The sequence below is a fragment of the Grampus griseus genome (genome assembly GCF_964374135.1).
Source record: "Grampus griseus genome assembly, chromosome: 9".
NCBI lineage: Eukaryota > Metazoa > Chordata > Mammalia > Artiodactyla > Delphinidae > Grampus > Grampus griseus.
Window position 1 is genome coordinate 42,262,959 of NC_139003.1, and position 288,358 is coordinate 42,551,316.

At 40.5% G+C, this 288,358-nt stretch overlaps 1 protein-coding gene and 1 pseudogene across 2 annotated transcripts; one reads left to right on the forward strand and one right to left on the reverse strand.

Annotated features, from left to right (window-relative positions):
- Positions 1-52,836: 52,836 nt before the first annotated feature.
- Positions 52,837-214,525, reverse strand: NPSR1 (neuropeptide S receptor 1; the record flags this gene model as incomplete). The annotated part of the gene is given in 14 exon segments (XM_082661700.1): positions 52,837-52,884; positions 53,024-53,114; positions 53,972-54,152; positions 59,443-59,500; positions 59,504-59,529; positions 72,862-72,938; positions 83,226-83,302; positions 83,306-83,427; positions 89,488-89,581; positions 94,919-94,936; positions 94,940-95,022; positions 167,252-167,381; positions 191,105-191,289; positions 214,393-214,525. Coding segments are annotated over 14 exon segments (1,323 nt in total).
- Positions 214,526-243,690: 29,165 nt separating this feature from the next.
- Positions 243,691-244,700, forward strand: LOC309827150 (purine nucleoside phosphorylase-like; annotated as a pseudogene). Its single transcript has one exon. The product of its transcript is annotated as a purine nucleoside phosphorylase-like (transcript).
- The last annotated feature ends 43,658 nt before the right edge of the window (positions 244,701-288,358 follow it).

A 288,358-nucleotide genomic window follows, 5' to 3' on the forward strand; every position in this document is an offset into this window, starting at 1 on the left:
GATATTAAGGAGAAAATGAAAGGATGTATCAGAAATAAAGTGATAATGCATAGGGGAATTGTATTTTTATGAATTTTATGCCAGTTTACATGTACTATATATGTTAAATAAAAAAGATCATGAAAAATATAGAAAGTGTTTTTTTGATTGTTATTTTCATTTCCTCCTTGGCTGTGGACATGTTCAGCCTCATTCTGTAGTCAGATAACCATGAACTGGTTTGTGACAGATTGCAGTCCTGAATAAATGGGAAGGGTTAAAGGTCCATGACACCACTTAGTTCTCTCCATCAGTGGTGGTATAGGTGTTGAGGTTCCCCATACTCTTCTTATGTTTATGGCATTATACACTAACATTTCCTTTATCATTTCCATGAAGGGACACAATCATTCTTTAAAGCCATATTTTGAGGATAATTCCAGAATTGCTGAAACCTTTTTTTCATACATTAGTTCTAAACCACAGTTTGGTCTCATGACATTTCCTAAATTATAGCTCCTTGTATTTGCTTGATATAAGCATCAACTTAGTTTTTGTTTGTTTTGTTTTTAATCTGCTTGGAGGACAGTTTAGCTTAATTCATGCCTGTATAATATTTTTACACAGTAACACCTTCATTCTCTGACATGTTTGAGGTCAGTTATTCTCAAATATAGTGTGCATCAGAATCACCTGGAGGGCTTGTTAAAACACAGATTGCTGCATCCCACCACAGAGGTTTCTGATTCAGTTGGCCTAAGGTGGTGCTATATGATCTGAATGATTGTGTCCCCAAAATTCATATGTTGAAATCCTAATCCCCAAGGAGATGATATTAGGAGATGGGACACTTGGGGGTGATCAGGTCATGAGGATGGAGCTCTGATGAATAAGATTAGTGCCCTTATAAAAGAGGCCCAAGAAAACTCCCTTTCCTCCTCCACCATGTGAGATCACAGCTACAAGGTGTAATCTATAAGCTAGGAAGTGGGCTCCCACCAGATGCTGAATCAGCTGGCACCTTGATCTTAGACTTCCACCCTCCAGAACTGTAAGAAATAAATTTCTGTTCTTAATAAGGTACCCAGTTTGTGGTATTTTGTTATAGTAGCCCCAAAGTAGTAAGTCAGGTAAGGCCCCCGAATTTGCATTCTAACCAGTTCTCAGATAATGCTGATGATGTTCCTGCAGGGATGGTACTTGAGAAAAGTGGCTCTAATGGATGGGAAGAGACTATCTGGAATCCTGGCCTCTAGAGGCTCCATTCCTGAGAGCACTTATCCCAACAGGACAGGCTAGAGGGTCCCTATGTTGGGAACTGAATTTTACGGAGTCCTTTCTTTGTCTCTTAGGGAGCGTGCTTCAACGGAACTTGCAAGGAACATAGATAAGGTGATTTTTAACCAAGAACAGATAAGGTAATTTTTAACCAGACACTAATACAGCTCACTTGCATTGTGTTTTCTCAATAGGTGGTATGGGTCATTTAATTATTTTGAACTTGTACACTAGACTGGGCTTAGACCTGTTTCTTTTCAGTTCAGAGATGGAAAAAGAGTGAAATCATTTGAGATCAAATTTACTTTTGTAAAATTACTTTGCCTAAAAGAAAATAGATATATTCAGTGATGTGTGTGGATTTTAAAACTTCATTTTCCACTTTATTACTTTTGTTTGGCTCCAAAAATCCTTAGTCTTCTCCCTCAATTAGGGAGCAGTTAAGGATCAGCTCTGGTTCACAGATCACCTGTTTCTCTCTTCTGCCTTCCCTTTCTCCTTCCCCCAACTAGACCTTTCTAATTTAAATCAGTAAAATTGTTCCCTGTGCAGAAAAAGAGGAGGTGCTTTTGAACTTCATCACATTCTTTTTTTTTTTTTTTTTTTTTTTTTCCCGGTACGCGGGCCTCTCACTGTTGTGGCCTCTCCCGTTGCGGAGCACAGGCTCCGGACGCACAGGCTCAGCGGCCATGGCTCACGGGCCCAGCCGCTCTGTGGCATGTGGGATCTTCCCGGACTGGGGCACGAACCCGTGTCCCCTGCATCGGCAGGCGGACTCTCAATCACTGCGTCACCAGGGAAGCCCTCATTACATTCTTGATTTTTATTTCACAGTACTGTATCAGTACAAATACGTTTTTACATTCGAAGTTAAAAAGGACATTAAGATATAGAAAAGTCTTGAAAACTCTTTCCTCTTACCTTTCCTCCCATGAGAGAGATTTTAAAATTCTGAATGAATGTGAGAGTTGGAGACTTTTTCTCAAGATTTTGAGTCATTGTAGTGTAATTAAAAGGTAGATTTTTTTTTTTTTTGCAAAGAGATTAAGATATTATTGATATTGGCTCTGCTTTCAGAGCAATGCTTTCTACTTTTAAATCTAACCCAAAATTCTAATTAAGTAATGAGTTGTCAAAATGACTTTCAGATAAACGGTAGCACTATCAAGTATTCTGTTTATGCAGCATGTGCATTTAAATTCAGCATAATATAATTTCATTGATTTTTTAAAAGTAGCTGGACTTTTTTTCCCCTGTATGCAGATTTAATACCTTGAAAGAAAGTTGAATGTAACAGAATTATGCTCATTCAGTTGTTATGCTGATTGCTTTTAAAGCTTTAGTACTTACCCATTTCTAAAAAAATAGAACTGAAAATAAAAAATGACCATTTCTAAGAAGATTTGGCATCAGGCCATGAAAACTGATTTTTTTTAAATGGTGCCTGAAGGCCAGCTCTTCAGCTCAGCTTTAAGGACACAGCTAACATCCCTGGTTCTGCCCCCCTTGGTGATGATGCCCCCTCTGGTCTTCACTCTTGGTATCTGCTTATTAACCAGAGTCCAGATTCAGAGGCCTCCCTCTTGCCCTAGAACATCCTCTTCCTAGGAGCTGCAATTCGGTTATTCACTCCAAACTATGATGAATTTGGCTTTTTCTAACAAAGACTCTTTATGGCAGTCGTCCTCATACTTGTCTGTACATTGTAAATAATTTGCGAAGCTTTGAAAATACTGAAGCCTTTTCCTCACCTCCACAGATTGAGATTTAATCAGTCTGGGGTGTGTCCTAAGATTTGGAACTTCAAAAAAATGCCCAAGTGACGTTTTAGAACCAGGCCTCTCTGCCTTACATCTGTATGTCCACCCTTTGCATGTCTCTGCCCAATCGAATTAGAAACGGTAAGCAAGTTTCTCACACACAGTCTCCTTTATTAATAATGATTGACTCTTCCTACTTTATGAATAATGGAATGTAATGTTGAGTAGAGTCTCTAAGGAAAGAATTCTGTGTTTGATTAGAGATGAGTGCCATGGTGGCTGTGGGCAGCGGGAGAGTGGCAGCATAAGTATGTATATGTGTGAACCCTGATTTGAGTGACAGTGAGAAATGGGGATATAGCAGCCAACAAACAAAAACCAAAAAGGAAGAAAAAGAGACTAATTTAAAAATCACTTTGACAATTTAATATTAGTTGTGGAGAATCAGGTTTCTGTTCTTTGCTGATTTTTTTTTCGTGGAATATGCTTTCTTGATCAGTTTTAATTTCAAGATACAACTCAACTCAAATGTCACCTCCTCTGTGAAGCCTTCCCTGACTGCCTATCCTTTGGCTGAGTGAACTGCCTCTACTGTCCACACTCCTATAACCCCTAAATTCTGCACATTTAACATGACTTTTTCTACTGCATTGTGTCCTGTCAGATGGGACCTGTGTCTTATTCCATTCCGAATCCACAGTGCCTCCTAGCACCATGCCTAGCAAGTGGTAACACTTAATGATTTTTTAAATAAACCATACTTTATTCAACAATGCAGTCAATTCCATTGTAGATGGCACTAAAATTTATTTTTTTAAACTAAAAGAAATGGAAGATTATGTATTCCAACTGTGGAGATGAAATAATAAGGAAACGCAGTATCTCCAGATTAGATTAATATCATATATAGGAAAAAAATGTCCTTGATAAGCAGCTAAACAAAAATGAACCTCACAACATATCCTAGCTAGCTACCTTGATACATTCAGAAATGGCTGGTAACCAAATAACTGCTGGGAAGCAATATGGCAAAGATGGATATGTCTGTCTCCAAAGGAAGGATTCTCTTTGGCCTAGTTTGGGTTGTGTGGCCCAGGATACTATGATGGCTGGTCCTAGGATACTATGATGGCCGGTCCTGGGCACATTCACTGCTGGTCAGGAAGCAGGGAACTCTGATTAGGAATTTAGTTCAAGTCTGGGAGGAGGGGATTCCCAAAGGATGGGGAGAGACTCACGTTATCACTAGATGAGGATGTTAAGACAAAACAGATGACAGCAGTCATACAATTAATATTACCATAATTGAGACAACTAAATTAGAATCCTGGATCCATTCTTTACAAACTTTTTAAGGTAAGACATGTTTATTTGAGAATCAGTCTTCTTTTAAAAAGGATATGCCTCCAAGGGTGGTTAAAAACGAGAAGTAGACAAATTCACAAACACAGCAGGAAATTTTAACATACCTGTCTTAGAAATTGATGTAATAAGCAGGCAAAAAGGTCAGTAAGGATATACATGATTTGAGTAATAAAATAATGTTGATGTAATGGTCATATATAGAACAACTACACTGAACAAATGAAAAATACACGTTCTATTCTAACATGTGGGACGTTTTCAAGAACTGACAAAGCATGAACTCCAGGGAGGCATAAATTTTTTGTCTATTTTTTTCACTGATGTAACCTAGAATAGTACCTGGCATATATGTGTGCTCAATATTTGTTGAATGAAAAAAATTGATCCTACGGGGGGCCAAATAGTGATTCTTGAAAAAAAATTAATGATTAAAACCCCTTAATGTGAAAAATCAATACAAAATTTAAAAAACAGTTTTAAATACTCCATGAATCAAAGAAGAATCTTATGATGAAAATTTGAGGAAAAAAATAGAACAATGGTATACTACAAACTACTTGAGGGATATAATTAAAGCAAATCTAGAAATTTGCTTTTTTCCTATTTAGTGTAAAATGCACATATTAAACTAAAAATGAATTCAAATGTCAATGTCAGGAATATAGACAAAGAACAGCGGAATACTCCCTCCCCAAACTGAAGGAAATAACGAGCAGAACTTGATGAAATAGAAAACAACGATATCAAAGCCAGAGTTGGTTATTTGAAATAATTCATAATTGAGAGAAAATAAGAAGGCATAAAAATTAGGAATGGCAAATTACAGAAGCTGCAGAGAGTAGGTGGAGGAGATGTTATGAAAAACCTTGTCAATAAGTTTGAACACTTAGATAAATGGTTAAATTCCTAGAAAAATACAACTAGTCCAAAAAGAAATAGAAATTAGGAATAATCTTATCCCTAGCAAAGAAATTGAATTAATAATATTTTAAGATCTTCCCTCAAAGAAAACAACAAATCCAGAGAGTTTTGCAGACCTCTTCTACTAAACATTCAAGATACCGACTATATCAATTTTGTACAAACACCCAGAGAATAGGAGATAAGAGAACTCCAGTTTTTTGGCAACTGTAACATTAAGCAACAAGAGCAGAGTAGGATTAATGCAGTATAGGAAAATTACAGGTCTATTACATTCATGAACAAAGATGTAAACAAGAACCAAGAATGAATTGAACATAAGTTGTAAAAATACTAGTTTACCTCAAATTGACCTATATTTTAATCAACATACCAATAGGCTTTTTATAGAGCTTGACAAGCTGAATGTAAAAATTTTATGGATGAATAATCAAGACAAATCTGAAGAAGGACACGAAAGGACATTTTTGCCTATCATCTAGAAAGGTTTATCACAACAGCAGTAAAAGTATCGGCACAGGGATATGGAAATTGACTAATAGAATAATCGATAGCTCAAAATAAACGTGCATATATTTAATAACTGAAGCTGACAATTGGTTATCTATATGGAAAACAATAAATTGTTTCCCTACCTCACATCATACATAAAAATAAAATTCCAGATAGATGAAGACCTAAGTATGAGAGATAATACTATAAAATCTAGAATACAATGTAGGATAATATCTTTATGTCCTCAAGGAGAATTTCCTCAAAGAAGGACTTCCTAAAATCCCAAAACAATAACTTCTTGTTTTTAATTTTATTTATTTTTGGTTGCATTGGGTCTTCATTGCCGTGTGCAGGCTTTCTCTAGTTGCGGCAAGCGGGGACTACTCTTGGTTGCGGTGCATAGTCTTCTCATTGCGGTGGCTTCTCTTGCTGCAGAGCATGGGCTCTAGGCGTGTGGGCTTCAGTAGTTGCAACGTGCGGGCTCTAGGGTGCGTGGGCTTCAGTAGTTGTGGCACACGAGCTTAGTTGCTCCATGGCATGTGGGATCTTCCCGGACCAGGTCTTGAACCCATGTCCCCTGCATTGGCAGGCGGATTCTTAACCACTGCGCTAACAGGGAAGTCCAAAACACTGACTTTAAAGGAAAGGAGCGATCAATTCACTATGTTATGGTTAATAACTTCTATTCACTAAAAGACATGAAGAGAGTGAAGCAAGCCATGATGTGTAGAAGATATATGCAACTTGTCTACCTGACAAAAGATTAGTATACAGAATAAAGAACTCCTACAAAGAGTAAAAATAATGAAAAGAAAAATTGGCCAAAAACATGGCATTTCCTGAAAAAGAAGTGCAAATGGCTCATAATCTTTAAAAAAATCCAACCTATTCATAATCACCTATTAAAAAAATCCAACCTATTCATAATCAGGGAAATTCAAAATGCAACCACAATGACAACATTTATAACTTGCAACATTGGTTAAAATTTTAATGTACTAGGAAAAGGGTGGGACAACACGAAGTCTTTTTCCTTCCCAGTAGAGGGTAATTATTTTGGAAATAAATGGCATTTCCTGATAAATCTGAGATTATACATACTAAGACCCAACTTCTCCATGCCTTAGATTTATACCCCAGAAAAATTCCTACATGTGCATCAGGATACATGCCTAAGATATTTACTGCCAAGTGTTCATAACAGCAGAAAATCAGGAAATCACTTGCACATGTGTCTGGAGTAAATAGAATGGATAAAGACATTGAAGTATAGTCATCCAGCAGTGTCCTATTGAATATGTAAAACTAAAACAGCTGTAGGCAACAACATGGATGACTCCTGGGGAAATATTAAGCCAAAAAACCCCCACTAATTTGCAGAAGAATGCATGTGATGTGAGTTCAGTTAGAGAAAGTTCAATAACATGTAAAGTTAAACAACACATTTTTAAGGGATTAAAACATGGTAAAATATGAAGAAAAACAAGTAAATTATAAGTAAAATTATATTAGTGACTGTCTCTCAGAGAATGGAAGGCACAAAGGGGTCTTCAAAGTTGAAGTGTATGTGTTCTTCTTTGAAATGCAATAGTGGGTACATGGATGTGATTTTACTATAATTATTTATACTTTATGCATATTTTATAATTATTCTTCAAAAAATATTCAATATTGAAAAAACAAATAGACACTCTCAGATACTAATACACATGAAAAGAAGAGCCCATCATAGGTGTGGCAGGTTGTTGAGAGAAAATCCTCAATTTCTCTGGCAATCACAATTTGTAAATAATATTTCCCTTGGTGCCTGGCATACCATTGGCCTTCAGTTCAATATGAAGGGAACAGAGAGAGAAGGGAAACAGGTGTCTCATTTAAAAGGCCAGCAGCAACCATTTAGGATGATAAAATCTGTTACTGAACTCAGGTCCAGCTGCTCACTGCTCAAAAATCAATACCCCAGATGCAGTTGGTGGTGGAAAGGAAAGTTGCTTTTAATCAGAAAGCCAGCAATCTGGGAAGAAGGCAGACCTGTGTCCCCCAAAACCAACTATGAAGATTCTGCTCGGCCATGAAAGTTTTAAAGGGAAAAGGGGAAGGAATCTTAGTTAATCATTGAGATACGGGGTCAGTGGAGTCGCCACCCCACCCCCCACCCATTGTGTGCAGGCTCGTCCTCTTGTGATCTTCCTCTAGACGTTACCTTGTTCAAACAGTTTGTTCACACACTTTGTTCTCAAGATTACTGAAGGTGAAGCTAGGGAAGAGATCTGGTCATCTGTTAATTACTTATTCTTCATTTCTACTTCTTTGATCTACAGAAAGAACCAACAGGCTAGGCAACATATCGTGTGATCAGAAGATTTGAAAAGTGTGCTAGGGCTGGAGATGAGCAGAGCACGGGAGTGCCTGAAACGAAGTTTAGTTACAATATAGCTTTGCTAAAGTGACAAGGCAGACAGTAACACAATCATAGTAGGGGACTTTAACACCCCACATTCACCAATAGACAGATCATCCAAAATGAAGATACATAAGGAAACACTAGCTTTAAATGACACATTAAACAAGGTGGACGTAATTGATATTTATAGGACATTCCATCCAAAAACAACAGAATACACTTTCTTCTCAAGTGTTTATGGAACACTCTCCAGGATAGATCATATCTTTGGTCACAAATCAAGCCTTGGTAAATTTAAGAAAATTGAAATTGTTTCAAGTATCTTTTCCGACCACAATGCTATGAGATTAGATATCAATTACAGGAAGAAACTGTAAAAAATACAAACACATGGAGGCTAAACAATACGCTACTAAATAACCAAGAGATCACTGAAGAAATCAGAGGAAATCAAAAAATTCCTATAAACAAATAACAATGAAAACACAATGACCCAAAACCTATGGGATGCAGCAAAAGCAGTTCGAAGAGGGAAGTTTATAGCAATACAATCCTACCTCAAGAAACAAGAAACATCTCAGATAAACAACCTAACCTTACACCTAAAGCAATTAGAGAAAAAAGAACCAAAAAAAACCCAAAGTTAGCAGAAGGAAAGAAATAATAAAGATCAGATCAGAAATAAATGAAAAAAGAAATGAAACAATAGCAAAGATCAATAAAACTAAAAGCTGGTTCATTGAGAAGATAAACAAAATTGATAAACCACTAGCCAGACTCATCAAGGAAAAAAGGGAGAAGACTCAAATCAACAAGATTAGAAATGGAAAAGGAGAAGTAACAACTGACCCTGCAGAAATACAAAGAATCGTGAGCGTTTACTACAAGCAACTATATGCCAAATGGACAAATTCTTAGAAAAGCACAACCTTCTGAGACTGAACCAGGAAGAAATAGAACATATAAACAGACCAATCACAAGCATTGAAATTGAAACTGTGATTAGAAATCTTCCAACAAACAAAAGCGCAGGACAGATGAATTCTATCAAACATTTAGAGGAGAGCTAATGCCAGTACTGCTCAAACTCTTCCAAAATATAGCAGAGGGAGAACACTCCCAAACTCATTCTACGAGGCCACCATCACCCTGATACCAAAACCAGAAAAAGATGTCACCAATAAAGAAAACTATAGACCAATATCACTGATGAACATAGATGCAAAAATTCTCAACAAAATACTAGCAAACAGAATACAACAGCACATTAAAAGGATCATACACCATGATCAAGTGGGGTTTATCCCAGGAATGCAAGGATTCTTCAATATACACAAATCAAACAATGTGATACACCACAGTAACAAATTGAAGGATAAAAACCATATGATAATCTTAATAGATGCAGAAAAAGCTTTTGACAGAATTCAACACCAATATATGATAAAAACTCTCCAGGAAGTAGGCATAGAGGGAACTTACCTCAACATTATAAAGGCCATATATGACAAACCCACAGCCAACATCATTCTCAATGTTGAAAAACTGAAACCATTTCCTCTAAAATCAGGAACAAGACAAGAATGCCCACTTTCACCACTGTTATTCAACATAGTTTTGGAAGTTTTAGCCACAGCAATCAGAGAAGCAAAAGAAATAAAGGGAATCCAAATCGGAAAAGAAGAAGTAAAGCTGTCACTGTTTGCAGATGACATGATACTATACACAGAGAATCCTAAAGATGCCGTCAGAAAACTACTAGAGCTAATCAATGAACTTGGTAAAGTAGCAGGATACAAAATTAATGCACAGAAATCTCCTGCATTCCTATACACTAATGATGAAAAATCTGAAAGAGAAATGAAGGAAACACCTCCATTTACCATTGCAACAAAAAAAATAAAATACCTAGGAATAAACCTACCTAAGGAGACAAAAGACCTGTATGCAGAAAATTATAAGACACTGATGAAAGAAATTAAAGATGATACAGACAGATGGAGAGATATACCATGTTCTTGGATTGGAAGAATCAATATTGTGAAAATGACTATACAACCCAAAGCTATCTACAGATTCATTGCAATCCCTATCAAACTACGAATGGCATTTTTCACAGAACTAGAACAAAAAATTTTACAATTTGTATGGAAACACAAAAGACCCTGAATAGCCAAAGCAGTTTTGAGAAAGAAAAACGGAGCTGGAGGAATCAGGCTCCCTGACTTCAGACTATACTACAAAGCTACAGTAATCAAGACAGTATGGTACTGGCACAAAAACAGAAATATAGATCAATGGAACAGGATAGAAAGCCCAGAGATAAACCCACACACCTATGGTCACCTTATCTTTGATAAAGGAGGCAAGAATATACAATGGAGCAAAGACAGCCTCTTCAATAAGTGGTGCTGGGAAAATTGGACAGCTACATGTAAAAGAATGAAATTAGAACACAATACACAAAAATAAACACCATACACAAAAATAAACTCAAAATGGATTAAAGACTTAAATGTAAGGCCAGATACTATAAAACTCTTAGAGGTAAACATAGGAAGAACACTCTTTGACATAAATTACAGCGAGATCCTTTCTGACCCACCTCCTAGAGAAATGGAAATAAAAATAAATAAATGGAACCTAATGAAACTTAAAAGCTTTTGCACAGCAAAGGAAACAAGACAAAACAGACAACCCTCAGAATGGGAGAAAATATTTGCAAACGAAGCTAATGGCAAAGGATTAATCTCCAAAATATACAAGCAGCTTATTCAGCTCAATATCAAAAATACAAACACCCCGATCCAAAAATGGGCAGAAGATCTAAGTAGACATTTCTCCAAAGAAGATATACAGATTGCCAACAAACACATGAAAGGATGCTCAACATCACTAATCATTAGAGAAATGCCAATCAAAATTACAATGTATCACCTCACACCGGTCAGAATGACCATTAATGGCCAAAAATCTACAAACAGTAAGTGCTGGAGAGGGTGTGGAGAAAAGGGAACCCTCTTGCACTGTTGGTGGGAATGTAAATTGATACAGCCACTATGGAGAACAGCATGGAGGTTCCTTAAAAAACTAAAAGCAGAACTACCATATGACCCAGCAATCCCACTACTGGGCATATACCCTGAGAAAACCATAATTCAAGAAGAGTCATGTACCACAATATTCATTGCAGCACTATTTACACTAGCCAGGACATGGAAGCAACCTAAGTGTCCATTGACAAATGAATGGATAAAGAAGATGTGGCACATATATACAATGGAATATTGCTCAGCCATATAAAGAAACCAAATTGAGTTATTTGTAGTGAGGTGGATGGACCTAGAGTCTGTCATACAGAGTGAAGTAAGTCAGATAGAGAAAAATACCGTATGCTAACACATATATATGGAATCTAAAAAAAAAAAAAAAAGACATAGAGAATGGATTTGAGGACATGGGGAGGGGGAGGGGGAAGCTGGGATGAAGTGAGCGAGCGGCATTGACATATATACACTACCAAATGTAAAATAGATAGCCAGTGGGAAGCAGCCACCATAGCACAGGGAGATCAGCTTGGTGCTTTGTGACCACCTAGTGCAGTGGGATAAGGAGGGCGGTAGGGAGACGCAAGAGGGAGGGGATGCGAGGATATGTGTATACATATAGCTGATTCACTTTGTTATAAAGCAGAAACTAACACAACATTGTAAAGCAGTTATACTCCCATAAGGATGTTTAAAAAAATCATATAAAAAAAAATGACAAAGCAAAGGGGGTTTCCTGCTGAGGGTGGTTACAGTACCTGTAAAACAACTGAATCAGACAGTGGGTCTGTGACTCTACTGTCCTAATCCTTAACTGCTTAAGCCTGCTTTTTTTTTGACTCGGAGGCGTGGGAGATTTCAGCTTATCTACAAACAAGAGACAGGAGACATGGAGCGGTCTTTGTATTGTACTTGAGGGGGGCTGGGGGCACAAGGTTCTGCTGGGTTCCAAAACCACAGGCTGTTAGAAGAAAGTGTTTGCTGGCAAGGTTGAAGTCAACATCTTTTTATAAATGGAGATGCTGAGGCTGTGAGAGGGGAAGTGACTTGCCCCAGTTGGGGCTAGTACTCAGTAGTAAAGCTGAAATTAGAAAGTTGCTCCCCAGGGCCTAGCCCGAGGCACCCCATTCACCTTGGTGTGGTAGGAAGAACACGGCCTTGGCCTTGGGAACACAGTTAATGAGGTTGGAATCCAGACTCTGACACTCAGCTCTACAAGCACCGAGTCAGTTACCTCTGGAAAGCCCAATTTCCCCCTGGGTAAAGTGGGGATAAGAAATAATGCCAGTCTCACATGGCTGTTATGTAGATTACATGAGGTATTGTATGTAAAAGTTTTGTAGTCAAAGTGTAATAAATGCCCGTTCCCTCCTTTGCCTCCTACCTATGATGGCAGTGGATAAGGAGGCTGAAATGATGTGGCCTCATCAGCCTCCCCACACCCAGGCAGGAAGGCACCACACTGGAGAGTGAAAGAGACTCCTGTGTGCACTGGCACACACAAGGGCACATTGGGGTTTCTAGTTAAGTGTGTCTTCGTGCCCCTTGCTTCGTGTTTTTGATACTTATACAGAATTTATTTCTGGTTCCAGGTGACTAAACATTCACTTTGCATTTGTGCAAATGATTATTGTGGTTCCCTGTTTACTCCAAAGACCTTTTTTTAGCACCAAAAGATCCCTATGGTAACAGAAGAATCATGCTGAGAAAAGATTTCTGCCAAGAATCAATTTCCTGAAGTCAGGAGGCCTTATCATTCATAGTCTGTGTGCAAAGCTTTTTTTTTTTTTAATGCACGATAGCCTCCTTTATTGATTTCTCCGTTCACCCAGCCTCCCATTGCTTGCTGTTTCCCCCTGACTTTTGGAATCTTACCCTGGGTGGTAAAGAATTGGCGAGACACTCCCTACCCAAGGAGGTGCTGTGCAAAAGCCAACTCACCCCAGCGCTGGGACCTTTTAGCTTGGCCGGGAGCACAGGTGTGGCAGGCTGGGGGGCTTTGTGGTGCCCCCAAAGGGCCACTGGGAGGTTGGCTGAAGGTCCTCAGGAAATGTTTACTTGAGGCAGATCTGGGTCACGTTTTAGCTGTGTGATCTCAGGCAAACTAATTAACTTCTGAGTATCTGGAGAATATTCTCCATGACAGAAATTGTAGGATTTAGTTTCATTTTTTTTTTCCGTTTAACGTGCATATATTGAGTACCTGCTGTATGCCAGGCACTGGGAAATCATCATAGAATAAATAAGTCACACTCCCTGCTGTCAAGGAGAGCCAGAATTAAGTTCAGGGACGTGCAAGTTTTATCCCAAGCACACTGGTTAGGAGCACATGTGCTGCTGAGGGTCAGATCAGGGCATGCAGCCTGGCTTTGCCATTCTCTGGAAAAGGCTAAGGGATCTTAGGCAACACATTAACCTTTGTAAATTTCTGTTTTCAAGTCCGTAAAGTAGGAATAATGATTCTTCGTAGCCTGGTTGTGAGGTTTAAATGAGATCTAATTTTTGTGACCAAGTTACTGCCAGCTCTCTGTGCTCAGTCTTCCATTTAACATAAGAATAAAAATGATCTAGGGATCTCTTCCCACCTGCTGTTGTTTCACCTCGCTGGCCTGTCAATCACACCAACACCTTCTTTCATCTTCTTTCCTATCGCTGTTCTTTCCGCCTCACCCTGAACTCAGCAGGCAGCTCTTTTCCTTTAAGCCCCTGAACACGGCTGGCCAGACACCAGAGCCACCACATCACACACTTCCCCTGAGGTCTGGGGTGAAAGGAGGGCCTGGGTGGTGGTGCTGCCATTGTGCTCCCATTAAGACCTCAGGAAATGTTTCACTGGCTAGGCTTCCTCCCTTGGCCCTGCCCTCTGCCGGGCTGCTGGATGCTGTCCTTGCTCTGTTTCACTCTCCTTCCTCCTCTGGTCAACAGCCCCCCACTTCCAGCCACTAGTGAGCCCCCTCTGGTCAAATCCTAAGTTCCCCTTCATTGCGCAGAGCAATTTATCTCCTCATTGCCTAACCCTTTTTTTAAAAAATTGCGGTAAGAACACTTAACATGAGATCTGCCTTCCTAACAAATTTTAAGAGTACAATAGAGTATTGTTAACAGTAGGCACAATGTTGTACAGCAGTTCTCTAGAACTTTTTCATCTTGGTTAAGTGAAACTTATACGTGTTGGTTAGTAATTCCCCATCTCCCCCTCCCACAAGCCCATGGCAACCACCATTCTATTCTTTGCTTCCATGAGTTTGACTATTTTAGATACGTGATATAAGTAGAATCATGCAGTATTGGGCCTGTGACTGGTTTATTTCACTTAGCATAATGTCTTCAAGGTCCATCCATGTTGTCACATATAGCAGGATTTCCTCCTTTTTAAAAAGGCCGAATAATATTCCATGGTATGTATATACCACATTTTCTAAATCCGTTCATTTGTTGATAGACATTTAGGTTGTTTCCACAAGTTGGTTATTATGAACGCAGTGAACATGGCAGTGCTAATATCTCTGTGAGATCCTGATTTCAATTCTTTTCTCTCTAACCTTCTTATCTAGGTTATCTATTCCCTGGGGGCTTCTCATTCATAACCAAACATTTCTGTTAGGTTATTTTTCCCAACCAGAGGATCAGGAATCTCTTTGAAAAGAATTCCCTGTCAAGCTTAAATAGCAGACACCTTAAAAACTTTCTCCCTCTGGGACTTCCTTGGTGGCACAGTAGTTAAGAATCCGCCTGCCAGTGCAGGGCACATAGGTTCGATCCCTGGTCCGGGAAGATCCCACATGCTGCAGAGCAAGTAAGCCTGTGCGCCACAACTACTGAGCCCACGTGCCACAACTACTGAAGCCTACATGCCCTTGAGCCCATGCTCTGAAATAAGAGAAGCCACCACAATGAGAAGCCTGCACAGTGCAACGAATAGTAGCCCCTGCTCGCCGCAATTAGAGAAAGCCCATGAGCAACAACGAAGACCTAATGCAGCCAAAAATAAATAAATAAAATAAAATAAATCATAAACAAAAAAATTCTCCCTCCATTTCCCTTCCCTTAATCATAGTGCTGAGCACAGATCAGCAAATCAGGGTGGAACTAATCACTAACCATTCTTTTTTTTTTTTTTTTGCGGTACGTGGGCCTCTCACTGTTGTGGCCTCTCCCTTTGTGGAGCACAGGCTGTGGACGTGCAGGCTCAGCGGCCATGGCTCACGGGCCTAGCCGCTCTACGGCATGTGGGATCTTCCCAGACCGGGGCACGAACCTGTGTCCCCTGCATCGGCAGGCGGACTCTCAACCACTGCGCCACCAGGGAAGCCCTAACCATTCTTAATACTGAAAACCTCTGAGGTTTTATTTTTGTGCTTTTCCTCCCAGATGTCTCCCCAACCCCCCCAGAATAATTTTTTGCTGTTCCTCTTTGCTGTTCATTGAGAGTAGGAATAATTCATCCAAACATAAGGAGAGGAAAAAAAGCTTTGTGGGGGAAGGGAGGAGAAAATCAATCTCCTGTCAAAATAGTCTGGCTCCCACATCTGCCCCTTTCACTCAGCCTTTGCTTAAAGTGGGCCTGGCTGGTTGAGATGGATGGGCCGGGAGCTCTGCTCAGCACAGCATCTGTCACTCCCTGCAGAGCTAGGGATGCCTTCTGAGATGAACAGGAAAATGACTAAGTGATGACAGAGAAGTGGCTGCTAATTCCAAGTAGAATTGCCACCTTGGAGAACGCACAGCATTGCCTTTTCACATGGTATTTTCACAACGACCTTGCACTCCCTGCAGAGGCTTATGATCTGAAAATTTGATTCCTAACCAAATGCCCAGGCATCCACTGACTCCTAGAGCTGTAGAGTTTTATGCTGGGAAAAATCCTTTGGAGTGAAAGGCAAAGTTATAAGCTGTGAAATTGGTTTTGGAGGTGTTACCGAACCAAACCTGGGTCCACTTGCTGGCATAATACAGCCAACCTACTGACACTGGGTTGTGGTGAAAGAAAGTGCAGCATTTATCCTAAGGTGCCAGATGTGAAGTCCAGGACAACTCATGCTCAAAAGACCCGGGCTCCTCGAGGGGTTTCAGGGAGGTATTTTTAAAGGCAAAGTGAGGGAGGCGAGTTGCAGGGTATGTGATTAGCTTGCGCACAGTTGTCTAATTGGTTGGTGGTGAGGTAACGGTGGTGTCACAGGGGTTAGGTTCTCAGTCCTCAGGTACCAGTAGGCCTGGGGGCTATGTGCTCCCTGATTTTCAAGTGGTTTACTTCTTCCACGTGGCAGAGGTTTTAGCATCTGTAAAACAACTCAGGAAATGTGCATCAGATACTGTTATCTAGGTACTTCAGAGAGGAACTAAAGCAGAGGATATGGGGGAGGGGTCTGTCCCAGGCCCCATAGGATCCTGCTTGGTTATAGAAGGATAGGAAATTCCTAAGGAAAGTTTCAAGAATTCCAAGATTTCTGAGTGAATGCTGAGGAAAGAACACTGGACTTATTCTGGAAGACTTAAGTGTTAGTTTCCACTTTGACACTAACATTATGTGTGTTATTGGGCAAATTACTTCTCTGAACTTTTTCTCACCTATAAAATGAGGATGTTGAATGGGAACAATAATTTTCAAATGGTGTTCCTAGGGTCCTATGTGTCCATAAGTTGGGGAAATGCTGGAATAAATGACTTAGAACACTTCAGTAATAACCTTCTCAGAACCTTTAATATGCCAATATGCACAATGACTTTCCAGGACAAGGATAACGCAAGTTCTCATAAGCAATTTAAAGCCCTTTAGTGGAGGAGGTGGCAGTCAAGCCACTTATGACTTTATTGGTACTAAATGAAACTTGTTCTGGACATTTAGTTACACAGTTCAGGAAGGTGGAGAGACGCTAGAGGAGTGTAAAGAAGAGCAGCACCAGTCCTGAAGGTAAAGAAAGTGAGTCCCATGAGAATAAAAATCAATAGAAATGAGGATGTGAAGTTAGGAGAGCTGGATAAAAGGCAAGTTGACTGATACTCACTTATATGAAGGGCTTTAATGAAGAGTTGGAGGTCATGGAGGACCAATTAAAGGTAGAATGACTTGAAATTTAAATAATAAGAAAAAAAATCTTACATGTTTGCTCAGTTCCATGTTTGCTCTTCATGCCTTTGTGTAGCTCAGGATTTCCACCTGGTATCATTTTCCTTCTACAGGAAGGACTTCCTTCACACTTCCTGTGGTGCAGGTCTGCTGGTGAGGTATTCTTTCAGCTTCTGTATGACCGAAATGGTCTTATTTTTCCTTTGTTTTGAAATATAGTTTTACAGAGTGAAGAATTCTAGGTAGACAGTTTTTTCTTTCAGTACTTTAAAGATGTTGCTGCACCGTCTTCCTGCTTTCACCATCTCCAAGAAGAAATCTGCTGTAATTCTTATTTTTATTCCTCCATATGTAATATGTCAGAATTCTCTGGTTGCTTTTAAAATTTACCCTTTCTCACTTGCTTCTTAGCAATTTGATTGGGATGGGTCTTGGTATAGTTTTCTTCATGTTTCTTGACCTTGGGCTTCATTGAGCTTTCTTTGATCCATGGGTTTATAGTAGTCATCAAATTTGGAAAATTTTAAGCCATTAGTTCTTCAAATAAATTTTCTGTCCATACCCCTTTCTCTGTTGTCTCTTTTGGAGACTCCAGCTACTTACATTTTAGGCTGCCTGTAATTGTCCTGCAGCTTACCGATTTTTTTGGGGGGGTGGGGGGCAGGAGGGAGGGATTCTTTTTACTCTCTGTTTCATTTCAGATGGTTTCTATTGCTGTGCCTTTAAGTTCACTAATCTTCCTCCCTGAAATGTCTAATCTGCTGTGAATACCATTCAGTGTACTTTACATCTTAGACATTATAGTTTTCATGCCCTGAATTTCTATGTGGGTCTTTAAAAAATATTTCCATGTCTCTCCAGAACTTTTGAGCATATTGGGTAAAATACATTTTAATAAATGATTTAATGTCCTTCTCTGCTTGTTCTACTATCTGTGTTAGTTTGGGGTCAGTTTCTATTGATAGATTAATCTTCTCATCATGGGTCATGATTTCTTGCTTCTTTGCATATCTGAAGATCTTTGATTATGCCAAACATTGTGAATTTCATCCTGGTTGGTGCTGATTATTTTTATATTCCTATAAATATCCTTGAACTTTGTTCTGTGATGCAATTAAGTTACTTTGAAACAGATCTTATATGTCTTGCTTTTATGATTTTTTTAGGTGGGTTCAGAGCTGTGCTCAGTCTAGGACCATTTATTCTCTACTACACGATTTTCCTGGGTACTCTACCCAATGTGTATGAATTATGTGTTTTTCTCTCTGGCTGGTAGAAACAGTCACTATTCACAGACCCGTGTGAGCACTGGGCACTGTTCTCTAATCCTTCAAGATGGTTTGCCCCCAGCATTGGGTAGTTTCCTTAAGTGTCTATGCTTATCAGTACTGTGCTGAATACCCAGGGAACCTCTACAGATCACCATCTGAGCAATTCTCTCCCTTTTGGTACTCTGTCTTGCAAGCTCAAGCTCCCTTCACCTCCCCAGACTCTCCGTTCAGGGAGTCCATGATCCTCTTTCTGGCTTCCCCCTTCACAGGCTGCAGACTGTAAACTCTCTCAAGGCTGTGATCTGAGGCAATTCTAGGGCTCACCTCATTAGTTAGCTATCTCTGGGATCACTGTCCGTCATTGCCTAATATCCAGTGACTTAAAAATCATTTTTTCATATATTATGTCCTTGTTGCTATTTCAGTAGGAGAGTAAATCCAGTTCCTTTCACTCTATCTCAGGTAGAAGCAAAAGTCTTTAACTTAAAATTGTAGCAGAAAGTTTAAGTTCAACATAAGCAAATGTTTTTTTCTCTGACTATTAGGAAAAAAATCATAGAGATAGGAGACTCAGGGATATTTTGGAGTCCTCGTCTTGGAGGCCTTAATTAAGGGGACAGAATGTGAAGGCAATCTGACTGTGACATCTGTCACCCCACTGATCACGAGGGTTGATTTGGCTGATCTGGCTGGCTAGGCAGGTGTCCCCTTCCTCCCTCACTGCTCCACAAGCATCCCTCCCAAAGCTGCACACTTAGTTGAAGAGGACAACCTTCACTTATAGAGGAGAACCAGCCTTTAGTCAAGGCTACATGAGTAGCTGCACTCCCCTGCTAGAACTTCCAATCAAGCTCTCCAGGTCCATCTGCAGGAAAACGTAGGGTAGCCAAGCTTCCAAGATTGCAGACACATCCAAATGTGGTGCTGCATGTGGCAGTCTGCCTTTCTTTAAAAAATAAAATAAATGCAATAAAGTGGACAGATGGCATTAGTAATTAAGATTTCTGTCTGATGTATGTGACAGAAAATAAATTCCAACCTTCAGCAAAAAAAGTCATTTATTGGCTTACTACTTTTCTGGGAAGTCCGAGGAGTTGGACCAAGCACATCTGTCATTCAAGATATGAATGGCCATTCTAGATCCACACCTTTCCTTAACTCGAGGGCCAACACAGAGAGAATAATCCTCTACCCAGCAGAAGTAATCTGAATGGCCATTTAAGTCATGTGAACACTGCCAGATTAATTATTGTTTCTAGAGAAATGATTTAAATTACTCTCTGGTTGTTTAGTTTGGATCTTGTTTCTCAGCATCTCCACACTCCCCTCCAACCCTACCCATCCCCATGATTGACAGTTTTATTAGAATTACATGCAGTGGGGGAGGGAGGGAGTGGGTAGTCAAAATTTTACCCATGAAACATGGGAGAGCTATATGAGATGATCTTACAAGATTTCCACCTACTCTAAAAAGTCATGATTGTAAGGATCAAAATGAATATAGAAAGGTTTTGAAAAATATCAATTATAGGGCTTAAGACAACACACAGTAAATTGATTCCCTTCTTAGGAAGCATTTCTTAAGGTTTTATTTTTCTGAATTTTTTTAATTGACATATAGTTGATTTACAATGTTGTGTTGATTTCTGCTGTACAGCAAAGTCACTCAGTTATACACATATATACATTCTTTTTTATATTCTTTTCCATTGTGGTTTATCACAGGATATTGAATATAGTTCCCTGTGCCATACAGTAGGACCTTGTTGTTTATCCTGTTTTTCTGATTTTTTAAAGTAATGCGTGCTTATAACTGAAAATTTGCAAAATTGAGAAAATCTCACTGCTCAAAGAAGACCCCTGATAGCATTTCAGCATATATCCAAATTGTTAAAGAACTTGATCGATTTGAATTAAAAGAAGGCATACCTGAATAAAGTCTGTTGCTACGTCTCTTGATATTTCATGCTTACAGAACAAGTTGAATACCAAATCTTGGCATTTATGCTCCTAGTAACAGTGAGCAGATTTTTCAATTAATTATGGCATGTATGCACTTTTGAAAGTCTTACTCCTTTAATCACTTACTACTTGCTGCTCTACATTGTGCGGATATTCAATAAAAATGCACATTATTAATGTCCAGTCACTGCTGCTCTATCCTGCATTACAAAACTTCACTGTGATACACAGCTTATCTTGACATATTTCTGAAAGGTCTTTATATAAATAGCAATGGTGAGGTATGGGTTGGATGGAAGCCATGGTTACTTTTGTGCTCTTTCTACTCATTCATTCCTCATTCATTTACTCATTCATTCCTCATTCATTTACTCATTTATTCAACAACTTTTTATTGAATTCCTACTATATTCCAGGCACTTACAGGGTAGAAGAGAAATAAATGTGAACAAAACACACATGGTTCCTTTCCTCTCGTAGTTGGAAGTTTAATGGGAGATATGGAAAAAAATAAACAAGTCAATGAAATAATTACAAACTGTGATAAGCGCTATAAAGGAAGCAAACAGTGTTGAGATTTATAAAATTTAGACCAGACAAGGTTCTTTTCTCTTCAAACCATCCATAGCTCTGCATTGCTTATACAATGCAGCCCAGCTCCTCAGCATGACATTCCAGGTTCTTTATAATATGGCCCCTACCTGATATTCCCAGCTTCCTTTGCCCCCAACACTCAGACACATGTATATATTCAGCACTCCCTGGACATGTATGTAATGCCAAGGAGCTCAGATTTTGACTTGCTGATGCTGGTACCTTGGAGTAGTTCCAAGTGAGGCAGTGACACAAGCTCAGACAATGTATACTTTGGATGGTAACCGCAGAGTGGAGTGTGCAGGAGGACCTGGTCAGGTGGATGCATGAGGATCTTTTAGGAACCATCAGCAGGGCTTCAGCAACAGGATGGCATAACCTGAAGTGTCAGTGGGAGTGATGGATCTGCAAGACACTGAAGTGATCCATTCTCTAGGACCTGGCTGTGAGGGCCAGGAGAAGGAGATAGCAAATGACTCCCAGCCTCCTGGCCTTGAAGGGTTTGGCGAGCTGCCAGCTGAGGCACTAAAAGTAGCAGTAAAATGGTGTTAAGGTAGTAATACTACTTTAATCAATATATAGATTCTTCCAGAGAAACTCAGAAATAATTTCTTCCTCTGGGGCTCATCAGAGTCTTACAAAAAAAGTACCCAGACTTCTTGCCGGTGGTATTCTGACATCAGAAGACATGGCAAGAAACGTAATTTCATAAGCCTCTAACCTGGGGTCTCACAGGGGTGGTCTATAGTCTGAATCTGTCTTACAGACCAATGAGCTGTCTTTTTAAAACATAGGAAGTTCCCCCCTGAAATTTCTGATTTCCAGCTTCTCTTAATTAAAAATGAGATCTGCTAAAATGTTCATAACACCGATTGGCTGGAACTGAGGGGTGACTCTCTCTTTCCAAAGACGTCTGCCCCTCAAGTTCACCAGGGGCCCCACCGCTCCCTAATGTCCATCTGGACAGCAGATTGAGAAGTCCTCCGTGACTGTTCTGTATAAGGGCTCTTGTGCAGTGCTTGCAGGGACACGTGTGAGACCATGCGGCACACAGGTGAGGTCATAAACACAGTCATCCTTCTCTGGTTCAGAAGGCTTGGATCTTCCCCCACACCTCCCCTGCAGGTGCCTGGTCCTGGAGTGCCCCGCGCCGTGGCTGCTCTCCCCACTCCTGAGTCTCTCCCCCAGCAGCATGTGCCCTGATGGGGTCAAACCCAACACTCTGCCCTGTAGCAAGGAGTCCTGCAGGTGAACTGCAGCCTATCTATTATTTAAGCGCTGTTGGCAATAACACTTTCCGTGATATTAATAGGAACAATTATAAAGCACTTAGTCTAGATATATGACTCCTTCAGTGCACCTCAGGGTAGACATTATTATTCCCAGGCTACAGAGGTGGAAACAGAGGTACAGAGAAGTACCTCGCATAGGGTTACACCATGGGTGATTAGGGAGAGAGGAGAATCTAGGTTAAATCCTTAGCACCTACCCTTGAAAAATTTCTTGACAGATTATGTATTTTTAAATAAAAATTATTCTTCTTACATCTGTTTTTTTTAAACCTTAGTATTATGCATGTTTGGAATTATCTTTAAACAGCCCCATCTATCTGGAATTGCTGATTAACTCTACATAGTGGGCCATATGCTTTCCTGTCCTGCCTCTTTGTGCACGTGTTTCTCCTGCTTGGGTTGTGGTCCCCTCCTCCTCCTCCTCTTCGCCCATGTGAATCTCTGCTCTGGAAGCTTCCAGTAGCAATTTGCATATGCCTCTTTAAAAATTTTTTTTAATTAATTTTTTTTTTTACTGAAGTATAGTTGATTCACAATGTTGTGTTCTTTCAGGTGTACAGCAAAGTGATTCAGATATATATATACATATATGATCTCTCTCTCTCTCTCTCTCTCTCTCTCTCTCTCTATATATATATATATATATATGTATATGTTCTTTTTCAGATTCTTTTCCCTTGTAGGTTATTACAAAATATTGGGTATAGTTCCCTGTGCTGTATAGTAGGTCCTTATTGGTTATCTATTTTATGTACAGTAGTGTGTATATGTTAATCCCAACCTCATAATTTATCCCTCCCTCCCCCCACCACCTTTCCCCTTTGGTAAACATGAGTTTGTTTTCTATGTCTGTGGGTCTATTTCTGTTTTGCATATCAGTTAATTTGTATCATTTGTTTTAGATTCCACATATAAGCAGTATCATATATTTGTCTCTCTCTGTCTGACTTACTTCACTTTGTATGCTAATCTCCAGGTCCATCCATGTTGCTGCATATGCTTCTTATAGGTGGCATGGACACATTTTCTGAGGCAGTCTTGATTTCAAATATTTGGTCCTATTGTTATACTTTCTCACAGCTTGTGTCCAGACCATGGATTCTTGATTCAAAATATATGACCATGGTGTGTGTACAGTCCTTTTAATCTCTGCTGAGAGTTTGGGTTTTTTTGATTGCACATGAGTCTCCCTTATGAGACAATGAGGTCCTAAGAGCAGAAATCACATCTTACTCATGTTCATGCTGCAGCCCAGCTTAAATGATAAAGACCATTGCATGGAGTGGGCAGAGTTTGTCTTGCATCCATTTAGATATCAGTTCTCTTTACTTAATAGCATGTTCAGATTCCTTTTTCTCTGTCACCATGAAACCAGCTTGGTTGAAATGATAGAAACTTACTCTGAGGCATCAGAGACTAATGCCGATTTTGTGTGGTACTTAATTTTCAATTGGCATCAAAGACCTCATCCAGAAGCATCCACATAGGAAAGGTCAGTGACTAGAATCCCATGTGTGTGAGGGCAAGTGCATATTAAAATGGACAACCATGGTGAGTTCAGAGCAGAGGTACTGAACCAGGGGTGATTTTCCCCCTTTCTTTCCCCCTCAAAGCAATGTCTGAAGACATTCTTGGTTGTTGTAACTTGGGGAGGGACTTTCTACTGACATCTAGTGGGTAGAGGTGAGGGATGCTACAAAATATCCCACAGTTCACAAGACAGCCCCACAACACAGAATTTTCCAGCCCAAAATGTCAGTAGCTCTGAAGTTGAGAAACTCAGGTTGAGAGGGTTTCCTATTGCTACTGTAACAAATTTCCACAAACACTGTGGCTTAAAACAACACACATTTATTATATTATAGTTCTGGAGGTCAGAAATCTGAATGGGTCTCCCTGGGCTAAAATCAAGGTGTCAGCAGGGCTACATTCCTTCTGGAGATTCTAAGGGAGAAAACATGTCCTTGCCTTTTCCAGCTTCTAGAGGCCACTCACATTTCGTAACTTGTTCCTCCTGCCCTCTTTCTTCAGCAGTGTCAGGCCAAGTTCTCAGGTGCCATGCCTCGGGTTCTCCCTCTGCTGCCTCCCTCTTTCACTTAAGGACCCCTGTGATTATGATGGGTCTATCCAGATAAGCTGCAATAATCTCCCTCTTTTCAGGTCATCTGATTAGCAACCTTAATTCCACCTGTAACCTTAATTCCTCTTGGCCCTGGAACCTTACATACTCATAGGTTTGGAAATTAGGATGTGCATATCTTTGGGGGCCATTATTCTGCCTACCACAGAGGTCTGTCCATGTCCTACAAGTATTGGCCACAACACAATCCTAAATCAAATGCATTTACTGGCTTTATCAAGACCAATTTTCAAGTCATTCAAGTAATGCCCAAATACCATGATATGATTTTAAAATAATTATGTGTGGACGGCTCAAGATATATAATTGATTTCATTCCCCTTCAATTATAGTTACTTACTGATCAAGGCCTACCATATGACCTCCTATGGCATTATTTCCTGAGCTGTAGGACTTGTTAAGGGCTCTGGGCTCAACTACACTGGCCTCCCAGTGTCAATACCTGGTAAGAGGTTTACACACAAGCATCAATAGCCAAACGGAACTCAAGGTGCCTTTTCGTTAAGTGGCAGATGCCACAACTCTCAGTGTAAAGATAGGAATCCAAGAGAGGCTTCACTGCCCTTCCCTGAAGATGTAAGACCTCAGCCTAAATTTCCCACCCAGTTACAGGCAGAGTGGAGGTGGAAGAGAAGGAACTCTGGCTGGGCCTGCCGAGAGACTGAGGCCCCGCCCAGGTCTGCCTGCCAAAGGACCCATCACTGTCTGCTCCCTTAGATCAACTTAGAAAATTAGGTTAAAAAAAAAGCTAACATGAGCTTAGGTAGATATTGGAGAGTTAGATTACCCTTAGGAGGCGTGTTGGAATTTGGGGGCCTTCAGCAAAAGGATTGAGGTTACCAGTGGCGGTACAGAATGGGCGGTGGAGAGAGTACTGGTATTGGAATCAGAAGGTTCTGTGCTCTGGTGCTGGCTCACCTCCGCCTGGGAAGGCTGCCTTAGATAGTTTTCCAGGATCTAAGCCACTGTCCTGCCCCCTGCTGTCCTACAGTGTGGTGTTCCAGCCCCCTTCAAGCAGGGCAGGTGCATGCAAATTACTATTCCCTGCAGAAAATGCACCTGCAGATCGGTGGTCATTATTTTAGGATCGCAGTAGGAACATTGCTCTGATTCCAGGCACTCTCCAGCTTTTGATAGTAAGGCCTGAGTACCTGGCATGTCACAGAGGCTGTGGTGCTATTGTTTCCTGGGTTGCCATGTGAGCCCAGAGGAATATTCTCTTGGGAGCCAGTAATATGATTTATTGGAAAGAAAGTCTATAATGAACATGTGCTTCAAATGAAAGAATCAGGATGGTACTGCCAGGGTTCGGCCGGTTACGCTCATGCTCTGCAGGGTGGTAGCTTGAAATTGCTTTTATTAAGGGAATGGAACACAGAGTGGAGAAATGGAGCCTGCTGGCAGCCAGAGGTCTCCTAGCTCTTCACTTTCGATTTGCAAGCATCTGGGATGCCAGCTACGATTGGCAGGGTGCTGGTGCTGGCCTGGCAGGCTGACTGGGCCTGGAGAAGTGCCTTCCCTGCATCCCACAGTCTGCCTGAACTTGCTTTCCCTGGCTCTCTTTCCTCTCTCTGGGTGAGAGTCAGGAAAGAAGAACAGACCCCATTGTCCCCACAGTGCCAGGGTGAGGCAGGTCACGCTTTAGTAAAGAGACCTGGTGACAGGTGGAATGGCTGTGTCCCACTGGCGCTAACATACACAATGCTGTCAACCTGGAGGGTTCCAACAGGCTCTGGGTGGACACTGGCCTCACCATCTAGGTGGATGACCTTGTTGGCAACATAAAAAGCATTTTACCAAGTGAGTGAGCGACCCAGAGATGGCCTGGGGACCGCAGAAGGTACGGATGTTGCCATTTGCAGCATATCTTGGCCCATGAAGTTTTGGAAAATGTCCAAAGCCCCCATGTGCTCCCATCAACCCTCCCTGCACTGTATGGAGGTGTATTCATCCCCTACAGCCACTGCAACAAATTAAATCAGATTTAGTGGCTTAAAACAACACACATCTATTCTTTTACAGTTCTGAAAGTCATAAAGCGAAAACCAAGATCTTAGCAGGGCTGTGTTCTTTCTGGAGGCTTCAGAGGAGAATCTATTACCTTCTCTTTTTCAAAATCTAGAAGCCATCTGTATTCCACTCCACTCCTGCTTCTTGCTTCTGTCATCGCATCTCCTGCTACAGACTCTGAGCCTCCTGTGTCTCTCTTGTCAGGACCCTTGTGATTACATTGGGCATAATCTCCCCATCCAGAGCTCCTTAACTTACTCATATCTGCAAAGTTCCCTATACTGTAAGGTAAAAGGTTCCAGGACTGAGAGCTGAACATCTTTGGAGGGTTATTTCTCAACCTACTGCAGGGGGACCACAGCTGGTGGTGGTGTGGGACGGGGAGACCTCATCAAACCTTGCCTCATCCAGCCCAGCAATGCCTCCTTCAGTGTGGCGGCACCGGACACCATGTCAAAGGGCAGCTCTGGACCCCACTTGCTAGGACAGGCCTACCCTAGCCACTTTCCATGACCTCTCTACTGAACCTGAGGCTGCTCATCTTTACTCTGCTGGCAAGTGGCCTTGCAGCTCCTTCTCTCCTTTCGGACTTTTTCTTCATCACTAGAGTGATCAGGTTGTGCCATTTCCTTTGTCCTATCCTTGGATTCTCTTATCCATGTCCCACTTATCCTCCTTGTGGCCCTACTCAATTGAACATTTTCTCCAGAAAGCTTACCATGGCCCAAGAAGTTCTGTGAAGTTTGAAAACATTAATGTTACAACAGAAATGCAGAAATATACCATCTCTCGAAGCCAAAGATAAAATCTGAGGGTAGCATGTGGGAAGAGGGATGAGGTCTCAGTGCTTCGGGCATGATGACTAAGGGCAGAGCAGAAGTAGAACCAGTGGGACAACTTGGGGGCAGGAAGCAGAGATTTGTCATAGGTGAGGGTGCCTCAAGGTGAGACCTGCTTAAGAAAGATCTGAAAATGAATGAGAAACCCCCAGGGGATGCCGATGAGACCTCTGCTCAGGAAGTGTTGTCTCTGGGACAGAGGAGACAGTCACTGCTTAGGTCAGCTGGCGGGGGTGGGGGTGGGGTCCCAGGAGGACAGACTATGAACCCAAGACAAGACCTGGACCAACCAGAGAAGATCAGGAACATGGGAGGGTGAGTTTTCTCACTTATTAGTGGAATCCATCTTTTACCACGTGTATTAGTTTCCTGAGGCTGCTGTAACAAATTCCCCAAAACTCAGTGGCTTAAAAGAACAGAAATTTATTCTCTCACAGTTCTGGAGATGAGAAATCTGAAATCAGTATCAGTGAGCTGGTATCAAGGCATAGGACTGTGCTCTCTCTCGGCGCTTTGGGGAGAATCTGTTCCTTGACTCTTCCAGCTTCTGGTGGCAGCCGGCTTTCCTTGACTTGCGGCTACTTCAATCTCTGCCTCTGACTTGTAGCTACGTCAGTCTCTGCCTCTGTGGTCACATTTCCTCTCCTCTGCGTGTGATCTCTCACTGTGCTCTTTTATAAGGGTACTTGTAATCACATTTAGAGCCCATCCTGATAATCTAGGATAATCTTCCTATGTCAAAATCCTTTCTTTAGTCATACCTACAATGATTCTTTTTCCTTATAACATTTACAGGTCTCAGTAGTTAGAACCTGATATATTTGTGTGACCAGTTTTCAACACATGACACCATCTTTACACCAGCCTTGTCAATGGCCATCAGCAAGGAAGGGGGATAAGTGACTGCATTTCCAGCCTCTCATCATAGCTGTGACCTTTGTAAAATCAATCACGAGGTGAGTGCCAATGATGATGACCCTGACATTCTTAGAGAAAAATGAACAGAACTTTCCCAGGCTAAGAAGACAGAAGATGTGTCTATGGACCTATGGCATGGGTTCCTTGTTAAGTACACCATGAAACCCTCAATGTACCAACTTTTTGACAGATGATGGAAGACAGATGACCTGTTCTAAGAATTCCTTTTCTTTGGTTCTTTTCTCTTCTGGTCACTGTTTTCAGAGATAGTATCATGGGAGGAAAAACTGTGGAAGCAATTGAAGACCTAATGCCATAGGCAACTCTTCTGTTGTAAACACAGGGCCCTCAGATCCAGATCCTACCAATTCCCAAGGCTTTTTTCCTCTCTCTCTCTCTCTCTTACTCTTTCTCCCTCTCCCTGTACATGACTGAGTGGTAAGATTTTTAATAAGAATTTGTAATTGAAATACATCAATTCAAAGTCTCAGTATCAAAATTTGTTGCCCTTTTCCCCTCTATTTGACATTGGGAAAATCACTACCCCTTTCTAGACCTCAATTTGCTCCCTTGTAATTTGAAGGGAATGAACAGAGAGGGCAGAGGCAGGAAGGGATGTCTAATGTGAAAAAGACTGTATAAGGTAGTGGAGAAGCTCAAGCCTGAGAACCAGGCAGCCCTGAGTTAGAAACCCGCCTCTGACACTCTGCTACTCAGGTGCTCTTGAGCAAGTTGCTTTCCCTTTCTGAGTCCCTGGCTCCTCATCTGTAAAGTGGGAACGACAGTTGGTGTGAGGATTGTTTCTGGGTTGCTGTGAAGGTGACCTTATTTGGGAATGGGGTTGGTGCTGCTATAAGGTGTTAAGATGAAGTTATACTGGAGTAGGGGGGCCCCTAATCCAACATGACTGGTGTCCTTATAAGAAGAGGAGAAGACACACAGGGAGAAGATAGTCGTGTGACGATGGGGGCAGAGATTGGGGTGGAGCATCTACAACCCAAGGAATGCCTGGGACTACCAGAAGCTGGAAGAGGTAAGGGAGGATCCTCCCCTAGAGGCTTCAGAGGGAACATGGCCCTGACAACACCTTGATTTCAGACCTCTTGACTCCAAAACTGTGAGAGAAGAAACCTCTGCTCTGTTAAGCCACTCATTTTGTGGTTGTTAGTTATAGCAGGCCTAGGAAACTAATACAGTCGTCATGTCTACTCAGGCTCCTCTTGTCTGTGACAGTTTCTCAGACGTTCCTTGTTTTTGATAAACTTGGATTTTGTAGTGTCCTTCTAGTGGAATTCGTCTGATGATTTTCTCATGATTGCACTGGGGTTATGTATTTTGGGGGTTCTAATCACATCATATCAAGGGTGCATACTATCAATATGATTTATGACTACTGGTGCCGACCTTCACCACCTGGCTGAGGTAGTGTTTGTCAGTTTTCTCTACCACAGAGAAAAATGCTTATTCTCCCTTTTCCTACTGTGCTCTTTGGAAGGAAGTCAGTATCTGCAGCCCACACTTAAGAGATGGGAAGTTATAATTCACATCCTTGAGGGTGAAATACCTACCAACCTTATTTAGAATTCTTCTGTATGGAAGATTTGTCTCTTCTTCTCTACTTATTAATTTATTTAATTATTTTAATATGAATATGGACTCATGGATATTTATTCTACACTGTGGATTATGATCCAACATTACTTCATGTTGTTGTTCAAGTTGTTCCAGCTTGGCCATGGGGGCTCTTTCAGTTGGCTCCTCAGTCCTTTTGAGATACCCCCATCACTGTGGGGTATTTTCCTTCCCAAGAACTCCCTTATTTCTGGCACTACAAGATGCTCCAGGCTCATCTTGTATATTTCCTGCCCCAGCCATAGAATCAGCTCTGCATAAACCCTGGCTTTTTGAATTAGAGAATGGTATTAGAAATCACTGTGTGCTCATCACTACTGGAGTGTCACAGCTTTTAGTCCCTCTTAGCTGGCAGAGCAAGAAAATATATGTGTGCTTACTAACCAGCGTTTTTCTAAGTTGCTGTTGACCTTAGATTTGGTACTTCTTGGATTCCTCCTCTTTATATTCCTAATAGGAATAGATATTGTTGGGTCCAGACAAAAGGGTGCATCAGCAGGACAAGTCTATTAAAATGCACATAATGAATGAGTCTGGATGCGCTTTCTTTCTTTATCCTAATTATCCATGTTTGTCAAGTCTGCACTCTTATAGCCTCCCTAGTGTACCTCATAAGGTCCTACCTTGGGACTTAGACTTAACGTTGTTCATTTTACCTACCATGCCTGGCTGGCCCTTTACCTTCTACTTATCCAAATTTTCCCCATTTTTCTAGGTCCAACCTGGGTGGTTGCATGGGTGTGTTCCCATTATCATGATTCATCAAATTGTACATCTAGAATTTGCACAAATTTTTAAATGTTGTCTATACTTCAATAAAACGTTTACTTAAAAAGATACCTTTGATCTAGGTAGAAGGCGTCAATTACTTTGCTCCCATGAGGTTGTAAGTAAACTTCATGATACTAAAAATAAAACTTATTCTTAGGCATCAGTTAAAATATATTTGTTTGGGGGCTTCCCTGGTGACGCAGTGGTTGAGAGTCCGCCTGCCGATGCAGGGGACACGGGTTCATGCCCCGGTCCGGGAAGATCCCACATGCCGTGGAGCCGCTGGGTCCATGAGCCATGGCCACTGAGCCTGCTCATCCGGAGCCTGTGCTCCGCAACGGGAGAGGCCACAACAGTGAGAGGCCCGCGTACAGCAAAAAAAAAAAAAAAAAAATATATATATATATATATATATATATTTGTCTTTAAGAAACCCCATCTCAAGCTGGTTTAAACAAGGACTTTATTATCTCAGGTTACAGGAAGTTCTGAGGTAGGTGGACTTCAGGCACAGCTAATTTGGTGGCCCAGTGATGGCATTGAGGACCTAGGTCTGACTGTCTGCTCAGGCCCCCTGGGCGCTGACTGTGTCCTCAGTGCGAGCAGCCACGTTGAAGCATCACTCCCCGACCTTTCAATACTCAGAGTGTCTCTTCCTGTGGCTCCTCCTAAAGAGCAAGGGAACCTTCTCAGCAGCTTCCCCCTCTCAAAAAAGTCTTCCCTTCACATCCCCTGAGTCAGAATTGAAAAAGGGAAGGGAAGAGTCTTGGTATCTTTGTGTCATTGACAAATGCTGTCACTCCTCCTAAGGAAGGAAAACTCTTTCGGGCAGGTGAACGTATGAGGCTCACATTCCAGGGATTTTCCTCCTAACTGCCCTCAACAATTTATTTGTTGGCTCTTCTCTGCCATGTCTTCTGGTATTGCTGGAATCTGGTTTGAGTGGCCATCACCTTCTGGACCTGCTGGAGGAGGTGGGCATTGAAGGGTCAAGCAGTACCCGTTATGAAGGAGGTTGCGCGCCCCTGGTGCCCTGGTGGTTATTATGGACCAGGAAACAGCTTCAGCGCCCCAACCAGGGCTGCATTGTTGGTAAAATAGACCCTAGACCTGGACTCCTGGCCCAGGATTTTAGAGGTGGGCTCCGGGCCACTGAAGTGTTCCTTCAAAGTATTGAACACAGTTCTAATTTTGTATTTTTTGATGATTAATTGATTAATATCTTTCCTCCTACTATTCTGTAAATTCCCCAAGACTAAGGAACATGCCATCTATTTTGCTTAGCTTTGTACATCCAGCATCCAGAGTAGCATCTGGAACACACGGGGGTTCACCACTATTGCTTGAATCAGTGAATATGGTGGAAAGGGTATAGGTTTTGAGATCAAACCAATATGGGTTCAGTGCCTAACCCAGGAGGACCTTTCAGTTTCCGGCTTTGACCAGGGCCATTGAACCTCTCTGAGCCTCCAAATCTCCATCTGTAAAATGAGGAGAACACTACCTACCCTTTAGGAGGGCTATGTGTTAAGCTCTCACACATGTTAGTGTGTCCCTTATTTTTCACTCCCCTGACCCCAAACACCCCACCAGACTGTTTCTTTATAAATCAGATGGGGACCAAAGGCTTATCTCATAGAATGGTTATGGAAATTAAATAAAGTAAAATTTGTGAAAGAAGGTGCTATGTAAAAGTTGGTGCTAAAATTACGAGGGCTGTCCTTTAAAGAGGCAGGTAGAAGAGTCCTGAAGTCTGTGTCTACCTCACAAGATTTTCCAAAATACACAAACCTTCTTACCCTGCAATTGATTTTGCTCTGTGTCATTTAAAGACCTCAGTGGCATTTTTGAGGGTAGATAATGCAAAGCTGTATTGACTATTTTTTTAAATTTTTTTATTAGTTATCTATTTTATACATATTAGCGTATACATGTCAATCCCAATCTCCCAATTCATCCCACCACCACCACCCCCGCCCCACTGCTTTCCGCCCTTGGTGTCCATATGTTTGTTCTCTACATCTGTGTCTCTATTTCTGCCTTGCAAACTGGTTCATCTGTACCATCTAGATTCCACCTATATGTGTTAACATACAATATTTGTTTTTCTCTTTCTGACTTACTTCACTCTGTATGACAGTCTCTAGATCCATCCACATCTCTACAAGTGACCCAATTTTGTTCCTTTTTTATGGCTGAGTAATATACCATTGCATATATGTACCACATCCTCTTTATCCATTCGTCTGTTGATGGGCATTTAGGTTGCTTCCATGACCTGGCTATTGTAAATAGTGCTGCAATGAACATTGGGATGCATGTGTCTTTTTGAATTATGGTTTTCTCAGGGTGTATGCCCAGTAGTGGGATTGCTGGATCATATGGTAATTCTATTTGTAGTTTTTTAAGGAACCTGCATACTGTTCTCCATAGTGGCTGTATCAATTTACATTCTCACCAACAGTGCAAGAGGGTTCCCTTTTCTCCACACCCTCTCCAGCATTTGTTGTGTGTAGATTTTCTGATAATGCCCATTCTAACTGATGTGAGGTGATACCTCATTGTAGTTTTGATTTGCATTTCTCTAATAATTAGTGACGTTGAGCAGCTTTTCATGTGCCTCTTAGCCATCTGTATGTCTTCTTTAGAGAAATCTCTATTTAGGTAGGTCTTTTGCCCATTTTTTGGTTGGATTGTTTGGTTTTGTATTGACTATATTTTTAAAATTTTTTGTATCCTTAATACTCTGGCATTTGGTGCCTTGATCTTGGAGAGACTGCCCCTCCCAGTGCCAGCTAATTCCTAAAAATAGCAAATGATTTCCCCAAGAGTGCACCTGTCATATACAAACCAACCAACCCAGAGCCCACACATACATCATCTCCTTTACCAAACTTGCACACAACAAGTCAGTATTCCTTCTGCCCTTAATCACCCTAGAGCCAGGTGCCAGACACCTAGAGACCACCCACACAGCCCAGAGACTGCTGAAATTCTTCAAACTTTCCCATCCTAAGTTTACTCATTGTACCTACCCTGCCTGGCCCATCCCCTCTGGGGAAAACCCTAATAAACGCTCTGGGCCATGTTCTCTTCTCTTGCCTCTTCTGCCTCCTAACCTACCGTGGTGCTTCTCACGTGGCCCTTCATGGTATGGCATGGTGTACCTCTTGTTTCTAGGAATTCATGAGTATAAATTTCTTCCTTTGTGATGGTCTGTGTCATACCTGACTGAAGCAAACCTGGGTACATTTTAACACAGAAACAGACCCCAGGACCGAAAGCTCTGGGTGGGGGTGGGTGGAAGGGTGTGCGTATGTTGGAGGGAGGATAACAAAGAACCCCCTTCTCATCTTCTTAGAGGACATTCAGTGGCAGAGGCTACGTGGACAGTGGCCTCAGACCCTGGGAAAGGTTCATGAATTTCATGCTGATGCACAGAAGACCATCTGTACGACTCAGAAATAAGTGGAAAAAATATTATTTAATACCGTCGAGACTTAACTGGGATCAAATTTGCAGGAATTTCCAGTAAAAGGGTCAGAAAAGAAAACATTCTGTTGAGTATCTACATTGTGCTTGTGTCAGGGACACAGAACAGCCTCCTAAAGAAGGTACTATTTAGCCTTTTGTTACAAATGGTGAAACTGGGTCATGGAAGTCCATTGCCCAGCTTGTAAGTGGTGAGGCTGGGACTGGGGCACATGTGTGTTGCTCCAAGGCCTCCCTGACCCCATCCGCCTGTTGTCTCTAGACCAGAGTGACGTCATCAGATGTGCACACAGGGACAAGGGAGTCTGAGGTCACCCCCGTCCTTTGGGCAGTGGGGGTGGAGAACAGAAGTAAAGAAGAGAAAGGAATAAAGAAGAGAAAACCCTATAGTCCTATCATCCTACCACGCAGATATCTATGCATCTATATATCTAATGTGTGTGTGGAAGTATACTGTTTATTATATACTACAAAACATATACATACACACACACACACACAAACACAATTGGAGTTACACTATAACATTGGCATTTAACTCCCTTTTGTTAGCAGCACTTTGCACAGTTGGATGGTAGTATTATTTTGCATAAATCAATACTTTTCAAGTTTGGCTGTGCTTCATAACAGCCTGAGGAGCTTAAACCTTTTTGTAAATTCCTGGGCTCTTTCCCACATGCTGCTATGTCAGAATTTCTAGGTTTGAACGCTGCAATTTCACAAGCCTCCCTGCTGGTTCTGACGTAGCCCAACCTGCTGTGACCCATTTGCAGAACCACTGGTGTCCGTGTGCCGTCGTGAGCAGTAGGAAGTAGCAGAGGGCCCAGGACCACCTGCAGCCTGTGGTTAGAGCAGAGGAGCCAGGAAGGCCCCGCTGGCTGGGCTTCTGGCTTTCTCCTTGAGTGCATCACATAGTCAGCCTCCTGGAGCTGACACGGAAGAGAGGACTCCGGAAAAGAGGAAAGGTTTATCGAAATGAATAAGTGCCGGGGTCTTCCTATGTGTGACCTCATTTTGATAGCTCCTCACAGGACCTATAGCCCACACTCCACCCTATTTCTCACCTTCCAACTAATACCACCACAGATGTCCTTCCCCCTACCCCTTTTTATTCTGTGAGCATCTCTGATCATTTCTTTCATCCTCTTCAACTCTTTCCCAAGGGCTGGACCCTGCTGCTGTGTCTGGGTCTGCTGAGGGGACAATGGCATCATGGCCGACTCCAGCTGAGTGGCTTCCTCACAGCCTCACAGATGCCCCTCATATGTCAGTTCTAATCCTGTCCCTGGGGACTGAGCAAATCTCTACGCCCTTGTGAGTAAACACATAGTCCCGGACCAGCAACAGTAATCTCACCTGGAAGTTTGTTAGAAATGCAGAATCTCGGGCTGAATCCAAACCTGCATTTTCACAAGATGACAAGGGATTCCTATACACACTGAAGCTCTGTTCTAAGGGGTAACATCTTCTAAAGAGCATAGCTGCTTCCGGTGCCCTACACTCAAGGGCCTGATTTGAGGGGTGAGATCAGAGGCTGCAAGTTCAGGTAAGTCACTGAGAGGCCCAGTAAGGGCACCCGGACCTGCAGCTCCATCACTGGATTGGCCTGGAGATCCCCAAGTTTAAGGTGAGGAATGAAGCCATTCTCCAAGAGGGTATCAAGCCCCAGCACTTCCTGGAGGCCTCCAGCTGTGCTGGCTCATGCCCTCGGTGACACCTGGCTGCTATTGTTAGGGGAGAGTAAGGGCCAGCAGGGACAGTGGCACTGCAGATACTGACTAAAAAGGCGAGGCTCCTATCTGTATTTGGAATGACAGGCCAGATTCTGTTTTGGAAAGAAACAATGGCTCTCTTTTCACTGGATGTTACAGGATTTCAATGTCAGGAACCAGCCAGATAGGCGAGGGGATGATTAAGAGACAAAATGCAAGGCATTGTGTGCACACCACACTTAGTCCAACCCTGAAAGCATTATTGTAACAGCCTTTGTTCACATAGCCCCAGCCTGGGCCCTATCACCTTCCTCAGAAATACTGTAGGCCTTGGACATGCTGAGATCTATTCAGCTCTTCTCCAGAAAATGGGGGTGAAGCTACAGCAAACTCTGATGGAGTCTTGGGAGGGGGAGTGGGGAGGGGGAGATGAAGAGGCAAAGGACATGTGGACAGAAGAAGGTGACAGGGTTGGTTAGGTCATAGACCACAGCAGATCAAGGAAGAGATGTTGGGAACCAGATCGATATATGTTGTCCTGGGGCTTTGAGGAGAGAGAAAGAAGAGGGCAGATGAGGGCAGGGAAATGTCACCACTGGTTCACACCATGAGACAGGATATCAGGAAGCCCGAGTTCAAACCCCATACCCCTTAGGACTATGTGGCTTGGACATTTTGCGTGCCCTTTTTGAGTCTCATTTTCCTCATCTCTAAAGTGCAGATACTGACATGTGCCTCTTGAGGGGATGTGACAATGAAATTAAATGAAATAGAGCATGAGAAAGTATCTAGCATACTTGGCACAAAAATCATGAGTTCTAGTTCAGAAAGATGTCGCTGTCTGTTGCCTCTCAACTAATACACACCACCCCCCCAGCCCTGCCGGTTTCACCCTCTAAGAAAGGTTCAAGTTGTGATTCCCAAAAGCAGTCAGTGTGTGGGGAGGGCGCGAGGCAAGTCTGGTGGTAGTTAGAAGACTATGGCAATTATCCTAGTGGTAGTTAATTATGGTCTGAGCTAAGGCGGGGCGTGTGGGAATGGAGAAAAGGCAGCGATTTTAAACAGGATCTGATGTCACCAAATTTGCATTTTAGAATAATCACTTTCAAGCACTCTGAATGACTAGGCCTGTGATTTCTCCCCTTGAATTGTTTTATTGTTTCACTTGAATTGTTTTACTGTCCAATCCCTGTTCCACTGATTCTTGCCCTCACCTGGCAATGAGGACAATTCCTTCCTCGCAGTTTCCAGAGAGTGTTATTCAGAAACAGTTCTGTCTGCTATCATACTGGGTCCTGGGTCAGCCCTGTCTTGGAGGGTGGCAAGGTGGACAGTCTTCTTTCCGTGGTCATTATGGGACTCGCTTCCTCAGAACCCTGGCCCGAAATGCTACGCACAGTGAGCTTTCCTGTGAGGTCTTTCCAATTCCTCATGAGAGGTTCGTCTCAGCTCCACCTGGAGCTGCTACTTCCTTCAAACATGCTTGGTGTTGCAGCCGGGGCCCCTCGTCTTTCTGACCATCCCCACCCAGGCCTTTGGCAATGTGAGGACTGGCAGTGCCTCTCTCCCCATCTGTATTCTATTTTGACAGGGGGGGACAAAGCAGCCCTGATGGGTTTAAACTGGAGTTGCTAAGGTGGCAAACACATTGACAGATACCACAGGACTCCCAAGTTGCTCCCCTCTGAAGAACCAGGCCTGTGTTACTGGGCCATGCTGGGCACCCAGCTCTTCCCTTTAGTGGGAGTTCACTCTCTCTCATGCCAAGAGCAGGCTCACCACCACCCCTCTCCTAGGCAAGCACAGATGCTGCTGTGTCCCAGAGGTGGGCCCTGCTAGGGTGGGCACTGGGTGTCTAGTGCAGCTCTATGTTCAGATCTCATCCCTTCCTTTGACTTGGGGGATTACTCTCTGCTGAGGGACCTTCAACTCTCATTGGTCAGGGATGCTGCAATTCCCAGTCTCAGTTCTCCCCAGCTAGGTCAGAGCTACTCAGAGATGGATGAGCCAGGCAGGCATAAGGGAGTGCTGGGAGGTGCTGGCTGGGGGATGCTGAGGGGAGGTGCCGAGGGGTACTGCCGCCTCATCTCTCCCTAGCTCTCCAGTGGAGGATAATGAGGGGTTCCTGACTCCAGCTCGCTTTTACTTCTGCATACCCCCTGAAAGCTGCCTTTCTCCTGCTGACTTCTTGCTCTTTAATAAAGGAAACTCACCAGAGGTTTATATAATAGTATTCTAATGTACACCAGATTATTTGGCTACTTGGCTAGTTTGAACTCAGTCAAATTCATCTCATTTGATGGCCTCACTAACTTCTTTATTTGGGGGGCAGAAGATTGAGATAATTCAATATATTATAGCTTCCCATGTTATAAATTTTAGAGATTGGGATTTTTTTTTTTTTTTTTTTTTTGGCGGCACCACACGGCATGAGGGATCTGAGTTCCCCGGCCAGGGATCGAATCAGCACCCCCTGCAATGGAAGCGCAGAGTATTAACCATTGGACCACCAGGGAAGTCCCAAGATTGGAAACTTCTAATGAAACTGACGGGCTTTCTCCATCTGGGGTAGACGTGCCTCATTAGTTTATTCATTCCACAGATTTCAAAGTGCCTCCTTTTCATATCTGAACTCCCTTATTGAATGTGAGACTATGCACACGCACAATGTCCAGCACCACGATGTCCTTGAAGAAACCTCCTTTGTTTCCCCATATGGCCTGGAGAATTCTTCTTGCTGTGATGTCTTCTCCTTTACCCTAAACTCTGAGCCTCATAATAACCTAAAGAAGAAAGCAAAGATTCACCTACTTATTCTCCTTTCTTCCCAAAGTGCCGATCTTGCCAAACTCTCTATTATTTATTCACAACTTCTTCCCAAAGCTAGTTGCTCAAGCCACCTGACAGGTAGGTAGGAAGAAGCCCACATGTTCATGGTCTTCTAGGGGATCCCTCATCACAGTCTGGAAACATTTATGGAAATGAATTGTTCTAGTCAGACAAGGCACAGTGATGCACTCAAATTAGTCAAGGAAAAAGAGGGTTATTATAAGGACAGATGTAGAAGGAACTGAACAACTGTCAGGATCGAAGATACCGCCATGGATAGGTTCCTCCAAACTGTGTCCTCTCTCTCTCTTTCTTTCTCTCGGGCCTCTCTCCCCCCGCCTCTCTCCATTTGCATTTCTCTGTACAACTACCCCATTGTCCTTTCTCTATCAGTCAACTTCCTCTGCTTACTCATGGGTCCTGCTGTCTTATGGGCTTGAAAGTGTCCATTGTGACCTCTCCCATTTGAATCATATGAAATTTGGGTTTCAATTCCCACTAAATGACTCAGTCTCTTGTCCATAGTATGCTGACCAGTCTGTGGATGAGCCCCCATGGATTGGGGGTCTACCTTGGTCTAATCCGCTTTGGCCATGAGGTGCTAGGCCACATGGGACCAAACGTTGGCCTGAGTATTAAAGGCTATGCAGGACAGTGTCCTTCAGAAAAGACTGGTAGGCACACTAAAGGGAGCCCAGGCCAGCATTATTCCTGCTATGGTGAGGATCTGAGCTTTTCTCTCTCCATTTCAAGCAAAGGAAAGTGGTCTCCAGGGCAGGTGGACTCTGAGGCAGGGAATTGCTGAGGGCACAAGCTTCCCTCAGAAAAAGCCTGGTGATTTGTAAGAAAATGCCACTATTCTTTAAAAGAAAAACAATAAAAGAATGTGTTAAGGATCTCCTGTTATGTCTACTAAGAATGACCCTTTGTGGACTCTGAAATTGGGAGCAGGTAGAGAGGCAGGTCAAGAAGGGTTGTTTTAACGTTCACCCAACTTTGTCCAACGAGGACTATTTGGCTGGCTTGCCGTGGGCTAGTCACAAGAGAGAAGCAAATGTAGTTCTCCTCTATTTTATACCTAAGGAAGTTAGGAGGGGGTGTGTCTTGAGAAAGAGCTAATTGAATCTGGGTGGGGAGCAAAGGAAAGATTGTTGGAGGTCAAAACAGGGGGTGCACAAAAAGAAAACACTCTTTTGGTGGGGAGATAGATCCTTCCCTGGGAAGGTGTGATCACCTTAGTCTCTGGAAAGAGGATCCCTCAGTCCTCCCCGGTGGAGTTTAATCTGACTGGCTTGAATGTGGGAAGATGTTGCTGAGCATGCTCACCTCAGCTCCACTCTCTCTCTCCTGGGCTTGGGCTGTCCACAGAGTACAGAAGTCTTCTTCTGCTCCTTTAAGTCTCCCCTGCACAGCTAACTCCCTGCTGTAGGAATACCTGTCCTGGGTCAGTACTTCCCGGAACCTGGTGGGTATATCAGGCAGGGTGACCTAAGTGCTGCAAGAAACAACTTCTGGAAATTTCTTAGCTTCACCCTTTTCTAAGTCCTCAGAGTTCTTTCCATTCAGCTTGCAGATGGGGTTGGAGAGAGCATGAGAAATACTCATGGGAAGTTTTTACGGATCGTGCTAAAAGGGAGCACATAAGGGTGTTGTTTTAATTTCCCTTCTGTCATCCTTTGTTTTATTTTATAATCTGTTCAAAGCTCTCATGGGAAGAGAGAGGCTATTTTTGGACCCCTCAACTCCAACATTTGGTGCAGGTCCTTGGAACATTGAGGAATAAAACATAGGAGTTGAATAACAAATTGGGAGGGAATTGGACTCTAATTTTCCTCGAACCTTAAGTCACAAGGGGAAGAGAATATGATTTGAGACCTTAAATCCTTTGGACTTTAATATCTTTGGACTTTAACTTAATCATTGGCTTTAATCATTGAAATTTAATTTCTTCCCAGAAAATTCGTGGTGAAAAGGGGTTGATATTCAAACTTGGAACATCTTGTAATTGGTATTTTATTGCTGGAGTATCTTACCGTCATTTAATTTCTTTGTAGAACATATAATGATCTATATTTAGAGTGACGATATAATTTATCACCCAAACTAGGATAGTTTTGAGAGAGAAAGGAGGCTCTATTAATAATTATGCTGGGACAACAGGCATAAACCTATACTGTTTGGATTGAACTGGGCTGTACAGTCACTCTAGCTATATTGGACAATGTGGAGGGACATCATTAGGAAAGAGAAATGGAATAGGGAATTAATTTCCAGCAATGTAGAGATTTAATTAATGGAGATTTTCTGACTCATGTAGGAAACCTCTGGGGATCAATTCTAACTTGTCCACCAGTGGTCCCAGGAGGATCCACAAAGGAGCTGTACCAGTCAGGGGCCATCCAAGGGTAAGAGGAACCATGGTAGATATTTCAAATAGAAGGGTCTCAGTGCAGGGAATTGGGTACACAGGTGCTGGAGAGCTTAAATAGCAAAGAAGAATGGTAACATAGAGATTAACAACTGCAGAAAGCAGCTACCATCCCTCAGACTGGGGGAACAAAAGGAGAGACGTGGAGTTACCCTACAAGTTCAGAGGAGGTCCCCCAGGGCAGATGCTGGGATTCCTGGGGCAAGCTCTATGCACCCGAGGAGAAGTGTGGTCTGAATCCTGCTAGTAACTCTGAGGAGATGATGAAGCTGATGATTGGAAGACAGGAAATGAGCCCCCCATACTCCCCAAGATGTGTTCTTTTTGTACAATGTCCTGCCCATCTCCCTTTGGCGGACCCTACCTAACAAGAAACAACTGTCAAAGGAATTGGGAAATGTGGTTTGCAGAGTCCCCGCCCCACCTTCAGCATCAAAAGTGGAGTGGAGGGTGGGCTTGGAGCTGAGAAACAGTAGGGACATAAAGGGCCCAGATGCTGTGGATGGCATTGGGGGAGTGTCTGATGAAAGAGGAGTAGAAAGGTCTTGATAGAACTTCTGGTCTCCTCATCTGAGGATCACCACACCCCCGGTTGACCATAGGCTAAATAGTTAAAGCACAAAGGGATTGAGAACAAACAATTGAAAGTCGATGGTGGGTGATGCTTGTCCATTTCTGATGTTTCCTTTTATGTGGAGATGCCACATTTTCAACTTTTATTTGCTCTTCAGTCACCCAAAGGGGAAGGAATGGTCTAATCTGCGTCAGGAATTTGGAGAGAATAAACTGGGCATGCTCGGCTCAGCCCTCCTCCTCTCTTGGGTGCAGGCTGCTTGCAGGCTGGTGATGTTCTTCTCTGCCCCTTCTTCTGTAAATCTTACTAGTTCACTACTATTTATTGACACCTACTCTATCCCAGGCACTGTTCTGGTCCTGAGGATATAGCAGTGAACAAAATAGACAAAGATACTTGTCTCATGGGAGATGCAGGCAATAAGCAATAAACATAATCAATAAGTACATTATATAGTGTATTGGGAGGTGATAAGTGCTGGTGCAAAGAAAAACACAGAACGGCATGAGAGATCAGGATTGCGGGGTTGGCAGCTGCAGTATTAAAGAATGTGGTCTGGGTAGGCTCACCTAGCAAGTGCATTGAGCAAATGAGGAGAGCCATTTGTCTGCCCACACTCAGAACCCTGTAAACACCACAGCTTTTGAGGTGTTTTGAATACTGGCCAGTCTGTTTCTCAGTCCAAGCACCACTTGTCCCCAGGCCTGGACATGCCCTGAGTATCTTGTTTGAGTAGGACTATGGGCTGTGGCTCCCAGCAGAGACAGGTTTAATCACTAGGTTTACCTGTTGAGGTGTCGTCTTGGACCAAAGCCTCAATCATAATTGCCTATAATTAGTGCTTTACCCAGCTTTGCAAACAGAGGCATGTGGTCCATTAGCCTACCCACCTCACCCTGCCTCAGCTGTGCAGCCAAGACAGCAGTATCAAAGCAATAGCTATTGCTATTGGCAAACAAATGTGCCCACTGTTTTTCTTTAAGGCAGCAGTCCTCAAAGTGTGGTCCTGATCCTGGTGGGTGGAGAGAACCTTTCAGGGAGGGTCTGTGAGATTAAAACTATTTTCATAGTAGCACTAGAATGTTTTTGCCTTTTTCATTTTCATTCTCTCATGTGTACAGTGGAATTTTCCAGAGGTTACATGGCATGGACTAGCACAACAGATTGAGTGCAGAAGCAGATTAAAATACTTCTTTTTTCCCTAACTACATATTTGTGTGAAGCCTGATTTTCTTTATATATTTCTATCAAAACAACATATTGCCACAGATTGAATGCAGAAGATCTGAAAATCCAGCTGTCTTCTATCAAGCCAAACTTAAAGAGATTTGCAAAAAGTTAAAACAAGTCACTCTTCTCGCTAAATTTTTTTTTTGAAGGGGGAAATACAGTTACTTTCCATATAGGAGATATTTATGTTAATATGTAATGAGTTTATTATTGTTATTTATAAATTAATTCATAAGTAAATATTAAACATTTTCTCACTTTTAATTTTTTTTTTTTTTTTTTTGCGGTACGTGAGCCTCTCACTGTTGTGGTCTCTTCCATTGTGGAGCACAGGCTCCGGACGCACAGGCTCAGTGGCCATGGCTCACGGGCCCAGCCGCTTCGCAGCATGTGGGATCCTCCCGGACCGGGGCATGAACCCGCGTCCCCTGCATCGGCAGGCGGACTCTCAACCACTTCACCATCAGGGAAGCCCTTTCTCACTTTTAATTTTTAATGCCGTAAATATCTATGGGTATAATCCACATAAACAAGCATAAAGGGGTCCTGAGATCAAAAAGTTAAGAAAGGCTGCTCTCAAGGGCTTCAATGTGATACCCCATTTGCATGTTGTTACGGCCCCCAAAACATCCCTTCAGAGGCATCCTTCTTTGTTCCCAGACATCACATAAACTTGTGGCCATACTTCCCCACTTGACTTTCTTTTGGGTATCTACCTGCATGCAGAACTACTTTATACTAAGGTCTGTCTTCTTGAGTGGGGGCGGAACAGCATTTAGTTCAGAGTGGAGGGAAGAAATTAGAGTTGTCCTGTGTTTACCTAACAGATATCTGGAGAGTTGCAAGGTGATCAAGTTGGACTCTTAGAGGAACATTTGTCCTCAGGTTGGACCCAGGGCAACTGGACGGAGGTAAGCAAAGGTGGCCCACACATTTCCTGGCCATGAGGAACGTGGGCTCTAATGACCCGGCATGCTTTTGAGTGCTGGCTCCTCAGTACTGGCCCATTGAAGAGCTGCACCAGAGCCCCCTGCACCAGAATCATCTGAGTTGCTTGCTGTACATACAGATTTCCAGGCTCTACCCAGAAACCAGTGATTCAGAATGCGGTTGGGGATCTCAAAATCTGTACATTTTTTCTAACCCCTTGGGTGATTCTGTGATGCAGCCAGATTTGGGACCATTTGATCAGCCTTCTTAAACCCTGTCAAATCATTATAGAGATGAACTACATGATTTGGGCCCCAAATATTTCTTCTAGCCCCCTCCTGCAGGCCCAAAGTACCTACTTTTTAGCAGTTAGTTCTTTGGGGATAGGTAACACCACCTCAAATGTTCCCTATTTACATGAAACCCTATCTGGAGGAATGCTGATTCAGCTGTGATCTGGGAGTAACGTAGCACGTGTATTATCTATCTGCTATACATGAGGGAGGAGAAAGGGCAGAATGGATGGAAACAGGAGGAGACTCTGTAAGTACATGGGAGGCTAGGAGTAAAATCTTCAGGACTCAAGGACCCCTGAATAGGCAACAAGAGAACAGAAGCTAGTTATTGATTTCTGCTGAACTGACACCCAAGGCTCTGTGGAGGAGCCAAGATATATTTTCTGCAGATTCTGAAAAATGTTGGCATCAAATATTCCTATTACTGGATGCTAATGATACATGCTGGCTCGGATGCAGAGAAGGAACCCAGAAGGATCTTTCAACCATCTCATCTCTGCTGTTTCTTGTATGTAACTGAGACCCAGTTGATCACCTCTCTGTTTCCAGTCTGGCTCCCTTCTCTGCACAGCTTCCAGAATAATGGTCCTAAAAGGCTTTTAAAAAATACAGTCTTAGAAACTCTTTTTATTGTGCAATCTAACACACACTCATAAAAGTGCACAAAACTTAAACATATCGCTTAATGAGTAATTAGAAAGTGAACACCCAGAGCAAGAAGTAGAACCCTGCCAGCCTCTTTTCTGCAGGCTCCCTCCTAAGCACAGCTCTTCCCTCCCCACAAAGGTGCCCCAATCTTGGCTTTTATAAAAAGTAGTTTCCTTGCTTCGCTTTAGAATTTTAATGTCCGTGGGTGCATCCCCAAATACAATAGTATAATTTGGCTGTTTTTGAATTCTACATAAATGAAATTATATAGTATCTTTTGGTATCTATCTTCTTTACTTTTATATTACGTTTTTAAAGAATTTTTCATGTTGTGGCAGGCAGCTATCGTGGGAGTTTTGGTCATTTCTGCTGCTGCAAAGTAGTCTATTGTATGAAATATACCACAATCTATTTATCTGTTGTACTGGTGGGCATTTGTTTTCCTCCAGTTGGGGTTCTTAAAATCAATGCTATTATGAATATTCTTTCACAGATATCAAGGCACACATAATTATACTCTTCTGTAGTATCTGTACTCAGGAATGGAATTTCAAGGCTACAGGGTACATGCATCCTTAATTTTTATTAGTTAAAGGCTAGAATGGTTGTACTAATTATTTACCCACAAGAACAGAACGAGAATTTCTGATACTTCACATCCTCACCAACACTTAATATTGTCAAAGTTTTTTAATTTTTGTCAATCTGGTGGGTGCATTTAGTATTTCATTGTGGTTTAATTTACTTTTCCCTGACTTTTAATGAGATTTAACATCCATTTTCATGTGTTTATTGGCCATTTCTCTTTTCTGAAGTCAAGCCTTGCCCATTTTTCTATCTGCCTTCTATTGTCTTTTCTTACTGATTTGTATGAGTTTTTATATATTCTAAATACTACATCTTGGTCATTTGCAAATATCATTTCTCATTCTGTAGCTTGCCTTTTCACCCTTTTTATGATGTCTTTTGGTGAACAGAGTTTCTAATTTTAGGTAGTCAAATTTATCAGTCTTTTCCTTTTAGAGCAGCAGTGTTTTTGTTTTGTTTAAAGAGCTCTTTCCCTATTCAGAGATCTTAAAGATATTCTCCTACATTGTTTCTTCAAGGCATTTTGTCTCATGCAGTTAGATCCAGAATCCACCTGGAACCACTTTTGCATATAATCCACCAGGCTTTCATTTTCAATTTTTCCCATGTAAATGCACAATTGTCCTCACATCATGTATTGAAAGGAGCACCCTTTTCCCATTCCTCTGCAATGCTATCTGTGAAATAAGTCAAGTTTTCCTATATGTGGACATCTTTTTCTGGACTCTTTTTTCTGTTGCGTTTGTTAATTTGTCTACTCTGACACAATACCACAACTTTTATTATTATGGCTTTGTGATAAGTTTTGGTATGTGGTCAATCAGACATTCCCATTTTTTTCTTCTTAGTCAAGAGTATCTTGGCTGATTTTGGCCCTCTGCTTTTATATATAAATTTTTAGAGGCACCTTGTAAAGTTCTATAAAATTCCTGCTGGAGCTTTGATTTTCATTGTATTAATTTTATGGATTGATTGGAGAAGAATGGATGATTTTATGATATTCAGTCCTCCAAATAATAATCATGATGTATTTATTTCTACATTTAATTAGTTCTTCTTTAATACCTCTTAATAGTATTATGATTTCTCCATAGAGATTTATATCCATTTATGAACTTCATCTTTTAAGAATTGTAAATAATAATTTAAAAAAATAAATTTTGTTTGTTGCTGTCATGTGGAAATGAGGTTTTTGTATATTGATTTTGTATTCTGCAACCTTACTAAACCTCATGATTACTTCTAATAATTTATCTCATTTAGAATTATAATAGAATTAATAATTCTAATAATTGTATATTATTTTTGATATTCTACTATACATTTATATCAATAATACTGATTTTTATTATTCATTACCAGTTCTTACACCTTTCTTCTTCTTTTTTTTGCTTGCTCCACTGTATTGGCTAGGATCTCAATATGATATTGAATAAAAGTGATGATGCTGGCATTCTTTACTCATCCATTCTTTATTTCAAAGGGACCACCTCAAAGTTTTATCATTAGGTTTTTTGGTAATAGCCTTTAGAGTTAGGAATTTCTTTTTATCTCAAGTTTTTGAAAATCTTTTATCATGCCTAAATGCCCAGTAATTTTATCAAACATTTTCCTGTATCTATTACACTGATTTTTTTTTAATCTTGTAATCTATTAGTGTAATGAGTTATTTAAGTGCTTTTCTAATATTAAGCCAGCTTTGCATTCCTGGAATGAATACAACTTGGCCACACGCTTTAGTCTTTTTATATTTTGCTGGATTTGGTTTGCTAGCATTTTATTTGGAACTTTTAATTTTCATGACAGAAGTTCACTTGTAATTTTCCTTTTGGTAATATCTTTGTAGGGTTTTGGCATTAAGGCTTTTTTAGTCTCATAAATATTTTAAAAGTCACCCTTTTTGTAGCCTCCTGAAGACTGTATAAAATTGGAGTTGCTTTGTACTTCAGTGGTGGTAGAACTCACCAATGAAGCCATATTCTTTCTTTAGTAGTTATGATACTTACTACTCATATTTTCTGTTTCTTCTTCTGTCAGTTATAGCAAGTTGTCCTGTTCATTTATATTTTCAGTTTGTTTTAGTATAAGCTTGATCATAATATCTTTTTATTATCTCTTTATTGACCTTAGGACCTACAGTGATATCCTTAAAATAAATGATACTGCTTATTTGTGCCTTCCCTCTTTTTTTCTCCTTTGCCAGTCTCACAAGAGGTTTATAATTTTATTATTTTTTCAAAAAACAGAACTTTATCTTTTGAGCTTTTAAAATTATATGTTTGTTTTCTTTTTCTTTTTTTGCCATGCTATGCACAGCATGCCGGGTCTTAGTTCCCAGACCAGGGATTGAACCCGCACCCTTGGCAGTGAAAGCTCGGAGTCCTAACCATTGGATCACCAGGGAATTCCCATATGTTTGTTTTCTATTTCATTAATTTTGCTCCTCTTATTATTTTCTTCCTTATATTTCCTCTGGGTCTATTTTGGTGAATTTTCCTACGTTCGTAAGATAGATGATTTATTCATTGACTTAAAGGAAAAGAAGAAAAATTCTTCTTTCTAGTGTTAGTTTGTATCCCGCACATTTGATATAATTTCATTATCATTCAGTACAATTATTTTCTACTTTCATGTATTTTCTTCTTTGACCATAGGTTATTAAGAAACATATTTCCTAATTTCCAAACATTTGGTAATTTTCTAGTTATACTCTTGCTCTTGAGTTCTAGCATAATTGCATTGTGATCAGAGAAACCAGACTATATGAGCTCAATCTTTTGAAAGCTTTTTATTTTTTAATTTTTTTTAATTTTTGGCTGCGTTGGGATTTTGTTGCTTCACGTGGGCTTTCTCTAATTGTGGCGAGCGGGGGCTACTCTTCATCATGATGCATGGGCTTCTCATTGCTGTGGCTTCTCCTGTTGCAGAGCACGGGCTCTTGAGCGCAGGCTAAGTAGTTGTGGCGCACGGGCTTAGTTGCCCCGCGACATGTGGGATCTTCCCAGACCAGGGCTTGAACCTGCGTCCCCTGCATTGGCAGGCGGATTCTTAACCTCTGTGCCACCAGGGAAGCCTCCTCAATCTTTTGAAAGTTTTGAAGCCTGTTTTATGGCCTGGCATATGGTCAACTTTTATAACTGCTTCACATGTGCTTGAAAAGACTGTTTACTCTGGGGTGGTAGGATAAAGTGACCTACCTGTGTTACTCATGTTGTTCTAGTTATGCAGATCATTCCTTATTTTTGCCTGCTTCAATTACTGGAATTAAGAGTGATAAAATTCCCCACTACGGCTGTGGATTTATCTATTTGTTTTGTAGTTCTGACTTTTTGGAATACATACTTTGAGGCCATATTGTAAATGCATAGAAATTCAGAATTATTATATCATCTTATTGAACTAAAACATTTATCACTTGAAATGTCCCTGTTTAACTCTACTAGTGCTTTTTGCCTTAAAGTTTATTTAGGTTTTATTAATATAGTCTCACCAGCTTTCTTTTAGTACTGTTTCCATAGAATGCCTTTGTCCACTCTTTTATTTTCAAATTTTCTGTGTCATTGTGTTTTAGGCATGTCTTTTGCAAACAAAAGTCTAGTCTGACGATCTTTGATTATTAACTGGAGCATTTAATCTGCTTACGTTATTACAATTACTGATATATTTGGACAAAAGAAAATCCACCATTTTCCTATGTGCTTTCTATTTGTCCCAGCTGTTCATGTTCCTATATCTTTTTCCTTGCCTTCTTTTGGACTGGTAGAGTGATTTTATCATTTGTTTTTCTTCTCTTTTAGTTTCGAAGTTATATACTTTATTTCTATTATTTTAGTGATTACAACATGGATTCTTGAAATTAAAACATGCATTCTTGGTGTATCAATGTCTAATGGTAATCTATATTCTACCCTCATTCCAGGTAACTCAAGGATTTTAAGCCATTTAACTATCTTTAGTTTCTTCTAGACTTACACATATACTATTTTTGTGTGTACAAATATGAATACTGAGTCACCTCTCTGGGACTTCCCAGGGGGTCCCTGAGCAGACTGAAAACCATGAGACTACATGACCCAAGCCTCCATCCACCTTAACATTCTATATGCGTGGAATTGCACTTTAAAAATGTTAACCAAACCAGCCCTGTTGAGGATAATGCATTCTTAAAATGCAACTGCAGAGAAATGAAGCATGTGTTTTTCAGGTTTCCAAAAGCGAGGAGGTTGGCCCCTAAACAGGACCATCTCCTTTCAATCAAATACAATCAAAAAGCTGCAGAAAACACTGGTAGATCTGCATATAAAATGAGGTATATTCAGATGATGCTAAAAGAACTGTAGTTGCCAGTAGCCCTGTAGTTCACCCAAGATGATCCTAGAAGAGCAGAACTGCTTTATTTCCTGCCAAAAATATTTTTGTTTTCCTGTTTCCCCAGCAGACCCAGGCTTGTGGTCCCTTTTGACACTGTGGATGCAGAAGGAAGAGACAAAGTCCTTTCTGTATATGGATGTACAGATTTGTCCAAATGAAATGAGGAAGCAAATTTAAGCTGCATGTTTGTTTGGTTGAGAAGGAATACATTTTTTCTCATCATAATCACAAACTAAAGCCATTAAAAAGGTATTACCAGTTTCTGGGGGGAAAAAGTAGGAGATGTTGCTTGGCAAAATTAAACTTCCATTAAATTATGCTCAACACAAGCCCTGAAAGTAGAGAAGTTTTTACCATTTATATTTAATTTAGTTCAGTAAAGCGGAGACACATTTTCTCTAGCATGGCTAAATATATTAAACACACTTATTCTCGTTATCCTAAATTTTCACCTGTGCCTAAAGCTATGAGATAATGTAACCATTTCTTTGGCATCTTGATGTGGGAAGTAAGCACCTTTATTTTATATAGCACCCTGCTGGCTTCTCTGCCCCAACTTGGGCATCCAAGGCTACAAGCGGTGACATCACATCACTAAGCTGCTCACTTTCTCCAAGAGCTCAAACTGTATTTCCCAATTAGGAAATGATGTTTCTCTCACTTCATGGTGATAGAGGGGGAAGTTACAACTTCTAAAGAGCAAATAACTCAGCTTTGAGTCATACAGTCATTGGTCCCCTGGGGAAGAAATTCCAGAAGCTCTGACTCTCTGGATGTAATTTAAGTCTTTACAATCTCAGAACCTGTATCTCTAAAGAACCCACAAGACCCTCTGCTCCAGACTTATTTTGTTCCCATCCTACAGATGAGACAGTTGATGCTCAGAGACATTAAATAATTTGTCCAAGGTCATAAGACTATGGAACAATTACCAGTGTTCCTCAATGTTTAAATCATGTTTCCTCAAGCTCAGAAAATACATGAGAATGAAGATTCTAGAATCCACCCCAATATGAAGCAAGTTTCATTTTAACGGCAGCTTTACCCTGCAGCAGCCTGTACCAGCATCTTACCGATCTCCAGTCTTCACTGGGAATGGGAGACACAGCACCACAACAACTACAAAATCACATTCACAGTTTTTAAGGAGCACAAAGCCCCTCACTCAACTCTCTCCTTAACTTTCAGGGTCTATTGATGGGTGAGGTAGGCTTGTAATGTCTTTTGCAGACCAGAGCTTGACAGAGGTTGAAAGCATCTGTCAAAAGAACCCAGGCCTCCCGTTTTGCCAGTGAGGACAGCCGCCAGATTTTGCTGTTAATAGGCTCCCATGCAGGCAGTTATTTTAGCAATGATTCTGTGGGTCTTCTGTGGCACATCTTGATTTAAAGTGAAATGTCAAAAAGCACTTCTCAACCACTCAAAGCTTCCAGGGTTTCTCACTTTTAACTGATTGGACAGAAAGGAAGGCAGCCTTCAAAACTGTTCTATAGACGTACGACTAGATTATTCAGTCTCTTCAAATTCAGAAAATAATTTGGAGAGATGGTGACTGAAGAATCTGATTTCTGGCTAAGAAATACTTTCCCTAAGGTCAGATGGAATTGGAAAGAGAGAGTTTATGGGAAAAATGCCACTGTGACCTTAAATGTGAAATCTTTGGGTTGACACCATAATGAGGAATAGGGTGCTATTAAAATATATTGCAGATTTTAATAACTCCACTAGCAGTAGACCAAAAAAAAAAAAAAAAAGGCTTAAGCTCAGAATAATTCTGGGAAGAAGGGTTTTGCCAAGGAGATTTTAATGTCAAGAATGTATGTGAGGCTAAAAATAAGGAGCTCACGCGCATCCCAGAGCCGTGGGTGGGGATGTATATATAATCAAATTAAATTATTCCACTTCCACTTATGGAAAAATCTGATGATAAAAGTTGACTAGAAAACATTTAGTCATATTTCACTTGGATTATGCTTATATATACCAAACTCCGGACTTGTCAAAATAAGCCTCACCAGTGCTTCCCAGCCAAGGTGTTAGATAGACAATGGGTGCGACATGCAAAAATGATAAAGATCTTACAGCAACATCATGCCTGGAAAAGCCACAGGAATTCAGCTCCCAGCTAAAGAGAGAGAAGTGTCCCTGAGGTATGAGGAATGGAGCCCAGAGTGGTCTAAATGTAGAATGCAAAGGGAGGAGCCCTCAGAGAGCCGAAAAGCCATGTGTTGAGACCCAGGTCCCAACTCTCAGAGCCTGGAGGTCAGGGACCCATGACTTTTTGTACTATTTCTTTTCCTACCAGAGAAAGTACCCCTCAATTTCAACCTTGCTCTGGAGGGCCAGCATTTGTGTTCTTTCTACAAACCATTTGTTGATACAATGAGACTGTGAGGTTGGCTGCTGCCAACACATCCATCTGTCAACCAAGGCCATCTGCAGAGGAGACGCAAAGCTTCAATGCCTGGAAGTGAATTTGTTGGCATTTCAAGACAAACATCTCTTTGGCTACAACTACTGAAACTTAAATCCAAAAATGGGAGGAAAATCTAGGCCCAGGTAAGACTTTTATTTACTTCTTAAACTGTAATTGTAAGACACATGTACCATGCTTCTTTAGTCCCTTCTGCTTGCCCAAGCCTAGGCCCTGGGCCAGTGAAGTCTCTGTCCATTGATTCTGGTGCTGACCAGTGGGACGGACAGCTGGGAGTGGTGGGGAAAGACGGGGCATCTTTCCTGGCTGGTGTGAATAGTATGTGACTTCATATTGGCTAGAACTTGCCAATGCAGGTGACACACACTCATTAGGGTGTTTTCCTTGTGCATCCCCCAAGTGATGAAAAGTGCAGGGTGGAGAAGTTGGCTCAGGCCTCGTGCACATGCCCAGGGTGCTGATGGGGACCCAGGAGAGCCGATGGGGCTCAGGCTAGCAATACCACTGCCTCAGGGTCTACATGAATTCTGGCTTGGACAGAATCTGCATCTCATGCCTCTCAGTTCTCTCCTGACATGTCATTCTGGAATCCCGTGATCTTTGCTCCCTAGAGAAAGAACAGAGCACAGAGGAAAAATAATTTGACCTGATGAAAAGGGAAGTAGGGATGTTAAGAGCTAACAGTTATGGAGACTGTATTAAGAATCAGACATTATGCTAAGCACTTTATATGTAATACCCCTCACCTTCCTTCCCCACCACTCACAGCCCTCCTTCCTACTGGTCAGGACCAGAGCCCAATGGACAGAGACATCACTGGCTAAGAGGTAGGCACTGCTGTTAGCCCCTTTTTACACGTGAGGAAACAGAGGTTTATGGAAGTTAAATAACTTTCCCTAGGTCACGTGTAGCTGTGAATCAGCAATGGCAGCATCAAACCCAAGCCTGAAACCATTCTACGATTCTATCACGGAGACAAGAGGAAAGGGGAGGGGAGGGGAGTGCGGCAACGAGCGAGAGGCCAGAGGCAAGGGGGGGCAGGGGATGGTAGCCATTCTAGTACTTATCAAAGATTTTTAGGATCATTGAGAAATGCTACCAGCCATAATTCTAGGAGGACTTGAAAGATCTTGTCAATTGATGGAGGAGAGATCCAGTGGAGGGCATCAAACCCAAACCTGAAACCATTCTACTGTTCTATATCCTATGGATTTTTCCACCTATTCCCTGTAGCTTGTGCAGTAAAACAGCTGAAAAACAGCTGAAAAACAGCAGACTGAGTAGATGTGGGAGGGATCTAATTTCAGCTCTGCAACTAATTATTCATATAATCTCAATAATGTCATGTAACCTTGTGAGCCTGAATTTATCTGTAAAATGATAATAATGCTTCATGTTCTGCTATCACCAAGGCATTGTATTGCGACAACTCACGTAGAGAAGCTTTGAACTAAAAAAAAAGGTCTTCTGTATGTGACCTGATTAGGATGGTTGCTATAAGAGGTGATGTAATATAGGAGAAAGCATGAGCCATGGATGAGGCTGGATTTGAATTTGTCATACTAGCAGAACATTTTTGACCCTCCAGTGTCTCATCTATAATCTGCCAGGGAGCTCTGGCATGAGGAAGACACAGGTTGGAGGTGACTGCAGTGGGCATCCCCATGTCTGACCCAGGCAGGAATGCCCCTTACCCGCAGGGGAAGCAGATGGAGCTGCTGAAAACACAGTAGATGAGGGGGTTGATGGCGTTATTCAAGGCCAGCAGGTTCTGAATGATCACAGAGGCATAGAAACGCTCCTTAGTGTTTGGAAGGAGGCTGAAATTGTCCAAGATATCGAAGAGGAAGTACGGACTCCAACAGCAGATGAAGGCTGGGGAGAAAAGAGCCGTTAGCACCATAGCAGCCCACAGCCCAGGGGGCCCTCTGTGTTGGCCCTGATTGCAGCTTCAACTAGGAGCTTCCTTAGCACCTGGAATCTCTCAGAAATACTTAGAACAGTTGTGTGTGTGTTAACGTTAATGTCATATTTACTTAAACACACACATCTACACATACATACATTACATCCCACAGATGCATTGCTAAAATTGAGTAAATTTGCTGGAGCTTCTCTATTTGTAAAGGGAGGCTCCAATCTGACCACTGTAGGGATTACTGAAAGGCTGGGAACTGTTCAGCATGGCCTTAGCCTCTCATTCTACACAGTGTGAAAGAAAACCCAGCAAATCCCTTTGGAGACTCTATGGGAAAAGACAGAAAAGGGAGCACTTTGCCCAGATAGTGACTCCTGATTTGCGGTAGATGAGGCGAAGGGTGGTACCTAATGTTTCAAAACACAGCCTGGCTAAGTCACAAGATTCTCAATTTTCTTTTCCATTTCTAAGTCAGCCACTCCAGAAAACACCCACCCTATACCTCTTACAAATCAGTTGGTGTGGGTAAGACTCTGTCTGATTTCTGTTTGGATCCAAATCCTCAGAGGAAAGGGATGAGAAATGGAGATCCAGAATGTGATGGCCAGTTTTATGTGTCACCTTAACTGGGTCATGGGGTGCCCAGATATTTGGTTAAACGCTATTTCTGGTTGTTTCTGTGAGACTGTTTCTGAATGAGATTACCATTTGAATTTGTAAACTAAAAAAAGCAGATTGTCTTCTCCACTATGAGTGGGCATTATTCTATCCACTGAAGTCTTGAATACAATGAAAAGGCTGAGTGGGACTTCCCTGGTGGCTAGTGGTTAAGAATCCACCTGCCAATGCAGGGGACATGAGTTTGATCCCTGGTCCAGGAAGATCCCCCATGCCACGGACAACTAAGCCTGCGTGCCGCAACTACTGAGCCTGTGCTCTAGAGCCCAGGAGACACAACTACTGAACCTGCACTCTAGAGCCCACGAGACACAACTACTGAGCCCACGTGCCACAACTACTGAAGCCTGCACACCTAGAGCCCATGCTCCACAACAAGAGAAGCCACTGCAATGAGAAGCCCGCACACTGCAACTAAGAGTAGCCCCCGCTTGCTGCAACTAGAGAAAGTCCGTGCTCAGCAATGGAGACCCAACGTAGCCAAAAATTAATTAATTAATTAATTAATTTTTTTAAAAAAGAAAATATCTTCCTAACACTGGTTAGGGGAAAAAATTTAAATAAATAAAAAAGGCTGAGTGAGAGGTGAGTCACTCTGTCTGCTTGACTATCTTCTAGCTTCTCACTTTGACTCAGACTGAAACTATACCTTTAGCTCTCCTGGGTCTATAGATCTGGGGACTTCTCAGCTCCACAATCATGTGAGCCAATTGCTTATAATAATCTCTTTACATATATATCTATCTTTTATTTCTCTGGAGAACCCAGATTATTACCACAGAGATAATCCTTATTGGGGTTGACTGGACACACACATGTGCTCCCCTACTTTCTTGCTGCATCCTCTCCACCCTTTTTCTCCCCCTTTCTCACGCATAGATTTTTCCTCAGAGAAGTCAGGCTTCCTTTGCCATCTGGCTGCAGGAACCAACTTTCCTCCATAACGGTTTGACTGACTTTTTTTTTTTTTTTTTGCGGTACACGGGCCTCTCACTGCTATGACCCCTCCCGCCGTGGAGCACAGGCTCTGGACGCGCAGGCCCAGCGGCCATGGCCCACAGGCCCAGCCGCTCCGCAGCACGTGGGATCCTCCCAGACTGGGGCACAAACCTGCGTCCCCTGCATCGGCAGGCAGACTCCCAACCACTGCGCCACCAGGGAAGCCCGGACTGACACATTTTTTACCCCAGACCTTGGCAATCTATTAAAACGGAGCAATTCAAACACAAAGACCACTAAACATTCTGGGCTCAGGTGGTGAAGCCTGGCATTGGCCCAGAATAGTGGTTCTGGGGCATGGAGGGGCAAAGCTTCCATTTGGGGGAATTTTTAAAATGCATGTTTATGTATTTGTGTGTGTTAGGGGAGGATTCTGGTTTTCCTAGGGATACCGGTCCTCCTGCACGATACGGGCAGTCCCACCCATGTCCCATACATCCTTCAAATGTTATGTGGCAGAGAACCCTGTTTATAATGATCCCAATCTAGAAACCTAACTCTGTTTTATATATGAATACAATATTTTAAATAAATACTGAGTCTTCCAGAAGTGTAATTCCCTTGCAAATAGAGGAAAGATTACTTTGTTTAATTTGGAACTTTAGCAGGATTTGCTCACCTGCTGGGAAAATAAAGTCACTGGCAGCAATACTGCTTAGTTTTCATGTCTCCATGAAAACACACGTGCATTGGTTTTCATTTGGAGCTATTACTACTTCATTGGGCTGTGCCCAAGTATTTCTATATTGAAATCTGTGTTATTTTATTATAAATTATTTTCTTTCTATTCCTCCTTTATATTATTGTATATTGATCCTTTAAGAATTATGTTAACTAGATAGTTTTATGTATACATTTCATTTCAGCGTGGTAAAGGGGCATTACAAAATGTTATAGGAAGGAGCGTTTGGGTCTGATTGGGCTGTGGACACTGGCTGACCTCCTTGTGGACAGCACTGCTCTCTGACTAAAGGGAGCCCAGTGCCTGGGAATATAGTGCCTGATTACGAAAGGCTATATTGGCTCTGAAACACATGTATAAGATATGTTTCCTAACTCAACATCCGGGGAATGCGCATCTGTGCTTCTGATTATCTGGGAAGGCAAGATAATCTTTGATCTACTTCAGAAGCTTCTGGGAAAGGATTTTGAGCCCTGGTGGGTGGTATATGCTCTATTCCCAGGTCTGCCTGCAGTGTTGTTTTGTGACTATGTTCTGCTTGCTGAGTCACACTGTTTGTGGTCTGTTTGGCATTTTGCAGCTGCATTTTAGAAAGGTGAGCTGGACGGTTCTGGTGATTTGATATACTAGAAGAGCTAACATGAGAGCTATGCTCCCAGAGCTCCCAAGAGCTGCAAGAAGGGTAGGGAGGGGTAGTATTTGAGCTAAATAAAAAGGAAATGGTACAAATCCCTTTCCTTCTTGCATAACCTCATTCATTCATTCAACTAATATTAATTAAGCACCTAGTGTGCGTGGACCCCCTAAGGCCTTGGATAATAATGTAAGGAAAACAAAAGCAAAAGTCATTGCTCTCATGGATTTCTTATGCCAGCAGGGGAGACAGACAATAAGCAGATCAATATCTATCCTATACTGTCAGGTAGAAGTAAAAATATGAAGAAAAATAAGGTAGGGTAAAGATTACAGGAGAGCTATTTAAGACTTATCAAGGAGGTTTTTCTGAAGAGGTGGTATTGTTGGAAAACAAGATGATGTGAGGGATAAGCCATGCCACCATCTGAAGGCAGAACATTACAGGTGGGGGAAACGGTGCAAGGTATGAACAAGTTGACATTTTGAAGAAATAGCAAGAAAACCGTTGTGACTGTTATAGAATAGGAAAGGGGGAGAGCAGGGGAATGGGGTTGGAGACTTGGCTGGGGGATAGATCACAGAGGCCATCTAAGACATGGGAAAAAGTAGGACTTTATTCCAATGTAATGGGAAGCTATATGTGGGTTTGCAGGGTAGTGATAGTGTCTGATTTACATTTTTAAAAAGATCACATTGGCTGCTTTGCAGAGAAGGAATAAGAGAAGATCAGCTGCAGTGTTCCAGGGAGAAGTTGGTGGGAGCTTAGACCAAAAAAATAATTGCATAGATGCTGAGAAATGGTTGGATTCGAGATCTCTTTTGTAGGTAAAGCCTCTAGGCCTTACTGATGGACTAGGTATGTGAGATGGGAGAGAAATAGAATCATGACAGACAGATGATTCTTAGGTTTTTGGTGTGGACACTGGGTGAAAGATGCTGTCATTTACTGAACTGGGGTCAATAGGAGGAAGAGTTATCTTGCAGGAGGTAGGAGAGCATGAGACTTCTGGGTTTTCATGTCGAGTATGATAAGCTTATTAGAAATTATACACAGAGATTTCAAGTAGAAATCATAGATATAATTTCCAAGCAAAGGAAGTGTTCCAAAGAAGGACGAATCAAATGTTGCTTAGAAGTCAAGTAAGGTAAAGATTGAGAATTGATACTTGGCATTTTGTTGGTTGTGGTGACCTTGATAAGGATGCCTTTACTAGAGTAATAGGAAAGAAAGCTAACAGAAATAGACTCCAGAGAATGAGAGGTGAAAAGTGGAGGAGTTCTGCTAGAAAAGAGAGTGTTAAAGAGGGTCTGTTATGGGAGAGTTTATCGAGGGACCTATTACAGTATGCTTGTGTGCATACGATCCAGGCAAGGGAGACATCTGTGGGGGTGAGGAGATGACTGGAGAAGCAAATCTTGAGTTGGCAGGAAGGAATGGGATACAGGGCTCAAGTGAGCATTTTGGATTTAGAAAGAAGCAGAGACAGTTTATCCATGGTAATAGGAGAACAGACAGATAGAGATGCAGGTAGGTCCATAGATGTGAAGGCAGGAGAATGAGGAAGTTCTATTCTGATAGAGTATTTTCTCAGTGAAATAAGAATCAGGGTCATTAACTGAGAGGGTGGAAGGGAGAGAAAATTTTGAAGGTTTGAGAATAACAAAGAACGTACACCAATCTGACATATATTAGGTACTCTAGAAATACCTTTTTTTTTTTTTTTCCTGAGATGAGGTGACTTTATGGGTGTTAAGAGTAGAGAGAAAGGAAAAGGAAAGGGAAGACAACAGTAGGGTGGAGAGAAGATAAGGCATCCATTAGGGAAGGATTTATAGTGACCTTGACATTAACTATCCAGAAGAAATGGAATGCCACTTTTGTCTTCCTCTGGTTGATGGACTTCAGCCCTGGGGAGAGTGTGCCTTCAGGAAAGCAACTGGGTCAACGGGATGATGGTGAGCATCAGCTTCAGCTAGTTATGTCCTAATTGATTTTCTCCACATTACGCACCCCAGGGCTGTGGTGGACAACAATATTCATAAAGAGAGTGATTAGAAACCAAATGTCCACCCTTGAAGGAGGCATAGATGGACTGATTAGCTTCACATATTCTTATCTAAACAGACAAAGGTAGAAGTGCCCGTAGACAGATTTTTTAATTGTATGGGCTCTCTACCTACCAGGTTCTAGGTACAAATTTGCTTTTGGAACGTCCACACAGTTCTGCAACAAAAGGAGGGACGTTGCTTACCAAGAATGATGACAATGCTATACTTGATGGCATTGATTTTTGCCTTTGAGATGAGCCCTCAGTTGGAAATGGTGCACCGCTTTCCATCTGCAGGCACAAAAGGAGAATGGTAAAATAAATGCTGCTTCTGCCAATAGAAGCATCATAGGTTACACCCACAGTTGTCATGGGACCACTTCCATCTTCCTCACCTATGCCCAGGAAGACCCTCCTTGGACATTTTCCTAAAGATGACTCTGGGCTGGATGCTGGAAACTGCTCAGTTTGCAGCTTAATATAAAATGCAAATGCATTGGGACATCCATACTCTCTCAACAGGCTTGGCTGGATGCCCTGAATCAACTGAAGCTGGAATTAGCCATGTGACCACAGGGGGCGATGCTGAGACACCCGTCTTGTCCCTTCAGCAACCTAGGGCAAAGCCGTTTGCCTAGAATTGTTACCCCAGACTAACGTACTCATTTAACTCAGAAACCTTACTCTCGAGAAAAGCTCAAGCGGGGCTATAATAAAAACCTGTCCCAAGTAGGAGCCTGGTTATAACTTTAAGCCTATGTGGGTTGTTTGATAGTAAAACGTGTGAGGGTTAAATGTAAGGATCCACTAGAATGTAAGCTTAATGGAGACAGAGACTTTGTTGTTTCTGCATCCTCTAAACTTAGTGAATGATGAATAAATATTTGTTGAACGAGTTAATATAAACCTCTCTCTAGTCAAGAAGTAGTGGTGAAACAAATACTGATTAGGATGGGCAGAATTCAGTGCAATAATTCTTAGTAGAAGGAGTAGTTAGATGACAAATTTGGGGATGGAGATGTTGTACATAAGGTGCCTTGATGTTGTGGGAGAGTTTTTACTGTCAGGGCTTCTACCAGACCATATGGTGCCTTTGTGAAAATTGTGAAAAGGTGCCCTCTCTCTGGATATATGCAGACCTGCCCCAGGGCATACCCTCAATGAGGGAGTCATGGATAGAATGCTAGCCCCACACACCCTCAGCTGCGTGCCATTGATTAAGGCTCAAGGGGCACAACTCTAGTGGTGGCCCAGGTCAGAGGCCCACCCAGGGCACCTGAGTCATATGGGGCAGGGCGGTTATACCCTAGAGGCCAACTACTGTGCTCGCTGGTCCTCACTACATCGTTCAGATTTCACGTTTGAAGTGTATTTAAATCCTCATGGAAACTGGTGTGAAATTTACCTTTGCACTATTTATTCTACCCCCTCTCCAATCCAATCCAGTCCAACCCACCAAGCATAGCACATCTGCTAAGAGATAAGGACCGAACAAAATAGGCTAAAATACAGTTCCTCTTCTCTAGGAACTTTCAATCCAGCAGGAAAGATCACACACTCCGCACATGGCTGGGTGAGATGAGAGCGACGAAAACCAAAACCCGACTATGAACGAAGAAGTAAGCCACCCCCTTACCGTTAGGCAGAGGAGGCCGCGTGGCAGAGGCAGAGATTCCCAAGGCAGAGCCGGGGGTAGGGGCGTGGGATTGGGAAAGACGTGTGAAGCAGAGGGAACGTCCTCAGCCAAGACACGGAAACAAGAAAATGTAGGAAGCGTTTGGACCTCGGTGAGTCATCTCGCTTGGCTGGAGCCTGAGAGGACGCTGGATTTGAGAGTGGGGAGAAGAACTGAGGCCAAAGTGGGAAGACCTTGAATGTCTCCCTGAGGAGTTTGGGCTGAATTTCTGAGACAACAACCAGCCATCGAAGCTTCTGAGTGTTTTCACAGCGGGAACACTTACTCACTGGAGAGGACAAACTGTTAGCAGGAATCATAGGAATAAGGGGCTTTTTATGTGCAATGAACTGAAATGCTAATTAGAATTGATTTTTATTTCTTAATGTCTCCCCTGGAAGGCCACTCCTAGGCACTATTAGGGCCTTCAAGTCATTCCGTGCATTTCACAGCACCACAAAACTTCAGCGGTGTAAGGAAGCAAGTGCTTCAGAAGCATTTACAGCCGTGGTTCTCAAGTGAGTGCGATATTGCCCCCTGGGTTATATTTGGAAATGTCTTTTTGCAGTACGCAGGCCTCTCACTGTTGTGGCCTCCCCCCTTGCGGAGCACAGGCTCCGGACGCGCAGGCTCAGCGGCCATGGCTCATGGGCCCAGCCGCTCCGCGGCATGTGGGATCTTCCCAGACCGGGGCACGAACCCGTGTCCCCTGCATCGGCAGGCGGACTCTCAACCACTGCGCCACCAGGGAAGCCCTGGACACATTTTTGATTGTCACAAATGATTGGGGGTGGGTGCTACTGGCATCTAGTGGGCAGAGGCCAGGATGCTGCTAAACATCCTTCAGTACACAGAACAGCCCCTCACAAAAAAGAATTATCTAGTTCAAAACACTGATAGTGTCAAGGCTGAAAAGCCTTGATTTTCAAGGTGATATCTTGGGAAGGATACAGACTTTAGGGTCAAACCTGAATACACCCTCCAGCTCCACAACTTACTAGCGGTGTCACCTTATGCAAATTGCCTACTGTTTCTAGCCTCCGTTTCCCACTTTCAAACATGAAGCATAAAACATCAAACTCACAGAGTTATTTTGATAATTAAAATAAAATAATGTATTCAAGATGCCAAGCCCCACACTGAGAATGTCAATTCCCTTATTAGTTGGGATGAATAGGTTTTAACAATATTTCAGGAGGTATGAGCTGCCTTTATGGAAGTGAACAGAAGATATTACCATATACATTTAGATAGGCTATTATACAATGTTATCTGTATATAGGAATTGTATACATCAAATAATTATCAGGGTGGGATTATAGCCATGGGAGGCAAGTAAAAGACAGCAGATCAGGGCTTCCCTGGTGGCGCAGTGGTTGAGAATCTGCCTGCTAATGCAGGGGACACGGGTTCGAGCCCTGGTCTGGGAGGATCCCACACGCCGCGGAACAACTAGGCCCGTGAGCCACAACTACTGAGCCTGGGCGTCTGGAGCCTGTGCTCCACAACAAGAGAGGCCACGATAGTGAGAGGCACGTGCACCGCGATGAAGAGTGGCCCCTGCTTGCCACAACTAGAGAAAGCCCTCGCACAGAAACGAAGACCCAACACAGCAAAAATAAATAAATGAATTAATAAACTCCTACCCCCAACATCTTCTTTAAAAAAAAAAAAAAAAAAAAAAGACAGCAGATCAAATTGTATCTTTTTGGGTTTCCCTGGTGGCGCATTGGTTAAGAATCCACCTGCCAATGCAGGGGACACAGGTTCGAGCCCTGGTCTGGGAAGATCCCACATGTCGCGGAGCAACTAAGCCCATGCACTACAGCTACTGAGCCTGTGCTCTAGAGCCTGTGAGCCACAACTACTGAGCCCAAGTGCCACAACTACTGAAGCCCACATGCCTAGAGCCTGTGCTTCGCACCAAGAGAACCACCTGATGAGAAGCCCACGCACCCCAACGAAGAGTAGCCCCCACTCGCTGCAACTAGAGAAAGCCCATGTGCAGCAACAAAGACCCAATGCAGCCAAAAATAGAAAAATAAATAAAATTAATAAATTTATTTTTTTTTAAATTGTGTCTTTTCAAAGTATCTCCATTTGCTGGACTAACAGCTGGCTCCTAAACAGTATGGCTCTGAAGACTTAGTTGATTTTTCAGAAAACTTCTCGAGAATGACATTTGTGCTCTGAAATCTGCTTAAAATGGAAACTTGCAGTACTTTCCATAGAGCAAATGGGTGACAATATAATCAACTCCTGCCCTTCGATCTCCCAATGAGATCAGTGAAAAGCATATTTAATCTGACCCCTCTAGGAAATGCAAAGCCTCCAGCTCCTAAAGATGGCTCTTCAAAGTGAGCTGAGCTATAAAATCCCAGTATTCTCCTTTATTGGGAGATGAAAGGATTATTTCTACTCAGGCCATGGGGCTGAGCTGGAGCCAGAAAAGCAGTTAAATTCAGCAGTCACTGTGCATTAATAGGGGGTAGCCGAGAGGCGGTGGGTCGATTAGATTCAGGACTGAAAGCAGCATGCTGCCTTAGGCTGTCTTAGTTCAAGGATGCATCCCTAGTGGGGGCCCACGCTGGAGGGTTAGTGTCCAAGTGGCCAGTTCCTGCTCCTTACCTTCCCATGCTTCATGCCCCTTGCAGAGTCACTGGGAACCTATTTTTCTTGTGCGCTGAGCCCATGAAGGGGAACCAGTGGTATCTAGGGATTTTAAGTGAAGCAGAATTTATTCCTGGTGGGTGGAGGGGACCTACAATGGACCTACAATGAGTCCAGGTGATTTGTTTGTTAACAAGGAAGACTACCTGGTTAATATTTTAAAATAAATATGTTTTCATATGTTGGGAACTTTATGTACTTCAGGTTTATTTTAAAAATTAAACATTTTAGCTGTTATGCCTGATTGCCTGATTTCTAAAATTTTTAAACTTAAAATTCATTTTCAATTTCTGATCATTGATGACCTCTTTATCTACGAATATAACCTGAATGTTAACTATTTTTAGCATGTTATGTCTCATCTGCTTAGCTGCAGGACTTTGGCCACTTCCTTTTGTTTTTTATAGGAGGTCATAGCTAGATAGGAGGAGGTATGACCTAACTTACCTAACTCACAGCCTTTTCTGTTCCTCAGCGCCTCAGCTCAGGCAGAACCAGGAACCCTGACAGACCTAAAATAATTGTGGCAGAGACAGGTTAGCTATACACCAAATCCTTTCTTTGCCCCCGGGACATACAGAGAGACTACATTTCCCAGTCTCCCTTTCAGCAGGGGGTAGTCATGTGACTAAGTTCTGCCTCTAGGAACATTGGAAGAATCCATATGTACCATTCCCAGGCCTGGCTCAGATAAACCCCCTGAGTAATCCTTTACTCTCTCTTCCCCCCTCCCCAGACTGCTGGATGCTGATGCTAAGCAATACCTTAGCAGCCATCTGTTAAGAGTGGCAGAATCTCCATCTGCTTGAGTTTCTGAATGACTGTGTATCCATCCCTTTGACCTTTACTGTTAATTGGACTTTAATTGAACAAGAAACAAACTTCTATTTTAAGGCTACTGTATTTGGGGGTTTCTCTGGTATAGCTGCTAGAGTTTCCTTAACTAAAGCAGAGATTGGTGCTTCATATGCAGTGCTGTCATAACACAAACCTAAAACATGTGGCATTGGCCTAGTGAGCAGGCAGCAGGTAATAAGGAAATTGATAGGGAAAGCTGGGACACTACAGATGCATTGGATAGAACTGTTATATGTGATGCTTTGGAAGGCAGATTGTGTGCCTACTGAGACTGGACCCCCAGGGAGGGTACAAGGGTGGTGTGGAGTTAGGACTCTCCAGAGAAGCAGAACCAATAGGATATATATATATGTGGAAATTTGTAATAGAAATTGACTCATGCAGTTATGGAGGCTGAGAAATCCCATAATCTGCTGTCTGCAAGCTGGAGAACCAGGAAAGCTGGTGGTATAATTCAGCCCAAATCCAAAGGCATTTTCATGGGAGAAATACCAGGGGAGATGATGGTATAAGTCTAAGTCCAAATGCTGGAGAAACAGGCAGCCAATGGTGTAAATCTCTAAATCCTAGTCTGAAGTCCCAAGAACCAGAAATGCTGATGCACGAGAGCAGGACAAGATGGATGTCCCAGCTCGAGCAAATTTACACTTCCTTTGCCTTTTTATCCTCTTCAAGCCTTCAGTGGATTGGATGATTCTCACTGGCATTGGTAAGGACGATCTTCTTTACTTAGTCTACAGATTCAAATGCTTCCAGGAATGCACTCCAGACACACCTAGAAATAATGTTTTGCCAGCTGTCTGTCTAGGGCAATCAAGTTGACACAAAATTAACTACCACAGTTGATAAACAGAATGTTAATAGTGTGTGTTGATTGCCACCAGCTGTGTTTAGCAAAGTATTAGAAAAAAGAGATGAACTCAGACAAGAGTTGGTTGGTTTATGAACAAAAATGAAAGGAAGTTAAAAGTATGTCCTAAAATTTGGGATCTTGTAGAGTTGCAAGGGTCAATTGCTCCTAGCCCCTCGTGGCACCAGCTGTATACTTTGCGTGGCCGGGTACAAAATGCAAATGCAAATGTGTATAGCTTCTGAGTGTGCAGGTCTTGTGCCGATGAAACCTGAAACCAAATTCAGTTATTACAGTGAGGAGTTTAAACCAGCAATGAGGGGAAGACCAGACTAAGGATGTGGCCTCCCACCTATTGTTTCAGATGGCTTCAAGCTAGCTTCTATTCAGTTAGGGGAAAGGGATTGGATGAGGAAGCAAAGAAACAAGTCAGACCTGAGAATTATTTTCAGAAAGACTTTTTGAATATGGTGATTGCTGGCATGTGAAACTGACTGGAAGCAAATAAATCAGAAGTCTACTGAGTTTTTTAGGAGTGATATTGCCAGATGAACCATGAGGTTTATATCTTTGTCAATACTTAGAAATAACAGACTTCAAATTTTTTACCAGTCCTGTGAGTGGAAAATTGTATCTAATTGAAGTTTAAATGCACACTTTCCTGATTTATCAATGAGGTTGAGAATCTTATTTTTGGCTGTTTCTCTTTTCCCTCCTGTGAAATGTCTGTTTGTGCCTTGCTCATTTTTCTTCTATTTATCTTTTTAAAAAATATATTTGATTGATTTTCAGGAGTTCTTCATACATTCTTCATACATTTTCCCGGATTACGTGTTGCAAATAGCTTCTCCCACCTTTTGGCTTGACTTTTAAATATAAATAGAGTCAAATTTATCCATCAATTTTTTGGTTTAATGTACCTTGTATCTTGTATCTCGTTTAAGAATTCCTTTATTCTAGTGTCATAAAAATAACACCCTACATTTTCTTTAAAAATTTTTTAAAGTCTTACATTTCACATTTAAGTCTATAACTTCCTGGAATGTAATTTTGCCTAAGAATTGAGGTGAAGTTCCAATTTCATTTCTTTCCCTATGATCTTCTGACATGTATCAAGTTCTCATATATGTGTAGGTCTATTTGGGGGCTGTTTTATTTTCCATTTTTCTATTGAATTGTGTCAATACCATACTCTATTAATCATTCTAACTTTATGATAAATCAATATTTGGTTCAGTAAACCTCTACTACCTTGTTCTACTTCTCCAGAACTGTCTTCATGGCTTTTTCTTGGTGCTTGAAATTTCCATGTATGTTTTTTTTTTTTTTTTTTTCCCATTTAAAAAAATTTTTATTGTTGAGTTGTAAGTGTTCTTTTTTTTTTTTTTAACATCTTTATTGGAATATAATTGCTTTACAATGGTATGTTAGTTTCAGCTTCACAACAAAATGAATCAGTTATATATATACATATATTCCCATATCTCTTCCCGCTTGCATCTCCCTCCCTCCCATCCTCCCTATCCCACCCCTCCAGGCGGTCACCAAGCACCGAGCTGATCTCCCTGTGCTATGCGGCTGCTTCCCACTAGCTATCTACCTTACGTTTGGTAGTGTATATATGTCCATGCCTCTTTATCGCTTTGTCACCATTTACCCTTCCCCCTCCCCATAGCCTCAAGTCCATTCTCTAGTAAGTCTGTGTCTTTATTCCTGTTTCACCCCTAGGTTTTTCATGACATTTTTTTTTTCTTAAATTCCATATATATGTGTTAGCATACGGTTTGTCTCTCTCTTTCCATGTATGTTTTTAAATTGGCTTGTCAAGCTCAGTAAAATGTCCCATTTCAGCTTTGATTGGAACTGCATTAATCTGTAGATCATTTGAGGAGAATTGACATATTTATGGTACTGAATCTTACTATCCACGAACATGCTATAAGTGTCATTTATTTATATATGTATATATTTTTCATAAAGTTCTTTTATGTCTTTTGCTGATGGTGTTGATTGCAAAGAAGCCATTTTACTCTCATGTACTGATGAAGAAAGGTACTTAATGAGCTTATTTCAAGTTCATTTAGTTAGAGGTGAACAGGACTCTAACCCACTTCCTAATCCAAAAATTTTTCTTCACCTCTTTCTGCCCCATTTAATTGGAAACATGTACTTTGGATATAGCATGGATCACATCACATCTTCCAAGTCATAATGGACAGACTCAGTTATATCAGATATCTTATACTTCATATATTTCATGGGTGCACCTCCCCCATCTCCTGCCTCCATGCGATAAATGTTCTGTTTTATAGGAGTAAACACCCTGGGCATCAAGAGCAAGCTCATTTATGAAAGATAACCTACGGGATTGGAAACCTCATATTCTCTACCTCTCGCCTTCCACGCACTTGTTTTTGGGAAAGTCTGTAGATCATTTATTAAATAGTTCTTTCCTTTCCTTTCTGTCAGCCTTTGAGGGGGAGAAATAGACATACTTGCCAGAAAGAAGAGTGATTCTTAAACTTGAATTTTGCAGCCTGTGTTTACAAAGTGAGCTTCTGTTCACGCTAATCATTGCTTATGTCCCCTCATTGATGAGCAGTAATCCTGGGGTACTAACACCACTGGAGATCCTACTTACCAGCCAACTCCAGAGCTACTTGGCTGTAATGACAGATAGAAAACCAAGTGAGTTCTGCTTATGAATAAGATGTAGAGAGTATACAGGCTTTTGAAACCACCATCTGCCTGCTCCTCATTCCAGAAAGGGGTCAGTGATGCTGATATAAAGATACAGACAACTAAAACATAGGTGTGATGGACATATAAACTTTATTAAAGAATAAAAACTGACTGTAGCCATTTCCACCTCTGGGGAGGAGTAATGGCATACTGTGTATCAGTGGGGAAATGGATCTCTATGTGGCTTTGTAATATCTCAGGGACTAGAGGATGGGGGAAACCCAAGAGTGCAGGGACTGGAAAATCAAGTAGCAGTGAGAAATGAGGCACTCTGGAGAGAGACAGGGGCCCAACCACAATGGTGAAAGTCCTGCTGAGAAAAAAGGGGTGAGAGATACCCCGGGTGGTGGGGTAGCTGACAGAATGTGGAAACTTTTCATCACCTCAAACCTAAGGAAAATAAGGTGAATTCCATGGTTCGTTGGACCAGGATCAGAGGGAACAGAAGAGCTGTTGGAGGTGAGACAGTGGGGTAAGAACTCAGAGGGACAGGGAGAGAGGACACAGCAGTCTCCTGGAACCTGCAGAAATCACAGGACAAGGGTTTAAAGCAATCTGATTTAAATCTGAAAGTACAGGAAGAGCTCAGCCTACTTAAACAAAATTAGGTCACCTTTTAGATTTTTAAATATATCAAAACAAAACACTTTGGGAGGTGACTCTGGAATAGTGCTCTGAAGGCCAAGCACAGCAGGGAGGCTGGTGAAAGACAGCCATGCCAACAATCCTGTTTGGGTTTTTTAATTAAAAAAATGGTTGGTTTGGTTTCTTTTAGTTTGAACTCTTTTTTCAGTCATTCACCACCTTCCTTTCTGTCATGTCCTTCTTCCTGAGAGGGAGCTTGATGTAGAGGAGAAAACATAGGCTTTCTAGCCAATCATATGTGCATTTGAATCCTGCTGTGTCATGCGCTACCTATGAAAACAAGCAAATTGCTTTACCCTCGAGCCTGTCTTCCATGTGCAAAAGATAGATGATAATATCACCTTTCAGGGTTCTGTAAGGATTCAGGGAGGTAAAGTATGGAAAGGACCCAGAAGTGGCTGACAGTAAGTGCTCTGTCTGTCCCTCTGTCTTGTCAGTCTGTGTTGACAGACTGAACAAACAAATGGATGGTGGCCAGATCATATTTAAGATGGAACTCTGACCCACACTCTGCAGCAACCAGCCCAGGAAACCAACCCATTATCTACAGTAACCAGACCAGGAAGCCAATCTGCTATGTGCAACTCAGACTTGGAGGAAGTCAGACCACTGTCTCTATCTCACAGTCCATAAGCCAAATAAGAATACCTGTAACAGTCTACCCCAAATAGCCAAGACTTGATAAATGACTGACAGCTTCTATAATATTTGCCCCTGTTTTTTACTTAAAGCCATCCTGAGAAAGCCAAATACACACCCCTAACACATCACACAGGATGCCATGCTTCTAGTCAGCACACTTACAGCTTCCACATGCCAACAGCTACCAATCAGGACGTCCTGGAGACTTTCTCACTCCACTGCCTGCTTTTGTATTTCTGCCAAGAGACAAGTGATGGTGGCTGACTCCGTTGCTATAGCAAGCTTTGAAAAAATAGCTTTTGTCTATTCTCATTTGGTCAGTCTTTGTTTTTTTCCACCATCTCTTTTTTTTTCCTGACTCTTCCCCTGTTATGGACTGAATTTTTGTGTCCCCACAAAATTCATAGGTTGAAGCCCTAATCCCCAATGTGATGGTATTTGGAGATGGGGCCTTTGGGAAATAGAGTTAGATGAGATCACGAGAGCAGGAACCCTACAATGGGATTAGTGCCCTTATAAGAAGAGACATTAGAAAGATTTCTCTGTCTCTCTCCTCTCTGCCATGTGAGGAGATAGCAAGAAGGCAGCAGCGGACATCTGCAATCCAAGAAGAGAGCTCTTACCAGGAACAGAACTGGCTGGTACCTTGATCTTGGATTTCGAGTCTCTAAAACTGTGATAAAATAATTTGTTCTTTAAGCCACTCACTGTGGTATATTGTTGTGGTGCCTGAGCATACTAAAACATCCTCCTTTTCCCCATGCATCCTTCCAACCCAAAGCTCTGGACCTTCCAAAGCCTTCTGGTCACACTACACTTGATCTGTTCACCATCACGCTAGGGTCATGCACTCTGTTAAGTGACAACTCACTTGAAAAGCTCGCCAGGCAATGATATATCTATACAGATATGTATAATTTAAAAATTAATATGATTTCCATTTGTAAAAGATAGATGATAATTTTTACAAAATGAATATATGTATACAGTCTCAGCGTTAGACCTCTCAGTGTCCAAGCACACACAAAAATAAATAAATAAAAGAAGAAAATAAAAGTCAACTAAGATTCTACCACTCAGAGTTAATCACTATAACATTTTGTACTTGTCCTCCCTGACATTTTCTATCTATCTGTCCATCCAGCTATCATCTATCTGTACATGCACTTATATATTCTATTGTATATTATATATTCACACATTTATAAAGGCAACACCATACAGCTTTCTCCTTCTTAATCTAATACATCGTAAACATCTTTCTGAGGCAATAAGCATACTATACAATAATTTTTAGAGCTGTAGTATTTCATTGTATGGCTGTATAATTAATGTACTTAATCCCTCATTGTAGGATGTTCATACCTTTTTCAATTTTTCCTGATTATAAACAATAATTTGTATATTTTCTTTTCTTTCCCTTAATCAGAACTTTATTTCCTTATAACATATAAGGTAGCAATCATGTGTATTTTTTTTTATTTATTTACCTATCCATCTATTTCAAAATAGTTGGTTAGTTTTCTCAACAACACTAATTTTCAAACAATCTCTATTTTCCTATCAGTCTGAACTACTTCATCATACCCTAAATACCTTAGGTTTCCTTTAGAGTTTCTGTCCTGTTCTAGTCCCCCTTTCATGTAATTCTATGATTGTTCAACAACTATTTGGTGTATTTCTTTGATATCTGATATAGGAAGGATGCCTTCATCCATCTTTTTTTTTCAGACAAATATTCTGATCTTTGACCATCGCCAGCCACCCACAGAGAATAAAATGAATGCATTTGTGTTTATCCCCTCTGATTACTCTTGTTCTTCTAGAAGAACCAGAGTGCAAAGACTAGACCAGCATGAGGGAGGCACAAAGATCTGTGCTGAGCCACAAGCAAATGATAGATTCTTCATGGGTAGAAAATTTCCCAGCAGCCTGTGAACACCTCTGGGTTATACTCGTCACTCAGAGTGGAAGTCAGCTGCCTGTGACAGTGTCTCCTATTAGACCAGAGGCTGTCAACCATGGATCCACATTAAGATCATCCAAAGAGCTTTTCCAAAGTAATGATGCCCAGACCCCACCCCAGATGAAGTAAATCAGAATCTCTCAGGCAGCAGTTTCTGGGTACTGGTGCATTTGAAAAGCTCCCTGGGAAACACTCTTGTGCAGCTAGGGCTGAGACCCAGTGCACAAGACTGTAGGCTTCCTATAGTCAAGATCCATGCTATTTACTCCTTGGCATTCTTGGTCCTTTGGACCACTCCTGACACGTGTTGGAACACAGCAGAATTGAACTGAATTCAGCTGAAGACACCAAGACTTATACATCTCTACTAATTCTCCTAGGGAAAGGGATACAGATTATTAGTGCTCAATAATGAACCTCTTAACTTTCTCTAAGTAACACTAAAAGAAGTAGCTTCGATGTGGAGGAAAACGAGCTCTGTCTTCGTCCAGTAAAGGTAACAGCTGAAAGTCTGAAAAGAGGAAGACTTAGAGAGAATCTAATCTGTCCCCTCATTTTAACCCCTTGGAGTCCAGAGAGGTTAAATGACTTTGCAAGGTGGCACAGCTCTTAGTGGCACATCTGGAACAGAAACGAGCACTTCTTACTCCAGGGATCGGTGTTATACCTTGCTGCCCTTGTGTGAGCTTATGTGGGTGAGTATGTATATGTGTGTGCATATGGGCGTGTAAGTGTGTGTGTGTGTGTATGTGAGACTGGGTGTTTCAGTGTGTGCGTTTGTGTGTGTACATGGAATGGGAGGAGGTGTGGAAGCTCCATGGGAGGAGAGCTGGTCCCCTCCTTCAGAACTAGTCACATTAAAGTAACTAGACACCCAGGAACACTTTCTCTTTTCTTTCGGGCACGTTGGTTTGCTGTGTTCTCTCCAGGTTGTCCTCAGAGGCCCAGCAATGTCTGCCTGGGAAGCAGGGTGGCGTTCCAAGTCTCAGCACCTATTGTGTAGGCGGTGCTCAGCATTAAGGTTTGCTGAAGTGGGATTTGGGGAAGGGTTGTAGCTGGCAGCCTCGGGCTCATTCTGCTGTGCGGTGGTGTGCTGGGACAGTGGGGAAGGCATGAACCATGCCTTGACTGTCCTAGGGTCCAGGACTGTTCTGTGGATAGACGGCAGTTTTCTTGTAGAATGTAAGCCAAGTAGAAATGTTTGTCCTCGTGTTTTGCTGAATGTGCGGCTTCCTCCCTGCACTGTCCTCTCTTTTCATCCCAGAGTCCTCCAGGAGGCCTCTCTGCCAGACCTGCCAGACTAGGGTGACCCTCAGATCCTGGCTCAAAGACTGCTTCGAAGGACTCTGCTGGCACAACTTGGCCAGGCCCAAAGTCCTCCTTCCTCAGTTTTTAGGGAAGCCACATGGAGAAAGCAGAGCCTGCCCGGGACAGCCTTTGGGGGTCTGACCTGCCAGCTGGGCCCTGATATAACAGAGCAGGCTTGTTATAAAACCCAAGCTCACATTTGCTAGAGGAAAACCTGTACAGAAGCAAAATTAGCTAAGAGTTGGGTAATGCAGATGAGAGACTTACCTGAGCAGCTGGAAATCACTGTCTCATGGGCTTTGCTTTTGACCCAAATCGTTCTGATCACAATGGCGTAGATGACACTGCGGAAAGGACCAAAGATACTATAAAATGTCTGGTGGGTCCATACTGTGAAGACCACTCCGAGTTTCCTGAGTGTGAGGTGTGGAGTCAGGGGTCTCTCAACCACGGTCTGCCCACCTCTGTAGAATCACAGTAGATGGCAGCTCCTTCTTTTTTTTAAGCCAGGAGGCTTGGACCTGGTGAAGTTAACTGATCTCTCCAAGATAACTCATGTGGTCAGAGGTATAGCTTAGACTGGAATCAAAACACAGGGTTTGGGGTCAGAAAGATTTAGATTTGTAACCAGCTCTACTACTTGCTGGTTACATGACCTTGATTTTAGACAGGCTTTCATGTGCCTCCATGATTCCCGCCTCTAGTGTTCACATCACTGTGTCATCCTCTCCCCTTGAGTGTTGGCTGGACCTGTGACTTGCTTCTAATCAATGCATTGGGGTGAAAGTGGTGGGATGTCTGTGATTACATAGTTGTGTAGCACCTGTCTTGCTAGTGTCTCTCTGTATTCCTAGCTTTGAAAAAGCAAGTTGCTGTGAGTCCTACAGCCCCAGGAAATCAATTCCGCCAGGAGCCCAGGGGAGCTTGGAGGAAGATCCTTCCTCAATTGAGCCTCTGATGACACCCCAGCCTTGGCAGACACCTTGATGGCTGCCTTGCCTAAGCAGAGGACCCAGTTAACTGTCCAGACTCCTGACCCACAGAAACTGTGAGATAATAAGTATATGTTTTAAGTCACCAGGTTCATGATAATATGTTACCCAACAATACATAGCTAATACACTGAGCGAAATAGGAGGAATGTTTGTGTCCCTCTCCTCTCCCAATTTACATGTTGAAATCCTAATCCCCAATGTGATGGTATAAGGAGGTGAGGCCTTTGGGAGGTGCTTAGATCATAAGGAGGGTGAAGTCCTCATGAATGGGATTAATGCCTTTATAAGAGGAGACCCCACAGAACTTTCTTGACCCTTCTGCCATGTGAGGCTACAAGGAGAAGTCTGCAACCTGGAGGACAGCCCTCACCCAAATGTACTGGCAGATCTGATCTGTACTGATCTCAGATGTACTGTACTGATCTCAGATGTACTGTACTGATCTCAGATGTACTGTACTGATCTCAGACTTCCAGCCTCCAGAACTGTGAGAAATACAGTTGTGCTGTTTAGAAGTCACCTACTCTGTGATATTTTGTTATAGCAGCCCGAACCCACTAAGACACTGGGCCTCAGTTGAGACTGTCAAATCGAGGTAGTAGTACAAACCTCTTAAGAGGTTTATAGGGATCAAATGTGACAGCATTTAAAGTGCTATGCACAGGCTTGAAAAGTAGCAGAGGCTCAATAAATGCCATTTTCTTTCCTCTATTTCTTCCCCAATTTTCACATAATATCACACCTACTTTTACATGATATAATCTGTACCTAAAAGGGAAAAAAGTGTTAATGACTCAAAAGCATTAGCAAATTTTGTATCCTTTGTTCCCTTTGATAAATATAAACATGCATGCCTTTAATTAGCTATTTGACATTTCTAATTTATTAAGAACCTTGACTAAAAACTTTGAGACAAAGCACTTCTTCAGTTTAAAACTGCACCAACTTCCCTCTTGAGAATCACTTGGTTGAAAAAAAATCAGAGTTCTATTTTGCAGTAGCTGACAAAGCACTAATTGCTTTTAATGATCTTTAGAATATACTTCAATTAATGGCTGTGGTGAAACCCTCCTTATTGATTTTGCCCTGCTCAGAGAACCCCTCTGAGTGTTCCAGGAAAGCTCGGGGCCTTTTTGGAGCATCCTCACTCCTTCTCATATACCTGCCCAGGGACTTTCCTGGAAATTGTTTGTCTACATTAAAGAAAAAATGAGAAAGAAAACTGCTAATGAGTCTATTCTTTACCCTAAGTTGAATATTTGTTAGAGCAGGGAAACTTTTTCCCAGGTAAATGAAATACAAGGAAAGGTTACAACCACCATCAAGCATTAATTGTGTACTACAATTGCAACCCCAGGGCTTAACTGATCAATAATTCAAATACTTATTGACCATCAGCCATATGTACAATGGAAAATTAAGAAAGATTTTATGTGTTAGGGGTTTGGGCTTTAGTCACCCCCACCTCGTCTCCTTAGGATCAGTCAGGCAGGTGGAAAGCCAGTACCAGCTTTACTGTTAGCCAGGAAAACTAATAAGTAAGATGCCTCTTTAGCTTATTCCCCAAATCCAGCCACTTCTCAGGGTGTAACAGTCATGCGTCAGAGAGCACTCTGAATACATTCATTTCCTTCTTCTTGCTGATTTCTTTCACCTAATTAATCAACAAGTTCTATGGACTGTCCTTCAAAATGTCTCCATCACCTGTACCCTCCTCTCCGTTCCTGCTCTTCACTATCACTTCGGACCCTTATGATCTCTTTTTGTTTAATATTGATATTTTGATGATATTTTTATTGTGGTAAAATAAACATAACATAAAATTTACCATTTAATCCATTTTTAAGTGTATAGTTCGGTGGCATTAAGTACACTGACATTGCTCTGCAGCTATCACCATCATCCATCCCCAGAACTTTCTCATCTTCCGCAACTGAAACTCTGTACCCATTAAACACAGAAGTGTGCATTACTTCACAAATTAATGTGTCATCCTTATGCAGGGGCCATACCAATCTTCTCTGTATCATTCTAATTTTAGTATACATGCTGACAAAGCAAGCACCCCTTATAATCTCTTGCCTGATTATTTGCCATAGTCTTCTAAACACCTCCACTCTGCTAGCATCTTGAATGCCCACACCTCCCGCCATCAGAACTGGAGCTCTGGGACAGAGCATCATTCCCTGGCTTAAAAACCCTCCAGTGCCTCCACTTTCCTATAAGATGGTATCCAGTCTCTCAAGCAGGGCATCCAAAGTCTCCCACAATCTGTCTCTGCTTTCTTCATCTCTATGATTATCATCCTGCCTCCCTCCCTTCCCACTGTCTCTCAACACATTTTTTCCATGTGGGCAACAGGAGAAACCAACTAAACTAACCCCGATTCCATGCTTAGTATGTGGTTGACTTTGGGTGAATGTGAGATCCAAGGTCTTCCATTTCTCTGTGTTTGCTTTCCTTTCTTCCTGAAAATACATTCATTTTTTTTTTTTTTTAGCCCATTCTCTATATATCACTTTGCTGTGAAACCTTTCTGAGCTGCCTCTGTTCCTCAGTGACAGTTAGCTTCCCCTTCCTTGGGGCTTCCATGCTGGTGTAACACTAGGCACGCTGAATTTTGTCTATGGCAGTTGTATCTTAAAGATCAAGCAGACCTAGAAATAGCCCATTCTCAGAAACAGAGCTGAGGAATAGCACCTCCATTCTTTTGGGTCAACTTCTTCCATGTCTTTTATCTCCACTCCCTCAGCAGTTGTAGCTTTTCTTCAAGTTTCTTAGAAATCTGAAAACCTAAGGGTCACTAAGATTGAGTAAAATACCTCTTCCCTGCAACTGGCTGGTTTATTTCTTGATTTTATGGAAGACAGTCCAGACACAGACCCGTTTTCCTTCATTACCTTCATGAAGGCAGCTCCTGGCGGTGGGAGAGTGCGGGAGTCTAAGCCAGAGGAAGACCTTTCAAGTGGCATTAAGTATTTAAGAGGATGCCTGAGGCCAGTTCCTGAGTCTTGCTTCTGGATTGTGTACGAGGAGCGTCAGGAAACAGAACAAAAATTCTCTCTGTCCTCAAGACACATGGAGAGCATTCCACTCAGACCAAAAGTGCACCTTTCACAAACGCTGCAGGACTCAGCACAGGCCTGGGGACTTGAAGGAGGCCCAGCACAGTCTTGGAGCCACAGGCTCCATCTCTGCCTGCATCTTTGCCTCATTTTGGGGCCTGAGGATGATGTCCAGTTGTGCTCTGAAGTTCTCATTAGAGGCCAAGCATAGGGAGGGGGTGTAGGGGGAGCTGATGCTTCACTTAGCACGGTCCTTTTTACTCTTCTCCTAGCAGGGGCTTAAGGATGCTCCCTGACCAAAAGCGTCTCTCCCCTTTATTAGTTAACTTCACTAATACTAAGGCTATGAAGATAAAATATAGGGAGATACAAGAGTATATAATAGAAGGCTTGTTCTGGGGGTCATGGAAACCTTCCCAGAGGAGGTGAAATTTCAGCTAAGATCTGAAGGATAAAATTGATTTTTTAAATGCAAAAGAGGATGATCACTCAGGCAGAGGGAACAGCATGTGCAAAGTTGCTGAAACAGGAGGGATCATGCGCATTTGAAGAACTTAGGGAAGGCCAGCATGGCTGAAGCATGGTGAGTAAGGCAGCTTGTGTGCCTTAAGATAAGGATGGAGAGTGAGGCAAGAGCCAAGTCACACATGGCCTTTAGTGCAGGGTTAGAGGTCTTGCACTTTATCCTGAAACAATGGAAATCCACTGAATGGCTCTAAACAGGAAAGTAAAATGATTGATTAACATGTTTTTTTAAAGATCAGACATTGTTCAGCGTGTATAATTTGTTTCTATACATGTGTATATGCTGGTATATGAATTGAACAGTCCTGGAAGGGTATATAGCAGGGGTCCCCAACCACCGGGCTGTGGACCGGTAGTGGTGCGTGGCCTGTTACGAGCCAGGCCACACGGTAGGAGGTGAGCGGCAGGTGAGGGAGTGAAGCTTCATCTGCTGCTCCCCATCGCTCGCAATTCCGCCCAAACCAGCCCCTCTCTTCCCATTCCCCCAGCCCCCCCACCCCCGCCCGTGGAAAAATTGCCTTCCACAAAACTGGTGCCTGGTGCCAAAAAGGTTGGGAACTGCTGGTATATAAGAAATTCTTAACAGTGCTACTTCTGAGGAGGGGGACAGGGCAGAAGTGGAAGGAAGATTTTTATTTTTCATTTCATACTCTTTTGTTGCTTCGAATGGGGAAATCTTTCCAAAAGCTCTTCAGAGAGCTCACATTTCATTGGCTAGAATTGGATGACGTGGCCGTTCCTGAACCATTCACATGCCGAGGGGAGGGGTTGCCATGAATGGCTTAGAGTGGAATGGATATGGGAAATTCAAACACAAGCATCTACCATAACCTGGCAGGCTAGTGATATTGGCTTTTTCAAAAGACCTAACTCTTGCCACCCCTCAGGTAAGAATATATAGGATGTCACTTCCTTGACCGATGCGATGGGTCATCCGACCTTGGCCTTGGACTTCATGTCATGGACAGTGCTGGCTAGGATCTTGGGCCCTTTTACCCACCATGGCCTTGTAGTCCATAGAACTGTACTGACCTCAGCTTGGGGCTTTCCCACGGTCTGTTCCCCTTTCCCCAAGCAAAATAAGATGGGTTTTTTTTCGTGTAACATAAATCAGTGCTCCATGACAAGCGTGCTTTCTTCCTCTTATTCCTTTGCAATTGTCGGCTCTGGATCTTTTAAGCCTCTGCCTTTGTCTCACAGAGTAAAAATGATAGGAGAATGAGAAATCAATTAGGTAGCAAGAAAATAACCATAGCTAAAGTAAAGCAATTACACCAGGGCTAAAAACCTTTCCCAGCAACAGTTAGACAGCTGTGTCAAGTAAATTTTGAAACAACAGGAGTTGTGTTGACCCAGAAAAACAGTGTATTGCCTTTATTGTCAGTCACTGTGGTTTCAAGTCCTGGCAGCCTGATTTAATTAATGACAGAACAGCTAAATCTTTATCCATACACAGCTCTCATGACAGTTTGCCACTGACAATACAACTCCTTCCTTCCTCTCTTTCCCTCCCTCTCTGCCTTTCTTCCTTCCTTCTTTCCTTTTACATATATTTATGGAGTATCTACCATATGCCAGAAACTGATCTAGGCACTAAATAACCAGAAATTTATATACTAGGGGGGTGTGTGTCTGTGTGTGTGAGAGAGTGAGAGAGAGATATGGAGTGACATGACACTTCTGTCTGATTGATGAAGTTCATCAGTCAGGTCTGCATTGTTTATTTAATCAAACATTTATGAAGTGTATGTTACGTGCTGGGTTTGGAGTCTAGAGATTAAGAGACAAGAGTCCATGTACTCAAGAAATGTAGCCACACTAGCAGGCAATGACTCTCCCGTGAAGCCTTAATGGCAACATGGACAAACTGAGGCGGGATGCGGCCTAGGATTGGCAGGGGCAGCTCCGTGTGGGGTTTGGTATTTGAAATGAGACAGAAAGAATGTGAATCATTTTGCCAGAAGCAAGGCAGGGTGAGACTGGAGGAGTGCTCAGGCATAAGGAATGATGTGCACAAAAGCCCAGGGGTGAGAGGAGTGTGGGGTGTCCCGGAAACAAGAGATGGCTTGTTCTGGCTGCAGTAGTGGGTGCAAGGAGAGTGTGTGAGCAGCTTCTCCAGGAATAGCCACGGAATCTGAAAAGGACCAGCGATCTGTCTTAGCAGATATTAAATGTATATAAAGCTACAGTAATGAAAACAATGTGGTGTTAGGGGCAGAAAAACCACTAATTTAGTTATTTGTGTGTTTTCTCCTTTTCTTAATTATGTCAATCACTACAAACTGGAAACAAAATGAAACCATATTCAAAGTGAAGAAACAAATGACAAACTAGGGAAATTTTTGCAATATATTAAAAAAGAAAAAGGTTATTGCATAAAGAATTCTCTAAAGATAGAGAATAGAGAAAATAAAAACAGAATAAAGTGAAGGGAATAGAAAACTCAGAAACAATAAGAGCGTTTATAATATAAATATGCATATGATAAAATTACCATTTCATACCGTAGAGAAAAGATAAATCATTCAGTAAGTGATATTGGAACAAATGACCCAGCACTAAAAAAAAAAAAAAAAAAATTTAACTTAGATCTCTAATTCATATTACATAAAAATCAAATTAAACATCAAAATCAAATATTTTAAGGTGATATTTTTAACATGCTCTCAACACTGAAATTATTTTCAAATAATTAAAATTATAAATCATTAAAAAGTTAAAGTATAGATAAGTTTGTGAAAGGGACAATTTCCTAAGAAAGAAAAGAAATGAAAAAAATGTAAAGAAAATTGTGTGTCGATGTGAATATACTAAAATATAAAATGCTTATATATTGCAGAAAAGCCATATACATTTCATTCATATTTTCACATGCATTTATATAAAGTTTTGCAAAGTGCTTTCCTATGATTCTTTTTTTAAATCGAGTCATTTGACTTTCTAATTTAGGTATTCATGATTTCTCTCCTTAATTATGTCACTCTTATTAACTGAAAGCAAAATAAAATCACATTCAAAATAAAAAGGCAAACTAGGGACAAACTAGGGAAATATCCTAATCATATAAAAACAGGAAAAGTTTTTATATAAAAAATATCTCTAAAGACAGAGAATAGAGAAAATAAAATAAAATGGAGAAAAACGGGTAAAAGAATACGAATAGGTAATTTACTTAAAAAACAAAAATAATAACGAACATATAAAATGTGTTCAACCTCATCTGTGATGAACGAAATGCGAATTAAAACAATAGTATATATGTATTTTTGCCTATCAATTTGGAAAGAATATACATATATATGTATATATACATATATGTATATATATGTATGTACATATATGTATATATATATATGTATATATGTATCACGCATGAGGGACAATAAAGCATGAGGCATGGTTAATAAAGAGCATGAACACCTTATCTGTGTTGTTTCTTTTGTCTACTCAGTCTTGGAATTAAGAATTTAACCTTATCTGAAAGAGTCACTAGCAACAGAATCAAGCTCAGGGTAACAAAGTGTGATTAAGAAAAACAACAACAAAAAAAAAGAGTTGAGCTTTAGCTCTGAGAGAGATGAAATTATAGCAACTTATCCCTCAACTAGCTGGCAAACAAATTCTTCACAAAACTCCATCTGGGCCTGGTCTTGGTTCAAGAAGCGGGGAGTTGCTATGCTGCATCCCCCAGAGAGAAGCTTTCTCTCCTGCAGAAGCCTGACCATGGAAGAGGAAGAGGGAAGATGATGACTGAGTAGGTAGGAAATGCTTCAGGGAAGCTCAAGGACAGACAGAGCAAGGTCACTCTGAATTTTCATGGTTCTACCCCAGCTGGAAGCAAGGAGCAAGGAGCAGGGTTTACTGAGGCCTTTGTTTTGTCTGACAAGGGCTGAGTGATTTTGAAATCATCCCCTTTAATCATTAAATTAGACTTTGCATTTTCCAAAGACACTACAAAAATGCACAAGTTGGGCGGTAGGCAAGTTGGAGGAGAAGAAGAGGCAGCTCGAATTAATGGGGGAAATTTCAGACAGTGAAAGCCCCGCATGAGGGATTTGGCCAGACAGCACGTTGGGAGCCTGTGGTTCATGGCTGCATGCGCCCTGCTGAGCAGGGGTTTTGACTGATTTCAGGAGCTGATGGGAAATTAATCAGGAGAGAAGCTGGGACATTTGCTGCCACCGAAATCGATGTGTCAGTTGCCTGTGACGTCATGAGTCACTTCTTTCCAAATACTTTCTTACCGCTGCAACTGGCCTCTTTCCTCTTCCATGGGCTTCTTTTAATGTGGCTGTTACTTACCTTTGATTGATTGTCTAAATAACCTTCATCTTCCCTTCAGGCTTCCCCCCAGATTCAGCTTGGTGGAGAGGAGAGCAGTAAGTTGAAATACAATATAGATGTTAACTTGTAGATTCAGCAGAGATGACTGGACAATATCCAATCTCAGTAAGGCTGAGGGGCTAACAGTGGGAATCACTCTGCTCCTGTCCAGCTCAACCTCTGCTGCTGATGGAGAGCAAGTCATTTTGCTTCTTTTAGCCCTAAGTCTACTCGTGAAAAGTTTAGGGGCTGGACTATGTGGTGGATAACATTTTTCCAGCTTTAGCATCTTAAGAGACTAAAGACGAACAAAGAGCAAGAACAAGAGATTCCTATAATGTCAGAAAACACTTGAAGAATACGCAACCACTTAATCTAAGAAATGCATATTGAAACAATGAGATACTTTTTTAAACCTCTGTGGTCAGCAAAGACTTAATAAAGAAATGACACCACCTTCCTCTGGGTCAGGGGAGGAAAAATGAGAGCTCTTGTTTGCTGTCGGCAGGAATACACATTTTTTAATAGGGCGGTTTATGCAGATGCATCAAAAGTCTCAAAATGAGCATCATCTGTGATCTGGCAATTCTATTAGCATGAGTTCTGAGGAAATAATCAGAGACTCATGAATAATTTTAAGTACAAAGGTTTTTATCACAGCATTATTTATACTATTGAAACCCAAAGGCTGATCTTCCTTTGCCCAGGACGAATTACGTGACACTCGATGGCAGGCTTGGGGACACTCAGAAGGTGCAGGATGAGCAAGACCCATATACATACTCAACATGCCAGGTATCTCCCTGCAATTCCTGATCCCGTCCACCCGTGCAGAGCCACTCTTTCAGAGATGATCCTGCCATGTGACCAAGGGAGACCCTGCCTTGTCCAGGTGGTTGTGGTCTTCTTTGTTGAAAGACCATCTTTGGCCCACCATTGGCTGCAGGACAAAGGGAACATACTATGGCTTGGTTCCTAAGGCCCTTCACAATTGAGTCTCACCCCATCCAGAAAGAGCTTATTGCCAACTTCCTTTCCATCGGCACTGCCTGCCTGTCGTTTCCTGTCACCATACGCACTCTGACCCCCAGTTACCAGGGAAACTGCTTTCTCTCCACCGTCCCCTTCTCCTATCTGAAGCCTTTCTTCCTTCAAAGGATGCTTCCAAGAAGTGTTCCCTGCCATTATTTGACCTCATCGCATACACTGTCTAACATATTTTTGTGTGTATTGCATTTTTTTGCTCAGTTTTGTTTCAAGTTTGTCTGTCTTTTCGATTATAAGATCTCTGAAACTGGTACTATGTCTTATATTTGAAAGGTTGCATGACATAGGAGAAAGAACAGGATATGGAATCAGACAAACCTGGGGTTAAATCTTGCGTAATGTTGGGTAAGTTACTTAATCTCTCTGAGTTTGAGTTTTATCATTTATAAGATGGGGATAATAGTTATTTCACAGAGTTGTAGTGTGGTTGATGAGATCAATGTTAACCACCTGGTAAAATGCCTGCCCCACAGCACATACTCAGAAAATGTTAGTTCCCTCCTCTTTGTCCCACTTTGGAGGAGTTGAGCTTAGCACATAGCATCTTTAGATAAAATCTTGTCACCTAGCCCGTTCCCCAAAGGACACTAGGAGCAATGAGTGACTATAGGGGAGGAGAGCAGCAGTTGGTGAACCGGGAAAGCCCCTGTATGGGTCTGGCCTGCTGGCCTCTTACCTGATGATTGTCAGGGGGATGAAGTACACCAGGAAGGCCACGATGGTCATGTATGGGGTCTGGTAGGAGTCGTCGGGTCACAGGGCCCAGCACTGCACTTCACCATTGGAGAGTTTCCTTTTCCCAAATATGATAAGGGTGGGAATGGAGAATAGGAAAGAGAAGCTCCAGGCAATCACGCTGAGGACCTTGGCCTGCTTTTCTGCTCAGAGAAAAGAGAGGGATGCTTGGGCATCTGGAAACATCCTTTGGGAGCACGCTTGGCATCTAGTGTGAAAAAATATCATGGTGGAAGAGGGATTCTGGAACTCTCAGAGCCTCAGTTTCCTCATGCATAAAAAGGGGATAATAGGACCAGCATCTAAGGCTGATGCAGGGATTAAAAAGAGTATGCTTACACAGAAGCTGGAACACTGCCTGGTATAAGGTCAGTGTTCCCCAGTTTCTCCTCTTTTGCTTCCCCGATTTACCTGCTTGATTGAGATGTTGATGCACCCATTCCTAAAGTACTACGGAGCTCAGTTTGTACCACATACATTTGATAGGTTGCTGTGCGAATGCTTGTCTCTTGTACCTTGCCCATCCTCAAAGGCAGGGATGGGACTTTGGTCTGTCTGTCATCCTTCTCTTGTACCTAGCACTGTGAAGCACTGCGACAGTGTTTGAAAGCTGTTTGCCAAATGTTAAGTAGCCTTCTTTCATTTGAAGGAACAAGGGAGGAATTGTAAGGCAGAGAAAGAACACTGGGCTTGGTTCTGGAGAGCAGGGTTCATTCAAACCAAGCCCCTACACACTAGATTTGGGCTCTTTCAGATGTGATATTTTGACCTTGGGCAAATCACTCAGTCTCAGCCTGAGTTCTTCTCTAAAGTGGGATTTAAAAAAAAATACACACTCTGCTCACCTAATGAAGTCATGATGGGGCTAGAGAGAGACAATTAATATACATGAGAGTGCTTTTTGAAAAGAGTTGTTTTGATGTGATGCTTTCTGTTAAGCTGTTGTTGAAGGTCTTCATCTTCATCCCCATTGTAGCTGTGCTGTCTGTGCTGACTGGTCTTGGCGGCCCTTCTTCATCCAGGGACAGGAGACCTCCCTCTACCTTCCAACTTTCAAATTGGAAAGCAGTTGCATGTTTCTGGGTGGGGAGGGAAATGTAGAGTCTGGTGGTATCGTAGAGAGGTGTGTAGGGTGTGGTCAAGGAGCTATAAGAAGTGAGAACAATTCTAGAAGAAACTAGGGACTCTAGTAGAATCTTCAATCCCAAATACTTGGGAGAATAATATCTGGGGTTCTGTTCTTGCTGAATTGTCACTCTGAAAAGAGTTATTAGAAAGATTTAGAAAACAGATATTACTGGCACACTGAACAAGCAGGAACCTTGGGGTGGAATTATAATACAGTCTTTTTAGGTCTTTCTGTCGTCACCGTACATGGATCAAGTGATCCAGTGGAGTGGGAGCTCTTCTGCTCCTGTTTGAAAACTCAGCCCCTTGATGTCAGTGATAATTAGGTAGTTTAAAAGCCCCTGCAGTCACCTTACGTGGTAAACAGTGCTTCAATGTAGTAATGAACTTAAAAATTAATAAGTAGATGGGTTTCCCTGGTGGCGCGGTGGTTGAGAGTCCACCTGCTGATGCAGGGGACGTGTGTTCGTGCCCCGGTCTGGGAAGATCCCACATGCCGTGGAGTGGCTGGGCCCGTGAGCCATGGCCGCTGAGCCTGCGCGTCCGGAGCCTGTGCTCCGCAACGGGAGAGGCCACAACGGTAAGAGGCCTGCGTACCACAATAAATAAATAAATAAAATAAAAAACACGGACAAAATAAAATTTTTCCATGGTTAGACTAAACTCCAATTTTTCAAAGTATTGAGTATTTAAATTGTTTCCAATTATTTTGTATTATAAATAATTCATATGCATCTCTTTGCACTGCTCTGGTTATTTCCTTAGGATGAACTCTTAGAAACTGAAGATTGGGGCAAATATAGCTAAGTTTCCCCCAAAGTGTCTACAATTTATGGCTCCCACTAGAAGTGTACAGAAGTGTCCTTTTCCTTATAGTTGCCCAGCACTGAGGATTTTTCCTCTTAGTCTAGTTATCTTGTTGGTAAGATTTCCTATCCAAATATTTAATCTTGCAGTTCTTCAATTAGCAGAAACAATAAGGGAAATAAAAATAGTTTTTACTAAATAAAAATTTTAAAATTATTTATAAATTGTAAACATACTTAAAAAGCAAAATGAGGGCTTCCCTGGTGGCGCAGTGATTGAGAGTCCGCCTGCCGATGCAGGGGACACGGGTTTGTGCCCCGGCCCGGGAAGATCCCACATGCCGCGGAGTGGCTGGGCCCGTGAGCCATGGCCGCTGGGCCTGCACGTCCGGAGCCTGTGCTCCGCAACGAGAGAGGCCACAACAGTGAGAGGCCCGCGTACCTTAAAAAAAAAAAAAAAAGCAAAATGACAAATAGGAAATATTTGTATATGACAAGCAAAGGGCTAATATCCTTCTTATAAAGAACTCTGGCAAAGAAATAAGATCACACCAATTGAAAAAGTGGGCAAAGGACATGAAAAAATTTTGAGAAATTTTTAAGAAACAAAGCGACAAGTAAATGAAAGATATATAGAAATGATCTTTTTGACTACTAAAGAACTGCAAGATTTCTTTCCTAGAAAGATATTTTCCTCACCAAAATGATGAACGTTTTACCCATACCCATACCCTCTTATGTTTAAAATTTTTGCTTTTTCAATCTAATTGGAATTTACTTTGTAATTAACTGTGACATGTAGTGATCTATTTTTTTTAAATGGCTAGACAGCTATTCTAACACGATACACTGGCAAATTCATTCTTTTCTAACTGATTTGGTATTCTATATGCTTTAGATAGGTTCCAGTATCATATTGTTATAATTATCAAAGTTGTATATTATATTTTCATACCTGGCACTATATATCTCTCTTCATTATGGGTTGATGGTTTTCTAATTACTCTCACAGTTATTTTTACTAAAGAGCTTTAAAACTGACAACTCCTCTGGAGTTGCTGGCTTAGGAAATAACCACTTTAGTAAAAAGCAATAAAACATCAGTAAAAATGTGCCCCCCCATTTCTGCTCTCCTTCCCTTGGTTTTGTTACCATTGCCACGTGCTTGCTCAGCCACAGGAGAGTTCCTCCTGGCTTCCACTGGCTCCATTTTCTGTGCTGCTCTGTGGGGAATCTCTTTCTCCCGCCTTCTCTCAGCTCCGTCACATAAACCCCCAACCCTGCCCCTCACAGCTGCCCTTACATTCTAACGTGCTGGAGCAGCAAGATGACTCTAGCCCAAGGTTCTCTGGACCTTCTTACACCCTGTTCCACCAACTACCACATCCTATCACCGTGCGGATCTTTTCAGCTTCCTGAAAGGCCATGCAGCTTTCCTAGGGGGCTTGGCATCCTTGTTAATATTTAATCTGCTCCCTGTGTGCTGGGAATTCCTTGAAGTTTCTGGTCTTTGGATGGCGTCTTTCCTTGGCTCCCATCCCAGCTGCAGGTCTCCTCCTATTTGTAGGCTTCTTCTATGACTTCAGTTGGGATTGGGCAGAGGAAGGGAAAACGGCGAATTTCTGTTTCCAAGCTTGCATCTTTCCCTGAAGCTATTAGAGATGATTATTTTCCAAGTGCCCTAAATGAAGCGTCTATTAATTTTATAGTGAGGAAGTAAATTGCTTTACATCTTTTAAAGAACACTATAATATTCATTCCTGCCTTTCCTGTAATTTAGGACATGATTTATAATATTGCGCAGTATCTCCCAGAACCAGTCCTATTTCCCATAAGCTAAACAGTTGATTAATTTTTATCTAATGAATATGGTGGTGAGACATGTAACTGACCATGTTTCCCTCTTGACTGTGGAGCCCAAAGCCTCGACCTCCAGCAAGTGTCCTGGGACACCCCTCACATGTTTTCTTATACTTAAGTTCACTTTACTCCTATTTCTTTCGCCTTGAAATACTCTGGTGTGGGTGTCTTTTTGTACACCAAATGCAATCCTTCCCAGAGCCTGCAGGACGTAAATAAGTGTTTGGCTGAGTAAGAGTATCACACTTTTGCATACATATATCATAAAATATCTCTCCCATTTACCCTCGTGCCCTCCCCTGCATCCTTCTCTGCCGGAGAAGATGCTAGAGCATGACACTGTCTGGAAAGCTTGGTGCGAATTGCACACCTTCCTACACTCACACAACCTAAAAAAGCCTGAGAAACAGGTATAAATTCGATCTTAAAATTACTTTCAATTGCACACAACACACTGATATGTTTCTGGTATAAAACTTCCCTAAAGGCATGTAAGTCCCTGTGTTCTCTATGGAGAGTCCAGCTCCCATCCCCAGACGTGAGGACTAGTTGGTGTACATTTTTGCAGGCAGTTGTTTGTTATTCTGAGACCTCACATTTTCTTGCATTCTCTCACACTCTTCTCTCTCTTTCTGTACACAATATCTAGCATTGTTTTGAGTTTTTCTTTACGATAATGTTATCATACAGTATGATACTGCATGTATGTTGTTTTTATTACTCAATATATGATGTAGATATTTTCATGTCAATGCATATTACTCTCCATGGCTCTGCCACCTCCTCACTGAGAGACAGTAATCAAGGACACCTAAACTGAACCCAGACCATCTGGGTTCAAATCCTGCCTCTGCACCTACTAGCTGTATGACCTTGGGCAAACTACTTTAACTCTTTGAATTGTAATTGCCCAGATTAAGATGCAAATAATAATAGAATTGACATCACAGAGCTGTTGTGAGGATTAAAGTATTTAACATATGTAAAGAACTTAGAATCACGAATAGCACATAGTATGCAATCAATGAACCTAATCTACTGAAACTTCTACATAGGATGCTAGCCTTTCCTCCATTGAGGGACACCAAGGTTAGCATTGAATTCCTGCTATTCTAAGCAATGCTGCAACACACAACACATGCGTGTGCATGCACACATGTGAGTATTTGTCCAGAGAAGATACCAAGAAGTAGAATTTTTATGTCAAAAGGCTGCACATTTTATATTTTATTAGATATTATTAAGTTGCCATTCAAAGTATCTGTGTCAGTACTGCCTGATGTATTGAGTAGTATCTGATGACATTAATTCTACTTATTCTAAAGTTCTGCTTGCTCTATTAATTTTGCTTCCTTAGTTGTAAATTCTGCAGAATGGTATTTTAAACGTACTATCTATTTTCCACAGTTTGGCTTTTGTCACATTTTTTGTGATATTTGATTGCACCTCATTTTTGTAGGCAAGGTTTCCTATTAGGTTCTTCATTTTATTATTTTCACAGCCTGCTTGGGAAAGTGTAGTATGTTGGCTTCTTATTTGCTTTTGGGGGTCAAAGAGGTAAGTGGGCTCTGCCTGTGGGCGGAGGAATGGACAATTAGTCCTGTGACTAGGTACCCACAATCCCTCCAAGCTGTCATTGCTTCCCAGGGCCCCACTCTGTTTCTCCAAATCCAATATCTCCACTACTTGGAAGCAGAGACCTCCATCCCTCCTGCATGCCTGGGAAGGGGAAGAGCAGTGGGAAGGGAGATGTGCTGTGATGAAATGTCCTCATTGTACTCCAGGAATCATCCTGCCAGTTTCCTGGAGTCCTTCTTGCTCTGGACATTTACACGATCTATTTAGGAAGACCTCTGCCATATCGCTGCATCATCATCTGTGTGTATTGTGGGTTGTGTGGTTTCAGCCTTCCCTCTGACCCATCTGCTTCCTTCTTTCAGGGATTCTTTGCTACCTCTGGATCAAAGAGGGTTTTCCTTGTTTCTATTATAATTATAAATTAAAACATCTTTCCAATTATTTCCATGGTTTTAGGGTAAGGAGAGCAAGGTGCTTTTTTCTGCAAAGTAAGCAAGTAGAAGTGGGAGTGTTCTTTAGTTTGGATAGGTATGCGTGTTGACACTGCTCTTAAAAACAAAGAACAAAAACCTGGCAGCGTCAGCGTCAAGGTAAATGGTCACAAAGTAGGCCCAGCAAAGCACCTTTCCTAGTGGCTCTTGGCCATCCATAGAAGCCATCAGCATTTTCCCAGGCACCCAAACTTTCTTTTCTACATCTTTTTGGACAATCAGACTCATGAAGTTGGGGAGGAAGTGGAAGAGAAGAAAGGGGGAGGAAAAGACCATTACTAAAAGGATAATATCAGTGAAAACCCTCACCCAAGGATCATACTTGTTTGAGCCAGCTCACCTCCTTGCAGGAACTTCATGGGGTAGATGATGGCATGGTACCTGTCTATGCGGAGGGACACCAGGACATAGGTAGAGGCATAGAGCAGCACAACCTGAAGACAGAAATGAGAGGTGAGTGGCCTCACAGAGGTGAGGAAATGCACATCATGGAAAGAAGAACATTTTGTGCTATTTAGAAACCTTGGCACTGAACCAAGGGATGGATGACGTTTGGAGTATGGACAGGAATGACTGACTCCCATGTCAGGAAGAAGATTGCTGTTCGTGGTGCTGGGATTTGCACTGCTAGCTGTGACAAGTGAGAGTGCTTCCAGCTCTCACTTGCTCACTCATTCACTTGGCTTTTCGGAGACGCTGCATTTCTCCAAGGATCAGTCCCTCTTGACATTTGCGTGGTACATGTGTTTGTAATTGACTTTTAAAGCTAAACTAATTTTCTCTGCCACAATTGACATTCCAGAATAATTAGAAACAAACATTCATTTGCCTTTAATCAATGTGAGTTGTTGAGAGATGATAGAAGGGATCTGGCTTCAGGGAGCCCATGTGCTGTTTTGAATCATTTATCACCATCTGTGCTGACACTCTCAGAGCTCCCCTTCCTCATCCACTTCTGCAGCAGAGCTGTTCACTAGGGTCAGCCCTTGGGTCCCCTCTTCTTCCTTCCCACCCTCTCTTTTATTAAGCTTACCCATGCCCTTTAGTGATATTTGCATACTTTGCAGAGAAGGAAATTGGGATATAAGAGGTTAATATCTCTTCTGTGAAGAGCATAGTCAAAATACCCCTGAAAAGATGATCAGGGTGGAAATTTTTCAAATAACTTTGAGCCTCATTTCTACCAGGAGTCTAGCCATATCACTGCTTTGTAACCTTTGGGTCAAATTCAGAGTGGTAGAAAAGTAACTCGAAGAGCGAAATCTAAGGGTGAGTGTCTGAATTTCTTATAAGATGAAATAGAAATAACATGACTTTGGTAGTAACCTTTGTCTGAATTTGTATCTTTTTGTTCATTCCCTGGCTCAGACAAACAACGATCAACTACATCGTTGTTCTTTATTATTTTTATCTCTGTAACACTACCACAAATGCATCCCAGCATCAGTGTTGTAGAAGGTGCCATAGGGAGGGCGTTCTGAAGACTGATCAGAGATTGAAGGCTCCCCTGAGGGATATAAGAAGAAATGCTAGTCTTGCTAAAAAGGTGATGAACGGTCAGAGAGAGAAATGATGGCCAAATTTTACAACAACAAAATTAAGATGACTGTCTCCTTAGAGAAAACTGGGATTTTTACGTGGGATCCATGAACTCAGAATTGTTAAGGCTGGCCACACTCAGTTGAAGAGATGGCATCAGAGAAGGATGGGAAGGAGAGCTCCCAAGGGCAGAACCCCATCGGGTAGAATGTTGTGATGAGACGGTCATAAGAATGGCGGCATCCGCGGCTGTGTTGAGTGAGATGGCTCACACAAGTTCAGAATCTGAAGCAGGAGGAAAGGTCACAGTAGAGTGCCCAGAGGAGCAGGCAAAGTCAATAAAAAGAGATCTACTTTGAGACACAGTCAAAAAGAGTATTTAACTTCAGGAGTCTTCAAACATCTAGGCAGGGTGGGAGGGAGATGCAAGAGGGAGGGAATATGGGGATATATGTATATGTATAGCTGATTCACTTTGTTATACAGCAGCAACTAACACAACAATGTAAAGCAATTATACCTCAATAAGGATGTTAAAAAAAAAATAGAGTGATGACCAAACGTATACTGAGCAACTGAAAACTAAAAGAAGGCATTCATTACAGTACTACTGTTAGACAAATTAAATTCAAAGCAAAAAGCACTACATGGAATAAAGGGATTATTTATAGTGATAATAGATACAAGACACAATGGCAATAGAATATTAATAAACCTAAATGTAACAAGTAACATAACACTAAATACATAACTAAGATGTTCAAAGTTCTACAGAGGAAAAAAACACAATAATACATAGCTAGAAATAATTAAACAAACTGTAAGAATAATACACATTATTGTAAAATATCTAGGCAATATTTCAAAAATTAGTCATAAACTAAACTACCAAGAAGAAAACCCCTCAATAGATTCCAAAAAGTGGAATTTATACAATTCACATATCTAAAACAACACGCAGTAAAAGCTGAAATTAGTATCTTCTTTTTTTTAAAATACCACTTGGAAATGTAAACACCCTTATAATTAACTTGAGTCAAGAAGGAAATTAAAGTATAATTATAGTCAATTCATAAATGTCAACAATGAAAATTCTACATGTCAACAACATATGGGATACCATTTGTAGAACAGATGGCAGCTTGAGGACATATGTCTAAATTCTCACTACCCCACCCTCAATTCTGACAAAAATGACCTAGGAAATATGAAACCAAAAAAACAAAAAAATTCTTGCAGAAAAGTGAGACTTAAATGCAGAAAACTTAAAAATTTTTATTTAGAAAAATGCCAGATTGGATTCATTTAAAGTAGAATCTCTGAACCGACTTTTAAAAAAAGTCAATATACTTTATTTTTTAGAACAATTTTACTTTTACAGAAAAAATTGAGCAGATAAGACAGAGAGTTTCCATATTAGCCCCCCTTCCCCACACTTTCTCCTCTTATTAACATCTTACGTTAGTGTGGTCAATTTTTTAAAATTGATGATCCAATATTGATACATTATTATTAACTAAAGTCCAAGGTTTATATTGAGATTCGCTCTTTGTGTTGTACAGTTCCATGGGTTTTGACAAATGCATAATGTCATTTATCCATTATTACAGTATCATGCAGAAGAGTTTCACTGTCCTAAAAATCCCTTGTGCTTTATCTATTCAATCCCTCCAAATCCCTGGCAACCACTGATCTTTTTACTGTCTCCATGGTTTTTCCTTTTCCAATGTCATGTAGTTATAATCATACAAAAGTAGCCTTTTTAGACTCGCTTCTTTCACCTAGCAATGTGCGTTTAAGATTCCGCCATGACTTTTCATGGCTTGATAGCTCATTTTGGCTTATTTATCCATTCAGCTTTTGAGGGGCATCTTACTTTTAGATTCTGGCAATTATGAATAAAACTGCTATAAACATTCTTGTGCAGGCTTTCGTGTGGATATAAGTTTTCAACTCAATTAGGTAAATACCTAGGAGCACAATTGCTAGATCGTATGGTAAGAGTATGTTAAATTTTATAAGAAACTATGAAACTGTCTTCTAAAGTGTACCATTTTGCATTCCCACAAGAAATGAATGAGACCTCCTGTAGCTACACATTCTCAGTACCATTTCATATCTTCAATTAAAAAAATTTTTTTAGCCATTCTAATAGGTGTGTAGTGGTATCTCGTTGTTTTTCTTTGTAATTCCCTAATGCCATGTAATGTTGAACTTCTTTTCATATGCTTGTTTGTTATCTGTGTATCTTCTTTGGTGAAGTGTCTGTTCAGTTCTTTTGCCCATTTTGAAGAGGGTTGTTTGTTTTCTTATTGTTGAGTTTTAGGATTTTGTTGTATATTTTGGATATAAATTCTTTATCAAATGTATGTTTTGCATATTTTTTCTCATCTGTGCCTTGTTTCTCCAGTCTCTTGACAGTGTCTTTTGCAGAGAATAAATTTTAAATTTTCATAAAACGCCAACTTTCAATTTTTTCTTTTATGGATTGTGCTTTTGATGTTGTATCTAAAAAAATCATTGAAAGACCCAAAGTCCCCTAGATTTTCTCCTATGTTATTTTCTAGTAGTTTTATAGTACTGCATATTTCATTCCAGTCTGTGATCCATATTTAGTGAGTTTTTGTGAAATGTGTAAAGTTGGTTGGATTCTTATTTATTTATTTTTGCAAGTGGATGTCCAATGACTCCAGCAGCATTTCTTAAACAGGCTATCCTTTCTCCATTGAATTGTCTTTGCTCCTTTGTCAAAGATCAGTTAGACTTTTTGTGTGTATCTGTTTCTGGGCCGTCTATTCTGTTCTGTTTGTTGATTCTTTTCCAATATCATGCTGTCTTGATTTCTGTAGCTTTATAGTAATTCTTGAAATCAGATAGTGTCAATCTTCCAACCATGTTCTTCTTTTTCAATATTGTATCTGCTATTCTGTGTCTTTTGCCTTAAACTTCAGCATTTGTCCATATCTATAAAATAACTTGGTGGGATTTTGATTGGGATTGCATTGAATTTATAAATCACATTGGGAAGAATTAACATCTTAACAATAGTGAGCCTTCCTATCTATGAACATGGAATATCTATACATTTTAAGATATTGTTTGATTTTTTTTAAACAGAGTTTTCCCAGTTTTCTTCATATTGATCTTGCATATATTTTGTTAGATTTATACCTAAATATTTCATTTATCTGGTGCTAACATAAATGGTACTGTGTTTTTAACTTTAACTTCAAATTGTTTATTGCTGGTATATGAAAAAACAACTGGCTTCTGTATATTAACCTTGTATTCTGCAACCTTGCTATTTTTCACTTAATTGTCTACATAGACAAACTTCTCATCTGTGAACAAAGATGTTTTTATTTCATCTTTCCCAATCTATGTACCTTTTATTTCTTTTTCTAGTTCTTTGGAATTAGTTGGAACTTCCAGTATGATGCTGGATAAGAGTGTTGAGAGGAGACATCCTCGCCTTGTTTCCAATCTTAAGAGGAAAGCTTCTAGTTTCTCACCATTAAGTATGAGGTTAGTTGTAGGTTTTTTGTAAATGTTTATTATCAAGTTGAGGAAGCTTTTCTCTATGCATAGTTTTCTGAGAGTTTTTATCATGAGGGGGTATTGGATTTTGTCAAATGCTTTTTCTGTATCTATTGATATGATCATATAATCTTTTCTTACCTTTTGTTGTTATGAATTACATCAATTGAATTTTGAATGTTGAACTGGCCTTGCATACCTGGAATAAACCCCACTTGGTCATAGTGTATGAGGAAATAATGAGAAGTCTGCTGTCTGGAAGGCGGCCCTCACCTGACCATGCTGGCACACTGATCTTGGATTTCCAGCTGCCAGAACTGTGAGAGATAAATGTTTATTTTTTATAAGCCACCTACTCTGTGGTATTTTTGTTATAGCAGCCTAAATGGACTAAGACAGCCAGAATACGTCAAAAGGAATAGTAACCCAGAAATTTTACCTAATGCTTGAAATATGAATGTTTATGTTCTTATTGTTTCTTATTTGTATTTTCTTTATATAGGTATTATTTTTAACAACCAAAAAAAAAAAAACCATGAAAGAAATCTTAGAAATTTTGCTTCTCCTTTCAACTAGGAAGAAGTGAGCAGTTTGTTGCATCAGAGTGCAGGGTTTTATGTTATCTTCCTTATGAAGAATCCGAGAGCTAATTTTGGTGTCAGTTTGTCTCATCACATTTGGAAGGTGCTACATACCTGCACATAGCGGACTACTCAGCAAACCAGATCAGGTGCCATGAAGTCTCCAGTGAATCTCCCAATGATATCTGTCAAGATGTTAACCAGTCCTGTGAAAGAGTCTAACAAAAACACACAAGTGGTTGATTTCAGCCTCTTTCAAATTTGCAGCTATGCTACAGTAGAAATGAATTCCTGGGGAGATTTTTTTTTTTTTTTTTCTGATTTGTTAGGTGGCCGTTAAGGGAATGTAAGACAAGGCAGGAGTTACTTGACTTACTAGAGCCTTTTTTTTTCTGATTTGTTAGGTGGCCGTTAAGGGAATGTAAGACAAGGCAGGAGTTACTTGACTTACTAGAGCCTCACGCCACTCAGATGTACCTACTTAGGAAGGAGTTTTGAAATGACTAAAGAGGAATTATATTAATCACAGAGTTGACCTTTTAAGTCAGAGGAGAGGAGTTTTAAAGGTGTTTAGACCTGTACTAAAACAAGGACTGTGTGAGGATCAATAAAGTGCAAAACTGAGAAAAGGAAAATATTTATTCTCATGAAGCCCCTCAAAATTTCCCTTTCTGCACCCATCATTTTACAACTTGGACCTCTCGTTACCTCCCTACATCCAGGTACGGTCCCCTTCCCCAGTTTCCTCTGCTTTCTTCTTCTTTCCCCTTTCAAATCCACCTTTGGAAAAAGTCAAGTGCGTGATTTGTCAATTTCATTGACTTAGTTGGTTAAACTACAGAGGAATTGAGGCCAAGATATGAGACCAAGGTTAGAGATTTTGTGCTCATTTCTAAAGTTACAGACTATATAAGTTGTACGGATGTCTCCAGAAGCTATGGTAAAATATGCTGTATGTCTAGAAGTTCCTTCTCCCCCCATCCCCATGACAAATATCTTTAATTGATTATGTGGTCCAGAATCTTTCTCAAAACAGTGCTTCAGGGATTCTCTGCTGATTGATGAATAGGACTGGAATTTAAGACTGATTCACTGACTTAGGGTCACTTTCTTGGGAGATGAGTTATAACACTTTGTCCAGGACCTGAGAGGCAGGAGGGTAAATCTTCTCTTTCTGGATCTTCACCATTAATAGGGTGAAGTCTGAGCCGCTAGTTTAGCATCAAAGCCTTCCATGATCTGGTGTTGCCTGCCTCTTGCCAAGTCCCCAGCTGGCATTTTTATATTGAACACCAGTGTTCTGCCTGTCTCTTCCTTTTTGTTTCTCTATAAGTAACAACAATTAGAAGCATTGGCAAGCACATGGGAACTACCAGAAAATTGTCAGAAATATTGGAGGAGAGAAATCTCACGGCAGTTCTGGATAGTCAGAGAAGTTCTAACTGAGAAGGTCAGATGAGAGCAGGGTCTTCAGAGATGTGGGCTTGTGATTTGATCAAATAGGAATTTTACAGAGCTTTTCATGGCAGATGTGGACTCATTGTATGAGTGGAATGGACATTGGAATTACTTGGATATGCTCTTTTGGTTTACTTATTCCTTAATTTAAAAATAATGAGAAAACCCCCCCCCAAGTTTATGTTTCTCTAGATCTAAGTGTTCTATGAACAGTTATAATGCACTCCAGTAAAAAAACTTTCCCCTTGGAGCTCAAGCTTAAATAAGCCCATCTCTGGGAGGAGACTATCAATAGACTGTGCCACTGCATTTGTTATTTGTTATTAAGCAAATGCTGCTCAATCTGATCAGTAAAAGCTATTTAGTTGCCTAAGTAATTGAGGACAATGCAAATAAGCCTTTCCTAAATGGTAATCAACAGGACCTTAGGAACAAAGTGTACACTTTAAAGGCTTAATTACTTCCATGTATTACTCTTGCTTTTTAAAATTTCTTCTGTGAACGATTCTAGGAAACTGTTACACTCAGAAAAGCCAAAACCAGCTCCCGGCATGCTTTAGTGTTCCTTTGACAGGTTCTTGAGGGTTCCCAGTCCAAGCCTGAATATGGTTGGAGTGGGGAGAAGTCAAAATGAGATGACACCTGAGCTGAACCCTGAAGGGTCAGTAAGGATAGGTCAGGGGAAAGGGAGGGAAGGACATTGATTTGGCACAGATGACAGCATGAACAAATTTATGGAGGTGAGACAAAGTGAGATGAGAAATTAAATGGCTTGTGCATATGAAACAACAACAATTTGTTGAAGCATAAAATAGGTGCTTGAAAGTGGCAAGAAATGGGCATGGAGAGACAAGAATCCAGGGAAGGGTCTTATGTGCCAATTAAAGGAGCTTTTGTTTTTTCATATACTGAGGGAACAATTAAATGTTTATGTACTCAGACATGTTTTAAATAGATTTCTTTAGTTACTGTAGTGGTTGTGGCAGGGAGGGAGGGGGAGATCAGTTTGGTAGTTCCAGTACTGGAATTACCATGTAGATTTGTTAGGGAACTGTGCAGAAGTTCAAGAAAGAGATCATGACAATGAAAACACGATGACCCAAAACCTATAGGATGCAGCAAAAGCAGTTCTAAGAGGGGAGTTTATAGCAATACAATCCTACCTTAAAAAACAAGAAACATCTCAAATAAACAACCTAACCTTACACCTAAAGCAATTAGAGAAAGAAGAACAAAAAAACCCCAAAGTTAGCAGAAGGAAAGAAATCATATGGATCAGATCAGAAATAAATGAAAAAGAAATGAAGGAAGCTATAGCAAAGATCAATAAAACTAAAAGCTGGTTCTTTGAGAAGATAAACAAAATTGATACACCATTAGCCAGACTCATCAAAAAAAAAAGGGAGAAGACGCAGATCAATAGATTTAGAAATGGAAAAGGAGAAGTAACAACTGACACTGCAGAAATACAAAGGATCATGAGAGATTGCTACAAGCAACTATATGCCAATGAAATGGACAACCTGGAAGAAATGGACAAATTCTTAGAAATGCACAGCCTTCTGAGACTGAACCAGGAAGAAATAGAAAATATGAACAGACCAATCACAAGCACTGAAATTGAGACTGTGATTAAAAATCTTCCAACAAACAAAAGCCCAGGACCAGATGGCTTCACAGGCGAATTCTATGAAACGTTTAGAGAAGAGCTAACACCTATCCTTCTCAAACTCTTCCAAAATATAGCAGAGGGAGGACACTCCCAAACTCATTCTACAAGGCCACCATCACCCTGATACCAAAACCAGGTAAAGATGTCACAAAGAAAGAAAACTACAGGCCAATATCACTGATGAACATAGATGCAAAACTCCTCAACAAAATACGGGCAAACAGAATCCAACAGCACATTAAAAGGATCATACACCATGATCAAGTGGGGTTTATCCCAGGAATGCAAGGATTCTTCAATATACGAAAATCAATCAATGTGATGCACCATATTAACAGATTGAAGGAGAAAAACCATATGGTCATCTTAAAAGATGCAGAAAAAGCTTTCAACAAAATTCAACACCCATTTATGATAAAAACCCTCCAGAAAGTAGGCATACAGGGAACTTACCTCAACATGATAAAGGCCACGTATGACAAACCCACAGCCAACATCGTCCTCAATGGTGAAAAACTGAAACCATTTCCACTAAGATCATGAACAAGACAAGGTTGCCCACTCTCACCACTGTTATTCAACATAGTTTTGGAAGTTTTAGCCACAGCAATCAGAGAAGAAAAAGAAATAAAAGGAATCCAAATCGGAAAAGAAGAAGTAAAGCTGTCAGTGTTTGCAGATGACGTGATACTATACATAGAGAATCCTAAAGATGCTACCAGAAAACTAGTGGAGCTAATCAAAGAATTTGGTAAAGTAGCAGGATACAAAATTAATGCACAGAAATCTCTGGCATTCCTATACACTAATGGTGAAAAATCTGAAAGTGGAATTAAGAAAATGCTCCCATTTACCATTGCAACAAAAAGAATAAAATATCTAGGAACAAACCTACCTAAGGAGACAAAAGACCTGTATGCAGAAAATTATAAGACACTGATGAAAGAAATTAAAGATGATACAAATAGATGGAGAGATATACCATGTTCATGGATTGGAAGAGTCAACATTGTGAAAATGACTATACTACCCAAAGCAGTCTACAGATTCAATGCACTCCATATCAAACTACCACTGGCATTTTTCACAGAACTAGAAAATAAATCTCACAATTTGTATGGAAACACAAAAGACCCCGAATAGCCAAAGCAATCTTGAAAAAGAAAAACAGAGCTGGAGGAATCAGGCTTGCTGACTTCAGACTATACTACAAAGCTACAGTAATCAAGACAGTATGGTACTGGCACAAAAACAGAAATAGAGGGCTTCCCTGGTTGCGCAGTGGTTGAGAGTCTGCCTGCCGATGCAGGGGACACGGGTTCATGCCCCGGTTTGGGAAGATCCCACATGCCGCGGAGCAGCTGGGCCATGGCCACTGAGCCTGCATGTCCGGAGCCTGTGCTCCGCAAAGAGAGAGGCCGCGACAGTGAGAGGCCTGTGTACCACCAAAAAAAACCCAAACAGAAATATAGATCAATGGAACAGGATAGAAAGCCCAGAGATAGACCCACGCACATATGGTCACCTTTTCTTGATAAAGGAGGCAAGAATGTACAGTGGAGAAAAGACAGATTCTTCAATAAGTGGTGCTGGGAAAACTGGACAGCTACATGTAAAAGAATGAAATTAGAACACTCCCTAACACCGTACACAAAAATAAACTCAAACTGGATTAAAAACCTAAATGTAAGGCCAGACACTATTAAACTCTTAAAGGAAAACATAGCAGAACACTCCATGACATAAATCACAGCAGGATCCTTTTTGACCCACCTCCTAGAGAAATGGAAATAAAAATAAACAAATGGGACCTAATGAAACTTAAAAGCTTTTGCACAGCAAAGGAAACCATAAACAGGACCAAAAGACAACCCTCAGAATGGGAGAAAATATTTGCAAATGAAGCAACTGACAAAGGATTAATCTCCAAAATTTATAAGCAGCACATGCAGCTCAATATCAAAAAAACAAACAACCCAATCCAAAAATGGGCAGAAGACCTAAATAGACATTTCTCCAAAGAAGATATACAGATTGCCAACAGACACATGAAAGAATGCTCAACATCATTAATCATTAGAGAAATGCAAATCAAAACTATAATGAGGTATCACCTCACACTGGTCAGAATGGCCGTCATCAAGAAATCTACAAACAATAAACGTTGGAGAGGGTGTGGAGAAAAAGGAACCCTCTTGCACTGTTGGTGCGAATGTAAATTGATACAGCCACTTTGGAGAACGGTATGGAGGTTCCTTAAAAAACTAAAAATAGAACTACCATACGACCCAGCAATCCCACTACTGGGCATATACCCTGAGAAAACCATAATTCACAGAGTCATGTACCTCAATGTTCATTGCAGCTCTATTTACAATAGCCAGGGCATGGAAGCAACCTAAGTGTCCATCAACAGATGAATGGATAAAGAAGATGTATACATATGTATATACACATATATACAATGGAATATTACTCAGCCATAAAAAGAATGAAATTGAGTTATTTGTAATGAGGTGGATGGACCTAGAGTCTGTCATACAGAGTGAAGAAAGTCAGAAGGAGAAAAACAAATACCGTATGCTAATATATATATTTGGAATCTAAGAAAAAAAAAAAAAAGGTCATGAAGAACCTAGGGGCAAGATGGAAATAAAGATGCAGACCTACTAGAGAATGGACTTGAGGTAATGGGGAGGGGGAGGGGTAAGCTGGGACAAAGTGAGAGAGTGGCATGGTCATATATACATTACCAAATATAAAATAGATAGCTAGTGGGAAGCAACCGCAGAGCACAGGGAGATCAGCTCTGTGTTTTGTGACCACCTAGAGAGGTGGGATAGAGAGGGTGGGAGTGAGGGTGACCCAAGAGGGAAGAGATATGGGGATATATTTATATGTATAACTGATTCACTTTGTTATAAAGCAGAAACTAACACACCATTGTAAAGCAATTATACTCCAATAAAGATGTTAAAAAAAAAGAAAAAGAAAGAGATCGCTGGTACTTAGTATATATCAAATTGGAGTAAAAATATAAAGAAAGATGCAAAATTGACATGTATTTTATAAGGTAAAATAAGAAGGATTTGGTGACTATTAGATGTTTTAAAGGTGAGGTAGAGGGAGAAGTTGACAACGTATTGAGTTGGCCAAAAATTTCGTTCAGGTTTTTTGTGACATCTTACAGAAGAAGCCAAACGAACTTTCGGGCCAACCCAATGTTAAGGTCCTGGCTTACGCGGCCCTGGTAGATGATGGCGCCTCCTGCAAATACAGGAGGATAAGCTCACTCTGTTTGGGTTGCTTCCAGGCTTCCTAAGATTTTGTGTGAACATAAGTTTTCATGTCCTCAGGGTAAAAGCTCAGGAGTAGACTGTTGGGCCATAGGGTAAGTATGGCTTTTCATGAGAAACTGCTCAACAGTTTTACGGAGTTGCGGCACCACAGTGATGCTCACCGAAAAAGTATGATTCAGTGCTTCTGCATCCTTATCAGCACTTGATATTGTCTGTATGTTTTCTTTCAGTCATTTGACAATGTATGCAGTGGCCTCTCATTATGGCTTCAATGTGCATTTCCCTAATGATTAATGACATTGTTGCTCTGGTCATCCTCACCCTGTACAGGCTTCAAATTCCTCTTTGGATGCTCTGTTATGGTGGGAGCTGGGGTACTGGAGAGTTTTAATGCTGCACTCTCGGCTTTCAGATGCATCTCTATTCCTGTAGCACTGTTACGGTTTACCACGCAATGCTTGCTAAGCTGGTGGTTGTAATGCTCTGTTTTGTCCTGGCTCAGCCTCAGTCTCACATAGACCTGTGCACCTGGGCCTTGGGGCTGGGACATTTTCAGTGTTCCAATTCCTCCCTCCCATGGCAATCAAACTCCTGCCTTGTATCTGTGGTGGGTCGTGTGTGGGAGAGAGTTTCAATCTCTTCCTCTAGTGGTAGGAGACTTCTAATGGCATTGGTATAGTATCCTGGACCAGCTGCTTTATACCTCCATCCCAAAGACTGAGGGTTTTTAATGTTTCTGTGCCCTTCTCTGTGCTTTGGGGGCAATAGAATTTGGTCCCACGGTGGGCTACGGTTTTTATTGAGAGAAGTGACTGGCAGGAGGGCAGCATTTCATGCCTTTCCTGCAGGCATAGCCTAAACCTTCCTGTATACCTGCACACCGTCTCTATAACAATGCCTCAATTCTGCCATTGCGGTGTGGAAGCAGCCATGGGCACTCCTCTAACTGAATGGGCATGGCTGTGTCCCAATAAAACTTTATTTATAAACATGGGCTTTGGGCTGAAATGGCCTGTGGGCTGTAGTTTGCCAACCCCTGGTCTACAGAATAAACTCCAAATGCCTTGTTGTGACTTTGGGATCCTTCCTGCCTTTCTCTTCAGTGTGATCTTTTCTCATCCTATCCTAAATTCATACTTCAAGAGAAACCCTTTCAACCAGCACATTAATAGTGACATCCAGTTAGTTGGTCAAAACATTGGTTAAAGAAAGGAAGCGCACCCACAAACTCGTCTTAAAATATCTTAACATAAAACATTCACGGACATTTATTTGTCTTTTCTTTAACCTAGGGCCAAGACTTTTATTTGATTTTATGCCTCATCTTTTTTTGTGTGCCTAATGCATTTTTTATGATTGCCAGTTCTGGTTTCTTTAGATTAGAATGAGAACTTGAGATATCAGCAAAGCAATTTGAGACAGAATTTCATTGTAGGGATTTTTAATAATCCTCCTTCATTCTTTTATAGTTCCATTCTCTGGGCTTAATTCTATTGCAACTTCTTTCAGTGACTCAGTAAAAATAAAAAAGGCAAGTCTTTTCAAAGTATCCGACTTAATTTTCACAGAAACAACAACTCTTCGATGTTGTTTACGTTCATTATATAATTTCAGTAATGAGTACAACTGGCATAAACTGACTAGAAACAAACATCTGTGACTCAGATAACCCAGGAGGTGGAAGCAGAAATGGACGGGCTCATTAGGGTCCATCCATCTTGTCATGGATGCTAGTTAGTCAGGATGTTTTCTGCTAGTTTGCAGAAAGAGTGGAAGTGTTAGTTAATCCAGTGAGGCACTTAAGTGTAGCTGAGAGAGCTTCTACTGAGAAGCCCTTGCTCCCTTGACTATCCCCAGCTGTTCCCTCTGCCAGCCCCTTTCTTTATGTTGGTCCCTTGACTTAGGAGGTTCTTCGTGCACCTCTACCTGAAGGACATCTCCTAACTTTTTTTAGGTTTAGTTCAATGTTACCTCCTTTATGATGCCTTTTCTTCTCTTCTTCCTGAAGACTACTGAGATTGGCTGATTCCCTCTTCTGGGCTTCTCCCTACCCTACTATCGAAGTACCTGTAACACATTAACATGTTAAAATTTTCTTTCTAATTCCGCTATACCGTGGGAGGATAGAGATTCTTTTATTCACCTTCACGTCTCCGGACCCTAACGTTGTCTTATTTAGTGGTAAGAGCTTGGTAACTTTCCACTCAGTGAATGACTACAGTATTACTGCTGTTGCTTGACTGGCTGGCTGCAGCAGAGGTGGTGCCACAGAGCAGACTGAGCCACATTAACGATCTCCTTCAATGTAAATTAAGATAATGATTACAGAATCCAGATGCTGGAAGGAAGAACATGATTGGAAATTTTGATCCCTCAGCAGATTTCTAAAAGAGCTCTCTCGATTCTAAGATCTCTGCTAGGTTGCAAGAGCACAGTGGCTGTGCCTTACTCATGTTTATAGTCTCATCCCTTTTTATGGTGTCTTGCAAGATACTCAGTGCTTGCTAGGTAAAGAAGGAAACGTTGGCTTATAAAACAGATTTGCAAACGTCTTGAAAATGCAAGGCCACCAGGGTAGGATTCACTCTGCATACAGAGCAAGTTGAGGCTCCACTTCTTAGATTTCTACTTGCTCTGAGTTGATGTTTGAACTTTCCCATGCAGAGCAGAACTATAGGAACAATGAACACCTAGCAAGCTGAGTAACTCTTTTTCTTGGCAAGTGAGTAGTACATGAACATTTGTTGCACTGGATAAGGGGCTACTGAATACAAACACAATATTTATAACATCAACATGTCTGATAATGTAAGATCCTTTTAGCTCCAACTATGGGTTACGGATGAGAGGTGCTCTGGTTTTACTGTAGGGCCACTCTGGGTAACAGTTTCAACTGTGAATCTCCAGGGTTTGATGCTTCTAGCTCAATTCAATGTCTTTAGTGTTGTTTGTTTTGTTTTTAAAGCAGAGGAGGTGATAATAGTTTGCTTGCAGTTGTACAAGAAACTATTTTTGATATTACTAAGGATCCCACTCTCTCCCACTTTTCTTTTTTAACAACCATATGCTTGAGAACACTCTAAATGAAACAAGATTTCAAGACATTATGTGAAAGATTTTTAATGATAGAACTTGCATTGCCCAAACTGATGTCAGGTGCTTAACTGCCAATTAAAATTATTTCTCAAAAAAGTAAATTCTTGTGTCTCTAAGCTTTGGGCTCATTTTACAGTACTAATATGATTCTGGCACTGTGCCCTTCCGCCAAGATTAAGTACTAGCTGAGCTTAATGGCCTAAACTGTCACTCCCCAGCTCTTTATTAATCCCGGGAAAGTGGCCTGTACCTCGGTCATTACTGCTCAGTTAGGTAAATAATCATCACATCCATTCTCATTAGAGCACTCTCTTCACAGAAAGCTTTGTTCCTGAGATTTTTCAATTAGTCTTAACAAGTCATAAAATGCCACTAATGTCTTCCTTTCTCCATTGGTCCACCAAACAAATAAAAATCATGTGTCTAATTAAAGAAACCCAAGTCCTCCTAAAACCTATTCCCTTTGCTTCTGTTGTGTTCAAAAGCCAAGAATCTCATTGAATGAGGCCAACTAGCCAGCCTGGGTCACTGATCATTGCTGAGTGGTGAAGAAGTCTTACCCTGGTACGTGCAAACATCAGATTCAGCAAGAGAAAATGTTTGCTTGAAATGAGGGAAGATAAGGCACTGAGTCACTGCTATTTCTCCTCTTCACTCCATTTTAAGGGGAAATTTCTTGAGGCAGGGTTGTACTCAGTCATCATTGCACAACACGGGACTCAAATTGACTCAGTATAAATATAAGAAATGGACAACTTGTTTCCTCTTTTAATGAGATTGTGTTTTCCTAGTAAGAAGAATTGACATCAATGACCCGGGATGTTTAGAAATCTAAGTGTAGGGGTGGGGAGTTCCATTTGCAGTTATCCAAGAGACAGTTCTTTGAATGTCTTTTTTTTTTCCCTTTGCACTCTTGCCCAAGGACAGCTGAGTTGTAACAGGTTGGAACGGAAGTGGTCAATAGTAACAAGAAATATTTGGTTCTCATCTCATCCTGCTGAAACCAGGTATAAATTTGTACATAGGGACATGAGGCAGACACGGAGATACACTACTCAGATCCCTCTTCAGGAAAGAAATTGCTGTTGAGCTGCAAGGAGTGTGGTTCACTGGCATCCTCCAGCTGTTAGATTCTCAGGGTTTGCCTCAGCTTGAGATCATGTTATTCTTTTTTTTTTTTTTTTTTTTTTAAAGTTGACAGATGCTTTAATGTTTCTTTCTTTTTTTTTCTTTCTTTTTTTTTTTTTTTGAGAACTTTAGCATTTATTATGCAGGTACTATTTCTTGACTTATGTATATTATTTTATTCTTACAACCATATAAAGTAGGTATTTTTTTCCAAGGAAGAATCAGAAAGTTGGAGATTAAGAAATTTAAGCAAGGGCACACAACTAAATAGTGATAGAAGTAGAGCCAAGGGCCTGACTCCCAAAACCATGCCCTTTTCATCTCAACACACTGCATCTCAGTAAATTCAGTAAGCCATCCAGCTTAAAGACGAGAGAAAGAAGGTGGAAAGCTATAGCAACTAACATTGTTGAGGGCCATGGAGGTGCAATCTCTAGCAAATTATAGAAATTAAATAAATGCTGAGTTACTTCTAAACAAGAGAAGACAAAACTCCTAAACCACGTTTGGTAGGGCATCTGCCTTAACTTGCTTTAGCATGAATTGACACTGAGCCATTCTGACTCCCCTACTCTTTCTCCCCCGTGACTAATATTTATGAAATGGTTGACCATGGTTTGAAGGTCAGTCTGTGACTACAGACTTGCAGGAAGATAACTGAATCATTGGGAAATCAGACCAATGTCCTTAACCTCATTAACACTATGGCCTAAGCAATGAGGCACTCACCACAAAGAAAACCATATTAGCATCACTTTATCAAAACCAGTGCACAAAAAGCTAAATTAGAAAAGTAGATCAAAAGATTAACTAATTTAGCAGGAAGAGTTTTTAAGAATATTCCACCTAAACAGTATTTGTCTCCATGTATAACTGTTTGCTCCAACATTTTATTATCCAATGTATGACTCAGGATCCTCTTGCAGTACTTCAAAAATAACAGAAACTTTAAATTATAAGATGGCATGGCTGTGAGGAGCTGTTACAGGTGCACCCAACAAACTATAAAGTGCCAATCTTTAAAAAGCTCCTACATTACTCTAAGTCAATTTATCTTTTAAGTCCTAATCCTGAAAGATAAATAAACCACTCATAGGTGTGAGTATTTAACGTTTAATATCTGGAATGGAGAGGGAGTATTAACTATTTTAATACCTAAAGAAACATTTGGTAATCTAGGGAGAAAGGCATACTGTCATTCTAAAGCTTACTACTGACTCGTGGGAGAAGGGCCAGAGCTAAAACAGGCCCAGAGAGTGGAAAGAAATAAATGGATGAGAAAGAGTCTAAGAACAGATCCATGAAGCTTTGGTAACTGAGTAAATGTGCTTGAGGAAGAAGTTAAAAAGAAGTTTAAACTTGTTAAAACTAGCTTTCAAGTTTCAAGTCTGGGTTTTGTGGGTGGTATTAATAACTGACTGATACTGAAGAAAGAGTGGCAAGTATTAAAATGAATATGCATTTCACTGGCAATTTCCAGTAAGCAAAACAATCCAATTGGTAAGTGAGGGGTATCAATAAGAAGGGTAGATAGTAAAGACCCTGAAAAAAGTCCTTAGGAGCTCCAAGTTTGAGATTGCAGAAGGGGAGGAATGTTCCTCATGATAAGATCCAGGTTTAGCCAGTCTGATGTTTTGCTCAGATAAAATCATTTCTTTCAGGAGTCTGGGGGAGTTTGAAAGGATAGACCAATATATGATTTTGGAGATGAGATAGAAACAAAACATGTAGGTCAATCATTGAAAAAGCTGAAGAAAAATGTTATTTGAAGAAAGTCAAGAAAGTAAGAAATGGGCCTGGAGCATAACTTCTCTATTAGTTGGTACTACCAAGAAATCAATCTCCCTGGCCTGGGAGGCAAGACAGGCTGGGAAGAAACCTTATTCATTTTCCTATTTCCAATTTACCTTCACGTAAAAAGTTAAGAAGAAGTGTGTTAAGAAACCAAAAAGAGATAAATTTGAAAATTGTCAGCTTTCCATATATAACATCTTGCACATTTGTACTAAATGAGTTAAGGAAAATGTGAAGAAAGAAGGTTTAGAATGCACACTGTGAGAGTGCTCACTTAGAAAGATTTTACTTATCAAAGGTATTAGGTCATTTTGGAGAATACACTATGCCTACACCTCTATACAGTGTCCCTTTGTTAAGTCATTTTCAATTAAATACCTTTGAGGGTACCCTCTGTTTCCTCTCAGGATCCTGACTGATAACGTTGCTGGTGATTCTTTTTATCATCACCACCCTGGATAAATCATTAAAATGCTATGCATGCTTACTTACTGAGCATTTACCATGTTCATATAAGTGATTTTAAAAGCAAACTCATTTGGGGGAAAATATTAGATTTTGCTTTTTGGGTTTTTTTAATGGATGACTTTATATTAAGCAGTTTCAGTTTTTTAGAAGTATTCCCATTATTAAAATGTTGTGTGATGACTCACTGTCACTTAAAATCTGGAAATAAATATTTTCTTTCTATATCATTAATTTTCTAACTAAAAGAGCTAGTAAAAATTGCAATTATTTATCACAAATAAAATACTTCTTAAATCAAGATCTTGTCTATGTATATATAATAAAGTATATACAGTGGTCATCTTTGGGAGATGGGATTATGAGGCTGTTACTTTTTTCCTTTATAATTTTCTAAATTTCAGATTTTTATAGAATATTTAATATATCTATAATGAGAATAAAGCAACACGTACTTGTTTTTTTAAAACTACATGAATTGACTAAATTCATCATAATAATATAAACTTATATTAGCCCCCAATTAATTTTAATTTAATTGGTGTTTAAATCTAAATTTCTTTAAGTATGGTTTTTTTTTTTTTTTTTTTTTTGGCGATAGGTATACCTGGATTTAATTCTCACTTCTACCGCTTGGTAGCTGGATAGCCTTAGGCAAGTTTCATACCTCCCTGAAATTCACTTAATTCAGTCTGTAAAATGGCATAATAACTTATTATAGCATCCTTTTAGGAATTTTAAATCAGTTCTTGAAATAAAAGTACACAATATATAGACAAGTATGGATTCCTCAATAGGTGTTCGACCTTTCATTTCTCCAGTATCCCACCCGCATCAAATAAAGAAAAATACTTTTTAAAATTTACGAATATTTCATTGTTGTAAAGTTAAAGCCATAAAAATAATCAAATGGCCTACTATCATACCGTTAGAAGAAAAAAAAAAAGGTGTTCATGAGAGTTCCATATTAGAATACAAGTTTTCCTTAGGCACCTGTTTATGTATGCTATTCTGCTCTTTACAATAAATAATTAAATTTAAAAGACTTAATTCCTCACTTTTAAGACCTTATTAGTTTACAAATTACATATTGACCTATGCTAAATTTTATACCGACCCATGCTAATGAATTCAGTACAGAAAACAAAAAACACTGCACTCAAGCAAACTACATATATATATATATATATATATATATAACTTATATGAGAATTGCTACTCCAGCTTTCTTTTGGTTTCCATTTGCATGAAATACCTTTTTCCATCCCCTTACTTTCAGTCTGTATGTGTCTCTAGGTCTGAAGTGGGTCTCTTGTAGACAGCAAATATATGGGTCTTGTTTTTGTATCCATTCAGCCAATCTGTGTCTTTTGGTGGGAGCATTTAGTCCATTTACATTTAAGGTAATTATCGATATGTGTGTTCCCATTCCCATTTTCTTAATTGTTTTGGGTTTGTTATTGTAGGTCTTTTCCTTCTTTTGTGTTTCTTGCCTAGAGAAGTTCCTTTAGCAGTTGTTGTAGAGCTGGTTTGGTGGTGCTGAACTCTCTCAGCTTTTGCTTGTCTGTAAAGGTTTTAATTTCTCCATCAAATCTGAATGAGATCCTTGCTGGGTAGAGTAATCTTGGTTGCAGGTTTTTCTCCTTCAACACTTTCAATATGTCCTGCCACTCCCTTCTGGCTTGCAGAGTTTCTGCTGAAAGATCAGCTGTTAACCTTATGGGGATTCCCTTGTGTGTTATTTGTTGTTTTTCCCTTGTTGCTTTTAATATGTTTTCTTTGTATTTAATTTTTGACAGTTTGATTAATATGTGTCTTGGCGTATTTCTCCTTGGATTTATCCTGTATGGGACTCTCTGTGCTTCCTGGACTTGATTAACTATTTCCTTTCCCATATTAGGGAAGTTTTCAACTATAATCTCTTCAAAGATTTTCTCAGTCCCTTTCTTTTTCTCTTCTTCTTCTGGAACCCCTATAATTCGAATGTTGGTACGTTTAATGTTGTCCCAGAGGTCTCTGAGACTGTCCTCAGTTCTTTTCATTCTTTTTTCTTTATTCTGCTCTGCAGTAGTTATTTCCACTATTTTATCTTCCAGGTCACTTATCCGTTCTTCTGCCTCAGTTATTCTGCTATTGATCCCATCTAGAGTACTTTTAATTTCATTTATTGTGTTGTTCATCGTTGCTTGTTTCATCTTTAGTTCTTCTAGGTCCTTGTTAACTGATTCTTGCATTTTGTCCATTCTATTGTCCATTCTATCTCCAAGATTTCGGATCAACCTTACTATCATTATTCTGAATTCTTTTTCAGGTAGACTGCCTATTTCCTCTTCATTTGTTAGGTCTGGTGGGTTTTTATCTTGCTCCTTCATCTGCTGTGTGTTTTTCTGTCTTTTCATTTTGCTTATCTTACTGTGTTTGTGGTCTCCTTTTTTGCAGGCTGAAGGTTCGTAGTTCCTGTTGTTTTTTGTGTCTGTCCCCAGTGGCTAAGGTTGGTTCAGTGGGTTGTGTCGGCTTCCTGGTGGAGGGTACTAGTGCCTGTGTTCTGGTGGATGAGGCTGGATCTTGTCTTTCTGGTGGGCAGGTCCACGTCTGGTGGTGTGTTTTGGGGTGTCTGTAGACTTATTATGATTTTGGGCAGCCTCTCTGCTAATGGGTGGGGTTGTGTTCCTGTCTTGCTAGTTGTTTGGCATAGGATGTCCAGCACTGTAGCTTGCTGGTCGTTGAGTGAAGCTGGGTGCTGGTGTTGAGATGGAGATCTCTCGGAGATTTTTGCTGTTTGATATTATGTGCAGCTGGGAGGCCTCTTGTGGACCAGTGTCCTGAAGTTGGCTCTCCCACCTCAGAGGCACAGCACTGACTCCTGGCTGCAGCACCAAGAGCCTTTCATCCACAGGGCTCCTTAATTTGGGATGATTCGGAGGAAGGTGATCTCCGCCGAGATCATGTTATTCTTAATCCAAGCTCTGCCAGTGCCTGAGGTGCAGGTAGAAGGGTCTAGTCATTTCTATGCAACATGGGAATCCTTTAATGAGCTGGCAGAATCTGGTAGGTTGCCATCATGCTTTGATGGGTCCTCCTGACCATTCCTTTTTCTTTCATTTTCTTTTCATAGGTGTTACTTCCCCCAAAACCTTTGCATGCCTAATTCTATTCTAACATCTGTTTCCCAAAGAATCCAACTTGTAACAGGAAGTAAGGCAGGAAGGGACACAAGATCATTCATTGTCTTGGGATGGTCTTTATGGCTGTCCTTTTGCATAATCTAAGATCTTAGCAAATATCCTATTTCACTGACCCTACCCAGGACTGTACTGTGCACTTCTCTGTCATCAAAGGCTTTGTAGTTAATATATATTGTTTAATAATCATAGAGTACCAGGTAGCCTCTATGCTCTGTTAATCCCCAAACAATGAAAACCTTCACTGATATATTCCTGACGCCCATGAGACTAGTTACCCATCCATAAATCTTAAATTAGGAATGCATGTCCTGTTTCCAAGCACCTACCCCCATACGCTAGATTAACTATAAAATTGTCTCAGGGGCCCCTCGTCAGTGTGGACTACAGCTGCGAATGCTTCTGGATCGTTGTCTGCCTGAACCTGATCGCATCCTGTGAGTAAGTTACCCTATAATTAACGGATCCATTGTGTATATGGAGCTTCCTGCCTCGTTTTTTTGGTCTACAAGATGCCTTCTCAGGGGGCTTCCCTGGTGGCACAGTGGTGGAGAGTCCGCCTGCCGATGCAGGGGACACGGGTTCGTGCCCCGGTCCGGGAAGGTCCGATGTGCCGCGGAGCTGCTGGGCCCGTGAGCCATGGCCACTGAGCCTGCGTGTCCAGAGCCTGTGCTCTGCAACGGGAGAGGCCACAACAGTGAGAGGCCCTCGTACCGCAAAAAAAAAAAAAAAAAAAAAAAAAGATGCCTTCTCAGTTCATTGGGCACTTTTCATTCCCTCTGTCCTCCAACAGGCTTCATGCTTTCAGATCCTGTTGAAGGTCTGTGAGAATCACTGATTCACTTACTGTAAAGATGTTGTTGAGAACATTCTACTGAAGTCTTATCCAAGTCCTGTATATAAGCTCCACAGAATCAGTGTTCATGCTCAGGAAACATCTTATGGTGCATTTCCCTCAAGGCTGGAAGGAATCATATCTGAGAAGTTTTTACCCTTAGTTTTGGCTACTAGGAAGCACAGAATGAAATATGCTCAGTCGCAGTAACTTTGTAGTACCTCAAAGCTTAAATTTGTTTTTGATTTTGTTGTCTCTGTAGAGTTTAATATTTTCCATGACTCTCATATTTTATTTTGTATTTCTCATTTTATTGGGCATGTCTTACGTGTTATAGGCAGTGGATGCAGCACGGGTCCTGGAGCCTGACTGTAGGGATTTGAATGCAGGTTCTGCCCCGTAATAGCTGTGCCATCTTAGGCATGTCACTAACCATGCTGAACATCAGGTTCTTTGTAAAAATATGATACTAAGAGTACGTGATTTATAGGGCTATTGTGAAGGTTAAATGAGATAATGCATGTAAACTGCTTGGTAAAACGCTTGGTGTAAACCCTGAGTACCTCTGATTGGGGGTGATGCAATGAATAGGGCTGAATGACTAGACGGAGTGCTGCATGGACTAGAAATGAAAGGGGCTTCATTGTAAGGTAACCAATTTCTGGAAGATAGTTTTCTGAAAATAATTGATAAATAAGTGGTTGAGGCTCTGATTAAACTAGATCAACAGTAAAGACTGGCTGTTTTATCTGCTGTAAGGCACGGTAGTTAATTGAATACATTTGGCATCCACTAAGAAGAGGGTGGAGATTAAGTTAACTGAGTGCCTGACAAGGGGAGTAGAACCAAGCCAATACTTGAGGGAACAGAAGTCAAGATAGACGAGCTGTGAGGAGTGGCTCAGGGATTGGAGAGCTATTTGTTAGCAGGGATGCTGTTTGTGGAGCCATGCTTTGTTAGGCTAGACGGCTCTGTGCATTACAGGAAATTTCGCATCCCTGGACTCTGTGATAACTCGAAATGCCCCACCATTTCTAAATGCCCAAGGACTGCTTCTAGTTGAGAATCACTGAAGTATGAAAGGGTATTTGGGCTTAGATTGAGCATATAAGCTGATGTCCCTAGAACATTCACAGTTCCTGTAGCCCTTTCACTCAAATGTATCCTGGTCTACGTGGCTCCTTGGAGTTGGTTGATTTCAGGCCTGGGGCTGGGAAGAGTACAAGATGAGCCTGGAAGTAAAGAAGTGCCTTGGCCTCAACTTTCCAGGTGATGCCTTTCCCAAGAAATAGCTCTCTGATTCTGATCCTTGTCTTTAAGCAGGATGGGGACAAATATTGGCAGCCTATCCTTGTGCCAGGCATTGTGCTAGGCAACTCACAGACATTCTCTTATTTAATGCAGTGTTTTGTATGAATGTATCTGAGCCAAACTCTACTTTGCACATAAATAGAATTAGTGACCCCTCAGAGTGTGCATTCAACTTTGGTTCAGTGAAATTTGGAGTATAAATTGGACTTTTACCTACTTCTAATTGAATAGAATAATTCTAATCAGATGAAACGATTCACTCTAAAGTGCAGTACAACTACAGATACTCAAAAAAAAAAAAAAATCACAGAATCTTAGAAGAAGCAGGAACACTATCATTGAACCAACATAGAGACTTCTGCATATGATGAGGATGAACCTCAAAAAACAATGAAGGCCAGGGCAGACAAAATTATGTACATAATCTCTTTCTAAGAAACACCGTAACTGTCCAAAGAAAGGCAGTAATATAATTTCTGCTTTTTGTGGTCATTATGAGGATTAAATTAAGTAAAGCACGTCTCAGTGCTAACCACAAAGGAGGACCTGAATGCATAGTTCCTGCTCTTCTCATTTCCCCAGAGAGAAGGAAGCTAGGAGAATTTAAGTAATGTTTTGAAAGCCACAGAAATAATAAATGGTAGAGCCAGGCTTCAAACCCAGATCTCTAGACTCTGCCGCCTGTTTTTGTACAGCTGTCAGACTAAGAATCTTTTTTGTTTTCAAGAATTTTGAAAACATTTTTTTCTGCTCAGTAATTTCATATCAAGGATTCTCTAATAAAAAAAGATAAAATATAAAGACTTATATCTATCTCAGATGAAGAATCTTTAAAAATGTTTTAATTTTTGAAAAAATCAAGAGAAGAAAAAATTTTTGTGGCACATAAAAATTATATGAAATTCAAATTTCAGTATCCACAGCTAAAGTTCTGTTGGAACACAGCCATGCCCATTCAGTCACATGTTGTCCATGACTGCTTTCATGCTACAAAGGCAGAGGTGGTTGGTTGAGACAGAGACCATATGACCCCCCAAAGCCTAAAATGTTTAATATCTGGCCCTTAACAGAAAAAGCTGGCTGACTCCTGCTCTTTTCATTATGCCCAAGTGCTAGTGGATCCAGATTGCTTGTGACTTTACAAATCTTCTGGCATTCTTGGGGAATTATTAAATTGCCATGCAGGTTGCACTGAAGTGCTTCCTGCTGGCTTACATTGGAGAGGTTTGAAGGTATCAGATGGGACAGATTCCCTTCCTTCACCTTAGCCAAAATCCAATCTCACTCTCTTTCATGTTCAAAAGGATCTGATTAACTAGGACGTGAATGGGGAAAAGAACAATCTATGCTGTGGGGCTGGGCTGAGCGGGCGTTTGGAGCTGCTGTATTTCAGCTCCTCCTCGTCACTTCTGACCGGCTCCCTGGACGCCCAGCCCTGTCTAATGGAGACTGCGCACCAGAGGTTAAAGTACAAGAGTCAGGGCCTGTGTTTGAACTCTGCTTGCTAACTACGACTCTGGGCAAGTTATTTAAACTCCCTCAGTCTCAGTTTCCATAGGTCAAAAATGAGAGTGATAAGAGTATCTATAGGGCATCCCTGGTTGTGCAGTGGTGGACAGTCCTCCTGCCAATGCAGGGGACACGGGTTCGTGCCCCGGTCCGGGAAGATCCCACATGCCGCGGAGCGGCTGGGCCCGTGAGCCATGGCCGCTGAGCCTGCGCGTCTGGAGCCTGTGCTCCGCAACGGGAGAGGCCACAACAGTGAGAGGCCCACGTACTGAAAGAAAAAAAAAAAAAAGAGTATCTATAGCTCAGATAATTTGGAGGATTAAATGAGAAGATAAAAAGGGTTTTTGTTGTTTTGCAAAGAGTTGGTTCAGTAAGCATTCAATAAATATTAGCTATTGCTATTAATTTTTCTGCTTACTTGTCAGCAGGGAAGGAGTGAAGTCTGTGATTCAAGTTAAAATGCCCTAGAAGGTGTTTTTTTTGTTTGTTTGGTTGGTTGGTTGGTTTTTTTTTTTTTTGCAGTACGCGGGCCTCTCACTGTTGTGGCCTCTCCCGTTGTGGAGCACAGGCTCTGGACGCACAGGCTCAGCGGCCGTGGCTCACGGGCCCAGCCGCTCCGCAGCATGTGGGATCCTCCCGGACCAGGGCACGAACCCGTATCTCCTGCATCGGCAGGCGGACTCTCAACCACTGCGCCACCAGGGAAGCCCTAGAAGGTGTTTTTAAAACATGTTTTCTGTGTTTTTTTAAAAAAAGTAATGCAAACACACAATACAAAATTCAAATAGTACAAATAATAAAAATAAATATCTCAGCAAAGAATGAGTCTGAGATGTTCAAGGCAGTAATAGTCATAATAGCTCTAAACTGGAAATTACCCAAATGCCCATCACTAGTAGAACAGAGAAATCGACTGTGGTATAATTATACAATGGAATGCCGTTCAGCAGAGTGAATGGTCTATAACTACAGGCAACAATGATGACGAATCTCTTGGACAAATGCTGAGCAAAAGAAGCCAGACAGCAAAGCACACACCTAGATTCCATCTAGATAAGGTACAGAATCAGGAGAAATCTCACCTTTGCCTCAGGGATTACCCTGGGTGCAGGTGAGGGGTGATGATGGGAAGCTGATGGGAGGAGGCTTGGGGGGCAGCTAGTAATGCTCTGTTTCTTGATTTGGGTGCTGGTTACACAGGTGTGTTCAGTTTGTGAAAATTCATCAGCTGATTCTTGTAAATGCTTGCACAGGATGAGACTGCGTATTTTGACAAAATAATAAAACCTAAAAATAAAAAGGCACCCTCCTCCTGCTCTTGACTCCTAGTCACTCAGTCCCCTCTTCAGAAGCAGCCACTGTTACCATCAAACTGAATATCCGGAGACAGTCACTGAGTGTATAAGAACGTGTCCGCCTGTATGTAATATGTGCATTATTATTGTTATTCTTCTTCTTTCTTGAAAACAAGTTTTTGTTTTATTTTATAAGGACTTTATTTTTTTAGAGCGGTTTTAGGGTTACAGCAAAATCGAATGGAAGTACAGAGTGTCCTCATATATGAGGGTTCACTCCTGGTGTTGTACATCCTAGAGGTTTGCGCCAAAGTATAATAACAAGTATCCGTCATTATAGTATCCTTCACTGCCCTGAAAATCCTCTGTCTGAGAGCAAGTTCTGATGTACCTAGTCTTATGTTCAGTCAACCACCTGCTGCAAAGGGGATAGTAGATCTTAGGAGAAGGTCAGGTAGAGCAGAGGAGATGAGAAGGGGTCCTGATGCTGGGTGACCCTCTTGGACCTGGCAAGGTTTCCACAAGTGTTCGTTGAACTGTCAAAGGGAATTTAAATGCTTCAGGATGGCTGGGCCTTCTTCCTAGTGTTGGGCTGGGCCCCAGATAAAGTCATCCTATGCTTTCTTCATGTTTAAAACTCTAGGTATCCCATTGGGCAGTCCTGTTCCCCAGGCCTTCTGTTCATGGTGAACATTCAGCTCAGGTTGTGATTCAGAATAACACCCTCTTCTCTGTGAAACAATGTTCCTTATTCTGAAGCTGGCAATGTCTGACAATAGGGTGAGATATTTGAAACCAGGACCACCATGAAACATCTGGGAAGGTATTCTTGTATTTCTGGTCTTTTATTCTGTCTTACCCTTGTAGCTGGTAACTTTCTCCGATACTTTTGGCAGCATCAACAACCCCAAATGTTATTCATCCTCTAAGACTCAATGCAAGCTCTACCCCCTCCGTGAAGTTTCCATCAGGTTTCCCTGGAGGTCTCTGATTTGCATCACTTTATTTAGCACTTATTTACATAATCATCAGTCTATAATTATTGATTTCTGTCTACTAAGCTTCAAATACCATGCTGGGAATTCAAGAGAGAATACTCTATTTCTGTCCTCAAGTAGCTCACATTCCAGTGTCAAAGGGAGGCGTGTAAAATATCAAAGAGTATTGCATGATATCGGTATAAAAGATGCAGTAATTGATTAAATCTGCTACAGTAGGAACCAAGAGTACAAGGCAAGCTTCACAGAGGTACCCCTTGAGCTCTGCACCTTGAAGAATGAGCCGGGCTTTGTTAGACCAGAGTGAGAGAAGGGCTCACCATTTAATATGTCTATGTCATTAAATTTACTAGTCTTTCCAACCAGATTGTGAGAGACTCATGGATAAGACTCATAACTTAGGCTTCTTTATCCCCCATTTCCCCAAAAACCTAGTAAAATTCTAGTTATTAAATTAGATAGACACAAGAGTAAGGGCAAACACAGGAAGAGTCTTCTTAAAAGATGTAACCAAAGACCTGAATTTTAAATATTCTAACAGATTTGCATTTTTAGAATGTGAACTTCTCATCAGATTTGGAATATAAAGGAAACCTTCTAAAGAGATAAAATTGAACTTTAATTGGAGCAGTCATTATAATCAGGGCCAAACTTTGATGAGCAGCTGGTGTCCTCCTCACTTTCTGCCCTATTCAACGCCCCACCCTTGAGTCCCTGGGACTTGGCTCTCAGGTTCTCAGGAGGACAGGAATTATTTTGATTGTAATTGGGCCTGACCTGTGACAGAGTCACTATCTGAATCCATTGTTGGCCACTGAGTTGCTCTGTGACCTCGGGCAACTTACTTAGACATCTTGGGTCTCAGTGGCTACCTTATAAAACTGAAGTAAGTATACTTACTTCATAAAGATTAAATGGTATAAGTGTTTGAAACATAATAGACTCTCAATAATGTAAGCTTTCCTTCCTTTCTTCTTCTCACTTTCTTTTCTACCCTCTTCCCTTTTTCCTTGGAATGTTCAGGAGGAAATTTGGGGGAAGAGAGAGGCTAGAAGGCGGTGAATGAAGAGATTCTGAGCAGCTTATGGAGACCTTGGGAGAGGTAAATGGATGGACCCAGAGGCAGTTTAAGACATTTTGTCATGTTTCATGCAGTTTACTGCCGCAGGTAAATGCCGTTGCCTCTGAGAGGTTTCCTTGAGACCGAAGTTGGAGGTTTCTTTGGAAGAAACATCAGGCCGGGATCAGCCACAAAGGGGGCTCGGAGTTGTTAGGGCTGCAGGGAAGGGATAGGGCATGATTTATCCAGAAGAAGAGGAGACTCAAGGTCACACTCTTGACTTCAGCCTGTGCCTGTCACGCCTTCCCTTTGAGGCTGTCACCTGGGAGGCGCATTAGACTTCAGGCTAATACAGGGCTGGGCTCAGGGTCTTCTCTCTCTATTATCTTGGAGCTTCCAAGTAGCTTGCCTTAGGAGATGATTAACCGCAGATCCTCAGTTCACTTGTCAAGAATTCAGGCACTGCAGGGAGAGGGATGCATCTGCGTCTATGGTTCTATAATGACTCACTAGGATCCTTCCCTGTGTCATCCATCCCACTCCCAGGCAGGAGATTCCCAACGCTCCACTTAGCCTTCTCCCACCTGCTCCCACCCCCATGTCAGCCCACCAAAGCCAAAGAGCTCTCAGCTGTAAACAAATCAAACTGACAAACTAATTCTCGGGAGCTAATGGCTAAAGGCACTTAATTCTCACAACAGCATTTTCGTTTTAATGGGGCTTCAAACCTTGGCCCAGGAGGGACTCCCTAACGGAGGGATTCCAGGTGGTGTGGAATGCAGAGAGGAACAGAATGTGCTGACAGCTTGCCCAAGGTCACACAGCGAGGTGGTGGGAGAGCTGTGAGTAAAACCCAGCTACCTCGACTTCCAGTCTCACACTGATGGAGGCTCTGCCTCTTGTTTGGTCACACTGGGACTCCCTGCCCCATTCTTGAGCTGCGTCAGTGACTGTGGCCCAGCTTGAGTGTGCAGAGGCTGTGATGGGAGCCTAAACCATCCACCTGCACTGCCAGAACCTCTCAGGAAGAATAGTAGCATTGAGGAGGCTTGATCAATAAATATTATGCAAATGCCTAGAGCAATAACATTCCCTTCCATTACCAAGCTAACAGTCCCCGTCAAGAGCCTGCCTGCATTCTGACGGTTTTATTTTTCCTGGTTTGTCAGCCTGAAATCAGGGTCTGACTGATGCCCGTATGAAGCATAAAAGGTACATGACTGGCAGAGGCCCAGTTCCTTTTTCTCTGAATTAGAGGCCCTTGCTCCATGAGCTGGCAAGAGTCCCGGCTTTGTGCACATCAGTTATGTTCTCTGACTGAGAGCCTTGCTGAGCAGAACCAGACGGTAAACATTCCTGGAGCCACGATGAGCCTCATTGTGATGCGGTCTCCATAGAAAGAAAGCAGCGAGGCAGCGGTACCCAGATCCCTTCCCTGCATCCCCTCTTCATCTCTTCCCACCTGTCACCCAGCTAAGGAATCCTGGAATCCGAGCAGTCGTTACACTTCTGTTTGTAGTTGTACAAGAAAAATAACATTCTTCATCTTCTAAAACTGAAATTAAATGCGACTATGAACTCTTACTCTGCTGGATGTCAAAACTTAATTGCAGTCAATTAAGTGTTTACCCTTCTCTTGTCTCTGTAGTCCTCTTAAAGTTCTGGAAAGCTTACTCAGTGTCAAGTCCTGTGTGTGTATGCGGTGGGGGGCGGGTCTGGTCATTGGCATCATTCCTTTCCCTCATTGACATCTACTGAGATGATGTCCCCAACTCCATCTTACATTTGGTTGTCAGTAGATCGAAGTGGTGCCTCCCTTTTTTCTAACTGCAGGACCCCTTTAAGGCACCAGCTCTCTCTGCTCTTGGTTGCTCAGAATACATTCTCTGTCCCCACAACAGAATGCAGGTGTCCAGAGATCCTATGTGGCTGTTTCAGGCTCTCTGCCTAGATACCCACATACACATTTCTTCTCACTTTCAGCGCTACGTGGAGGGGGAACCCAGTGCCTCACTCATTCCCTGGACTGCCTCTTGAGAAAGTGGGTAGAGTGAGTCCCAGACCTTCTTCCTCTTGAATTTCTCCAGCTTGTATCTCCCCTCCCACATCCTCTGCAGTGTTTGTCCTGTGGTGGCTCAGGGCTCAAAGTCTCCTTCCCAGCAATGCCCTGATGTTCAAGCTCCTGTCTCCTGCACGTGCTCTCTGCATCCCTTCCCATTCTTAGATCCGCATAGCCTGGCTTTTCATTTTTTCTTCCAAATCATTTGAAACTCAAAAGTCAAGAAGTACACTATTTTGCTTTCATGTTCCTTTAATAAACCTTCATTGTAGCAGCAAAAACCTCATGATATAGCTGTCCAAATGGAGGATTGTGTAGTGATAGAAATTCTAAAGAGGAGAAGGGGAAAACACATTGGTTAAGAATCAAAAATATTATATAGCTATATGATGTATTTTTTAATTGCTTGCAGTCTATCTCAACCAGAGTTCCAGAGAAAATGATTGCAGCTTTCATTTTCTCAATGTTCCCAGCGTTGGCATCTTCCTAAAAGTGCCAAGGGCAAGTCCCAAGGGTAATTCTCAATGCATAGGAGAGAAAGCATTCATTTAAATCAATGGATGCTTTAGGGAGGTGATTCTCAGTGTGATCTGAGTATCCCCAAGGGTCCCTGAGACCCTCAATCTATCGGGTCAAAATTATTTTCATAATAATACTAAAACTTTATTTGCCTTTTTTACTTTCATCTGTCATGAGTGTACTCTGACCTTTGAAAAACTCCACTGTGCAAACATGAACATCTGTGTACACACAGAAATTAAGTGTTCAGAGATTTCATGTATTGGAAATATCAGAAAAATGGTATTATATAGCACTTAAAAATACATTAAAAGAAATAAAGCAGGGAATTATAAATTTGATATTAAAAAGTGACTCTCTAATTGACCAGGTATATTAAAACAAGAACAAAGTAAAACTTTTAGAAATTACAAAAAATTACATAATAATTAAAATTAGTATCTCAATAAACATGATAAAGAGAAGACTGGAAACAGATGAAAACAGAATCAGTAAGCTTGAAGAGAGATCTGAAAAAATCAAATTGAAGGCAATAGAGAGAGACAAAGAGGTAGATCAAAGAGAAGTTAAGAGACATAGTGAACAGAATGAGAAACTCTAATAAAAATCTCACTGGAGTTCCAGGAGGAGATGATAAAGAGAATGGAAAAGAGGCATTATGCAAAAAGATAGTGCCTAGGAATTTTATACAATCAATGTAGGATGTCAGTCTCGGGTACAGGAAACCTGAAAAAGTCCCCATTTAAAATATCTCATACCATTTTCAGACAACGTCACAACTTTTGGAAGAGGAAATGGTTTCACAGAGATAATGGATGTTGTTTTGAATCACAAACCAAATGGAGTGTTTATCATGAACAGAACACTTGGGGATCAGGGCTTCTTCATTGGACACCTAGAGTTTCAAACACAAAGAGGTCATGAGGAAACTTTATCTGAGTCCAGGGCCAACACTGGAGAGAAGGCCTGGTCATTTAATTCACTTTGATGCCAGATGAAGGATCAGGGCTTCTTCGCATCTCCTCTGCTCTCCCTGTTCCTCTTATCCTGAGGCCTACCCCCACCCCTTGGGAGCAGGTGGTCAAACCGGACACAGGGCTAGATACATGAGTACTTGTTCTCAGGAAAGCAGAAAAAGGAAGCACCTAAAACATAAAAGCTAAAAATATTAAAATAAAAATGACATATCAGGCAAATATTAAGTAAAAGAAAGACACTATAGCTACACCAATGTAAGATAAAAGCCTTAAGGTTAAAAGCATTACTAGAGACAAAGAGAGTTACTGAATACGCCAGGAAGATGTATCGATTCTAAACCTGTTAGGGTAAATAAAGTAAAAACTTAATAAAACTGTAGGGATGGGCTTCCCTGGGGGCGCAGTGGTTAAGAATCTGCCTGCCAATGCAGGGGACACGGGTTCAAGCCCTGGTCTAGGAAGATCCCACACGCCACGGAGCAACTAAGCCCGTACGCCACAACTACTGTCTGTGCTCTAGAGCCTGCGAACCACAACTACTGAGTCTGTGTGCTGCAACTACTGAGGCCCACGCACCTAGAGCCCGTGCTCTGCAACAAGAGAAGCCACAGCAATGAGAAGCCCACACGCTGCAATGAAGAGTAGCCCCTGCTCACCGCAACTAGAGAAAGCCCATGTGCAGCAACAAAGACCCAATGCAGCCAAAAAAAAAAAAAAAAAACAATAAAATAAATAAATTAAAAAAAAAAAACTGCAGGGAGAAATTGACAAATCCACCACCATAACTGCAGATTTTAGCAACCTCTTTTAGTTATCTATAGATCAAGTAGATAAAAAATCACTAAGGATAGAGGAAATTTGAATCATGCAGAAAACAACCTTGATCTGATGTAAATAATTAATGATACTTCTCAAATCTGGAGCACACATATTTTCAAAGGCACATGGCACATTCTAAAAATGTTATGCATTACACGGTATGTCAAGTTTCCTCCAATTTCATAAAACCTAAAACATAGAAGAAGTTAAGCTAGAGAATAATAACAAAGACAAGACTGGTGCTTTTGAAAATTAAAGTTCTAAAAAAAATTTGTCAAAATTGTCAAGAAAGAAATCATAATAGAAATTTTAGATTAATTAATCATAATGAGATAGAATGAAAATAATATCTATCAGGACTTGTGAGATGAAATTAAAGCATTTTTGACAAATACTTATGGTGCCTAAATGCCTGTAATAGAAAAGAGGAAAGCGTGAAGCCAAATTATCCAAGTATCTAACTTAAGAACATAAAAAAGATGGGGGTGACGTTGCTGAACGTGACAGGGTAGGGAACTCCAGTGCTCCATCATTCCAGCAGCTAACGCGCTGGTGAAAACTGTCAGGATCAACTTCCACAGAACTCTGGAATACGTTGGGTTGGCCAAAAAGTTCGTTCGGCTTTTTCCATAACATCTTACGGAAAAACTCAAACGAACTTTTTGGCCAACCCAATAGTAAATAACTTACAACAAGCAGGAGAAAGCTTAGTGAAGAAAGAAGTTGGTGCACTATAGTAAGAGAGTGCTACAAAATTTTTTTCATTTTTATTGGAGTATAATTGCTTTACAATGGTGTGTTAGTTTCTGCTTTATAACAAAGTGAATCAGTTATACATATACATATGTTCCCATATCTCTTCCCTCTTGCGTCTCCCTCCCTCCCACCCTCTCTATCCCACCCCTCCAGGCGGTCACAAAGCACCGAGCTGATCTCCCTGTGCTATGCGGCTGCTTCCCACTAGCTATCTACCTTACGTTTGGTAGTGTATATATGTCCATGCCTCTCTCTCGCTTTGTCACAGCTTACCCTTCCCCCTCCCCATATCCTCAAGTCTATTCTCTAGTAGGTCTGTGTCTTTATTCCCGTCTTACCCCTAGGCTCTTCGTGACATTTTTCTTTTCTTAAATTCCATATATATGTGATAGCATACGGTATTTGTCTCTCTCTTTCTGACTTACTTCACTCTGTATGACAGACTCTAGGGCTATCCACCTCATTACAAATAACTCAATTTCGTTTCTTTTTATGGCTGAGTAATATTCCATTGTATATATGTGCCACATCTTCTTTATCCATTCATCCGATGATGGACACTTAGGTTGTTTCCATCTCCAGGCTATTGTAAATAGAGCTGCAATGAACATTTTGGTACATGACTCTTTTTGAATTATGGTTTTCTCAGGGTATATGCCCAGTAGTGGGATTGCTGGGTCATATGGTAGTTCTATTTGTAGGTTTTTAAGGAACCTCCATACTGTTCTCCACAGTGGCTGTATCAATTTGCATTCCTACCAACAGTGCAAGAGGGTTCCCTTTTCTCCACACCCTCTCCAGCATTTATTGTTTCTAGATTTTTTGATGATGGCCATTCTGACTGGTGTGAGATGATATCTCATTGTAGTTTTGATTTGCATTTCTCTAATGATTAGTGATGTTGAGCATTCTTTCATGTGTTTGTTGGCAGTCTGTATATCTTCTTTGGAGAAATGTCTGTTTAGGTCTTCTGCCCATTTTTGGATTGGGTGGTTTGTTTTTTTATTATTGAGCTGCATGAGCTGCTTATAAATTTTGGAGATTAATCCTTTGTCAGTTGCTTCATTTGCAAATATTTTCTCCCATTGCTACAAAATTTTAAATTTCCCACTTGCCATCCTCCACTCCCCAGGTCAACAGTGGCCATGAAGACACTGCACACCTAGTGCAGGTTGCTAGTGCCACAGGGAGCAATACAAACCTTACTCTCAGAGAGCTGTGGTTGTTTGTTTTGACCTGTCTGTCTACTTCTAGGGGACTCCTCTGCATGATGGAGAACAATCTAGGAACCATATTTTCTAGATTCTCTTTCCCCATGTGGTTCCAGGTTAGAGTTTTTCAATGAGAAATTTGAAAAGGAAAAGTGAGGAGAGGCCATTATTGTCAGTAGCCATAGAAGGCAGATGTATGAGCAACTGCAAGGTGTATAGCTTCTCAGGCTTCTGGAAGAGCCTGCTTTGCTTCTGCAGTTGAGACAGTTGACGGGAGCTTTGGCATAGACCCTGAGAAATGCTGCAGTTCCCCAAAGAACATTTAAGAACCACAAGCTTTGGAGGTATTTCTTTGATCTTCTGGCTTCAGTCTTCTTGATCTTCACTCTTGTAACTCTGCTCACGCTTAGGAAAGCACCAATTTATCTACTCAATCCCTTGATTCCTGTAATAATTAGAGTAACTGATTTCCAGACCAAATCTTGACTGGTACAGATGAGAAAGAACCCAAATGGAATAGGTTTGGGGAGGGAAGATCAGGAATTAGTTTGGGACATGAATTGTTTGAGATATCTTTTTGCAGCCATGTATAGTAGGGTTGCGTATTCAAGTCTAGAGTTCAGGAGCAAGGACTAGTCTGGAGATATAAGTGGGAGACTTGTTGGCATATAGATGGTACGTAAAGTCATGCTGCTGTGTGAGGCCATTAAGGAAGTGTGGCTAGTTAAGAGTAAAGATCTGTGGACCAAGTTCTGGGACACCCAACGCTAAGAGATAAGGGAGAAGATAAGGGAGAAGAGGAGCAAGGAAAGGAGATGGAAGGAGGGACCAATGGGTGAGTGAAGAACCAACAGGGTAGGGGCTTCCCTGGTGGTGCAGTGGTTGAGAGTCTGCCTGCCGATGCAGGGGACGCGGGTTCGTGCCCCGGTCCGGGAGGATCCCACATGCCACGGAGCCACTAGGCCCGTGAGCCATGGCCGCTGAGCCTGCGCGTCCGGAACCTGTGCTCCGCAACGGGAGAGGCCACAACAGTGAGAGGCCCGCGTACCAAAAGAAAAAAAAACAAAAACAAAAACAGCAGGGTATGGTGTTCTAGAAGGCAAGTTTGGAAAGTTTTTTGGGGAAGAGGGAGTGATCAACTGTGTCAAATTCTGCTGACAGGTCAATCAAGATGATTGAGAACTGAACATCGGTTATGCTTACCAAAAATATGGAAACTAAAGAAAAGTAGAAAGTTGGAAGAGGAGGATCATACGTTGTATCATCACCAAAAACAACAGTTATTTGAGTTCATTTTTCCATGTAAGCCTTTACGTTTTTTTTTTTTGGGGGGTACGTGGGCCTCTCACTGTTGTGGCCTCTCCCGTTGCGGAGCACAGGCTCCGGACGCGCAGGCTCAGCAGCCATGGCTCACGGGCCCAGCCACTCCGCAGCATGTGGAATCTTCCCGGACCGAGGCACGAACCCGTGTCCCCTGCATTGGCAGGACTCTCAACCGCTGCGCCACCAGGGAAGCCTGGTCTTTACTCTTTTATATAGCTGGAGTTCACTGTGCATATATAATTTTCTATCTTGCTTTTCACTTATTTAGGAGATTTTTTTCAAAATTATTATAAATTTATTACTAAAATTATTTTTATGGTAAACTATATTCTTTGAATGGATGTAGCATATGTTATTTAACTGTTCCTTCAAAGTTGGACATTTAATTTGTTTACAGTTTTCTACTTTATAAATAGCTTTGCAAAATTTCTTTGCAAAAAGCTTTATCAGCAGTTTTATATGACCTCCTCAGGGTAGATTATCAAAACCTTAACCACTATTTAAAAGAAATGAACATTTTTAAAGCTCTGTTTTAGGCTTTTGGAAATTAACTCATTAAGCATTACTTTTCACAAGCCCCATTCTTTTTTCTCTGGGTCTGGAGTTGAGAGCTCTCACTTTTCCAGCTCTTTTATTCCAATAATCACTCAGTTCATCTTTTGGAAGAAAGAAGGAAGGCTGGCATGGGGTTTGTAGGGACCATATGTGTGGCACCCAAATATACTTTCATTTATTCACTCATTGAGCTATCAAAGTCAGCAAAAAGGAGGAGAGGAACAGGGCTCCGGGATAAGAAACAAGAGGGATGGCCTGCCATGAATGGCCCAACAAGTTGGCCTTCACTTTAGCTTTAACCTCCAGGGTAGTCTTTTCTCTGAAACTTCCAGGGCCTCCCCATGAAGCATGACCATCTCTGCCTCCACACATTGGTATGCGTGGAGACTGGGGAGGGAACACAGTAAACCATGGATTATTCCTGTGAATCACTCAGTCATGGTGAGGCTCAGGGAAATGGAAAGTCAGAGACTCTCTGAGGTTTTACTGGTCATCTGTTGGTTTTGCTTACCCTACATATATTTCTTCTCCCGATGACAGTATCTCAATTACCTTTCCCAGAGAAGGCCTTAATCCACATGACTTAGGTGGTGTTGACTCCATGCCCCCCACCTATTGTGGACTCATGACCCAATCAGAGTTGTCTACTCCATTGTCATAGTGATTGTTTATTAGCATTAAGGATAATGTAAACCTAATGCTGCTGGGGTTCCTTGTGGAGAGATCCTGCCTGGGAGAAATACCTTCGCAGGGAAAAATACAACCATTAAATGAGGGAACAAGCAAGAGAAAAACAGATAAGACCAGTAGGAATTGACAGAGAACACATTTGCAGGTGGATGTGGGTTTTCAAGAAGACTGAAATCTAAGAATTGCTATGAAACTTCATAGCCATATAGACCAGTTTGCTGAGAAATAGTGTCCTCTGATGAGATACTCCAACTCAGTCTTAAAGAAAAGAAATGATGAATCTAATCTCAGATAGGAGCAAAATCTTCACAATGAGATGTTGCTATTTCAATATCCAGATCTCTGTTGAGAACAGGCATCTATAGTCAAGCCATATTTTTCTTGTAACTTTTGAAAGAATATAATTTTCCCGACATTAGCAAAGAATTATTTTTCAACTTATATAAGCTTTCTTTGCTGATTGCCACTCGAAGTTTGTAGATTTGCAGGGCAGGTTAGGTTTTGAAGAGACTACACATGTATTCAAAGTTTGAAATATATTCAAGAAGTTCTCCATATTTTCCATCTTAATAAGTGCCACCCCATCCTCCAAGCTGTCCAAGACCTACACCATGAAGTTAGACACTTCCTGTTCCTCCATTTCCATCAGTCAGCCATCATGAAGGTTTACCTCCTGAATGTTTTTTGAATATATCCACATCTATTGCGATTGCGTAGTTCAGAGCAGCATTCTCACTTCTCATCTTGCACCAGAATCATATGGGGAACTTAAAAAAAATAGTGATGCCCCAGAGATTCTGATGTGTTTGATCTGGAATGGTATTCAGGAATCCATAGTTTCCAAAGCTCCCCAGCTGACTCTATGATCCAACCAGGGTTGAGGACCATTGGATTTGAGATCCTTATCATCTTTTTAGGACAATGAAAATAGTCTCTTAAGCTGTTACCTTGACTCCTCCAGTCTGGTTTCTTACCAGTCTGTCTTCCACCAATCTGTCTGTCCATTTCCAGGGGAATCTTTCAGTGAAATTGGTTTCCAGGAGAACCAATCTGATTTCATCACTCTTATGGTTGTGAGCCTTCCGACTGAATCCCCATACATGGCTTGAAACTCAACTCATGGTCGGCTTCCCACCTCCCATCTCCTCAGTATCATCTCCCATGACTTCCCCCTCCCAGTTTGTTCTGTAGCGATACCAATGTAGTCTTTGGTATTCTAAGAGAGAAATATCTCAAGACAGTTGTGAAACTCCGTTTTCTTGAATGTCACATAATTTCTTTCTATAACTGAAAAATTTGTGACTTCCATGACTCTATAAATGCAGGACTACGGTAATTTAAATAGCAATCACAGTATATTTGTCATGAAAATAATCTCCACACAATATTGCATTACATCTCTGCAGTAACACTAACCAAGAATGATGAATGACGTTAACTATTCTTATAGAATCCACATTTGTACAGAGGTGTGTGATTAAGGTGACCTCACCTCACAAAGTCCTATTATCCACATTCTGCAAGGAAAAAATATATTTTTAAAATTTCCAACCAACTTTTATTTTTCAACATATACTATTTAAAGCCGTTATGGCACTTTTGCTGGGCAGGGGTTCCTGTACAGTCAAACACCTACTAACACTCTAAGTTAATCACCATTTTCTCATTCATTTATTTTATCTCTAACTGGATGAGCAGTTTTTGAATTAGTGAGGCAATCATTAAAACAGTTTCATGGATCCCCTTTACCTCTTTCTAAATGTTGCCCTTGTTATCACTCAAACTTTAACCGATAACATGGGTTAATATTTCTCTTCTTTGTCATTTATCTAGAACTTCTCTTTTCTGTCCAAGAACTGTTAACCCTTCACTCTCTGTCACCTAGCATTGGCAGTTAGTACAAAAAAGTAGTTTTGTGGCTACTTTTCACAAAAGAACAGCCTTGTATCATAAGCGTGTATGTGTATGTGCTGACAAATACACAGAAAGACGTCTAATAGATACGTGACTGCTGGGCATGTAGTTAACTTCAGGCACTAGTTTTGTGATGTATTCTGCACACTACCCTTAAAGCATGGGTGAGTCAAATCCAGCCTCAGTGAAATTAAAATCAATGAAATGTATGGACACCAGAATAGTCCAAAGGTGACCCTAAGATTCTTTTAGGGATAAATAGAATAGTCCAAAAGCAACTTGGGAATTCTCACCGAGTGGCCTAGGTGATGAGCCAGTGGGGACAGTGGGTTTTCTCCAGGTCAATAGGTGGGACTGCACCTGAACTCAACTCCCATGGGTCTCAAGCTGGCAGCTGGCTTTCCTAAACAACTGCAGTAAACAACTGACCTCTACACCAGACTGCCTAGTGGTCGAGGCCCTTTTTCTGCCACCACCACACCCTTCCCCCCATTGATAAACTTGTTCTATCCCTTGATAAATAACAAAGGTGAGCAACTGGGGAAGCTGGGTCCCTCCCCTGAAAGGTACACTCTGGTCAGTCCCAGCACTCCCCGGGGTAAGACATTAGGGAAATGTGCTCTTTTTACTAACCCTCGCTTTGCAAATTTTATCAAAAAAATCTGTCTTTTACCCATAACCAGTGACGTGAACTCCAACCTGAGCCCTATTACCTGATAGACATTCAGTGTCAAGTGTGAATTCTGGAAACTGAGAGTTCAAGTTGTTACTGCGCCCCATGCCGTCCTGTGCCCATCTCCTTCTTGCACATTCTGTTTTGCCTACAATCCATTCCTCCTTTGGGCACCTGGAAAACCTCTGCTGAGACTTCAAGATCCATCTGTTCAGAATTAACTCTCGTCCCCTGGCCTTCATCTAAAGCAGAGAAAATCATCACCCTCTCCTCTGTGCTACCAAAGTTGCAACAGACCTAGGCCGTTCTCAGTATTGGGACATTGTTTTCCGTGATTGGCCCACCCTAGGAGCCAGGGATTTACCCTAACTATTCATTTTTAACGTACAATTACTTTTTTATTGCATAAGTAATATGTAATGATGAAAAATTTTAAAGTATCGAAAAGCAAAACATGACCCATAGATAAACACTTTCCAACGCTTTGTTGATACCTTTTCAGATTGTATTTAATAGAAATGGCCTGATGCAGTACCAGTTTCCTGAAACCTACTTTCTTTTCTTAGTAGGCAGACATGGCATCTCATTGTTATTGTTTTTTGCATTTATTTAGTTCATGACATTAAACATTTAAAATAGACAATGGGGAATGGCATTTCCTTTTTATGTTTTCCTATTCACATATTTGTGTTTGTTTTTCTATTAGGTATTTTTCTTTTTATTATTGATTTGTAGGAAGTCCTTATTTGGTGAGGATATCAACTCTCTATCAGCTAAGCAAATACTACTTATACTGTAAATATTTAAATTAGTTTATAATTTTATTTTTAAAAATTTGAACCTCATAGTTTAAATTTTATGTTTTATATTTTTGAATTCAAATCTGTTAGTCTTCCTTAATAATTTCTACCTTGATGTCCCACTTAGAAAAATTCTTCCCCACCCTAATTATTGAAATATTTTTCCTAAAAACAATTTCATGTTTATGTTGGAATTTTAACTCTATTTTGATGCTTATCTTAGTATGGCTTCCTCCTTTCTTCCTTTCCTTTCTTCATTCCTCCAGCAAATGTTTTTTAAGTACCCATTCTGTTCAGACACTCAATTTTTTGGCACTGAGGAAACATCGATGTATAAGGATGACACAGTTTTATCTTCATAGAGTTAACATTGTAATGAGAAAAACAGATAAAAACACAAAAACCAAATAATATAGATTATAATGGCGCAGAGGGATAAGTGCTATAACAAAATATCAAGCGGGGTATTGACATTGAATCGGGTGCAAGTGTGTTATATAAATAAGCCAAAGATGGTCTCTGTATATTAGCTCCTAGGTTGCTTGTTTCTTCATTGCAGACTGGGATCCGTTAGCTCAAAGGCGCACTGGCACCAACTCAAGTTTTTACATCTAATTATTTTATATATATAGCCCATATAAGCAGATTTTTAGCCACTGACAGCCTTCCTGTTTTGTATACCCTAAAAAACTGTGCCCAACATCTGTTAGCTTTATAGCCATAGCTATAGCCATAGACTAAAAAGACCTCAAGCAGATGCTGTCAACTTTGGAACTCCCCGACCTAGACTCCCTGCTGTGCTGCTGAACGACATCACCTAGACACATAAACCCCTCTCTGATCTCACTCCCACCTTACCTTCCTTCCCTTCTGAACGGTGACCCCTGCACCATAGCCACTTGACAGTCTGGCTGTGAGGGACTTCCTCACACGCAAACTTGTCAAAGCGGCACCTAAATAAAGCTTGTGTGTGTTACTGGTACCTGTGGTCACATCTTTTTCATTGATCAACCCCCAAATCCCTTAAACACTCTACAGGGTGCTATTTTAGTTAGGAAGACCAAGGAAGACCTCTCTGTGGAGGGAACACTGAGCAGAGACAAGGAATAGCTTTGGGAGAAGACTTCAAGTCAGAGGGCCAAGCCAGCACAGAGGGCTGCAGGCAGCACAGAGTTAAGTATGTGCAGGAAAGCAGGAGGGCTAATCTGCTGGAGCACACATCCTGCTCTGATTATTCAACCACCTTTCTTTCCCCTTGTTCATTTCAAAAGCATTTTTCTTATTTCCTAAATTCCTATGTATATTTGATTTTTTCCAGCTTTTCATTCTGTTCCTTCATTTTTGAATCTTAAGCCAACATAGCCTTGTTTCAAGATGAGCAGTTACATTTTACTTATTGTTTCCCTTGTTATAAATTTCTTGGAAAAATATCAAGAATATGTGTTTCCAGATGTGCTTTAAAATAGTATCTGCTAGTTTTAAAATTAAAAATCCAATTGGAGTTTTCATCTGAATTGCATGGAACCACAATTTTAATTGCAGTCTACAATGTGGACTTTTCTGACCAGAAACATTGAATGAATTTTCAATTATTAAATTTAAAAAATGTCACTAAGTTAACTTCTATTGATATAATTTTCTTCACATAAGTCACTACATTAATTTTAAAGTGGATTCATATGCATTTTGTGTTATTGAAAATGCAATCTTTAGCTTTTTATTATGTTTTCTAATAGGTTATTGCTAGTATATAGAAAAGCTAATTGCTTTTTATATTTGTTGGTTTTATAATCAGCTACTTTAATTAAATCTCTTATTAGGACCAATGGGATTTCCAAACAATCTTGTGTTTCCTTCTAAAATAGTCACATCATTTTCAAACTGATACTTTCACTCATTTTTTTTCACTTACACCATTTATTCTGTTGTCTTCTTATTGGATTGTATTAGCTAAATTCATTAGAGAGTTTCCTTTTGAAGTACAGAAACTTTGTACGTGTTCATTGATTTTTCTATCAGAGGTTGTTCTACTTTTTCAAGATGTTTAAATCCTGTAAGGTTCAGGGATATAGCTCTGCACTGGGATTGAACATACTTTGATTCTTTTATTCACAAGGAGGTGGAAATTTTAGGACACAGAGAGGCAAATAGAGATCAGCCAATGGGCTTTGCTCCTCCTCTATTCCCTTTCAAGTGGAAGTCTCCAGAGATCACCGCACTGCCACAACTCCAGGGCAGGTGGGATGCTTGCATAGACTGGATCCTGGGGCTGACAAGGCTCCTTGGGAGAGGATGACGTGCTCAGGAGTGTTTTACTCAGAACTGAACCTCCGACGGGGGAAATAGGTGATGGTTCTTGCAAAGGGTAGATGGGAGGGGTTAAGACACCCTGATTAATATCCTTAGGTCAGAAACTGTGGGCACCCTCTGAAATCGAATCTAACTTTCAGTTTTCTCTCAGGAGGCAGAGGAGCAAGTTTCTCTACTCTCCTTAAAAAAGCAAGCAAAAATGCGTTCTAAACAGAGAGCTGCAATGAGAAAGTTTACGTTCTCTGTCTGCTCCTGTTTGCAGCTGACCTGAGAAATGACCCACAGAAACCGTGGTTAAGCGCCACAGTCTTCAGGCCGATGGGCTTCCTGTGAGAAGAAAAACAGTGGATATAGTTGTCAGGGATCTCAAGCCCAGCAGAGGGGTTTTTCCTGAGGGTCTTTCATAATGTCAAATTTGGAGCTGAGAGTATTTCTACAGAGATGCTGTTGGTTTTGTTCAGATACTTGGATGGTTTCTGAAAAAACCTTGGATGAGCAGACAAGAGTTGAGGGAGAATTTGGGCCAGTTCAAAGTCCAGTTATTTTTGGAGACTAAGACCAGAGCACTAGCTCCACCTAGAGCTTTTGAACTTTGTCAAGGGCTGAGACACTGCCCCATCTCTTGGTTTTCTGAGTTCTGGGATGCAGAATGGATTCTTGACGGGTATCCCTTCCACTTACTACAAAGGTTTTTGTTTTTCTTCCCACAGGTTGCTCTGAATATGGTAAGAAAGTCTCAATTTTTTCTTTTTTTGCCACATGGATAGCACTCTTTCCTATCATCAAGGATATGTATATATATATGTACACATTTCCCCCTATATTTATGTTATATTATTTCAATAACAATGTTTTTGGGGAGGGCAACTAAACACACGTAGGCTCAATTAGCCAAGTTGAAATGGCTCTTGATAGTGTGGTGGTGTGCTTCCAATCCATGCATTTATAAACAACCCTCAGATCAAGACTTTATAAAAATGATTTGTGAGATTGACTGACCCTATATTCAAATAAGATCTATGTGCCGTTTATTTATCTCATGCATTCAATCAGCCACTTGCTTATTTGTTCATTCAATGAGTCTTTAATAGTATCTTTATTGAGTATCTTAGTCGGCACTTGATCAAGATATTGTGGTGGTGGTTATACGAATTTACATATGTGGCAAAATGGCATAGAGCTATACACACACATTTTACCTATGTCAGTTTCCTGATTTGATATTGTATCAGAGTTATGCAAAATGTCATACAAACATCATTGGGGAAACTAGATAAAAGGTATGAGGACCTCACCCTACTGTTTTTGAACTTCCTTTGAATTTATTATTATTTCAAAATAAATTTTCAAAAAGCTAGCAAGATGAACATGAGTCTTTCCCCACTTGGAGATCATTGTTTATAAATGAATTATAAAAAGCTGCACGTGTTGAAGATTAGCATCCACTTCTCTTTTTTTTTTATGCGGTACGCGGGCCTCTCACTGTTGTGGCCTCTCCCGTTGCGGAGCACAGTCTCCGGTCGCGCAGGCTCAGCGGCCATGGCTCACGGGCCCAGCCGCTCCGCGGCTTGTGGGATCTTCCCGGACCGGGGCACGAAGCCGTGTTCCCTGCATCGGCAGGCGAACTCTCAACCACTGCGCTACCAGGGAAGCCCCACTTCTTTTTTTTAAAAAAAATAGATTTAATTTTTTAGAGCAGTTTTAGGTTCACAACAAAATGGAGAGGAAGGTACAGAGTTCCCATATACCCCCCACCCCCGACATGCACAACCTCTCCCCCTATCAACATCCCCCGCCAGAGTGGTGCATTTGTTACAATCAATGAACCTCCAAAGTCCATGGTTTACATTAGGATTCATGCTTGATGTTGTACATTCTATGGGTTTTGAGAAATGTATATAATGACATGAATCTATCATTGTAGTATCATACAGAATAGTCTCACTGCCCTAAAAATCCTCTGCACTCTGCCTATTCATCCCTCCCTCTCTTCTAACCCCTGGCAACCACTGATCGTTTTATTCTTTCCAGTTTAATTTTAGAATAGAATGGTTTTAGAATAGTTTTACCTTTTCCAAAATGTCATATAGTTGAATTCATACAATATGTAGCCTTTTCAGATTGGCTTCTTTCACTTAGTAATATGCATTTAAGTTTTCTTCCACGTCTTTTTATGGCTTGATAGCTCATTTCTTTTTAGCGCTGAATAATATGCCATTGTATAGATGTTCCACAGTTTATTTATCCATTCATCTACTGAGGGACATCTTGGTTGCTTTCAAGTTTTGGCAATTATGAATAAAGCTGTTATAAAAATCCATGTGCAGGCTTTTGTGGGGATATAAATTTTCAGCTCTTTGGGTAAATACCAAGGAGTGTGATTGCTGGATTGTGTGGTAAGAGTATGTTTAGTTTTGTAAGAAATTACCACACTGTCATCAAAAGTGGCTGTACCATTTTGCATTCCCACCAGCAATGAATGAGAGTTCCTGTTATTCCATATCCTCACTAGCATTTGATATTTTCTGTGTTTTGGATTTTGGCCATCCTAATAGGTATATAGCAGTATCTTGTTGTTTTAATTTGCAATTCCATAATGACATGTGTGGAGTGTTTTTTCATATGCTTATTTGCCATCTGTATATCTTCCTTGGTGGGGTGGCTATTCAGGTCTTTTGCCCAATTTTTAAATTGGGTTGTTTTTTTTTTCTAACTATTGAGTTTTAAGAGTTCTTTGTATATTTTGGTTAACAGTCTTTTATCAGATGTGTCTTTTGCAAATATTTTTTCCCAGTCTGTGGCTTGTCTTCTCATTATCTTGACCCACTTCCTGTTCATTAACAAGCTGGTGACAACAATTAGCTTGCATAGTGCACTAAACAGCCTCTCCACTGGGTTTTGCCCACATTCTGGGGAAACTACTGTTCTCTTGACTACATGAGCAGCTCTGTGTGTGTTTTCTGATTAGGAGCACAGGCTTTGGGATGTGTTATCCTGGGTTTAACCTGGTTCTACTGCCCATGAGGTGTTCATAAATACTTACTTAATCTCTCTGTCCTCAGTACCCTCAGTCGCAAATGGAGATCAAACCAACACTCATCCTAGGGTGGCTGTCAGGATAGAATGAGCTAATTCCAGGAGGGGATTTGGCATGGCACAGTTGATGGGACATAGTCAATTCTCTAAAAGTGTTATTATGGGTGTTATGATATGTATTGTGATGTCTTTTTTTGGCTGAGTGTCTTAATTACTAAGTTTTACTCTTAGAAGTATGTTCTCTTTTTGGAATATGAGTGATTTCAGGAATGGTTATGAAAGCTGTATCTACAGTCACCCTGGTGACAGTCAGCAGTCTACTGTTCTGAGAGCTTGTGCTGAGAAGGGGTTTAGAGGTCCCCTCCCTTTTTTGTTCCTGTTTAAAGTGGAATTTAATTGGATTATTAATTCGGGTAGCTTGTTAACACGTGATGTGTGTTACCATTAGACATTTCTCTCACCTAACTCCACGGGCAACAGACATACGGGGATTTGTGCTTAGTTCTGTCCAAGAAAATGAGGGCTTCACTGCATACTATATTACTATCTAACTTTTCATATAATATAATGATGATAATAATTCCATTTATTGATTACCTGCTGTAATCCTGACGCTGGGCTAACCACTTTGCACATATATATATTAGCTCATTAATTTACATATATTATTATCACACCCACTTGATAAATGGGAAAACTGAGACTTAGTTAATTGGCTTGCCACCTTCACCCAGTTGGTGACACAAAGAGCTGGGATTTGACTCTGGACCCTATGATGCCATGTTCCTAATCACTATGTGCATACCACCACCAAATACCTGACTCGAGATTCTCAAAACATTGTTTCAAAACCACTTGGGTAAGGAAAACTTTGAAGGGGTTGTTTAAAGAAATCCAGCTTCCTGGGATTCCCCCCCGCCAAGACCTATTGAATCAGGCTGTCTGCTTTCTGTCCCTTTCTGAACACATCTTATCCCCACAAATGTTTTACACTTATCAGAAGAAAGAAAACTTCCAGATCATTGGAGGAGAGAACAGATGTCAGGAAGTAAAGTTGTGTGGGCTTATTGGTAGAACTAAATGAGTTTATAGCCAACTATGAACAAAGGCTGCCAAACTCTAAGGGAAAACTTACATAATATGTTTCCTTTCTCTAGCATTCTCAGGTTTGTTTTTCTGAATCTGTTTCTGTGGCAATATGGCTATACTATTTTAGAGGTTTTCCTTTATACTAGTTATGCCGAAGGTGGTGAAAAGAAAAGTCAACAATTACATTTTTCGAGAAACCAGCCGGTAACTCAGGTTTGGATGACTTTGAGGGCAAAGGTCAAAGCAAATGTTTAATAGGTCTTTCTTGATAACAGTATATTCTTTAAAATAAAAGCCTAACTCCTCAGTGTGGGAGGTAGATGGGTTTTGGTTCAATCAAGTGGACACATTTTCTCCCTGACATCTGTAGAAATTGTTACCTTCTTCATGTTGATTGTTATAAAGGTAAAATGAGATAGGTTTGTAATAGGGTCTGGCAAACTAAGAAATATTCATACTATTTCATTATGATTATCATTATCATTGTTAGAAATTATATCTGGTAAGAAATGTTGAATAGGTCAAATGAAAAACAGTCTTTTTCTGATAAAGAACTTCAATGAAGATTTGGAATGGAAATCATATTGACCTGTCCTATTGACTTAAAAATTCTGCTAAAAATAGATAATTACAGGCTACTGTATTGTGTGCCATTTAGAAATTTGTGCCTCCTTCACCCTGCATATAAAAGGATGCTTTGTTCAAATCCTCTGGCACTTGGGGTCTTCAGGGAGAACCTGTCAGTGTGATGGATCTTCATGTTCTGACAGGAGCTCCCATCTGCTGGATGGTATTTTGGATCAGGTCCTTGTGGGAAAGGACCCTTCATTCCCAGTGAAGGTCACAGTGATTATTACTGGGTAATGGGACATTGTTCTGTTATTGTAAGTCATTGGGGTCAAATGAAAATTTTCTGGAAATAGTAACTGTGCTGTGCTTGGCAGGTCCAGGATTCTCAGGAGTTCTCCATTCAGGTGTAAATGAGGTGCTCAGCACAGAATAAGCCTTTTCTGCAAAGCAGCCTTGGGCAGCCTGTCTGGAAACTGCTGTAGCCAGGATGGATGGATTCACTTTGACATAATGTGCTCAGAGATTCCAGAGGGAATTATGCTTTCCTCTCCCTTTGAAAATGTTAATTCAACTTTGGTGGGTGTGTTTGCAGTTTGGCTGGGAAAGGCCACTGTAAGACAGGTCAAATAATGGAACACACACTTCTGGGTGAAATGGCCTTCCCTCCCTCTCCATCTGGCTGACTCATCCTTATTTTAAACTCCAAGGAAGCATGATCTCTTACTGCACTGTAGGTATCTGCAGCCTCACTCCCATAAGTAACCAATCTTCAAGCTCATCAGTTCTTGTCTTTGGAATCATTCAAGTCTGCCCACTTTTGCCCATTCCCACTGCCACTTCCTGGCTTCTGGCTGCCATCATCTCTCATCTGATTTGCTTCAATTACTTTGTCTTTTATATTGGCCCTGCAATCCTGTTTCTACCCTTGAAAATCTAATTATGTCACAGCCTTATTTAAATCGCTTACATGCAACTTGCAGAAAAACTGGAAAATCCAGATGAGCCAAACAAACTAGGATAAAATAGAAAATAACAAGCATGCAAAATCTTGCCATCTAGATATAACAACTATTAACATTCAACTGCAGAAATTTTTAGAATTTATTTTCTATTTACATGCTTTTTTTAAAAAATTTTTTTATTTTTTTTTGCGGTACGCGGGCCTCTCACCGTTGTGGCTTCTCCCGTTGCGGAGCACAGGCTCACGGACGCACAGGCTCAGCGGCCATGGCTCACGGGCCCAGCCGCTCCACGGCATGTGGGATCTTCCCAGACCCAGGCACGAACCTGCGTCCTCTGCATCGGAAGGCGGACTCTCAACCACTGCGCCACCAGGGAAGCCCCATATATTTTTTTCTAAAGTAGAATTATACTGTAAATATTGGGTTTTAAGTTGCTTTTTTCTTTTTAACATGACAACATATTGTAAACAAACAGGACAGGGGATCCCTGGAGAAAGAGAACCAGGCGTGGCTTTTTTGACATAAGAGAAGCCATTTTTGGCCTAAACCATTTTATGATCTAGGCCTGGCCACAATGCTTGCCCTTGAACATGTCTCAGTAATTAATGATCTTAAAGGAACAAAAGAACAAACAACTATTATCAGGCAAAAGAGAAGCAATAGCAAAGATTATTTATCTGTTGTTAAAGACTCCCAGTTTTGTTTCAATGGTAAAGATTATCCTAAAGTGTTCAACCACCAGATCAACCGGAACCCAACGGATGATGATGTTGACGTTTTCTGACCCTCGTGACTGCTATCAACTAAAGCTTGGACTCAGTGGACCACCCAAGTCCCTTCATGAATATGCATGTACCCTTAGCTTAAAACTTCCCCAGTTTTGCTGCTGGGGAGACACTGCTTTGGGAAAGAGTCTCTGTGTTCTCCTTATTTGCTGCAAGTAATAAGAAATCCTTCCCTCTCCCGATCTTTGGCTTGGTTATGTCTTTTGGCTTGACACCTACCAAGAAGTGAACCCATATTTTAGATAACAATATCGCAGCTTATTACCCTATAAATGGACATTATCTACATCATCTACATTGTTGTATTTTATTTCATCGTAGATATAAATTATTGTTTATATAACCAATGCCACCACTGTTTTATTCTTATTTTTTTGTTTTTTTTCATTTTGTAACTAACACTAAATTACATCCTTGTTTAGAAACCATTAAACCATCCTTAAGTAGTGGCTTGGGGGAAATTTTTCTACTCATAGAATTGTTGCGCTAAGGGCATGTACATTTATATACATCCTTCTTCTAGTATAATATTTGGTACATGTTTTCAGTTTACAACCACATGTACCAATTATTTATGATTATCTGTGTTTTAATAATTTTAGGACTTCTGTACATGAATGACTTCTTCAGTTTTAGGCCTTTAACTCTGCTCCAATTCTCCACTAGTTGTGGAAAACATTTACATATATTTTTAAATATTCAATACTGATGCCATGGTTTTTACACCTCTGTGAAACCAAGCAGGAACCTGTGGGGCTGTCCCGGGTACAAAAGCCCCTCATGTCCCCCATTTTTTGTTTGTAGAAAAGAAGCTTTAGTCTCCCAGCCCTTCCCTGAGTTCCAAAGACCAGACTCAACCAGTTACTAATTAGGGAAGTGAGGGAATGCAGAAACAAAGGAAAAGTAGTCAAGATCAACAGTTCAGCAATAGTTCCTCCTCAAGTGATATATATATAACAATCTGACATGTATCTTTAAGTTGTTCTGCAAGATCGAAGACCCCCGCCACTGCCCAGGTGGAGGATGGTGGTATACCCCAGACTGATTGGAAACAGAAAGTTGATGATTAAGATTCCTGAAACACCACCCTGTTACCTCATCATGAACCAGTCAGAAGAAGGTCCATGAGATGGCCATGCTCCTATGATCCCCTCCCCTAACACTGTCTTTAAAAACCCTTGCCTGAAAGCCATGGGGTGTTTGGGTCTTTTAAGCATGAGCTGCTCATTCTCCTTGCTTGGCACCTGCAATAAATGCTGCAGTTTCCTCCACCACAACCTGGTGTAAGTAGATTGACTAGGCTGTGAGGCAAGCAAGTGGATCCAAGTTTGGTTTGGTAACAAATGTATACCTGCATTTGTCGTTTTGTTACGTTCATACAGGAAAGGTAGCTTGGAAGCCTAAGAAATCCCTGAGCCCTCAAACTATCCCTTAAGATGATAGATGTCTTCTTCTAATGATCTAATATTTGGTTTACGGTGGGTATTGTAGGTAAACAATTTTGTTCTGCCTAAATCTTTGAGGACTTTTCCTTTGATCTTTATAATTGCAGTGCCTGGCACATAAAATAAGTATTTGTTGAGTGAATGAATAAAAATGCTTTGATAAGACATGACTAGATGATGGTGGAGGTGGGGATACCCCAGGTATATTTTCAGTTACTGTGCCTAAGTATGGTAAGCTCTTGGAATCTGCTTCCACAAGCCTCTTTCTCCCCTTTTTTGCAAGCTCAGGAAAGATTTCTTATGTTATAGGTTTGATTCAGCTTTTCTCTATTTTTGTTTCTCTTCCAGGAACACTCTTTGCTGACTTTATTCCTATCTCCTCTTACTTTGTTTTGACTCCCTTATCCTTTCACCTGGCATTCTGGAAAGGCTTCTCAAACCTGCACTTCCAGTAGGTGATGGGATTTTCTGCACCACGAATTGACCTGTTTTGGTTGTCGCTGCCTCAAGCTTTGTTTTAGTGGCTCCTTTCCCCACAATGGCGCCTTTCATGACAGCGTCTTCCTTTCCTCTCCCTGCCTTTTTGCTTACAGCACTGTTCCTGCTTATGCCTTCTTCCATCTCTTCATGACACTAAAACATTTCCTTGAAATATCTTTTTCTCTAGTCATTGAGGTATACTTTTTTAGAGATGTCTTTTTCTTCGGAGCCTTCCAGATGTTATTTCTTTTTTCTTGGTATAAATTATGCTTCTATAGTTACACATTATTTGATGGATTTCTTCTTTTTCTCAAAAAATAACCAGATTTCTTTTCAGATCTGATGCTTAGAAGCAGATAGTGTAAATGAAAGACTCTTATTCCCACTCTCTGTTCAGCATATGGTGAACCAATAATAACCACCCTTTATTGCGTCCAGAGGCCAGGTCAACGTGCGCAAACAGCTCCAGGCCAAGTTTCTGATGGGTCTTTCTCCCAGGGAACTCATCCCTCTCTTTCAACTGCCTTATTCTTTAGGAGTCTTTATTGTAGTAGTTAGGTATATACACACACACCCTACACATACCACATCCACATACATATATACACCAAACACATACCACATACACGTATCACATACACACACTGCATACTCACACATACATATTCACTCAGTACATCATACACACACTCACCACACAATACAATGCAACACATACCACACATTACACATGCTACATGCGTACACAGGCATACACACATATACTACGTGCCCTACGTGCCACACCCACACACATACCACACCACACAAAACCACACAACTCCCACCCACTCCCAGTGTGGCCCGTTACCAGGGGACTTCTCTCTGCTCATACACCCAGCTCCTCACTTGTGGGACTACACATCACGTTATATCCTGAGTCCGCTCCTACATCCGGACCATTTTTCCCCTGGGACTTGTATTCTTTCTAGAAAGTAGCTAATGAGGCAGAGTCCATCCTCTGCTTGCCTCAGAGCCTGGCAGCATCTAAGGATGAGCTTCTCCTCGATGGGTGGGTCAGATCAGGCTGCAGACAATGCCTCTGTCTCACGTTTGTTGACAGCCTGTGTTTTGCATGGTGCAGAGGCTCGTTGGCTTAGTGTTTCTCAGTGCGGCTCCATCTGCTTTATAAGTAGTGTCTGTTCCTCTCTGATTCAGACATTAGGTTGTCTGTCAATGATGGTTTTCAACAGTAGTGAGAGTTTTCATTTTTTCCCATATTTTTAAGGAGAGAAAATGAGACAGGTGGTATTGAGGGCTGTTAACCAGGCACAGTCTTGAGCTGGAAGTCCATCTAGATTTTTTGCATAAGAAAAGGATAACAGTCTGTCTGGCAGAAGTATGAGAATGCATTTGGGATCCTAGTTAAAGAATCAGGTATGAAATATACATTTATTTAGTCAGGTGCCAGCTGTATGAAAAATCCCTTTCTTGTTTCCCATAATATTTCTGAAACTTAACAGTGCATAGAGGCAAAATATCATCATTATGCAGGGACAGCGTGTTATCGCTTTTTTTGGGGGGCAGATCTTTTCTAGGTCACCTGCTGCTTCGACATAGCTCTGAACAGTCTAGCATGCTAACCATCTGACTCCATTCTCCTAAGTCGTGAGAGAGAAAACGGCTTTACAGCAAATTATGGCAGGCATCAGCATTTAAATGAAAGGAGGGACAGGCTTCCCTCCCACCCTTCCCTTGAGAGGTGCAGGGATGGGAGGGTTTTACATACCCAGCACACGTGCTCTGAGGGCCTTTCTCCTCGCTCTAGCCCTCTGACAACCAGTGAGGTTACCGTTTCATTTCTCACTCATTGTATATACCTCCCCAGTGCCGTTATTAGGTACTGAGTACTCATTCACTCCTGGCATAGTCACCATACGCCATGAGCTCTGGATAAACTTACAGAACAAATCCCATCTTCCACCATTCTCTGCTCCATGCTGTCTCTGGACACAAACTCCAAGGACTCCTTGGAGTCTTCATCGTAAATCTTAATTATGAAAAAGCGATTTTTAACCTTTTTTGGACCTTTGAGACTTGTATGATGTATTCTGGAGCTAAGGAATGGATAGTTTCAGAACAGTCCAATCACAGAAAACAATCCTCTAACACAAAGGTCTTCAGGTGGGGTCTAGGGACTCCTGGGGTCCCTTGAGTCCCTTTCTGGGGAGGGGGTGTGGTCTGCAAAGTCAAAACTATTTTTACAACAATGCTAAGATGTTACTGCTTTTTCTCTCATTCTTTCATATGGTGTTTTCCAGAGGCTACATGATATGCCTCTGTTTCTCTGACACCAACTGGGTATTCAACGGTCCAACTCAATCCTGACGCTGACTGTCAGAGTTGGTGTGGACTTCACAGGTTAACAGTTCAGTCCCACAAGAATGCCCACCTCAGACACCTGCCACAAATGGGGAGCTCAGGTGACCCACACTTCTGCCTGGCTGCCTGCAGATTTGGGAGCTCCCACAATCTTCCCTGCCCCTGTTTGATAATTCATTAGAACAACTCACAAATCTCAAGAAAACCCTTTACTTATGTTCACCAGTTTATTATAGCCGATACAACTCAGGAAACAGAAGAGAAGCACAGGGCAACATGTAGGTGTGCACACATGGCTCCCATACCCTCTACAGGAGCACCGCCCTTCACCACTTTCATGTGTTCACCAACCAGGAAGCTTCTCAAACCCTGTTTAGGGGATTTTATGGAGGTTTCATTACATTCATTACATTACATTAAATCATTGGTCATTGCTGATTGAACTCAATCTCCAGTCCCTCCAGAAGGGGTGGAGCTGAAATTTCCAACCCTCTAATCACAAGGTTGGTTCCTCTGTGTACCAGCTCTCACCCTGAAGCTACCTGGGGGCCTTCCAAGAGTCACCTCATTAGTATAAACGCAGGTACAGTTGAAAAGGGCTTCTTAGGAATAACAAAAAGTGCTTCTCTCACCCCCATCGCTCAGGAAATTCCAGGGATTTTAGGAGCTCTGAGCCAAGGATGGGACAAAGATTAAATATATGTATTTCCTACTATATCACACATATAACATATAATATCATAGCTGACTGATGAAGAAACAAAGCAATCATTTTTTTTTGGAAAAAAAGTTATTTTTCATAATGTATGTTATTTCTGTTAATATTTTATTACTGTTATTTAAAATAAATTAATAAAAATATTTTTAATTTCTCAATTTTACTTTCCAAAATGGTAAATAATTCTAGAGATAAGTTAATCCACATAAACAAAAGTTCTTTGGGAGCCTCGATATTATTTTAAAGTGCGTAAACTAAAAAATTTTAAACTTCTCCTCTAAAATACGATGCCCAAATAAATCCCAGCTAGATTTGCTCATCCATTGTGTTTATTCCTATGTTTATACTCCCCCAAAGGGCCACAGTGGCACATTTAGAGGTCCAGGCGATCTCAAATCCTTTAACTGAGGGGCAGGGTGGGCATTTGACATATTTATTGGCCCTCAAAATCCCCCATGCGGGACGTGTCCTAAAACAAATGCCTTTGGTTCCAAAGCCCACACTTGCTGGCTGTGCACTCTGATTACTTCCTGTTCGCTGATGAATAGCTCCTCAGATTACTGTTATACACTCTGCAATCCCAGGATCTGGAAGTAGTCTCCTCCTCGGGTGAGACCCTGAGAACCCTACGAGGCCTCTGGGGGTACGACTCATTTGGGGACATGGCCCATTCAGAGCAGCCCTGCTCCAAATGGTACTTCCACAGTGAGCATCTCTGGAGTTCCCAGGGCTCTCATTTGGATCCTTTTCCTTCTCAGCTGCTTCTCAAATCCTCAGGCTTTTCATCCTCTCTTATATCTCCCCCTTGTCTAACCTGCTTTCAGAAAAGAAATCTGAGAAATTCATTTGTACCGAGGTAAATGTGACCGATAACTCTTGCTATATATCTTCTCCCTGGAATTCTTATATTTTAGCTAAACGAATGTGCCCTGCCTTACAGAATTTTAGACATGAGAATGTGAATGGTGGTAAAATGTTATTGGTAGTGGGAATTTTCTGGTATCCAGTAAAGCGCACAAGAAGGGAATTGTCTCACTTCTCTCCCTCTAAGAGAAGCCCTCGTTCACAAAGCAGCAGCTGCAGGGCCGCGTGTAATCTGCTCCTGAACACCCCGGTTAGGCGTGAAGCAGACAAGAATAGTGGCAAGTTAGAGACAGAAGGGAATTAAGACCCTCAAGTTGTGATGCCCTCATTCCAGAGTGAGACCCCACAGTGCAGTTCTGTACTCCCAGGAACTGTGTGGCAGGTGTGGAGAGGGGAGAAATGACCTGTCTTAGGCATTTACATGGGAAAAGAGGGGAAAGGGGGTGGGTAGGGATACCTGTCCAGTACTTTAAAGGGTCCTGTTTAAATCATGATATCTAGCATTATTTAGGACTCATGTATCAGACACGGTACTTAGCACTTTTCTTCCTGATCCAGTATAATTCTCGTACTGACCTCATGAAAAAAGAAACACTTTCATCTCCATTTGACAGATGAGGAAATAGAAGCAGAAAGAAGTCAAATAACCACCTTGCAAGATCTCCCAATACAAAGTGGGAGAGCAAGGATTTGAAGCAGAAACACTGTCTCTGCAACCTGCTGCCAGTATGTATGCTCTCCTGCTCTTCTCAGGCCAGGATTGATGTAGGAAGACAGCGTTTTTGTGACAATGCTCAACTTTTCCAAGGTACCAGCTAAAGTGCCCAGAGGAGTGTGATGTTTGTCATCATTTTATACATTGGTAAATACCATACATGGGCTCATTTACTCTGTGGTGGATGGATGACGATGCCTTTGTTATAATCATCTCACGCTTCAAGTAACAAGACTCTCCATTAATAGAATTTAGAGCACAACCTTCATCTGAAGTACGTTCTCTGCTGAATGGGCACTGAAGCATGTCTTACCTGTTTGTAAGCTGAGACCTGAACAGCTGAATCCCGAGCACAATTTATACCATGTCCTGGCACCTCAACTCTGGGGGCCACCACATCATCACTCCTTCTCCAGGTTTTCTATGCTTCCTTCTTTGAGTTTAACCAATACTATTTCCCTCATTCTGACTGTGGCTTCACTCAGCTTTCTTCTCTTGGAGGCACATCCTAGGATTGCTTCTGCTAACACCTCTCCAAGCTGAACAACAAGCTTTCCCACCCCTGTGCTGCTCCCACCAATAGCTCTCCCATGAGAGGGCTCCAGCATCAGGGCACCTCTAGGGTTACAAAATGAGCCCACCAGGTCTCCAGAGTAACAGCATAGATGAGGCTTATGCTGCCTGCAGTAGCAGACGACCTCCAAATGCAGAGTGAGTCAGGCTGCTTTGCTCTAAAGACCCTGATGTGTCAACACAGCCTCCATACTCATTATTGCAAGTGGAGAGACAGACAGGGTAATCTTTTTTTTTTTTTTAAACATCTTTATTGGAGTATAATTGCTTTACAATGGTGTGTTAGTTTCTGCTTTATAACAAAGTGAATCAGCTATACTTATACATATATTCCCATATCTCCTCCCTCTGTGTCTCCCTCCCACCCTCCTTATCCTACCCCTCTAGGTGGTCACAAATCACCGAGCTGATCTCCGTGTGCTATGCAGCTGCTTCCCACTAGCTATCTATTTTACATTTGGTAATGTATATATGTCCATGCCACTCTCTCACTTCGTCCCAGCTTACCCTTCCCCCTCCCCATGTCCTCAAGTCCATTCTGTATGTCTGCGTCTTTATTCCCGTCCTGCCCCTAGGTTCTTCAGAGCCATTTTTTTCTTTTTCTTTTAGATTCCATATATATGTGTTAGCATACGATATTTGTTTTTCTCTTTCTGACTTACTTCACTCTGTATGACAGACTCTAGGTCCATCCACCTCACTACAAATAACTCAATTTCATTTCTTTTTATGGCTGAGTAATATTCCATTGTATATATGTGCCACATCTTCTTTATCCATTCACCTGTTGATGGACACATAGGTTTGCTTCCATGTCCTGGCTATTGTAAATAGAGCTGCAGTGAACATTTTGGTACCTGACTCTTTTTGAATTATGGTTTTCTCAGGGTGTATGCCCAGTAGTGGGATTGCTGGGCCGTATGGTAGTTCTATTTTCAGTTTTTTTAAGGAACCTCCATACTGTTCTCCATAGTGGCTGTATCAGTTTACATTCCCACCAACAGTGCAAAAGTGTTCCCTTTTCTCCACACCCTCTCCAGCATTCATCGTTTGTAGATATTTTGATGATGGCCATTCCAGACAAGGTAATGTTAAAGGGACTTTTTCGTGGCTTCAGCCCGGAGGTGACACAATCACTTCTGCTCACATTTCATTGGCTTGAACGAATTATATGACCCCATCCAGAAGGGAAGAAATATTTCTGCCAAGCATTTAAGGTAAGGTCACACAGAATATTCTGTATGGCTGACTGACAATTCCTTGGTAGAGGCTCCGATGATATGATTTTCTGAAGCATTTCTAAACGTTTCATTGCATGAGCTACTTTATAATCCACTTGTGCTGGATTAGCTGTCAAAAAGGGGATTTCCTTGGGAGAAGGACTTTCTGAATTCACATTCCCATGTGCTTATTCCAACAGGAATGCTGGCTTGGGATAGCATTGCCTTTCCATGCTTGAGCTTCTTGATTTATTAAATTAGGTATTCTTTCTTTGCTGCCTTTCAAGCAGTCCGAATTGTGAGGCAGTCATAGATCTCCACTCTATTCTGAAGCATCAGCAGGGCAGAAAGGAACCTGCCACAACCTTGACAGCTATGCTCCTCTCACGCTCTCCCCCACATAGGCTGTCCTCCGTTACTCTTCTTCCAGACAGAGGAAACACAGTAGGACTTGTCATTTGTGCTAATCTGAGCACACATCTCCACTGTGAATTGTGCTACCCTGGGGCTTCTGTTCAGAGATCAATGCTGGGCTGACATGGGAGGTCTGTGATCCTAGTAAAATTTCTTATAAACGTGCATGTGGTCTTATGTCCTTCAAAACAATGGCACATCTTCATTCATTTGACTCCTGGTCTCTGTGACACTGCTTGATGCATAGTTAAATTCACTTGGTAGCCCATCTACCCATCTAGCCCCGACCCCAGCTCTGCTTTACTCCTAAGGCTAATCAGGAACTGGGTCTGGGTCTTCGGTGGTGAACAACCCTGCAGATCCCCACTTCGTCAGCCTTGGAGCTCACATCCCAGCTAAATGGCACCTACGTCCTACCTGACTTCATCTTCCAGGGGACCTATCACCTTTGGGAATTCCGAGGCAGTCCTGCAGGTGATCTAATGAGAAGAGGTCCTTCTATGGGAGGAGTTTTACGATCATTTCTGAAGGGCACCATTGGACTGTCTTATTCTGGATCCATGTTTCTATTTGGCTTTTGCATGGGAATTTCCACAACTGCAGCCAAGGACTGACACATTGCCTGATTCCAGTAGCATGTCACTAGTCTCTAAAAATCCACTCCCGGCCCGCCTCCCACGGCAAGAACCATGTTTCCTGTTATTCACACCCTTGTGTGGTCTCGTCTTGAATCCTGGCTGGTGTGTGGCTCGTGCCTGGTCAATGAAATCTGGCAGAAGTGACACGTCATGACTTCTAAGCCTGGTCCATAGGTATCCTTTCAGCTTCTACCCCGTGTTCTTGGAACCCAGCTGCCACCCTCCAAGGAAGCTCTGGAGACACCCATGTGAAGAGGAGCTGAGGAAGCTGTCTTACAGTCCTTGCTAAGCTCCCGTGGTCAGTGAGCATCACCATGCCAGCCACGCCATTCAAGCTATTCCTAGACAAGTCCCAGACATCATGGAGTCCACGTCATGGACCTTGCTGTGTCCTGCTTGATTTCCTAACCCTCAGAAACATGAGGGGCAGTAAACTGATCTTTTAAGCCACTATCTTTTGGGATTATTTGTCACATAGCAATCAATGACCAGAACAGGGGACCCTTGTTTATGTGAAAGATGTCCTCCAGAGGTGTCCAGTGGACTTGGTGCCTGGTGTGTGGTGCACAGTGGGTTTGAGATCCTATTTCCTGAGGTTCTCATATCTGGAGGGTCCTGAAACAAGGCCTAGGACAAATGGTTGGCTTCCCAGCCAGTGAGGAGATTTTCCATTTCTCAGTTACAGACGATGCAGTTTCCCCAATGCAGTTTCCAGGCTTCATTCAGGCAGTCCAGTTCCGTGCTCGAGTCCTGAAGCCTTGACCGTCTCAGAGATGTGACAGCACGGCACCTAAAATATCACATCTTGATTCCCACTATATTCTGCAGAGGTTCAGCTCCCATAGCCTTCCAGCCTAAGGATTTGCTCTTTATTTCTGGCATGTGAAGATTTCACCTTCTGCCTTTATGATAAGTTATTAATTTTTAAAAATATATGTTTTTTTCTTCTAGAAGTTTTAATTTGGGGTGGGGGTGAAGGTGGGCTGCAAAGGAGGAGTTCCAGAGGCTGCTCCATCTGATATTTTAACCTCATTACCTTATCTTCTTTCTAGAATATTTTTGGTTATTTGCCCCCTACATCACAAGACTGTGCTAGCAAAACCATGAATGTGCTAACTCTTTTAAAAGATGCAAATTCTTTCAGAAAAATGAAACTATGTCGTTGGTTTCTAGATGATTAAATTCATAGTTGTAGTCTATTGTTCCAGGATGGCTCTGACAATTGAAATTCTATTAGCTGTGGGGACCAGCAATGGCAGTCACAGATCAGGGAGGCACCGTCTCTGCCCAGTCTGGTCTTCTTTTTAACAAAGAGCTGTGTCCTTAGGATCATGACCGCTCATAACCCATATCCACTGTAGACAACGGCTCATGGAGCCAGGCTGCTCACATGGATCTCCTAGATAATGTAGAGGGTTTTTTCCCCATTTATATTTTAATAAAACTAGCAGATGGGAATTCATCTGTAACATTCAGCAAGGGAATTAATATACTGAAATGTGGCCCTTTGACAGTTGCTCAAATGAGCATAAGGCTATCAGGGCAAGTGAATGGAGGAAAAAATAATTATAGAAGGAAGGAAACTGGAAACAGAACTGAGATGATTATGTAAGTCCTTTGAGAAATGAATAAAGGACCCTCTCAGAAGTAATTAAGTCTCTCTTATATCCACATGCTGCATTCTGGCTTATACACTTAAACACGTCTCCGGTTCCACTGCATCTCTGCTCAAAGACATCAGTGATGACCCAGTGCCTGCATTTATTACACTCCAACTCCTAGAGTTGGTCTTGGGTCTCAGGTGCTTCTGCAATCTGGCCTCAGTCTACCCCTAGAATAGTGATTCTTAACCTTGGGTGCATTTTTGAATCACTGGGGACATTTGTAAATTGTGGGTGCCTTCTCACATACACAAAAATAGACCAAATATTATAACTCACATGCATGCTAATTATATCATTGTCTATATACTATCATACCCACCAACAGACTTCAACGATAGAGTTGAATTTTGAAAAGATCATTTTGGCGACAGTGTGAGAAAAGGTATTATAAAACAGCAACAGAAGAAAGTACAGCTGGGAATGTAAGTGAAAAAGTAGATTGGAGAAGTGGGAGAGCTTCAGATGGGTATCTGCAGCATTAGACAATTAATTAAATTAATATTACTTAAATATATACAAAATGTTAGAACTCTGGTGGGTTCTGAGCGTAAGGGGAAAGAGAATGTATAAAAACAATACGAAACAAAACATCCACCTTGACATCAGGTGGTTCACAGTACAGTGAGAGAGAGGATATAAACAAGCAGCTGTAACTGAAGTGGCATAAAGAGCTACAAATAAATTATAATGGGGGAATAGAGATCAGATCATGTGGCGATGTTTGTGGAATAATTAATAATAATACTGATGCGTGGGTCCCACCCCAGTGGCGCTGATTTAATGGGTCAGGATTACCAGGCATCAGTACTTTTGCAAAGTCTCCATTGACTGGAATGTTCAGTCAGTGCCAAGGAGTGTGTTGTACGGTCTTATCCACGCTTCCGGGCTGCTGTGGGGAAATGGAAGGGACACTCCTCCAAGAAGCCAGGGCTCAAGTCTCAGATTTCCCAACAATGACAGCAGAGGATAGAGCTAACATTTCTTGAGCAGGATCTGTGCTGAGCATTTCATGGACATCTTCTTAGTGTTTCTCAACCCTGGCTGCATATTAAAATAATCTGAGAACTTTGAAAAACTACTAACGTCTTGGTTTGGCTCCAGATCAATTAAATCAAATCTTTGGTATGAGTCTGGACATATTTTTTTTTTTTTTTTTTTTTTTGTAACTGCTCTTGCAGTTGATTATCTGCAGGATGTTGAGAACCACCAGCTTTGGAGTCCACTAGGTGATCATATTTTTATAAACCTACTCACTCCTTTATGGAGTCCCTGTTCCCTAGCCAAGCAAGCCTGTTTGCCATATCCTGAACACATCACTAAGAAGACCCACAGGCCAAGGAGAGCTTCTCAATTATCCAATATGAGGTCAGGTAAAAAGGTTTTTCTCTTATTGGCTAAAGGACTTCTTTTCAAGCTTCTGATTAGTCTGTGAGGCTCCAGTATAGGAAGCACAAAGAGCACATTAGTCACTAATAGTGGAATCTAGAAATAGGTACATTACATTTCCTCCCTCTGTTTTCTCTTCTCTACCTGAAGGGAGGCCATTGTATATTTAGTTTAAGGATCTTGGGGAGAGGGCCAAAATAACTGGGGATAGTCCTTCCCATACAAACTTACTGAACTTTTCAAGTTTGGTCAGAAAGTAGCCTTTCTAGGTATTCCAAGTAGGAAAGGTTTTAGATAAAGGGAATGAGACTTAAGAGGGCTTAGGGAAGCTTTGGCTTGAGTTCATAAAATCAGAAAGCACCTGAGTGGCTACAAAGCACCTGCAGATGACCTTAGTTTGCCCGTGGCACCAAAGCAGGTGGTTTATAGGGGCTCACCAGGAGCCTGCAAACTTCAAGAATCTTTGGAAGCACCAGGAAATCAGGTAACTTCCAAGAACTTGCTTAGAAGTTGCTGCTGGTAATCGCATGTTTGCCATCTGCTCGTGTTCTGGCAGAACTGCCACTGGAGAAAGTGGTTTCTCCTTCTCAACTATCTTCCAGATTTCATGTCTGTACCCCTCAGTGGCAGAATGTGACCTGGAAGTAAATGGGAAAAACAATTCTGGGAAATGCAGCCTTCTCCCCTGTGATGCAAAGCAAAACCTGGAGAGAGGCAGTGATGACATGGAATTAACAACAGACAATCTGACAAAATGAACTCAAGGTAAGTCAAGACAAGCTTATTTGGGGGAAGACTTAGAGTGGGGAAAAAAGAAGATGTGAGAAAAAATGTAAATGGGAAAAAGAAAGAAAGCTCAAGAAAAAATTTCTCTTGAAAGCAGAGTATGTAGCCAGCAGGAAGGTCCCCCCACGAGGCTCACAGAGTGACTTTCCTGTGGTGGTTTGAAATCTATGGTTTAGTCCTCAGCACGGCAGATTCAGAAATTAGGTTTTCAATCTGTAGCCACCTCCCCCAAACCTCACAGTTGCCTGAACAATCTATATGAGAGACTTAAGTAGTCATCAGAAGGTGTTTTCATGATCATTTAATCAGAGAAAGAATTGGTGGCTGGTCTTGGAGACCCCTCCAAACTGTCCTAGACCAGTGTGTGTTTAATATCTGCACCCGCACGAGACTTCTGTTCCTCAGGGCTTGGCACACTGTCTGTTTTGCTCACCACTCAATCCCTGGCACTTAGCATAAGCCTGGCGCATGGTAGATGCTCCATGAACTTTGATTAATTGAATGGATACATAATCATCGTGAGGCCTGATGACGTATCCTTGATTCAAAGGACAGAACACTACACTAGTGACCTGATTTAGTACTTCTCTCTCTTGGTCGGTAGTAGATACTTAGTTCCATGGTTTCTCTCCTTTTATTAAAAAATTTCATATTGTCAGTCTTTTTGAATCTATAGATATATATGGATATATATGATATGTGATATATAGACATATAGGTATAATATATATCCATATATATATGATATATCTGCATGTATTATAAACTGTATCTCTGTATATTATATATATTTCTCTATATATTATATATACAGTTATAGATATATATTATATAATGTATATATCTAATGTATATACATGTATTATTACATATTATATTATCATATTACTATTTGGAGGATTGCATATTACTGAATAATCTATAACAAAGTAACTATTTCAGTGGATCTAGAAGACTCTGCCTTTTCCCATCATGGATCGGTTTAATAAATTTAACTGTTAAATGGAAACCTTCTTTCCCTTTCTTTTACGTCCGGGGCTTGGAGCTTTGTGAATGTTCATCAGGATTTCCTACATGCAGATGCCAAGAAGCTCTACTAAAGGCATACCCTGCACTTGTGCTCTTCCAGCACTACCTGGCCAGGGGTCTTCCAGAGGGCTCCATGTTCCCTTCTATAGCCTGTTTTCTCTGTACTGACTCTCTAGGTGGATTAGACCAAGCTCCTCAATGTCCCATTGATTGATTGATTGATTGATTGATGATTGATGGAGGAAGATCAAAACTTCAACACTGGATTGTTAAGCTAGGGCTGACTAATAATTTGCTGAGCAACAGGTGTGGTAAAGATTGTTCTTCCTCGCTTCCCTGGCTTTGCTTATGCTGTGCCCTTCATATGCAATACTGTGAGCTCCTCCTGCCACCCACTGTTTAATTGAGTTTAATTCTCTCTACTTTTCTGGGAGTGGTTCATGGTGTTTCAAGGAGGCTTCCCAAACAACTCTGTCCTACTTTGTTCTCTTTTATTCTAATCTACTCTGTACAGTTGGCTATACTAGTCATTTTAGTGCTAATTATATTCCATTATACTTTTCCTAAATTCCTTCAACTTTGTGTGTGATAATAAATTCTTGAGATAGAGGAACATGTCACATATTGGGGAGTGTGTGTGTGTGTGTGTGTGTATTCCCCCATAGTGCTTAGCAGAATGTTAGGACCTGTAAATATTTTATATTCATTTTTCATTTATTCATTTGTTCATTCATTCTCTCAACAAATATTTATTGAATGACTACTATGTGTCCAGGTCCTTTTCTAAGTTGTTATAGAACAAAAATCCCTGCCCTATATTTTAGGGAGTGTAGGCAAACAATAAACAATAAACTCAATGCATAAGTAAATTATAGCATAGTAGAATGTAACAATTGCTATGCAAAAAAAAGGAAAAATAGAACAGTGTGAAGGAAGTCTCAGGAATTCTGGGATCTAGGGCTGGTGGGTTGTATTAATTAGAAACCCACAAGCAACTGATATTTGAGCAAAGATTTGAGGAACACGAGAGAGTGAGCCATGCAGACATCTGGGGAAAGAGCTCTCTAAGCTGAAGATACAGCATGTGCAAAGGTTCTGAGGTAAGATTGTGCCTGGCATGTTGGAAGAACAGCAAGGGGTCCTTTGGGCTGGAGCAGAGTGAATGAGGGAGATAGCAGTAGAAGAAGTCAGAGAGGTAATGGAAAAGTCAGATCATGTAACCTTAAAAGGTCTTTGTAAAGCTTTTTGGATTTTACTCATGGTAAACTGGGGAGTCATAGGAGGGATGTGAGCAGTGGCATCACCTGATCTGATTTTTATTTCAAAAGGACGTTTCAGATTGCCAAGTGGAGAGTATTCCAGGGACCTAAAGAGAAGAAAACCTTCTCTTTAAAGGGTCAGATAGTAAACATTTTAGGCTTTGTGGGCCATATGATCTCTGTCAAATCTGTTCATTTCTGTGCCATTGTAGCACATAAATAGCCATGGACAGTATGTAGACAAATGGGCCTATTTGTGTTGTAATAAAACTTTATTTACAAAAACAGGCAGTTGACAGAGTTTGACTTATGGACTATAGTTTGCCACCCTTGGCATAGACTATAAAGAGGCAACTATAGAAACAGGAAGACCTATCAGGAGGCTATTGAAGTAATCCATGCAGGAGATGCTGAAAGCTCAGAACTGAGTGGAAGCAATAGAGATGGCAAGAAGTGGTTGAATTTTTTTTAAGGCAGATGATTTTCTGATGAATTGCATGTGTGGTGTGAGAGAAAGAGAGGAGTCTAGGATGACTTCTTGTTTGTTCTAAGCAACGATAAAGATGTGCTGGCAGCAATTGAGGTGTGGAAAGCTGTGCATGAAGAAGGGCATTTTTAGACGTGTCAAGTAAGCGGTTGGCAACAAAAGTCAGAGCATCGTGAATTGGATTAGCCTAAAAAGTATGCTACAAGGACACGTTTTAAACTCAAGTGTTGATTGCTCGAATTTTGAGACAGTGACCCGATTGTACAAAAAGCTGGGGAATTCAGAAGCATGCAATGATATTACCATGGAGGAAGAAGTTGGTCATAGATCATGTCCAGCCTTTGTTTGTATAACAGTGATCACACTGTTACTGCCCAAGAAACAGTAAGCCAAAGAAAACTGAGTTAAAAGTCACTGAGAGTTGTAAAACTTCCATTAATTATTAAAATTAGAAACAGGCAACAATTCTTAATGTTAAAATTTTTGGCAGAGGTCATCTAGAATTGAGCCAATAATTGCTGAGCCAAGGACAGAGTTGCACAGGACAGAGTTGTGGTGCCTGTCTGTATACTAAGTTGCTCTACTCGGAGGATCCTCAGGGTGTGACCACAAGGACCCCTTGAACAGGTGCTGGTGGCTCTCAAACCCCTTTAGGGGAAAAGGACCACCTGCAACTCCAGGTTGCTCATTCTTGCGTCCTCACGCTGCAGAGGGGCTATGGGGCAGGGCAGAAGGCACTCGAAAACTTTTGCCAGGCCACTTACCCTCTCTGAGCCTTGTTGTCCTCATCTGGAAAACGGGAATATTTATCTCACAAGCCTGTATAAAGTTGAAAGTGATGATATTTGTAAACATCCTGAAGGGTTGTGCTCACCAATCACCCTTCTATCTGAATATCAGGAGACAAACACAATTGCAGTTCATTTGATCTGTGTAAGTTCCCGAGTTGAATCGAATAAGCTAACTTTATAACTTCATAAATTTTACTTTTCTCAGGCAGAGTTTTAATGTTTTTAATCTTCAAAGATATTTGGAAGGCTCCCAACTCTTGGGTAGAGATATATTCTGTCCTGCTCTAGATTCCAGGCATTAACTGCCCAGCTGCCCCAGTCCTGAAGCCCTGAGAAAAATCTCCCCCCGACCCCTCCCCTGAATAGAAGCTCCTGAGGATTAAGCACTCTGTCTTTCCCCCCCTACCATTTGTAATGAGGTTATCTCTCCAACATCTACTTCTTCTTTTAGTAAGAACCCAACTTTTAGTTCAAATATCTCATCCCAGCCAGTGTGCTCTGGGGAAAGCTGAATCCCTAGGAGTGGGGCATTTGACTTCAATGTGAGCTCATCAGTAATTGCATATCTTGTTCACACTGATTAGTTCATATATGAGCATATAGCTCAAGTTAGGTTGGTGAGGGTCATGTACGTGTTTGCTAAGCACTGCCGGGAAGGGTGGCTTCCTACATTTCTAAGAAAATTTCTAAAAATCACAGTCTTTCTCTGTGCATGTGGACAAGAGTTCCCCAGGAGTCATTAGTAAGCATCCATTATGGGTTCACTTGTGTCCCCCTACCACCCCCCCCCCGACAAAATGTATTTGTTGAAGTCCTAATTCCCAGTACTTCAGAACATGAAAGTATTTGGAGATAGGGCCTTTACAAAGGTAATTAAGGTAAAATGAGGTCATATGGGTTGGACTTAATCCACCTGACTAATGTCCTTATAAGAAGAGGAGACTAGGACACAGACATTCACACACTCAAAGAAAGACCATGTGAAGTGTCAAAATTGATAAACAGCAACCTCAATTAAAATAGTCAGCAAGCCAGAAGGGGGAGCTCTCCTGTCCTATGAAGACAGCAGAGCCCAACAGGAAGAAGAAAGACTTTCTCTTCTCTCCTGGCAAGAGCTCAGCCAATGAGAAAACGTCAGCACAACTCAGCCAATGAAAAGCCATTATCGTTTGAACTCTCAAGTCCTCCGGTGGACACTTTGTTTCCTATAGCCCTCCCAGCTTCCCTTTCCCCTCTTTAAAAGAGTTCTCCTCTCCTTCCTGTGAGAGGACTTGCACATGGCTTGCCATACTTGCACACCCTGAATGGCAGTTCTTTACTGATCCTGAATAAACCCTATTTTTTTTCTGGAGAAATAATTGGCAGTCTATTTGTTATAGGTCAACAGAACAGAAGACAAAAGAAGAAGATGGCCACCACTTCAAGGAGAGAGGCCTCAGAAGAAACCAAACTTGGCAACATCGTCATCCTGGACCTCTAGCTTCCAGATCTGTGAGAAAAAATTTCTGTTGTTTAAGCCACCCAGTCTGTGGTAATTGTTATGGCAGCCCTAGCAAATGAATACAGCATCCTACAACCAGGATGAGGAACAAGGCTGAGAGTGATGCCTTCTACCACGTCAGAGACAGGGTCCTTGGTGGCATTCCCGAATCGCTAAGCAAATCAAGCCCAGAGCTTATTCTGTCACTGAACTTTGCATGACAAAAGCAAAATTGTCCCCCTTTTTGCTTTATTGTTTCAACTGTAACTAATAACCAAGTACGCCACTGTGTCCTTAGTAACCTAGAACCAAGCCTCATCATAGTAAGTGCTTGATAGTATTTGTTAAATGACTAGAGGAAGGAATGAAAGAATAAGCCACAAAAGGAATTGTAGTGTGTTGATCTGGGAAGCCCAGTGAGGTAGCAAGCAGCAGAGGAGTGAGTCAATCTTATTATTATTACTATTATTACTACATTCCACTGGACACGTTCTGTGTGGACCAGGAGACAGATATTACCATTTTTAGGCAACAGAGCTAATTCATAAAGGTGACCTGTACTCATTATAACAAAAGTTGTTTAATTGGCAGACATATGAAAATGTAAAAATTCCCCTCAATTTCTACAACTGGAAATTTCTAATTAGAAGCACAGGACTACTAGACCCAGATCATTTCTGGTCTCTTAATATCATCCAGATAACTCCTTCATTTTAGAGATGAGAAAACGAACACTTAGTGAGGTTAAGTGCCCTTTCCAGGTCACACAGTGTGATAATGGTGGAGCAAACGGAGGGAACAATAAAGAAACCCAATTTCTCTAAAGAAGAAAAAGTTTTCCTGGGATAAGAGTTCATTCCTTTTAGTTAAATTATTCCCATAGTGATAGGACAATACCTTCTTTTCCTGCTCAAGAGAAACTGATTTTCTTTACAAACATAGACCATCTCTTCTCAGAGTGGGAAACAATGATGGTATTGTATAGCCACTGTATGAGTAATCTAAATGAAAAGCATGCACATTTATTCAGATGTTAGCCAATCAAGCAACTTTTAGTGGAATGAGTGAGTCATATGGTAGAGAAATTTTGTAATATTAAGTAGAAAAGAATACACAAATGTCAGAAAAAAAAATCCTTTAAAACCCTTTTAGTTCAGGAAACATACTTAAATCTTAAGCAGCGTGTTTTGTGTTCTTTTTACACTTAAGAAAAACTTTGACATTGTGGCATAAAAGGTGAAAGATGAGATAATAAGACATTAGGTAAGTTGTGAAAAGAGAAATACTGAGACGTTGACAGAAATAAAAAGGTACTGGATAATATAAGGAATGAATGTTTTGAAACTGCTCAAAGGAAAGGCAACTTTTAAGATACTTTAGAAACATTAAAAGGTAGAGTTAACACTGCTAATCAAAATCAAATCAATAATTAGAAAAAGTTTTAATAGTTAGAAGAATAGGACCAAGATATATAAATGGTGAGAGAGAAGGACCATAGTTACTGACGTATGAATAGTTAGTGCTCCTGAACATAAGATAAGAATAAATGGAAGATAATCAATATTCAGACATAAATAAAATGAGCTAAGAAATCACTTTAATCTGGAGATCCAAAGAGCTTACTTGGCAAAAAACAGAACTGATATAGTGGATCAATAAATAGATATAACCAGGTAAAAGTATGAATCCTCAAAAAAAACAAAAATTAGGGGACTTCCCTGGAGGTCCAGTGGTTAAGACTCTGAGCTTCCATTGCAGGGGGTGCAGGTTTGTTCCCTGGTAAGGGAACTAAGATCCCATACCCAGCTCAGCGCAGCAAAAAAAGGAAAAGAAAATCTGGAAACAAAAGAAAAAATCTGGTAAGCTATAAAGGAAGAAATTCCAGGCTGACTTTAGACTCCTCTGTAACATGGGGTGCCAGAAGTCCGTGGAGCAACATCTATGGTGATCTGAGTTGTGAATTCAAGATTTCCTCATCTATACTGCCATTGTCTTGGAGGCAAGAGAAAGTCTTTTTCATTGATGCCGGGTGCTTGAGAATCCTATCCAGGCTGAATGAGGAAAAATATTAGCACTCAAAGTACTCCAGAAAATTGGAAGCTCTATCAAAATAAAGGAACCAAGAATGGGGAAGCCAACTATTGGTGAGCATTGAAACATTCAAATATAGAAATACTTGCTGATAATTATTGCAAGCATAGTCACAAAGCAGAAGACAAATGAGATAAATATATTTTTTAAATGAGATTTTATTAAAATGCTTAGTCCCGTGCTTGGAAAACAAATGCAATAAAAATTAAATAGACTCATTTAATATTAATATCACATAAATAAAATTTAAGCAAGCTAATAAATGAAACTAGAAGGATTGTGTGTGTGTGTGTGTGTGTGTGTGTGTGTGTGTTTGTAACATTAAGCACTCAGACCTATATTAAAGATATATTAGTCAGGAGCCTTTAGGAGCCAAATAACAAAATGTTAAAATTTATAAAATAAATATTGATAAAAAATACTGGGAGAAAATTAGACAAAGTGTGAAACTTTTTAACCACTTTTAGTCACTCATGACATATCAAATAGGTAAGAAGTACATATATGGAAATAGAGAAAATCTGAAGACTGTAATTAATAAGGGCAAATTCAGAAAGATAAGCACAAAGAATATATTGAGAGACTGAATATACATATGGACAATGACCAGACTGTATATAAAAATGGAACTCTGAACTGCAACCTGAAGTAACCAGCTCAGGAAGCTAGCCTCCTATCTGTAGCAACCAGTCCAGAAAGCCAAACAATAACTGCTCTAGTGATCTGCCCCAAATAGGAAGCACTTGATTAATAACTGACAGCTTCCCTTATTAATAACCGACTCTGCTTCCAACTTAGGACCAAACAGAGAAAGACAAATATGCAATGCTAACCAATCACATAGGATGCTGTGCTTCTGGTTAGTCTGCCTACTGCTTCCCACGCCAACAGTTTCCAATCAGGGCACACCTGCAGCCTTTCCTTTTTTTGTGTGTGATACAAAGCTTTCCCAGTCCTCTGCCTACCTTTGAGTCCTGCCAACACAAATGATACTGACTGACTTCCTTGCTATAGTAAGCTCTAAAGTAAACAACCATTGCTTTTTTTCATTTAGGTGATTTTTTTTTTAATTTCCCCAATTTTAATTATTATGTCCTAATTTTTAGTAAACGTTAGATATTTTTCAAAATAAATAATTACGTGTTACACCTCAAAGGTACTTTTAGTAAATTCCAAAGAGCAGGAATCCTTCTAAAAATATTCTCTGACTGCAAGGCAATAAAATTAAATGTGAATTACAAAATGTTAAAGAAAAATAAAGTTGCCTAGAAATTAAAGATAAGAATAACCAAAAACTACTAAATAGTTATTTAGTAGTGAAAGAGGAAATTAAAAATTCAACACTAAAATATTTGGAAAATAAAAACAATAAGAATTATCTCATAAAATTTATGCATTCAGAAAAAAATCCTTAGTCTTAAGCATTTTCATTATGAAAGGGAAGAATTACAAGTAATGTCATCAAGATGGCAACATAGATCATTCCTGACTTTAGTCCTCCTCACAAGAAGACCAACTAGCAAGTGTCCATAGACAAGACATGATTGTGAAAACTCTAGAACACAGGGGTGATGTGAAACAACCCCCTGGACCACAGAGACCAAGAAGGACCACGTTAGAAGGGTAATTGGAAGAACTACACTCTGACAGCATCATCCTTCCCCCAGGCAGGCACAAGGCCACACTGAGAGGGCCCTACTGGGCCTACAATTTCTCCAGTGGGGAAAAAATATCCCAAAGTGCGCATCCACTTCCCCCAGTGTTGCAGGACGCTTCCCAGGAGCCCTCTCTGGTCTCAGCTCACAAGAATCACTGGGAAAATCTGCAGGGCTTGACCACTGTGGATCAGAAACAAGCAGAGAAGAAGGGTGGAGCTTATAACAACCAGTGCTCAGATCTTGGCAGATGACATTTCTCTTCACACATGCACCAGAGCAAAGATCACAGATGGTGACCCCATTTGGCTAGGGAGCTTAGTTGGTATTTTTGCCTGATTTGGGTTGCAGGATATAAAATCAACATACAAAAGTCAGCTGCATTTTGATGCACTAAGAATTATCTGAAAAAGAAATAAAGGAAACAATCCCATTTTCAATAGCATCCAAAACAATAAAATACTTATTAATAAATTTAATGAAGGAGGTGAAAGATCTGCACACAGAAAATTGTAAGATACTGATTAAAGCAATTGAAGAAGACACAAATAAATGGAAAGATACCCCCTGTTCATGGATTGGAAAATTTAATGTTGTTAAAATGTCCATAATACCCAAAACAATCTATAGATTCAATACAATCCTTGTCAAGATTTCAATGGCATTTTTCCACAGAAATAGAAAAAAATTCCTAAAATTCATATCAAACCACAAAAGACCTCAAATACCCAAAGAAATTCTGAGAAAGAAGAACAAAACTGGAGGCATTACACATTCTGATTTCAAAATATACTACAAAGCTGTAATAATCAAAACAGTATGGTACTGGCATAAATATAGACACATAGACCATTGAAACAGAATTGAGAGACCAGAAATAAACCCATGAATATAAAGTCAACTAATAGTTGACTGTAGGGAGCCAAGAATACTCAATGGATAAAAGAAAATTTCTTCAATAAGTGTGCTGGGAAAACTGGATATTCACATGCAAAAAAATGAAACTGGACCCCGTATCTTACACTGCTCACAAAGATTAATTTGAAGTGGATTAAAGGAAAATGTAAGATCTTGAAGCCATCAAACTCCTAGAAGAATACATAGGGAAAAACTCCTCAATATTGTTCTTGGCGATGATTTTATGGATATGACACCCAAAGCATAGGTAACAAAAGCAAAATAACCAGGCAGGAATATGTCAAACTAAAATGCTTATACATAAAAAAAGAAATGATCAACAAAATGAAAAGGCAACATATGGAATGGGAGAAAATATTTGCAAACAATATATCTGATAAGGGGTTAATATCCAAAATATATAAGAAACTCATACAACTCAATAGCCAAAATAGAAATAATCCATTTAAATTATGGGCACAGAACATAAATAGACATTTTTCCAAAGAAAATATTCAAATGGCCAACAGGTACAAGAAAAGATACTCAACATCACTAATCACCAGGGAAACACAAATCAAAACCACAAAGAGTTATCACCACAAACGTTAGAATGGCTATTATCAGAAAGACAAGAGGTAAGTGTTGGTGAGGATGTGGAGAAAAGGGGACTTTTGTACATTTTTGGTGGGAATGTAAATTGGTGTAGCCACTATGGAAAACAGTATGGAGTTTCCTTAAGAAATTAAAAACTCCCATATGATCCAGCAATTTCACTCCTGTGTATATATATCCAAAGGAAATTAAATCTCTATCTTCAAAGTATCTGTACCTCCATGTTTATGACAGCATTATATACAATAACCAAAACATGGAAACAACCTAAGTTTTCATCAGTGGATTAATGGATAAAGAATACATGGTATAGGGCTTCTCTGGTGGCGCAGTGGTTAAGAATCTGTCTGCCAATTCAGGGAACACAGGTTCGAGCCCTGGTCTGGGAAGATCGCACATGCCGCGGAGCAACTAAACCCGAGCGCCACAGCTACTGAAGCCCGCGCGCCTAGAGACCCCACTCCGCAACAAGAGAAGCCACCTCCGTGAGAATCCTGCGCACTGCAATAAACAGTAGCCCCCGCTCGCCGCAACTAGAGAAAGCCCACACGCAGCAACGAAGACCCAATGCAGGCAAAAATAAATAAATAAAATAAATAAATTTATAAAAAAAAGAATACATGGTACACATACACGATGGAATATTATTCAACCATAAAAAGAAAGAGATCCTCCCATTTGTGACAACATAAATGAATCTTGAAGGCATTATGAAATGTCAAAGACAAATGCTATATGTGGACTCTGAAAAAAAAAAAAAAAAGAACTCATAGAAACAGAGGACAAATTGGTGGTTACCAGAGGTGGGGATTGGGGGAAATGGGTGAAGATGGTCGAAGGGAACAAATTTCTGGTTATGAGAAGAATAAGTTCTGGGGATGTAATGTACAACATGGTGACCATCATTAACAATACTGTATTGTATATTTGAAAGTTGCTTAGAGAGTAGATTTTAAAAGTTCTTAACATACTCGCCTCCCCCGCCAAACACAGATTGTAACTATGTGAGGTGATGGATGCTAACTGAATTTATTGCAATAGGTACATACAGCATATCATTACTTTGTACATATTAAGCTTTTACATAGTCTATGTCAACTTTATCTCAATAAAGCTGAAAAAATATTTAAAAAACGAATGAGCAGAATTAAAATAAATAAATGAACTGAGTATGCAACTCAAAACCCCAGGGAAAAAGTGAGTGAAATTAGCATTGGAAGTGGTAGTGAACTCCATGGATGGCCTTGAATACCTCAGTCTTCCTGGTCTCACCTCCCTGCCTGAACCTCTCAATTTTCTCTGCTGTCAGATAATTAACAGGAAGGCTTTGAGGGTGGCACATACCTTCGTTTATTAGTAAATTGCTCTCCAGAAAGTGCTTTGAGGCAAAGCTAATTTCCACCAATGTGAGAAGATTTGGTCCCATCAGAAGAAGGATGTTATTTGAATATGTGCCAAAAAATATATATTTTCTGTCTTTCCTTGGTTGAACACTCAATGGGAGTTACTCTCATTAGCTCCCCTTCTTTATGGCATTTGAATAAAACAGACAAGTCAGTCTTGAAGATGATAAATGACTAATAAATTTTAATTGGCACTTTAGCTCATAAAATATAAACAGTCATTAAATTCATCCAATAGATTGTTAAAATGGAAGTGCTAAGAATGGCAGAATATGCCAAAATAGCAGCTTTAAGAACTTCTGGTTTCCTTCCGTTCTCAAGACTAAACCTACAGTCAAAATTCCTAATGGAAGATATAGAGAAGAATTAGGTAAGATTTTTTGAAGGGATAAGAAATATGGAGAAGAGGGAAGTGAATTAAAATATACAGATGCAAAATAAAACAATTCTTCAAATGTCTTGTAAATGATGTGTTCTTTGTTTTCACAAATACGAGTGCTGCTATAATTACTGTGGGGGAAAGAAAGGCCAGATTAGGTGTGGCTTCTTCTCTGATACACTGGCTAGGGTGGAAGAAAATGCTCCTTTTTAAAATAAGCAAATTAGCCTTGAATAGGTACAGATAGAACATTTATAGGCGAACAAAGAGAATCCGTGTCCTCATAACTATTGCAAGCCAGTAGGGCTTTTGTTTTCAGGGTCCTTTTTAAACAAGACTCAGTGTGGATCTGTGTTGGTAGTTTCTAGAGCATTTGTCCCATGACATTTTTCATCATCTTTTAATCTTGGGTGACCTAACAGGACATTGGCCAGTTTGAAGTGTCTTCTTTTGATGCAGTAAGTTCATGTCTATAAATTTTCTTAAATAAATAATAAAGAATGCTCACAAGATTTAATTGTGAGAATATTCATTGCAGAATTGCTAATAATAGCCAAAAACTGGGTGGGGGGGGAGGTTATGTGAATAGTCAACAATAGGAGTTTATCTACTTAATGGGGCAGTCATCCAATGGGTCACTGCAGTGTTTGGACAACATGCGAAGTGCTGGCCTTCCAAGACATGAGGTCTAAAGAAGAAAGCATGGCACTCTGGAGGAAGCACCTTCAAAGCAGTCAAATGGGTAGTCAAACAGAGATTCATTGTCTAAACTTCTCAGTTCTCAATGGAAACTGAAATATGGAAGACAAGCTATGCCAGAGACTGCTACTTATCTCTGTTCTCTCATTCTTCCTTAGGAAAAGAAGCTTGATTTTATTCTGGCCAATGGGTTAAAAATGAACAAACAAAAACATTTACCAGCTTTTCTTCAGTTAGAGATAACAAATGAGATGCAAGCAAAAATTAATGGGTGGGAGTTCTAGGAATGCCAGTTAAGAGGACACATAGCTGGCATGAGCCCCTCTTCTCCTTCCTCCTCTCGTCCTTTTTGTTAGACTAGAATCTGGGGATTATGGCAGGAGTTCTAGCAGCCACCTTGAACCAGGAGCCATCCATACCATGAGGTGACCTTGAGTATGAAAATCCTTTAATAGAGTAAAAATATATATACAGGAGCCTGAGACCCCAGTGATAAGAAAATAAAATATGAGCCCTGGACCGTCTACCTCCAGAATTCTTTACATAGGTGAAAATAAATCCTTGTAAACTTAAGCCACCATTATCTGGATTTTATAGATGTGCAGATGAATCTGACTCCAATTGATTCACCTACTAAATGGAAATCAAAATGTTCCTTAAAGAATCACTCAAGGATACCGGCCTGTAAGTAGGAAGCTGCTCTTAGGAGGTGAGTCATGATGGAAAATATTATTTAATGAAGGGCATTAATATTGCCTTACCCAGTAATAACTGTTAACTCTTACTTTTCTCTATCAGAAGAGCCAAGAATTAATGTCTCTGAATTTAATTTTCCAAATATGTGTGTCACTGATGATGTCAATTGAATCTGATGATTCAAGAATATGTTTATGTGAAAAAATTTGGTTATCCTATAAAACAACATTGGAGAGTCAAAGACACAATTGGTTGTAGCTGAAAGTTTCAAAAATATATAATATTCAATTTTAATATATTTGCTTTGCTATAATGCAATCTCCCTCTGTTGCCAGAAACATTTGACAAAGTCTTTTAAACATAGAAAGTTATGTTTCTGTGGATGATTTTAAAGAATATAAAAGAAAGGGGAGCTGAGTGCCCTGTTAGGGTCAGTATGGCTTAAAAAGAAAAAAAAAAGACTAGGGAAGGTGAGATGCCTGTAAAAGAGAGCAAAGGTTCAGCAGAGTTAGCAAGTAAGAACCAGAAGTGATGACTAAAAATGTAAAGTCCAGAAAATTTGAATAAATCTTGGGGAGGCCAAGCATAGGATAGGGGACTCAAATCAAATTTATGTAAATCTGAAAGAATAGGATCCTTCAGCTGATACCAGAGTAACCTTTTTATACATACTAAAGACTCAGATATGTATTCTCAAATCCCTTACTACGGGATCTGAGATCATGGTGAAATGTGTATGAAGGAAATTTTAACACTTTAAGTAAGAAGTTAGCCTAATCTCAGACTCTAGGCAAACTTTCTCTCTCCAAGAATTCTTCAGTTGAAATGCTCCTGATCTGACCCCTTGAGTTTTTCCAGAGGGTATTAACAAATTAATTTATCTAGACTATCTAGAACATTCGTGAGAAATTAAGCCCAGGTTAACACAGCAGACTATGGATTTGACTAGAACATGCAACTCTTCTTTTTGACAATAGATGGTGAAATTTCAGTTCATTTATTATTATTCTTGACAGTACTTTAAATTCTAAGCTGATATCCTTACCACCTCTAAATTCTTACACTCTAGAAGAACACATAGTTTTGTAGAATGTTGGTTACAACACTGTAATTGAAAAAATATGGTGAAAGAAAGTTATTATACCCTCATCCAAGAATTTTGCATTTACTCGATAATCCTAATTACCCTTTACTCTATTTTCTGGGATATATTCTTTAAGCTCATAAGACGGTATGATATGGTAATATCACCTTAGTGAACCATGGAGGCTGCTGTGTATAGGGAAAGTAGAACTCTTTAGAATGCTTTGGTAGCACTGATAATGATATTTTCAAGTTTGTTGTATAAGGAGTTATTTTTATAATGGAATCTTATAAATATTTAAATATGTTAAATTTGCTGGAAGAAAAATTCAAATTTGAGTTTTATATCCCTGTAGAAATTTCTCCCAAATTTGCGGTTGCATTTTGGACTGATAATACACCAATTCTATTGATAAAATAATTGAAAGTGAGGAGCCATTGGAATTCTGCACACACTGCAGTTATGTACCTGTGATGGCCAGCTGAGCCACAAAGGTCATTCTCGACTTCCTCTTCCTTCTCAGTGTAGAGAACAGCATGATGGCATTTCCAACAATGGTAAAAACACAGAGGACCCACAGAGTTATCAACTGCTCAGTCTGTGAGAAACAAAGCAACACAAAACTGGTGTATCAGTGAGGATCAGGGTACTTTACAGAATGCAAGGCTCAGGCTTTGGTGTTGAAATGTCTTCCTCCTGGTCTCCTATCCCCACCTGTCAAAGCTCTACTCTCAAGAGAACGAAGACACAGTTGTCCTTATTTACACTGGCAGCAGTGTAAATTGATGCAACCTTTAAAAAGATCCATTTGGAAATATATGTCAAGAGACAAAAATGTATACACAGTATTCTTGCCAAACAATTTTAAGCCTATGTGAAAGAATTCTAAGTTTGAAAAAGAACACTACAATCACTACGCATATTTACTGTAAGAAGAAATTGGAAATTGTTGAAAGATAATAGGATAGTTAAGTAAATAAAGCACTTCAATTCAGTGAACTATTATGTAGCTATTAACAATGACAGACATGAAGATTATGTGGCAACATTAAAAATGCTTATAATATAATGGTAAATGGAAAAACATAATAAAATTGTATGTTGGGTGTGATTACAACTCTGCAAAATTATACATGCAGGGAAAAGACAAGTATACTAAAATGTTAAGCGTGGTTATTTTAGGGTAGTGTGATTATGGGTTATCTTACTATTTCTCCTTTGACAGAATTATATAACATAGTAATATTAAAGTTCCACTGAATAGTGTATAATTAGTAAAGATGAATAAAGCAGGAATGCTACTCATTTAAAATGTCAAGTTCTTCATAAAAAGTTTTCCACTCTTCCTTCAAATGGAACTTTCCATCTACCTAAAGTCCATAGCCCAGAATAAGCAGAAGCCCGGGGGAACAGGATGGGTTGGACATAAGGACGGGGTGGGCTGAGCTGTGGGTGAGGAACAGGGAGCCAAGGGGATCCAGAGGCAAGTCGGAAATCAGAAGCCAAGAGACTTCAGCCCAAAAGGTCTGGGCAGGGTCCTGGTAAGAATGCACATGTCTAAGACTGGAATGAGAAGTGCTTCTGTTTGGAGAAGATGGTAAGAAGAGCCTGAAGAAACCCCTTGTGATGGTAAAATTGTATGTGTCAACCTGGCCGGGCTAGAGGACCCAACTGTGTGGTCAAACCCTAGTGTAAGGTGGTTGTTGTGAAGGTGTTTTATAGATGTGATCAACATCTACAATCGCTCGACTTTAAATAAAGGCAGATTACCCTCCCTAATATGGGTGGACTTCAACCAATGAGTTGAAAGCCTTGAGAGCAAAAGCTGAGGTTTCTCCGGGAAGAAGGAATGCTTCCTCAAGAATTCCTTGTGGGACATAGAAATCAAGCCTAAGTTTCCAGCCTGCTATATCCTTTAAGGATTTCAGACTTGCCACTCTGAAACACTGCAAATCAAATTATCCCGGTTAGATGTATCAGTGACTTGGAGGTCAAGCCTCAGGAGGGCTGGAGCAGTCAGTGCTGGCTCGCCTGAGCCTTTTCTTAGGAGCTTGCAGTAACTGTGCTTTGGGCTGGGCGTCCCAGGGTGCTCTGTGAACAGGTCAGGGTCTGTTCTCCTTGGGATTCGATGATGTGTACGGAGCAGGTTGAACAAATCCTGTGAAATCAGGTCCACTCCTTCTGCTTTGGAGTTTTCTATTGAAAGACAATCTCAACCTTAAGTCACTGGCTCCAGGAAATTTCCAGGTGAGAGAAGTTCCCTACTGTTGCTTTCCAAGAGCCATGTTTCTTTATTTGTTAATTCATTCAGTATCAGTGAATTGTCTCTAGTAGAAAGTGTTGGCACTACAAAGGAGACTAAAACATGTAGATTGTATAAATTATACCCAGCCAGAATTAAGTCCTGTTTCATCAAGTTGTACAAAGGTCATTAAGTATGAAAACAATTACATAGTTGTAGGATCATTTATTCATAGTATACTTAAACCCATGCTTGCACATACACCTAAACACACACGCATCCCAGGGTAATACGAGGATTTGGAGAATTATGACAATAGGAATTGGGGAAACAAGTGTAGAGGCATTTGAGCATCACAGTCAAGTGAGCCATTTAGTAGAAAAGTGAGTGGGCATTCAAACCAGCCTGATTTGGAATCAGATTCTTTACTACTTGCTAGATGTGTGACACATCAGTAAATGATAACCTCTCTGAGCCTGTTTTCTCGTTTATAAAATGAAGACAGAAATAAAATCTGTCTCAGGATACTTGTGATGGATAGATATGATGACAAAGATGGAGATTTCTAGCTCAGTGACTGATGCATAGTACACACAAAGTAAAACTTGGTTTATCTCCTTTCTTAGTTTCATGGACTACATTTAGGTTTGAGCAGTGATTTATAAATAACTCACTACTTTTTAAGAATGATGCTTGAATTTACCCTCTTTGTCCTATTTTCAGTTCCAGTCTGCTGAAATTTCACTTGAGCCTCACAGGCTTTCCACCTGCGCCTCTTCCCCACAGGTACGGACGGTATACCAACACCATTCTCAGAACCAGTGTTTAAGAATATAGTTGGGGATTAAATGCCCCCTAGTGGTCATGTGAGGCAAAAATTCAAGCCAGATGCTCAATAGTGAGTAGAGGGAATAGGTGAATTTGGAATTTTTCAGTGACTAGAGACTGTTTTAAGCTCAGTTAAATAGTTGTGGGATTATGACTAATTGGTTTTTAACCTCAAGTTACTGAGGTCACGCAGTGACCCCAGCTTCCTGCAGAGCAGAAAATTACAACCTTGGTTTGAGAGGGATGAATTGCAGTGTTCTCTTGACGATGCTGATGCTGCCATGGGGCTGATACCTGGGATTTGACTCCATGCGATATGCTTCCAGAGCCAGAAGGATTTCCATGAGGCCAGGCATTAAGTCTGAGTCACCATTTTGGACTGAAATTTTATCTTCCCCATAGAAAGTGATTAATAAATATCTGATGGATGAATATATGGTTGATGACAAGGACAAGGGTACTTATAAGTATCGTAAGAGGTTACTTGAAATGAAAATCATCTCAGGAAATACAGGACATTTAGCTGTATGACTTGTTGAAACTAGATATGTCAGATTTGTCTGGAGAGGAAGACATGATTTATTCAAATCCAAGGAATAATAATCCTCTTTTCCTTTGCAGTCCCGGAAACTGAAAACAAACAAAACCAAACAAAGACAAACAAAAAAACTCTAAGGTATCTTTAACAATCACAGAGTGAATAGGAACTAACATTATTTGAGCGAATCACTTTTTAATCTAGCACCTGACTGACTTAGTTTGTAATGTATAATAGGTACTCAGTAAATAGGTACTCATTGGTCAGGCTGCCAATCGTCACAGCCTGACTGATGAGATGACACTGTCCTCATTCTTATAGGTGAGGAAGTAGGGCTCAGAGAAGTTGATATCTAGGATACCTGGCTTATAAGCGATACAGATGGAGTTTGAACATGGCTTTGCTTGACTGAAAGTCCATGCCCTGCTTACTGTAGTGGCTTTCTGCTCGAATATTAGGCCAGAGACGGTGAAGCTGCCTCATTTCTTTTCAATTTTCAAGTGGGAAACAGATCTTCATTTTCCTTCTGACCCAAACTTGTCTGAAGCTGGGTTTTTGGAGCTGAGTCAGTTTCATGACTGTCTTCCCCAGGACTGAGAGTAAGGTCAATGCTCAGTATGTGTTTGGATGGATGGACTCTGGAGTAACGTGTGGCTTCCACACAGCAGAAGTCGTAAATATCGCACAAGATGCAGCTACATCGTCTGCCCCAGGGATCACAGGGCTTTCTCTACCCTTTACATTTTTATGTTTCATTTTATGGTTCCTGTTATTTCTGTGATGTTGAAGATGAATATCTCAAACACAGGAAGGAGAGAATACATCATACTTCCCAAGAGAGGAAATGAAGTCTCAGAAGGTTATGATTCAGCCTCAGTTCTCAGCCAGCAGTCCAAGAAGCTCTGCTGTCCTGTCACTGAGACCAGTGTACCACCTGTCATTCACAGCATCAGGCTCTGAGGTCTGCTCCAAGCCTCAGTAATTGGCTTAGGTGGGTTGGAAATACCAAAAGCAGAGCTCTGAAAGCATCTAATTCCATTGAGGCTGAATCACTATGTAACACAGGGAGCACACAATCTGAAGTGAGATAGGCAGGAGCAGACTGCAAAGCTTTGGATTCCCAAAGCTGCCTCATTAGACTTGGGGAATGAGATGCATTGAGGATCTGTAGACCCTTGGGCAGTGACCATTTCTGAACCATCGGAAACCTGTCATTCAGGAGTTTGTCCCAATTTTTCCCTGTGTCTCGCGCTACCTGCTGCTTCAGCAGCATTGCCAGGTGGTCAGCAATCACTAAGGAGGTCAAGCAGGAGGCACGGGGGTAGGACCAGGCTTGCTCATGGGAGCCTCTGCCTCGGCTACCTCCCCACGACCCCCTCCTCCTGCCGATGCCCCTTTGGAAAATCTGCATTTTCACCACCCTCCCAGTAACCCAGCTTGGAGACATCCTTGCAAATACCATGGAATTATTGTCATCACAACCACCTATCTGCACTCACATTTTCTAGCTGTTTTACCTGGACCTCTGGGAATTCCGTCTTGGATTACTTTCAGGATAGCCTTCATTGCTAATACTCAATTATGAAAAAATATATAACGAGACTTTTTAATTAGTTACTTAAATTAATTTAAGTAATTAGTTTATTATTTATAAATAAACTATATATTTATAGTTTATTATTTAATTAGTTTAATTAAATTACAAAAAAATTAGAGAATTACATAAAGCTGCATGTAAGTGTGGATGTTAATTCCAGTCTTATATTTTTGTAAGGCTCTTAATATCATTTTAATAGGGGTCTTGAACAGAAATGTAGGTTGCACCCTCTGACTAGGGGCTGGTAGGACCAGCTGGCAGGAGGCCTCCTGCATGTAGAAGAGAGAACATGAATGGAATGGGAAGTATTGTCGCAGCCTGGGTCTGTTGAGGTGGACGGCAGGGCTGTGGACCAAGATGGTCCCAAATATCAATGGTTGGGCACTAAGTGTCATCCTGTGATCTCTCATGTAGTGTACCAGAGGGGGAAGGCATTTACCCTGAAGGGAGAGCCTTGGCATATACCTATACGATGGTGTAGAAATGATACTCAGGCCCGAAGTAGGAAGCTGTCCTTGAAGTCATGTTGCTGTGACAATGATTATACTGGTTTACAGTCTGTATAATCAAGCTCAACAAACATTTATTGAGAATCTAGCAGCTAAGTTCAACATACGTTGGGAACTTTACCGTAGTTCCACAGAAGTTCCATAGTACCATAGAAGGAAGGCTAGGACAGGGAGCTTCTAGTCTGGTGGTAGAGGCATATATGTAAACAAAAATTTTCAGTGTGAACTACTGTAATGGAGATGCTGTAGGATCCCCAATAAGGGGCATGTAGTAGAACTTGAGGAGGGACTGGTCATGGTTGGTCAAAAGGTATATCCTGGAGAAATTAATATGTGAGTTGAGTCTGAGAAATGAGTAGAAGTAGCCAAACAAACAAGTAGGTTGCTTGGCAAGAGTATGCATGAAGGCAGACTGAAAACTTTCAGGTTAGTGATGACAGACAGGGACCATCCATGAACGTTACGTGTGGTCACAGATCAGAGAAAGGCTTGTAATGAGAAACTGGACTTGTGTCCTAAAAACTATTTCAAAAGTGGAGAAGGGTCCACACTGAGTCTTTGTCCTTAGTTAAAAGAACTTGCTACCAAGAGAAAAGATTCCTCCCCATCTGGAATCTTCCCCAATTGTCTTCATTGCATGTACTACCTTTGCCCTACTTCTCAACACCATCATAGGTGACAGAATACAACTTTAGCTCCCTCAAACTGGGACTGAACAAGAAAGCAATTCACTGTCTAACATTTATTTCTTAGTTTAGCCTCCAGGACATATTGAATAACTGTATTATTCAATACAGCTCTTTCTACTCTGACCAGAAAGGGTTAGTTACTAGTCTGGAGTATTTGATCATTACTGCCATGGGTCATATTTCGAGTTTAATTAGCAGTGTTAACTTCCCACTGCCTAATTCTTCTCATTCATATCAGGCTTTGGTGCAAATCAGGGACTGCCTTTACATGACAGGCTGATTCAGCTTTCTGGTTACTAGTGAATCGTTGAATTTCACCAAAAACAGAAATGCACGTGTCCCACATTCATTTTAATGTGAGTCCCTTCTTGTGATTCGTTCTTGAATCACAAAATGACCTCCGGATTAATCAGAAATAGGGTACACAGGAAGCTTTGAGGCAATTAAATTCTGGGATTCCATCTGAATTCCCATAGTATATCAGACCACAGATGCTAGAAATCATCTTAAAACCCACTGGGCTCCAGTCTAGGTAGAAATTAATATTGTTGAACAAATAAATGAAGTGTCTGCTGTGTACCAAGAACTGAGATTAACATTTAAATTGCTATTTGAGCTCTAGATCCTTGAAACATAGAACACTAACATTTGGATAAATTAGGTCCAAATCTCTACAATGTAGTAGAAACCAAAGTAATTCTATGTAATAAAAATACCAAGAAACTATTCTTCCTCATGATCCACATAATTAAAAAAATAACACTGTGGGAATTTGTTTTCTGTTTTGGAGGTGCTACTCAACAGGGAAAGTGTCCAAGGAAACTTCCCCCTGAGGGCTTATCTCAGCTCAGACCATGATACAATCAATCTGTCATTTCCAGTCCTTCCAGGAGGCTCAAAATCAGGTAGCTAGAAGAAATCTGGGGGAGCGAGCAAATGGAAGGACAGAAGCAGATGTGAGGCCAGGGCATGGAGCTGAACATCCTGGTAGATGAGAACAGGTGGGGGAAAGGGGCGTGAGAAGGGCTCTGTATGATTCCAGGGAGATGGTTCTAGTCCTATATTGCTACTCTTGGCGGCTTCATTTTCTGTTCATCTAAATTGGGTGGCTGGTCAACAGAGTTTAAAAAGCTAATGATTAGTGTACATCCAATGACCGCTGGTCATCTGCCTTGGTTTCCACTGTCCTCCCATTCTCTTGCCTGTGTTTCTAGTCCCCTACATGCTATCTGATCCCCTACATGCAAGCCTCCCCAGCCCAGGGTTGAACACTAATCCTTCCACCTCTCATTAGTCACTTCATAGGCTCCCTGGGAGCCTATCCAAAGTCGACACATGCAGGCACCTGCCGGACTCCGAGCATCACTCCCACTCCACCCGAGCCTCTTGGATTTCGATGGAGTTGGCCACATCACCTTGGGCCTATGCTTAGGAGCCCTGGTTCCTAGCAGAGGCTAGTGCCCTGGGCCAGGTTGATTCTCTAAGCCTGATGCCTGCCTCTGTCTAATCCACCTACCTACTATTCTCAACATGGAAGCCCAAGTGCACTTTATGGTTCAGCCCATCCCAATGATAATAGAAAAATGACACAATTGGAAAATGGAGTTTTAAAGGAATAGATAATTCACAGGTTGCATGCTTAATCCAGAAATCACTATTAAGATACTAATTGGGGGTCAGAGTGGGGAAAAAATTCTAAGAGGAGCAATATGAGAGAGGAGAGAAAGAAATGAATTAGGAGAATCACTACATTCATCACTAAATTCCTGAATTCTGCTTTGGCTCTGAAAGTGTGTAAACTTCATTATTTAAAGACTGCATCCCTCTCGCACCCAGACAGTTCATTACTAGGGAGACGCTGGCAGGTCTTCAGACCCTTCGATGTGTGATTCTTGGGGGCCAAGTGCATTATCTGGAACCTCCTCTTCTTCCATCTGGCCTGCTTTACCATCACAAAGGTGTCTGCTTTCAGATGCCTCTTAGAGCCTCCCTTGTGATTTGTCTGCAGAGGAAATAGATCCTTTCATTTGCTCCCATGGAACTGTGACTTGCAAAATATTTTTGAGACATTACATAGTGTATTTTACATGATTATTTTGTTGATTCTGATAATAAAAGTAATAGGTGCTCACTGTCAAAAATTTAGTGAAATATTTTAAAAGTGCAAGGACAAAACCCCATCTGCCAGAGAGAATTTCTCACTTTCCCATTTTTGGTATATTCCTTTTTATATTTTCTGGCTATATATCTGGATATGAATAGGTATTTATATATCTGTAAAACTTGGAATATATTATATATGCAGTTTATTGTGATTTTTTAAAAAGTTTAACATTGAATAAGGAACAATGATTATTATAGGTGCATAATATTTCTTAATATTCCATCCTGTGGCTGTGTCACAATTTCACTTTTCTACTGTCAGATATGTACTCAATGAAATAATCTAACACAAATGACTATGTCTAAAGTTTCCTTGAATATTTCTTTACTATTCTTAAGGTTTAATCCTGCAAGTAGACCTACTAAGTCCAAGTGTAAATGTACTGTTTATGCTTGCTGTATATTACCAAATTGCTCTCTAGAAAAGTTGGGTTAAGTTGTCCCGATTTACTTTCCCACCAGCAGTCTACAAGACTGTCACATGCTTTTGTAACATCTGTCTTTAATCCTTGCTAATTTGATATGTCTTATATTATGCTTCATGGTTAAGTTTGAATTGTTCAGACCACAAGCAAATAACATTTTTTTATACATTAAGTCGGCATTTAAACTAAAATTCTTTTTATTTCCTTTGCCTGTTTTTTCTGTTAGAAATATCTTTTTTCTCCTAAGAGCTTTTATATATTAAGGACTTTAGTCATGTTATATTTGTAGTACAACTATTTCATATTATAATATGTAATATTATGTTTATGTACATATAAATATTATATATTTATTTTTATTGAAAATACTTTTCTTTGTTTCCCCTTACATTTTTATTGTTAGGCTTAGAAAGTTATTGCTCATCCCAAAATTACTCTGCTAATTATGCTTTTTGCTGTCTATTTTGTAAAAACTTAGTTACGAAATCCAACAGAAATTGATCTTACAACTTTACATGAGGTAAGAATCATCACTCATCCACTCACTACTCTTATTGCCAAAACATTCATTTCTTCTTACTAATTTTTGTAGTGTCTTTGTAGTAGTAAGTTCATATATGTACTAGGATTTTATTTTCAGGGCAAATTATTTATTATTAATCTTTCAATTACTGTGATAATTCTAAAATGTTTTGCTTAATGCAGGTTTATATTTATTAATAACTGATAGAGAAAAATCCCTCTTCCTCATTAGCATCTGTATTCAAATCTCTTAGCTTTTCTTACCATTTTTAAAAGAGCTTTTAAGTTATTTTGTCAAATTAAAATAGTCACATTGAAGATTTGATTAAATTTTTTAACATTATTAAGAAATTTGCAGAGAATTGACATCTTCACAAAATTTAGTCTTCCTATCCTGAAGCACCACATACCTTTTCATTTATTCAAATATTCTATATACTTCAGTAATGCTTAGCATTGTGAGTTATTGCTATCTTAAATTTGACTAGTGCTTTCTAGTTTATAAAGTACCCTCTTATTTTCATGATCCTCTCAACAAGCCGACCAGGAGTTCTGACTTTTTTCTAGGGACTACGGTTCTTGTCCTGACTACCATTTAATCGCTGTGTGACCTTGGTAAGATCACTTTACCTCTCTGGGCCTCTCAACACGATGTTGCAGAGCCTTTTCTGAGGTATGTTCCAGGGGACATTGTCTTCATGGTGCGTATAATTAGAGGTAATACTGTGATGTTATGTGGTCAAATAAATTTAGGAAATTCAGGTTAAGCAGAATTAAACAGGTTTCTTTACTTTCCTGTGAATCATGTCAAGGTTATGCTTGCTTCTTATTTCTCTCCAACCACCTACTTCTACCTGTAGGAGAACTATCAATGGAACTAAAAAGAGGAGGAGTCAGGGGACATTTCTGCTCTGTGTACCTTTAAGAATGGGTAATAGTCTGGATGGGTGGAGAGTATGGGAAGATGAAGAGTCTGTGAGGCTGGTCTTTGAGGAGAAGGGCATTAGCCCACCCTCACCCCTAACCCCTTCTGGGTTGGGGGGACCCTCCCAAGAGATTAGTGAGTAGAACTTCTCCATGATCATCCTCCTTCTTCTCTCCCCGCAAACTTCATCTTTCACATGAGATGTGGCTCCTTCCATTCTTCACCATCCTGCAGGGACATCATTATTGTTTTGCTTCCACAGTTGAGCTCCCTGGGTCCAGAGAAACCGTGTGATGCGGTAAGGGTAGCACCATATAGGATTGGTTTAGGGTCCACAGCCCGTTTCTCACACTTTTCTTGGTTGTTTTAAACTGTCAGGAAGGGTTGTGATTCCTTGTGCTTCAGGGAGGGGAATAAAAATCCTCTTATTGAGCCATCATGAAAAAATGAGCCATTGTTTTGGGTAGTTTTTTGAACTAGGTTTTTTTTTTTTTTTTTTTGCGGTATGCGGTCCTCTCACTGTTGTGGCCTCTCCCGTTGCGGAGCACAGGCTCCGGACGCGCAGGCTCAGTGGCCTTGGCGCACGGGCCCAGCCGCTCCGCGGCATGTGGGATCTTCCTGGACCGGCGCACGACCCCGTGTCTCCTGCATCGGCAGGCGGACTCTCAACCACTGCGCCACCAGGGAAGCCCTGAACTAGTGTTTTTAAAAGTACTTTTAGTATTTTTTTTTCATAGCATTACCTCAGTGAATCACATGGTCATCTGAAATGTGAAGAATAATTCTGAAAAATTTAGGGCTCTTTTCTTTGGGAAGCGGGAGAAGCTTTCTCTTCCTTGGTTACTCGGAAACATACAATCCATTCTGAATCACCGTTTATAAAACTCTGTTCAGTACCTTTGTAATCTAGAAAATAGCAGGATGAGAAACATGAGAAGAGCCAGGCCCTGCGCCACCCAAAGGCAGAATATATGAAATGTCTGTTTGACTCTCACCTTCAACGGCTTGGCTTCAGTACTCTAAATGTATAGTTTTGCACTTGGTATTTGTATCGCTTGGGAAAGTGTTCAGCTCAAAAGTAAAAGTAAGCCCACGTAACCAGGGCTGAAACAAATAAAATTATTTTTTTCACATAATAAGAAATCTGAAGATAGGTAGCTGCTGTCCTAACTCATTGAAATTGCCTTAGCTTTTCTTTCGTGTTTGCAAATGGCTGCTGCAGCTCCATGCATTGTATCTGAATTCAAGGGAGGAAGTAAAATTCCAGCCACGTCTTTCTCTTTTTATCAAAAAAAAAAAGAAAAAAAGAGAGAAACCTTTATCAGAAATCTCATAGACTTCCAATTAGTTTCTCAAACTGTGCTACCTTTTACTACAAGGGAGTATTCAGCTGGGAAAGCGAGAAGGATGTTGAGATTAACTCTGGGGTCAACCAAACAGCATTGCTATCTACAGGAGTCTATTCAGGACCTGTTCCTGAACACACTTTCCTCTTCTCCGGGCTCATGTAGTTCCTCCTTTCACCAATGCTGTTGATGTTTTCCAAAATTTGGTAGCATCCTCAGTATTCCTCACTAGTACTAAATATTATATAGTAAAGATTCATGCTAAATGGCTAATGGTTGATGTCTACTTGTAAACTAGAATAAAGAGGACCCTTGGAAAACATTCACGGAGCTATATCCTGAATTCTTTGTCAATATTTATGCTTAGCACAGTGCTAAGTCTATGATAGGGTTCATTGACTCTTCAAGACTCTCTGAGGGTCTTATCAAGGCATGACTGGTGGCACTGGAGGCAAGTGATAAAACAAGATACAGCTCCTGTCCTCATGGAGCATAGTTTGTAGACACCATGAGATAGATAACAAATGCATAGACATATGATGTCATTAAATCAAAGACTCTTGAGGAGGTGACGTTTAAGCAATACCTATGTGAAGTGAGAACTTCATTATTCTGTCTATTTTGATCCATACTTAGTGCTTTCGGAGGCTCCTCCATCTTGAATTCCGTACTAATCTTCTAAATCTGTATCCCGTTTCAGGTCCTCTGGGGGTTTTAGCATTACCTCCACTATGCTGTCACTTGGGGGCTCATAACTTTTAAATGAAACATGCTTTGAGGAAAGATACATCGCTATAGAATACTTTTTATCAAGTAATACTTTATACAGAGGAAAATTCACCCTTTGAATGCTTAGTTTTGTGAATTTTGACAAACTTAACCATCATTGCAATCAAGATGTAGAGTAGTTCGATAACCCAAAGACAGTCGCCTGCGCCCTTTTGTAGTCAACCTCTTCCCAGCAACCACTGATTTGTTTTCTGTTCTTAGAGTTTTGTTTTCTCAGCAACATCATGTAAATGAAATCATTATAGCATTTTCAGTCTGGCTCCTTTCACTTAACATAATGCATTTGAAATTCATCCACGTTGTTTTGTGTATCTGTAAGTTTATTCTTTTTATTGCCAAGTAATATTCCATTGTATAGAGGTACTACAGTTTATCCATTCTCTAACGGCTGGACATTTGAGTTGTTTCCAGTTTCTGGCAATTTCAAATGAAGCCAGTATAAGTATTGACATACAGGCTTTTATGTAGATATAAGTTTTATTTTTCTTGGGCAAATACCCAGCAGTAGGATTTTGGGGTTGTATAATAAATGTATGTTTAACTTCTTAAGAAAATGGCAAAAAGTTTCCAAACTGTCTTTACCATTTTGCTTTGCCATCAGTAATGTATGATGGTTCTAGTTGCTTCACGCCCTGGCCAATTCTTGATATCATCAGTATATTTCTATTTCAGCCATTCTAATAAGTGTGTGGTGGTATTTCATTGAGGTTTTATTTTGCATTTCACCAGTGATCAAGGATGTTAAGCATTTTTTCATGTGCTTAGTCACCATTTGGTGATATATCTGTTTGAAAGTTTCCTATTGTTTTAAGTTGGGATTTTTGTTTCTTTTTACTGAGCTTTAAGAATTATTTATATCTTCTGGATAAAAATTATTTATTAGATTTGTGGTTTATAGATATTTCCTCCTAGTATGTGGTTAGCTTTTTTATTCTCTTAATAGCATCTTTTAAATTATAGAAGATCTTAATTTTTTTTAACATCTTTATTGGGGTATAATTGCTTTACAATGGTGTGTTAGAAGTTCTTAACTTTAACAAAGTCCAATTTAATAAATTTTTCCTTTATGGATTGTGCCATTAGTGTTGTATGTAAGAAATTTTTGCCTAATCCAAGGTCACAAAGTTTATCTCCTATATTGTCTTTTTATTTTATTTTAGGGTTGTTTTATTTTAGCGTTTACACTTAGGCATGTGATCCATTTGGGGTTAATTTTTATGGGGTGTAAGGTTTGGGCAGGGGTTCCCTTCTTACATATGGCTATCCATTTATTCCAGCAACAATTTTGCTTTTCTCCATTGAATTGCCTTTTTATTTTTGTCAAAAATTAAGTGACTGTATATGATTGAGTCTATTTCTGGACTCCCTATTTGTTCCATTTCTGGTTGTCTATCCTTTCCTCAGTACCACACTGTAGCTTTATAGTAAGTCATAACAAGCTAGTGTGAGTTCCCAAACTTTATTCTTTTTGAGAATTGTTGTGGCTGTTCAATTTCCTTTGTCTTTCCACATACATTTTAGAATCATCTTATCAATTTGAGCCCCCATGTCATCGTCCTTCCCTGCCTCTGCCAATCTTCTCTAATTCCCCAAACCTGCATATGATTGGACAGGAAGTCCCACGGCTTCTTCCTGTCCACTGTCAGGCAATCCTCGTCTGAGCACTGACACCACTCATTGGGTCATTATAACTGACTCTCTTTCCTCAGTGTCCCCTCCCTACATCCCATCCAGCACTCTGCAGCCTGATTAATCTCTCTCAGTCACAGTTTTCACTGCTAACACTTTTGCTAATAAAACTTCAAAGATTTCTTCTTGCCTATAAGGAAAAAACTCCATATTGTTTAGTCTAATGGTCCACTTGGGTCTTTTTATCTCTCTCTTTTATCTAAATTCAAAGCTTCTGTTTACCTGTCTTCAATGAAGAGTGACTTGATTTTCTATGTAGAAATCCTCCTTTTTTTTTTTAATTCCCACTTCATTTATTTTTTTTTACATCTTTATTGGAGTATAATTGCTTTACAATGGTGTTAGTTTCTGCTTTATAACAAAGTGAATCAGCTATACATATACATATATCCCCATACCTCCTTCTTCTTGTGTCTCCCTCCCAGCCTCCATATCCCACCCTCTAGGTGGACACAAAGCACTGAGCTGATCTCCCTGTGCCATGCGGCTGCTTCCCACTAGCTATCTATTTTACATTCAGTAGTGTATATATATCCATGCCACTCTCTCACTTTGTCCCAGCTTACCCTTCCCACTCCCTGTGTCCTCAAGTCCATTCTGTACATCTGCATCTTTATTCCTGTCCTGCCCCTAAGTTCTTCAGAACCATGCTTCTTTTTTTTTTTTTAGATTCCATATATATGTGTTAACATAAAGTATTTGTTTTTCTCTTTCTGACTTACTTCACTCTGTATGACAGACTCTAGGTCCATCCACCTCACTACAAATAACTCAATTTCGTTTCTTTTTATGGCTAAGTAATATTCCATTGTATATATGTGCCACATCTTCTTCATTCATCTGTTGATGGACACTTAGGTTGCTTCCATGTCCTGGCTATTGTAAATAGTGCTGCAATGAACATTGTGGTACATGACTCTTTTTGAATTTTGGTTTTCTCAGGGTATATGCCCAGTAGTGGGATTGCTGGGTCATATGGTAGTTCTGCTTTTAGTTTTTTAAGGAACTTCCATACTGTTCTCCATAGTGGCTGTATCAATTTACATTCCACCAACAGTGCAGGAGGGTTCCCTTTTCTCCACACCCTCTCCATCACTTATTGTTTGTAGATTTTTTGATGATGGCCATTCTGACCGGTGTGAGGTGATACCTCATTGTAATTTTGATTTGCATTTCTCTAATGATTAATGATGTTGAGCATTCTTTCATATGTTTGTTGGCAATCTGTATATCTTCTTTGTAGAAATGTCTGTTTAGGTCTTTTGCCCATTTTTGGATTGGGTTGTTTGTTTTTTTGATATTGAGCTGCATGAGCTGCTTGTAAATTTTGGAGATTAATCCTTTGTCAGTTGCTTCATTTGCAAATATTTTCTGCCATTCTGAGGGTTGTCTTTTCATCTTGTTTATGTTTTGTTTTGCTGTGCAAAAGCTTTTAAGTTTCATTAGGTCCCATTTGTTTATTTTTGTTTTTATTTCTATTTCTCTAGGAAGTGGGTCAAAAAGGATCTTGCTGTGATTTATGTCATAGAGTGTTCTGCCTATATTTTCCTCTAAGAGTTTAATAGTGTCTGGCCTTACATTTAGGTTTTTAATCCATTTTGAGTTTACTTTTGTGTATGGTGTTAGGTAGTGTTCTAATTTCATTCTTTTACATGTAGCTGTCCAGTTTTCCCAGCACCACTTATTGAAGAGGCTGTCTTTTCTCCATTGTATATTCTTGCCTCCTTTATGAAAAATAAGGAGACCATATGTGTGTGGGTTTACCTCTGAGCTTTCTATCCTGTTCCACTGATCTATATTTCTGTTTTTGTGCCAGTACCATACTGTCTTGATTACTGTAGCTTTGTAGTATAGTCTGAAGTCAGGGAGTCTGATTCCTCGAGCTCCGTTTTTCTTTCTCAAGATTGCTCTGGCTATTTGGGGTGTTTTGTGTTTCCATACAAATTATGAAATTTTTTGTTCTAGTTCTGTGGAAATCCTCCTTTTTAATTTGCGTATGCCTCGTTCTATCACTTCCCCCTCACCCCTGTCTTTTCTCCCCTTATCTAAGTGACTGCATTCTCTTCCCTTGTATCATAATTATTGGCTGTCTCTTTCCCCCATTACACAGAATTGTCTGAGAATGACATACCTGTTTTGTTCATCTTTGAAACCCCAGTGCCTAAAGTAATAGTCAAGCCCATCTGTGATTCTCAACTGGGTAAGGTAAAGGGGTACATGACATATGGGGAAGAAAAGAATACAGTTTCAAAGATTGTATTCTGCATGTTTATACTTTGACTTATTTTTAGATATGATATTTAATTTATTTCGAAATTTAAATTGAGAGAGAAATATTTATGTTTATCTATAGTTGTTAAGAATTTAAAAGGCTGAAATCACCTTAGTAATATTTGTTGAATGAAAGCATTAGTTTCCCAGCCCCTTAGGACAGTGATAAATCCTCTTTGGCTCCCTAGTCCCTAGTATAGGGTCCTACCCAGCGAAAGCAGTTGTAGTCTCACTGTTCACAGCAGAGACACATTTTCTGCTTGAAGTGTCCAGAGGCAGCAGACAGGAACGATGTGTGACTACCTGATTGAGATTCTAGTAGACAAGGCTGACACTTTCACCCCACTGGAGCAGATTCTGTTGTCCACAGGTGGTGCCCTCTGCCCTCTGCACTTTGCAGAAGATCTCTGTGGCTGAGTTTCTATAATCAGGCATCAGAACACATAAGTGGAGAGCAGGGATGTGAATGTGAACACCCTTTTCCAAAACCTGCCCGATGTCTTAGGTCTCAGAAGTGGATGGCTTCCAGGTCTCAGATGTGGAACCAGAGCTGGTGGCAAGGGAAGGGGAACAGACAGATCTTGGATGTTGTTTGCTTCAGGTCTAATGACCTGTCTATGCATCCTCCCCGCCAATAGGGCATGTTGTGGTGTCAGGAATTTCCTAAAATCATGGTACCTTTAAGTTCAAACCCAGTGGCTTGTAGAATAAGGATTAAGACTCCATCCACTCTAATGTGTTCACACAAATTTTCTGAGACCTTTGGAATAAACTTGCTATACAGATTGTTTCTTGATATGCCCTTTCATTCAACAAAATATTTTTTGACCATTTGTCTACCATGTGTCAGGCACTACACTAGGGGTAGTGGGATCTAGAGCTGCCTTAAAATGACTGACATCTTGTGTGTGTATGTGTATCTGTGTATGTGTGTGTTGGATTATGTTTATGTGCACACGTATGTCTGTATGTGTGTGTAGGCAGACATGCATGTCAAGAGATGAATCTTGTTGCACAGAGATTTGAAGTGCTTTGGAAGCATAAGAATAGTGATGATGCTGATCTACTAAACAATCTGAATTCTTCACAGATGAGGGGGCAATTGAGCTTAGATGTGATATCAGAAGAAAAAGCTATGAGAAAGGCATTCCTGCCAAAGGTAATATTTCCCTGGAATATGGTATTCAGTGCAGCATGGTACAGGAGGAGAGGAGAGGAGATGGGGCGGGGGTCCAGTCAGACTGTGCAGAGCCAGAAGGCCAGGCTGAAGAGTTTGGGTTTTATTGTGCAGAAGGTGAAGGTCAAACCAAGCTTTACAGCAGTGTACTATGTTCCCCTCACTGGGGGCATTCAGTTAAGCTACATCTCCTATGCCCATCAGCTAATTAATTCTTGCCAATGGAATCAGAGTCAGTCATGTGTCATTTCAGGCCAGAGCAGATAAGAGAAGCTTAGCCATCTCCCTTGGAAACTGCTTGTGCTAGAAGGCAGAGCTACAAGTTGATCTACCTGCAACTGGGACGTGAGAGAAAAATAAACTTTTGACGTGTTAAACCACTGAGATTCAGGGTTAACTCGTCACAACAGCCCTCTGAAGGACACTTAATTCTCAGAATCATTTGTCAGGTAAGTAAACCAAGGCACAGGTAGATGCAAACTTCCCCATGGTCACAGCTCGATGGTGGTGGCGCTGGGACCTGACCCCAGCAGTCTGACTTTCCAGCCTGTGCCTCACTACAGTGATGGGGAAGAGTCGAGAGCCTGAGTTTACCTGGGGATGACTAGGCTACTTCTTCTGCCATCAGCTAGACTGAGAGGTCCAGAGAGAAGCTAAGTTCAGTTACAGAAAATAAAGTTACATTTCTTGTCCACTTGAGAACATAGCTCGAAACATTCTTACCCACTCTATCAACAGGAAATGATTTCAAGGATGATGGGGTGACATTTTTTTTTGAAGCATTAATGGATATGCTCCTTTCTTCTTCCTTGAGAAAACCTCCCAGAGTCCAGGCAGCCAGAGAGCTCTACCCGATCTGCCCTCAGGGCAGTCTTTACTCCAGCAGTGCAGACAAAGAGACACAAGTCAGCCCGGGGCTTTCAAAAATACCTCATGGAGGATATCATAAGTAGCTTGAAGAGAAGTGTCTTTTTCCTTTGCAAGGGGATGTGTCATTTGAGCATTCAGAGCAGAGAGTCTGGAATAATAAATTTGTCAGAAAACAGTCAAGTCAGTTTCCCCACCAGAGAGAAAGCAGGCAGCAGGAGACAGGAGTGTCAGACGGTACAATAGTGGTACAGAATGTGAGAGGATATTGTATTGGCCCCTTATAAGGCTACCACAAAGAGAGGAAGAGACCAAGGCTGCGAGCACAGGATTAAAGGGTGCTGAGCTACACTTACTGTATAGGAACCAGGGGATGGCAGCCCCTGGGGATTTACCCAGATTTTTATGGCGTGGGAGTTGAATAGATACAATGGCCACGTGGGGAGAGAGAAGACCAGCCCAAATTTGGGAGGGAAGCAGTCAAACTTTTTATTCCCAGGAAGGATCCAGAAATTCAGCCAAAGTTGAGAGAGGGAAAGAGGGAGATGTGGGCACCTGTGTACCTGAAGGAAACAAGACAAAGGTATGCTGCAGCAGAAAGCAGTGCAGTCTGACCCGGGCCAGATGGGGATCCAGACAAGGGTGTGGAACTAGCATGACCACTTATGAAGCCCAGACAGTCCTCTTCATCTTAGCTTACGCCAACTTGCCCAGATTCCTCCCAAGGTCAGCCTCCCTCCCTCACTCTGACCACACACATGTGAACACACACGCTGTAGAAGCATCATTCCTAGAGCTTAGATGCCTTTCCTGAGTCAGAAAGTGGGAAAACCCTTCACAGGCTGGAAAACTCTGCAATTCTGAGTTTACTCTGAATTAACTAAGATTGTTTCCTGGCATCAGATATATTAGTGACCCAAAGAGAAAGTTAGTTAAGGAAGTTACCCTTTCTCACACACTAGAGTACATAGCTTGGGAACTGCACAATAGCCTTGTGGAGCCAACAGATGACACACGTGCTTTTCTCAAGGACATGGAGTGAAGGTGAACATGGTAGAGCTGGCCCAGGGCAAGGGATTGGAAAGTGGTGTGCAGAAAAAGGCAGTGATAGCAGCTCTTTAATAATTATCTAACTGGGCAAAATTAGTAGTAATTTCCCTATGAACAGCCACATTATTCAACTCTCGAAACTCAGAATGAACATACTGAGTTAAACTGATTAGAAGAGGACAAAAAAATGTAAATGCAAGACCCTTGTTATAACTTGCAGGAGATACATTGGGAGGTCTAGGACTGAGGGCTCCTGGATTCCAGGAAGGGCATCCCTGACATTGTCCTGGGGTCCAAGCAGGAAGTGAGACAGGCAAGTCCTGCAGGGCTGTGATGGGACAAGGGGAGGGTTCAGGGAAGCAGGCAAGTGGGCAGAGAGGAGCTGAAGTGACAGTCACTGAAAGTGAAAATGCTGGTACACAGTAGGTAGAGAGAGTTCTTAGAAATGACTTGTCAGCCTAAATATAATAAAAACAAGCACAGTATACTTAAGCTTCTTAAATTAAGCTTTTCCTAAAGCTTAGTGTGAAATAATTGGGGCATGGGTTGAACTGGAATTTGCTTTTGTTATATTAATGGAGGAAGGGTGTGTTAACAAAATTAACAGTAAGACTGCAAGCAAAGGGTGCAAAACAAAGGCAACAAACTGTCCAATCACCCTCAAGCACTTAGAAGCAACCATTTACATATAAACAATAGTTAGACTAATTGCATATCATTTGTAATGACCCACTGAAGGAGATTCAATAAAAGATCTTCTTCAGGTGATATATTCACAGTCTTGGTTCATATTTCTCCCCTCACCCGAGAGTAATAAAACTGAGTTCATTTGCATTATTTTATAATTTCGGCAATTTACTAATTCAGGCAGGTTTCCCTCCCCATTACTTTGAATTAATTTTCTCATCATTAAGAATCAGGGATTCAGGAAACATTGCTAACGAATTCACAGTCAAAATTAAAGGCTATTGGGACTTCCCTGGTGGTCCAGTGGTTGAGACTCCGCGCTCCCAATGCAGGGGGCCAGGGTTCGATCCCTGGTCAGGGAACTAGATCCCACATGCCACAACTAAAAGAGCCCGCGTGCCACAACTAAGACCCAGCGCAGCCTAAATAAATAAATAAATATTTTTAAAAAACAAAACAAAAAAAATTAAAGGCTATTAAGAAGAGAGTTTCATCTTTGTCTTCCACTTGGACAGGCTTATATTCAGGTCCTCCATTCACTTTCTGATGAGCCAGGTCCCATCCTCCTTGAAAGCATCTGGTAGATTCTTGAAGCCCATATAATTGCTTAATGCTGGGGGCTAGGAATGGAGGAGGTGAACTGGATGAAACCTTGAACATATGAGAAACTGGAAACTGTGAAGGAAACTGGGGCCTGAGCTGAGAACCTTGAACCCAGGACCACAGAGCGTTAGTCATGTGAAGCCCAGGATAGAGGAAGGGGGAGGTGAACTCCCCTCTGCCTTCCCCGCTGATATCCAAGGACCCACTTAGGTTGACAGAGTAGGTTAGAGCAGTGGGGAGCAGGTGTAAGATTTTGGAGATGGAGATGGGGAAGAAAGAAAAGGCTCTGAGCTTGTGAAGAAGGGGCTAGTAAGATCTAGACAGGGGTGTCTTGCCTCCTGCCAAGAGAGCTTTGGGTTCAGAGAAGTACAGGGCTACGTTGGTGACTAGGTTAGAAGTCCAGGCATGAAGACTCAGTAAGGCAGCTGAGGCTAGGTAAGGCGGCAACGGGGTGGGTATGGGTTCTCCAGGGCTTAAGCAGGTACGAGGTATGATGGCACAGCTACTTCCGTACCCACCCGCTGGCAACTATAACTTACCTTCATCACGTTGGTTTAGAAACGGAATAAGGATGAGCTGAATGTACCTAAAGAGAAGGACCTCGGTGAGTACAGCTGATAGAGACCCAGAAGGGCAGGGGCTGATGTGTGGAGCAGCAGTTAACAAGACCCCCACCTCTGTCACTAAGAAAGCAAACTTCCTGTTGCCCAGTCTGACAACATGTAGACAGTGGACAGAAACAGAACACCATATTTCATTTATGCAGTAAGTGTTTATTGAGTAAGCCTAGCATGGTGCTGATTTCTGGAGAAAACAGGAAACAAACATCAGGCATTCCTTTCACTCAAGGAGCTTAATAACTGTTACCCATTTACCTGATGCTTATTGCAAGAGCAATTAAGGAGTGTTGGATTAAGTGGCAAGGAGAGAGGTACACTCCAGGACACTACTGGAACTCAGAGGAGGGGGTGGGTCAGGGGGGCTTCAGGGAGGAAGCAACCCAAGAGGAGCCTTAAAGAGTGGGAAGAATTTAGATAAACACAGGTGAAGATGGAAGGCAATTCCAGATGGGAAGATACAACATGGGCTGAGAATTAAATGAGATACTTCACAAAAATCGTTTAGAAAAATTCCTGCCACCAGGAAAGCCCACAGCCAATGAAAGGTATGACTATTGCTCTTGCTATTAGTTCTGGTAAGACTGTTACCATTTCAATTTTGATGACATTTTTACTGCTTTTGGAAAAGGCAGTGGAGATGAAAAGGACAAGTTTGGGAGACAGTAAAGAAGCACATTTCTGACTTTCTTCTTGAGAAGGTTGTGGGATAAAAGGGTGACAGTTTTCATCAGAACAAGAGTGCATCAGAGCTGTTTCTGTATCAACAGTGCATCAAAACTGCTTGTGCTCAAAGGGGACCATGGAAAAAGTTACACTAAGACACTTAAGCTAGTTCCCACCAACACCACTACTGACTTCTATGTAACTAAAAATCACTGTTTTAATGAATGATTATACCTCTCAAAAAATGAAACAACATTCTAAGCTCCTGGCCAGACATATTTACTCCCTTTCTGCTCCTCCCCTTGTCTAATGGTCCAATTTCTTGAGAGAAAACTTATTAATAGAAATGAGATGAAAACGATGTGATGTTCCTTAGTGCCTGGAGATGATGTTGCTAGCACAGAGTACAAACACTAGAAGAGACTGAGCAGGGATTTGTTCATCCACATACTCAGAACATCCCCTTAGGAGCTGTATTCAAAAAATGGCGAATGAGATTTCAGCTGAGAATGATTATTGCCTGAATCTCAGAACAACTGCCGTATTGCTGATTATTATCCCTCTTGCAGTGGCCCGTCTCTCTTCATTCTGTTTGCTGTCATGTTCTATCAATATCAAAGAGGCTGCAGAGGCAGCATCGCTGAGAGGAGTGGTGTGTTTCCTGGGTGCAAAAAGCCTGCTTCTCTAAGAATCTCTGGACCTGCAGGCTGATTTCATAGAGGGGATTATTCAGTCAACAGTAAATGGCCCCAAACTCCAATTGCAGCTTCTATTTTCTGTCGTGGAGCCGGGCAGCTGGGCTGTGTGTGAGCATTCATGCGTTAGGAGGTGGTGCCTAGGGATAGGTCCCGTGCAGTCATCTGAAGTGACTTGTTCGGCTCTGCTTTGCTATATTGTCTCTTGGTCTCTCCAGCACCAGTGAGGCTGGCTTCTGGGACAGCTCCCTGCTGAAAGTTTTATTCTGAGTGTTGGCAAAGAAGCAAAGCTCCAACGTGGATATTACAGCAGTTCTACTGTGTCAGTAAAACATAATAATTTCAAGAACACCCAGAGGATTAAAAAAAAAAAAAACTGCTAGAATTTTTCCTGAAGTATTTTCCTTTTTGGTATAAAAGACCAGTTTGAGCCCTGGGAACTAGTGTAACAACTGAAAGCACCATCAGGCAGCCTGTGAAGTAACCTGACGTCCCAGCATTCCCATGCAAGAAGCAGGACACTGTTTTCCAGATGCCCGGTTTGTTCCTGACCACAGTCTTGTTCAGAAGAGGAAACAGTATTAGCTTAACGAGGACATTTTCCTCAATGTGGCCCTTGGATACTTTGAAGGTGAAACTCACTGAACTCCGGTTTCCTCATCTGTTTTAGGAGGGCAACTTGTTGCAAACAGTGACATCACCAGCTACAGTCAAAGACCCTATTTCTCACTGATGTTCAATGCAAAGACTCAACAAAGAAAGTGTGATCCTTCCTTCCTTCCTCAGCGCTGTCTCTCACTGCATCAGGTACTGTCCTGGGCAATGTGGGCTTTCCACTCCTCTGATGTTCCTAGCAAAAAACTCACAACAGTAACCCTTACAAGAAACAGACATTTCAAGCACTACTACAGGATCAATTAAAAGTGCTTTCAGGGACTTCCCAGGTGGTCCAGTGGGTAAGACTCCATGCTCCCAATGCAGGGGGCCAGGGTTCATTCCCTGGTCAGGGAACTAGATCCCACATGCATGACGCAAAAAGGTCCCGCATGCCACAACTGAGGCCCAGCGCAGCCTAAATAATAAATAAATTTTTTTTTTTTAAAAAGTGCTTTCACCTAAGGAAAAGGGGAAAATTAAAAAGTCATCCACTCATGAATGTTACTCATGATTCACACATTTGCAGCAGCAGCAGAAAAACAAACAACAGACCCCTTAAGTATTCTTAAGAAATTACAATATAGGTTCTTGCACAGTATGAAAAATTCATTGCTTTAGATCATCAGTTTTTTTGTTTTAAACTCTTTTCAGTAAAGAAAATAAACTACACTAATTCACAATATTGGCTACACTCTTTTAACTCAGTCTAACATTCTACTTTGTCTTATGACTTAAAATCAGTGTTCAGAGTGAAAGGCAGGAAACTCACCTTAAAGGAGTAGTAGAAGGAGCCCCGTTCCTCTCCTTCCACCACTGCAGTGAAAGTCACTGTTTCCGTGCAGAGGATGGGAGAATCCAGTGTCTGCCCAGTCCCGTTGGACTTGGGGCTGCCCTCCGTGAGGTGGGGCTGAGCCCAGCTGTCCCTGCGCCTGCTGCCGGGGACAGAGTCCTGCCCTCTCGTGAGAGCGGGGCAGCAGCTGCAGCTCTACACCTCCCCTGCCTCCCTAAGCTTCTGCTGGAGCTCAGCTGAGCAGAGACACAGAGCCCTGTGGAGCCCACCTCACTAGAGAGCCCTGCCTGCTTCCTGAAACCACGTGCTGCTCAACACCCCACATTCCAGCCCAGCATAGGGGGCCTGGTCCCCAGAACAGGCAGGAACCCCTCACAGCGATCCACGTGGTTCCCCGGACAGGCCTCCCTGCTCAGTTGTACTTTTCCTCACTTCCAGGACAGACCGCCACACATCTGTTCCAGCTTCAACAATACAGGAATTTGGACTCAACAGACAGTCGATTCATTCAGGTCATGTTTGTATTTCTGAAATCAACTCATAATGATGCATTTGTTTCAGCTGAGGGTGCCTTCTGACTTAAAATCCTCACCCAGCCATTTACTTAGTAGCCTGTACGTTATTTCAGTAAATGTGGGCAAAGAGCACATTTGTATTTCACACCCGTGGTTCTATTCTAGGTTTTCAGAGGGCAGTGCTCAGAAAAGCCTGGGGTCTATGTTTGTCAGTCAGCCACGACCCCTCGTGATGCGACTGGGATTGGTGCCTGGTAGATACTCTTATCACCTTGATGTTCTTTTATTTGATCTTCAAAACAACTCTGCGAGGTAAGCAGGGAACATATCTTTATGTTCTCATTTTACACTAGAAGAGACTGCTTCTCGCCATGAAATGACTTGCTCAGATCCCACAGCTGGTGATGGAAATGAGATGATAACTCATTTCTTCAGAAATTCCTAGACAGAGGTGCTTTTACTGTAACATACACTGATTTGCATCAAATCTCAAGGGCCTATTGAGGCATGAAGTTAACATGAGTAAGGGGAGCAGGCCAGGTGCAAAGCAAAAGGACTAAGCTGCTTGTATTACAACCAAGCATGATACCTGGTAACTTATACTGAAAATGTTCTGTGAGCCATATATGCACAGCCACTGGTTAACGACACCTAGTATAAGAGGTAGTGATGGTCATAAAAGAATATAGTCCCCATGATATTTCCTGGGAAAGTTGTAGCATAATCCATCCCGCCTAGGAAGAGTGCAGTGTGATAGAGATGAGAAGACATTAAGTCTGTACTGAAGGGGTAGCAAATAGGAGGGAGCTGTTCAGAAAACAGGATGAGCTGTGAACTCTTAGGGAAAGGGTGAAAACAGGACGACAACCCAATAGCAAAATGAGCAAAGAGTATTCTGACTGGCAAACACGAAAAAAGTGCTTAACCATTAAATAAGAAAAACAACTTAAGACAGAATTTTTATTCATTGGCTTAGTGAAAACTAGGGTCTGACTACCCCAAGTGTCGACAAAGATGAGAAGAAATGGGTGTACATTTTTACTTCTGGTGTGAGAGTTAGCTGATATGGTCACCTTGAAGAGCAATTTGTCAGTATCCAGTAAAGCTGAAATTACATGGTCTATAATTTCCATCTCTTTATCTGGGTTCCTTACATGTATTTAATTTAGGGAAATTCACTGCACTACACACATAAAATGCATGCATGTTTTTTGTAGGTCTGTTTTACTTCAATAAAAATTTATAAAATGAAATCTGTGAGAAACTTCTGGGGAAGGACAGAAGTCAGTTAAGTCATAGTGTGGTCAGGATGAAGAGAGAGAAAATGGTAGATGCCATGGACAAGGAATAGGTGGAGAGAGAACCTTGGGTTGTGCTGTTTTCTTTCCACTCATGGTCCAGTTGGATCAGTTTTTGACCTGTGGCTACCCAAGAGAGATGTTTATGTATGTGTACAGGAAACATGCACAAACATGCCTTTGCAGCATTGCTTGGAAACAAACCAGAAGTAACCTAAATATTTATGGTGACAAAATCAATTGAGAAGGTCGGAACCAGAAACTACTCACATACCCATCAACAGTAGACTGGATAAATAAATTTCTATGTAATCATATAATGAAATACTATACATCAACGAGAATGAATAATCTATAGCAAATGTAAAATTTCGCAGGGCTAAAGAATGGTGTAAGGCCTTAAATTGAAAGGCTACAGCAAGTGTGAAACTGGAGCATAAAAGTCTAAACAAATAATAGTAAATTTAAGAATACTGAAGACAAGAAAATTCTAAAAATTTCTAAAGAGGAAAAGCAGAACTCTTACAAAGAAACAAACATCACATAGGTATCTGATTGTTAACAATAATATCAGATGCAAGTACCTAGAATTTTGTATTTAGAAAAGTTATTTATGTGTGAGTATAAATAATGATTTTTTTCTGACATTCGTGGCTCCAAAGTGATCTAGTTTGGAGGGTGATACGATTGGCAGATGATCTTGACATGAATACCAGACTATTTTCAAAAAGAAAGAAAAACAAATGTATAATTTGAGACATTTACTGACACCATTCTGCAGAGCAGCATATTTTATACATGATGATATGACTTTTATACATTTAAAAAACCCTCATCGTTTGCCATTTAAGGCAAGTATTGGGTTGACCAAAAAGTTTGTTTGGATTTTTCCGAAACACATGGAAAAACTGAACGAACTTTTTGGCCAACCCAATACCTTTTATTGGGTCAATAATTGGGAGCTCTCCTCAGTCCTAATATAAATTTACCACACACAGAGTCCAAATAATGGACTATCACATTCACCATATTCAGTAGCTGACACCTGGAAACCTGATTCTGGAAGTTCATTTGCAGGGGCTGCAAAGCAAAAATGTGGGGATAGCAGATTCCAAGTCTGCATCTGTCTTCAGAAGCTTCTGTGGATATTGTAGTCAGAGCTAAAGAATGGAGCAGGGTCTCAGGTGACTGTGAATTTAGTTGGGATTTTCTTTCAAGGACCAGTGATACTCGTGGTGTGACCTAAGGACTGGGATCATCTACATCGTTACCTGGAAGCTTGCTAGAAATGCAAATTCTGAGGCCCCACCCAATACCCACTGAATCAAAATCTCTAGGGGTGGGGCTAAGGAATTTGTATTTTAAAAAACCCTCCAGGTGATTCTGAAGCCTGCTAGAGTTTGAGAAGCACTCTCCCAGAGAAGCATGCCAAAACTCATGGTGTCATGAGAAGGATGAACTGAATGATGTTGGGTGGAGGAGCATGAGTGGAATTGGTGAGGGATTGAAATGCATCCATTGGCGTTTAGGCATAACATGAATGTGATTACCATTTTTTTTTTTTTTTTTTTTTTTTTTTTTTGCGGTACGCGGGCATCTCACTGTTGTGGCCTCTCCCGTTGCGCAGCACAGGCTTCGGACGCGCAGACTCAGCGGCCGTGGCTCACGGGCCCAGCCGCTCCATGGCATGTGGGATCTTCCCGGACCGGGGCACGAACCCGCGTCCCCTGCATCGGCAGGTGGACTCTCAACCACTGCGCCACCAGGGAAGCCCATACCTTTTGATATATTTCCAGAATCAATTCTGTTGTTCTCTAACATGATGCATATAAAAATGGTATTCACATGCCTAGAACATTCTCTCCTGTGTTTACTGAGATTTTGATGAATTGCCCCAAATCTGTAGGGAAGTAAACTGTGTCACAATATTATGATAGCTAATAACTGTTACAATTCATTTCCTTCAGGGATAGTGACTTTCTACAGCTTTGGGAATAGGCACCTCGTTTGGGGCAATTCCTCATCCTTAGTTGTAACATCATCCCTTGCTCTTTCACTCAACACTTACCAGTCAAGTCTCATGGCAGGAAAGAGCTTCCCTGAACCTCCAAGAGCTTGTTGCTTTGTGACCTCTTGGTAGCCTTTACTTTGCCCATCATATTGCTCATCTCAGTTTAATACTTTATTTAAATATCTCTGCTCTCTGATAGATGATAAGCTCCACAGCTGTTGGGTTGACTGCTTTATCTTTAACATGTAGCACGGTGCTTGGCACACGTATGATAGGCATTAAACAGATATCTGTTGAATGAATGAACCCATCAGAGTGCAGGTGTGTGAGTGTGGTGTTGTTACAAGGATAACCTTGAAACTTTTTAAATTTAACAAAAAAACGTAAATCATTGGAAAATGCCAGTACTTTGACTTTATTAATTAGCTATTACCCAAAAACAAGAATACCCACAAACCCAGCATGTTGTGATGGTGCAGTAGAGAATCTTTGCCTTGAATATCCAACAGTGCTGGGGGCTGGCTCATGGCAGAGCCTGACAGGTACGCTCACATTGACTCTACTCTGTTTTGAGAGGACTGGTCTCTGCCCAGTATATCACTAGAGGCAGTGCACCATTCCCCACCATGCCACCTCCCTAACACAAGCCTTAGTAAATGGTTTGCTGACAGATTGCAATGAAGTGAACCTCAAACCTCTACATTCCCTGTAGAAACTTGGAGCCCCCTCAAAGCCCTGTATTTTACATGCTGACTGCTCACCACGGTGGGGTTCTCAGTCCTGGTTGCACATTGGAATAACCTGGGGTTATTGGGTCATCGTGTTTCCATTGTCATTTGTTTCTAGGTATTTTTTTATTTCCTCTTTGATTTCTTCAGTGATCACTTCGTTATTAAGTAGTGTATTGTTTAGCCTTCATGTGTTTGTATTTTTTTACAGATCTTTTCCTGTAATTGTTATCTATTTCATAGCGTTGTGGTCAGAAAAGATACTTGAAACAATTTCAATTTTCTTAAATTTACCAAGGCTTGACTTGTGACCCAAGATATGATCTATCCTGGAGAATGATATTTCATTCTCAAGCACTTGAGAAAAATGTGTATTCTGTTGTTTTTGGATGGAATGTCCTATAAATATCAATTAAGTCCATCTTGTTTAATGTATCATTTAAAGCTTGTGTTTCCTTATTTATTTTCATTTTGGATGATCGGTCCATTGGTGAAAGTGGGGTGTTAGAGTCCCCTACTATGAATGTGTTACTGTCGATTTCCCCTTTTATGGCTGTTAGTATTTGCCTTATGTATTGAGGTGCTCCTATGTTGGGTGCATAAATATTTACAATTGTTATATCTTCTTCTTGGATCGATCCCTTGATCATTATGTAGTGTCCTTCTTTGTCTCTTCTAATAGTCTTTATTTTAAAGTCTATTTTGTCTGATATGAGAACTGCTACTCCAGCTTTCTTTTGGTTTCCATTTGCATGAAATATCTTTTTTCCATCCCCTTACTTTCAGTCTGTACGTGTCTCTAGGTCTGAAGTGGGTCTCTTGTAGACAGCAAATATATGGGTATTGTTTTTGTATCCATGCAGCCAATCTGTGTCTTTTGGTGGGAGCATTTAGTCCATTTACATTTAAGGTAATTATCGATATGCATGTTCCTATTCCCATTTTCTTAATTGTTTTGGGTTCATTATTGTAGGTCTTTTCCTTCTCTTGCGTTTCTTGCCTAGAGAAGTTCCTTTAGCAGTTGTTGTAGAGCTGGTTTGGTGGTGCGGAACTCTCTCAGCTTTTGCTTGTCTGTAAAGGTTTTAATTTCTCCATCAAATCTGAATGAGATCCTTGCTGGGTAGAGTAATCTTGGTTGCAGGTTTTTCTCCTTCATCACTTTCAATATGTCCTGGCAGTCCCTTCTGGCTTGCAGAGTTTCTGCTGAAAGATCAGCTGTTAACCTTATGAGGATTCCCTTGGGTGTTATTTGTTGTTTTTCCCTTGCTGCTTTTAATATGTTTTCTTTGTATTTAATTTTTGACAGTTGGATTAATATGTGTCTTGCCGTATTTCTCCTTGGATTTATCCTGTATGGGACTCTGTGCTTCCTGGACTTTAACTATTGCCTTTCTCATATTAGGGAAGTTTTCAACTATAATCCCTTCAAATATTTTCTTAGTCCCTTTCTTTTTCTCTTCTTCTTCTGGAACCCCTATAATTCGAATGTTGGTGCGTTTAATGTTGTCCCAGAGGTCTCTGAGACTGTCCTCAGTTCTTTTCATTCTTTTTTCTTTATTCTGCTCTGCAGTAGTTACTTCCACTATTTTACTTCCAGGTCACTTATCCGTTCTTCTGCCTCAGTTATTCTGCTATTGATCCCATCTACAGTATTTTTAATTTCATTTATTGTGTTGTTCATTGTTGTTTGTTTCATCTGTAGTTCTTCTAGGTCCTTGTTAAATGTTTCTTGCATTTTGTCCATTCTATTTCCAAGATTTTGGATCATCTTTACTATCATTATTCTGAATTCTTTTTCAGGTAGACTGCCTATTTCCTCATTTGTTAGGTCTGGTGGGTTTTTATCTTGCTCCTTCATCTGCTGTGTGTTTTTCTGTCTTCTCATTTTGCTTATCTTCCTCTGTTTGGTGTCTCCTTTTTGCAGGCTGCAGGTTCGTAGTTCCCATTGTTTTTGGTGTCTGTCCCCAGTGGCTAAGGTTGGTTCAGTGGGTTGTGTAGGAAGAAAGAAAGGAGGGAGGGAGGGAGGAAGGAGGGAAGGAAGGAAAGAAAGAAAGAAGATAAAGTAAAATAAAATAAGATAAAATATAATAACGTTATTAAAATAAAAAAATAATTATTAAGAAAAAAAGTAAAATAAAACAAAAAAAACGGATGGATATAACCCTAGGACAAATAGTGGAAGCCAAGCTATACAGACAAAATCTCACACAGAAGCATATGCATACACACTCACAAAAAGAGGAAAAGGGGAAAAAAATCATAAATCTTGCTCTTAAAGTCCACCTCCTCAATTTGGGATGATTCGTTTTCTATTCAGGTATTCCACAGATGCAGGGTACATCAAGTTGATTGTGGAGCTTTAATCCGCTGCACCTGAGGCTGCTGGAAGAGATTTCCCTTTCTCTTCTTTGTTCTCACAGCTCCCAGGGGCTCAGCTTTGGATTTGGCCCCGCCTCTGCGTGTAGGTCGCCAGAGGGCGTCTGTTCTTCGCTCAGACAGGACGGGGTTAAAGGAGCCGCTGATTGGAGGCTCTGGCTCACTCACGCCGTGGGGGAGGGAAGGGCACGGAGGGCGGGGCGAGCCTGCGGCGGCAGAGGCCGGAAGGACGTTGCACCAGCCTGAGGCGCGCCATGCGTTCTCCCGGGTGAGTTGTCCCTGGATCCCAGGACCCTGGCAGTGGCGGGCCGCACAGGCTCCCTGGAAGGGGGGTGTGGATAGTAACCTGTGCTCGCGCACAGGCTTCTTGGTGGCGGCAGCAGCAGCCATCTCATGCCCGTCTCTGGGGGGTCTGTGCTTTTAGCCGCGGCTCGCGCCCGTCTCTGGAGCTCCTTTAAGCGGCGCTCTTAATCCCCTCTCCTCGCGCACGAGGAAACAAAGAGGGAAGAAAAAGTCTCTTGCCTCTTTGGCAGGTCCAGACTTTTCTCCGGACTCCCTCCCGGCCAGCCGTGGTGCACTAACCCCCTGCAGGCTGTGTTCACGCCACCAACCCCAGTCCTCTCCTGGCGCTCCGACCGAAGCCCGAGCCTCAGCTCCCAGCCCCGCCTGCCCCGGAGAGCGAGCAGACAAGCCTCTCAAGCTGGTGAGTGCCGGTCGGCCCTGATTATCTGTGCGGTAATCTCTGCGCTTTGCCTTGTGCACACCTGTTGCTGTGCTCTCCTCCGCGGCTCCGAAGCTTTTCCCCTCCGCCACCCGCAGTCTCCGCCCGCGAAGGGGCTTCTAGTGTATGGAAAGCTTTCCTCCTTCACAGCTCCCTCCCACTGGTGCAGGTCCCGTCCCTATCCTTTTGTCTCTTTATTCTTTTTTCTTTTGGTCTACCCAGGTACGTGGGGGGTTTCTTGTCTTTTGGGAGGTCTGAGGTCTTCTGCTAGCCTTCAGTAGGTGTCTGTAGGAGTTGTTCCACGTGTAGATGTATTTCTGGTGTATCTGTGTGGAGGAAGGTAATCTCCGCGTTTTACTCTTCCGCCATCTTCCCGGAAGTCTCGGGCCTATTTTTTTAAGTGAGTTGTTTGTTTTCTTATTGTTAAATTACAAGAGTTCTTTGTATGTTTTGGATAACAGTCCTTTATCTGATGTGGTTTTTGCAAATATTTTCTCCCAGTTGTGACTTGTCTTTTCATTCTCTTGATAATGTATTTTGCAGAGCAGAAGTTTTTAACTTTAATGAAGTCCAGATTATTCATAACTTTTTCCTGGATTATGCCTTTGGTATTTTATCTAAAAAGTTATCACCATACCTAACGTCATCTAGATTTTCTCCTATGTTATCTTCTAAGAGTTTTATAATTTTGTATTTTACATTAGGTCTATGATCCATTTTGAGTTAAGTTTTGTGAAGGGTGTAAGGTCTTTGCCTAGACTGATTATTTATTTATTTATTTATTTATTTATTTATTTATTTATTTGGCATGTGAATGTCTAATTGTTCCAGCAGCATTTGTTGAAAAGACTGTCATTGCTCCATTGTACTGCCTTTGCTCCTTTGTCAAAGATCTTTTGACTACATTTATGTGGGTCTGTTTCTGGGTTCTCTATTCAGTTGCATTCATCTATTTGTCTATTTTTTTTTTTTTTTTGCCAATACCATACTGTCTTGAATTATTGCAGCTTTATAGTAAGTCTTAAAGTCAGGAAAATCAGCCTTTCAACATTGTCCTTCTCCTTCAATACTGTGTTGGTTATATTGGGTCATTTGCCTCTCCTTATAAACTTTACAACCAGTTTGTTGATATCCACAAAATAACTTCTTGGTTTTTTGTTTTGATTGCATTATACCTCTAGGTCATGCTGGGAATAACTGACATCTTGACAATATTGTTTCTATCCATGAACATGAAATGTATCTCCATTTATTCAGTTCTTTTTTTATTTAATTCAACAGAGTTTGGTACTTTTTTCATTTATACCTTGTATATATTTTGTTAGATTTGTACCTAAGTAATTGGGGTGGTGGGCTAATGTAAATGGTATTATATTTTAAATTTCAAATTCCGCTTGTCATTGCTGGTATACAGTAATTGACTTTGAAAGTAATTGACAATTGAAAGTAATTTTGACAATTGAAAGTAATTGACTTTCATATAGTAACCTATTAACCTTTTATCATGCAACCTTGCTATAATTGCTTATTTGTTCCAGGAGGGTTTTTCTTTCTTTTTTTGGGTGGGGGGAGGTCTATTCTTTCAGATTTTCTGTATACATAGGCAATATATCATCTGTGAACAAAGACAATTTTATTTCTTCTTCCCAATCTATATAAATTTTCTTTTCTTGTCTTGTCATATCATATTAGCTAGGACTTCCAGAAATATGTGGCAAAGAATTGTGAGAGAAGACATCCTTGCTTTGTTCCTGATCTTAGTCAGAAAGCTTTGAGTGTCTCACCACTTAGTATGATGCCAGCTACAGATTTTTTGTAGATATTATTTATCAAGTTGAGGAAGTTCCCCTCTATCTTAGGCAGCTGAAGGTCTTTAATCATGAATGGGTGTTGGATTTTATCAAATGTCTTTTCTGCATCTATTGATATGATGATGTGTTTTTTTTGTTTGTTTTTTTTTTTAGCATGTTGATGTAATGGATCACATTAATTGATTTTAGAATGTTGAACAAGCCTGGCATAGCTGGGATAAATCCCATTTGGTTGTGGTGTGTTTAATTTTTAAGAAACTACCAAACTGTTTTCTAAGATGGATGTACCATTTTATATTCCCACCAGCAATGTATGAGGATTCTAGTTTCTCCACATTATGACCTCCACTTATTATTATATGTCTTTCTGACTATTGCTATCTAGTTGGTATAAACTGTTATCTTATGTGGGTTGGATTTGCATTTCCCTAATAGCTAATTGTAGTGAGCACCTTTTCACGTTCTTATCAGTCATTTGGATACCTTCTATGGTGCAATGTCTATTGAAATCTTTTGCCCATACAAAAAATTGGGTTATTTGTCTTCTTATTGAGTTGAAAGACTTATTCACGTATTATGGTTTCTATATGTGTTGTTGTTGTTTATTGCTTTATCATCTTAGAAAGGGATGTAGTCTATACAGCCTTTCTATTTCCATATACTAATGTGGTAGATGCTTTCTTCCTGTAAAGAGCAGATTTATATTAACATTGTGTCATTTAGACTGAGGACTGCAAGGAGAGGGCAGGAATCCAGACAATCAGATCTCTGGGACTTCCTGCACATTTTCTCATATTTTAAACTACTTAATCTGATACCAAATTATAAGAGTATCTTAATAGAAAAAGTAACCTTAGAGTTACAGATTTTTCTCTTAAGTCAGGATGAATCAGCCTCATTTGTGAGAATTTGTGTTAGAATTCAACCTTGGATAGAATTTCAACCTTGGATAGAATCACATGGGGAGCCTTATACATAACGTTTCCTGTGATTCGCCTCCAGATTTTGTCTTAATAGCCTGGGGTACAGGTTGGGCAATGGGGAGTTTAAAAAGTTCTGCAGGTGATTCTAATGTGCAGTCAAAGTTGAGAAGTACTGAGTTAAACAAAGTGGTTAGGCCTGAAGGTTTTCTGTCTGTTGACAATAAATGACCCACCCCTACACATTTAATTGGCAAGTAAATTGGTTAGCCTGTGTGCATGGCCACATAACTTTCAGATTGGCAATGTATATGTGGGTATGGGGTTTTCACTCAAGTCAGAGGAAGAAGACACTGCAATTAAGAAACTGTTCAGAAACTGTCTGAGAAAAGCTGAAAAAGGATACTCACTTTGCCTTCAGCTGAACCTCTCCTCAAAATTTTCCTACATGCCGCGGGTAGAGAGGCAGGAAATGTTGCCGTCCTACCTACTTTCTGCACTTTACTTACTTTCCATAACACTGCATCAATGATTCTCAAGCATTAATGTGTTTCAGAATCACTTGGAGAGTTAATGAAGAATAGAGAGACTCAGACACATTAAGTAGGTAACGGCCTGGGCCTCTATATTTTAACTATTTATCAGATGATTCTGATACATATCAAAATGTGAGAATCACTGCACTAAGATATTTTCTTGAGAACTTTAATTAGTAAGAGCCTTAAAAAAAGGAGATTTGTGGGCTGTTTTGATGCATATTCTGCTGTGGTTCAAACTTCGATTATACTTAGTAGAAATTTCTTGAGCTGTTATCGTCCTACTTTACTTGACTTTTGTCCTTAGAATGCATTCTATTGGGTTGGCCAAAAAGTATATCAAACACTAAGCACAATCAAAAGCATAACAATGTGGAACAACACTTTGTAAATACCTAAGACTTTAATCACATAGTTTATTCTTGCCTAAAAGTCTGGAGATGTTCTGATTGTATATTGTTGTGTCACAAACCACTGCAAAACTTAGTGGCACAAATCAACAACCACTTATTGGGCTTACAGATTCTGGGAATCAGGAATTTGGACAAGTCATAGCAGGAATGGTTTGTCATTACTCTGTGATGTCTGGGGCCTCCCTAGGAGAACTTGAAAACTTTGCGTAATTTAAATGACAGAATGTTGGAATATTTTTGAGAACTTTATACTCATATGTTTGGCACTCTAGCTGGGATGTCTCTATGCTGAGCTCAGTTGGGACTGTTGACCAGAGAGTCATGACACAGAGTCATTTCATATGACTTCCTCAGAGCCTGGCAACCCGAGGATAATTGAACATCTTGCATAGCGGCTCAGGGATCCCAAAGTGAGCATGCTTACAAATAAGTTACAGCTAAATGGCGTTTTATGACCTAACCTTTGAAATTACATACCATCACCGCTATCATATCGCCCTCTACTGCTTAAGGCAGTAACAAATCCAATTTGATTCATAATGAACATAGACCTGCTCTCTTTATGAAATGCTTTACACTTTAAAACCCCACAAGAGGAGAAGCAGTCTGTCAGGGATAACCTGGATTGACTGAACTTCAGTGTAGGATTCTCTTGTTTAACAAGTAACCCATCTTACTGTAAACAACACTAAAGTTTCATGTATGTTACTCGACTCCAACTTATACAGTATTATTAGCATTCTTCAGATTTTTTTTTATGTTTTGTGGTTTCTTTCTCAAATTCTTTTTTTCTCCAATTTTAGTGAGATGTAATTGACATACAGCCCTATATGGGTTTAAGGTGTACAGCATAATGAATTTTTTTGGCCACGCAGCACAGCATGTGGAATCTTAGTTCCCCGACTAGGGATCAAACAGTGGATGTGGCCCCCCACAGTGGATGTGCCAGAGTCTTAACCACTGGACCACCAGGGAAGCCCCTTCCCTTCCTCTTTAGATAAATGAAACTAGGGCCCCCTAGGCTTTGGGGTACCTTGCTCAAAAGTAAATGACACAAGCTGTTCTTCTCATCCACTTTCTCTGTAAGACAAAAATGGTTATGTGGAGGTTTCAATGGGATTTCCTTGAGGCTTCCCAAAACTTCTTCCCAGATGCCCCACCCCTTTGCATTTTCACTACCTTTTTCTTTCCTGATAACCGAATAGGGCCCTTTAAAAAATAAAATAATAAATTAGGGGAGAAGGGAAAAGGGGGCTATGTCTTATTTCCTTAAATATATTATAAATTTTGTAGAAGTCAGGAAAGTGGCTTCTTCTCTTTGTATCTCCCAAATCACCTAGGTGTCTCCCCGGCCCAGGCCCTGAATTAGAATTAATAGACTGTGTCATGTTGTCATGTTTACCTCCCCTATTCCACCTGCTATTTACATCTGTTCAATGATCAAAGTCTGCCAATGCTCCCCTGTGATGCTTTACGGAAACTATCTATTTCTCTCCATCTCTACCATGCTAATTTTACTTCAGGCCACCATCATCTCCCACCTGAATTACTGAAACAGTCTGATACAGCCTCCTTGCTTCTAAGTCTTGGTTTTGAGTTTGATATCTTTCATCTTAGTCCTGTATCACCCTGTTTTATCTCTGCCATGTGTTACAGAGCCTGGACTATCCCCTTTTCTATTCTCTGGCCTTGTGGATGAGATTGGCACACGTTTGTTACAGAGTGAACATCTGTTGAATGAGTATCAGTGGAGCCATCTCTAGCTATTTAAGTGGATTACAGGTGTGTACCTGAGAGTTTAATGGTCCTTTTATTATCTACAGTGGCTACTGGGTACAGCTAATGCTGACATTAATTAGATTGACTAAAGGATGAAGTCACCACAGTTGTTAAACCTTAGCGTAAACACATTGTGCTTAAACTCAGAACAAGGTAAAATTTAGAGCACGAAATAACAAAAGAAGGGAGAAAAAGAAACTGATATTTGTTACATTTCTTTTATGAGTCAGTGGAATTGAGCGCTTTATACCTATTACTTCTTTTAATCTTCAGAAAAACATGCTGAGATAGATTTTAGCCTTCACACTTCACAAATGAGGAAATTGAGGAAAGAGTAATACACAGAGGAGGTTATGGAACAGGGATTTGACCCAGGTAGTCTGATTCCACATCCACGATCATTCTGATATTCTGCAGTGGCCTAGGTGGTTGCTCTAAGCTCTCTTGTGGTATCTGACTTGGGTCTGTAAGTTGAACATTCTCTTTCTGGGTTCTTTAGAATGCTGAATGGCATAAAACATCATTCACAGTGAACTAAGAAGCCTGTGTGTTAGCAATGAAATGTCACTCACAACAGGCAGGTCTCCCCAAGAAGCTGGTATCAGAGACAGATCCAGTTGAGTGATGCTTCCTGTGAACAAGGTCCATTCTTGAGCGTGGAAGTGCTCTGTGGTGAGAGGTGGAAAGGCTGATCACGCCATCTTCATCTGGTGGGCTTGTGCCTCCTCTTTGCAGTTGTGAAATAAAATTCATGCTTATAACTTCTTAGCTTGTAGGATTTCTGCACCTCGGGATCCTCAACTTGGGTCTTTTCCCCTGGGTCAGAAGGAAACACAAGTCAATAGTCCTCTGGCTTAGACAAATCAGAGTCAGACATCATGGCAATGGGGCTGCTGCTGGTGAATCTTTGGGAAAATCGCTGTTATCTCAGATAGATGATTCCTAACATATTGTATTCCAGGGATGTCAAATTGTCTGCTAAAAGTTTAAAATTTATAATACCAACTCAGATGGGAAAAATGAAACTTTATTACAGAAATCAACTTAGTTCATGAAATACCATTTCTGTTCTATAGTAGAAAAAAAAGCATCATTTTTCTAGTCTTTTAATTTTCAGGTAACTCATTTAAAACTCAATCTCTGAATTGTTCTCTTTCTACTTTTTCTTCCCAAGTCTCTGATGTCATCACTTTTTGCATCTGCTATGAGCTCATGGATCCCTGACTGCACTCCAGCTCTTTTTTTTTTTTTGCGGTACGCGGGCCTCTCACTGTTGTGGCCTCTCCCATTGCGGAGCACAGGCTCCGGACACGCAGGCTCAGCGGCCATGGCTCACGGGCCCAGCCGCTCCGCGGCATGTGGGATCTTCCCAGACCGGGGCACGAACCCGTGTCGCCTGCATTGGCAGGCGGACTCTCAACCACTGCGCCACCAGGGAAGCCCTGCACTCCAGCTCTTAATTCTCAGTTGTCTTCTGGGCCCCTTCTGGGGAACGGTTGGGAAATTTTTGAATCTCTTCCAAGGTCTGAGATGGGTTGGTCTTGCTATGCTATTACTAATCTATAGCAGTCCACCTATGTTGATGCGAGGCACTTTGCATGGCTGTCTTCTCTCTGCATTCCAGGCAAAAACTGTGGTACAAGCCCTTTCTGTGTTCACATTCCCAAGCCTATTCTATCCAATACCCTGTCAATGGGTCAGACCTGCAGAAGAGGGCATCCAGAAGTCAGACCCCAACATGAACATCTATTTTCTTGTTCTTCATTTCCAATCCTCTATAGGAACTATTTTTATCTTCCCTGTGTACAGTGAGAAAACAGCTGTTAGGTTGAATGCTCCTCCTCCTGCCTTACTGTATAAACTTTAGACTCTGAGTTCACCAGGAATTTTTGGAAGAATCTGGATCTAACAGTGAAAAGTTAAGGCTTCCAAGATTTATGGGCCTTTTGCTTCTACAGCTTTTTAAAAGCGTCACTTAAAGAGTCAGTGACTTCCTCGTTCTGAGCTGTATCTACGTTGACAAATTGGGCAGAGCATGTAGGAAGTTATTGCTGTTGTCCATTTGATGGTGCATCTGCTTTAGGATGCTGTGGACTGCAAGGAGAAGAAGACTCAACTCACAGTAGATTAAACCATGGAGGCATATTGTTTATACCACAGAAGGCTGGAGCTGAGCTGTATCAGGGAAGGTTTGGTGGTCCAACAAGGCCATAGGGGACCTCTTGACCATTTTTATCATGTTGCCAAAGTCTCCCCTCATGATTACAAGATGGCTGCCATGCCTAGTCATCATATTTTCACAAGTCAGTGTCCAAAACAAAACGCAAGGATGATAATGGGAAAAAAAGGATGGGGGTTTGTGGAGGAGGGCATTCTTCTTATCTGTCTCTCTTTTCCTAGAGGAAAACATTTTCATGGTGCTCATGAAGGTACTGGCAGTTATCGCTTTGTATCTTGGTGGCAAGAAGGAGAGCACACAGCAACCCCTAGCTGTAAGCGAGTCTGGAAAATGAGTGTCTGGCTTTTAAAGACTCAGTAGTGGGAGACAGCAAGGAAGAAGAGTGTTAGAGATGACTGAAGAGTAGCTGAGTTGGGAAATGGCTACAAGGAAGCCCGGGGGGAAGAAACCTAACTCTATGTCAACATGTTCTCCTTCTGTAAGTCAGCCCTGGATGCACTCCCCACTCTGCATGCCTGCCGCCTTTCCCACACCCACTGAGGACTCCACTAATGGACCACGGCACTTAGTCCTGCTGCACCCTAGTATATCCTTGCAGTTATTCTCAAGATAGTACCATGAGAAATTAATCAGGTTGGCTTAAAAGGTAAAATCTAGGTTCTGTTTTGGAAACTTTTGAGAAAAATACTATCTCTGGCTTTAGACCATTTTGATTTGATTATCCAATTCACTTCTCAGTAACTAGCTACCTCTGGCAAGTTAAATCTCTCAGCTTTGATTTCTTCCTAAGGGAAATGAAGGCAGTGATGTACATACCAGGCTTTGTAAGGAGTAAATACAAATGTACATATAGAGCACCTGGAACAACATAGGTGCTCAGTCAATGTGAGGATTAACAACAAGTGACTGGAGTAGTCAGTGTGCTCCCAGAGTTGAGAGAAAAGGACCCCTTGAAGATAGTGAAAGTGAGGGTAACTCACAGAAATGCTGCCGATTGTGTAGACTGTGTGCAACTTGGGAATAGGTAGGGACAAGAGAGAGGCAAGGTGACAGTCTGGATATAGGAATAACTAGAGAAAAGTTGTGGAGATAAGAACTTGAAAGTAATATTAGAAGAAGAGTGGAGACTTCAGGCTGTGAGTAGCGGGAGATAAAACGAAAACTAAATGCTGGCAGATTTTGGAGTATCCTCAGTGACAGGCTAAAGAATCTGAACTTGATTCTGTAAGAAAAATGAAGGCATTGGAGATTTTTGAGCAAGGAAGTGGTATAATCCCATCCTGATTTACCTGAGGGAAACTTTTCTCTCCTTTATCATAATATTTAAAGACATTTTGATTGATAGTTGATGGTTAAAAAAATAGATGTCAATCTGGTGGTTCTCAGGAGCAACTTTATGCCTTATGTCAAGACATTGGTAATTTTTTTTTTTAAGTTTAGCTACTTGAGTGATAGAAACTGATTATTACAGAAGTATAAAATAAAGCAGGGCATCCTCTTATGTAGGCTTGGATTATTTTTGCATGTTTTTGGCATATTTTTGTATATAATTTGGATATAGTATTGATATTGGAACTGACCTATACTTGGAGGATTCTGGAACAAGATTAACTGGTTCAAATCCCAGCTCCTGCACTCTTTGCTGTGTGATCTTGGGAGTTACTTAACCCATCTGTGACTCAGTTTCTTAATAAGTAAAACGAAGATAATAATAGTAATGCATTTTACATGTCATGCATTTTAGAATAGGCAGTGTGTGGAACATAGTAGGTGCTCGATAAATGTTATTAGTAGTAATTGCTCAACTTAATTTGTAAATATGTTTTACTCTGTCAATCTGCATTTAGTGAAAGTCTCACTTGCAATGAACCTTGATGTGATCTGGCTGCAAAGGGAGAAACCTGCATTTATGGAACGTCTGTGTTGCACCAACTAACATCCTCTCTGTAACTACTTATTAAAAACTTAGGCTGCACTGGGAACTGTGCCAGGTGGTTTATATATGTTATTTATTATCTCCATTTTGCTGATGAGGAAACTGAAGCTCAAGGAGAGTTTTAAAGTTTACCTAAATCACATTCACCTAGCTAGCTATGAGAGGAAATTCCAACTGAGGTATGTGCAATATCAAAACTCAAATTATTTTCGTAAGGACATCACAGAAAACATTGTGTGCTGGGGTTAGGCAGTCTGGATACTATTCTGAGCACCAAACCTTGATAACTCCACAATGCAGTGAAATTACTTAATCTCTCTTAAACTGTTTATAAAAACGGATATAATATTATTGTCCTGCTTGTTCCAGAATTGATATGAGGATTAAATGAGGTAATAAATGTGAAAGTGGTATAGGAGCACTCTAGTGCTAGACAGTTGACTGACGTTTGAGTGAATGAAATAAAGATATCATCATGATCATCATCATCATGGATAAATATAAGGAGTAAAATGAGAACATTTCAAGAGAAAGAGGAAATCAAGTATGAGCCTTGTACAGGGCATGTCCCACTTCAGCTCCACAGTACGCTTTGGCAAGTTAAAAGATGGAGGAATTAATATATAACATAGATCAGGACATAAAGGGAATTGTGTGGAAAGTAAGACAAGCAAGACTTGAAAGAAATAAACATCATTGACTTAGAAAATAATTTACCCATAATTTGGATGAAATTAATTTCTCTACACAGTTGACATCTGATTATCCACATCAGTTAAATGTTCAGGTGAAAAAAATTAATTGTATTTTGTGAATCAAAAGATGGAATGTATTTTAAGAAGTAACACACACGTGCTTGCTTCAACAGCACATATACTGGAAGTAACACATGCCGACAATTCATCTGAGTTGCTTGGAATGTTTTGAAAAATTAAAAATTTGTAAACAGAGAACACACTCATGTGTCTGTTGTAGTTAAAGGCCGTATGTTGCCTGGATAAGAATTCATTCTTCTCCTCGTTGCTTTTCGGTTATTTGCTTGTAATGGGACTCTAATCATTAACAATTTGTGACCATTCTCTAGATCTGTATCGCCTCAAGTTGCTCATTACAATGAAAATACCTTTTGGAAGAGAATAAATCAGATAGTACATATATATATTTGTCATCTATTTAAAAACATTTAGGAATTGAAAGGGTACCTTATGCCCTCATAATTGTATTGGAACCATGGCGTCCTCTTTATTCTAAGGTTGTACTGTCTGATCTCTGAGATCTTTTCTGCTTTGGAACAGAAAGAGTTGGCAGGGAGAACATTACCTCTTTCACACACATGGAAATAGTGCTGATCGTACATGCACTATGCTAACGTATTAATAGGGGATACATATAGGAAGCTATATATTTTTTCCAATTCATAACTCCAGCTTTTTGGGATTCTCTCAACTGAGCCAGATGGCGAATGAGGTCTCTAATCAGGTCTAGAATTTAAAAGAGAAAGAGAATGTAACTACATTTTGGAGATAGATTATCTACTTTGCTTCTAAGAAGCTCCTGCCAAGAAAACTTCAACCAAGAAACAATTTATATCATTTAAGATTTAAAGGAAAGAAACAGTTGTAGTTGTGTTTTTTTTTTGTTTTTGTTTTTGTTTTTTTGTCTACATAAGGCTTTTTGAAGTGGAAACAAACAGTGCCTGATCAAAGTTTTAAATATTTGGCCAGGAATATGACCAGGCCACGGATACTTTAAGTTCTATTAGAACAATGATTACAATATAGCATCCTAAAGTGTGTTATTATGACTGTCATCAGCCTCCTGGCTGTAGGGCTAAGGGGTCTTTCACATGGAACTCAATGAATCGACAGAGAACTGTTTATTATAGTGACTCACACGAGACCCAAGTAAACAGTGGCGGCTCCTGGATGGAGCCAGTCCAATATTTCCTTTAACTTCCTTCAACCTGTTTAGATGCAGTAATCTGGCACCTTCCTTCAGGGTCTTTGAGCTGTGTTCCAATCACTTTCCTTTCAGTCCTTTAACTTTTACCTCTGCCAAACAAAGGGAGTGGCAAATAACAATTTTCTTTACACAATTGGAGGCAAAATGTGCTTTTTATTTTCCCTGAGATTTTATGAGCTAGGGGACAGAGAAACGAGATGTCAACTCAGTGTATAATTGTGAGAAGACAGAATAGTCATGTTTTTACAATTTTGTGCTTGTAGCATATTTAGAAGACCTAAAAGTTTACAGAAAGAAGGAATAAGCACAGACTCAAGAAGAATCTGGGGTATCATGAGCATGTGAATTAATATGAGAACCATACAAGACATACTTAAATACAAACAAATGTATGCTCATATAGTAACCATGAATTCCATGATTAGAGTCAATGCTCTTCCAAGGGAATTACATACACTATTGTATTTTACCTTAATAACAATTCTATGAGGTGGATATTAGAAGGAAACCGATGACCAGGGAGATTAAACAATTGTTTCCAAGATGCAAGGATACATTTTCAGTAGTAAATGGAGAGACACGTTTCAAACCCAGCTGTGTCTGACATTAAAGTTCCTGTTGTGAATGGTGCCTGATGACAACAGAGCATTTGCAGAAATGTTGCTTTCTCCTCTCTGTTTGCTGCCCTTACCTTTCCTTGCTTTTTGTGATCCACTGGACTGTAAGCTTGGTGAGGCCATGGACTGCGTCTAACATATTTAAATAATGCCTCCCAGCACCAAGAACAGTGCTTACCACAGAGCATGTGCTTGGTTGTATTTGTTGAATGAACGAATGAAAGAACCAGTGAATAGCTGAGCTTCCTTGATGACTTTGAATTGAAAAACATCTCAGAAGGGTTGAACTCTGAATGTGAAGACAAACTTTTTAACCAATTAATTTCATGTATATTTTCCTTTTTTGTATGTACAAGAGTGATATATGATAAAAATCTGAATAAACTTAAAACAGCTTTTTTAAACAACTTTCTGATTCATTAGAAAGCTTCATGTGTGGTTTAATTAGCAGTGTTGTTGTTGTTGTTTTTATAATTTCTTAGTGGTACATACAACAATGTTGTCTCTTTTAATTCATTGATTCTTAGAGTCTATGACTTACTATCTACACAGTAGCCAGGAGAATTTTTTTCTTAACTTAAATCAACTATTTTCTCTCTCTCTTGGTCATCCCTCTAAGTAGTTTCTCATTTCACTTGGAGTGCATTGCAGAGTCCTTACCATGGCTGATACAGCCTTGTGTGACCTGCTGCCTCTCTGGCCTCATCTTCCTGCCTGACTCCAAGCCAGCACCTTTCCAGCATCGCTGGCCTTTTTGCTTTTCTCTGTCAACGTGCTGGACATGCTTTTGCTTCAGCATCTTTACACTTGCTCTTCCTTCGACCTGGTATTGCTTTGTTCACAGATGTTCCTGAGATGCATATCATTCTGATCTCTGTCCAACGGTTATATTTTCAGAGTCCTTCTTGATCACTCTCTAGATCCCTGCTACTATCTTTTCATACTGCTGTATTATTCTCTATAGGACTTATTATCCCCTGACCTTCTGTCACGTATTTGTGCATTACCTGCCTCGCTCCTGCCTTTCCCTCTCAGCGCCCACTGGAATGGCCGTTCCAGCAGAGACTTGATCTGCTTTGCTTTGCAGATCTGTTGTATCTCTAGTGTGTTGAACAATGTCCAACACGGAAAGTCATAAGCAAACACTTGCTGAATTAGTTTGTGAATGGATGAATACATGGATGAATAAGGCTCTCTAAGACCAACACAGGTCTGTGGGAGTACATGATAAAAGGCCAGGATACGATGCGCCACCGTATTGTTGGAGGTGGGGGAGGGCATATCATTTAGAAGGCCTGAGAGTGAATATAGTTTGTACCTGAGGGAGGGCTCTTAGGGTCCAAATTCAGAAATTCAAACTTGTTATTTGGTTCAATGGGCACTAAGAGCAGGAAATGAGATAAAAATACCAGGAGCTGCAGAGAGCCGAATAAATATAATAATAAGGTATGAGGGCCTCTCAGCATCAGGAAGCTCAAAGCCTGTTCCTCTTGAGCACTGACTGAGCGGGGGTGGGGGAGGGGTGGGCGGGGGAAGACTGTTATGTCTTTTGCCATTTTACTAATTAAGGTAAACAACTCCCCCCACTTTTTATTCCAAGCCTATTTTACTCAGTTTTGGTCCCCAGTCCTCCTTGTCACTCTCAGAAATAGGCATAGAGTCCTGTTACTTGCAGACACTCTGGACAGGAGCTGTGTGGCATGTACTTTTGCTAATATCTCTCAGCTTCAAAACACTCTTCTGTACTCAGCTTCTAACCAGGTCTCTGCAAACACCATTTGCTTTGTCAGCCTGCTCCCTGCTATGTCTGCTATGTCTGGGGGAGCTAGAGGGAGGGTGGCCAGCGGGAAGAGTGAGAAGGGACAGCTTCATGCGTCTGTTTCCTGTTCATCCCAGCAACACTGTATCAATGGCTGTTCACCCTGGCAGTAGCAGCAGTTACACAGTTTGTTGGTAGAACCAGCCTCACGGTGTCCCCTCAGGGATTGCAGCGCTGGCCGGCCAGGGACCCCTGCTAAGAGGTTTAAGTCCCAGCTCCTCAGGAAGCCTTCTACAAGGCTGTACCAACCAGGTGGTGCCCTCTCCTCAGAGGTCTCCATCCTAGTTCCTCGGGACCCCTCCTCTAAGCATTGACATTTTAATAATCCCAGTTCCTTCCCTTTGTCCTCCCAACGCTGGGGATAGTTGCTAATTCTTGCCGTTACAACTTGTGTAATACCTCAGTGTCCCTTGTTTGCATTTTCAGTTCTCCAAAACCTAATTAACTGTACTTTGTATTACATTTTTTTGTAAAAATAATTGGTGTGATTGTTACCTTCAGGCTGGATCTTGACTGAGAAAAACCTAGAGGAAGGTTAACTGGTTTTTGATGGAGAAGTTAAGGGGTTCTCATTTTACTATTTCAGGTTGGCATCAGAATTATCCTCCCAAACAAGAACTACATTCTAATACTATTCAAATAATATGGATGGTGTTTTGAGAGGGAAGAGAAACAAAATTAAAATCTAAGGGAGAGGGAATACGTGTTATAAAATAAATGTTACTAACTATGAGAACCATAAAATGGACCTACCTGAATTATAGAGGTTAACATGATAATAAAAGAAACAAATGTGAAAGGAATTCTTCTTGGAGATGATTCATAATGTATTGTTGAAAGAAATAAAAAGGAATCAGGTGTAATATACTTTATTATTTCAGTTATATGTGGAAGTAGAGAAGGGCAAGCAGAAGTCAAAATAACGTTGAACATTTTGTCTGATGGTCAATGTCAAGAGAGGCAGTTGTGTATTTCATATTGGTAGAGGAATTTAAGCTCTTTTCCCCCCTCTAACACAAAGGCTCTAAACGTGATAAAGATAGCTCATCTTTATATTCAATATTCAAGGAGCCAACAAGCTAATTGCTCTTAAACGCAGAAACACAATTATCCTTTTATTTTAAGTCATTAGTGTTAAATAATTTATTTTAGAATAACTAGACAATACAGATAAGCCAGAAGTACTATCATCCAGACAGTGCTAGCATTAATACCTTGGTGTGTGTTCTCTAGACGTTTTTCTATGTGCTTAAGTATTTATGTATGTATTTATATGCCTATTTGGAAATATATAAATGTTTATAACCCGTTTCTTTCCTTAAAATATATCATGAATATGTTTTCCTCACCAGTAAGTATCACAGAATAGTTATGTTGGCTTATTGCCTGTTTCTTCTCAGATTCGTTTCCCATCTTATCCTGCACTCCTCTGAATTGCAGGCAATTACATATCCCAGATGCTATCGCCTCACTAATTTGCAGAGAGATTCACCAAAGGGAGGAACTGGTGGAAGATTGGAAAGGAAAAAACCAGGGTATTTCTCTGCCTTTCTCTTTACATTGAGTGTTACTTTTGACAGCCATGAGTTTCTTCCTTGGTTCCAGCAAGAGTAGGACAGCCCTTTCCTTTATGGTCCCAGACTCACCTGGAACCTTGCTCTGGGACCATACCTCCCATAAGAAGGTCTCGACTTCTGGTTCCAGTGACACCACTTCCTCCCCATCATCAATCCAGGTGTGGAGATGTGAGTGGCTTCCTGCTGTTGTTAAATTCTGCATTGCCTCATCATCCCATTTGCCTTCTCAGTTTTTCTGTCACCTGTGTAACCACTTCCCTGATTGCACTGTGACTGACAGTGACTCTACTGCTGAAACCTTTTCTGCTTTATGCATATGCTATGATATGTTTAATACTGCTTCATTATTGAACAGTAGGGATGCTTCAATTTCATGCCATTATAAACAGTAAACATCTTGGCCCTTTAGTCTAACTACATCTTTATGTCTTTTTTTAAACCAAATTTTGCCCAATTTCCCTCAATGCAGGTTAAAACATTTAATATCTACCAAAAGTGAGTAATAATAATGAGTGGGATGATGACAATAATTATTAACATTTTATGAGTACTTACTACGTGCCAGCCTTTCTTTTAGTATAACCATGTGGTTTACTGTTGGTGCATGCTAGTGTAGCATGCATTCTTTTCTTCCCATTTATTTGAGAAAATAATTTGTTTCTCAAATTAAATTTTAAGGGGCTGTACGGGGCACCAAAGTTAACTTTTCAAAAACAATTCATTGACATTTTGATTGAAATGATTTTAATTTATAGGTTAATTTGAGAAGAACTGACACTTTTATGACATGATGTATTTGTGTAGGTTGCCATAAAAAATTCCACAGGCTGGGTGGCTTAAACAACAGACATTTATTTTCTCATAGTTCTAGAGGCTGCATGTCCTTATTAAGGTGCAGACAAGTTTGATTTTTGTTGAGGGCTCTCTTCCTGGCTTGTAGGTGGGTGTCTTCTTGCTGTATCCTCATATGGCCTTTTGTAAGTACAAGTGGAGAGAGAGGGAGGGAGGGAGGGGGAGAGAGAGAGAGAGAGAGAGAAGAGGGAGAGTGAGCTCTTTGATGTTTCTTTTGTAAGAACAGTAATGCTACCCTGTGACCTTATGGCCTTATGACTTCATTTAACTTCAGTTGCTTCCTTATTCCATTTACACAGCCACACGGGGGATTAGAAATAATCTATTGGAAGGAGAACATACACAAATACATATATTGTAGTACCACTCATTTTAGAAAAAAGAAAAAAAGGGAGGGAGAGACCTAAATACTTATGGTTTAATGAACCATGGTACATAAAGCATAATGAAACATGAAGCTACTGCGAATACATTTTTACAAATATGGAAAGTACTTGACATAATATATAGTTAAACTTGACTATAAAATAGCAAGCATGGTAATATGAATAAACACGAGGGCAGAATGATGGATGGTTTATTATCATTATCTCTTTCAAAGGCCCTTTAATATTACTGTGATATTGTCCCTTCTACTAAAAAATCAATGATCCGGTACTTGATTTAGCTACTTAACTCATTTCCTTCCTTCTGCTTCTTACTCTCCAGAGTGAGTGAGCTTCTCAGACCACCTCGCTCCTTTCTAAACCCTCTCTATTCTGACTTCTATCCCCACCATATAAGGGGTAACACATTTTCAAATGTCTCCAGTCACCATCACCACCTTTGTGCTAAACCTTTTCTCAGATCTTGGTTATCTTGAACTTTATACAAACTTTAATGTCATAGACTTCAATGCTATATCCTGTACTCGCTATTCCAATTCTTTTGGCTTTTCTTCTGTCCCTTACTTCCTGACATTAACCTGTGTTAAATCCTAGACTTACACCCCAGAGGGCCTATAATCGCCCTGAAGCCAGGGCCTCCTTATTCTGTTTGCTTTAAACCCTTACTCTGTGTAATGTGATGTTGATGAGAAGTAAATGCATGAGCAGACGTTAACACAAATTATTTAAAAATTAAAGTGAATTCCAAACAATGACATGAAAGCACATTCTAATTCTGTCATTACAAGAAACTTTTCTAATAACTTTGCTCCTGACAGCCTTAAATATATTGGTCTCAAATATATCTTTTCTTACTGAACGTGTGCACTTTTGCTTTGCTCCCAGCCATTGTAATAGTTGGGGCCAAGGCTGGCAGCTCCCCAGGCTGCATCCACAGTGCCGCTCGCCCAGGGCTTGAAGAATCTGAAAGAACCGACCCATAACTTCTCCCCACAGAGTGAAGATGATACATTTGCAGGTCCACTCTGGACCTCAGGTCACCTAAGTAGAACCCCATGAAGAGGGTGAACATCCAGAAGATGGATGGATAAAATTACCCATTTAATGATTCTGTAAAACTGACAAATACTGTCTTGGGCTTGGTTGTCCAGCACATGAGACTCAGTGTAACCAGAACGCTGGGCTTCCAACAATGCTCTAATGAGCCCCTACTCTGTGTTTCTGAATTCCTGATTTCTGTTCTTTTCATCCCTGAGCAGCAGTATGGTTGACCTCAGAAAACACTAGTTTCTTCAACATATAAAGGATATTTTCCAGTTCAGAAGAAATTATTTTTTACATAAGTACAATATTACCTTGGTTACATAATGGAACATTTGTGCTTGGCCTGTTCTCTTAAATTTTGCATTCCTCATAACAACTATTTGAGGTCTCTCACTCGCCAACACCTCACCCCACCCACCTTTCTCAAAGCAGATTCTTCTATTTTCTCAGAGTTGTTTATATAAGTATCTACAAATGTGCACATATTCACCTCTGACAAGAAGCCTTCAGGCAAAGGGCATGCCCTTGACTGGGAGTGAGAGCCTTCTCCTAACATGTCAGAACTCACAGTCGGATGGGGAAGAAAGACAGGACAGGTAAATGAGCAGTGTGGTACAGAACAGAATGTGGCAAGTACTGTTAGGGGGTCTTAAAAAAACAAGAGGAAAAAGTGCTCTTTGTCACTGAAGAAGGTAGCACCCAGAAGAGGGGACTTCTAGGCAACAGGGACGGGGGGAGGGAGACATCAGAAGAAATCCAATTCACACCTACGACCTTGTAGAATTTTGCAGAGGCTTCCTAGGCCAGTCTTCCAGTCCTCCAGCCACCACTACTTCTAACCCAAGAATGCCCCCAAACAGCCCTAACAAATGCTGGTCTGTTTGGACTCCTCCGTGTTGGGGCATTCACTTCCTACTCAGGCAGCCTATGTATTTTTTTTCTTGCTCTGGTTCCCACAGATGTGCAGCCAGCCTCTCTGCAGTAGCCATCAGTCTTGTCCTCTCACTGTATGACAGCCCTTCAAGTATCTGAGAACACATATAATGTCTTCCATAAATCTTCTCTTCTCTCTGTTTCTTCAACTGCTCCCCGTGTGACAATACTTCCATGTCTTCACTATCTCACCTGTCCTCTGAACTGGCTCCAGTTGGTCTGAGTAGCTGTTCATAAGTAGAATCTAGAACTAAACCCCATGCTGCAGCTAAACTCTGTGATGGGCTCAGCACACATTGGGGCTATGACCTTCCTTTTTCCAGATACCATGTAAACTTAAGACTTAACATCAACTATATTGGAAGCCACCTAGAGCTGTTGCTTTCTACTGAACTTGCAACCAAATAAACACATGCCTGGCTGATAGAGAATGGCTCCCAGCCAATATGATGATCCATATTGGACCCTCGTTCCACCTCTGACATATGAGTGATCTCTGCTTCTCACACTGGTGTAGTCAGGCTCATCTCCCCACTCTTTGGCCAGGGTTATTAGATCAGCATACCTTTGCTATCCATGTCCCAGACCTTAATAAAAATATTGACCAGAACAAAAAACAGCACAGAACAAACCATTAAAGACCTGTTTTCTTTAAAACTGTACTTTCAAAGATAAGGACATAAGACAAATTGTCAGGCTGAGTACAGAAAACTTATTTTGAGCATGTCCTTTTTATGAATTATGACCCTTATGATAGATAGTGTTCATGCAATCTTTCAAAACAATTTATTTTGATGTATTTTCATTCAGCTGCTGTTTCAATTTTTATTGCAAGAGAATAAAGGAGATAGGGATCTGACAATTGGGATTTTTGCTAAATGAATATTTATTAGGATAATCTCTAGCTCTCTTTTATTTGGAGCTTTCTTATTATGGTATTTTTTACAGTAAGCTTACATATAGTAGAAACATAAATTCTTAATGGATTTTTGCATTTTGTTTCATAATGAGACGAGAATGATTTCTAAAAGTTTCCTTGAAAATGTGATTCTTTCCTCGCATAAGGAGGTATGTGAATAGAATTAGTTTACCAAACTAAAATTTTCCATAAACGTAGGCACTGAAATATTTATTTTTCATTGAGGATGAACAGGTGACTTCCTAGCCTATTCCAGTGCCTGAAGGAAAGCGATAGGATGGTCTGTCGCACATTCTTCATGGGGTCTCAGGCTTTCACCTGCTCAAGAGCCATTTCATAGGAAGTGATGGCAATTTGCTGAGAACCACTCTGCATCCCTCTCTTCAGTAAATCATAGTCTCCTTACACCACTGTAACCAGAAGTTGAGACATGAAGGATAAACATGAGGAAGCAGGAAGAACACCTGCCAGTTCTGTGGCTCATGTTCCCCTGCTCTGTTCTCCAGGTTAGATCTGTCCTGTCCATTCCAGATATCTTGAGTCTCCCTAAGGCTTATGTTCCAGGGAGGAGCTTCTCTACTGAAGGGGCTTTTTCCTCTCCTTCTCCCTCTACTGCAGGGAATGCTGGAGGCCTCCTTTTACTTTTCTCTAGAACTTTCCTAGGAAAGAGTCTGCCCAAGTGTTCTTTCCTGGTTAAGTGGTTTCAGGAAAGTGGAAGCCAGTTATTATGTGTACTCAACTTTCCGGGTCACAAAATCCTGCCCCTTTCTCTATCACTAATTTTTGACAATGTCCTCAGTCCTCCAAGTAAGGCTCCCAAAGGCTATAAACTTTGGGAAAGGAGCAAAAGTGACTGATGGAAATCCCACCATGGAAAGCACAGTCATCCACTGGTTTCCAGCAGGAGGATAGCCCAGGTGCCGTTTCTACCTCTGAGGATGGTGCTCACCTACCTGCAGTGGAATCCTGGCTTGGTAGCATCACTCTGAGAGCAAGAAAGCTCAGGAATGACTTGGATCCAGTGCCAAGCATGTGAGCCTCTCACAGAGGAAGTGCTAGGCTCTCTACATTGGGTACTGAACTGTCCTGCCTAGGATTACTAGAGAGTTGAGATCTATAAACGAAGAGAGGCAAGGAGTCCACCATCCTGGTAAGTTTGTTCTTCTGTACCCTCTGAGACGACCGCATAATTTGCCCTCCAAAGTGGTGGCCACTTTGCACAAAGTACCAGTTTTTAAAAATCATTCTCATTATTTTTAATAGGTGCATAGTTCTCCATTGTGTGGATGTACCATAGATTATTCAGACACTTTCTCGTTTATAGGGATTTAGATTATTTACAACATTTTTGCAATCACAAACAAAGCTGCAAAGAATAACTTTGTGCATATGTATTTTCCTACTGCTTGAGGTGTAACTTCATGGAAAACTCTTAGAAGTGAGAAGCCTGAGTCGCAGTATAAATGCGTGTGTAATTTTTTTAGAAATTGCCGAATTCCCTTCCTTGAGGGCTGTAACAGTTTACATTTACATCATCAGCGTAGGAGAGTGCTTGTTTCCCCATAGCCTGGCTAATAGAATTTGTTGTAAAGGTTTTTAATGTTTGTCACACTGGTTGGTGAGAAGTGGTATGTAAGTGTTCATTTCTCTTATTATGTATGTGAAAAAAGTTGAATATCCTTTCCTATGTTTTAAGAGTCATTTTTAGATCTTTCATTTGTGAATTTTCTGTTCAGGTCATTTACCTATTTTTCTACCAGAATTTTAGTCTTTTTCTTTCATTTTTAAAGAGTTCTTTGTATATTAGGGATATTAAATTTTTACTTACAATATATGTTGCAAGTATTTTCTACAAGTTTGCAATTCGTCTTTTGGCTTTGCTATATATACATATATATATGCCATGCAGAAGGTTTTAAAAATTTATTAAAATTTTAAAAGAACTTAGGAATTTTTTTCTTTTATTTTGAGTCTTAGACTGCCTATACCTACATCTAGGTTATGGAAGATTTTACTCATGAACATTGTTACGGACTAAATGTTTGTTCCCCCCAAAATTCATATGTTGAAGTCTGACCTCTAGTGTGACCTCTAAGGAAGTAATTAAGCTTAGATGAAGTCATAAGGATAGCCCTGATCCCATAGGATTACTATCCTTATAAGAAGATACACCAGAGAGACTGCTCTCTCTGACATGTGAGGACACAGACAGAAGGCAGTCATCTTTAATCTAGAAATAGAGCTTTCATCAGAAACTGAATTAGCTGGGACTTTGATCTTGGACTTTCTAGTCTCCAGAGTGTGAGAAAATAAATTTCTGTTGTTAGAGCCATGCTGTCTGTAGTATTTTGTTATGGTAGCCTGAGCAGGTGAATACAAACATGGTATATGTCTCCATTTATTTTAATCTTTCTTAGTTTCACTCAATAATGTTTTGTAGCTTTGAATCTAGAGGTCATACATTATTTGTTGGATTTATTCTTGACTACTTGGTGTTTTATGATGCTATTCTACATGGACTCTTTTTAAAAACATATTTTCTATTTGTTTGTTGCTGGCATATAGCAATACAATCACTGTTTGCAAATCGACTTTGATTTCAGCAACCTTGATAAATTCATGTTTCAAATCTAAAACTAATATTGCCTATTCCTTTGGATTTTCTGTGTATACAATCTTGTCACTTATAAATAATGACAGTTTTATATTTTTCCTTATATATATTTATTTCTTATCTTATTGTGCTGGGTAGGGACTACTGTAAAATGCTGAATATAAGAGTGATACACATCTTCACAAAAATTAACTCAAAATGGAACATAGACCTAAATGTAAAATGAAAAACTATAAAAATAGTAGAAGATAACATAGGAGAAAACCTAGATGACTTTGAGTACAGCGTGTCTTAGATACAACACCAAAGACATAATGCATAAAAGAAATCATTGATAAGCTGGACTTCATTAGAATTAAGAACTTCCATTCTGCAAAAGACAATGTCAAAAGAATTAGAAGACAAGCCACAGACTAGGAGAAAATATTTGCAAAAGACACATCTGATCAAGGACTGTTATACAAAGGACTTTTAAAACTCAACAATAAGGAAACAACACCCTTAAAAAATGGGCCATGATCTTACCTGACACCTCACCAAAGAAGATACGTAGATGGCAAATAAGCGTATGAAAAGGTGCCCCACATCATATGTCCCTAGGGAACTGTAAATTAAAACAACAATGAGATACTACTATACACATATTAGAATAGCCAAAACTGGAATACTGACATCTAATGCTGATAAGGATGTGGAGCAACAGAAACTCTTCATAGAAAAAAATATAGAAGATTATCTTTCTGACTTCAGGTCAGATGAATATTCCTAAAGGAGACTCAAAAGTGTATAATCCACAATATAAAATATTAAGATTGGATTACACCAAAAGATTGGAGAACAATCAAATCCGTTATGACTGGATTTCTGTTAAAACCATCATGGACAAAAGTGATAGACATACAATGGACTAGACAAAGATATTTGGCAAATCTAAGACTGGGAAGAAATTAAAATCTAGACTAGAGGATTTCTTCTAAAACATTAGGAAGAAATCAGGACACCAAAAAAGAAAAAGTGGACAAAGAACATGTATACTCAGATCTCAGAAGTGAAAAATCAAGTGGCTATTAAGTATATGAAGTGATAGTCAAACTCATTAGTTAATCGGGTACATGTGAAATAAAACAATTTTGAACTGCTATTTATTCCCATTACATCGACAAAAGTTAATAACGAGTATTGGTGAGAATGAGAGGGGTAACCTCTTGGACCACTGGTGAGAATAAAATAGATACAAGCAATATGAAAAGCAATTCAAAAGTACTTTGCAAAAGTAAGTCTCTCTCTCTCTCTTTCCCTCCCTTCTATGTCCCAGCTAAATTTGTACGTAGATTCATGAGGAAAAGTGTGTGGGGCTGTTCATTGCTGCATTGTTTGTGATTAAAAGGTTCTTTAGGCAATTTAGGTGCCATTCCTAAAAGACTAGATTATTGTAATGCAATGTGTGATTACTGGGGAAGGAAGAAATAGGGGTAGGGAGATGAGGATTGAAGATCAAAAGGAAACTAATAAAAACAAAAACAAGAGGCCTTTGTTCCTTCCCTGTGTGGATGATATCAGTTAATGTTCCGTGAATTGGGAAGTGTGATGAATTCAATGGTCTGTACCTGCAGATCCAAAACAAAACAAACAATCCACTCCAAAATACATACTAATGTTATACTTTTTAAAAAAAGTTTTCTAAAATTAGATTGTTAGGTCAAAGAGTGTACGCATATTTAATTTTAATATATGTTACCGAACTCCCTTTTTTTGCTGTTCCAAAAGATTTTCTTACATAGTCTCATTCACTTATACTTTAGGTTGAATTTAGAGTGAATCACAAGTTCTAGAAGAAACCCATGGGGATTTTTATTACAATCTCATTCTAATTAAGAATCACAATTTAGAGTTACATTAAATGGATAGCTTTATTTATGGGTAATTGACCTATTTACAATCTGAGGAAATACCTTATAAGCATAAATTCTAAGAAGAAATCATAAATGAAAACACTGAAATGCTATCAGTGGTTTTTTCTTGGGTAATGGGGCTAATGGTTTTTCCTTCTATCTTCTTTACTGGGTTTTCCAAATGTTCTTTAATATGCATGTTCTAGTTTTATACTGAAAGCATTTATTGAAAAAATGATCCATCCACTAATAGGGCCAGAGGGATGGCTATTTCCAAAACTTTTTTTTTTTCTTTTAATGAGAAGGGAGATTCAAGAGCTGCATTTTAAATGTCAGAAGTTATTTATCAAAGTTGGTTGCAAGGACTAGAGAAGTAGAAAAATTGATACTATAGCTTTAGGTAAGTAAAACTACTTTCCTTATTTATGAAGCAGTGTTCCAAAACAAAGTAGGTCTCGTTATATGGCATGGTCCTTGAGGACACTTAAGGTTCTCTTAATGAAGCATGGCAAAAAAATGGACATTTTTTTTTTGACCTAACACATTTAATGCTCAGAAATTCCCAGAAGGCTGGAAGAGTAGATTCTTACTAGGTGACATTAGCACATTTTGGCAGAGGCATGGACCATAGAGATCTGTGTTTTCCAAAAGTGAAGAATAGAAACCTTTGGGGTTTATCCTTTCTTAATAACAGAAAAAGGAGTGTATCAAATGTCCAGTTTGCTAGTTCTGTCTGAACAAGTGGGAACATCCACCGAAGTCTGTGACCATACAGAAGCAGGAGATGAGAAACATCTTCACATCTACATCTGTGTGTTCCAACTCCATCCTAATTCTATTGTTTGGGATGATAAAGAAGGAGGTAATAGGGAGTTGGGAAGGGGAAGGGGAGACACTGAAAATGAGAAAGAATACGGACATGTATGAGGGGTGAAGGAACCCTGGGCCTTAGTACTGCTACATGAGGTCTGTGAGGCTGGAAGGAGGTAAGTCAGCTGTGTGAGTGGCTTCTGGAGAGTTCTGCAAGAAACCATTACAGGTGGAATTAAAAGCTCTAGAATAACTCTTTTAGCTGAGATGAACAAAATATGAGATTAGAATAAATTTTGGATTGCAACAAGCAAGGGTGTTGTTAGTCTTAGAACTTTAATTTCTCTCTGGAATTTGATTAAGGGAGAGGTTTTAGTAATCACATTCAGGGTGTATCTATCTAGTTGGCATTTTATTCATTTGCTTTTATTGCAGAACCTCTGATATGCTGGCTGGACATAATTTGGCATAGGAAATAAAATAGAGAGCAGATTTTCAGCTTGGTAACTGGATAGCCTTGTGGTTGTCCTAATTAATTAACTATTCTGGCCAATTTCAAAGCCTTACGGAGGCAAATTATATATTGCCCATCAGCAGTCTCATGAGGATACACAAAGCAGCAGAAGTCCGTGCTTGGACAGGGACCTAATGAAAGTGGAAACAGGTCTTCCCTAAGCCCTGTGGTGATCTTCTCTGCACAGGGAACAGTCACACCCCTAGCTGATCAAAAGCTTAAGCTCAATGGACAAAGATAAAAATAAGCTAGGCGATGTAAGGGTTTGGGGCTGATACCTTTCTCTCCCTTCATGTGCGGGACATCCATTAGTGTGATACTCCTGGCCTCTGGAATAGCTTATCTGATGGTGAGTTATATAGGGGAAACAGGACCAGTCTTTCCCTCTCCCCTCCCTTATAAACTCAGTAAGGGAACTCAGTTTTAGGGGGACTCAGTTTCACAGTTACCCAATTTTCTGGGTTATAGCTTGGGCTAGAATAACCTGGTTCTTCAGTTTCCAGAAAAGCTTGTGGGAAAGAAAAGAAGATTATGCTTTTATCACATATTAATTGGAGTTATCTGTAATAATCTCATGCAGTTATTAAGGCATTTCTCTTCTCCCTGAAATGACAAAATGATAAGGAAGAAAGAGAGAGAGAAAGAGAGCTCCCCAGCTTTCCTTCTCTGTGCCTGTATCTCTCCCACTGGGTCCCTGTCCACCCCTCTCTTACTTATTCCTGGATTAAGGTCTTGCCCTTGGATGTTCAGGGCCAGTGGGAAACTGGTGAGGAGAAGGAGCCCTAGATGTAAAGGTGTTTCCACAAGAAAGAGAAAACTTTCTTTTAGGGAGTTCTCAGAAGAGTATATCAGGTCCCAGAACCCATTTTCCTCTCTGCTCCTTACATTGTAAATCTCATCCTTTAGCAGGACTGAGAATCCATAGGATGTTTTAGGAACCCTGTATTCCAGTATTGCATGCGTCAGGGTATGTACTTGTTCAAAAATTTTTTTAAATTTATTTTATTTATTTATTTTTGACTGCGTTGGGTTTTCATTGCTGAGTGCAGGCTTTCTCTAGTGGCCGCGAACGGGGGCTACTCTTCGTTGCGGTGCGCGGGCTTCTCATTGCTGTCTTCTCTTGTTGCTGAGCATCAGCTCTAGGTGCGCTGGCTTCAGTAGTTGTGGCGTGCCAGCTCAGTAGTTGTGGCTCGCGGGCATTAGAGTTCAGGCTCAGTAGTTGTGACGCATGGGCTTAGTTGCTCTGTGGCATGTGGGATCTTCCCGGACCAGGGCCCAAACCTGTGTCCCCTGCATTGACAGGCGGATTCTTAACCACTGAGCCACCAGGGAAGCCCTACCTGTTCAATCTGAGTCATAGTCTTCCATCACTTCCTCCCTGTAAACTCTCTTGGGAGAAAATCTTCCTGCAGAGAGCATAAATTCTGTTACTGTCCTCCATGCTTCTCATTTTAAAGGTATCTACTCCTCCAGACTCCTTACTTCCAGGGAATTTCCTATTTGGAAGCCCACTTGACCACAGATATAAGCTCTGTTATCCAGCCCTGCCTTTAGTAACTGTTTCCAGTAATAAGATATTCTGCTTACTCTTTGACTTATTTTTCATGTTGGGTGGATATCAGTACTTGGATGTTGTTGTGACTACTTACTTGCCCTGTGTAAGGTCATGGATCATGGTACTGTTACACTGAACAGATTTATAATCACCATGCATTTTCATGGCCATTACTTTAGTTGTACTCGTCCCTTTCAAACTTTCTAGGGGAAGGGGGAGGCAGGGAAATTAGTCCAACAGTCTCTCAACTGCGGGCACTACTACTACTGCTGGTTTATAAGCTTTTGAATGAGATATGCAGGAGACATAGGCTGATGATCTGAAAAGGATGTGGCCCCCATCCAGTGGAGTCGTGAGCAGAAGCCAGACGGTACTGACTCAGGAGAAAGAGACTGAGGGCATTGCTTACAAACTCTGCACACAGGGCCATCACCTTGGTAGCTTGAAATCAGCATTAATGGGCATATTTACATCAAGGAAAGTGGCCTGTGCTACAAGTCAGGAATTTTAAATATATATATACACATATATATGTGTGTGTGTATATATATATATATATAGAGAGAGAGAGAGAGAGAGAGAGAGAGAGAGATCTGTCTTACCAGCACCCCACTTTCTCCATTTCAAATATCTCCACACTATTTTTCTAATTAAAGCGTTCAAGTAAGTATCCCAAATCAGTACAGAATTTGAGGGCTGGGAGTTGTGACTTTATCTGGTTTTCCTTGAACTCCATAGGAAAGCAGAGAGCTGCAGGAGAAGTCAGAGACAAGACCTTCTGCTTAGGTCTTTGGAGAGTGTCCCATGTGGGACATTCCCTTTTTCAACTAACCGTCTCCACCTCTACAGTCTTCTGTACTTAATCTCTCTATTCTCTCTCCTTTCTCAGGACATTCCTCTTCTTCAGTAGCCCCATTAACTCTCCCCACATCTAACAAACACTGGCCCTGGTCTACAGCTCTACGCTAATGAAGTTTTTCTCTTCCTGGGCTTCTCTTTGTTCTGAAGAGGGTGGAATGATTCTTTTTTTTTTTTTTTTTGCACGGGGGGGTAACTGGCTTAAGTTACATGTCTGCTTTCTCCATCTGTGGGGCTATAGCTTATTTTCTCCTGAATCACCTAAAGAAAAACACATTAACTACTATGATTATGTATCTTCTTCCAAAGAGAAGCTAGAGTTGGCTCACTTGAGGAACTCAAATTTATGTATTAGCAATGACATTGACCCTACCTTGGTCTACTGCTGAAGATGCAGTAGCATCCTTCCTGGACCCATAGATGGAGTCCCATCATCAAGGAGATGTCCTTTATATGCTTCAGTTCAGTCATTTGTTGTCTTGATGTCTTACTGTGTTTTACTCATGATTTGGGGCTCTCAGACAAGCATGGTAGGGAGAGGCAGTTCTCTTTAATGTTTGCAAAGAAAATAAAGAGACATTGTAGGTTTCAGGGCTCTGACTCAGTTACTTAAGTTTTAAGTCCCCATGAAAGGGATCACCCCAGGATAATAGCCATTGCAACCTTATGTTTACAGCAATAAGTGTAGCTTCTGCTCAAACAGCTTCTATAAAGCTGGAGGAAGGCTATTGTAGAGGAACTCTACTATAGCCCCAAACCTACTCATTCATCATTCTGCTAATGCAGAGAGTGCAATTAAAATACAGCTTTGTCTGTAAGACTTACTTTAGTTTATCGCTCCAAACTTTTAGGAGGCACGCACTTGCTGAAGATTAATACTCTGCACGAAGAGGATTCAATACTTACACAATTCCAGCAGTCAAGAGGAGATTAGGGAAATCATTCTACCTTTTGATTGTTGGTTCCCAGCTACGCCTAATACATTGTTTGAGGCTGTTGATTTACTTTTTAATTTCTACAAAGTCAAGAAATGTTTTAAAAATAATATTTTACTTTCAATGCTGCATAGTGCAATAAGTAAGAACAAGAACTTCGGAATCAGTTACCTGGGTTTGAATTTCAACCTTATTACTTACTAGCTGTGTGGTGTTGAGAAAATTACTTAACCTCTGTGTGTCTCTGTTTTCTTCTCTGTAAATTGGGAAAATTTTGGCCTCATAAGTTTGAGCATTAAATAAGCTAATATTTACAGAGCTTTTAAAAATAGTCCCTACATATAATAAGGGCTGTATAAGTGTTAATTAAATAAAATAATTTAAACATGAAATATTAATAATAGTAAAATTATAATCTGCAGCTATTACTTTTAGCAACAAAGTGAATACAAATTCTTCATGACATTTAACAGATGAGGAAACTAAGGCTCCTAAAGATTAATGATTTCCTAGAACCAGGAGAGTAGTGTAATCAAACAGGGTCTGGATTCTAACTTGTGGTTCCATGACTCATCCCTTGCATCATAAACTGAGCTGGAAGAGAAAAGTCAGACCTGCTGGGTGACACTGTCTTTGAGGTACACAGGATGGACACCCCGGGACAGGAACCAGGAAATGAACAAGTGGAAAACTTTAGACTTTCAAACCTATTTATTGATACTTGTCATTTTCCAGATATTCTAAACTTTCTTTCCTATATTTACCCTTCCAACTAAGAGAAAGTATGGTTTTGATGTGAGTGAAAATAACATTGATTCAGCCTCTTGGTTTTTTCCATCTGCCAAGTGATGGAGAGGTGTCTTAGGATTTTGTGTGTGTATTTAAATGCTTTTTAAAAAAGCATGACTCATAGCAAGTATTTTTCAGTTGTCACATTACTTTTCAGAACTACCTACAAACACACACACAAACATATTTATTTCATACATAAATTAAAAAAATATATATATATATAAAACTTTATTTTTTTTCAAATGCCTGCCATTTTCCATGGATTGCTGACACTTCCTGCTTTCCTACTGTGTAAAATTTTGGCAAAGTTATTATTCTCCACACTGAGTTTATTCTGCTTAGCTGAAGCACCCTGCACTAACTTTAACTCGGTATTTTTATGTAGTTTCTTTCAAAGGAAATTGATACTGTGACTCAACAGTGACTAGACATGAGTGCTCTCTCAGGCAATGTGGTAAAGTCCAATTTCTAGACATTTCTGGTTGGCGATATCCCGGATGGCTAATGTTTTTCCACCTGCAGCCCTGCTAACACAGAAAAGTGTAGTGGTTTACAGACTGCGCTGCGGACCCTTGGAGGCAGCAGTGGTGAACAGCCAGTATGCTGTTGTATGTGTGGCTGACAATGGTGACAGGTGCATTCCTTTTGATTGTTCTGTGACTTTGCCTTACCATGTGGTTAAATGTTCTCATTATAACCTTCCCCAGAGGTCTTATGGCCATGCCTCAGGGCAGGATCCAGCAGGTGGGGAGGGTCCAGCAGGTGGGTCTCCAGGACCCACTCCTGCTTTGAATTTATCATCTTTTTGCATTGCCTTCCCCATCTTATTTCATCTGGAGAAAGAGTCCAGTGGCTAAAAATATTGTGAACCAGTGGTGTGTGTGTCAAGAGTATAGTGTTGAGTCAGAAGATCAGGATAGATCTTCTGTCAAAACAAGTAGCGACACCTTGAGAAAATTACTTAACTTTCTGAGTGTGGTTTCTCAATTTTAAAAAGGAAGAGGTTTGACTAGGTGATCTTCAATTTTTTTCTCCCACTCTAACTTTGTGTGATTCACTGGGACTAATTACAAAACACTTATGCCAGCCACACAAGCTGTTATTAAAATAAAGATGTAGACAGCAATGTGACAAGAGGTTAGTGGTTGCAGAAGTCAGGAAGGGAGAGAATGTAAAGGAAGCACGATATATGAAGCACAATACATTAGCACCACGGGCTCATCTTACAGCCCAGGAAACAAGGTAGTGTGCCCACGTGAGCCCAAAGTGGCCAAATCACCCCATGAAATATTACTAGATTGTATATCAATTTTCCATGTCAACTAGGATTTCAAGCAGATTAAGAGCTTGAGGCTGGAGATTTGAAATAGAAGGCTGGAACTCAATAAAGTAGGACGTTTGGTAGGTTCTTATGTTTGATCTCTGTGGGAAATCATGATAATTGCTTACATTGATTTGCTGCAGACTTTCCCGTGGATGAGACTGGGGAATTCCTGGAATTTTTGTCCTTGGATGATTGGGCAGGCCTGGGAGACTCAAGGGCTTCCTTAATTAAGATCAGAGGAAATAAATGGTGAGATCTAAATGTGTTAGAGTAGGATTTTTAAAAATCTGCTGACACCTGAGTTATCATATTTGTTTCATTCGGGGAAAAGCTTACTTTTTCAGGATTTCCACTTTTCTGTCTGCCTCTATATCTTTTCACTCACTGGGGGGGAATGATTGCTGAGTGCCAGAGGCTCTGATGTGAGCTTTTAATCTTTCAAAAGCCTGTTAATATCAAAATCAAGATGGTCCACCACTGTGGAGATAATGCATACATAAATCGTTAAAGGAAAATGACTTAAAATTTCTCTGGTCAAATATGGCAACATCCTGGTCCTTCTGGAAAAACCCCATAGAAATCGTCATGAGAAGTAAACATTGGCCAAATGACAGATTCCTGTGAGTGTAAATCAGGAGCTCAGGTTAACCGATTTGTGTAAGAGAAGAGACAGCTCTTTGGAAATTCCATGATTTAGTCCTTTTCTTTGATATGAACACTTTGTGGGAGGAAAAAAAAAATCATTTCCTATTCATTGCACAGAACTCATTTACTTCACTTCCATGCAATGATTTTTCATTTTTATGACTGTAAATTACTGAGGTTCTTTTGTGGCCTGAAGGCTGAGGAGGTGGTCCTCAGAGAGCCAGAACCAGACGGGGGTAAACAAATGCCCAGCCCTATTAATTATTAATGGGCCCTGCCCTATGACTTTGTCTAAAGTTTCTCAGGTGGGCAGTTGCCTCATAATTTTACTTTAGCAGAATGAGAGTTAAGGAAGCTTGGTGCAAGCACACTGTTCCCTTCAATCATTTCATCAGAATAGCTTTCATTTCTCAGGGACTTGTATGGGAAAAAGGAGGAAGATTGAACTTCTTAAATTCCTTGAAGGCCATGCATATTTTATAGACACCATATTGTGGACGAAGGAAAGCTGTCAGGTGAATAATTTTTAATAAAGCCACTTTGCCCGCTATTTTTTTTTTTTTTTTTTGCCCGCTATTTTGTTCAGCCTTTTGTCTTGACCAGTTTCCTCTTTGCTTTTGAGAAGAGGTAAGTAAGGGTGGTGGCGTGGAAGGAGCAGTTGGTTAGGTGTCAAAAAATGTAGATTTGAACACCTGTCTGAGTCTCTGAATCAAGTTCTCCAGCATGGGGGAGAGTGATCATATTTTTCCTTACTTCACACAAAGGTAGTTGAAACACAAATGAAATAATGTCAGGATGGGGCTGTTGAAAGTTCATGGTTATTACTTGTTTTTCTCAGGGAGAAGCTCAAAGCTTTTTGCTACTTCACTCTACCCTTGAGAAAGAGTTGTTGAGGGGAAGAGGTCAAGATTAAGGTCGTTTTATTGCTCAGTGAGAGAGTGTGGCATCTCATCCCCTGATGGACAGGGGAGCTCTTTCTGGAGTTCCACTGGTGGGAAGTGAACTCTAGGAGAGCCAGCTCAGCTGTTTCCACCTCTGCAGATTTTTGGGTACCACTTAGACCACAGGCACTGAGGCTGTTTCATATAGAATTTGAGTGCAGTGCTTTTTTCCCTAACTGCTATATTTTTTATGGTCAATGTGGGTTTTTGTTGTTGTTGTTCTTAATAAATGTCTGTGCTTTCTTAAAGGATCATTATTTGCTCAAATAGCAAGGGTATTCGAGGGTTCTAGAGTGTAAAGCTAAAAGACCAATCTCAAACATTTTTAAGAACAAAAATAAAGTTTCTTTGCAGTACAACAAATGCTGACCAACCCAGAAATGACTGCTTCACACTGACAATATTGGAACCAGAAAACCTTTCCTCTGCAACTGCCTTAAGAAAGCCGGAGAGCTACACACACACACACACACACACACACACACACACACGGAGAAAGGCTTCCAAGAAGTGTGATGAGTAGAGCATTGACCATGGACCATTTAACCAGAGATGATTTCTTTCTGCACTGCCTGGGGGTATTTGCTGTCTGTGGGAGAGTGCACTGCACCCACCCATCCCTGCTGCCCAGCAGGTCGGGAGTCCCAGGAACACTCTCCACCTAAGAGTAATGAGAACTGTTGTCATCAATGGTAGAATCTAGGTGGTGGTATATGGGCACACAAGGCACAATCTTTACACTTTTCTGAATGTTTGAAAATTTTCATAATAACATGTTGGATGGGTTGGTATTGTGAAAAACAGACATGGGAAAATATTTACCATACGTTGTTCAGTAAAAGTGAAGTGAAGTTTACAAAGCAGGGTACACTATGATCATACTTTTGTAAATATAAAATGCATGTAAATGCATGTAAATATAAAATATTTATACATATTGAGTGTATATACACACGTATAGAGATAGATAGATATGTATATGTCACTTTCAGTATCTTTACCTGTATTAAAATATTTCCAGAAGGAAAAACAGCAGAAAGATAGCAATTGTTAGCTGCAAGTAGTAGGCATACAGAGAATTTTTAAATTAATTATTTATTTTTTAAATTAATTTTTTATTGCTTCTCTTGCACTTCCAGGTATTACACAATGTATCCGTTTATATAGTCAGATTAAAAAGCATATCATTTACAAATTGTGTTTTGAAGAGTGTTTAATGACTGGGGTAAATAAGGATATACCTAGTTATTGTTTTATGATATGATTACAATTGAAAAACTACATATGTGATTATGAAGGATGTAAGAGCTTTTTATTGCTGTTAGCTAAGGGGAAACAAATAAGTATATTGGAAGTTAAATCACAAGGGTAATGATGCTTATCTCTGAGATGTGCTTTTATGGGGAATTTGTTTTCTTAAATTCTTAAAGTGTTTTGTATATCCAGACTTTCTACAAGAACATTTATTATTTTTACAAATAAAAAAATCCATTTTATTTTAAAGGGAGAAGACCTAAGTTCTTATTCCAGGTCCAACACTTTTTGTATCTATGCTTATCTCATAGCACTGTCATGAGTTTCAAATGTATGAGAAAACACTTTTTTAAAGGTAAAAATGAAGAAATGATAACATATACTAAGGTAGTTTTCTTACAGCTTTTCAAACTCAAGAGATGATTTTAAGCATTAAGACTGTAAGACTCTTAGTACAAATAAAATCTTCAGGCTCTGCAGCTTCACATTCCTGAGACTCATTTTTCATTGAACGGCCAGAGCATAACAAGCTTCATATGTCATTCTCTAAGTCGAAGGGCGGTAAGACTCCATAGCAGGGGAGAATTTTATTAATCCTGTGTGTTCCAGGGCTCTCTTTATTCTGCACTCAGAGCCCAGAGCGACATCGCTCACTGGAAACATGTAGAACATGTAGATGGGCTTGACGTTGGTACACAGAGGCAACTGTGAGGCACTCTCAGTCCGTTAGAGCAGGGGTGCCCCAAACTCCTCCCCAACCCCCGGCCGCACAGCAGGAGGTGATCAGCGGGCGGACAAGCAAGTGAAGCTTCATCTACCGCTCCCCATCGCTCCCCGGCACTCGCATTACCACCTGAGCCATCCCCACCCTGTCCCGGGAAAATTGTCTTCCACAGAACCGGTCCCTGGTGTCAAAAAGGTTGGGGACTGCTGCGTTAGGGTGTGGGAAAGCTTGACTGCCATCAGTTCCTTCCCTTCCTGTACACTCTTGCCAGTTCTTCACCAAGCAGAGAAGGTTATCCCTCTACTCGCTTGATCCTGGACTGGCCTGAGTGCTTTCACCAATAAACTATGGTAGACGTGACATTGTGTCAGCTTTGGGGCTGGGCTTTAGGAGGACTGGCAGTGTTTGCTTCCTCATGGCTAAGCCCTGAGCTGCATGTAAGAAACCCAGGCTAGTCTTCTGGAAGAGAAGTCATGTGCAGGAGCACTGAGGTGCCCAACGTGTGACCTTCTTCCACTAGAACATTTGGTCTCTCTTTCTCTGCCACATGTAAGGCATCTACCTCTGTTAGGGAAACATGAGCTCGTCCAGCTTTATGAGTGACCAGGTTGGCAGGTTTAATTTCTGTTTTGAGAGTGGCATTGAGAGGAACAGATGGTTCAGGCTGCTCCTTGGGCACCAGCTCTAAGCTGCATTCCCCAATCAGCTTTATCAGTGATAAAGCTCTTGTGTTCTCCATCTGTCTGACTACGTCATCTGATTTCTCCACCTTGAGGTGGGGATTGGGAAGAGGTTTGAGATATTACCATCTGCTCAAACCTCGACACTCGAGAGTTTTCCTTTATCTGTGTCATTAGAAAAATTGCCAGGATGGACTCTAGCATGGATCCCTTGTCATTGATTTTTGGCTGTATTTGCAGGGAGCTGTTTCAATTATGTACAGATGTCTCCAGGTCATCAGAGTATTATGATACAATTAACCCCTGCCATACAAGCATAATCAGCTCCAAAGTTTTAGCTAGTGGGCAAAAACACACATACATTTTATTTTTAATATTAATATGAAAACTGCTGTGTTTCTATTAATGGAAAAGAAAGTTCAAGCTTTAAGCTATTAAGATCAATAATGAGTGTTGGTAATTACATACTGTAGATAATTACAATCTCTATCATTATGCAATTAAAATAAAGAAAAACTTGTGAAGTAACAGGGATTTTGGTAATAGTGGTAACATTAGTGTTTGCCATTTTGCCAGTTTATTGTTTTGTTTGTTTTGTTTGTTTGTGGTGCAAATGACAAGTGATGGTTGAAATGTGTCTGGGGCACAATTTTGTTACAAATTAAAATATTACTAACGATAAAACTGTAGCTCTAAAAATTGACAAGTACATGAGCAAAAATTTATGTTATATGCCTCTGAGCTGACTACAACCAGCTTCAACATTGTAGAAGTGGAAAAAAATCCTCTCTTGTGCAGCAAAAGTGAGTGGTTTATAAATGTGTGGGTGTACAGTGTGAAAATATAAAGGTGGCAAATGAATGGTTGTATGTTGTTGATTATAGCTTCTGTTATTCTTTGATCTTTCATTCTGGAACATCGATTACTCATATCAGTCCTCCATATTCATCAACTCTCTTATTGTTTAAATCTCTGTTCATTTTTTGAATATTCTGGGAAGCTATCTCATTTACCTCTCCACCATTACCCGTAATCCCTGCATTTCTGTGCTTATTTCATGAAGATCATAGTTTCTTAAATGCTTTTGAAGGATAATAATAATGATGCCAAAAGTATTTTGAAGACTCATAATGTGCTGTTCCAAATAGTCATTGTTCTGTGTACATAATCCCATTGCAGGTATTAGGAATTGGAGTCTTATGAAGGTCAGGCAAACTGTACAAGATTGTAAAGTTATTAAATAATGAAACTGGAATACAAAACCTTGTTTCTCTGATTTCAAAGCCCATGTCTTCCACCACTAGATTATATGGTCACACAGTTTCTGAAATTTTTCTCTGGGTCCTGCCTAGATCATTTTCATTTGTGTTTCTCCTCTGAATCACCCTTATGTAGGGCCACTTTGCCTTCCCTTCAACGAACAGAAACTCTAATAGGCTTAATAGATGTTTTCTCTTTCCTTTTCTGCTGATAACGTAGATTTCCTTGTTTCCATTATCCATTTACATTTAATCAGCCAAACAAAAATTACTTCTATTTGTACTTCTTTTTCACTGTTCCTGTTTATAATAAAAGAGGTTCCTCATCCTGCCAACAGTTAATTTCTCTGCCCTGCATCCCATACCCCTTACAGCTCTTTCATCAGGGACTTGCTCCATTGATTATTCTCTCTCCTCTCTGCATGTTCCTTCCCAATGGCATTTGAAAAAAATCCTCTCACATTTACAACAAATTTAAAAAAACACACAAAACTCCTTCAACCCGTGTTTTCCTCTGACTACTTCCCTACTTCTCCTGCCAACCCTCCTGAAAAAGTTTTCTAAGTTTCCTGCCTTCACATCCTCATGCTTTACCGATTTCTCAAGCTCCAATAATGTGGGTTAGTGACCCACACCTTGGCCCCATGGTCCCATGGCGTGGTTCTCACTTGTTGAATCAAATGGGCACCTTTTCATGCTTGGCTCAGTTGCCCTTCAGCATTATCTGTCTCTGTGTACAACCCACTCCTAGAAACTCTCTCTCCCGGGCTCCCTTCCTTGTACAAACCATCCTTGTGTTTTCTTCCTGCTTCTCGAGATGCTTTCTCTGAGTCTCCTTAGCAGGCTCTTGTGTCTCTACCCATCTCTTAAATGTTCACATGACACATTCTTTAGTGCCCTTCCCCCTGCTCCTTTCTAGATGTGTTTTGAAGACATCTGCTACTTTCTGTAAGCACTGACAGGAACCTAGATTCTAGCAACAGTGTTCAACCTAGTTTCTCTGCTTTTGGTCTTGCTCTAAAATACGGATCTAATCTTGCTGCTTCCCTACTTAAAATAGTTTAATGGTTTCTTTGTGAACTTAGGGGAGCTTCAAACTACTTCCCATGCCTTAAACTTTTAAACTGGGCCAAATTCATGTTGATTTACAAATTCATGGGTTAGCATTCCAGCAGCATGTCAGGATCCCGTGTTGATGTATGAAAGAATACCATTTGTCACAGATTTAACCTGTGGCCCATGTTCCTATTGTTTGAGTTTGAGTAGGCTGGGTTACCTTAACAAATAGACACCAAATACAAAAAGAAAAGTGTATTTCTTTACATTATGGTCTGAGATGAGTCTTTCTGTATGACAGGCAGCTCTCTCCTGTTTAGGATTCAGGGAACTCCTATGGCCTCTGCATTATATGTGTCCAGCTGACAGAAAGGTAAGGAGAGCATGGGAAGGCCTCAGAAACTGAAGCACATGATTTCCACTTTCCTTCTCTTCACAGTAACTATTCACACAGTTATCCCTAGAAGAAAAGGGTTAGCTCCAGTATTGATATAAAAGGAAAAAATTAAAAAGAATGATTGAGAGCCTGGTGTGTGTCAGACAGGCAGGTAGATAGTGATTGTGGTTGGTTCTCATGGCTGCTCTTTTGGAGGTCCAGGCAGGACGCTATGGAAATTTGAGGGGTTGTGGCTGCGGTGATGGTGAGGGATGGGATGTGTGAGCTTATTCTTTAGCATTTTCCTTCTCTCAGGAGCCAGACGAGCTGGCCTGTCTTGTCATCCTTATACAGCGTCATATAATATGGTGGCTCCTCCCTCTGCCCCCCACTTTTTATTAGGCAGTTGGAAGAATGAAACTTTTTTCATGTCATTCTCTACAAGAGTCCATTGAGACTAACTGATTGAGCCTGTAGGAACCAGTAGTCTCTGCTCTCTGAGGAACTTCTCTGGAACTCTGATTCCAGCCAGAGAGCACTCTCAAACCAGGAAATGAGCCAAAATTCTACTGGGGATTTTCTCTCCTTTGCAGCAAATGCTTCTGCATAAAGAAAAGTCCACAAACTTTTCCTTGGGTATATTTAGCAACAGAGAACTGGCCCTGAAAATGTTTCTCTTGCAATCTTGCATTCTAAGACAATGGAATATTAGCATTTAATAATCACCGCTGGTAACAGGAAAATGCAAACCAGCCTCTTATCACACAATCGAAGATGATCACTAAAATTGTGTCTATCTGGGGCAAACTGTTTTAGCAGACATCCACCCAGGAAACGCAAATCCTTGTGTGATATTGGACACGTTTAACCTGGTTTGCACATGTATAGAGTATTGCTAGTAATAGCTGTCTCATAAGCTTGTCATGAGGATTAAACAAAATACGCTGTAGGAAAGCACTTTGCCCAGAATAGATGCCCAATAAATGTTCATTCCTCACCTTCCTTCCTCCCTCTTTCCCTCCCTCCCTCCTTTCCTTCTTCTCTCCTTTCCCTTTTCACAATCCCCTCCCATCTCCTCCCTTCCCTTCTGTGATATCTGAGGCTTGAAGAGGTCAAAGAGGTATAGATCACAAGCTTCCTACAATCAGTCCCTATGGCTGAACGCAGGGACTCTCCTGGCTGAGTCGGCCTCACATATTTCAGTGTCTAATGAGAAACAGCAGGGCAGGGTGTCCCCAAAGCCCACTCCAGCCCCTGTCCCCCAACTTCTTCCATATCCTTTATTTGTAAGCACTTATTTGGGAAGTTCTTTATCCTCCACCCCAAATTTGCCTGCCAATCTTCTGCTTATCTTTTGATACTCTGTTTAAATGGCCCTTAGTATAATTAATTCTTGCAGGTGTTCCCCAAAGCATCTTGACTGCACTTCAGATCAGCATTTATTAGTTCAGTTCAGGACGAAAAGCACTGTGGGGTCTCCCATGTTCCATGTATTAGGCCAGGGGGTGAGTGTGAGGATATATATGACTGAGACAGGGTCTCACTCCCAAGGCCATCCCAGTAGGGACAGTGGTTCCCAAAACCCAATTCTCACTGGACAGTTCATTTCAGAATGCATGGGGACCATGTGTTCAAAATGTATATTTCTAGGCCCTACTCCCATGTACTCAGGTAAAGATAAGCCTTGAGGCTGTTTAATTTAAGAAGCTCTCCCAGGTAATTCTGCTGTGCAATCAGGTCTGGGAACTTCTGGAAAGGTGAAGGAAAAGAAGGCAATTTAGAATGATCTCTCTGATGGGGTTTGGATTGTTGGTGTTCTATGTCACCAACTATAGCTGGGTCCAAAAACTTCAGAGAACAATTAGGTGAGTTTACAGCTTAATGTATTGTCTTAAAGGTTTAAGGTTCTAACATTTGGTTTGGTTAAGGTTTAGCCTGCAGAGAAGGTAGGTGAGCAAGCCCCTGTCATTGGACACATGTGCAAATAGATAGCCCAGGTGAAAAGAACGTGAAGACCTTAGGCTTCTCTGGTCTTCTGCTCTGGTGCCTGGACTCTAGCTGGCTTAGCAATGTGACAGGGAGGTTGGTACCAAGGACTGAGCTGTGGACAACAGCCTTCCTCCACGTTGTCTGTGGAGTCCTTTCTGACTATACGTACCTCCTTTCTCTTGCTCTCCCCCCAACTTGGAGTCCTGGTTTCATAGCCCAGGCCACACCCTCTGATGTTTCATCCCTTCTTTACCTGGTTTATTGCTGTCATTCCCTCACTCCACTCCTGGCTCCGTGTGCACCTCCATTCTTGGTGAGAAACCCTGCCTTCCAGCCAGGCAGTTAGAGTCCTGCTGGGCAGACTAAGCCCACTCCCCCCACTATTAGAGGAGGTAGCTTCCTACCCACTTGACCACCTTCACCATGTTCCACAGAAGGCAGTTCTGTCCCTGAGTCACATGAGACCTCCCTGCAGAGACAAGAAGATGTGTCTGAGGCCCCTTTCATGTCTCTGCAGAGAGGAGTACTCCTTGATGGGTTCCCAGAGGAGCACAGGGCTCTGGCAAACCAGCCAGCAGGAACAATAAGACTTCACATAGAATGGTCCATGGCGGCATTAAAAGTGATTATATTGTTCCTTTGGGGAGGTAGATGCCACTTCAGAGAACTGGAATTGAAACCTCTGCCCCAAGACCGTGAAGCCAAAATCTTTCTTCCTGAGGTGAGTCTAAAGTCAAACATGGACAACATCCTGAAGGGGATGGGAGGATGTATAAAACAAAACAATGCAAAAACAAAACCCATTTTCCTGAGAGATTTAACAGAAATTGTTTAAATCATGGTTAGAAAAAGGAGGTGGGGGGAAATACTGTGATCCCAGAGCATTAAAAAGAGAGTCTTTCATATCCAAGCATCTATAAGAGCTAGAGACCACAAAATACACTGGGCAAAAGGGATTGATAAACCAGGGCTAGGTGGTCTTGGGCTGTGCCCTGGGGACAATGCTGGTGCCCCTATGAAGGGTGGGTGGATTAAGCCAAACCTCTCGTTCTAGGGAGCTTTGTTGTCTCTCCTTTTGCATCTTATCACCTGCTGCTTCCAGGTCATTCTGAGAGAGAAAGGATCTGAGAAAGGAAAACAGGTGGAAATGTCAGCAACTCTATTAGCTTCCTAGGGCTTGTAACAAATTACCACAAACTATGCGGCTTAAAACAACGGACATTTATTTTCTTATAGTTTTGAGTGCTAGAAGTTCAAATCAAGGTATGGGCAGGCTCTTGCTCCTTCTGAAGGCTCTACAGGAGAATTCATGCTTTTCTCTTCCAGCTGCTGGGGACTCCAGGCCCTCCTTGGCTTGTAGCAGCCTGACCGACGTTTGCTTCCATCATCACATGGCCTTCTCCGTGTGGTCTCCCCTTCTTTTCTGAGGACACTTGTCATTGAATTTAGGGCCCACCCTAACTCAGGATGATCTTATCCTGAGATTCTCAACTTGATCACATCTGCAAAGACCCTTTTTTCCAAACAAGGTGATGTTCACAGGTTCTGGAAGACATTCAACACACTATGGCAAACTTAGAGGAAATATCCTCTAAAATAGCCCTGAAAATAGAAACGGAGACCAGCCTCTTAAGACGGCTCAGGTCACAAGCTGACTCTGAGTTATACTGCTCATCTCGGTTGTCTTCAGCCATTCATCTGGGGGTCACTGGTCCCCTTCTTCACAGCCATCCAGGCACACTGGCTCTGCATCAGGTCCTTGAATTCACCAAACCCCTTCCCATCTTGGAGTCCTCACACTTCCTGCAAGGAAAGCCCTCTACTGCACCTTTTTTGCATGTCTCAGTCCTTCTCACTCTATAATTCTCATCTCTAATGAATACCTCTTCCCAGACAGACCTTCTCTGACCATCCTGTTATTTTTTTTTTTTAAATCACAACTGCTGTTTGTTTCCTTTAAAGCACTGACCACAATTTTCAATTACTCACTTGATTATTTTCTCTTTACCCCACTAAACTGAAGTGACAAGTAGGCAAGAGGCAGGTCTACCCTGTTTACCCTACATACCCAGCACCAGGTACAGTGTCAGAAAAGCTAATAGTTGATAAATAAGGATGGAACACATTGAACAAATAGGCATATGTTTGTGACATATGCATTTCTTTTCTTATTTTTTGGACTTTCTTGCGTGATTATCTCAAATTTATTCTTGTTGTTATCTAAACCCTGTTGGGATAATAACTGATGGAGGGATTTTTGCTTCTGCTCTTCTAAAGAGTTTATTGTATCTCTCTGAATTCTATGGGAATTGAGAGCAAAACAACTAAGCAGTTGTTTCTGTTGCACCAAGCACATTGGGTTAGTGTTTTGTGGTCATGACAATTTCCTCCAAGGAAAGGCATTCAGATCAAGGGGGAGAGAGGCCATAGCTACAAGGGCAATTGCCAAGCTTGAGGTAGTATAGTAGTAAAGATGGATGAGCAGCCTGTCAGCTCCCATGCTTGTGAAGACTGGCTTTTGAATTTTCCCTGCTAAAATGACAGCACCCTATGTAGCCTTAAGCTATAATACATTTCTCACACTTTGGTGAAGATTCCTTTATTAAAGCTTTCTTCTTCCTTGTCTTTATGGAAATGATACATTCTTATTGTAAAAATTCAATCATTATAAAAATGTGTAAGAATGAGAGTTAAAAAAAAGTTACCCAAACTCCACCACTGAGAAATATAATGAACATCAGATAGGCATGATTCCAGGCAGCTCTTTGTGCATATATACATATGGAAGGATGTATGGTTAGATAAATAGTCTGAGAAGTAATTTTCATAACAATGGGATGATACTTTACATAATATAATATCTTTGGCAAAAAGGTATGAAATTTATTTTTATATGAATTAAACAGAAGGAAAAGAAGTTGATTTGAAACTGAAGTATTTGCAGAATTTGTTATTTTTTTAAACAGAAGAACTATTAGATTCTAGAGGATCCTTCTAAAATTAAGGGAAAAATTACTTTAAATACTTCAAGAATTGCCACAGTTGTTTACTGTTCAATCTGCATTTAAAGGAATCCATGCTTCCTACCAGACTGTCTTCGTTTTGAGTTTCTTTATTTGAGCATATAGGGGCTATATTCCTTAAAGTTTAAGATTGATGACCTTTTTTTTTTCATACACAATTAGCATTTATCTCCTCCTTAAGTTGTTCTAAATCGTACGTCTCAAGAATCCACCTCTTTTCCAGACACCTCCCTGTTGGAATTCTCTCTCCTCATCCTCCAGTCTGTACAGATCAGTCTACATCTCCATAAAACTATTAATTTGGGAGCTTTCTTCTATTATGCTCCTACTTTGGATTCACTGTTTTTTAAGATATCATGTCTTTCTTAATTACATTCTCATTTTGCTAGAGAATATTTTAATCAACTCCCCAATATATGTTGAGAAGAAAAACACTTCTGAGTCACTTCATATCTCAAAGAGCCTTTATTTGTTTGAATGATAGTTTGGCTGGGCTTAGAATCAATTGTTATGGGTTCTCAGGGGTCATTTCATCTAAAACACAATCTGAAGACTCATTTCCACTAGGAGTATTCCTTTGTCTTATTGTTATCTGGAGATTAACTCACTGGTTTTTCTTCTTTATTTCAACTGAGGTCTAATTTACATACAGTTTAGTGAGTTTTAACAATTGTATACATTCATGCAACACTACCTCAAACAAGATATAGAATATGTATGTCCATCATCCCCCAAATGTCTGGGGTCAACTCCTGCCCCACACTTAACAGAAGTAGCCACTTTTTAATTTCTAGTACCATAAATGAGTTTTGCCTTTTCTAGCACCTCATTTATATGAAACCTAACAGTATATCCTTTTATGTATAGCTTCTTTTGCTCAGCGTGTTGTTGTTGTTGTTGTTGTTGTTTTGTGGTACACGGGCCTCTCACTGTTGCGGCCTCTCCGGTTGCAGAGCACAGGCTCCGGACGTGCAGGCTCAGTGGCCATGGCTCACGGGCCCAGCCGCTCCGCAGCATGTGGGATCTTCCCAGACCGGGACACGAACCCATGTCCCCTGCATCGGCAGGACTCTCAACCAGTGCGCCACCAGGGAAGCCCCTGCTCAGTGTGTTTTTGAGATTCATTCATGTTATTGCATATTTCAGTAGTATATTCCTGTTTATTGTTGAGTTATATTTCATTGTATGAATATATCGCAATTTGTTTATTCGATCTCCTGAAGATAGACATTTGGGCTGTTTCTAGTTCTAGAGTATGGTGAATAAAACTGCTATGAATGGAATATTATTCATCCATAAAGGAGAAAATCTAGCCATTTGCAGCAACATGGATGGACTTTGAAGGCATTATGCTAAGTGAAATAAGTCAGACAGAGAAAGACAGATACTGTATCATCTCACATATATGTGGAATCTAAAAAAACAAAACAAAACAAATTCATACATATGAAGAACAGACTTGTGGTTGCCAGAATTAGGGGTGAGGTGGTTGGGGAGTGGGAGTGGGTGAGATGGGTGAAGGTGGTCAAAAGGCACAAACTTCCAGTTATGAAATAAATGTCATGGGGATATAATGTAGAGCATTGTAACTGTAGCTAATAATATTGTATAGTATATTTGAAAGTTGCTAAGAGAATAAGTCTTTAAAGTTCTTATCACAAGAGAGTGGTGATGGATACTAACTAGACTTACTGCGGTGATTGTTTTGCTCTATATACAAATATCAAATCATTATATTGTACACCTGAAACTAATAATGTTAAATGTCAGTTCTATTTCAATTACAAAAAAGAAAAAATGAAGAAGGAAAATTTCAGAATTTTCTCAAATATATCAGCCATGCATATGTTCATATTAATATCAGTTAATTTTTAATATAAAACACCAAAAAAATCCCTGCTATGACCATTCTTGTAAAAAAAGACTTTCTGTGCACAAATGTTTTTATCTCTTTTAAGCAAATTCCTATGGGTGAATATCCCAGGCATAAAGATGACATGGCAAAAGGAGCTGGTGTGCGTGCATGCGCGCATCCGCACGCAGGCATTATGGAGCGAGGTTAGAGGGAGTCTGCTCCCCTACCCACGTACAGGGAAGAGGTCTTCTCAGCCCACATGCTTGTCACAGATTCCCATCCTAGAGTCTAGATTCACATATGAAGGTTATCAGAACACTGCAAAATGGCTTTCGTCTTACACCAAACATGGACCTCAAGTGGCAGTGACCTGTGGTTCTGGGTTAGGAGGTCTGACTGACAGATTAACTCAGGCCCAGATCTTTGACTACAACCAAATACCAAACTCTCAAAAGTACAGTGCCAGGTCATGCTGGTTGACTGGTGTTTGGGATTTTGAATGGCAGAGCCTGTGTGATGATGCAGGGCAGGTTCCACATGTATGAAGTCTACCTGCTCTGGAAGGTGACATTCCCAGTGAGGGTTTTCCAGCTTCTGGGTGTGGACACCCTAGTGGTCATCAGTGCATCTGGAGAGCTCAACTCCAAGTCTGAGGTTGGAGATATCAGGCTGATCCTTGATCACATCAACCTATCTTGTTTCTGCAGTGAGAACCCTCTCAGAGGGCCCAGTGGTGAGAGGTTTGGAGTTAGTTTCCCTGCCATGTCTGACACTTATGACCAGGATATGAAGCAGAAGGCTCATAGTACCTGGAAACAAATGGGGGAACAGAGAGTTACAGGAAGGCACCTACGTGATGGTAGCGGGCCCCAGTTTTGAGGCTGTGACAGAGTGTCATCTGTTGCAGAAGCTGGGCGTGGATGCTGTTGGCATGAGCACAGTACCAGATGTTATAGTTTCAAGGCACTGTGGACTTTGAGTCTTTGGCCTCTCCCTCATCAATAACAAGGTCATCTTGGATTATGAAAGCTAGGAGGAGGCCAATCATGAGAAAGTACTAGAGGCTGGGAAGCAAGCTCCTCAGAAATTGGAACAGTTTGTCTTCATTCTTCTGGCTAGCATTCCACTGCCTTATGATGCCAGTTAACCAGCCCTGGAGTGGTCTGGCCTCTCCCTTATGGGATCCGAGGAGCTGCTACCTACTTTGGCCTCTTGCTGGAATCACTTGCCTCTGCCCTTAGGTAGTGGCAGAAAGGAGTGTTGCCTTCCCTACTTGTCCCACCAGACCCTCTGGTGCTGAGTCCTCTTCTGCTCAGTTGTCATCTCAAAATGATTTCCACCCCCATTCCTCTTCAAGAACCAGAGCCCAAGCCCTACCATACATCCGAGGATACGCCCAGGGTTTGACTTGGGGCCGTCGAATTCAGCACAGTAGCTACTGCTAGCTTCCTGAGATGATCCTCTCACATTTCTGGGGGCTCAGTTCTGCCTCCTCAAAGCACTGGAGACCACACAAGGAACAGCCTATTCATTTTGGACTTTTATAATATCATATTTTGAGAATAAAGAGAAAGATGAAAATAAAAAGAAGTAAAGTTAACTTCATTAGAAATTTCCAATCACTTCCGAAAAATTATTTCCATTTTACACTTCTACCAGCAATGTGTGAGATTTCTAGTAGCTCCATATTTTTGCTAACATTGGACTGCCCGTGTTTTTACTGTAGTCATTGTACTGGGTATGTAGTCATACGTATTGTGGTTTTAATTGGCATTTCCAGGATGATGGAAAATTTCAGCATCTTTTCATACACTTAGCATTGGCCATTTATATATCTTCTTTTGTGAAATATCTGTTTAAAATTTTGCCCATTTAAAGGATGTTTTTAATTTTTTTTTTTTTTAGATATAGAAGATTTTTAAACTAAGTATATTCTGGTTACAATTCCTTTGTCAGATATACACATTTGAAATGTTTTCTACCTGTGTTTCATTGCCTATTCAGTTCTTAACAGTGTTTTTAGCAAATTGATTGCAGTATAATTGTGACACAATAAACTACACATGTTTAAAGTGTACACTTTGATAAGTTTTGACATATATATTCACCCATAAAACCATCACTACAGTACAAATAATATACTTATTACTCCAAAAGTTTCTTTGTCTTCCCTTGGAATCCATCCATCCTGGCCATACCGAGACAACCCCATTCTTCAGGAAAACAATGACCTAGTTTCTGTCATTGTAGATTAGTTTGATTTTCCTAGAATATTATATAAGTAGAATCATAAAGTCTGAAAGTTTTTTGTCTGTTTTATTTCACTCAGGTTAATTATTTTAGGATTCATCTACATTGTTGTGTGTATCAGTAGTGCATTCTATTTTATTTCTAAGTAGTATTCCATTATATGGATATACCATATTTTGTGTACTGTTCACTTGTAATGAACACTTGGGTTGTTTTCAGTTTGAGCTATTACAAATGAAACTGCTGCGTACATTCAGAATAGTCGGACTTCCCTGGTGGCGCAGTGGTTGAGAGTCCGCCTGCCGATGCAGGGGACACGGGTTTGTGCCCCGGTCCGGGAAGATCCCACATGCCGCGGAGCGGCTGGGCCCGTGAGCCATGGCCGCTGGGCCTGCGCGTCCGGAGCCTGTGCTCCACAATGGGAGAGGCTGCAACAGTGAGAGGCCTGCGTACCGCAAAAAAAAAAAATAATAATAATAATAAAAAAATAATAATAAGAGAAGTTAAAAGTACTATGAAAGCATAATTCATAAAAGGTAGATAAATTAACACAAATAAAGGCACTTTTATTTAAGAAGCAATTTTGATATATTAATGGCTATATCAAATTGCAAATGGGGCTTAATGACATTCTAGATGATGGAATGATCATGTGACTTTGGAGTCTCCCTGTGCTATGCAGCTGCTTCCCACTAGCTAGCTATTTTACATTTGGTACTGTGTATATGTCAATGCCACTCTCTCACTTCGTTCCAGCTTACCCTTCCCCCTCCCCGTGTCCTCAAGTCCATTCTCTACGTCTGTGTCTTTATTCCTTTCTTGCCCCTAGGTTTTTCAGAACATTTTTTTTTTCAGATTCCATATTTATGTGTTAGCATACAGTATGTGTTTTACTCTTTCTGACTTACTTCACTCTGTATGACAGACTCTAGGGCCACCCCCCTCACTACAAATAACTCAATTTCGTTTCTTCTTATGGCTGAGTAATATTCCATTGTATATATGTGCCACATCTTCTTTATCCATTCATCTGATGATGGACACTTAGGTTGTTTCCATGTCCTGGCTATTGTAAATAGAGCTGTAATGAACATTGTGGTACATGACTCTTTTAGAATTATGGTTTTCTCAGGGTATATGCCCAGTAGTAGGATTGCTGGGATGGTAGTTCTATTTCTATTTTTTAAGGAACCTCCATACTGTTCTCCATAGTGGCTGTATCAATTTATATTCCCAGCAACAGTGCAAGAGGGTTCCCTTTTCTCCACACCCTCTCCAGCATTTATTGTTTGTAGATTTTTTGATGATGGCCATTCTGACTGGTGTGAGATGATACCTCATTATAGTTTTCATTTGCCTTTCTCTAATGATTAGTGATGTGTTTCCATACAAATTGTGAAATTTTTGTTCTAGTTCTGTGACAAATGCCATTGGTAGTTTGATAGGGAGTGCATTGAAACTGTGGATTGCTTTGGGTAGTATAGTAATTTTCACAATGTTGATTCTTCCAATCCAAGAACATGGTATATCTCTCCATCTGTTTGTACCATTTTTAATTTCTTCCATCAGTGTCTTATAGTTTTCTGCATACAGGTCTTTTGTCTCCATAGGTAGGTTTATTCCTAGCTACTTTATTCTTTTTGTTGCAGTGGTAAATGGGAGTGTCTCCTTAATTTCTCTTTCAGATTTTTCATCATTAGTGTATAGGAATGCAAGAGATTTCTGTGCATTAATTTTGTATCCTGCTACTTTACCAGATTCATTGATCAGCTCTAGTAATTTTCTGGTAGCATCTTTAGGATCCTCTATGAATAGTATCATGTCATCTGCAAACAGTGACAGCTTTACTTCTTCTTTTGCAATTTGGATTCCTTTTATTTCTTTTTCTTCTCTGATTGCTGTGGCTAAAACTTCCAAAACTATGTTGAATAATAGTGGTGAGAGTGGGCAGCCTTGTCTTGTTCCTGATCTTAGTGGAAATGGTTTCAGTTTTTCACCATTGAGAATGATGTTGGCAGTGGGTTTGTCATATATGGCCTTTATTATGTTGAGGTAAGTTCCCTCTAAGCCTACTTTCTGGAGAGTTTTTATCACAAATTGGTGTTGAATTTTGTCAAAAGCTTTTTCTGCATCTATTGAGGTTATCATATGGTCTTTCTCCTTCAATTTGTTAATATGCTCTATCACATTGATTGACTTGCATACATTGAAGAATCCTTGCATTCCTGGGATAAACCCCACTTGATCATGGTGTATGATCCTTTTAATGTGCTGTTGGATTCTGTTTGCTAGTATTTTGTTGAGGATTTTTGCATCTATGTTCATCAGTGATACTGGTCTGTAGGTTTCTTTTTTTGTGACATCTTTGTCTGGTTTTGGTATCAGGGTGTTGGTGGCCTCATAAAATGAGTTTGTGAGTGTTCTTCCCTCTGCTATATTTTGGAAGAGTTTGAGAAGGATAGTTGTTAGCTCTTCTCTAAATTTTTGATAGAATTTGCCTGTGAAACCATCTGGTCCTGGGCTTTTGTTTGTTGGAAGATTTTTAATCACAGTTTCAATTTCAGTGCTTGTGATTTGTCTTTTTATATTTTCTATTTCTTCCTGGTTCAGTCTTGGAAGGTTGTGCTTTTCTAAGAATTTGTCTGTTTCTTCCAGGTTGTCCATTTTATTGGCATAGAGTTGCTTGTAGTAATCTCTCATGATCCTTTGTATTTCTGCAGTGTCAGTTGTTACTTCTCCATTTTCATTTCTAATTCTATTGATTTGAGTCTTCTCCCTTTTTTTCTTGATGAGTCTGGCTAATGGTTTATCAATTTTGTTTATTTTCTCGAAGAAGCAGCTTTTAGTTTTATTGATCTTTGCTATTGTTTCCTTCATTTCTTTATCACTTATTTCTGATCTGATATTTATGATTTCTTTCCTTCTGTTAATTTCTGGATTCTTTTTGTTCTTCTTTTCTAATTGCTTTAGGTGGAAGGTTAGGTTGTTTAATTGAGATGTTTCTTATTTCTTGAGGTAGGATTGTATTGCTATAAACTTCCCTCTTAAAACTGCTTTTGCTGCATCCCATAGGTTTTGGGCCACTGTGATTTCATTGTCATTTGCTTCTAGGTATTTTTTGACTGCCTCTTTGATTCCTTCAGTGATCTCTTGGTTATTTAGTAGCATATTGTTTAGCCTCCATGTGTTTGTATTTTTTACAGTTTTTTCCTGTAATTGATATATTGTCTCATAGCGTTGTGGTCAAAAAAGACCCCTGATATGATTTCAGTTTTCTTAAAATTACCAAGGCTTGATTTGTGACCCAAGATATGATCTATCCTGGATAATGTTCCATGAGCACTTGAGAAGAAAGTGTATTCTGTTGTTTTTGGATGGAATGTCTTATAAATATCAATTAAGTCCATCTTGTTTAATGTATCATTTAAAGCTTGTGTTTCCTTATTTATTTTCATTTTGGATGATCTGTCCATTGGCGAAAGTGGGGTGTTAAAATCCCCTACTATGATTGTGTTACTGTTGTTTTCCCCTTTTATGGCTTTTATTTGCCTTATGCATTGGGGTGCTTCTATGTTGGGCACATAAATATTTATAATTGTTATATCTTCTTCTTGGCTTGATCCCTTGATCATTATGTAGTGTCCTTCCTTGTCTCTTGTATCATTCTTTATTTTAAAGTCTATTTAATCTGGTATGAGTATTGCTACTCAAGCTTTCTTTTGATTTCCATTTGTATGGAATATCTTTTTCCATCCCTTCACTTTCAGTCTGTATGTGTCCCTAGGTCTGAAGTGGGTCTCTTGTAGCCAGCATATATACGGGTCTTGTATTTGTATCCATTCAAATCCATTCTTGTATTTTAATCCATTCCTATTACTATTTTCTTAAATGTTTTGGGTTTGTTATTGCATGTCTTTTCCTTCTCTTGTGTTTCCTGCCTAGAGAAATTCCTTTAGCATTTGTTGTAAAGCTAGTTTGCTGGTGCTGAATTCTCTTAGCTTTTACTTGTCTGTTGGTTTTAATTTGCCCATTGAATCTGAATGAGATCCTTGCTGGACAGAGTTATGTTTGGTGTACGTTTTCCCCTTTCATCACTTTAAATGTGTCCTGCCACTCCCTACTGGCTTGCAAAGTTTCTGCTGAAAGATCAGCTGTTAACCTTATGGGGATTCCCTTGTATGTTATTTGTTGCTTTTCCCTTGCTGCTTTTAATATTTTTTCTTTGCATTTAATTTTCGATACTTTGATTAATATGTGTCTTGTGTGTTTCTCCTTGGATTTATCCTGTATGGGACTCTCTGTGATTCCTGGACTTGATTGACTATGTCCTTTCCCATATTAGGGAAGTTTTCAACTATAATCTCTTCAAATAATTTCTCAGTCCCTTTCTCTTTCTCTTTTTCTTCTAACCCCTATAATTCGAATGTTGGTGCATTTAATGTTGTCCCAAAGGTCTCTGATACTGTCCTCATCTTTTCATTCTTTTTTCTTTATTCTGCTCTGTGGTTGTTATCTCCACTATTTTATCGTCCAGGTCACTTATCCGTTCTTCTGCCTCAGTTATTCTGCTATTGATTCCTTCTAGAGAATTTTTAATTTCATTTATTGGGTTGCTCATCATTGTTAGTTTGCTCTTTAGTTCTTCTGTGTCCTTGTTAAACGTTTCTTGTATTTTCTCCATCCTATTTCCAAGATTTTAGAACATCTTTACTATCATTATTCTGAATTCTTTTCCAGGTAGACTGCCTATTTCCTCTTCATTAGTTTGGTTTTTACCTTGCTCCCTAATCTGCTGTGTATTTCTCTGTCTTCTCATTTTGCTTAACTTACTGTGTTTGGGGTCTCCTTTTTGCAGACTGCAGGTTTGTAGTTCCCATTGTCTTTGGTGCCTGTCCTCAGTGGTTAAGGTTCGTTCAGTGGATTGTGTAGGCTTCTTGGTGGTGGTGACTGGTAACTGTGTTCTGGTGGATGAGGCTGGATCTTGTCTTTCTAGTGGGCAGGACCACGTCTGGTGGTGTATTTTGGGGTGTCTGTGAACTTATTATGATTTTAGGCAGCCTCTCTGCTAATGGGTGGGGTTGTATTCCTGTCTTGCTAGTTGTTTGGCATGGAGTGTCCAGCACTGTAGCTTGCTGGTCATTGAGTGGAGCTGGGTCTTAGCGTTGAGACCGAGATACCTGGGAGAGCTCTCGCCTATTGATATTATGTGGGGCTGGGAAGTCTCTTTTGGCCCAGAGTCCTGAACTCGGCTCTCCCACCTCAGAGGGTCAGGCCTGACACCCAGCCAGAGCACCAAGACCTGGTCAGCCCCACGGCTCAGAAGAAAAAGGAAAAGAAGGAAAAAAAAAAGAAAGAAGGAAAAAAATAAATAATTAAAATAAAAAAATTAAAAAATATAATAATAATAATAATAATAATAAAGAAGAGAGAAACCAAACCAATAAACAAATCCACCAATGATAACAAGCACTAAAAACTAAACTAAGATAAACTTATAAATCAGAAATTAATCAGTCACATACAACAAACCCCAAGTCTACGGTGGCTCCCAAATTCCACCACCTCAATTTTGGGATGATTCGTTGTCTGTTCAGGTATTCCACAGATGCAGGGTACATCAAGTTGATTGTGGAGATTTAATCCACTGCTCCTGAGGCTGTTGGGAAAGATTTCCCTTTCTCTTCTTTGTTCGCACAGCTCCTGGGGTTCAGCTTGGGATTTGGCCCTGCCTCTGCATGGAGGTCTCCCTCTGGTATCTGTTCTTTACCCAGACAGGACGGGGTTAAAGCAGCAGCTGATTAGGGGGCTCTGGCTCACTCAGGCTGGCGGGGAGGGTGGGGTATGGAATGCAGGGCGAGCCTGAGGCAGCAGAGGCCGGTGTGAGGTTGCAACAGCCTGAGGAAAGTTGTCCCCGGGAAGTTGTCCCTGGATCCCAGGACCCTGGCAGTGGTGGGCTGCACAGGTTCCTGGGAGGGGAGGTGTGGATCGTGACCTGTTCTTGCACACAGGCTTCTTGGTGGCTGCAGCAGCAACTTTAGCGTTTCATGCCCATCTCTGGTGTCTGTGTTGATAGCCACAGCTCATGCCTGTCTCTGGAGCTCCTTTAGGTGGTGCTCTGAATCCCTTCTCCTTGCACACCCTGAAACAATGGTCTCTTCACTCTTAGGCAGGTCCAGACTTTTTCCCAGACTCTCTCCCAGCTAGCTGTGGCGCACTAGCCCCCTTCAGGCTGTGTTCACGCAGCCAACCCCAGTTCTTTCCATGGGATCTGACCTCTGAAGCCCGAGCCTCAGCTCCCAGCCCCCTCCTGCCCCGGTGGGTGAGCAGACAAGCCTTTCAGGCTGGTGAGTGCTGGTCGGCACCGATCCTCTGTGCGGGAATCTCTCCACTTTGCCCTCTGAACCCCTGTTGCTGTACTCTCCTCCGTGGCTCCGAAGCTTCCCCCCGCCACCCCCTGTCTCTGCCAGTGAAGGGGCTTCCTAGTGTTTGGAAACTTCTCCTCCTTCACAGCTCCCTCCCAGAGGTACAGGTCCCATCCCTTTTCTTTTGTCTCTGTTTTTTCTTTTGCCCTACCCAGGTACCTGGGGGAGTTTCTTACCTTTTGGGAAGTCTGAGGTCTTCTGCCAGCGTTCAGTAGGTGTTCTGTAGGAGTTGTTCCACATGTAGATGTATTTTTGATGTATTTGTGGGGAGGAAGGTGATTTCCACGTCTTACTCCTCCGCCACCTTGAAGGTCCTCCTTAAAATCCAGGTTTTAAAAAATATTAAAAATAAATTCTGGAGCAAGATAATTAGTAAATATTTTTAAAGTTTTAAAAAATTCCAAAACCTCAACACAAAAGGTTTCCATAGTAGCAAAAGGTTTAATGAGGAGAAAAACCATCCCTTTTTGTAAGTAACAACGTTTTATACCTGCACATCATTTTTCCCTTCCCATACAAACCACACTTTTATTATTTATGAACAAATTTCATAACACGTTTTTTCCTATTTTCTCATTTATTTATTTTCTTTCTTTACGTAAACTGATGAATAGATTAACATCTCAGGAAAATAGAACTAAAGTGCTTGGGCTTTCACTCTGAACCATTAACTGTTCCATCAGATTTGATATATGATGACTTTTTTTGTGGGAAGGTATTGCCATAAATGCACTGGATTTTTAATGAGCCAGCTATAGGAAAGGGGTGTGTGCATGTATATATGTGTGTGATAGGTACAAAAAAATCATTGACTCTTCCCTTCTCTTTCAAATTTCCCTACTACTAACCATAAAATTCTTTTGGGATGTATTAAGTAATGACAAAAATCACAATAATTACTCTTTATTGAACTTGTCTGTCAGGATATCATTACCTCTTTTATCATTACAACAATCCTATGAAGGAGAGAAGAAACAAGTTTAAAATGATGTGCTCAAGGTTATATATCTGATGTTAATAAACTGATAAACTAAAATAACTCATGTTGACCCCATAGCCATGGTGTCTGTACTCTTGAGTTGAGAAGTGTTAGCAAGGTAGCTGCCAGTGACATAAATGCAGAGGCTCTTGGAAATATCTCCTGCTCTTCAAAACACTTCTGATCACTTGCTGATGCTTGATATTTTTAAAAATAGACTTAATTTTTTGGAGCCGTTTTAGAGTCACATTAAAACTGAGTGGAAAATGCAGAGAGTTCCCATACACCTCTTATCCTCACATGCTCAGCCTCTCCCACTATCAACATTCCCCCACCAGCATGGTACATTTGTTACAGTTGATGAACACACACTGACACATTATAGTTACCGAAAGTCCATAGTTTAATTCAGATTCACTCTTGGTGTTGTATATTCTATGGGCTTGGACAAAGGTGTAATGGCACACGTATCCACCATTATAGTATCATACAGAGTAGTTTCACTGCCCTAAAAGTCCTCCGTGTTCTGTCTATTCATCCCTCTCTTCCCCCTAACCCCTGACAACCACTGTTGTGTTTTCTTTTTACTGCTGAATAATATTCCTTTGTCCAGGTGTACCATAGCTTAATCATCCATTAACCTACTAAAGGACATCTTGGTTGCTTCCAAGTTTTTGTAATTATGAAAAAATCTGCTATAAACCCAAATGTGAAGAATTTTGTGTGGACATAAGTTTTCAAATCAGGAAATATCTCCTGCTCTTCAAAATACTTTTGTTATTTTGTTATAAATTCTAAGCATCACTTTGCTGATGCTTAGAATTTTTCTCAGGAGTTCCAAGAGCTTCAGTTTTGCGGTAACCAATGAGACTTAACAGTGCACAGGTCTCTGGCAGAGATGATGTTCTGGACTCACAATAGTGTATACAAAACTACATCTGAAACTTTCTTCAAAATAAGCACTGGGGACAGCTCTGCATCTAAAACAAGGTTACAAAAGAAGTTTCCAGAAATTGCAAAAATGTGCATCAACTTGAATTGCAAAGTTTTGCTCCTATTTGTTATTTGATTTGTTGCTGTGACCAGTTATGTTTTTATCCCTCTCTTGGTCTCTAGAAGTCTTCCTTAGCAACTAGGCAATTCGTAAACTTAGCTTCTGGCTTCCAAGCTCTCCCTGATCAAGTGATGCATCAGAGTTCTGTCTTGTGTTGATACAAAGAGAGAGAATGCTCACATCCACATTCCCCCATCTCAGGAAACACGAATTCCTCTTTACACTTAAAGGAAGAAATGTCAAGATGACTTTAAACACTTTTATTTTTAAAAGATTAGTGTGATTTATGTATTTAAAAAGACAATACAGGAACATTGATGCAAATCAGTGGTGCCCACCAAATATTACTTGCACACCTGTATTTCCCTGTTGGGTGTCCAGTTTGTTTTCTTTTTTAAACAGGAAAATTTCTTTGTAATGATGAATTTGTTAATACACAGTTCTAGAATAGGGCCTCTCACTGGGCCACAAGGAGGCAGTAAGGGAGCAGGTCTGAGAAGGACCAACACATTCCAGAGCCCACATTGCACTGACACTCATGTTGGGAGTGACCTTCACGTAACTCATCGAAGTTTGGCCCACCCACCAGTTCAGTCAAGATCAATGTCACTTTCAGTTCTTCAGCTTTGGCCATTGAAGATAAAATCTACCTTGAGGACAGGATATCAGGCTTGAACTTTTCTAAGCAAACAGTTTTTGTCACATCACATATGTGTTTCTTTCTAGCATCTTTTTATATGTATTTGCTATTCTGTAATTAGCATTTAATGTTTCTATTTCAATAAGAAATCAAGTTCTCTTAGCCTGTTTTCCATATTATGATTGGAAATAGTATCCATTGATGTCAACTAGGCAAGCTGCAAACTGTAGGATGTGTCTATAGTGTATCTTTTCCCTTTTCCTGCTAGTAGTTTTAATTAGGATAATCTGAGAACTTACATTCAGATTACCATTATGAACAATCGTATTAATTAATTTATTATTTTTCAAAAATTGTTTTTACACTTTTACGAGGTTGCAAAACCATGTTAAAACTGTTAAAAATAAAAACATTTTTACCACTGGATCTTAATTCAGATTATGGTAGTAGAAACAAGGAATGAATGTTAACTTCATTTATTTGGTCAGTGTGTATGTTTTAAAACAACCTGCTAGGTCTTTGATTAAAAAAAAAATTTGTTTTTAAAGAGAAAAATAAAATAAGCCATGCTTCCTATGGAGAGAAAACATATTTACAATAATTATTTGGACAGTAAGTCGAGTTTTAAGTAGTTTCATTATTTTATATCTATGCGTTTATACCACATCTTCATTTTTCCTGAGTTATTATTATTTTTTAAATGGCACAGTTATTTCCTGAGGAACATTTTCTGGAAGGGTATGAGTCCTTGCGCATCTGAGAGTATCTTAATGATTTTACTAATTAAGTAAATAGTGGCGAGTATAGAATTTTTCCCTTCAAAAGCTATGCAAACTTTCCCTTGAGAATCTCACTGAAATGTTCCACTTTCATTTAGTATTCAATGCTGTAAACAAGAAATTTGGTTTTATCCTGAGATTTTTTTTCTTCTATAAGAGACTTCTTTTCTGTTGTAAAGCAAGATTTCTTTTCTTTTTATTATTAATCTCATCTGATATTTGACAATCTATTTCCTGGTGAAGATTCAAATTTTTCTTCAGCTTAGGACATTTATTCAATTATTTCTTTGATTTTGCTTCTCTTTTTGCTCTTTTTGCTCTTTTGCATATCATGTGTGTTGGATCTCCTGGATCATTTTTCCTAGTCTCTTGCCATTTTCCTTATTATTATATTCTTACTTTTATTTTTTCCTCTGAGTTTGAGACAATGTTTTGTGCTCAGCTTTTATCAGCTTCTCAGTTTCCTTCATCATTCAACTGGCTAGTGACTGCCTCCACAGTGTTTTTTAAAATGTATGAATTGAGCATATTATCTGAAACAGTGCTTTACTGATATTGAATATTTCTTTTCTAACATATTTTTCCTACAGTGTCATCTGGAATCTCATTCATTTTTATCCCAGTTCCTTACCTCTATTCCCCTTCTGTTGAACAGCTAAATCTTTTCATTTGGTGGTTTTTATTTGTTTATTCTTACATACAAGAGCAGAAGAAGATATGGCATAGACATGCTAAAGAATTTTCTCTGTGTTATGTGCAAACTAAAAGTAGCTGATTCAGACCCCTTTTCCCACACCTCTCCTCTATCCTCAGAAAAGCATCCAAGTATAACTTTGGGGTGAGAATCATAGTCTCAATCCTGGTACACTCCTTGAATCATGGTCAATTTCTTTCTCTCTTGTAGCCCACTCTTGCTCCCACCCATATCCCTTCTAGCTTAGAATTCTGCTAAGTATTTACGTCCACTTATTTCCCAGGTGTATTTTCCCCTTGTACATGGTAATATGTAAGAGCTTGCCAATACCTTAACCCCATTTGCCTACTCTCTAGAATTTCCAAAATTCTGAATTCTGAATAGTACCCTTGCCAAGATCCAGGGATCTCTATTATGTTTCTCAGTCACTTGGATGCACATGAGTTAGAGAGAAGTGCACAATAAGGGTGATCAAATTATCATCCTAGATGGAAATCCCCAGGGATTCTAGTCCTAGAGTGGCCCTATAATAAATTAGATGTCTCACAATTAAGCTTTCTGTAACCAAATAGCATCATGCATGGGCCATCTTTCTGGGATTCTCTACACTAAACTGAATAATTTATCTGAGGTGGGGCCTGAGGTTCTGATGTTGACATTGCTGCTCGTGGACCACACTTTGAGTAGAAAGGATGTAGTCATTAACAGAACAACCTGAAGTTAGCAGAACAGAACAATATAAGCCTAACTGTCTGATTTTCTCAGATTTCTTGGGCTAGGAGCAGAAAAATACCTCCTCTGGTCTCCTCCCAGGTGAAATAGGTGTCAACTAGCTGACTTCTGCCTCATTCAGAGAAGAACTATGGTTAACAGGGAAGAAGGCCTGGTTTGTTATACATGACCCTACCACTTCTTAGCTGTATGATCTTGAGAAAACCAGTACAGCTCCAGGCTTCCCCTTTGATTAAAGGTGGACACTATCTCCTAGGTGTACACCTGTGGTTTTCAACCCTCTCTGCACATAAAGATACCCTGGAGAGCTTTGAAAATATTCCAGTGCCCACCATCAGAAAATCTGACTTAATTCGTCCAGAGCAGTGATTCTCAGACTTGGCTTGACATGGAGAGTTTTTAAAAATCCTAATCCCCTGGCAAAACTCAAACTAAATATGTCAGAATCTTTAAATGTTAGAATCAGACATTACAGCATCTTAAAATTTTTACAGGTGATTCCAATTCACAGGTAAGTTTGAGAATCACTGATCCAGGGTGAAGGCTGGACATTCAAACTTCTTGTTGTTGATTCTAATGTATGAACAAAGATTGAGTGCCACCGATCCAGACACTCACATAGTATTATAAGGATCTGAAGAAATTACATAGCAATCAAAGTTAACTTCCCAGTAATAAGACAAACTGAGATCCCCTGCTTCCTGTTGTGATGGACTGAGGAGGACATGATATCACTTCTTTGATATTCCTGCCCAAAAGGCATAACCTTAATGTAATCATGAGGAAACACACTAAAATGAAACAGAAATATTTTAAAAAATGCACAATGTACTGTACTCTCTGAAAATGTCAATCTTATTCATGAAAGACAAAGATGAATAGTTCCATGTTAAAAGAGACTAAGGAGATATGGCCACTAAAAGTAACAGATAATTCTTGGGAAAAAGATGTTATAGAGGATATGATTAGGAAAATTGGCAAAATTTGAATACAGACTGTGGATTAGATAATAATATTGTGTCTATGCTAAATTTCTTGATATTGAAAACTGTACTGTAGTTATATAAGAGAATGTTCTGTTGTTAGGAAATATACACTGTACAGGTTAGGAGTAAAGGGGCATGACTTTTGCCACTTACTTTCTAATGGTTCAGGGGAAAATTACATATATATATATATATATATATGAGATTACATAAGAGATAGGGAATAGTGTAGCATATGTGGCAAATTGTTAACAAGTGGTGAACTGGGGTGAAGGATATATGAGAATTCTTTACATATTCTTGCTTCTTGAAACTAAATCTGGATGAAGTGTGTATGAGAGTACATTGCATTATTTTTGTAGTTTTTTGTAAGTTTGGAATTATTTCAAAAATAAAAATTGAAAGAGTACAAAGTAAAGCAAAAATTAAAAAAAAAAGAACTTGTATTTAGACTTGGCCTAGGTGAATGGTTGTTCACTGTGCAAGTGTAAAGTCCAGCCTAGGGAGGAGAGTGATCCATGACTATGCACAGATGCTGCTGAAGCCCCTTTTGGGCTTATCCATCTGATTTGCCATTGTTGGGTCTATGTGGAGGACTCTGGACATCCTCGCCCATACCCCCTAGGCCTGGGAGTATACCTGCCTAGGACAAAGTGACAAGGACATGGAAGGAGACTAAGTGATGCTCTCTCACCCAGCACAGACAGAGGAAGCAGGGCAGGAGGCAGAGTGCCACTTCCCATGGGAGGAAGGATGGCTCTTGCACCTTCCAATTCTGCCACTTTCAGAAGAACACCACTCACAAAGCCTCCCTCATTCTTCCTGGGTTCAGGCATGATGGGTGCCTGGATGGATGCCACATGCAGAATGGTGTGAGTGTCATAGTTGAGATATGTGACATTAAAGCAAAGCGAAGGACAAACAGAAGAACTGAAGGGCTTTGCATGATTTCTTCCACCTTTGCAGCCCCACGAAATGCACCAGTAAACAGTGTTATTAATAAAGCAACTCACACCTGAGCTAATTCCTACAGTCCTTTTATCATTCTACCTTTGGAAGCATTTGTTGTTGCTTCTCAGTTTGAAGATTTCTTGCCTCCTCTTCTTCTCCTTTGTCTTGGTGATTTGGTCACAACGTGGACAGTCACAGCGCTAGGCTTGCCAACACTTCTGCAGTTGACTGGTAATTGGGCCCTCTGCTGCGGCCAGTCCCTCCACACGTGGAGATGGGTTCTGGACACCAAAGCTCCTGACACCATCCATGTTCTGGACTTGCAACTTCATCCTGCTCTGAATCTTATTCCCCAACTTTTTCCCAGCATTCTCATTTTTGACTCCTTGTTTTATCTTTTGCTTTCAGCTCTATATTTACTTCTAGGAAACTGACAGCCATTAGAATTTCCCTAGCCATTTTCAGAGGAGGAAAAGAAGTATAGAGTGATTAGGTAATTTATTAAGGTCACACAACTGGTAAATGAAGGATTCAGAACTGGACTCAACCCTGGCTGACTCCAGGTCTTTGTACTACATTATTCCTCTCAAAGCAGAAATTCCCTCTTCCCCTTGTATTCAGAGGGATAATATTAACGAAATGTGTCTAATGGTGTCTCTTCTAAGTCATGAATTAGGGAACTAGAGCTGGGCTTGTGTTTGATAGAGCTACTAAGCCTGAATGAAAAGGTGCCAGGGGTAAGGGAAAGTATGGATATGTTTCCTTCTCTTGACTGCAGCTGACTATTCCTTTAGAGTGTACAGAAATAGAAGGAAGTGATGTGATTCCAATGAACATATTCTATCAACACATTAAGAGATAATTTGTAAAGAAAAAAACCCAAAACATAGTATTAATTAATTTAAGCAAGGTCTGCTTTTCCAGAAGATTCTACTCCTCTCACGTCTGGACACTAGGTTCAGTTGAAAGTAACTCACCTGCAAAGAAATATAGAGACAGCTGAATGTTGCCTGCTGCTTTCAATCTAACCCTTGCCTCGGCTGCCAGAAAATTCTTTTCTAGCTTATTTTATTTCAGTGTCTGACTTTTGTTTCCAGTTGTGAATGCTGAATGAACCACTTTCAAAATCTGTGCTACCTGAGCTCATCCTTCCTTTCAAAGGGTTGAACCTAGTCTTCTACACGTGGTCACCCTGGTGCCTTCCTGCTGTAAATACTCATGGTCACAGTGAGTCTGAAACTCTCACCCTCCTACTCCTCCTTGGGATGCTTTTCTGATCCTTTTCTCAGCTGAGGATGTCCATTGTCTCAAGAAGTAGTCACTCCCTATGATCCTGTCTCTTGGAGATAAAGATAAAAGCCCAAGGACAGTACTGACTTGCTTGAGGTCAGACAGCTATAGGTGACTGTGCTGGAGCTTAAGCTCAGGTCTCGACTCCCTGATCAAGCCTCTCTGCACTACATTATGCCTTTGAACCAGATGGTTTCAGAGGAGAGGTAGCCTGATGAGGTCCTGTCTCTGGAGTCCAGCAGATGCGGATTAAAGCCCCAGCTCCACCACTTGCTGGTGGTGGGACAGTGAGGAAGTGGATTAAACATTTTCTTTCCTCAGCTCTAAAATGAGAATTATCATCCCTAACATACAAGGTTGTAAAGATGAAAGGAGATAATATGTTAAAGTACCATAAATGCAAAGTTGTGCAGTAAGTGTAAATATCCACCTCCACCCTTTTTCAAAAATGCCTTGGAGTGGTCAACCTGCCCTTCCCTTCAGTTGATTGAAATTCTGCAAAGACAAGTAGGGAGCCAGGGTCTGACACGTGCAGGTAGCCCATGAGCCTGAATAGCTGATTCATTTCCTAGAACTTAAAAAAAATCACAACTGTGCAAACGGAGAAAGACATTTTTTAAAGCCATAAAGAAGTTTTAGAAGTTATTGTTTATCTCACTTATTCAAGGTGAGTAATAGAATCCCGCATCCTTTCATTGCATAGAAAAGGAAATAGTCCATGTGAGGTTGAAAGTCTTACTCAACACTCAGTGCTATTTAGTATCAGACTGGGACTAGAACTCAAATTTCTTGATCTCCAGGCTACAACCTTTCAGGCACCACATATGCTGGGGTGAATGGTTAGAGAAAAGTATTTGTATTTTAAGAGAATTATTTTACTTACGAGATAACCAAATGTGAGGTTTTTGACAACCATAATGAGCTTTTGTCTAATGGAATTTTATTATTAAACTCTCAGGGTAGGATTGTACATCTTTGCAAAAGCTTCCATCATCCCTTTATTCATTCATTTCCTGTGAGTCTTCGTGAATTTATTGCTTTACTTATTCAATATAGCACTTTTTTTTTTCTACAGACTTTGCAAGCAACAAGCATATTTCACAGCTGATAGAAGCTAAGACTTCTACCAACTCTGCCAGCTTAGTTGCTATGGCGATAAATGGTTTAAGAAAGTCTCATTTATCTGAAAATATATTTAGAAATAATTGAGCCCCTTGAGAGCAAAATGTCCAAAATTCTCTCTATCATAGTACTTGATACTTTTCCTTCAGGGGACCAACAGCTTTTGAAGGCAAATTCTCTTAATTGTGGTGGGTCAGTTGCTTATATTTGAGTTTCCATGTCTCCTTGATTACATCTTGGGCTAGTAGGACTTGTCCTAGGCTCAGCAAATACCCTCCTTGATTACACACCACCAGGGATTAAAAGAAGCGTCGTCGCCATGGGGGATGTTTTTCCCTGTAGTGATTATAGATTAGAGTTTGATGTTAATTAGACAAAATGTGATTAGAACAGGAATGAATGCTGGAAGCCTGACAAAGCAGACACTGGGGAGAAATGCAGGATATGAACTTGTTACTTGGGCAAACGAGCAGGAAACCCAGGCAATTTGCGTGAACAGAACCCTCTCAACATCCTCCCATTCCACACATTATCCTCACTCTTTCAAGTTTCTTGAACTAGTACCTGCTATAAAGTCCCATTAATTCTTATGTAAAAAGGAGTATTAGGCCCACTTGACATGATGGATAATAATTTTTTGGGAACGTTCTATGTTCCAGGACTCCACTTACATGCATTATCACTTCTAATCTTACAATAAACCCATGTGTGGAAAATACCATTTTTATGCTTATTTTACAGATGAAGAACCTAAGATTCAAACCAGTTTTGGGCTGGGATCCAAGTGTATGCCCTCCGGGTGCCAAGGACTTGCACTGCCATAACATGGCCTTGGGGGGTTTGAGCCAGTTCTTCCCAAGCAGACCCTTGAACTCACGGTCTTAGGAACTAGCTTGCCCATCCCTGTAATGAACAGAGGTCGTAGAAACCTTGGAACCTTGAGGCTCTTAGTGCTATTCCACACAGGACAATTTGCCACTTAGCTTAGCATGTGGCTCTCCCATCTGACCTAGCAATTACACAAATCCTACTGTCTTTAGCTCCCTTTTTTCATATGTTGGGAATAGTAAAGGGTGACTCTCCTCATCAGGCATCAGCAGTGGCAGCATAGTGTGGTGGGTGAAGTCATGTGCTCTGGAGTCAGACTGCAAAGGATCAAATCCCAGTTCTACCACTGACTTGTTGTGTAAGACTTTTCTATACTTCCATCTCCCCATTGATAAAATGGGGGTGATAATACTGCCTACTTGTGAGGATCCTCCTGAGGATTAAAAACTATGCATAAAACTACTAGAATGTAAATCCACAAAGCCAGACCCTTTGATATATTCTCTACCATATCTCCAGATCCAACACACTATTGTCACTCAATAAATGTATATTGAATAAATACACTACTTAGTTGATCACAGAAATATATTTTAAGACGGAGGCTCCATCAGCTGGAGTCCTTGAGTTAAGCCACACTGCCTACCTGTTTGGCCATATAACAGGAAGAAGAAATACAAATTTTGTTCTTATAAAGCCAGTGAGAATTGAAGGTTGTTTGTCACTGCAGTACAGGCAAGCCTATTTGGACAAATAGCATCTGGGGATGCTGCCCACTTCAGCCCTGGGCCATTTCAGCGGGCTTCACTACCTTACTCTGTACAGGAGTAAGCTGCACATCCTTTCTTTTTCCCCTCACAGAGACTGATCCTAAATCTTTGCCACAGAGTTCTTCCTCCTCTCGTGTCTAGCCTGACTCTTCCCCAAAGAATCCTTTGGGGATCTAATAACTGGTTGCATGGAAGCCTTATGTTTCCAGGGAAAGTTTTCATTGATCCACCCTTGATGGTCTCTGCATTTACATATGGTTAAGAATAACAACTTCATTTTTCTTTTCCTGAACATAATTTAGGTCATGGAAAGACAAAAACTGAAAGGTTCACTGGGAATTATAATCCCAATGTTCTTTGAACATTTCCAATTTGTCTTGAAACATGGCCAAACCTGTTACTATTTGGCTTGAAAGAAGTGATAACTCTTGAAAGAAGTGATAACTCTACATGATAACCGAAAGAAATTGTGGTACCTAATTGCCAGTACTAAAAGTTGCCCATGTTTTCAAGAAGATGCCAATTATTTTTCCTGGCCAGAACTCTGTAGAAGAATTTTTCAGACATGGATCAGTTTATGGTAACATCTGGTCTCCTGTTTAGTCGAACACGGAGCTTTCTGTAAACATTTCCCTATGGCTTTTTTGTTGCTTGCTTCCTCTGGATCACATCTCCTAAACATTTCCCATGCAAACCATGTTCCTTCGGTCTCTAACAAAGTACAGACATACCTCAGAGATATTGCAAGTTCAGTTCCAGACCACTGCAGTAAAGCGAATAACACAGTCAAGTGAGTCACACAAATTTTTAAATTTGTCAGTGCACATAAAAGTTATTTTTACACTACACTGTAGTCTGTTAAGAGTCTGTGCAATAGTTTTATGTCTAAAAAAACAATGTACGTATCTTAATTTTTAAATATTTATTGCTAAAAAATGCTACCCGCTCTCTGGGCCTTCAGTGAGCAGTTATGTTTTTGCTGGTGGAGGGTCTTGCCTTGGTGCTGATGGCTTCTGACTGATCAGAGTGGTGGCCGCTGAAGGTGTGGCAATTTCTTAAAATAAGATAACACGGAAGTCTGCCACGTCGATTGACCCTTCCTTTCACCACCCATTTCTCTGTAGCACGAAATGCTGTGTGAGAATATTTTACCCACAAATGGACTTCTTTCAAAATTGAAGGTAATCCTCTCAAACCCTGCCACTGCTTTAGTAAATAGGATTATGTAATATTCTAGGTCCTTTGTTATCATTTTAACAATTTTCACAGCGTCTTCACTAGGAGTTCATTCCATCTCAAGAAACCACTTTCTTTGCTCATCCATAAGAAGTAACTCCTCATCTGTTAGTTTTATCATGAGATTGCAGCAATTCAGTTGCATCTTCAGGCTCCACTTCTAATTCTAGTCGTCTTGCTATTTACTTCCTGAACTGAAGTTTTAAACCCCTCAAAGTCACCCATGAGGGTTGGAATCCACTTCTTCCAAACTCCTGTTAATTTTGAGATTTTGACCTCTTCCCATGAATCACGAATGTTCTTAATAACATCTAAAGCGGTGAATCCTTTCCGAAAGGTTTTCAATTGACTTTGTTGAGATCCATCAGAGAAATCACTAGCAATGGCAGCTATAGCCTTATGAAATGTGTTTTTTGAATGATAAGACTTGGAAGTTGAAATTACTCCTTGATAAAATTACGCACTCCATGTGGTTCTAATGGACGAGGTGGTTCTGGTCCATGGACAGTGAGTTGTTGGAAATAGCACCAGACTTGAAAGTAAACTGGTTTCAAATTCTGGTTTTATTGCATAGGAGCTAAGTATCTTTGGGAAAGTTATTCACATATTCTGAATAGCTTCTCATGAGACAACACTGTTCATTTCATTAAGTTGTGAGAATAAAAATTTTAAAATAAAGCATATGTGATGGCAAATAGCATGATCAGGCACATTGTAGTTGCACAATAATATAAATCTGAATCTTTACTCATTCATTCAACAATTTTATTGAATGCTACTAATTACTGATATTATTATCATCAGTAGTAGTAATAGTACTAGGAGGAGTAGTAGTAATTACTCTGTACTAAATGTTGTTCTAAATGCTATAGGTATATTATCTTCCTTAATCCTCATTCTACCCCAATAAGTTTACATATGATTATTCTAATTTTCTAGATGTAGAAACTAAGGCATGGAGATGTTAGAAATCTTGCTGAATTTCCACGGATAGTAAGTACTGAAGCTAAGATTTAGCTCTTAAAGTGTGAGACCCTACTGACTCAGCACTGAGTGTACTGTGCAGTGATGTGTACCAGCCTAGAAGATGAGAAAGAATAAACAAATAAGTAATAGCAAAGAATAAAAAGCTAAGAAGGAAGTGAACAGGAAATTAGAATAGAGAATAACAAGGTGGGAATGTTACTGATTTAGAGATATAGGTGGACTCATCTCCAAAGTAGCGATATTTACACTGGGACCTGAAGAATGAGATGAGGGGCCACCTGGCAAAGTGTTGGAAGGAGCATATCAGGCTAAGGGGATAACAGTGTACACTGAGGCCCTCAGGCTGGACAAAACTCGGTATGTCTGGGGATCAGTGTGGCTTCACCTTAGTGCCCAAGGGGTAGAATGGCACAAACTGACATTGGAAAGGTGGGCAGAGGCCAGGATATGTAGAGGCCTTGCAGGCCGAAAAAGGGAACACTAATTTTATTTGAAACGCAATGAGGGGTTGAATGGTTTCTAAGCCATTTATATTTTTAAAAGATTACCTTCAGTGCTGTTTGAAGAATGAATTGGGTTAAAATGGGGCAAAAGAAGAAGCAGAGAAGACAATTATGATATTACAGCTGCGCTCAGAGGAAAGGTGATGGTGATTTACTCTAAGCGAGACAAAATTAAAAGTCTAATTTTTTAAAATAAATGTATTTATTTTATTTTATTTTTGGCTGCGTTGGGTCTGCATTGCTGCACACGGGCTTTCATAAGGAGTTGCGGCAAGCAGGGGCTACTCTTCGTTGCAGGGCGCGGGCTTCTAATTGCGGTGGCTTCTCATGTTGCAGAGCATGGGCTCTAGGCGTGCGGGCTTCAGTAGTTGTGGTTCACGGGCTCAATAGTTGTGGCTCACGGGCTCTAAAGCACAGGCTCAGTAGTTGTGGTGCACGGGGTTAGTTGCTCCACAACATGAGAGATATTCCCGGACCAGGGATCGAACACCTGTCCCCTGCATTGGCAGGTGGATTCTTAACCACTGTGCTACCGGAGAAGTCCCTAAAAGTCTAATTTTGAACATATTAAATATATGATTATTATATTAAATGAAAGAAGGGAGATCAAGTGGACAAGTGGATATCTAAGAATAAAGCTCCAAAAGAGAATAAATATAGAAGTCAAGAACTTCTTTACTTCTGGTATTTAAGCAGGAACTTCTTAATATACTTCCAGTCTTTAAAGGAGCAAGGGAAATAAATGTAACCTCCTAGAGTTTGGGTTAAGAGGGAGACTGAAAAAGACGAAAAGGTACGCTATAACTGATATCTGAAGAAACTTGAGTTTCTCTAACATTTGAAGCTTAGGCAAAGTTAAAGGATGCAGTAAAAAAAGACAGTAGAATCAGTCATAGAGATCTGAGGAAAATAGGCAATATGCCCAGGAAATCAGGAGAGAAAGTACTGAAGCCATAAGGAGTTGTCATTGGTGTGGAATCTTGCTGGGAGGTGAAGGATGATGGGGACAGGGAAATGTGCTTTTAATTTAGAGAGTCCCGTTGACCTTTAATAGCAATTTTAATATAGTCACGAGCAAAATTCAGAATAGAGCTGTTGTAAGAATGAACGGAAGGAGGTAGAAAAATGAGTTCTAAGAATTTTGACTATAATGGGGATCAGAGAAATGGGGCAATAGCTGAAGGGTATTGTGGAACCACAAGATTGTTTCTGTTTTCTTTTCTTCCTTCCTTCCTTCCTTCCTTCCTTCCTTCCTTCCTTCCTTCCCTCCCTCCCTCCCTCCCTCCCTCTTTCTTTCTTTCTTTCTTTCTTTCTGTTTTGTTTGTTTGTTTGTTTTTGTTTCTAAGATGGTAAATACTGAAGCCTATTTGGATTCTCTAGGGCATGGTCCAGTAGGGAGATTGGTGATATAAGGAAAAAGAGGGGGGAAGTAAAGGAACAAGGGATGTAACGGGGCAGGCGCTCCAGACCTCAAGTGTAAGAGGAGAAAGAGCTCTTCCTCACTAGAAACTATGAAGGGGAAAATATGGAGGGATAGGATGGATCTCTAGACCTGCTCATTTTACAGTGAAGAAATTCTCTTTTAAAGAGTTCGAGGGTTTTCAGTAAAACAAGAGGTAAATTTTGCAACCTGAAAATACAATAGGGAAAGGAAAGCTGGAAGGCTTGAAGATAAAGAGATGTAAAATCAAATGTCACTGATGAGTGAGCGAGAGGCAGATCACCAAGTACTGAGTAGGACACTTAGGGCAGAATGTCCATCTGGAGCTAGTCATCATCAATATGGAGAGACGCCAGCCCTCCCAGGTATGTGATTTTTCTCCAGTAATACTGGCCTCTTGGGTACATACCCAACAGTGGCAGTTTTTAATGTTCATCCGGATTTTTAGATTTGTGAGGATAAGTATGATGGGGGAGAGTGAGCAGGGAGCTCTGAGTAGTGTAATCTAAACTAGGTATGGAGGAAAATGAAGACAGAAAAAAAATGTATGGCTGAAGAATGATGTTAAGAAAGGAGAAGAGGAATTGCCTTCATACTTTGTAAATCGGTCCTCTTTATAAGTTAAAACATTTCGGCACATAGCCTTCATACATGCATGGATGTTTGCCTAACGCTTACATGTACTCACTGTGTTCCAGTACAGAGCTAGGTGCTTTACAAATATTAACTTGCTCAAGGTTCGTAACCTTCCTAATAACTTCATAAAGTAGAAACTACTACTATACAATTTTACTAATGAGAAAACTAGGCATAGAGTAGTTAGGTGACTTTCTCAAGTCCCCACCTTAAGTAAATGGCACAGGATTTGAATTCATGGAGTTTTGCGGCCGAGTTCATGCTCTTATTTATGTGTATAAAACTATTCTCATGAGTTATTCTACTAGTACATCATGTATATACACGATAAGGTGTATGCAAAATGATGGGTTAAACGTAACTTGAGGTTCTAATATTTTCTTCCCACAGTCTAATAAATTTTTTATGCAGCTCCTGAGCTACATGCACTTTGGAGCCTAATGTTAAGGTGGTGGTGAACACTGTAATCTGTGCAATTTAAACAACCGAGCCACGAAACTACAAGGTTGTGGTTAAAGGGTTAGTTTAGGCATTTGTGACTTCAGGGGTGGCTTAGTTTATACTGATGACAGGTCCAAGAGGTGTCCTTGAAATTGTGAGGCTAAAATGAAGTGATGGAAAGTTCTTTGTGATAAGGAGGTAAAGGAATTAAGAAGATAAGGGATTAACTGGGTCATCCGCACAGACCCTGATGTCTCTGAGAATGAAAGCACGAGTTGGGATGGAAGATGAGACTGCCCTCCATCTTTCAACATCTTTGTAGAAGGAGGAAGGATAATTAGGAAATCAACTTATGACAGTGATGAGGACGAGAGGCAGTGGAAGACTTGTCCATAATGGATGCATACCCAATTGTGGAAATACAAATGATGGTTCATCCTGCAGGGAATTTTAGGATGTTAGATGGTGGAGGATTGCAATGCTGACTATAAAGGAAAGGTGACCTTAGTGAGAAGAAACTTGGGAATACTCAAGATTGTAATAAAACGATGCATGGGCAGGAGGAGACCCCACACTTGTGGGCAGCATCAAGGAAGGATTCGCAGAGAAGCCAATGCTTGACTTGATTTTGACTTTTGGAAGAAAGAGAATATGTCAGCCAGATGGACCATGGGGAAAGAAAGCATTAAAAATGGAAGACACAGGGGCTTCCCTGGTGGCTCAGTGGTCAGGAGTCTGCCTGCCAATGCAGGGGACACGGGTTTGAGCCCTGGTCTGGGAAGATCCCACATGCCGCAGAGCAACTAAGCCCATGCACTACAACTACTGAAGCCTGCGCGCCTAGAGCCTGTGCTCCGTGACAAGAGAAGCCACCGCAACAAGAAGCCCGCGAACTGCGATGAAGAGTAGCCTCTGCTTGCTGCAACTAGAGAAAGCGCACACACAGCAACAAAGACCCAATACAGCCAAAAATAAATAAATAAATAAACAAACAAATAAATTAAAAAATCTTTAAAAAAAAGGAAGACACAGCATATCACAGAATATGATGCTGATTCAGTATTGCTTGAGTATAAATTATTAGGGAGCAGGGGGGTAGGGTGGGGAGTGATGAGACTGAGGAAGTAAGGAGAGGCCAGATCAAGAAGAGAATCGCCTGCCATTTTAAGAAAGCTGAGATTTGTCCTGGATTTGATGGGGACCCATAGAAATATTCCGAGCTTCTGTGGATCACAGTCAGATCTGAACCTGGAGGCAATGTTGAGGGCTGATTGAATGGAGTTAGACTGGAAGAAAGGAGATCAGTTATGAAGCTCTGAAATAGTCCAAGAGAGACATGATGAAGCCCCAAAGTAGGGAAAGAGAAGTGTAGATTAAAAGAATAAAGTGAGAAATTATAGGAGTATTCAGGAGGAAAAAAGTGACAGGACTCTGTTTGACGAGTTATGGGGTCATAAAGAGGGAGGAACCCATGATGACTTGCAGGTTCCAGAACGCCTGGGTGATCTGGGCACTGTTCACAAACACAGGGAAGGCAGGAGGAGGAGCAAGGTGAGAGAGTGGTGGCTTCTGCTTGGCTGGTATTGAGTTTGAAGTGTCTGGAGGTTACCTAAGAGGGTTGGGAGTCCAGAGGATAAGAACCTATCTTTTCCTTGGGCTCTCCCAGAAGAGCAAGGAAGTTTCTATCCCTTCTAGGAACCTCTAGCTAATATCATATATCTTGTTGACCTGAATTGATCCTTCAAGGATAAACCCACTGATCCTTCAAGGATAAACCATGTTGCCTGGATATCGGATACACTGATTATTTTTTTAAAAGACAATCTGGTCATCCCTGGAGCTGAGGGTGGATAAGTTTTCCCCAGACCATATAGCTGACCCTGGGGAAATCTCCATCAAATATCCACTACACGGAAACTCCACCACTGTCAGGCACAGGGCAAATTATAAATAAACTTTTGTCCCAGATCCCAGGGATCACACAGACCATGGTAGCACAGAGAAGGGACGTTTACCTATATATCCAGCGGTATTGAGAAAGGTTTGATAGAGGACTTGACTTTTGAGTTGGGTTCTTCAGGACTACACAGAAGTTTGCCCAACGGTGAAAGTGGATGGACAAAGATAAAGGTATTTTGATAGAGAAATAATGTTCAGAAGCCAGAGGCCCAGACAGCAAGGCCTGATTGGGTTTGTCTGGAGAATTTCCCTTGCTTGTGATTTAGAGACCATGCTCTTTAGGCATCATAGTATCTTGTTTCAGTGTAGAGAATTATACATCGATAGCATTGTCTTAATCAATTACACATAATTTCAATTATAACTTTTAATTTTCATTCCACCTAATTTTGACAGTGGAAAAAGGGAAGCGGTGTATATATTGCACAGTATTATTGGAAATAACTGTTGCTGTCGTAGGTTTTGCCCAACATGACTCATTTTTGGACACAAAGGAGTTTGTATGACAGCTGTTTAGTACTAGCTTTGGGAACTTGAGAAACTTATCTAACTTCCGTGCACCTCAATTTTCTCATCTAGAAAATGAGAGATAATACCATGGCTGTAGCCTCATTGTTAGATATAAACACTATAGCACATGTAAAGTAGCCTGTAGATTGTATCTCTCTACCCAAATCAGAATTATTATTATTATCATTTTAATTATTATTATTGAGAATCATGGGGAAATAAACCAAGAGGAGCAGTTTAAGACCTTTTTTGGGAAGAAAAGTTGTAGTGACCAGATTGCAAGTAGATGGAATAGCAGGCGCCAGCCTTCCAAGCTGGCTGAGTGCACTGCCTCTTGGTCTTTTGATTATAAAGGAGATAATCCATCAACTGATTTCATCAGGGCCAAAAGTACGAGAGCCATGAAAGACAGAAGTCAGAATATTGCCTTTGTCAGTAGCATGAACTACATTGGTCTGTGGAAATAACAAGCGAGTTCCTACTATGTGCAGGACCCTCTAGACATCTTCATATGCTATCTCATTTAAGCCTCCAATCAATCGTGTAAGGATTAATACATCTAAGCGTACTATTGTTTCAAAATAAAAAAGGAAAAAGATAAATAATGTTGATAGATTTAATAATCAGCCCTGGAATTTGCCTTTATTGTTGCCGGTGATAGATATTGTTGTAAAGATTTTTTGGAACATAAACCTAATACAGTTAATTGTTAAGTCAAAGAGATCACAGGACAAAAACAAATTCCTAGGTTTTAAAAATGAGTTCTGTGGCTTAGGAAAATTTTTTACAGTGGAACCATCATACTCAAACTAAAACTCAAAATGGGCCATATCTCAAATTACTTACATGGAAATGAAGATAATGTGTTCTGGAAAACCATGTTAGAGGACTCAAAAACTAGTTCTAATGTGGATATAGCCCTGGTGTTAAAGATGCATGTGAAAAATTTGAACAAAATCAGTCCATGAAGTGCAAGAGTAAAAAAATATATATTTCTAAATTAATCCATGATTTTCTATGGTAACTTAGATATATAAGCATATGTATGCATAAGTGAGTTGACAGACTGAAAATGATGAGGCAATTAACTATTTAATCTATAATCCAAAATTTTAAGTATATAAAAAAGCTAAAAACTGAAAACCTCTTTGAGGGAATTTTTCTGAAAAATTTGGAAGCACCTTATAATTGATACCTTATGTTTGTGAATATATGGTAATTTTAGAATATTGTTTAGAGTATTGTAAGATGAATCTTGTACAAGTTCATTGATTTGAATAAGCACATGGCAATGTAATAATTGTAACCACATCCACAGAACACAAAATAATATAATACTAAGGTATCTTAGTGAAAATATAGGCTCTGCAGTCAGATAGACCTGCATTTTAATCTCAGCTCAGTCTCTGACTAGCTCTTTTATACTGAGAAAATTACCACTCTAATTCTCAGTTTCCTCATCTACAAATTGGACCTAATGATATTACCTGCTTATTATTAATGGTAATACTATTAAATGAGAAAGAATCTGTAAAGCACTAAGTGCAATCTTGGCACATCATAAGCTCTAAGTAAATATTAGTTATTCCTACTATTGTTTTAAAGTTGTGGGGTAACTTATTCTTTTTATGCCCCTTTCTACAGGCTATGGTTTATACCATAATAGAGTAGTCTTTTTTTTTAAATTAATTTATTTTTATTTATTTTATTTTTGGCTGCTTTGGGTCTTCATTGCTGCGCACGGGCTTTCTCTAGCTGCGGGGAGCCAGGGCTACTCTTCGTTTTGGTGCACAGGCTTCTCATATCAGTGGCTTCTCTTGTTGCAGAGCATGGGCTCTAGGTGCGCAGGCTTCAGTAGTTGTGGAACGCGGGCTCAGTAGTTGTGGCTCGCGGGCTCTAGAGCACAGGCTCAGTAGTTGTGGCACGGGCTTAGTTGCCCCACAGCATGTGGGATCTTCCCAGACCAGAGCTCAAACCTGTGTCCCTGCATTGGCAGGCAGATGCTTAACCACTGCGCCACGAGGGAAGCCCTAGAATAGCCTTATGTCTAAACCCAAAAGAGCAGCAAATCAGAGTTTGGGAATCTGATGGAGCTGCCTGTCATCATGCAGCAGACAGCCTTCAAGCTTGAAGCCAAAGAGACTCAGATTCATATCAGAAATGGTTGCTATGTGAATATAAACACAAACGTTATGTTTTTCCCTTTCTTTATTTTTTGACAAAATATATGGTAGTTTAAAGCAAAATTATAGCATTGTGTGGTAGAGTTTATAGCATACTTAGATGTAATCTATATGACAATTGTAGCACAAAGAATGTATGCATAAATGGAACTCTACTGTTTAAAAAGAGAGAGATTCTGATTCAAATCCTAGAGCCACAGCTTCCCAGCTTTGTGACCTTAAAAACATGATTTCACTTTTCTGAGCAACCATTTTCCTTGTCGATACAGAGAGAATAGCTATACCAACCTACAGGACTCTCAGAAACTCTAAAGCCTAGTGATTCTAGAAGAGAGTAAGTGCTCAATGCATTTGAAGTCCTCTTTCCTCTTCTGCTAAATGTGACCTTGATTGTTAGTAGAAAGCACTTTTAGAATCCAAGACAGTCTAATATAATTCGCCCTATCCCACCAACCCATTCAAATGAATTATAATCTTTTTTTTTTTTTTTTTTTTGCGGTACGCGGGCCTCTCACTGTTGTGGCCTCTCCCGTTGCGGAGCACAGGCTCCGGACGCACAGGCTCAGCGGCCATGGCTCACGGGCCCAGCCGCTCCACGGCATGTGGGATCTTCCCGGACCGGGGCACGAACCCGTGTCCCCTGCATCGGCAGGCGGACTCTCAACCACTGTGCCACCAGGGAAGCCCTGAATTATAATTTTTTAATATCAGGAACATAAAAAAGGAGTGAGGCCTATTCATGTGTATAATTAAGATACCAGGGTAAAGTGACAGCAACTGTCAATAATCATAGTCGTGATCATCATAATAGCAAACACTAATTGAGCGCTTCCTATGTGCCATTATTACTTTACTTGTTAACCCAATGAATTCCCACATTAACCTTCTAAAGAGAGTTTGAAGTTTGTATGGAGAACATGTAGCCTAGCTTGAGTTCCAGACTTTCTGTGGGAGGCTGGCTGACCACACAGAAAGGGCTTTTAAAGTGAAATTACCTTCATAAATTAACCAGTGTTGAGGACCTGGCCCTCAGCTATGTAGGCTCATAAGAACACTCTCATATATATCCCCAAGTTAATTGGATTTGGAAATGCTGATTCAGGCTTAAAGAAAAAATAAAAGGACTTACAAAAGACTGATGAGTAAATCAGAATCACAGTTTATCCTTTTGCAATAATAAGTAGCTGTCAAACAAAATAGGTATTTGTGTCTGCTTGACCAGTACATTCCCTCCCTGTAAGCAACTCTGTAGAAAAAAATAAAGCCAGATGATATTTAGGAGGACTCTTGGTGAGTGAGGGGAGCTTGGCACGATTTGACTACTGATTAGCATCAGGCCATGTTAGTCCAACATATCAAATTCCAGATGGGGCCAGTCCTTCCAGATGCGTTTGGGGTCAGTCAGACATTGAGAGGATTTACTCTGCTAAAATTTGCTTCTTTAACTCTCTGTTTTGCTTCTCATTATTTAGATACAAAGCCTTCAGTCTACCTCTGTGAACTAGAATGTTTTTTATTATGACTTTTCATATTACTGTTTTAATGCAGGAGTTGGCAAACTATGGCCCACAGGCCAACTTCAGCCAGCCATCTGACTTTGTGCTGCCCAAGAACTAAGAATAGTTGTACTTTTTTTTAATGGTTGAAAAATAAATCAAAAGAATAATATTTTATTCCATGTGGAAATTATATGAAATTCGAATTTCAGTGTCCATAAACACAGTTTTATAGGAACACAGCCATGCTCATTCATTTATGTATTGTCTGTGGCTGCTTCCCTGCTACAAGGGCAGCAGCCTACAAGCTGTGACACTGACTCTGTGGCCTGTAAAGCTTAAAATATTTACTTAGTGGTGTTTATAGAAAAAGTTTGCTGACCCTTGCTCTAATCCATTACTTTTATTAATTAACCTCTGGACAAGAGATCATATTTTCTCTTACATTCTCGAGGGGGCTACATAGTGTAGCCCACTTGCACCTGACATATTTCAGGTTACCTCATTTTATTGTCATAAAATCGTGGTTAAATCTGGAGCTAGCATATAAAATCATTTGATCATAATTGATAAGGTGTCATTTACTGAGCAGTTAGGAGCTTTGTGTAATGCTCTTATTTAATGCTTGGAATCACTCTGTGTGAAAAATTTTATTACACCTATTTCTAGGGGTGAGAAAATTGTGGCCAGAATGTGACTTTCCTCAAGTCTCCCCATGATTATTGGCAAATCTGGAATTTAAACCAAGGCTGCCTGACTCTAACAGCTGTTTCCCTCTTTCCCAGCACACTGTCATCTTACGTTAATAAACTAAAAAGGAATTAGGAAGGTAACAATCCACTTTCCGGCAAAAATATTAAAAAATAAAACCAGGTTTTATTTTCTAAAAGGGTGCTGTTCATGAGCATCTTCAAAACGATCCCAACAAGGGTCATGGCTAAGCATTTTCTATGTCAAGAGTGACAGAATCAATGCAGCAGAGACTAGACGGATGATGCAGACAGGTGACATGGACCACATGTAAGGAAAATTGTGTGATCTTCTTTGTTTAATTTTCAGTGTTTAGTTTCCCATTTTTATATAGACAATGATATAGAGGCTATTACTTTAAAAATAAGTAATCATTCAAGCACTAGGCTTGTGGTGAACTGAGTCTTCATGTCCTGTGTAAAGGGGACAGTTGTTACTCAGAACCAGCTAGCGGCTACTATGAGGGAATTAAGGACCAGAGTTTCCAGTCTGGTTTTTCAAAGGAAGTCATAGAACTGGATTTTTTGTCTCACCACATCATGCGAATCTTAAACACCATACAGGTCAAAAAATACCTGTCTTCAGGTCAAATATGGCCTATGGGCTTCCAGGCTGTAACCTCTGGGTTATAATGGGTAGCCAACATGTCCTCTCCCTCAAACCACATTGCTCTCAGCTAGTGCAGGCCCTGTAACCAGATTCCTGCTCACATCTTCATCTGCAAGGACAGAGGCATATAAGGATGGAGGCAATAAAAGTCACATATGAGGCTTTAATTATCCAAATGGCCCTTTTAGCACTAAATTCCATCATAACTATTGTATCTAACAGGCTTTTGATCTTCCTCAGGGTACTGCCTCCTGATTAAAAGTCTTTTCTGCCTTTTAAAATTCCTCATCCAGTTTTGATGTTCTATGCCAGCTAATTTGGCAGGCTTTCTCGACTTTCTTCTCAAGTCTGTTGGGACTTCTCAAGCCTGAGAAGCAGTGTGCTTGCCTTCATTTGTGTTCTTTCTAGATGTGTGCATTCCCATCGAGGGATTGACTCAACCTGTCTTACAAAACCCACTCGTGTGCCTGCCTTGTTGAAAGCCTCCTAACAAACCCAAGTGTTCATTCCCCCACCTCAGCTACTTAACATTTTTTTAACAAAAATAGTGAACCAGTTTGAGCTGGAACAAATAAATCTATTTCTATATCTATTGAATCAGCATTCAAAATATCTTTTTATCTGAACCTGAACCCAGCCAAAATTTCATTCTGTTTGGGACTCTAATTCAAAGAATTTTCGAGAAGGAACCTTAAAAAGAGCAACTCCAGCATGGCCATTTGAAACTCTCCTTGTCTGATTAAGTCTTTTTTCTGATACTCTCATCCACTTCCCACACAACAGCTCAGTTCCCTGTGGGTTATCACTGAGATGTCCTGGAGGGGTCACAACAAATTGGGTATGCCCACCTCATGAGATGGAATGTTCCTTCTTGACTTTCAAAAACACTGTTTACTCAGATTTATATCTTTGATGCCAGGTACAAAGTAGGTATTCCATGAATGTTTATGGAGTAAATTATGGATAATTCCAAGAAGACTTTCTCTTCCACGTGGTTCCGGTGTTTATTGCACGTACACTCCCCATCTATACCCTAAGGTTAAATCACAAAAGATCTGAATGCCTCTAAAAAGATCATATTTGTATAAGTAACTAGGCTTTTCGAGAGAATGAGGCAAATCTCATGAACTAACTAGTCATTTCTTCTTATAACCTGGGTTTCTAAAACATAAAAACATTTTCTAAACATGTGGAGACCAACCAGAAGGAAAAATTAAGCTCAATTTAAACTCAAAATGTTTCTTAAACTTTTTCTGCCTAAGGAAAAAACACATGAATAATTTTAGGAAAACAGAAAATATTGCCCTTGAATTCTTAGAACTTAGCATTATCACATAGACCACCAGAGGCCAGTGGCAGTAGCCAGGGCATGGTGAATGTTGCAACATACAAGTGATGGGCTGAGCATAAGAGGGGAAAGAGAGGAAAAAAGTTAAGACCCAAGGTTCTTGTGGGGAGTAGATGTTTCTGGAATTAGACTCATTCACTAGCACTAGTCACCAGGACAAAGTGCTGAGACTACCACATTTTGTAAAACCTGAATGATTTTATTAATCTCATGGTTCCTGCTTTCAAAGTGGGAGTGGGACATACAACTGATCTAATTCAGCCCAAAAGATTTGGATGAACAAATATCTCAAGTCCAGAGCACTTTCCCAGTGCACCTTGCTTACCCTCCACTATTTCACTCACAGCCCCATTTTCACAGGAGCCTAAGTCTGAGGATGAGCAGTGAGAGAGTCATCTGAGGGAGACTTTTCTCCAACCAGTTGTGCAAACTGGGAAGCCTGTCATACTATGACATCTCCTGATCCCAATCACTTATATCCAGCCAAATAGCTCTCAAGTCCATTCACTTCCCCCAATTTCCCTGCCCTCCCTCTGGACCTGTTTTGACTGTGAGTATCTTTCGCCAGGACTGCTGCAGCAGCCCCCAAATTGGTCTCCCACCACTCTGTTTACCCTTCTCTATCATGTTATTTTCTGACTTGAAATTTTCCAGTGACTACCTGTAGTTCAAGATACAAACTAAACTACATCTCACTCTCACTATTCCCTCTCTGCTCTCTGGTCACAGGCCTTCTCTGGAATAGTTGCCTTCAGGAATATGCCACATACGGCCTTTGTCCATACTTGAAACATCCTTACCCCACTCTTACCTTTGCCTAGTTAATTCCTTCTCACTCTCCAGAATGAAGTTCAAACATTAATTCTTCAAGATTTCTCCAGCCCTTGATCAGGGCCCCAGTTATTACCCTTTGCTTCACCACATCCTTTTCAGCTTTCTGTTCTTCACTGGTAAAATGGAAATAATAATAAAGCTCATCTGTTAAGAGTAAATTAAGACAACACTTGTGAAGCACTTAGCATGTACCTGGCACCAAATGAATGAGCTGTTGTTGTTGTTATGCATTATTATTTTTAGTAGTAGTGGTTGTTGTAGTAGTGGGTGGGTCTGTGTAGGAAATAATGACATGAACTAACTAGACCAGATTGCCTAGGTTTGAATCCTAGCTCTGGATTGGACTAGCTTGTGAATCTGCAAAAGTTGCTTAACTCCTCAGTACCTCCGTTTCCTTATCGGTAGAATGGGAATGTTATGTAGTAACTACATCATAGAATTCTGAGGATTAAATGAGTGAATATAGTGCAAGGCCCAGCATACATGGGATTTGTATTCCTCCCCAGAGAGACTTTACTTCTCAGAATAAGACAGGGCTCCTCCAACACTGGTAACTCTTGGGGAACTCAGGGGATTCAATTTTTTCAGATTCCTCAGAGATTAAACACTAAGCATTTGTCAAACTATGATAGAGCTGTGATTGCATGTCACTATTAGCCTCCAGGGTCTTGGAGTAGAGCAAAGATTTATTACCAACATTTTATTGAATTGTGTGTCAGGCCACTTCCAAATTAAAACTAAATTGATCCCACTGCACCACAGCATGTCCCTGGTTAAAAAGCCAAATAAAACCCCCTCCAATAGAAGGTGAAGGCTGCCCCAAAGTATCACTCCAAGATGATTTTCCACGACTCCTGTTTCAGGTTTGCTAATGGGATCCCCAGTGGCTTCTCACTTGTAGGCAGCATGTCAGTTGAGTTCCCATTTCCAGGGTATGGTCCTTAAATTTTAGCCCCAAACGTGGTACTTGCTCACCAAGAGACACAGCTTCCTGTGATGGATTTATTTTGACCAGATTCACGGGAAACCAAAGTATAAATTGGATTATGTCAATGTTTTACATTATAATAGAGACCTTTGTGTGGGTGTTTTTTCAGAGCCTTCTTTTCAGCATTAACAATAACAGCAATGCAAATAGCTGTTATTTATTGAGCACTTACTATGTGTAAAGTGTTTCCCATGTATAATCTAACTTAGCCCTCAATAACCCTGTGAGGTGCCTACTTTACCCTCATAGAAAATGAAGATAAAGCTATGATAACTTATCCCCCCGAGGTCAGAATACTATTCAAGATTCTTTCAGTTGCAAGAGACAGGAGCTCAGTATAGGCATGCTTAGGAAAGGGGGGGTTTGGAGGGTAAGGTGGGGTGGTCTCAACCTGATAAAGATCCTAGAGCTGTTCACAAGGAAATCCTACAGGACCCCGGCCCTCAGGGACGGGAACTAAGGACTGTCCATGCCACCAGGGGGCGCTGTCTCATGCCCTCGTTCCCCATTCATCCCTGCTTATCCCTTTTGGTCTCTCTTTTGCAGACAAGCTCTCACATAATGAGGGGTAAGAAAGCTGCCAGTACCCCCATGTGGAAACTTCCAGGGAAGAGCTCTGATGGGCCTGGTGTGGGCCATGTGCCTATTCCTTGGACTTGTCCAGGAAGACATTATATAGCAGGCAGTAAGGAAGAGGCTGACCAAAGAAAGGGGGCAGGTTTTTATCAGGCAAAAGGGGATGGGAAAATGAGTGTTGGTGACAAAACCAGAAACTTCAGCTTCTACTAAAGTAGTGTGATAGTATCAGCACAAATCCACCTGTTTTTGTTCAAAAGCCTGCTTCTCTGTCCATCATACCTCTCTGTTTCCACATAAAGGTAAATTATTGGGGGACTTCCCTGGTGGTACAGTGGCTAAGGCTCCGTGCTCCCAATGCAGAGGACCTGCGTTCGATCCCTGGTCATGGAACTAGATCCTACATGCCGCAACTAAAGATCCTGCGTGCCGCAACAAAGATCCCGCGTGCCGCAACTAAGACCCGGCACAGCCAAATAAATAAGTAAATATTTTTAAAAAATTATTTGAAAGCTTACTGGACAGGAGAGGTTGGAGTGGTTTCAGGAAGACATTTCACTTAAACTCTGGGAAAGCAAAACATGATTCAGTTGCTTACCTCCTCAACTCTGACCACGTGTTATATTTTGGGTTGTGTATTTATCACTGACTAAAATAATAGCAGCAGTAATAACAGCCACCTCAACAAAATCCAACTAGCTGTGTGATGTCGGACAAGTCAGTTAATCTCTCTGAGCCTGAATTTCACTATCTGTGATATAGTCTTTTGCTAATAAGGTAGTGAAGGAGAATTGAATCTAACAATGTGTCTGACGCACAAGGTGGTGTCAGTGTAGGCATACCTCATTTTGTTGCGTTTTGCTTTATTGCACTTCATAGATACTGTGTTTTTTACAAATTGAAGGTTTGGGCAACCCTGCATTGAGCAGGTCTATCGGTGCCATTTTTCTAGCAACACGGGCTCCCTTCATGTCTGTGTTGCATTTTTGTAATTCTTGCAATATTTTGAACCCTCCACCAGCAAAAGGATTGCAACTCACTGAAGGCTCAGATGATGGTTGGCATTTTTTAACAATAAAGCATTTTTAAATTAAGGTATATGCATTGTTTTTTTAGACATCTGCTATTGCACACTTAATAGATTACAATATAGTGTAAACATAACTTTTATGTGCACTGGGAAACCAAAACATTCGGTCTGGAACCGAACCTTCAATATCTTCGAGGTATGTCTGTAAAGGAAAGGCCTAGCAAGCGATTAGACCAGTCTGGCTCTAGACTGTGTTCATTTAACTGTTTCAAATTACTGTCTTCATTAGCTCACTTTTTTCCTTGGCTTGGGAGCCTTGTGTGGCCTAATAATTTTAAAAAAGCCTTCATATTCATTACAATTGGGACTCACTTGGTAGCTGCTTTCTTAATCAAATAGTTGGTTAAGTTCAGTACATTTTTTAAAATGGTTAACATTTTGTTTTAAGTAAATGCATATCTGTACATCCTCCAGTCAATCTTTTAAGCCAGAACCAAGGCTTTTGGAGTATAGATACACTACTTGGTTTTCACCTCACCTTTCATGTCAGAGTGCATCCATAACGCCTTACCTACCATGTCCAGCTTTAATGTCTTTAAAGTAGAGTGAGAACCTAAGCATACATTGTGTAGCAGTATAATGCAGCATCCTTCCAGATTTTAATTTTTTCTTGGATTTGTTTTTTTTTTAATAGTTGTTTCCCCCATCCTTACTTTGACAGCATATTTTAAGCTATTCTCTGCTGTCTTTTCAAAGCATTCACCAAGTATTCATAGAAACATGTGTCTTTCTTCAACTCTGCTTCATCAGTTCACATAATACTTAATTATATTTTGGAATAACAATAGCAACGATAACTGTCATTAACAGGTTTGGAGGTGAACACAACTGACTCTTGGTGGGTCAGTGTGCCAGACAGTTGTCCAACTTCCCTGAGCATTCAGGATGCTTGGGACATTAGTCAATGTCCTACAGAAATCAGTTAAGAGAAAAAGTCAATGGTGTATGTGAGAAAAGCCCCAAACTATTTACCTTTCACAAGTCCTCTATTCTACCCATATACATAATTTCCCCTGCTTTGCATCTTATCTTACTCTGTTGTGCTCTGGGGCAAAGTCTTCCCTCCTTCGGATTCCAGCCAGGTTTCAGTATTCATTCATTTTCATGCATTCAGCTGTCCTGCATGGAAGACTCCCCCTTACGCTGATCTTGTGCTTGAGGCTAGGGGTAACTCGGATGTAAATGACACAGGCCGTGGACCAAGAGTTCAGGATCAGGTGTGTTCCACAGCCCCTCCCTTGTACAGCCCTCCTTAACCGCTGGTCTTACGTTCAGTTCCCCAAAACAGACCTTGAGACAATGATTCTGGTGAAAAGGGTTTATTCAGGAAGAGGTTACATGAAGAAGGCCAAACAGGGCAAGGTAACAAGCAAAGTTTCAGAGAGGTCATTACTGGCTCAATCCCACTGGGAAAGTTCGGAGACAGTGTAAGTAACCCTTAGATTTGTCCTGATCAGGACACAGGAGCTGGAGCATTTATCCACCATCATTGTTAAAGATTATCCCCAGCGGGTGTACGTTCCCAGGCATCTCCCGACTCCTCATTCACAGCGTGAGGGTAGTCCACTTGCCCACGAAGATTTAAATATGATTGTCTCAAACTACCACAATCTTACAGTGGGAAATAAAGTACGCTTCAACTGTCTCAGGGAAGGAGAGAGGGGATGGGTCTGACTTTTCTCTAGTTCCCTCTGACTTTAACCTCCTACTTATACTAAAAATCTTCTAATCTGCCTTTCCTTTCCTGTATAACATTTTTCTATACCCCCTGCCCAAACTCCCCCTCTCTCCCAAACTGGATAGCTTCCTCTTATTTCACTTATCAAAGTCCTTTGACTCATGCTTATATTTGGCAAATTTTACTCAAGGTTTGTGGTGATGGAGATGGGCTACGTCCCCAAATAGCAGAGCAAATTTCTTAAAAGTGTAGGAGAGATGTCCCTGTGCTTAAGAGCTTTAATCATTTTTCTCACTAGGGAATTTTCTCTGATTCTTTCTCCTACCAGTGTTCAGGCCTCCCACAATTACTCTGGTGCATTCTCTCTCCTAGAATCTTCATTCCCCTTTCTTAGCTCACTTGCCTTCAATCTCACATTCTGGGGCCTCATCTTTATTATTTGGTGTTGGTGTTTCCCCCACAAATGCCAGGTCATCCTGATAGGAATTCTGTGACTGGCTCTTAAAGGAACCATTTTTTCCTTTTTTCAAGCACGTGAAACATATTCTTTGTTAGATTGGCAGTTGTTGTTATTAACTAGATTTTTTCTTATTTCTTGCCATCAGTTTTTTAAATTAATTAATTAATTTATCTTTAGGGGAATTTTATGTATGTATGTACATATGCATTTATTGTAGTTCTTGCCATCTGTTCCAGTGTTGATTCAACATGGCTTATGTCACAGCTACAGAGTGGATTTCATCTGTTTTAATTGAGGAGAGATGTTTTTTATCTTATTCCATTCGGCTTCTATGCAGTCTCACTGGTGATACCATGCACCTCTGTGTTCAGTGAGGAAGTCTTATCCTTTCTGAATTTTCTTTTAGGAAAATGTTCTCCCAGGCTGACTCCTGTAGGAGTTATATTAGGTTCCCGTTCTCCTGAGTTCCTTTCTTTGCTATCTAGCCAAGGTCAAGTCCAATCAGTGCCTTTTCCAGCCTTTTCTGAACAACTTCATCCTTCCTCTTGCTAACTCCCAGTTCTCCCTAACTTACTTTAGTTCGTTTCCCTGATTTCGCTATTTTTTTTCCCACATATCATCCACATTGTCTCATTATTGTCTGTCCCTCTATTGTATGGTTTTTCCTTAGCTTATCCAAACTGATAGCTCTTGTCAGTAAACCAAAGAAATGTAATTATAATATGAAAACAAGGATAGGATTGTGTAATTAATTCACTTAACAAAAAATTATTGTGAAGCGTAGTGTGCAAAGCACACTATTATTATGGTAAGCATTATGTAAAATTTATAACATAAACTCTACCTCCAGTAATTTTTTTTTTTTTTTTTTGCGGTACGCGGTCTCACTGTTGTGGCCTCTCCCGTTGCGGAGCACAGGCTCCGGACGCGCAGGCTCCGGACGCGCAGGCTCAGCGGCCATGGCTCACAGGCCCATACGCTCCGTGGCATGTGGGATCTTCCCGGACCAGGGCACGAACCAGCGTCCCCTGCATAGGCAGGCAAACTCTCAACCACTGCGCCACCAGGGAAGCCCTATCTCCAGTAATTTTATAGTTCAGTAGGAGAAAAAACATACATGGAGAGAAAATTATAACCAAGTTAAACGTTGGTAAAGGCGTTAGGTACAGATAACTACTGCAGAAACAAATTAAAAGTTTGCAAATTTTCTAAATTACCTCCCCTCATTGTGGACGTTTACCCAGAACTTAGTTTTTCTAATCTTTAGCAAGGGTCATGTCTTGCTGGGGTGTCTGTGTCTAACAATACTTTAAAGAAAAGGGATACCTCTCATTGACAGTTCTGAAGGCCTTCATTTTTTCTGACTACAAAAGAAATAACATCTTCTTTAGAGATTGCATCGGCATGCAAGATGGGAAAAAAAAAAAAAAAAAAACATTTGATTTGGCTTTAAAAAATACCTGAGAGCAAATTCTGGGTTTTACTTAATTTTATTTTTGGTCACTGGATAGAATCATGACTAATACAAGCACTTACTAATTTTCTTACTTTACTCCTCTGAAAGCCATCTGTATGATGAGGATAATAGCAGAGTTGTTGTGATGAAAGAAATCAAGTGAATATATTTCAAAATATATAAAGCACTGGGAATTTGGTGTATTATTATTAATAAAAGTAAATGAAAAATCTGTAAACTGATGAGAAAATAAAATTCCAGCCTTAATCAACAAAGAACTGCAAAAATGTGGGTGGGAGAGTCATCATTCTGCCCCATTTAGAATGGCTTCACTTACATTTCCTGGCATCTATTATCAGGGACAGTTGTGTGTTGCACATATAATATTCTTTTCTTGCCTGACCTACATGCAACATTTACCCTTCTGAGAATACTCAGGATACAGAGTGACATTTTTAAGCTACCCGTGAAGATTCACTTATCTCAGTGGAGTTGTTTTTATGAAAGGCACAGGATACAGTGGTTAGAGCACAAAAGAGGTAGTCAGCAGATAATAATATAAGTAGTGATAATAATAAGGCTTTGCCTACATACAATCTTTTTCTCTTAAAACCTATATTCTGGCTACATAATACTTTCTTTTGTTCCTGAGTAATTAAATAATTCTAATACATAATGTGTTGTATATTAATAAATTGAGAGAGGGTAGGAAATAATTGTAACGAGTATTATCATAGTGGTACTTCGTATACTGTGTATCGATTGTAATTAATTGCTAAGTACTGCTATCCAAAATCTTATCACAATTTATAGCCTAATATAATTTATAGTCATTTGCACCTAGAAATAGTATCAGGTATTTGTCAAGTTTATCTTAATTCGATTACAATCCTTGCCAGAAATTTATTTTTTTCTACTCATAATGTGCTGAAGGAAAAGATAGTTTTATAACTTCTCCCTATGGCCTGTTCAAATACTTAAGAAAGGAAATTTCTCTTTATTCTTAATTTTACTTTTGGTCATTTTCTTTTATATTAGAATCATGACTACCGACAAAGAGTAATAGACCATCATTATTAAAATAACATGTAATACATCCACAGATAACTAAATTATTCATCATTTTTATTCTTCATATTCTTCTTGACTCTTCTCCCAAGCTGAAGATAAAACTTATTCTTGCTATGATTTACACTTCTCTACTCTTTCCCCTGACCAGGTATGTATAAGACTTGTGGTCATGCACTGAAAGCGCCTAATTCCATTACTTCCCTAGCCTCAGCCTCACTGCTTTTCAGAACCTACACAGCCTGGCTGAGGCAGATATAATATGGCACTTAGCATCATTTTGGTGTTTGTGTGTGTGTGTGTGTGTGTGTGTGTGTGTGTGTGTGTGTATACAGCTTTTTTCCTCTTCACAAAAATGGACTAATCATGCTACTTCTGGTAGTGGTAGTAAGAGAGGGGGAGGGCAGGGGGAAAAATTCCCCCCCTCCCCCATGAAGAAAAGAATTAACTGGATAAAATGATTAAAAAAAAATTTCAGGGCACAGGAAATTGACCAAATGCCAACAACTACTTGAGAAGGTTTACTCAGGAATAACTGATGCTTCCTTGGTAAATAATGGTGACCTTATAGCCTTCTTACAATACGGCCATTTCTACCCCTCCCACACTTAAGTAGTTAAACCTATCACTGGGGTGTTCTTAGTGGGCTTAGTGTGAAGTAGGTTACAGAGTAAGAATTTATAGGAGGATTTTGGTAATGGGAGCCAAGAGATCGTAGAAGAACAGATAATAAATGTTCCATGCATGCCTGGCTAACTAATAAACTACACATGTGTACGTGATACCCCAGGGAACCAAGCAAGCTTGGAGAGACATGCAAACATGCTTTGCCTTTGAATGTGTTCCTCACATTTAGGATAGCTAAAACTAAAAAAAACTGATGCTATCAAGTGTTGATGAGTTGTGGAGAAACTGAAACTCTCCTGTCTTGTTAGTTGGAATGTGAAACAGTGCAGCCACTTTGGAAAGCATGTTGGCAGTTTCTTAAAAGCTCAAATATAAGTTTACCATATGACCCAACAATTCCACTACCCAAGAGAAATGAACATTTGTGTCTGCTGATCAACTTTATGCAAATATTTCTAGCAGCATTATTCAGAATAACTTCAAACTGTAAGGAACACACATCCATGAACTGCTGAATGGATAAACAAAATGTAAGATATCCATACAATGAACTATTGCTCAGCAACGAAGAAAGAACAAACTACTAAAACACTAACAATACAGATAAGTCTAAGAAACGCCATGTAAGTGAGAGAAGCCAGTCACAGAAGCTTACATTCTGTATGATTCCATTTATATAATATTCTAGAAAAGGTAAAACTGTAAAACTATAGTGACTGGAAACCAAGCAGTTGTTCTCAGAGGTCAGTGCTGGAGGCCTTAACTGACTGCTAAGGGATATCAGGTACTCTTGAGGGGTGTTGGAAATGTTATTATTAAGTTTGAAAATGCTAGTAGCTGCATAACTATATATATTTACTAAAAGTTTTCAACCTGTGCACTCAAAATGGGTGAATTTTACTGTATAAAAATCACACCGCTATAAAGCTATGAAAACATGGATTAAAGATCCTTTTCTTATTTGGTAGTAATCCCCACAAATGAAGGGAATTGTCTAGAAGCCTCTAATTTTTGGAGTCCCTCTTTACAATTTTCATATTATGATTTAGTATTATTCCTATAGTTCTTTTCAGTTTCTCCTATATATCTCAAAATCTCTGTTTCAATCTCTGTGCAAACCATTAACAATAGGTGGACAGCACTGGATTAATACCTGCATCTCAGATATTTTATTAAAATTATATACTACTGATTTAATTATTAAATAAAAATGTTGCTGATGTAATCTGCTATGATTTCTTAAGCTTTCTTTTGTGTTTTGCAAGGTTTCTCTACTTTATAAGCTATATATGTAAAGGAAATCCTATATTTCTGCTGAAACACTTTTTTTACCATCATGTTATAACATTTGGCTAGCTTTCTTTAATTCAGTTTTGCCCAGTTCCTAATGGAATACCTATGGGAACTCAGGAAATGATTATAATTTGTAATTACATCTAAAACTAAGGCTGACAGTCAACATATTGCCAGACCATAGGGAGCATTTTCATTAATTAAAAACATATGAAGCAGAAACGAGAATTTGAATATGAAAAAGACATTGGCATATGGTTTTCACCTAAGGGAAGGGAAACATTCTTGCTTGAGTATAAAGAATATAAAATTTCTCACTGACATCTTTGCTTGCAGATCAGAAACTCAGACCTTTATCAGCCCCAAACAGCACATCTATTTCTCCGCTATAGTAAGTTATTATTTTGAAGTAGTGAGACATTGTTCCCCACCCCACTCCAAAGTTCCTCTTAGTCAAGTGGCTTCAGAGATTGCAACCCCCAGAAAACAGTGAGTCAGACAATGACAGGTGGACACACTAGATCTAGATAATTCTCTTCTCATCATTTTGAAGACTTGGAGGAAATCATATCACTAGAAATAATTTTATGAATAAATCATGCTTTAAAACAGCGGGGACATGAAGCCTTTATAAGAGAAGAGATAAAATAAGTACAGAAATTCAAAGGGAAATGGATGCTATAAGGAAACTATACAGATGAATTTAACAGCTAAATTAAAAACCTCAGAAGACAGAAATTCAGAATCTTGAATAAGGGATATAAAGTTCAAATTTAAGAAGATGTAATGTAGGGAAAAATGACATAAACAATGAAAGGAGTTAAATATTATGGTAATGGGAAGATAATAAATGGAAATCCAATTTAAGAATTATGAATTTCTTGAAAAATAAATCACAACAATTGGAATAAAAGCAACAATAAAAAGGTACAACTGAAGAACACTTGGCTTACATTGAAAATATAACTGCGTGTACAGATGTTAAAAAGGAAAGTACTGAATTTCTTACATACCCTAGAAAATTGAACTGTGAAGAAATAAATAGCCTTAATGCATCTTAAAAATATAAATTAAGGAAAAAAATAAGATACAACTATATATCTATTAGAATAAAGTGGGTAAAAACTGACAGCAAGGTT